Source organism: Lemur catta, chromosome 3 (assembly GCF_020740605.2).
Source record: "Lemur catta isolate mLemCat1 chromosome 3, mLemCat1.pri, whole genome shotgun sequence".
In the NCBI taxonomy this organism is placed as follows: Eukaryota; Metazoa; Chordata; class Mammalia; order Primates; family Lemuridae; genus Lemur; species Lemur catta.
The window spans coordinates 96076890-96353168 of record NC_059130.1 but is presented as its reverse complement, the minus strand read 5'-3'; the positions used below and the strand labels follow the sequence as shown (position 1 = coordinate 96353168).

General features: G+C 53.4%; 2 protein-coding genes across 2 annotated transcripts; both read right to left on the bottom strand.

The window, feature by feature from the left end:
* Positions 1 to 92307: 92307 nt before the first annotated feature.
* EDN2 (endothelin 2) lies at positions 92308 to 98058 on the bottom strand. Its single transcript, XM_045548088.1, has 5 exons — positions 97950 to 98058; positions 97438 to 97594; positions 95874 to 95996; positions 94824 to 94922; positions 92308 to 92990 (listed from the first exon to the last, which is right to left on the bottom strand). The coding sequence occupies exons 1-5, from the start codon at positions 98011 to 98013 to the stop codon at positions 92897 to 92899; spliced, it is 537 nt and encodes a 178-aa protein (XP_045404044.1). The 5' UTR covers positions 98014 to 98058; the 3' UTR covers positions 92308 to 92896.
* Positions 98059 to 119870: 21812 nt separating this feature from the next.
* Positions 119871 to 250460, bottom strand: HIVEP3 (HIVEP zinc finger 3). The gene is given in 10 exon segments (XM_045548086.1): positions 119871 to 124061; positions 124063 to 124629; positions 125781 to 126661; positions 130732 to 130818; positions 136920 to 137095; positions 170983 to 171128; positions 175447 to 178923; positions 178925 to 181051; positions 218981 to 219179; positions 250405 to 250460. Coding segments are annotated over 8 exon segments (7164 nt in total). The 5' UTR covers positions 180521 to 181051; positions 218981 to 219179; positions 250405 to 250460; the 3' UTR covers positions 119871 to 123827.
* Between the last annotated feature and the right edge of the window lie 25819 nt (positions 250461 to 276279).

Here is a 276279-nt window from a genome sequence, read left to right as displayed (position 1 = left end):
TATTTATTGAGAACCTGTTAGTGCCAGACCCTGTATTGGGCACAATATTTTGTTCCCATTGTGCAGATGAGAAAACAAGGTCGGAGAGGGAAAGTGACTTAGGAAGGCTCCGTGGAGATGGTGGAAGGAGGAGGCTTTGAGGTGCACAGGCTGCTATTGGAATCTATCCCCTGCTGTCTACCTGCTGTGCAACCACGGGCAAGTTTTCAGCCTCTGTGGCTTTGTTTTCTTGGTCTACACCATAGCATGGTAGCACCTATCTCATGGATTTCTTGTGAGGGGTAAATGAGAAAAGGTATGTAAAGTGCTCAGCACAGGTCCTGCTCATTCATTCATTCAAGGAAGATTTAGTGAGCACCTACCTGTTATGTGCCAGTCCTTATACCAAGCACTGGGGCTGCCCCAGGCACAGTCTCTGCCCTTAAGGCACTTGGAGGTTTATTGGGGGCAAGGACACATGAGATTATAGATCAGAGCTGTGATGAGTGGAGAAGCCAGGCTGCCGTTGTGGGAATGAATGATGGGGCAACACTCATCCTGGACTTGAGAAGTCAGGGAAGGTGCCTGGAGGGGGTGCTGTCTCGCTGAGCCTTGAAGGATGAGTTGGCATTGGGAAGAGGAGGGACTCAGACAGAGGGAACGGTGTGTTCAAAGGCCCAGTCCAGAGGATTCCAGAACCAACAGCAGTTGAGTGTGGCTGAGCTCAGCAGAGAGATTCTTGATGGCAGGGAGGCTGATGGGCCAGAGGCCGTGTGACCCGAACAGAGGGGCTGATGTGACTGAAACCAGGGGATGGGGAGGGCAGTGGGGCTGGAAGGGAAAGGATGAGTTCACATCTACTTTGCTGTACACTCATTGTGACTTGATTGTAGATTGGACATGGGGGATGAGGGCGAGGAAAGAGTCAAGTGATGCCTGGCTCTGCTTGGGTGCCTGGGCAGACAGGGCCATTCCCTGAGATGGGGGGCATTGATGCAGGAGGCGAATGGTGTGCTGGGCCCAGGCAGGCTCGATTTGAGTTACATTCTATGGGAATCTTCAGGATTTGGGGCAGGGGGAGGGATGTTCAGGAGCGTATATACTGTATGAATGGCATTCTCTGGCATTGGGCAACATGGTGCCCTGGGTATATCCACCTGGATAGTGAGATCAGAGCACAGGATGGTGTCTGGGCTGGAGAGGGAGGTCGGAGACTCAGGAACGCAGAGGTTGTCACTGAGGTGTTGGGAGTGGCTTGGGTGGGGGGATGTTGCAGAGAGAGAAGAGTAGGGAGTCCAAGTCTGCTCTGATGAACACCTGAGAACGCCTTGGCACAGGAAGAGGGATGCACTGGCTGAGAAGAAGCAACCAGAGGGAGAGGACAAGGAAAACCAGGACACTGTGGGGTTCGGGTCCTAGTGTCCTAGAATGTGGTTGGTTCTAGAAAGCAATGCCCAATGCTCTTATCTTCCGGAGCTTCACTTTCTTGGTCTGGAAGATAGGGCAGTAGCACCTGTCTCACAAATTTGAGGAATAAAAAGATGCACTTATTTTCTGAGGTCACACTACTAGCAAGAGGCAGAGCCACGGTCCCTGCCACTGAATAGGTGGCTCCAGTGCCCAGGCTCTCCTGTGGCCCCCACTGCCTCTGAGGAGGTGGCTGGGAGCAGAGGAGCAGAGGCGCTTGAAGCCAGCGGGATCCACGTAGGTTCTGGGCTCAGAGCTGGGGGGCTGAGACTTCACTGGTGTGGTGTGGTAGGTGTCCCTGGCCGGTTGGGAGCACATAGAAGCTGATGGCTCCTCTCCTGGGACAAATGCCCTAGCCCTACCCCACAACCAGACTCAGCCCAGCTGGGTCTGGGCTCCATATGGGCTGCAAAGCTGCCCCCACCCTAGGCTGACGGAGGGTGGGCTGCTGGGGTGTGTGTGCAGGTCTGTGTGTGTCCATGTAACCCCATGTGCAACTGTCTTGCGGGCGTGTGTGTGTGTGTGTGTGTGTGTGTGTGTGTTAGGTGTTAGTGAGTGTGCTGGGGGCACAGTTTGGGTGGTGCTTGAGGTCTCCCCATCCGAGTGTGCACATGGCTGAGCATGTGCGTGCACGCGAGTGTGTGGGTGTGGGTGTGGTGCGAACCACAGGGGATCCATCTCTGAGTGTGCCACACAAGTGCCCAGGGCTGTGGGGTCTATGCCTGTGTGAGCTGCTCCCTGTCCCCCCCCCCAGCCCCGTCCCCACATGTGCACTGCTCGCCCTCCTCGCTGGGTGTGCCTGCCTGCCTTGGCACATCCGTGTCTCTGGGTAAGCACCAGCGCTGGTGTTCCCCTGCCAGGAGCATCTTCTGGGCTGCTCTGCCGGCTGTCGGAGGGGAGGGGAGCAGAGGGACACTCCAGACCTGGGATCCAGCCCAGCTCATGGGCAGGGAGCAACGGGACCACCTCAGAGTAATGACTGCGTTCTGCCGGGCTCAGTCCCGGTCCTAATTCCACACACAGCTTCTGTACTGCTGGGCCCCATCAGGAGAAAGGGGGCAACACCCCTGCAGCTGGGGGGCTGCAGCTGGCCCTTCCCCACCAGCCTTGGAGCCCAGCAGACCGCCCTCTCCATGCCCACTCCCTGGGAAGCGTCTGACACATGATTTATTCATAAAAAGCCATTATTTGTGCCAAAGAAGAACTGAGCTGCCGGCTTTTTAAGTGCTGATAATGCTCTCAGCCTCCTTGTCTCTCCTCCCTCCCCCCATCTTCTGTCTTCTCTCACCTCCTTCAGACTTCTACCCGGTCTCCTCCTCCCCTTCCTTCCCCCTTCCCCCCCATTCTTTCAGCTAGTCCTCTGCTGTGCTCCTCACACCTCCTCTTCTCCCTGCTCACCCCACTCCACTCCTCCCCACTGCAGTTAGGGGAGCGGGTGGGGCGGGGAGGCTCAGAGCCAGTTGTCCCAGATTGGGGAAGGGGCCTGGAGCCCTGTGGACCCCACCCTTCTACCTCTGCCTTCACCTGTACAGGACCGCAGGAAGGCTGGGAGGAGTGGGGCCCGGCTGAGAAAGGTGGGGTGGGGGTCCTCAGAGGCTGTCCTTCCCAGCTCCTCCTCTGCTAAAGGGTGTGACTTTAGCCCCTCATTATTAGCACTGGTCCCTCAGACTCCCCAAAAACATTCACTTAAGTAAAAACCGTGTACTTGCTATCCAACTACAGGTTCAAGGCAAGCCCCCTAGAATCCCTCCCTGCCCAGGAATAACCCCCAGGCTCTCCCATATAGAAATTCTGGAAATATCACTACTCAGGTGGTGCCAGGAGAGGCTGGCACCAAGGGAGGTGCTTGGGCCTTGTCACAGAGCACCTGTTTCCAGACAGGAAGGAGCAGAATGAGTATGTTCACAGATTGAAGCATGGACGTGGACACACACAAAGTTCCTAGAAGCAGACATCACAGCCCCACATGTGTATGTGCCCTCATGCTCGCATGTGCACACACACACACAGGCCTGTGCACAGCCACACACCTACTCACGCAGATGGAGAGCCGTTCCTCACCCGTTTCCGAAGCGTTCCTCCCCTGCACCTGCAGTGGGGGCTGGAACTCTTTCCCCATTCAGACACCTGCTCATTCATTCATCCATTCACTCCTTCAGTCCGTAAACTTTGGTTTTGCACAGCCTCTGGGCCAGCCCTCGTGCTGGGCACTGGGGAGGCAGAAATGAACACAAGTGGGCCCTGGGGAGGAGGACTGGAGCAGAGAGGTGCTGCAGGCCCTCCCCTGCAGCCTTGGGCTGGGGGCTAGGGGCCCAGCAGGCGAGGGGTTAAGTCATTTGGCATCCAGAGCTGGAGCCATTAGGCCTCCTAATTATGAAATTATCGAGGTCCTCAGGTGACTGCTAATTTCACACACACTGTTCCTCTCACGGCTAATGAACGCCCGCAGAACCCACACCTTGTCTTTCCTGCTGAATGGTGACCTGCAGTTAATGAGCTCAGGAAGGCAGACAGGCCGCCGGCTGGGTGGGTGGGGCACCAGGCCTGAGGAGGGGGCAGCTCCCCCTTCCTGCCCCTCCTGGCTCCCTTTGCTGGCTGCCAGCGCCAGCCAAGGCTTCAGGGCCAAAGCCCAGCCCGCAGTTTCTGCAGGACAGGCTAGGCCCAGGGCTCTTGGGAGCAGGGGAGGGATACAGATTTGGGGAGAACTTTGGGTCATGTGACCCTGGAATGAGCATGGGGCAGAGTGAGGGTGGCAGGTGAGGAATGAAATGCAGACGGTGGAGGAGGGCCATTTCTGCTTGATTGTAATGCCATGGCGGGGACCCTTATGAAGGGCTGGGGCTAGTGACAGCATAAGGGGTGGGAATTGATGAGTTGGGCTGGGCTGCAGTCATCCCCTGATGCCAGAGATGGTGACGACTTTGGGGGACAGGGGTGCTGATGATTGGGGGAATGTCAGCTGATGAAGTCTCGATGCTGCTGCTGGTTGTGATTTTGAAAGTTTTAATTTTTTAAATTAAAAAAGTAACATAAAACATTACCCTGCAAAATATGAAGAAAAGTGACATATACAGGTTGCAATCTTAGGTGGGGGCAGTGTAAGAACTCAGGTCTAGAGGCCACGTTCCCCCAAATGGAGATACGGTGGACCGTTTGGTCTGACTACCAGGTGGGTTTGGAGGCCCTGCGACCTGCCCATGAGGAGAACCCTGCCCCAGCCGTGACCCACTAGCCAGGTCAATGCGGCTTGAGTGGCAGCATGATCAATGAGGGCAGCAACAGGGTGAGAACCCTGGTCCTGGGCACAAGGTGCCTTTGTTCTAGCTTTTCCCTGCCCTGAGGCCTGAGCCAGCTCCTTTCCTTCTCTGGGCCTCTGTTTCCTGCTGAGTAAATGATAGGGTTGGACTAGAGCTGTGTTTACAGAGGGGCATGGCTGGGCTCCTTGGGGCTGCCCACACTCAGCCTGAGGCAGGCACCCCCGGCTGCCTGGGGGTCCGTGGAAGAGTCCCCTTGGCTCCAGGTGTGTGCATTTGTGCCGGGGGTGCACGGAGGAAGGTGCCCATCACTCCATCCTCTTGAAGCCGCCCCGTCCCCCTCAGGACCGAGAGGGAGTCCGGGCTTCCCACCAGCCTAGTCGTAGGCTGTGTCCACGGACAAGTTCCCGCACTGTCACCAGCTCTCATCTACTTCCGCAACTCAGGTTCCCACCTGTCAAAGGTAGGTAACAAAAGTGTGAACTCACTTTGGATGCGACAGAGATCTCAGAGGTCCTCGCTGTTACTATGTGACCTGGGCCCAACCAAGCTCTTTCCACGTTTCTTCTACTTCTCTCCCCAAGTGCTCAGAGGGTCTCTTCTGGCAGCTAGTTGCATGATGAGGCCAGGGAAAAGTGCCTGCACCATGGGTGTTCCAGGGAGGAGGGAGAGCGAGGCTGAGGAGAGAGGCCGCCCATCTGCTCGCAGACATGCCCCTGCGTCGCACATTCCTGCAAGCACTTCATGTGTGTTAGCCCACTTGACCCGCACAATAATAGGGGTAGGGGCTTTTATTACTTCCATTTTACAGATGAGGAAACTGAAGATTAGAGAGGTTCAGTGATTAGCCCAAAGTCACAGAGCCCAAAAAATGGCAGAGCCAGGCCTCAAACGCAAAGCCCAAGAGACCTTGACTATGTTATCAGACACAAATGCGCAGGTACATGCATGCCTGTGTACACATATACACCAAGACACACATAGACACAGAGATTCACTCATCGCCACATCCTGCCTGCATGTACCCAAATGCACGTTCACCCTCCCCTGTGCTAAGGCTCGCAAGGCCACATGCCCACACATGGAGTCAGACATGAATATGTACCTCATTAGTAGACTTGCAGAAATTCCCCAGTACATGCCCACATGCAGATGTCCACAAACATACAAATCACACATGTGCATGCAGAAACATATGCAAACACTATGTGTATACAAATACATCTACCCAGGAAAGTGTGCATGCACACAAGTTCACACCCCCATGTGCACAGGTGTTAGTGGTCACCCATGCACATGCACTAACAAACACAGAGATGTACAAGAGGGACCATTTATACACACATGTGCACATAGGTATGCCTGTACAGACACATACTCTGCACATATGAAAGAAGGCACATGTACTCTCATGTGCACACAGGCATGCACACACTTGTACACATATACAGGAGCACACAGGCCCAGGTGCCCCGGTACAGAGGCAGCTTCTCTGTACTGTGGGCGTGATGGATGGACCCACGTTCTAAGTGACTATCAAAGTGTCGTGGTGTTCGAGGTGCAAACACCAATTAGTGGGGCCTTTGAAAGCATTGGCTTGTTAGAGGGGAAGCAGAAGAGGCTGGAACTGGCATAAAACGTGGAGCTATTTAACTCTCACGGGGCGAGGGTGTGTGCACTGTGGAAAGGCCTTTGGGTAGAACTCCCCCCTCCATTCTGCACTTGTTAGTGGAGAAGGACCCTCACGAGAGGCCTTGGCAGCCAGCTTTGATGCTCCTTGAAAGTGGGGGGGGGCGAGTAGCCTCCTGCCAGCACTGGGCTGGCACTGAGCGAGCGGGGGCTGCGCCAACTGGCGATCAGTTTCATGCACATCGTAAACCTAAGTGCTTTCTGGAGAGTCAGGCAGATTGCACATAAAGTCCCCCTTCTGTCCCTAGCACACGGGTGGGCGGGTGAGGCAGAGGCTCTCCCTGGCAGGCAGACCTCTACCAGACTGCAGGAGACCTGGTAACCTGGTCCCCAGTAGGAGGTATCCCTGGGGACAGGGGCAGTTCTCTCAGGAGGGCTGGCAGTTCTGGAGGAGGCTGGAGATGGGGACAGTGCATGAGCCTGAGGTCTGCCGGACTCTGCCACTTGCTGTCTGAATGACCCTTGGCCATTAGTTTCTCTGACCTTTGGTTTCTTCATCTGTAAAATGGGTTTATGTAGGAATTAAACGAGCTCATGTCTTTGGCATGATGTGTCACAGAGCTGAAGAACCTATGAGCACAAGTGAGGTCACATTTGCATTTATTGTTATGCCCATATGATCTAGGCTCTGGGTCCCTGCACGCTAACTGCAGGGCCTTGGGCCCCTCCCCACAAACTCTCCACCACTCCTGGCAGGCTCTGGGCAGTGGAGGATGGGGGTCTCACAGGGGCACGCAAACCTGTCTTTCATTATGGGAGCCCATTCTTCCATCCTGTGCCTGTCCAAACTCCTGTCCATAGATCTCTGCTGTCTTAACCATGTTTGGAGGGGCCTCCCCATGCGTCTCTCCCATCATGAAATACCGATGCCAGACTGAAAGGTGGCCTCTGGGTGTTCTCCAAGTCCCCTGCCCTTTGGAAGCCAAAGAGTGGTTTTGGCTCTGCAGCAGGGATTCCAGGGGTTGCGGGGAAGACACTAGAGGGTGGAGGGGTCTGTGTTCCTGCTCAGCTCTGTGTCTCTGTCATCTGGGCCACAAAGAGCTGTGCTGTGCTTACATATCATTTCTCAAATACTCTCATAAAATCAGTTTCTTCAGCTTCTGCCATCATCCTAACCCTGGGAGCTCAAATCCAGACGAGGTGCTGGGCTGGGGAGGGTCCCCCCACTGCCCGCATCCCAGGAACCCATACAGTGGAGGGTTAAGAGCAGTTCTGAAGCCAAACTGCCTAGATTCAAATCCTGGATTTGCGATTGAAAACCCGAGTGATTTTGGGTAACCTACCTTACTCGTGCTTCAATTTCCTTGTCTGTAAAATGGGGATGATGGTGTCTACCTCATAGGGTTAGTGCTGTGAGAAATAAATGAATGAATAAATCTAAGTAATGTACTTGGAGCAGTACTTGGCACACAGCAGCATGATGTGAATGTTTCTGATATTATGATTATAATATTAATATTATGATATTATAACCATTGTTCCTGTTTCTCCTGTGCCCTTTTCAGACCACCAATTCTTCCTCCTACGGGGATAAAACCAAAGTCTCCACATTCATCACTGTCTTCAAAACAGAACCAGAGGGGGAGTAGGACAATGCTCTTACAATTCATAACTCCAGGAGGTGATTTCCACATTATAATCTTTGTCAGTGCCCAGAATTGTGCAGTGTTCAACCTGGGCAGCTGAATGTAGCTATCTCCTTTTTCTCTCTGATACATGAAGCTCTGTCTATTAGGACATCTCATTGTCAGATACCTGACAATGAGCCTGGCATGCAATAGGCACTCAGGAACATAGTTAATATAATTTACATAATTACCTTTACATAATTAATCTTCACAACCACTCTGTGAGGAGCAGATGATTATCTTTAGACTACAGATGGGAAAAGTAATGCCCAGAGAGGGCTATATTAGTCAGGATCAGAGAGGCTATGCTGTGTAACAAATAACCCTCCAAATCTCAGTGGATAAATACAACAAAAGTTTATTGTTTGCTTGTACAAAGTCTGCTGCAGGTGCAAGTATCGTGGGTGACTTGGCTTTCTGTGCTGCTTTGATTTTAAGGATCCACCATCCGAAAAGGGTTTTGTTGGTTGCTGCAGCAGCTGGAAGTTCACGTACCAGCTCTTCTGTGCTTTGGCCAGGGAGTGGCCATTCACCTCTGTCTTCAGCTCACTGGCTAGGAGCAGTCACCTGGTCCCCTTTCCAACAAGGAGTCGGGGCAGTGTCAGAGCCCATGTAGGCAGGCGGAAGGGTGGAGGTGACTCTGCTGAGCACCCTGCCTGGACCAGATAAGAGGGGCCCAGGAGCTTAAGGTGAGAGGAGAGGCTTCCTGGAGCTAGGCTGAGAAGAGAGGCAGGATGGATTTGGACAGGCAAAAAGAAGGAAGAGAGCATTCGTGTGGGGACAAGGAGTGAGCCAGACAACTGCAGGTGGAAAGCACAGGCACCTCCAGGGAACAATGAGAACCTCCTGGCTTGAGCAGGTTGTGTCTAGGGAGGATGGAGAAGTAGAGGGTGGACCTTCGAGAAAGGGAAGTATTTCAGAGGCAGAACTGATTAATCTGCAGCCCATCGTCACCCCTGTGTGGATGCGGAGGGGGGAAGGAGGCTCTGCTTCGACCTCCAGGTTTCTGGCTTGGGGAACTGGGAGATAAAGGTGCTAGTCGTGGAGTTGGGGAACCCAGGAGGAGGAGCTGGGTGTGGGGTCAGAGGGAAGGCTCCGCTGGGCCATGCTGGGTTTGAGTGACCGTGGAGCGCGCAGGGAGGGGTCCAGGAGGCAGTGGATAGTCTGGTCCCAGCTCGGCAGGAGGGGGCCTGAGCTTCTGGTCGGAGGTTGTAGGCGCACAGCTGGTTCCTGAAGCCTCGGGTGTGGATCAAAGGGGCCCAGGACAGAGCTCTGGGGAGCAGCCCTGCGCGGCAAGGCAGAGGAGCACAGGAAGGTACCAGCCAGAGGAGTGGGGACAAAGCTAGGAGGTGTCATGGGAGCGAGGGGAGCCAGGAAGAAAAGAGCAGTCAGTTGTGCCTGATGCTGTCCTGGCACCCAAAAGAGGCATGACCGTGGGATTTAGTGACAAGAAGGCTGCTGGTGACCTTGGCAAGGATTGTTTCCTGGGCACGGTGGGTACAGAAGCCAGATTGGAGTGGGCCAAAGAGCAAGGGGGAGGGGACAAAGTGTAGAGAGCAAGTGTAGACAACTCCTCCAGGGGGCGTCCCCTAGAGGGCGAGGGGAGAGATGGCCGAGGTGGGAGAGGCTGGGCTGTCAAGGGTGAATATTTTTACAAATTATTTTATTATTATTATTACTGTCTTTTAAGAAGGGAGACACTTGAATGTGTTGACAGCTGATGGGAAGGAACCAGTTGGGAGGGGATGTCAGAGATTTAGGCAGGAAAGATGGGACTGATGCAGGGTGGCCCTGGGGAGTGGGGGCCGTGGGGAGGGGTGAGGGTGCTGTTGGAGGAGGGTCAGCTGCCAGGAAGCCATGGGGGGGATGGGGAGTTACAGACAGTAGCTGAGGGTCCGGGGAGACAGGGGAAGAGGGTGGGGCATGCAGGTGTAAGGCTCAGAGAGCTTGCGGAGCAGAGGGACGGGGCTGACAGCAGAGCAGAGAGGTAAGAGACACACACAAAGGGAAACAGGAAGGAAGGAGAGAGGAAGAAAGACAGGGAGGAGGACAATCAAAGGCAGGGCGGAGGCTCAGGAAAAGACCCCTTGGGAGTGGGCATGAGTGGGGCCAGGAATGACCATGGGGACAATGTGTGGCTTTCTCAGGGGACCCCGACCCAGTCCAGAGCTTGGATCTGCCCCCAAACCCAACTCCTGCCAGCCCAGGGATCACCCTGACTATAGCCATGCAGATGTCTGTGCCCCTGGTTTCTGTGGCCTGGGTGGGGACAGAAGAGTCTGCCAGCTCTTCCTGCCCGGAGGGGGCACCGTCCACACCCTCAAAGCAGGGTGCTGGGCAGCCGGGAGGCTGGTTTTCACTGGGGCAGTCCAGGCTCTGGTCACCCCACAGGCATTGGGCCCCAAGCGTGGACGGGCCCAGGGGGAGGCCAGGATTGCAGCCCAACCCTGAGCCCACCCCTCACAGCCTGACTCCAGGCCCTGGTGGCTCCTGTGGGGACTAGGCCACCCTGACATTCACCTAATTGTCTTCCTGCTTTGATGAGCGGCTCCGCAGAGGCGCCGCCACGGATCAAATTAAATGTGAGCCAAGCAGGCAGCCCGATGATGAGAGGGAAATACCACATTTACATAGTCCGGCGTGGGAGCTGGGGAGACCCGGGCCCAGAACGACAGAGACCTGGGACCCGGGAAGAGGCAGGGGGAGAGAAAGACAGAGAGATGAGGGTGGGGAGAGAGAGACAGCACAGACGGGAGGTGGGCAGAGGCATCGTCCACAGGGCCTGGTCACTGTTGAACGAAGGGCACTTGGGGCAGGGGGCTCTATACAGGTAGAGGCTTGTCCCACCTCCAGGCAGGTGACTGCCTCCCGCCAAGCCCAGCCAGCCGACCCCAGTGGTTGGAAGGTGGTCTGGAGCCCACAGCATCTCTCCTGCACCGACTCCCAGCTGGGTCTCCTAGCAGCTCCCCTCACCCCCCCACCCCCGGACCCCACAGCTGGGCTGCAGCTGCCTCCCTCTGCACAGCCCTGGTGGGTGCGGCCAAGAGCTTCCCCTCAGTTCATCTGGGGACATCCTGGCTGCCTGTCCTGGGGGCGTGGGAGGGGGCTGGCCCGGAAAGGGTGAGTGTGTGTGTATGAATGTCACAGAGAGAGTGACCATGTGTGTTATCCGTATGAGACCCTCTGTGTGCAGGTGCATTGGCTGTCACTAGGCCTGGGCACTCGTAGGACATCAGTGAGCTAGGCCTTCCTCCCCCTGGAAGTGGAGTGAGGCCTGAAGGCCCCAGGTGGCCCAGAGGCTCCCATGTGTGGACCTAGAGCCTGTGTGCAGGGCTTGTGGGATGCTGGTATTCAAGTCAGAGTGGGCGTGCCAAAGACCCCTCCGCCCCAATAGCACATTACCAGGTGCAAAGCATCATCATAGCCTCAAAACAGCTCGGCGGGGTAGCCACTGTTATTCTTCCCAATTTATAGAGAGGAAAACTGAGGTTAAGAGAAGGGAAGTGGAGCAGCTTGCCTAGAAAGGGCACATCCCAGACACAAACCCAGGACTGTCCTACTCAAGCCTGGTCTGTCCCTCTTTGCTGCCTGTCTCTCTGGGTATCTCGGTCCTCTGATGAAGGCTCGGTCTGGTGGGCCCCGAGAACTCAGCACGTAGCCTTTGGGTTCAGTCGGGATTGATAAGTGCTTATTCGTCCCTTCCTGCAGCTTCCTCAACCTGTTCGCTCCAGAAACTCCCCTTCCTTCCCTCTATAGTCGGGTAGTATTTTCACCATTCACAGCGATTGAACTGACGCATGCCATGTGCCAGGCATGAGCCACGCCCTTTCCATATGTGTCCTTGAACCCTACGCAGTAGGCACCATCGTTAGCCCCATTTGACAGATGTGGAAACTGAGGCTCACACAGATCAGGCAGAGGCATTTTGTTAAGAGGTAGGCTCTGCACCTCGACTGTCTGGGTTCAGCTCCCTTTTCCCTGAGGGTCCCCTCCCTCTGTCGCAGAGACAGACCTAGACGCCTGGAGAGGCAGAGGGGTGTGGAAGGAGAGGCTTCCCGTGTGCACGCGTGTGTGAGCTTGTACGTCCATGCGGGCAGCCGTGCGTGAGCGTGTGTGAGCGTGTGCACCGGAGTGTACAGTTGGGGCCCTGTCCTGTGCCATCTCTGTGAGGTGCTCCCACCGGCTCCTCACTGACTCCTCACAACTCTACTACCCGGGAGTTATTAGCCCCCCATTTTTGGAACGAGCAAGCTGAGAGAAGTGACAGCAAGCAGTGCCACGACTTGTCCTGGGACTTGAGCCTCCAGGGTCCCAGCTCTTTCCAGAACCCCAGCGCTCGGCAGCGTGTGCCTTTTCCTTCCCCACTGCCAGGTGCACTGAGGGTTGGGGTGGGGTGCGTTTCTCCGTCTCCGTCAACTCCTATTTGGGGCTCCCGCACCCCAGCTCCAGAGGAGCTAGACCCACAAAAGCGCCTGCTGGCTCCACTGAGAAGCCCTTCCCCCTCATCCGCGGGGTCCAGGGCGGCTTTTACTGGGAAAATAATTAGAAATCTAATTCTTATTTCTCCCACTCTGCTAATTGTCTGTGGACAATTTGATTGTAACAGTCGTCAGTGAAGCAGAAAAACCACCTTATTTCTGCCAGACATCCTCCCTGCAATTAACACCAGCAACTGCCTCGCTCTCCTCTCACCTGCAGAGACCCAGGGCCCTGAGGTGCTCTCAAGTCTCTGCCTCCAGCTCTGGGGAGGACACATCTGGGGACCAGGCCTGGCTGCGGGGGGATGGGGCAGGGGCAGGGCTGCGTGCCCGGGGACCTATAGGGCAAGGCAGAGACAGAGAGAGAGAGAATGAATGAATATGAATATTTGAGCATTTGGGTGAAAGAAGGAGGGAGAGATGGAGACCTAGGCCCAGGGAGAGGTGGAGGGGCACCGGCCAGACCCCAGACCCAGGGCAAAGAGAGATGCAGGGAGAGGTGGCACAGGAGGAAAGAAGTGCCCAGTGGAGGCCAGGCTGAGGGGCCAGGACCCGGGGTCCCCAGCCCAAGCTGTCCCTCTGCCAAGCAGAGGACACACTTTCTCTGAGACAAAACCAGACAGCGTGTTTAGGAGCCGGCTGCGGAGGGCTCCCCAGAGAGCCCAGCCCCCTGTGGGATGTGGCTGATTAGGGAAGGAAAGCAGCTGGGAGGAGGGGATGGGGCACGAAGGGGATGGGGGATGGGAAGGGGGATGGACCCGGGAGGGACAAGAGTGCAGGTGGCAGCCAGACTGAGGATGAAACAGCACAATCCGGACTGACCTGTTGATCACAGCTGCCAGGGCTCCTCTCCCACTGGCCACGGGCCCCCCCTCCCTGGGAGCACAGCCCCTGGGGGGCGCCCTCCATTGTTACCCTGTCTCCCCACGTGTATCCCTGTCCCCCACCTTGCCCCATCTCTCCCCTCCTGGTGGGACTCTGGCAGTGGGTGGACACGGGGACCCTGATCCCACGTGGGTCTAGTCCTCCATCTCGGGGCACAGGGTGGGCTGAAGGGCTCAGTGGGCCCCTTGGCCTTGGCCGAAGCCTGGCACAGGGGCAGGAGAGGGCCTGCTGGCCGTGCTGGCACCAACCCAGCACACTATCCTGGTGCCCGCAGCTCTCAGATGCCCACCTCAGGGTCCTGGCCCCAGGGCAGGTGCGTGGTGGGCTCGCTGCGTGCTCGGCTTGCTGTGTGCTCCTGGGCGGTGGGCAGCTCAGCCCAGCAGGACCCCTGAGCAGCCTCCTCTGCCTTCCCCCAGGGCCACCATTGCCTGGCAAGGGTGCTGGCCCCCCCTTTTCTCCCTTAGTCCAGAGTTCTGGGGGCAGGGTGGGGGGATTGTGGGGGGCCGTGGGGCCTGCGAAAGGCAGGGAGCGAGAGAAAGAGGAAGGGGAGCTTCATCCCAGAGCCTCCCCTGCCGCCTGCCTCTCCTTCCTCTGCTGTCCTCAGCCCTCCCTGCTCCCCCTCCCAGTCTTGTCAGGGGAGGATGGGGGGGCCCGGGGCTCCTGTCAGTCTCGAGCTGGAGAGCTCCCTGGGCTTCATTAACATGCAAATTAGCAAGTTCTGACTGGCTGTGGCAGCCACCCCTCCCAGCCCCGTGAGAGTGTGCGTGTGTGTGTGTGTGTGTGTGTGTGTGTGTGTCTGCTGCAGCAGAACTGGGAGAGAGGGGAGCAGCTCCCACCTCCCTGCGGTCCGCGGGCGGCAGTATGTGTGTCTCGCACACACATGTACACACTCCACACACCCCTACAGAAAGATGCACACACGTAATACACAGCCACGTACAGTCGCATGTCATACAGCCTTAGGGACTCCTGTGGACACACAACTTCATCCACAGTGGTCATGCCCCAAACTGTCTCGAACAGGCATGCGAAGCCCCACCCCTTCCCAACTCACACTATTTCACACCCTCACACTCAGTCCTACTGAGGCACAAACCCACAAACACACCGTTCCCCATGTGGCCACACACCTACACATCCTCAGCCAGTCACACAAAGTCACACACAGCCCAGTGAGAGGGAGGTGCTGAGGCTCCACGCTGGGCCCCAGAATGCAGCCACCACCACCTGGATGGCCTCCATGCTCACCTCACCCATGTTCCCTCCACTCGAACCGACCAAGGCTGGTGTCTGCCCTGGCCGGCTCTCAGGGTTAAGTACCGTCTGGTCCCTCTGCTTGGACCCCACCTCCTTCACCCAGCTCACTTGGACCATCCGCCAGCCATCACCTCTGCCCGCAGCCTGCCCTGACGCCTCCTCTGTGGGGTTGGGCCCCTCCTCTGGCTGCTCTTCCCCGGGGCTTCCCTTGAGAGTGGCCCTGGTCACACTGCATTGAAATTGCCAGTTGATGTGTCTGCCTCCACCAGGATGGGAGCTCCAGGAGGACAGGGTCGGCGTCAGCCAGTCTTGTTTATTGCTCTGTCCCAGCGCTCAGCTCACTCTGACCCATCCATGCTATTTCCGCAGCAGGATGGAGCGGGAGCCAACAGCGTTAATAACGCAAATGGCTAATACTTACGTGGCAATTGCTGTGTGCTGGGCCACATACACAACAACCCTATGAAGGAGTTGCTACTATTATCAACCCCATTGTTATAGATGGGGAAACTGAGGCACAGAGGGTGCCTCAGCATGACCACCCAGCCAGAACTGCGGTCTGAGCTCTGGTTGCCCCGCTCTGGCCAGCCTCGCATGTGTTCTTCCCAGGACACCAGGCAGAGACTTGGAGGGCTGGGGGCAGTCAGAGGGGTGGGGAACGGAAGGCAGGGAGGGGCACAGCAGCAGGAGGAGCTCCCCAGCCTCGAGGAAGTGGGGGGCACTTGACTTCTGAGAGGAGGGTCTTTGCTCACTCCTGCCTGCACACAGGCTCTGGGCCACGGGATCCTGGGGCGTCACAGCAGGGAAGATCAACTGGGACACCCTCTGTTTTAGAAAGGGGGTGACAGGCCAGAGAGGTCCCCGGTCAAACTCGCCTCCCGTTTCTCTAGTACCGGCCAAAGTGTGCCAGACACCCTCATTCGAATTATCTCATTTAATCATCGAGACAGCCCAGCCAGGCTGGCACTGTTACTAGCTCCATTTTACAGGTCCGGAAAGTGAGGCTCCCTGCATCTGCATGTGCCCCAGACTGGTATGGTGCACATCTGTGGTTTTGTCTTCAGGGAACCATTTTTGCCCCATGCTAACCCTGCTTTTGGAACGGGAGCTGCCTTCCTTTACAGATCCACCCTCCTGGGCCATGTGGATGAACACATGGTTCAAACTGGGCCCATCAGAGCCCTGGCTCAAGAGCTTTGAACTTGGGGCCAAGGTGAGGCTCTGGAGTCTTCCGCAGCCCAGATGCCCTCTACAGCAGGAGAAGGGAGAATGTCAACCACGCTGAGGGGACAGGAGGGAAGACCAGGTATACCTGCCTGTAGTGGGGGAGCTTAGGGGGCGTCAGCACACCCCCTGCTTACTGGGCAATCTGCCAACTAGCTCCACCTTGCCCAAGTCTCCCCTTCATCCTTCCATCCTGTCATCCCTCTGCTTGTCCAGGGCCTCACCCCTGCCCAGGGGGCTCACAACAAGAGTGAGTCCTAGGGTGTTGAAGATGGGCGGGAGGGGGCTGTGCCCACTGGGTGATCCAGGTGGGTACTGAGCCAAGACTGAGGGCACAGACCACTTTAATCCTGCCGGGTGACTGGCGAATGGCCTACTGTAGTCACTAGGCCGTCCTCATCCTCACACTGCCTGAGGCCTGGGCCCTTGTCTGTTTGTTCACTGTGCCCAGCACAGTGCCTGGCATACAGTAGGCACTCACTGTTCATTTGTGAAACAAATGGATGATGGATGGACTGACATGTGTCTCAGGCCTGGCTGGGCCACTCAGCTCACTCACTGGTGTGGAGTAAGCATTGTATTTGGATGCACTTGGTTCCCATGTGGCTCTCTTGCTCTGGAAACTGCTGGAGCTTGTGGGTAGGGCTCGTTGGGTGGTCCTCTCTCTGACCTGTCCTCTCTCATCCCTCTCCCCACCCCCTTTCCAGCCTTTGGAGTCTTTTATCCAGTCCAGGGTGCAGGGATGTGGGGTTGGTGGGTGGCTCTCTCAATGCAAGCTGCATCCAGTTTTTTGGGTCTTAACTTAGAAGAACATCTTTTGAATATAAAAGGCCGAGAAGACATGCCTTTGTTTTTCTGATGCAACAGTGACCCAAGTGTCACCACATGTGATGAAGAAGGCTGGGAGTGGTACCCACTGGGCTGTGCAATGTGGTGGGCTCAAGACTGACACCCAGCAACAAGGCCGGGGAAAGGTCCCTGGGGAACAAGACGTTTGGTGAGAGTGAGCGGGAGGACGAGTGGCCTATTGATTAACAACTCAATGTCATCAGGCCAAGCATCAGCTGTTGAGCTCGGGACTCACACCCAGGGCTTCCAGGCCCCCCACAGGTGTCTTTCTGAATCCCCCAGAGAGAATTCTTGTCATTGACCATTTGCTTCTGGAGTTAGAGTTGCCAGGGCTTACTAAATGGGGCCTGACACACCCTGCCCTGTCCCCTGGGCCCCACCATTCCCAGCCCCAGCTGGGGCTTGGTGGTCACCCACCCTCCCAGTCTGAAGGCCACCGTTAGGCCTGTCTCTTCTATTCAGGGAATTTGGAGCCAGGAGAGGGAGAGAGAAGAAAGGGCCAGGCCTGCCCATGGCCAGTCCCGAGTATCCTTCCAGACTGACCCCAAATTCTGCCAAGGTGGAATGGAGGTGTTTCTGGCTCTGGTTCCTCAGCCTGGCAGCTGCCCCGGGCACCTGGCACAGACCAAGCAGCAGCGCAGCATCCAGCTCAGGGCGTCCAGGGGCCGCGTGGTGGGCGTGGTGGGTGAGCCAGGGCAGCCCCTTCCAGCCCTGCAAGCAAAGGGTTAACAGGCTGGGGAAGGAGGGAGCAGCAGTCGCTTGGCTAAGGAGCCTCGATAATTGATTCCCTCATTCCCATTTGTTCCTGCTAAAGAGAGACAGATGAGAGGGAGCCCGCCAGGCCCGTCTTGGCACCCGGCAGCTTGGCTGGGCACAGCTGTGCTCATGGCGCTGGTGTCTCTGTGGGGGAGGGGCCGGCTGGTCGCAGGGGAGGTGAGGAAGTGGGGCCGTCCCATGGCAGGCCCAGTGCCCCTCTGCCCACCCCCTACAGGCAGAGGTGACCTCGGAGCGCTTTTGAGAGGACTGGTCTTTTACTTCACCTTGTGGCACCTCTTTGCTCTATCGGCCTGTGCTGTCACCACCCCTGCGTGGTCTGGGAGCTCAGTAGCGGACACCAGAGGCACTGGCTCTGCATGGGACCCTGCCAGCCTGAGGCCCGGGCACGGTTTCTGCCTGGAAGAGGGTCAGCTCTGGCCTGTGCGGTTGAGTTCTGTGCCTTTGTGAGGCAGGCTGAGGGCCACGTCACTAACCTAGTGTCCTTGCCTGGCCACAGGCTCCGTCTAAATCCCCTGGTCCTGACCTGCCTCGGACTCAACTTTTTATCTGTTCCGCCTTGTCTTCATCTCAGCCACGCTCGCTGGTGCCTGTTAAATTGGGCTGTTTTGGATTGTGACAGACAAGAGCCCTGCCAGTTTCCCCTGAGAGAACGGAGTTTGAATGTCACGATGTAGCCAAGCGTGAGACCCTGGGGTTCAAATCCTAGCCCTGCCACTCACGGGCTGCATAATTTGGGGAAGGCATTTTTACTTCTTTGAGTCTCAGTTTTGTCATATGTAAAACGGCAGTGATACCAGTACCTACCTGTGGTTGGTGGCAAAGGTGGCCGCAATTTTCCACCCTTCCCCGAGCGTGCCCCATGGCAATATAACTTGGAAGCTTCTCCCATCACCTTGAATCGGGGATAGTCTTGTGACTTCCTTTGGCCAACAGAATGTGGTGAGAGTGGCATAGCCACTTCTGAGCCCAAGCCTCAGGAGGCCTTGTATGTTTTCTCTTGTTTCTTGGGACCCTGCCCAGGGGCTGTGTGAACAAGCCTGGGCTTTCCTGCTGGATGAAGAGGGACACATGGCCCAGTTTGCCCCAACACTCCAATGACAGCCAGCCAGCCAACCCCCAGAAGCAGAGCCTCTTAACTGCCTAGTGGCTGGCTGACTGCAGATGCATGAGTGAGCTTGGCCACACCGGAAGAGTAGCCCAGCTGAATTTCCAAACCACAGAATCATGAGTGTAGTGAATGGTGGTTATTGTAAGCCACAAACGTTGGGGTGATTTGTTAGGCAGCAAAAGCTGACCAATACACATCTTGAATCATTGCTGTGTGGGTGACATGAGAGACTGGAGCAAAGTACTTAGTAGAGTGCTTGGCACAGAGCAGGTGATCAGAAAGTGGAGCTTCTGTTACCATTGCCTAGGGCAGAGTCCTTGACCACAAACTAGTCTCCTGTATTTGAGACTGTTCTCTTATGGGCCCTCCAAAGTTAAGAGAACTCTCTCTGACCTACCCCCCTCCACACACCTCCTCTGTAGCAGTAATGAAAATAACAGATGACATTACTGAGAACTTACTGTGTGCCAGGCTCCATGGCAGGTGCTTTGCATGCATTTTCTTATCTACTCTTCACTCGACCCTATGAAAGAGGCACTCCCATTTCTACACTGTTTCTTTTTACATATTCATCATTTTAAATCCAAGCAAACTGAGCCTTGGAGATGTGAAATCTGACTTGCCCCGGGTCTCACAGCTAGTGAGCATTGAGAGATCCTCTGACTCTTCAGAAAGCAATCCACTACCCTCCACTTCTGTGTGCTCCGCCGGCTCAGCTGGCATCTGTAGGCCCTGTCCTGGTAACCCCATGCTCGGGGAGTGTAAGGGTCTTCCTCACATTCCTACTAGATGTCACAGTTAGGCTCAGCTGGATCCCCAGCCGACCACCCGGAGCCCGGACACTGTTCGTCTGGCCTCTCGCACGCACAGACTCTGAAGCCTTCTTTCCTCTGCCAGGACAACGTTTTTGACGCTCTGCTCTCACTAGATGCTTTGTGGGGCCATGGACTTTTCTCTCTGGCTGCCCCTGCTGGGCCTCCAAGTGACAACTTCTGAGTTTTCCACTCTGTTGCAAACTTTTCCTTGTTGTCAAATTCCCTTCCATCTCAGCTGACACTCAGGCTGTGTTAGGGACATTGGGGATGTCATCTGCTCAGCGCCTTTCCCTTCTCTTGGGAATCACAGACCATCCCCGGCGCCCTCCAGCCCTGTGGCCGCAGTGAGCTGCTGTGCTGTCACAGGATCCCTGCCCCAGCCACTGCTGCTGGGGCCCAGGGTGGCCCATGACTTAGCCTCACCCACTGAAGTTCTTCTCCAAGTTTTAGGACAGGCAATGCAAGAGAATCGGTCTTTCTTGGAAGTTATGGGGTATAAAAATTGAGGGGACACTATTCTGATTTTTTTCATATTTTCTTTTTCCTGTTTCAAACTAATTTCATTGCTTTGGGATATAAATAGGTTTTAGAATAGTAAATCTTTTTTTTTTTTATTATATGTGCCTCTGGGGTAGTCTCTTCCCTCTTCACAAACTATACATTAGCATATTAATATTTCTTCATATTTTAGACCAAAGGTGGCCAGCCCAGCCCTATTGAAGAGAAAAAAAATAAAAATAAAATTTGATTCCGCTTTTTAAAAAATCTGGAGGACTCAGTGGCCACGTGTCCTGCGCTGGGGGAGAAGCAGGTCTGCAGTTGGAACTGAGCTGCTCTCCCAGCCTTCGCTGTGGGTTAGCTCCTCAGATTCTGTGAGCTAATAAATCCCTCTCTGTGCCTATGGGAGGATGGGGTTGCATTTCTGTCACCTGCAAACAACAGTCCTGACGGAGGTCCCCTGCCGTGGAGCCTCTCCATACACTTCTCCCAGAGCTCCAGGGAGGGGATGGGGCAGGCAGTGAAGGTTTCTCCCCTGGGGACATAACTGAAGTCCCACAGACCCTAAGGATGATCCACAAATCACTCAGGTTTCCCAATCTTAGACACAGGCATCGCCAACCACCCACACACTCGAACCAGAGACCCGGCTGTCACCCTGTCTCTCCCCTTTCTGTTACCCGGCATATCTGTGTCTCCCCAAGTTATCTAAAATCTGACCACTTTTCTCCATCTCTGTCTCCGTCCCCGGGCTCACACCGTCCTCATCTCTGCTCCAGGCCTCTGCAGCCGACTTCTACCTGGAATGGCCCCAGAGGTGCACCCTCCACACGCCAGCACAAGTGTCCTTGGCAAGCTGGGGAGATCAGATTGCATCGCTGCTTTTCTGAAAGTGCCAAGACTCTCTGCTTCCCCTTGAGTTTGGAATAGAGCCACCAGCTCACGTGTACTCGCGTGCCCTGCCGTAGCCTCAGGGGGTCTTCCTCCTGGACTTCTGACACACCTGCTTCTTTCCTCCTTAGGACGCATGCCCTGCCTTGCCTGCCTGGACCTGGAGCTCTCTCACCCTCCCTTCACAGTCCAGCCCCTTCTCCTCACTTAGGTCTCAGAGGGTCCCTCCTGCTCACCCTTCCTAGAATAAGCCCTCGCCGCAGTTACTCTGCGTCCCCGTCCTCATTTGTATTCGTCACAGTGGCATCACAGCCGAAGTTATTTGTTTGTGTCCTTGCTTTGGCTCTGCCCCTCCCCCTAGACCGTCAGCTCAGCGAGGGCAGGAAGGGGGTCACCCTTGTTCACTCTGTGTCCCTAGCACCTAACAAGGCACTTGGTACATAGATGGGTTTGAGAAATGTTCACTGTGTGACTCAGTGGAAAGTTAAATCCCAGGAGAGAAGGAGCATTATCTCCATCCTACAGAACAGAAAGTCGGGGCTGGCACGCAGCCAGCTAGTGGCAGAAAGGGGTGCAAAGCCCAAGTCTGTGTGAGGACAGAGCCTTTGCACTTTCCAAAACAGCCAACTTCTGTATCATGTTTGAATTTACAAGGCAAGCCCGTGCCTATTATGTTATCTGATCTTTCCCGCTTCGTCCGTTCTCCCAATTTTATACGTGAGGAAATGGGAGCTTGGAGAGGACCCATGGCTGGTCCAAGGGGCCCTGCCTTCGGCAGGGACCTCTAGGGTCTCACGGGTTTCTGGTGCCCCTAAACCTGTCACGGCTGGAGGGATTCAGTGTGAGCTCTCCCTGCCCAGCCTGGATCCCTGCCCACAGGGGCACCACCTCCCCCTACCCCCGTACAGGCCACCCGCCTGTGTCTGTCACATCAAGTTCAAGTGATTCATGTGGCAGCAGCTCCTGGTCTGCCTGTCGGCACGTCAGCTAGCCCTGGTTACCATGACAACAGGATGCAAGGCACCAGGGCATCAGTGGGCTGTGGCTCTCAGAGGGGCAGTGCCACAGGCGAGGGAGGGGGCTTGTTTCTTCCTCCTGTGGGAAGCTTGGCAAGGGCTGCCGCCGCCGGGGCTGGGTGGCCCCTCCCTGCCTCCGTGCCTTGGCATTTCCTTCCTGCCATCTGTGCTGGGAGCTGGGGGAGGGGCTGGAGTGCTGTCCCTGATGGGAGGGGTCTGGGAGCAGATGGGTGGGAAAAGCAGCCCTCCCCATCTAGGCTATGTCCCCACCCCCTGCTCTAGAGACTCTCTCCCAGGGCCCTCACCACACCATAGCCTTTTTTTCCTTGGCACAAATGGGAAGTTTGAGACCCAGTTCAGCCAGAGAATTGGTCTCTGGGCTCGGACTAGAACCTAGGGAGGGAAGGGTTTTTCCAGGGAGGGGTCCTGAGGGAACCGGCCTGCTTTATGCCTGCACCTGGCTGGGACCTCCTCTCAGTCCCTCTTCCCAGCAGCCCTCTGGCTCAGTGTGCATACCCGTTCTACAGAGGGGGAAACTGCTGCTCTGATGACAGCTGGAAAGTGGTAGCACCAGGATTCAAATCCAGGCCCATCTGGCTCCCAACCTTATTCTTGCCGGACCCTTGCTGCCCCTCAGAGTGGGAGGGGCTCCTCCGTGCCACAGCCCCTCCATCTGCAGCTCGTCCTGCCAGAGAGATGGCGACTGGGGGCGAGCTGGTGGAAGGAGCACTGCTCTGCGAGCTGGGCGCCTGGGTTTGGGTCCCCGCTCCACAGCCGGCTGTGAAACCTTGGCAAGCCCCGCCCAGCCCCTTTGCCTGGGAGCGTTGGGATGGCTGGACTGGAGATGCTGCTCCACCTCGAACACCAACCTATCGTCCTGCCCCGGGGAGAGGGCTGGGGCTGGGGCTGGGCCTGGGATAGGTGACCAAGGGTGGGGACATGGCCAAAGTAGGAGTCCAAATGAGCAGTGGCTTTCTTTCCTAACAGGTTGTGCAAATGGGACATTGCTTGTTTGGAATTGCTCCTGAGAGTAATTGTTGCCAAGGTTCCCCACATTCTAAATGGAGATGTAGGTCTCTTTAGGCATTGCAAGATTGGTCATCCCAAGCTGGTCCTGTGGCCCTCAGCACCTGCTTCCATGCTACCCTAAGGGAGGTGAGGGTGATGAGGACTTGGAAGGGGAACAGGCAGCCACAGACCCTGCACAAAAGGGTCTACCTGCCAAAGAGTGACCTCTTGGAGTCTGAGTGGAGTGAACTCCAGGAGCAGCAGCCGGGGAGGGATCGCTGGAGATTCCAGCCACAGACCCACTGCCCACGTCAGGGAAATGTGGGTTGAAGAATCCCAGTGAGGGGTCTCCAGAGGCCCGACAAGACATGGTCCCCAGAGAGAACCACCAAGTCCCCATCTTCCTGGAGGACCAGGTTTCCCACCCATCAGGTGTCTCAGCCTGAGCCAGGCCTGAAAGGACTCTCTCGACTGAATAAGAAACTGACGTTTGAGGCTAGATCAGATTGGAAGCTCTAACTCAAAAACGAGACTGAGAGTGCCTGAGAATGTCCAGAAAAATTACGGGATCTGCCTTGCTGTGGCCCTGGAGTAGGGTCACAAGAGCAAGCTCTGAGGAAGAATCCTGCCAGCAGTGCAGAGGAAGGACCTCGGGTCTTCTGCATCTGGCACTACCAGGGCCGGCCCTTGTCGTAAACTGGTCCCCTGTGTTGGTGTCCCGATGAGGTGGGGATTTAAACCCCATTCCAGGGCCCTCTACTTCTGCCTTCTCCACCCCATCCCCTCCCTGCACTGAGCCCAAACTGGGGGGACCCGGGTGGTTGTCTCTTCCCCTCCACTGGTCCTGCAGGGCTCCTCCCTATTCCTGCATCTGGCCCCCACGTTCCCTCAGCCCTCCTCCCCCGAGTCCTCTGGGACTTCCTTCCTTCCTCTTCTCCCCCTGCCCACTCCAGAGCTGATTTTGGCTTCTTGGAACTGAGTTCACTATCGAAGTTGGGGCAGGCTGGGCCCAGCATCTTCAAATGGACCTATATATCTAGTAGTCCAATGTCTTCTGTTACAGATAGGGAAATTGAGGCCCAGAAAAGCAAGGAAGCTTCCCAAGGCTATACAGTAGCCCCTGGCAGAGGCAGGTTAGAATCTAGTCCTGGGCTCAACGGAGTCCCTGGGGCTCCCAGGGAGAGATGGCTGGGACAGATCTATGGCAGGTCCCACTTGCCATCCCTCCCTGCCATGCAAAACACATCCAAAGGGATTGTACAGGACAGAGGGCTAGAAAGGTCCCTTCCCAGAGGACGTCAGGCCTAACTGGGATTGGCAGAGATGTCAGAACCTGCGCCCCACATCCAGCCCTGGGATCCGGTGGGTCGCAGAGGCCCTCAGAGAGCTGGCAGTCAGAGCGGCTTCAGCCCAGGGCACCCGCAGTGCCTACTGCCATAGACTCTGGCCAGGTGGGGTTGACAAAGCACCGTTTCTGGAGTTAGATCTGAGTTCAAGTCCCGTCTCTACTAGGTAGCAGTTATGCATCCTTGGGGGTAATGCCACCTCTCCGAGCCTCATTCTCTCACACGGAAGAAGGGACTAAGGTGCCAGGATTCGGTGGGAGGATGATGAGCTGAAGTGCCACAGGCCTCTATCCCAGTGTCTGGTCTCCAGGCTGCCTCTGGTCCCCAGAGAGCTCTGGGACCTCAGACTTTCCTTGTGAACAATAGGGCTGAGGTCCGGACTGGTGACCCCGCCACCCTTCCCCTGTCACCCTGCATGGAGCCCCGGGGTTGCCCCCTCTATTTTTAAACTTCTTTTCCTCCCTCTGTCCCACCACTTCCACCCTTGTTCTCCCCCACCTCCTCTTTCAGAAATGACATAATTAGAGGGGTTTAACGTTCTGCTGCTGAAATCTTCATTTTCTTGGGCAATTTCCACTATTTCATCAAGGAATAATTAATTGCATTGTCTTTAATCAATTGTTTTACAAATCCAGCAGCGGGAGGAATTCTCCCACCATCCCCGCAGCTGCTCGCCCCTCCTGGGTGAGGCGCCAGCTCATGCCAGCGAAGAGCTTGGCTGCCAGAGCCGAGGTGGGGGTGACCGCAGGGGAGGGACCCACTGCTTCCCCAGCCCCCAGCAGGGAGGCGAGCAGGGGTCACCCACCTGCCGAGGGGCAGGACTCCGGGAGGGGCTGTGCTCACCTGGGATCCCGGCTCCTCACAGCCTAGTCAGGTGGGGACGATCAGTCCCATTTAGCAGACGCAGAAGCCGAGGTTCAGAGAGGATCACAAGAACCAAGAGCTGGGGAGGATCTCTCAGGTTCTGGGACTCCAGAGAGGAGAGGTAAGACCCAGCGCTAATGTCTTAGAGATGGGGGCTGGCAGTGACCAGAAAGAGAGGAGGGAAGGGAGGGCCTTCCCATCCCAGGCAGAGGAGGAAAGAGACTAATAACAGCAAATGCTTCTTAGCACTCACAAAAGGCAGGCCCTCTTCTAGCACTTTATCATCCGGTGGCCCTGGGAGGTGGGCCCTCCTATTGCCCCCACTTTACAGACAAGGAAGCTGAGGCTCAGAGAGGTTAAGTGACCCATCACTTAGTGAGCAGTGGAGGAATTGTGTGTTGATGCACTTTATGCACTGACAGCACCGCTTCCCCCAGCCACCCTGTGGCAACAGATGAATCCTGTCTCACTCGAGAAAAGTCCAGCCCTGCCGCGGCCAACCAAGTGCCCACACGATCCGCTTCTTCTCTGAGTGCCTCACTCGCCACCTGACCCAGCACACTTGCTGCTCCCCCCCTTCCTAGGGGGCTGCTCCCTGACTTTATGTATACCTGGGCTCCAAGGTCACCTTCTCAGAGGGCCTTACCCGAACTCTTATCCAAATAAGTGTCACATCCCCTTCTCCTTACACTATTTTTATATCTCCCCATCTTCCGCGTGCGCTTCCCTTCCCCTCTGAGATGAATGTGACCATGTGCCTTGCAGTGGGAAGTGAGATAGGACAGCCGTGTCATGGGTCACTCCCAGGGCCGGGGCTGGGGCTTTTGGAGCTCTTGTGCAATTTGCCATATTCCCTTTTGTGGAAGTTGGAGACGGATGCTGCTTCAGCTTAGGTCCCCAAATGAGGACAGCGTAGAGCAGGTTCTCCCGCAGGGATCCCCCAAAGGACATGTAGCATGAGTGAGAAATAAATCTTCATGACTAATTGCATCAAAACGTTGCCCATTCTGACTGATCCATCACTTGATACGTGATTACCCACTTATCTGTCTCTCTTCCTAGAATGTGAGCTTCGTGGGAACAGCAGTTCTGTTGTGTTCACTGCCCTGTCCCCAGTTCCTGGAACACTGCCAGGCATGTAGTATGTGATCAGTAAGTAGATGTTGAATGAATGAATGAAGGTCACATTCCCTGGGGCAGGACTTTAGGATTTATTACATTCTTACATATAATTATTATTATCTTCGCTACAGCACTGTGATGTAGAGAATACTCCCATTTTACAGATTCTGGAACTGACAGCCCGAGGAGTTAGTTGAGCTGCTCCTTGACATGCAGTCAGCTGATAGTGGAGCTGGGGCTAGAATCCACGTGTCTCAGTCCACAGCTGCCCCCCACTGTTTGCTCCCAGGACAAAGCAGCCTGAGCTGGCCCTGTCCACCCCTGCCCCCCAGTGGTACTCTTCCCTTTTACCCCTGACACCAGGCATTTTGCCTCTGACAGGGGGTGTGTGGGAGGGCAGAACCCACGGTTCCAGAGTCTGTCCCTTTCTCTTCCCCGTGGAGTTACCTGGCCATGCATGGAGTCTCCTGCCTGCAGGGTCTCTGTGCTAATGGACATTTCAGCCCCCTGAGCCACCCCAGCTCTTCAGTTTCTTACCTCTGCTGCTGTCACATCTGCAGCCTGGACGAGAGGGCATCGCAAAGCCCCTGCACTAGAGTTCACGCCACGCTCCCCATGGGAAAGGCACTCCCAGCTCTCAGTCCAGAATTATAACTCTTCCCATGTGGCTCCATCCAGCTAGCTTATCTGGAGTTCCTGCCTGCAGCGGATCAGGAGTAACAAATAGAAGGGTAAGGTAGGGAACAGAGACACCGGCCCTGTAGCACGCTGAGATAGGAAGATTATAACAACGTGGAAAGATTTAGAGAACACGGACTTTGAGGCTACTTAGTGCAGGGGCAAGGCAAGGGCTCCAAACCCTTCAGTGAGGCAGGGAGCATCACCCACTGCAGCCCAGGCATTAATTACAGTTCACCACACCAGCAGCTTGACATGGGAAGTCACTTGATCTCTCTAGACCTGAGGTCCCTCAACTACTGGATAATCTCCAAGGCTCCTTCTGAAAAACTCTGCATCTGTATTGACACACAACATACAACCAAACAAGGTTAAATCATGTCTCATAAAAGACTGTCTTAAAAAGGCACGGGAGCCTATAATACCTTTCAGAAACGTATCCCTCCACAGTGAGTTTTAAATGCATTTACTTTAAAGCTTAACCTAAAGGTTTTCCATTTGCAGAACTAGTGTGAACTCTGTGTGCTGGCACTGAGCAATGTGCTGGGAATATAGACATGAGAAGGATACATCTTGCTTTTGAGCTTGTCATTCTAGTGGGGGACAAGACATGAGAACCAATCATTGCAATCCCACAAAATGCAATGGAGTCAAGAGAAAAACCAGCTCTTTATGGTGGATCAGAAGGGCTGGGTCTTGACATGTAAGTAAGAGTTTTCCAGGAAGAAAGGGAGGGAAATCCAGGTAGAGAGAACAATGTGAGCAAAGGCATGGAGGCAGGAAACTCTTGTATTCAGAGAATTGCAGGTGGTTCAGTCTTGGTGGGGTGTTAGAGTTGAGACAAAAACCAGAGGTGAGGCTGGAGAGAGGTAACTGGGGCCATGATAAAAGGCCCAAAAGGTTTGGACCTTATTCTGTAGGCAACAGGGAGCCATGGAAGGCTATGGAGCAGGCGCAAGATGGTCAGATCTATGTTTTAGAAAGTCCCTCCCTCCAGCAGCCAGTGTGGAGGATGGATTGAGATTTGGGTGGCCAGGGACGTGCAGGAGATAAAATGGACAAGGTGCTGTCAGTGACTGCATGCTGGTTACGAAGGAGCCGAGGTGCACCCCTGTGTCTGTCTTCAGTTCTGGAGGAAACAGAGGGCAGTGGTTAAGGGACATGGTGGCACAGGAGGGGTGTCTGTGGTGGGGGCCGAGTTTGACATTGGAGACACCAACCTGGGGCTCTTCTGAAAGGCCAGTGGGTCAGACCATCAGGGTAGGCAGTAGAGGGTGGATGATGGGAGGTGTATTTGTTATTTATTTCTGTCACAAGTTACCCTAAAATGTGTGGCTTAAGACAATGAATATGTATTATCTCACAGAGCTTCTGTGGATCAGGAATCTGGGGTCAGCTTCCCTGGGTGTTTGTTTCCAGTTTAGGGTCTTCCATGCAGCCGAGATATTAGCCAGTGCTACAGTTATCTGCAGATTCACCTGGGGCTGAAGGATCTGCTTCTAAGGTGACTCACGCACACACCTGGCCAGTTGGTGGCAGTTGTTAGCAGGAAGGCTCATCTCCCATCCAATGTGCTGCTTGAGTGTCCTCACAACATGGCTTCCCCCAGAGACAGTGATTCAAGAATGAGCAAGGCAGAAGCCTCCCTGTCATTGTGATCTAACCTAGGAAGCCATACTCTGTCATTTTCATAATGTCCCATGTTTACAAAGATCAGCTCTATTCAGTGACTACACAGGGATGTGACTACCAGGAGGTGACGGGGGAGCTTCTTGGAAGCTGGCCACCACGGACAGAGATCTCCCTCCAACTCCCTTGTTTCCTGGAGGATGAAGCCAAGACCCGGAGATGGGCAGGGACTTGCCCAGGGCCACACAGCAAGTGTAGGACACAGCCAGGGCTACACCTCCAGGACCCATGCTGGACATGCAGGGACATACATGTCTCTTGACTTCATGCTTGAAACTTACCACCTAGTGGGGCAGACCAATGTGAAGCAAATAAAAACATATATTAGCACAAACTGTGAAACACTTAGTTTAGATTAGTAATCAGGGAAGATTCTCTGAGGCAGTGACATTTAGGCCTCGACCTGAAGGGGTCCAACAGACAAAGAGTTTAGGGTGACAGGGGTGGGAGGGGTATTCCAGGCACAGGGACCAGAGTGTGCAGAGTCTGCACAGAGGGGGAGGCTGTCGGTGCTGGGAGCACCTTGAGTGAGCTGGAGGGGGTCTAGGGGCGGATGTGGCTCACCCCACCACCAGACCAGCCTCGGTCTGACTGCTGCAGAACAAGTGAGCCCACGTGACTCTGGAAAGGCAAACCGTGGTTGACGAGGATGCAGGCTGGACTGTCACCAAGATGGCCCTGAGCAGGACCCTTGGCCCCGAAGGATGCACAGGCAGAGCTTTCAAAGGACCAAGAGAAGGCAGGTCCTCCAGGAGGCTTCTGCAGGAAACTTGGGTGGCGGGTGGAGGCAGGAGGCAAGGAGAGAGGACAATTGTGGGACTTTGGAGCCCCGGGAGCTGAGCAGAGCTCTGGCAGAGGGAAGACTCCGAGATGGCAGAGCCCCAGGGTTCTGGGCCTCCCCCGGGGGGCACCCCAATGCACTTCCTGTGCCCTGTGGCCTCAGGTGTGGGAGAGGCCTGAGCTAAGCCAGGTCTGCTGCTGCCCTGCCGAGTGGCCTCAACGAAGCCTCTTTCTATCTCTGAGCCTCGTGTGCATTAAAATCACCCCACTTGCAGGCAGCTGTCTAGACCAAAAGGCTTACTAGGTAAGAAAGGAACTTACTGATTGAGAAGTAAGTGTCCCTTCCACCCCTGCGAGGATTTGGGGTTCATTTATTTTATTTTAATTATGTTTTTCAGCCCCACCTTCTCCTCTCCTCCCCTCCCCACTCCCCTTCCCAGCCTCTGGTAACAGTCATGCTACTTTGTCTCCATGAAACCAATTGCTTTTAATATGTAGCTCTTGGGGTTCATTCTTACTAATGAACCGGGGTAGGGGCTGGCTTGGGCACCCATTAGCCCTCCGTGGTGGTGCCCCCAGGCCAGCCAAGAGCAGGCAGGGCAGCTCCCTCCAGGGGGCTGTGGGGTTAAGTGGGAGCTAAGAGGATTATAGGGTCCTTGTGAGCAGCACAGCGTGATCAGCTCCCACCCACCCCTGCCCGCAGCCCCGGCTGTCTGGATGCCCCGCTGCCGGGCCTCAGCGCAGGAAGGAGGCAGAGAGTGGCAGAGGCTGAGAACAGGGAAGGGGGGAGAGGGGGAAGCCAAAAGGAGGAAGGTTTCAGAGGAGCCAGATCTGTGGCACTCCCCACATGTGTGCACAGGCACACACACACACATACACGTGTATGTGCGCACACAAACATGCATAACAAGAGCATATGAACACGTGTGTACATGCACACACTAGTGTACACACGAGCACGTGTACACCTGCCTGTGACACAAGTACATGCACACATGTGTACAGACATGCTCATGCACACATGTGTATGCTCATGTATGCACACACACACTGGCCAGTCTCTCACGCAGTCTGAGACCCAGGCCTTACAGGTCCCCAGGTCATGACAGTGCCTTGGATGCTGCTTCAGTCTTACATCAGTCACACGCACAGCCCTGTGACTTGCACAATGTCGCATGAAGCTAGAAAGGGCCTAAGCCAGGATTTGAGCTCATTTTGGAGAGCATGCCTATATAGGGGGGTAGAAGGTGAATCCAAGAACCCCCAAAGGGCTGCCTCCCAGGGAGAGGGAGGGGTGATGCTAATAGAAAGAGACATCCCACACCCGGCAGGAAACGTCCAGATGTATCATTGCCACGTGCCCCCTCAGCTGGCCCCAGCCCTGCCCTCCGGGCCTCTCTCCTTTCAGCTCCCTGAGCCCAGGCAGGAGCTTCTGGCTGAGGGGCTGGTGCCCCAGCAAGAGAACCCAGACCAGCCTGACTCGGTGCCCTGCACCCACGGGCAGGATGGAGGCAGGATGGACAGGAGCTGGCATCTGGGAGGGGCTGCTTCTGAGAGCCCTGTGAATGCTGGCCACTCTCCTCTCATTACGTTTCCAAGTGAAAGCTCAAGGGCTTGCAGGGTTCACAGGGCCAGGGCTGGAGAAGGTTGGCCTTGACCTTGGGCTTCCGTCTCCACATAGCCATGGGCCTGGCTTAGAAGGCACAGAGGTTGGAGTGGCCCTGGCACAGCTGCCAACAGCAGCCCCCAACCCACACATGGCCTCTGCTGTCCCTACTTAGGCCCAAGGTGGGCACAGGCATGGAGTAGGCCTGGGTACGGGGCTTTGGGCTGGATGCCCTATGCACGGCCACAGGTCCTTGAGTCCCTGAGTTTCCTGGTGATGCCAGGCCTTAGCTGGGGGCAGTTCTGATATCTCCCCAAGAGGCAGCTCCAGGGTGAGAGCTGCCCCTGGGTGGCATGCTCTGAAGCTCCTTGGAGCTGTCCCCTGTAGCCTGCCAGGGTCCTGGCCAGCTGCTGCAGCCAGAGATTTATGACCCAGCCTGAAGGTGGTGCAGACAATAAATCGAGCTCCAGCCTGGCCCTGGGCTGCCCCGCCTGCTGCCTTCCAGGCCTCTTACCTGCCCTGTCAGAGCCAGGCACCCCACCCCACCCCCGCAAGCTGGGGTGGGGGGCATAGGGAGGGGCCCTGGCCTGGAGGGCCTGCACCTTCATGCTCCCTCCTTGTGGGAGAATCTCTGGGCTTTGCCTGGCACTGGGGCCTGGAGTTAAGAGCTAGGACTCTCGAAACTGCCAGCCTGGGTCCAAGCACCAGCTGCCCCAGTCCTGATTGTGGGAGCTTGGGCACAGCTCCAAGCATCCATTTCTTCATCTATAAAGTGGGAGTAATGGTCAAATTTGTACCATGGCCCTTGTGGGTTTGCTGAGGTACTTAAAACAGGGCCTGGGAGCTAAGCTGCTCTTACCTGAGGCCCCAGAGCGGCACACAGGGACCTTGCCTGGCCCCAGGGTTTGCCCCCCAGTGTATCTGCCTCTGTGTCCCAGAGGCTGCTGTGGCGGGACTTGGCCTACTGGGGAGATGCGGGGGGAGGTGCTCCCAGCTGCAGCCCCTGCAGGCTCAGGGACGGGGACACCTTGAGACCCATGAGCCCTGTTCCCTGCCTCTTGGCCCCTACTAAGGCCCTTCCTCTGGACAAGCCTATGAAACAGATACTATCCTTGTTTAAAGAAGAGGGTGTGCGACTCAGAGGGGGAATGTGACTTGCCCGAGGTCACATAGCTGGCAAAGGGCAGGCCGAAATTTGAACCAGGCTTCTCTGGGAGCTCGGCGATTCTCAAGAGCACACCAGGCGTGGGTGCCAGGAGCTAGTGAGGCCTGGCAAGCAGTGGGCACGCGCCAAGCGTGGGTTCCCTCTGCCCTCATAGGCGGGGGCCTGCCAGGGCTGAGCAGGGTGGGAGCTGGCAGGGCCAGGGCCCCAGGTGAGCTCCAGGCCCCACCCCCGGAAGCCCAGGAGACAGGCTGGGGCCCAGGCTGTCTCCTAGCAACAAGGCCTCAGGGACCCTGCCTGTCTGCCTCAGGTGCCCTGGGGAGCCCGGGGTGTCTGGCCTACGAGCCTGCTGGGTGGGGGCGCAGCAGAGGGCGAGGGCACAGCTGGGCAGGGCTCCCAGGAGTGGGGAGTGGGGCTCCCCTTTCCAGCCCGGGGTGAAGCTGCTGTGGGAGGGGCTTCCCCTTCTCCGTCCCCCTCCCCAGCTGCATCTCTCCCTACATCACTCTGCCGTCCTGGCTCTGTCTCCCTTCTCTCTCTACCTCTGCTCCTCTGCCTCTCGAGGCTCTCTCACTCCCTCCTCTCCCTCAGGGCCCATTCTCTGCCTGCCCCTCTTCCTGCTCTGCTCCCTTCTCTTCTGTCTCTTCCGAATGTGTCCCCCACCTCTCTCTCCCGTGCCCCCTCTCTGTGTCCCATGTGTTTCTTTGCCTCTGTCTCTCTCCAGGCGCCTCTGGCACTCTCTCCACCCCACATGCTGGGTTCTCCCCGGGGTGAGGTCAGACTTACTGTTTCCTCTGTCCCCCAGCAGAGGAACGGTGACCCGGAGGCTGGCCTAGGAGCCGGCTCCCAGCCTTGGTGGGAGGTCGCACCACGGATGTTTAGTGGGCTGTGCAGGGAACCCAGTCTGAGCAGGGAGGTCAAAATTCGCCTCATGACCTGGAGCTGGCCTCTCCCTCTCTGGGGCTCAGTTTCCTCATCTGTTAAATGGGTCTAATGGCTTTGATGGGAAGGTCCGGTGCTCTCCGGGCTGTGGCTAACCACAGGCTGTGAGAGAAATGGACAGACTGTCAGGCCCAGGTGGTGTGGGGCATCTTCTGCAGAAGGGGCTGCCGGGCCTCCGCCCTCACTGTGCTGGCTGGCGGCTCTGCCCGGCTGGCACTGCCCTCGCCTCGGCCTCAGGAGTTGTCTTCCCGAGTCAGGGCCGCCTTGGCGCACCCGGGTGGCTTCGGCTGCGTCGTGGCGCCCTCTGGTGGCAGGAGGTGGAAACTGCTGCCACGCTTCACACTGCCCACTGGTCCCTGGCAGACACTGACTCCAGGGTCTGGGGGCGTGACAGTGGGCCTGGGAAAGGACAATGGGATCTAACTCTACTGAGCACTAGGTAAGTGCCAGGCACTTTCCCAGCTGCTTCTGTTCACTGTCCCATTTCATCGTCACCCTGCCCGACTCTTGTCTCCATCTAACAGATGGGAAAGTTGAGACCCCGGGTTATAACCCAGGCAGTCTGACTCCACGCTCTGATTTCCGCCGCCGAAGCACCTCCAGCAGATGCCTACGCTCCCACCATCAATGTGACCCATTCTTTGGGGCTACATATTTGTTTAACAAATATGTCTTTACACCTGCTGTGGGCAGTGCCCTGCAGGAGACATCAGAGCCAAAGGAGCCCACAGAATCCGCCTAGCCTGCTTGTATCATTTTACAGACAGGGAAACTGAGGCTTGGAGAGGGACAGTGACCACTCGCAGGTCACACAAGTGAATAGGAGGGTGTATGTGGCATTGACCTGCTGGCTCCATGCTCAGCCCAGTGTGCCTACTCAGGGTCACCGTGCCGACTCTCAAGCCCAGCGTCAGTGAGGCAGTGTGGAGATGGGGCCGTGAGACAGAGCACAATCCGGGCAGCTTCTGGGGTGAGGGAGGCCCCCGTGGGTAGGGGCTGGGGGTCACCTCATCCTTCATAGGTGTGGTTCCAGAATCCCAGGAGGCAACGGCTGGAGGGGATGCATGGGGGCAGAAGGAGTGAGCTTGGATACGGCTGTGGCCGGGGTGAGTGGTGTGTCCCAGCCTGTGTGCAGGTCAGGGCTGAGGGAGAAGGGGGTAAAGAAGGCAGGTGGGGGGTGGTGGTAGACATCGCAGGGGACCCTGAACGCTGGGTCCAGGACCCTGGGCCTTGTCCTGGCAGCAGCTGGAACAGGGCACAATCTCTAGCCTCCCTGTCAACCCTCCAGCCAGTGTTCCAGCACCTGCCCTGTGCCAGCCACTGCCAAGCACGGGGGACCTGATGGAACCTGCAGTCCAGGGCCTGACCAGCACAGATGGTCCCCCCAGAAACAGGCCTCTCGTAGCCAACCAGTGGCGGGAATGGGGGGCAGGGGCGGGGTCTTGGCGGGAGCTCTCTGGGGTGAGGAAATGTTCTAGAGCTTAACCTGGCTGGAGGCTACATGGAAGATACATAGGTATAAGCTGTTCACTTCAAATTAGTGCACTTTACTGTATGCAAATTTTATCTCAATCAAAAAAGAAGAAAAAGAAAAAAAACAAAAATAGGTTTCTGTCTTGGGTGGGAGGGAAAGTCGCTGTGGGTGGAGGGGACCTGGACAGACAGAAGGTGGTCGAGAATTCCATGGAGGGTTTGCTGATGGGACTGAATGCTGGACCCTGCTCTAGGCAGAGGGTCTGAGGGGACCCAGGGATGGAACTGCAAACGGTTGAGTTGGCTTGGGGACCCCTGGGCATCCTGTTTCTGCAGAAGTAGTAGGAATCCCACTGAGGGAGTGGATCTAGGATACTTGTCACGTCTGCAGATGCCCAGGTCCCGAGTCTCTTGATCAGCTGGGGGTGGCGGGGAGCCCCTAAACCTACATTTTCACACATTCCTTGGGTGATTCTGACATTGTCAGCTGCAGACCAGAATTAGGAAATCATAGCCCAAGGTTCTTTGCAAACCTTAGCTTCTGTCAATCCAGAGCCTGAGACTCTTTGGGTTAGAAAGTCCCTTCAGCTAGCCACCCACTGCCACCTCTGGCTGTGGAGGAGCTGAGTTCCAGGGAGGGGGAGTGACGTGCCCGTGACCTCACAGCCAGCTTGCAGAGCTGTAACCGGAACCCTGGCTGGGCTGCCAGGCCAGGTTCCCAGCCTCTTGCACGGCTGACTTTGTCATGCCCAAGGAATTCCCAGCTGTCAGGGGCCTCAGGGAGAGCTGGGTGTGCCTATGGGCCAGTGCAGGGAGCCTGGCAGCTGTGGGTGGGTCCCACCCACCGACCCTACAGGTGCTCCAGGTCTCAGAGGTTGGTTGGAGGCCATCTAAGGCCGTTGGCTGCTCAGGGTTCATGGGGGGCCCAAAGCAGAGCTCCTGGGGGCACTCCCCGGCCACCAAGGGAGGGGAGCAGAATCCTGGCTCTGGTCCTAGCAGTGGGAGGCTCTCTGAGCAATGTCACGTGGGAGTGCTGCCCCAAACCCCTGCCTGGGATGTGTCATTAGGATGCTGGTGGTGCAGGCTGAGCCAGCAAGGTCACCACAGAACAGAGCGAGGGTGAGGGTGCCCACCTCTGGCCTGGCACTGCCTCCGTGACCCCTGTTGGCTCTGGCCCTCTGCCCAAGCAGGTGCCTGCACCCAGCCTCACCCCTCCTCTGGCACCCTCCCTGCCCTTTTCTCTCCTCCTTCCCCTCCCCACCCCTTCCTCTCCCTCCCCCTGCCCTTGCGGCTGGGCCCACCTGCTCCCCTTCCATCCTGGCCCCTTTGGAGCCAAGCAGACCTGCTTTGTGCCCTGGCTCCTGCTCCTCCTGTTCCCGAGCTCTGTGCCCTTAGACAAGCTGCTAAACCTCTCTGAATCTCGGTTTACTGATCTGTAGAATAGGAGTACTAGATCCTATCTCATGAGTGGATTGGGTTAGGTAGATAGCGAGGGATTCCGGGTCTCCTAGGGATGAAAGTGGGTGCCGTTGCTCCCCCGCCCATGGGCTTTCAGAGAGGCTCCTGGGAGAGCCGCATGCGTAGCAAGACTCAGGTCATATAACTCCCAACTGTCCAGTCAAAGTGGTTCCATGGTGACCTCTGAGCCATGGGAAAGTCCTGACCCAGACACTATAAAACAAGACCCAGACCATAACCAAGCTCTCTTTTTGCTACGACAGGGGGTCCAGTCGTCATCTGCGGTGTCTGTGTCTCCCTCTGTGAACCTATATCTTGCTCTTGCTCTATAATCCTATCTTGCTCCCCCTCAATAAATTTCACCTCCTGCTTGCCTTACCTTGGTGTGTCTGGTCATTCCTTGGCCATGAGCACACCAAGAACCGAGATCGCAGAACCAGATTGCCAAACCCGACACAAGCATCCTTAAACTATCTAACCCTGGTTCAACACTTATTCCTGGCAGGGCACTGTGCACGTTTTACATGAGCTATTTAACTGCCCGGGGCAATGACCATCGTCATCTCCATTTTATAGATAGGCCAACTGAGGCTCAGAGAGAAAGGCCAGGCTTGTTTCTGGTTGCCCAGCTGTAAGTGCAGAGCTCAGCTTTCTGGTGCCAAGATCTGTGATTTTTCCTGGGCACTGGGGAACTGCGGCAGCAGCAGGGCCACAGGTGGGGTGTGACCTCACTGAGCAGGGAGGCGGGAAGGCCAGGCCTGGGTCTGTGCCTGTGTAGAGGTTAAGATCCTGGGTGTTGGTCAGAGTCGGCTCTCAGTCTGCTCGTCTGTAGAATGGGGAAAGCGGTGACCATCCCAGGGGTGGCGGTGATTTGTAAAAGGACGATGCCTGAGACTGAATCCAGCCTCCTACCCGCTTCCCCGGCCAAAGTGAGAGGGACTCTCGAGTTGCACTGGTTGAGGTGGAGCACGTCTCGCCTTATGCAGACAGTCACACATCCAGGAATTGGTGACTTTTACCTCATTTTTCCGCAACCACTAGTAACAGAGCCTGTGCTCTATGCCCCAGGGACGGAAATGGCTGCACACACAATTTTAGGTCCCCACTTAAGGATCTAAGTTTACCTCTCCTGGGTAAAACATAGTAACCCTATCTCCAGGTGCAGAGGTGGGGCCCAGGCTTGCTGGCATCACACAGCCCAGAGGTGGCAGGTCCTGTCCCCTCCCACAGCCTCAGAGGGAAGGCCATGCTGCGCCCCCATCCACCTTCATTAGCATTCTGAAGTGCACACCCAAAGTTGCCATTGTGTGGTTGGGTAGGTTCACATCTGTAGGTTCTAATTCACCCTAATTGACCCTGCAGGGAATCTTCCAAACTCCTGGGGTTTTATAGCTTCTTGGTGTTTTATTTTGACTTTTGAAAAATAGTGCATTTCTGCCAAACACACAGGGTTATAGACTGGGTGTGGCTCTGATTGATAAAGTGCACGAAGGCCAGGTGCTGAGTGAGTGGCCAGGGCCCAGGCCTGGACATGGCCCAACATGCTGTGCCCCATGGCACAGCAGCGGCAGCCGAGGTTGGGGGAGGGTCGTGGTGACAAACAGGAGCTGGCCTTCACTGAGCCCTCTGTGCTGAGCCCTGTGCCAAGCGCTTCACGGGCACTAAGTAAAGTTGCCCAAGGTCCAGCCGCTGAGAATTGTCTGCTCCACAGCCCAGCTCGGCCAGGAAGGAGACGTTCGGGCAGAGCCAGCATGCCCATCTTGGTCCCGGCAAGTCTCAGGTTCTTGTGGGATATTCAGGAGAGGGACCTTGGCCCCGAGGCTTACCTGCTGTTCCACCTTGAGCAACTCAATTAACCTCTCTGTGCCTCAGTAACCCTTCTGTTACTCCTCGGCATTTGTCCTCGAGGCTGCATCAAGAACAAGTGGCTTGAGGAGAAGGAAACAGGAGTTTTATTAATTTGCCAGCAAATGAGGAGGATGGAGACTTCTATCTATAATGTCCTAATAATAGGCAAAAATATAGAACTTTTAAAAGGAGGCCATTCAGCTTCAGGCAACTGCTGTTCAACTGCAGTTGGTGACCCTGACGGTCCCATCTCCCGTGCCCAGAACCTCCATGACCTGGGTGGGCCCAGCAGCTCCGCTGAGCCACCTCCTGTAGCAGGAAGAACCAAAGACATTCCCCTGCTCCTCTCCACCCCTGCCCTGAGACAGGGATGCAGGTCCCAGTTCTCCAAAGGAGTGGGGGATGTTTTAAAGAGACAGAAAACATTTCCACTGTTTTTTTCAGGCCATTTCCTCTGTAGCACTTCTGCAAAATGGGGACAATAATAGTATCTACTTGATGGGGTTGTTGTCAGGCTGCCTGACACTTGGTCAGGGTATGAATGGGAAAGCGCAGTAGCAACAATGTCATCAAGAGGGACGATTTTGGTGTGATCTGGGCTGGACAGCAGTGGGCCTGGGGAGCAGATGCCAGGTGAGGGGTGAGATTGGGTGTAAAGGCAACACTTGAAGACGCTGGGCTGGGCATGGAGAAGAAAGATGGGGCTTGGCTAAAGCCAGGTGTGGGGCTAAGGGAGCGGTTTTTTTTTTTTAAATTGCTAACTAGAGGGGAGTCTGTTTACTGATGGAGCAGGGAGAGGGGAGGAAGGGAGGAGAGATGAGGGCAGAGGAGCAGGGCCCAGAGCTGGGGGACAGATGGCTCCTCTGAGGAGGGCCGGCTGGTCTGTACTGGGGTTGGGTCTTTGGAGAATGCCATGGGAGACAATGGGTGCCAGGGTGGGTGCCCGAGACTATGGCTGCAGAAAGGGCCCTTGGGGTCCAGGCAAGATGAGGAGGGCAGTGCCCCCAGGAGGAGGAGGAGGAGGAGGAGGAGGAGGAGGAGGAGGAAGGTGATGTGATGAGGTCAGAGAGTGAAGAGGGCGTGGACAGACAGGCCAGTATGGTCTGGGAGGCAACATGGGCGTATGGTTCTGGGTGAGGACAACGTCCAGGCTGTGGCGTGGGTGGGCGGCCAGGGGTGCTGGGAACCCCTGGATGAAGGCAAGCTGTGGGTGGGGAAGCTCCAGTCAGGCCTCCAGTCTTGGGGGGTGAGGAGGTGTGAAGGGAGGTGGTGGTGTGGGGGAGGGAGGGCAGAGCCGGGGACAGGGGTTCCTGCCCCAAGGCAGAGGAGGGCGGTCAGCTTGCAGACTGATGGGTTTTCACATTTATCACTTCTTGAATCAGAACCTTGGAATGGTGATGGAATTGTGTTATCACTGGGGATTCCCCGCTACTGTATCAATGACAACAGTGTACTTATTAATAACTACAATGAAATTATAGTATTAATACACATAGAATTATACTTTAAAAGGATAATGTATAAACTGACACGTATGAACATATGATTAAATAGTATTCCGCTTAGTTCCTGATCAAAGTTCTTCCCACTAAGAAATCTAAATTCACAGGGCCCTTCTGCCACCTGCCCGGAGCAGATCCTCTGCCCCACGTCTGTCTGTCTCTCCTCCTGGGTGACCTCTCAGGGCCAGCTGGGTGATAAATCACCTCTGCCCCAACAGAGCGGGTGGGAAAGCGAGAGGCCAGGCCGGAGGGAGGTGGCCAGGAGCTCCTTCCTGGAAAACAGTCCCAGGGGAGGGGGCCAAAGTGCTCCAACTAGACTCCGTGATGCCGTCTTCCTTCTCTGTAAACCAGAGAATAATGATGCTTCCCGAGTGCGTAGTGCCCACAGCAGAGGGCTAAGAGCTTTTTGGTTCCTTCTTATTACTTATTATTACAGAGAGGGGCCTGGTCCCCGTGGCAGGGCCCCGGAGGGCAGGACCAGGGCTTTGTCCGGTTCTGAGCTCTGGAGCTGGTAGTCGCAGGTTGCTTCCAGCTTCCCCAGAGCTCTGCAGCCAGCACCAGGGGCCGTAAGATACCTGCTGATAATACACCTCATTCAATTCTTTCATTCTGTGTTTATTCAGCAAACATTTCCTGAAGCCAGGTAGTGTTGCCGTCTGATGAAAAGAGATAAACTGTGGCTCAGGGGTTGCCTGGGGCGCACGCGGGAGTCTGCCCCCATCCCCCAGGATTCAGCCCCGCCCAGCGGAGCCCCTCCCCGACCGCACCTGGAGGCCTGGCCGGGGCTCCCCGCCGGCTGAGGCTCCGGCGCCCTCTTGTGGCCATGGCCCCCTTGCACACCGCCCAGGGTGGGGGACGAGAATCCTGGACACCGGGTGGTCGGCGCTGCGGGAGCCCTGGGCCCCTCTGCCTGCCCTGCCCCTCGATTGTGCAGAAGTCTGCAATTATTCCCAGGCCGCACTGCGAGTTGGGGGTGGCCCTGGCTGCCAGCCCGGCGTCCTCACCTGGGGCAGTGTGAGGTGGAGGGTGGCCCCTCCCGCACCGGTCCTCCCCGCCCGGGCCACCCTCCCAGAGGCCGCCTCTTCCTGGCAGGACACGCCAGGGTCGCCTGGGCCCAGCATGCCCGCTAGCTCGTGGGCAGGCCCTGAAACTAGCGGCTGGTGCAAGTGGGCGTTTGGCGGCACTGCCAGGCCCAGGCTCCACCAGCTGCCAGCCTGTGGCTCCCCCCCTTGGGCGCCCCGCCCGGGCCCCTCTGGGGCCTCCCAGGCCGCCCCTGCAGGCCCAGCAGGCGGGACCCGCACTCTCCCGCCCTGCCCCGCCCGCTCTTCCTACACTCGGGCTAAGTCGGGCGGTGCCAAGGCGGGTGTGGACAAAACTCCTGCGTGCAGATGGCCCCACCTCGGGGCTCCCTTCTGACCCTTAGCCTGTCTGGGCCCCAGATGGCAAAGAGGGGACAGTGTGTGTGTGCCTGTGTGTGTAGTGTGTGCTGTGGTATGCGAGTGTGTGCGGTGTGCAGAGGAGGGAGTGTGTGTGGGCTCTTTGTATGTGTGTGGCATGTGAGTGTGTGGTGTGTCTGCGTGCATGGTGTGTGTGGTGTGTGTCTGCATGTATGGTGTGTGTGGTGTCTGTATGTGTGGCATGTGAATGTGGGGGGTGTCTGTGTGTACAGAGTGAGTGGGAGGTGTGTCTGTATGTGTGTGGTATGTGCTATGTGTCATACGTGTGTGGTGTGTCTGTGCGTGTGGTGTGTGTATGGTGTGTGTGTTGTGTATGTAGTATGTGTATGTGTATGTGAGTGTGTGGGGGGTGTCTGTGTGCCTGGCATGTATGTGTGGGGGGGGTGTCTGTGTATAGTTTGCCACCCGCCCATGTCCCCACGCGTCCCCCTACAGACCTGCCTACTTCATTCTGCATCCATCACACACATTCAGCATCTGTCCCGGGCAGACAGAGCAGAGCACCGGCACATGTGGAGCAGGCTGCTGAGGGGGTCGCTGGAGCCCGGAGGAAGGGCTGGCAGGAGGGCGGGCGGAGGCCTGATGCCCAGGCGAGTGTTGAGAGGCAGGTGGGCATCAACCGGGCTTGCAGGGCCATATGGTGCGGGCACCTCCCTACGTCCCTGATGCTGAAGGCCCTCAGCACCCGTGCTTCCCAGATGAGGGCAGCTCAGAGAGGGTGCGACTCATCCAGGGCCACCAAACGGCCCACCCAGGATTCAGACCAGGCCTGCTGGCTCCCGAGCCCGTGTTTGAAATCACTGTGCTCCTCGGTTCTCAGCGAGGTGAGCTGGCCAAGACCCAGGGACCTCGAAGGCCGGATTATGGAGGGCAATGGGGGGTGTAACCTCACCAGGTTTGAGTTCTGGAAAGATCCTCTGGGCAGCTGGTGGGATGTGTGTGTATGTGTGTGTGTATGTGTATATGTATATGTGTGTATTATGTATGTGTATATGTGCACATATGTACGTGTGCATATGTAGATGCATATATATGGGTGTGTATGCGTGCACATGATGCAGGTGCATGTGTGTATATATGTATGTGTATTATGTATGTGTGTGTGTGTAGCATGCATGTGTGTGTATATGTGTATGTATGGGTGTATGTATGTGTGTGGTGATAGTGGGGGCTGTGCAGACCAGGGAAACTGGTGATAGGGACCTGGCAGCAATCCTGAGGGGCGATGACGGTGGCCTGGATTTGGGTGGGCCATGGGTTGAGAAATGGGTGGGTTCTGAAAGTTTGGAAGGGGCTTGGCAGGACTGGGTGGTGGACTGGCTGTGGGGTGAGGAGGAGGGGCAGGGTGGTTGATGGGGGCTCGTTCTGAGAGGTTCTCCGAGGGAGGAGCAGAAAGGGAAGGTGGTGAGTTCAGCCTTGGAGCTGACCCCTGGGCAGAGCTCCTGGGCTCTCTGAGTGATGCGCGCGCGCACACACACACACACACACACACACACACACACACACACACGCGCGCGCACCCGTCCTCCCCAGGGTGCTCAGGCTAGCACCCAGCTCACCAGCCGATGGGGAAGAGTCAGGAGGAGTCTGGGGCGCAGTGGGTACATCCTGCCTCAGCCTCAGCCTCATCCTGACCACCAAGTCCCAAGGCCGGGGCCATCTCCAGGCCTGGGCTCACAGTGTCCCTGGTGCTGGCAGGAGGAGGAAGCAGTCGTGGACACCGTCCTATGGGAGACCTGGCTCTGGCCAAGCTCCCTGGGGGACAGAGGCCCCCAGCATAGGACATGGCGGCCCACGCCTGCCAGGTGGACAGATGCGCAGCTCAGAATCTAGGCCTTGTGCCACAGCGCTCTCCTTCCGGCACTCAGGGCAGCCTCTTCCTGAAGCCTGGAGTCCCCCCTAACCTCGGCCTTGTGCCCCTCTGGCTGGTTCAAAAGGTGCTGGCTGGCATCTTAAATTTCTTCTGCCCGGGGGGTAGGCCAGTGGCAATCCCAGCTCTTCGAAGGGCTGAGCTCTCTCTGTCCTCCTCTTTCAAGCCTCTCGTGAGCACTGCAGAGCAGACCCCATCTGATTTGCACAGTCATCCCTGTCCCCTCTGAGCCTTGGTTTCCCCATCTGCCCAGTGGGGTTAGATAGCCCCACCGTGGCAGAGCCATGGTAGGGCAGGTCCCTGTGATGAGGGAGGGGACGTTCCTCAGAACGGGGGTGTCTCTTGTCCTCCTCTCAGGGTCCCTTCCTGCAGTGTGGGGGGCCGCCTGTTGGGAGGCTCTGTGGGCCCCTCCTCGGGGGCCCTCCCTGGCAGGCTGCCAGCAGCTCTTCCAGGCTAATTGAGTTATTTTGAAGCGGCCATGGAGGGGGGATTAGCGAGCAATTGCCTGTGGAGCTGTGGTTGGTGCCAGCCCCCAGCTCCCACCCCGGTGTGGCGGCTCCGGAAATGCCAATGCGCGGGCCTCCCTCCCAGGGCTGTGCAGCAAGTGTCCCGCTGTGGCCCGTCCCATGCCCTGGAGCCCACGCTTTGGGCCTTCCGGGCAGGAGGGTGAGTGGCGGCCCTGCTCACCAGGTCACGGCAGGGCTCCTGGAGGGGCCAGCCTGGAGAATTCCCAGCCGGACCGAGTCCCCTGCCATGCTACCCCAGCTCTCTGCTGTTGGCGACGGGTCAGGTGGCTTTTGCACACTCCCGTGAATCTCCAGCAGCACGAAAGTTCTGAGTCCTTGCCGGCCTGCCACACTCCAAGAGGGACACGCAGTTGGGGGCCTTGTTCTCATTTAACACGTGAGGGGCAGGAGCAGTCAGGGTCACGGGGCAGGGGAGAGTCCAGGACCCTGTCTCCCCTGCTGCCTCCGTAAGCTGGCCCGTGGCCACTGTCACAGCTGGGCTCTCTGTGTGCTGCGCCTCGTGTCAGCAGATGGGGATCGAGGGCCAGCACAGGCATGGAGGAGTGGCTTCTGTCACCTCTCCAGGCCACAGGTTTTTCTTCTATAAAACAGGGTGATGATACTACCCCTCTTGGAAGGTTATCGTGAAATAAAAGCAGCTGCCAGGAGGAGGTACCTTGTGAGTAGCAGACGCTAGCAGATTTGTCCCTGGCGTTGCATGTTTTCTTGCGTGCCTGCCTCCTGGCACCTTATCCTGGGTCTCCCTGTGGCCCCTGGCCGTGGGGTGGGGCAGCTCGCCTGGCGATGCTCCCAGAGCTGAGCCTCGATGCTGTTGGGCTGCTGGGGACAGGGGCCAGGAGGCAGCTCTCAGGCAAGCCTGGCTCCCTGGTGGGGGAGTCTGGGCGGGTGGCTGATGTGACAACAGAGCTGTTCCCACTGTTCTCTGGCTTCTAGCAGGAACTGGGTGGCCAGGGCTAAAGGGTGTGCTGGGGAGTGGGTTCCTCAGGGCTCCCATTTCTCCAGCCCACTCCTACATCTTCACTTTGGCACCCTGGGCCATGAGCACGCCCCTCCCTTCACCACCCCCCGGCAATGCCACACCTGTCATACAGCCCCACTAGCACCCTGGACATTGTCATCCTCACTGCACACGACGTGTCACACACCACACAGTGCACCCACACCGCACAGCCCTGTCAGTTTTGTCCACGCCTCCACCATGGGAGCACTCGGAGAGAAAGGTGCTCTGAGGGGTGGTCGCTTGCCCAAGGCCACACAGCTGGTAAGTTTGCTGGCTCCAGAGGCTGCAGGGCCCCTCCCCAAGCCACATGGGAAAAAAGGGAGGAGACCATGTGCCTGGAATTACAGGGCGCTTGGCAAGTGCTCCACCAACGCCCCTGGTGGGGCCAGGATGAGGACTGGGCTGTGAGGTCAAAGGCAGCGCTGGCCGTGGGTGGGGTGGGGGGCGTTGGGGGGTCCATAGGGTGGGGAGAAGGGTGGGGAACCCAGCTGCCTGCCAGTTTGCCAGTGCCCTCCCAGGGGGAAGGAACAGTGCTCCCAGGGCAAGCACACTGCCGCAGCCCCCTTCCCACCAGCCCCAGGAACGGGCAGGGTCGGGTGCCCTGGGGGTGCTCGTACACTTGCCCCCACATCCATCACACCCTCCTCCCTGCTTGTAGCCTCAGTCCTCCGTGGGTCCCTCCTCCTTGCCCCAGAAGGGTCTTTGAACCAGAGCAGACCCCAGAAGCAAGTGCAAGGTGCGCTGGGCCAGCCCCCATCACTCCTTCTCCCTCAGGGCCCCCGAACTCCCAGGCCAGACTCGGCCCACACTTCCCGTCTCTAATCCTGTGTGGCCCAACATGGCAGCCACTGGCTACACACAGCTATTTCAATCTAATGAAAATGAAGTACAATTAATGCCACTTCTGAGTCACACAGACCATGCTGTCCTGGACAGCGCAGACATGGAGCTCCCCATCGTCACAGGAGTTCCACCCGACAGCCTGCTCTAGACCTTGGCTCGTGTCTTTCTGCCTGGATGCTGTTCCTTCCATTTCCTGATGCCCAAATCCTTCCCATCCTCCCAGCCCAAAGGTGATGCCATGAAGCCTCCCCGCAAGGCCAAAAATATTCCCTCTCTCCCTGTTCCCCCAGTTCTCCCCCTCTCGCTCCCCATCTGTTGCTCTCATGTGTTCTCTGTCCTGCTTCTAGTGGCTCAGAATCTTCTCCACCCTCTTCCTAGGTTTCCTCCCCATAGGACCACGACCTCCACCTTGGGCACAGCAGCACGGTAACACTCCACTGTTCACTGAGTGACCAACGGATGAATGCAGATAGCCCAGTGCAACCCAGAGCTCCCCTCCAAGCAATCTGTTCCCCTGCTTGCATGCCTCTGGCTATGGGGAGCTCACTCCCTTAGGAAGAATCCGTTCCCATCCTTACATGATTCTGTCTACCCAGAAGCCTGGCTTTCCTGTGAGCTGGAAGCTGTGTCTCTGGAGCTACTACCCCTGTGAGCCACACAGAACAGACCTGCTCTCTTTTCCTGCAAGATCCATTCACTGAAGCCCCCACTGCTCTGTGCTCTAGGCTGAGAGACAGCGTCTGCCCGAGGTCACACAGCTAGTCAGTGATAGAGCATGACAGTCACATGTCGCACTGCGAGCCCCACCAGAAATCTCCAGCTGTGGGGCTGTTGCTTCTTAGCTGAAGCAAACATGAACCTCCGTCAGGGTCAGGAGCCCCAGTCCTCTTTCTAGGACGACTGGGTGACACCCCATCCTTGTGGGCCTTAGCAGAAGGGGCAGTCTCCCCAGGGATGTCCTCTGGCCGTTTTAAAGACAAAGCGTGGCGTGCTGCCAGGTTGAGGGGCAATCTTCCCTGTGACGGTCTCAGGTGCTCGCAGATGCAAAGAATCACCCTTTAAAGAGGCTCTTTGGATCTAGAGCCTTCCGTGCTCTTCTCCTACCTGATTTTCCACCCCCCTTCTGAAAACTCAATCCCAAAGAAATATTTCAGAATTTGGGAAAAGCTTTTGAGACATTCGTCACAGCTTTGTTTAGAATAGCAGGAAACAATTTTAAGATCGTGAGCCACAGAGCAGGCTCTTGGCGGAGAAGGAACTTAGGAGGAAAGAGAAACGCTCACGACGTCTTAAATGCATCGAGCAGGAGACAGCAGAGCATGTCTCCAGCACAGGGGGAAGCAAGGAACAAAAGGACGTCACCAGAATGCTGGGAGCGCTTGGGGTGAGACAGGGCTGGGTGGCTTTTCTTTTTTATGCTTTCTTGTCATTTTTGTATTTTCCAAATTTATTTAAACAAGCACGAATTTTATAGTAGGGGGTGGGAGGATAGAGAGAGAGAGAGAGAGAGGGAGACTGAGACTTTCATTTTATGCAACTGTGAGGAGCACTGGACATCTTACTTAAAAATGACGTACCAGGGCTGCTGGAAATTTTTCCCAAAGCACTTGCAGTCTTACCTCGGGCGTGGCCGTGGGCGTCTGGCAGTCCCTTCTGCCTGCACCTCTCCCGTGTTCTCTCCAAGGTGCACAATCCTCTCTAGTGCAAGTGCGTCTCTCCTGCAGGATCTTCCGTGCGGACTGGGGAACGGTGGGCTGTGGGTGTGGCATTTTATGCCATGTCCACATGAAGGCATTTCAGCTTATCCAATGGAGTTGGCTAGAGAATTTAATTATAATTTGGGCATACCAGGGCTGAGGGCCCCTTCCAAGTCAGCCTGGGCCTCCAGCGACCCCTGCGGCCAGGGGAACTCAGAAGTCCCAGAGACCAGGGAAGGAGCCCAGAGCTCCTACCTCCGTGGGCCCTGCTCCCAGGTCTCCTGTGCCCTCAGATGCTGTCCCCCTGGCTGGAGCTGGTCTGCTCCCAGGGCCTGCAGGGAGCATCAAGGATCACCCAGCACATCAAGAAGGCATCTCAGCTGGGCTCCTGCAGCCCCAGCCCCGATGGGGACCGTGCCTCTGAGAAGTCGGAGCACCCTTCAGCACAGGTGCCTCCTGCTCCAGTTGTGGGGGCTAATCCTGGGGGTTGACTGGAAAGGGAGGCCTGAAGGTGGGTTTCTGGAATGGGACAGGTCAAGGTGAGGCGTGAAGGGGGCAGAGCATATGCTTTGCCCTGTGCTTCATAATTAACTCCTACCCTCATTTTAAGGAGTGGGAAACTGAGGCTTGGTATAAGAGACTTTTCCAAGATCATCCAATCTGCACAGAGCCAGGGCTATTACCCAGGACATTAGGCTTCCCAGGGAGGGCGTCAGGACCCCCAGAGAGGGCCCCTTGCCAGTGGGAGCTCACTGTGGAAGTGTTTTTCCAGGTGCCCCTTTTGGTCCTAGATGGGCCCATTATACAGAAGGAACAAGCAACCTGCCCTGAGGCAGTGTGTGCACTAGAAAGAACACAGGCTCCGGAGCCAGATGAACTCAGTTTTTACTGTGTGATCTGGGGCAAGTCAATTAACCTCTCTGAGCCTTTCCTTTTCTGTAGCTGGGTACCAACGCCAACACCGTGGGGTTTGTTTCAAGCAGAGGAGCTTTCCTTATGTCAGGGAAAGAGAAATCATACACAGTTGACCCATGAACAACTCGGGTTAGGGGAACCAACTGCCCATGCAGTTGAAAATTTGAGTACGGCTGGGTGCAGTGGCTCACGCTTGTAATCTTAGCACTTTGGGAGGCTGAGGTGGGAGGATTGCTTGGGGCCAGGAGTTCAAGACCGGCCTGAGCAATATAGTGAGTGAGATTCTGTCTCTACAAAAAATAGAAAAGTTAGCTGGGCTTGGTGGCACACACCTATAGTCCCAGCTACTCAGGAGGCTGAGGCAAGAGGATCACTTGAGCCCAGGAGTTTGAAGTTGCAGTGAGCTATGATGATGCCACTGCACTCTAGCCTGCTTAACAGAGCATGATTCTGTCTAAGAAAGAAAGAAAGAAAGAAAGAAGGAAAGAAAGAAAAGTATAAGCTTTGATTCCTCAAAAACTTAACTACTAATAGCCTACTGTTGACTGGAAGCCTTATCAATAACATAAACAGTTGATTAACACATGTATTGTATATCACATGTAGTATATACTGTGTTCTTACAATAAAGTAAGCTAGAGAAAGTTATTGGAAAATCATAAGGAAGAGAAAATATATTTGCTATTCATTAAGCAGAAGTGGGTCATCGTTAAGGTCTTCCTCCTCGTGCTCTTCATGTGGAGCAGGCTGAGGAGGAGGAGGAAGAGGCAGGGTTGGTCTCGCTGTCTCAGGGGTGGCAGAGGTGGAAGAAAATCCACGTGCATGTGCGCCTGTGCAGTTCATGCCCGTGTTGTGCAATGCTCAACTGTAATAAACCGTTAAAAGCTTCCTTATATTCTCTGATAGCCTTAAAGGGACTCTATGAGTGAGGAACCTGAGGCTAAGAAGGTGGAAATGACTTACTGAAGGTCACCACGTACTAAGTAACAAAGCCTGAATGTGAACCCACGTCTCTCTGGCTCCAGAGACTCCGAGGGCAGTGGCCTTGGCAAGGGAAAGAGCACGGCTATGGGAGCCGGCCTGGCACTGCCACCTGCCCACCCATGGCCTTGGGGCTTCGGGATCCTTCACCTTGCTGAGCCCCTGTTACTCTTACCTGTGCCAGTCACCGGGCCTTGTGAGGTCAGGTGCTGGATCTGGCACCAGGGGGCACTCAACCAGTGTCAGTTCAGGACAGATGGCACCTGGCCCCACCAGGCTGTGTGGCCAGTGGGAGGTGCCCCCTGCCTGGGTCTGGCTGGCAGAACAAGTGTGTCTTCTCCCCTGAAAGCTCTGTGCCTGACACAGCCTGGCATGAGGCAGGGGCTTGGCAAGCATTCGCTGAACAAACGACACAAACCTGGCAAGTGGCTGAGGTCCCGGACCCATCCCTGGTGCTGTCCTGCCTCCCGGCCCCTGCAGCCCCCCTTCCCTGGCTGAAAGGCCCCCTCCTGCTCTGAAGCACCTGCTCTGCCATAAGCTGGGGCCCTGCCCTGCCCTGTGCGGGAAGGTAAGGGACCCTGGGTCAGTGGCTCAGGGACGTGGACATCCACTGAGCTGGTCCTGAGATCTGCACTCTGCTTTGTTCCTGACTTTGCCCATTTTGTTACGGACGCTTACTCCATCCCAAGTGCCAGGCCTCACCTGCACGATCCCATTCATGCCTCACAACAGCCTCGTGGGGGAAGTGCTGTGAGCATCCTCGTTTTACAGAGGAGGAAACTGGAGCTCAGGGGAAAGGACTTGGTGCTGTGGACTGAATTATGTTCCCTAAGCCCCAAAATTCATACGTTGAAGCCTTAACCCCCAAAATGACTGTATCTGGGGCTGGGGTCTTCAGGAGGTAATTAGGGTTAAATGAGGTTATAAAGGTGAGACCCTAATCCCATAGGAATGTGGCCTTATACGGAGAGGAAGAGAGACTGTGTGAGTACACATCAAGAAGGTGGCTGTCTGCAAGCCAGGAAGAGAGCCCTCTCCAGAAGCTAAACCCTGCCGGACGGTCTGGCCTCCACAACTGTGAGAAAATGAATTTCTGTTATTTAATCCATCCAGTCTGTGGTATTTTCTTATAGCAGCCTGAGCAGACTAACACTTGCCCAAGGTAACACAGAGAGTAGCAACGAGAATTCAAGCTCAAATCTGCCCTGTGGACTCTTAAACCTGTGTTCTAATTTGTGACACCACACTGGGTCTCTTGTGCCAGGGAGGTGCCTCTGCAGCTAGGGCTGATGAGTGGGTGCCTTTTTCCTTCCCTGCTCCAGGGTCATAAAGCCTTTCTAACCTCCCTGTTGGCCACCCGGCTGGATTTCTGCTGCACCAGCGCCCCCTGCTGGCCAAGACCACTTCTGCCTTGTCCCTCCCCTCCCCAACCCCTCTCCTCCATATCTGGGCCTCCAAGCCCAGCCCCGTCCCTGCCATCCTTCAGGGTCTGCAGGGTATCAGCCACTTCTGCACAGCTGGACCTTCCACCCTACTCCCAAGATCCAAGGATTCACAGGGCGGGGTCCTCCCTCCTCCCAGGCTTGGCTCCCCCAGGCTGGGGCCCAGCAACCGCACGCGATTCCCGTTCCCTCCCCACACAACATGGCCACCTCCTGCTCTGTCTCAGGCCCCTTTGTTCAGGTGTCTTCTGAAAAGAGGGACCAGAGGGCCCCTGCCCTGGCCAGGGTGCCCCAAATGAATCTTGACAGGAGGAGAACTGGACGCACTAGCCCAAGTGGGGACAGGAGGCTTCCTGGCCAGGATGCTGCCTTGGGCTCTGGGTGGGCAGGCGGAAGAGGGGAAGAGGAGCTAATGTGGATGCTCCGGTGGCCACGAGGCTCTCAGGAGCTCCCTTGCTGACCCACCTCCCTCCTGTCCTTCTCCCCCCTGCCCAGGCCTGTACCCCTGCAGCCCAGGGCCTCTCGTGGGCTGCCTCCAGCAGCTGCTCATCGAACCCCTTCCAGCACTTGGAGAGGGTGAGCTGGGATTCTGGCGCCTGGGACCTCCTGGGTCCCTTTCTGCACTCTGCTACTCACTCACCTTGTGACTGTCTTCTCTCTGGGCCTCAGTTTCCTCAATGGTAACATGGGGACAGTACACCCCCTCTTGGGTGTGAAGAGCGCAGTGCACATTTGTGTGACAGACAGGGGGTTGGGAGGTCAGTGGGCCTTGACTACGAGGGACAGGGACGCTGCTCACCTCTGGGCTGCCTTCTTTGCAGTTCCTTTCTCTGCAGGGGGTGGCTCCCACCACGTACTAATGAGCTCCCTGCAGCCCCATCTCCCTGCCCTGTTTTCTACTCTGGGTCAGGCTCAGGCCGTGGGGGCATCAGGGCAGCTTCAGGTGGGAGAAAGCTGGGGGAGGGGCAGATGGGCTCCAATCTTGGTTTTGCCATGTCCTTAACGTGGAACTCTTGGCAAACTGTTTTCCGTTGTCTGAGCCTCAGTTTCCTCTTCTGGGAAATGAAGCAATGACACCTGCCCTGTTAAAGGAGCTCCCTGAGATCCTACCCAGCTCAGCGTAGGTGCCCCATGCCTGCACCCGCCAGTCTGGGTTGTGTCTCCCTACCCCTCACCTCTGGGTCCCAGCTCCTCTGAGCTGCTGTGTCTCAAAGCAGCTCAAGCTCAGCTATCTCCCCCTCAACGTCCCACCCCCGGAGGCCCCATCTCAGTAGCTGCCCACCCTCCACTCATGGCACAGACCAGCGACCTGGGTGGGGCTTCCCTGACGCCTCCCTCTCCCTCGACCCCTCCCCTGGGCCCTGTCCTCCAGCCCCAGAAGATTCCGCCCTCACTGCTTGTGTCTCCTTCCTTGACTGCCCGCTGGACTGGTGCAGGAGCCCCCTGGCAGGAGCCACACTCACCTGGCTCCCTTCCCAGCCTTTCCCCATACTGCAGCCAGTGACCCTAACCAGACACACAGGCCGGTCCCTTGCTGAAAATCCTGGAGTGGCTTCCTGGTGCTTCCAGGATAAAAGTCAAATGCCTCTGCCGAAGGCCCTGCGTCTCTGGGCCTTATGACCTCCCTGTTGGATTTCAGGCCACCTTCCCCTCTCTGAGCTCCAGACGTCCTGGACTTCCTTTGCCGGCCTTTTCCTCTGTCTGGAATGCTCTTCCTTCCCCACCTGTGCTGTTGCCACCTACCCACTCTCCAAATCTCAGCCCAGGCACCGCACCCCCAGAGGGGCTCGTCCTGGGACTCAGCGGGGTTCAGGCCTTTGCCACAAGATCCTGGCAGCCTGGGGCCTCTTCTTTGGGCCCTTTCCTGGTTACCAGTGAGTAAAGCTTTGCGTGGTCCCATGGGAGTTCCCTGCTCCACAGACTGCAAGACAGGGCTGTGTCCGTGTCTGCTTGCCATGGCATCTCCTATCCCTGCACGGAATTTGGAATGAAGCAAACGTTCGATAAACATGGTCATATTCCCCTCGAACCCTTGGTGGCCCTCAGTCTGCGTCCTGAGTTTTACACAAGATGTTCAGGCTGATGGCTGGCTGGTGAGCTCACAGTGCAGTGGGAAGAACATTAGTCTGGGCTTCAGGAGTCTTGAATTCTAGTCCTGGTTCTGCTGTGTGGCTCTGGGCAAATTGTTGCCCTTCTCGGAGTCTGTGTTCTCACCATAACGTGAAGGAGCTGTATTGTGCAAGGTGGGAATGGTTTCTTCCCACGGGATTGGTCCAGGAAAACTTGTGTAAGACAGGGCCTGAGCAGGGGCTTGAGGGAAAGGCAGGTTGAGTGAGGTGGGGTGGAGCGGGAAAAGCATTCTCTGGGGGGAGGAACAGCATGAGCAAAGGTGGGAGGGAGCAGAGCCTGTGAATGGCACAGAGGGTGGGAGGGAGGCCCCGGGAGCAAGAAGGGTGGGAGCAGGGACTGAACTCCCCTCCCAAAGTCCTCTGGGGCCCCTAACTGACTCAGATCTTAGTCTCTTCCCTGAGAAGGGCTGGCCCAACCCTGAAGGTGCCTTAATTGCAAGGCCCCTCAATTACCCACCCTGCCCAGCACCTCCTGCCTCTGGCGTGGCGGGTTAATTTCCGGCTCTCTGGGGCTGTCCTGTTAACAGTCTTGTCTTCCTGTAACCGACAGCTCTCTCATCAGATAGCAGTGAGGACGAGTCCTCTGGGGGAACCAGAGGCTCCTGCCTGCCGCCCTCCATGGCTGGGGAGATGGCATCACCGCCCAGGAATGCTGTGCCCAGACCCCCTCCCCGTTCCCAGCAGCTTATCTAGTCTGGAATCTTGTGTCTGGCTCTGCCATCTCCTGCCCTGTGCTGCCCCCTGCCACCCCCAACCCCACACGCTGTCCCCCAGAGCTGGCTCCTCGGGTGGTACGGGATGAAAGGGCTGCCAAGATTGGTTTCTCCCGTGTCCCTTTGGGCCAGGTCTGGAACCCTGGCTGCTGGGGGTGAAGCTGGGGGGCGGTGCCAGCACACTGGCTGGGGGATGGGTCGAGACACCGGGGTTCCCATGCAGGATGCTGCAGGCTGGATTTGCAGAGCTAATTTTGGGATGGGTGGGAACTTGCTGTCAGAAGGAAGCAGGGTCCCTGAAACAGCGGGACTAGAGAACGGGGAGCGAGGGTCTCACCGTGAGCACTCAGCCAGCAGAGCAGGCTCAGCATGCAAGCAGAGAGGAGGGGCTGGGTGGGTGAGGCCAGCCAAGGGTGTGTGTGTTGGGGGGTGTCATTCTCTGACGGATGGGGTAAGGTTTGCCGCTCGTGGTCACCTAAAATGGAGTGCCCATTGAAGACAAGACTTTTCAGGCCTGAGCCACAGATGCCATAGCACAGAATAAAGGGCAGAAGGAATTCAAGGACTGTGGGTTGAAATGTCTGTTTTTATGGCACCAGACAGTTTAAAGAAAGAAAATAGTGAACAAAAAATGCCTGGAGCCTTAGCTCAAGGTGTGGACCCAAACTCGGGAACTTTCTATGGTCTGGAAAAAGAATTTCCTCTCTTACCAAAGCAGATGTCTGGGTTGATCCAGGGGGTTGCTGACTTACAACGCTAGTTGAATTCACAGCCTTTGCAGGGTTCTTACATAAAATTTAAGGAATCGATCCAGAAAGGGTGAGAATTGAGAATCAGAATGCAGGCAGACAGGAGGGTGGTAGACGCAGAGACCCAGACCCAAGCCCTGGGGAGTGTCCCCTGCCAGCCAAACTGGCCCTTCTGCCCTCGTGCAGGGGGCTGTTCCTGCCTCGGTAAAGCACTCCTGGCCTTTTACTTTAGGGGAAACCAACACTCCCCCTCGTCCCTCCAGACTTATGACTGGGTCAGATTCCAGCATGTTCTTGGGGACCAATTATAAAGTCAAACCTTTGGGGAGAAGGTTTACTCACTAACAGAATTACAGGACTTCGCTAATTTATCTTGTCGAAACTTTGGTGTCTACCACGTGTGAGTGATTTCTCCAAAGGAATATCGTGGTAGATGAATTTCTTGACGTCAGTGAGCCTGTTTGAGCTCTGAATTCAATGCTCTGTGAGCTGAGACAGATTTCTTGATGTAAGAAATTTAGAAGAAAGAAGTATCCTCCCACCCCAAACTCTGAGCCCAGAAGATGTTTGCCCAAGACCTTGAAAAACATCATTAATGAAGGGAGTGCCAACCTCTTTGAGAAACCTCTTCCATGGCTGTTCTCTGTGGATCAGGCATGTTGGTAGAAGTTACCATTGTTAAATGACCCCCTGATTTCAGCAGAAATGGGGAGACCTTGGTGTGACCGAGGTCATGGAGCAGCACATAGGGTCAGAGGTTAGGTGGGTATGGTGACCATTATGGCGAGAAGAGCCTCAAGGTAAAAGAGTAGTCCAAACTGCAGGGTTGTTTTTGGAAACAGTTAATGATAATGGTTTTAAGGCCAAAAAGATGAGAAGCTCACTAAGGTCCTACATTGATTTATGTAATTCAAAAGATGTGCATCTCATGAATACAAAATAACTTGAGTCATTACGATAAAGAATTTTCCAACTCTCACCTACACAATATGCAAAACCAGAGTCCCTTGAATGACGGAGGAGTAGGCACCCTTGAGGAAACCCTGTGTAATAATATCACAAGTTAATTCCCTGAAGCTTCTCTTGTCCTTCTCCAAAAGGACCTGTGGTCATATTTCAGGGTAACAATGTGTTGGTAGAGAGGTTAGATCTTTTGGGAATTATTAAACACTAGTCCTGAACTAATGGTAATGTCTAAAGACCCAGATCATTCCTAGATTTACCAATCAGAGCGGGGGTTTGTAGGGATCAGATGATAAATGGAATGTTGATCCAAGCCTGCTCCCTGGCAGACAGCAGTACTGTCTGTGGGCCCTGCCCTGGGTGCTCAGTGTGCAGTGAGAACAGACACCTTCAGGATCGGCAGATTGCCTACAATGGCTTGTCCAAGGGAAAGCCACTGCTGGTTCCCAAATCACATCAAAATTGTAAGTCAAGAGCATTAATATCTCTCTTAAGTGGAACCACAAAGATTAAAGCTACCGTCAAAGAAAGATGCAGGGGTGGTGCTTCCATTTAACTTGCTAGTTTGGCTAGTGTGTAACTTGAATGAGTCTTGAAACATGAAAATGGATTATCATAATTAGTCAAGTGGTGATTCCAACTGTAGTTCCACGATGTTACAAACGTTATGTTATTTCATGATGAGAACAAATTAATGCAGATTTGACACCCAGAGAATATTGTCCCTCCTATATCCTAATCATCAGAGAACATCAGAAGTATTTTGTTTTCTCATGGCAGGGACAGCAGCACACCTTCCAGCTTGCCTCAGGGCTAAGTCAACTCTCCAGCTCTACGTCGAAGTTAGTTCATGGGGACTTGATCACTTCATCATTACAGAGACCATCACACTGATCCAGTCATTGGTGTTACCATACTGATGGGTCCTAGAGATTAGAAAGCACAGGTGCCTTCCTTTTCCAGAAGGAGGGAAGAACGGACTACGCAAATACAGCAGTCCCAGTTAAGTTTCTAAGAAAATAGTGGGAAAATCAGAACATTCCCTTCAAAATAAAGCATAAATGAATGAATGAAGGTTGTTCAACTTTGTATCCCTGACCACCAAGAAAGACACCCATTGCTTGGTGAGTTCCTTTAGGTTTTAGAGGCATCATACACCACACTTGTGTATACTCCTTCAGACTATTTCTTGAGTGATCAAAAGAGTTGCTCGCTTTGAATGGGGTCAGAGCTGGTTAAGACTTCAAGCCAAATTCTTATGATTCATTAGCTTCAATGCTGCTTGAAGTGTCCATGGCCGACTGTGGTGCCGCATGGAGGCTTTGGCAAGACAAGATAGGAGAGCCACAGCAGGGGCCCTTCATTTCTGAAGCAAGGCCATGCCTTCTTTGGCAAATAACTATTTGCCTTTGGAGAAACAGTTCCCAGCTTGCCCCTGGGCACTGTCAGAGGCTGAACACCTGACCATGGACCAGGAGGCAATCATTTAATCCCAAATACCTGCCGTGTTATCTGCCCCATCTCGCTGTTATGTTGAGCATGCCCAGCAACTCTCCTCCACCAAGTGGAAAAGGTTTAAATGGGTCTGGACCAGAGCAGGTTCTGAAAGCACAGATACATTGCATAAGCAGCTGGCTCACTCTTCCAGCGTGCTACAGCTTTCTCAGCCTGGACTTATGCTCACAGAAATTCCCTACAGCCAACTTATGGAAGAGAAAAAATTCTGAGCCTGCTTTACAAATGACGCTGCATGGTATGCTGGCACCAGCTGGAAGTGGGATGTTGTGATATTATAGCTCTATTTAGAGTATCCCTGAAGGACAGAATAGGGAAATCCTCACTCCAGGCAGTACTTTGAGTGGTATATTTTATTGTCTTGATCTGGAAGAACAGAAGGCCTAAGTTCTACAGTGATTCATGGTAAGTGGCTAACGATTTGGCCAGATGTACAGGGACTTGGAAGAGACAAAATTGAAGGATGGGTAAAAGGAAGTGGAATGGAAGAGGCATGTGATTGGACTCTTGGAAGGGACCCAGCGTCATACGCATACTTATGTCCCATGATGGCACTCACCGAAAGCTCCTGAAGATCCTGGAATGGTCTTAATAAACAGGTAGACAAGATGTGACCTGCTTTGTGGGTGCCAATTAGCCTCTTTGCCCAGGTACCCCAGTATGTGCTCAATGGACTCAGTAAACGAAGTGGCCATGGCTGTCACCTGGTGGTGGATAGATGACATTGGACTCCTTCCTTCCTGGAAAGGGATGGGGATTTGTCCTTCCTGGAATAACCATTTATTCTGCATTTGCATTTGCATTTGCTGCCTGCTGTAATCCACAATTCTTCCAGCAGCACCATCTGCAGGCCCAGTGGATGCCTCATCCACTGTCGTGATGCCCATACAACCTGCTTCAGGCCAAGGAATTCATCTTACAGAGATAGAAGGAAGTCAGTGGACTGAGGCCAGTTAGATCGTTGGTCGCACCAGGTGCCTGCTTGCCCGGAAGCAGCTGGACCTCTAGAACGATGGAATGACCTAATGAAGAACTTAATTCAGGAAGCAGATGGAAGAGTAAAAACCACTGTGAAGCTGCAATGCCATCTTATAGGCTGTCACAGACACTTTTCACAAAGCAGGGCCTCTCACAATGCCACCCAGTGACTCTCCCGAAATTTGAGACTCAGAAGTGCTAGGACCTGAGGAAGGAATGCTTGTACCAGGGGACGTAAGAATATTTCCATTGTATTGGAAGTTGAGAATGTCAGCTGGCCATTTAAAACCCCTCATGGCACTGGAAACAAGCAGAGAAGGGGAATTAGGACTTGCCTGGGGTTACTGACTTGGACCATCAAGAGGAAGTGGGCTTTCTGATACTTAGCGGGGACAGGAAGTAATATTATGGAAACTGTCTTAGGCGAAAAGTAACTGAAGACCACCCTGACTCTAGGTGGGCAGGCCCTCCCTGGTCTCAGACTCTTAGGAATGCCTGTTAGGTGATCTTACTGGGTAGAGAACCGTGCCCGTGAAAAGAGGAAATTAATAAATGCCAACTATTAATATTTAATATTATCTCATGACCAGTAGCAGAAGGAGGTCTGTAGCGTTTGCTCTCATTTCCTTTCCCCCACCATGTTGTGTCTATGTTAGTAAATTTTAACCTAGTGCTTCTTAATCTCTAATGTGCATGTGAATCATCTGAAGGATCTTGTAGAAATGCAGGTTTCTGCATTAGGAGGTCCAGGTTGAGCCCTGGGATTCTGCATTTCTGAGCAGTCTTTCCTGACCTCTTTATATTAAGTAATCCTTCCCAAGCCACTCTGCCTAAGCTCCCTGCCTTTTCCTCTTCACGGCAGTGATCACTATCTGGAATTACTTATTCATTTATCTGTTTACTCATTTATTGCCTGTCTTTATACTATACTTCATTTAAGCTGCATGAGAAAAGAAACCCTGAATTTCTTACTTTGTATTCCCAGCATCTAGGACAGCATGTGGCATATAGGAGGTACTCTATAAATATTTGTGGAATGACTGAATGTATATAACTCATGCAGTGGTTAGCATGCCCATGCATACCCAGAAACATACACACACAAGGGTACACACACATGGGCAGGCACACACAAGATGTAATTAAACATAATTAGAAACATATGCACACAAATGAGTGCAGCGATTCACATGCACAGACACGCAGATATGTGATGCATATGTACATACACAAACTCACGTTTCCTCCAGGAAACCCGGGCATCAGAGTCCAGGTGCCACTGGTCACCAGTGTGGTAACTCGGGCTACACCCTTCTTTGCCACCTCCGACCCCCTCTCGGTGGTCAGAGTTTCCCTAGCCAGGGCAGAGAAAGGCCTCAGAACTTGGAACTCTGCCCTGCTGAGCCCCCTCAACCCTGGCCCTGTGTTAGGGCCACCTAATGCAGAGTGTGTCCTCCCCCCAGCTGCCCGAAGGCAGTGGCGATGGCTGTTGCTCCGCAGCGCTGGCCAAGTGCAGCAGGAACGCACAGGGACGCCCAAGGCTTTGCCCACGATTGCTCAGAAAGGTCCGGAGCACCGGAGTCTCAGCCGTGCCGAGTGGGACTGCTTCCCCCCATGACTCAGGGCCCTGGTGCCTGCTCCTGCGTGCCCCACCCCGGGCCCCCTCACTACACAAAGGGGCTGTGGCTGCTGCCCAGGCCCCAGTCTATTTTGTTTGCAATTACCTGGCCAGGAAAACAGGAAACTGCTATGAGCAAGTTTTGGCAGACAGACCCATGTCTCTGCCTAAAGATCTCTCCCTTGATAACTCCCCAGGAAGCCCTGCAGCCTCACCTCCTCCTTGGAGCCCCCTCACCTCCTCTGCTCTGAGTTCCCGAGCAGCTATGACTGGGCCTGACAGCAGTCCCCTACCCACTGCTGGAGTCCTCTCTGAGCCTGCCTGGGGTCAGGGCCTGCTTGTACCCACGGGGTAGGGAACCCACCACCTCCCGAGGAGCCCAGTTCTTTCCCACCATGGATGGTCTTGCTTTTGTTAAGTGACTCCCCTTTTGGCTCCTTTTGCTCCAGGACCACTCTTCAGAATTCTGAGATAGAGCCTGTGTCCCCTTGAATCTCCTAGCCACTGGTGACCGTCTCCATAACTGTCACTACATCCAAGGAGGACATTTTTCCAAGTTCCCATTGATCAGCTATCCAATCATTCGTTGTTCACAAGTTCACATTAATGAGCTATTCAGTTCATTCATTCACAAGCATTTCCTGGGTCCCTACTCTATGCTCAGCACTGTGCTGAGCCCTGGGCCACAATGGCCCAGATAATGGCCCCCAAAAGATAGTGTCCTCGCTCCCAAGGAGCACACATTCTCCTGAGAGAGGCAGGCCGCAGGGAATTTTAAAATAAGAATACAAATGATTGCAAATTGTGATATAGTCTAAGGAAGAAAGAAATATTGTCCTGATGTATAGAAAATAATTGGATGAAACCTATTGTAGATTCTATGGCTGAGGCCTCTTTGAGGGAGGGACATTTGAGCTGGGATCTGAAGGCTAAGAGCCATATGACCAGAGCAGGGGACGAGTGTCCCAGGCAGAGGGCATGGCACTTGTAAAAGCTCTGAGGCAGGAATGGCTTGGGTAGTATCTCCCCTCTTTCCCATTTGTCACCTTAACTATCCCCCCAGAGTAACCTGCCCCCTTTCTTCCTCTTCTGCACCAGCTGAAGGGCCTCCTGCCCTGCTGGGTGCTTGGTGCCTGATAGAGCCTCATACTCCATATGAGTATGCCAACCTCAGGCTCTTCCTTGTGGAGCAGGAAGAAAATTCTAATCCTAGGTCTAAAACTTACCGGTTGCATGAACTTGCATGTGTTTTTTTTTTTTTTTTTTTTTTTTTGAGACAGGGTCTCATTCTATTGCCCAGGCAGGCTGGAGTGCAGTAGTGAGATCATAGCTCACTGTAGCCTCAAATTCCTGGACTCAAGCAATCCTCCCACCTCAGCCTCCCGAGTAGCTGGGACTACAGGTGCTTGCTACCATGCCTGGCTAATTTTTTTTGTTTTTTAAACATGGAGTCTTACTATGTTGCTCAGACTGATCTCAAATTCTTGGGCTCAAGCGATCCTCCCTTCTTGGCCTCCCAAAGTGCTGGGATTATGGGCCCAAGCCACTGTGCCTGGCTGCACATGTCTTTTGACTTCTTGGAGCCTCAATTTCCTGATATGCGAATATTTAATAGATGTAATCATGCCTACTTGCAGGGCTGTTGCAAGGAGCCAATGAGACAGTCAAGTTCTACACAAATGTAACCAGCCTCACTAGCTTGGGAGCATTGGTCACAAACTTTTAAATTTTCCAGTTAATTGCTCAAAGCCCACCTGTACACTTATGGGGTGTCCTATGTCTCCCGATTGAAGCCATTGCCTGTCCTTGTCTGAATGAGCCCCGGAGGTTTCTCTCTCCAGAGGAGAGACTTCTGCTTTCAATGCCAGGACTTGAGAAATTATAGTTCTCATCAGCCCATCAGTGTTCGTGCTCCTGTTGCTACCACATGGGGTCACTGTTGGAGACACATTCTGCACAGCCTCAGGGACCCTCATCCTTTGTTGCAGTGGAGACTCACATCTGCAAACTTCACGACTGCCCCAGAGCAACTCCCCATGCTAGGCCAAGAAGGGCTTCTAGCCTCAGCCACACAGGAAACCAGAGCCAGCCCTCCTACCAACATCCCCACCGCTGAGCGAGTCAGCACCTCATTCCAGATCCTCTCTCCACCCACGGAGAGTGGGCAGGCACTTGGTGTCTTCTCTGGACAATAGACTGTCTCAGCCCATAGGAGATAACACTGAACATGGAGGACTCTTGGTCCCTGTGTAGATCTGCCCAACGGTGCCTCAGAGCCCAGCTCTGCAGACCCAGGGGGAACAGGAGAAGACCTTTCCAGGCCAGGGGAAGTCCCGTCGCACCCTTCCCCAGGACCACCAGGGGCTGCTGGCTTGGTGTTTGGAGAGCTCAGAGGGGGATGCTTTCCCCACCCGGACCAAGTGACACCTCCCTGAACAAGGAAGTTCTGTTCCAAGAGGAACCTCTGCCTGTACTTCAACAGAGAAATAGCTGACAGCTTCTCTCACCACCCGCCAATCCCAAAATAAACTCTTCCAGGTACTCCGGTACAGATGCGCCTTCCCATTTCATCCTCAAGAACCACCCCGAGAAGAAGCTGTTGCAAAGGATTAAATGGGATGATGCATGATTCGTGCCAGGAAGAGAGTGGCTGCTTAATGAATGCTAGGTGCTACTGTTGTTATTCTCGGGATGCAGTTTGGGTTCCCTGCAGCACTGAAAACACATCTTAGGCCCCTTGCTAAAAGAATGTGTGGGACCTGCTTTCCTGATGCATGCAACCTCCTCCCCAGCAGGGGTGGGGTGGGGAGGGGGCGGATAGAGCAGGCCCTTTAATGCTTCCCCAGGCCCTGCCCCCTGCACTCTCCCCTCCCCCTGACCCCTCCAGATGGCCCCACCAGGTCTGCCCCAGCATCGGGGAGAGGGGAAGGCAGCAGGCAGGCTGCATCTGGGGTGGGCAGGAGGAAGAGGGCAGAGCAGGCGTTCCATCTGGCAGACAGGTGGGCAGGCGGAGCCCTCGGCCAGCCTGCCGAGAGGCTGAGAAGCCGGAGGGCTGAGCCCAGCTGGAGAGGGGAGCAGGCAGCACAGGCCCTCAGCCCTGCAAGGTCCAAGATGTGTTCACAGTGAACCTCGTCACAGCCCTGCCTCCCTGGATGGACTGCAGGGCTGTGATCCTCCCTTGCTGCATTGTTGGTGGGCAGTCCACCCTCAGCTGGAGAGGGCCTGTCATGAACAAATGGCTTCTGACAACGGGCCCGGTGCTGGCATAGACATCTCTGCAATTACTTCTTCAAGACTCCCAAATTTGAGCTCCTCAGATCAAAGTGGGTGACCTCTGAGTCCAGGGGGTAAGGGAGCAAATGCCTCTTGGTTCTCTGAAAAATGTCATTACTGACAAGGGCTAGAAAGCAAAGCACTGATTTGCCCTCCGGCTTAGCCAGGCCAGGCCGCCTTAACAGGCGCAGTGCCTTCCGCTCCCAAAGGACCTCGGAGCTTCCTTCTGGCTCTGACACCCGGTGACAAAATAACAACAGCCAACCTCTTGAGCACTCATCTCATTCAATCCTCCTGAGCTGGTACGAATATTGTTCCCACTGTGTAGACAAGGAAACCCTGGCAGTGTAGACAAGGAAAGGGTAAGTGAACTGCCCAAGGTCACCGAGCTGGTTGGTGGCAGAGCCTGGACTCAAACCTGAGACTCTCAGCGCAGAGTCCAGCACACTCAACCCTTCCACCAGGCCATCCGTGCCCCCCTCATCTGTGCTGAGATTACCCACACTGGTCCCAGGCTGGTCTTTTGCTGATGAGAATTGATCCATCCCTTGCTGTGGTTTTGAGCTCTGTGGCTTTAAGAAAACTTTCCTCTCTTTCTGCTGCAGTTTCTGAAGGAACTGGCCAAGCGGGCTGGGAACCACCAGCCAGGAGAACTCCGTGTGAGTATGTCAAGCAGGCTCTTGCCTAAGAACACAGATGTGTGTGTGGAGTGGGGGGCAGGAGCAATTAGGGTGCCATCACGCAGGGGAGACGTGCCTCCTCTGGGGGAGGACGTGGGCCCGTCTGTCTGCAGGGCCTCCCCGCTCCCTCCCTGGGCTGGCACTGCAGGGGGGAGGGATGCGGGCAGCGAGCCCTCCCAGGCCTCAGCCTCTGACTCCTCCCTGCACCTCCTACCCCATACCCTGGAGCTCAAATCCTGTGAGGAGAGATAAGGTTCACACACAGAAAGTGAAGGAACAATGGGACGATTTCTGCCAAGTGTGTGGTCTCCTGGCTCTGTAGCAAGCGTGTGCTGGACCTGCTGGGAACCAGGCACCAGGCTGGGCGAGGCAGCCCTGGGTCTTCCCTCTTAGCTTAGGGCCAGCGGGGACAGGCTCGCCAGCCTGCCAGGACCGCTCAGAGAAGCAGGTTCAGAGGCGTCCTGGTAGCACACAGTGGGCGCCCAAGCACTGGGCTAAATACATCTCACAGATTGCCTAATTTAATCCTCAGGTGGGGCTGTTCCTACTCTGATTTTAAGTGGAGGGAACTGAGGCTTAGTGAAGGTTTGTGGGACCCTGCAACTCGTAAGAGATGGAGGCAGGACACGAACCCAGAAGTGCGGCTTGGAAGGCCAGGTCCTCTTTGCGCCCGACTCAGGACAGGGCAGAGCACAGCCTGGGGCTCCAAGGCGGCTTTCAGATGAGAGGACATGCGGGCTGGTCTTGGAGGAGTTTGGCAAGAAGGGAGGTGGCCGAGGGCAACCGGGCAGGGCTTGTGTGGAGTCACGAAGGGGGTAGCACGTGTCAGGATGGGGCTTTGTCAGAGGGGACAGGGTGTCGGCCGTGTGGCAGTGGGCCGCTGAGAGAGTAGTGGGGCTGGACTGTGACTTCATGCTGGAGATAGTGGGGACGCTTGACAGGATGGTGGGTGGGTGCTCCCCCGGCGCAGGGGACGATGGCTGTGTGGTCAGGACAGAGGCATCACGGAGGGTGGTGGGCTTGAGCTGGCTGGTGTCAGACCAACGGCACCAGAGAAACAGAGGAGGGGAAGTGGGGGGAGCCAAGAGGAGGAGGTGGGATGTCCCCAGGCTGGATGGGGAAGGTATGTGGGGAGGGTTCAAGCTTGGGAGCACTGGACAGATGGATGGGGTCCAACCATGACCTGGGGTCTGCTTCTGGGGCAGTCAGCACTGCTGTGTGGACAGGGGAGACCCAGTCAGGCTCTGGGGTGCTCTGTGCCAGCCACAGTGTGGCCCTGACCTTCATGGCACTCGCAGTCCGGGAGCCGAGGCAGACATGACTCAAGCCACCGCTGGCACCGTGGCTAACTGCAAACAACCCGGCAGCCGGAAGGCCCAGGGCCCAGGGAGTGTGGGCTGCAACCCCAGACCTGATCTCTCGGGGGCGGGTCCGGGGAGAAGGAAAAGCATTCTAGGCCAAGAAAACAGCAAGGGCAAAGCCTCGCAGGCTGTAAGAAATTGGTAAATTGAAAGAAAAGCAAAAAGGCCGGAGGGCTGGAGCACAGAGGGCTAGTGGAGGGAGGCACAAGATAGCAAGGATTTGGGGGTTTTGTTGGAGAAGAGTTGGGTGATGGTGATGAGTTTTATGCAGGGAAATGACAAAAAGGTGTGTGTTCTAGAAAGATCCCTCTGGCTGTTGTAAGGAGAATGGAGTGTGGGGTGAGTATGGCTTTGAGAGACCAGTCAGGAAGCTGTGACAGACATCCAGGGGAGAGGAGCACCCAGGGGAGGTGGGGTTGCTGGATTCAGGTCATGGTGGTGGGAGCAGGGGTGTGGGTGGGTCGTGCAGGGGTTGGGAGGTGCACTCGGCAGGTGTCTTCCACTGGAGCGACAGGGGTGGTGGGATGTTTACAGAGATGGGGGCTCGGGAGGGAGGGGCTTTGAGAGACAGAACCATGAGACGGCTCTAGACACACGCAGTTTGAGGGGCTGAGGGACACCCAAGTGGAGGCTGTGGGTGCCCAGGCCTGGGGCTCGGAGGCAGGTTTGGGCTAGAGATGCGGGTCCAGGAATCCTTGGCTAGAGGTGGAGATTCGATCCGTGGGGTGCTTGGGGAGAGAGCAGGCAGAGAAGTGGCCCAGGACAGAATGTCAGTGACTGACTGCATAGCGGGAGCAGCCACCCGCTGTGGGGACTGAGAAGCTGCTGGCAGAGCAGCGGGGGCAGGGGGAGATCAGGAAGGGGTGTCTGGAAGTCCCTAGGGGGGTGGGATCAGCAGGGTGGGATGCAGGAACGCCTGGCAGGTGAAGACTAACAGGTCACCGCCAAGAAATGGGGCCCAAGGAAGGGAGAGGGAGGGGTGGTTTGTTTGCCTGTTGGTTGGTTTGTAGGACAGGAGGTACTGAGGGATGGGGGGGAGCCCGTCAGGAGGGAGGGGTTCTGGGTTTCTTTCCCAGAATAGACTCTTAAGGCTAAGAACGGGAAAATGAGCTGAGTAGTGCAAAGGCAAGCTGGCAATTGCCCTTTGGCTCGGCAGGCAGGTCAGAGAAAGGCCTCCCCAGGGCTGGAGGGGCTGAAGGGAGGGGGAGGAAGAGAAGCCGAGATATGAGCTTTGGCTGGAAGGAGGTAGAGAAGTGCTTTCCAAGGGTACCTAGGTGTATTCAAGGGGGAAAGTTAAAAGTGAGGACAAATAACACAGATTCTTATCTGTAGCTAAGGTTTTCTCTCTGTATACTTCAAGACTATCGTATTTAAAATTTGGTGTTTGAACTTGACTCTTAGCAGTGGCAGCTTGTGGGGGAAGAATTCTGGCTTGGGAGGCAGGACATCTGGTTCCTGGTCTAGCTCTGCCATTCGCTGGCCTTGCAGCCCTGGGCCTCAGTGTCCCTGGCTAGAGGTGAGTGTTTCTAATATTTTCATGGGATGTTGTGGTTTGGCAACCTTGTCACCTGCTGGTGGCTTAGTCCTCTGGAAAGCGTGTTTGCTGCGTGGGACTGTGTGAGTAATAATAGCACTGATGGTGATAATAATGGCTACAGTGCACAGGGTACCATCTCTGTGGTCTGCACTGTGCCAAGACGTTTGAATCCTCTGGAAGGATCATCATCCCCATTTTACAGACATGAAAACTGAGTCTCGTTGCTCCAAGGTCACACTGCTAGGAAGTGGCAGGGTTAGAATTTCCTGTCTGACTGGGGCAGACACACGGCCCCCTGTCCTTCAGAGGAAGGCACTGGCTGGGCCCCTGACAGGCTCAGTCAGAATTGGGATGAGCAGACCAGCTGGGGAGGGTGTCCTGAGACAGAGGGTCCATGCTGGGGCACCAGAGGAGCAGAGGGAATTGAAGTCAGACCCCGGATCATGGAGATGCTGAATGCCAAGTTGAGGGGTCCAAACTGGACCCGTAGCCATGGGGTACCCTGGAAGCTTTGGGTGGAAGCGGCAGCAAACTGATGGCAGGATCCACACTTGACAGGTGGGACGAGGCTGGAGTCCAGTGAGGGGACAGGGAAGCAGTACATCCAGAGGGAACTTGTTGATGAGCTTGCCTGGGGGGAGGAACAGAAGGGCAGGCCTGAGGGAGGCACTGGCCTCTCCAAGTCCAGGGCTAGGCTGCCCACTTCCTCGGGAAGGGGCAGGAAATCTGAGCAGGCCTAGCTCTGAGCGCATCGGAGAGATGGGTTGGGGCACGTCTGGGAGTGTTTGTCTCTGTGGGATTGTGTTGTCTGTTTACTAACTGATCTCCTGCCTTTGGCTGCAGCTGGGAGCTTGCAAAAGCTCTAACCTGCCGTGTGGCCTCACCATGTCTCTCTGTCTCACAGCTGCTGGGGTAGCCCTGTGGGTTACCCGGTCTCCCCTCCCTCTGCTGGGCCTCAGCTCCAAGGACCCTGCTGTCTCCCTGCCACCTGCTCTCTAGGGCCTGGGGATACTCAGAATCTGGTAGAGGCTTGTCCTGGCCTTAGCCTCCTGGGAGCTCTGTGATGCCACCTCTGTGTTCCCTGCCACCACCCTTGTCTACTGGGCATCACTGAGCCCCCACCACCACCACATTTACACCACATTTCCAAGCATGTCCACCTGTTATACCCAGGTTAGTTCTCCTCCAGGCTTGTGGGGTCAGCAGCTGAGCTGTAAGCCCCGGAATCCAGGTCTCACAGCTGGCTGCGAAGCCAGACCAGAGGCACAGGTTAAGTGCCACGCTGTAAAAGGCACTGAGTGGCAGGACCCCTGGGTTCCAGTTCTGGCTCTGACATCACACCTTGTGTGACCCTGAACCAGCCCTTCCTCCCCTCTGGGGAGGGGTGTGAGGGCACTAGGTGACCTTTAGGGTCTTTCCAACTCTGAGAGCCTTTGAGAGACTGAACCAAACCCTCTATTCAGCGACACTGTGCAGCCCGCCCGTGCTGGAGCTGGGGCCCCGTGGCAGGTCTGGCTTTGGGGCAGCTGGAATCCACATGTAAGCCTGGTCCACAGAGTCGGTCCCTGGACATAGAGAGGCAGCATCCAAAAGGCCAAAATGTTAGTAATGGGATTTGCCAGTCAGCTGGGCCTCTGAAAGTCCTTATGGAGGGCACCAAGCCCCCTACCCTGTCCCAAGCCTCTCCTTTACCTCCACTCCCACCATTGCGGAAATCCTCTCTGTTCACCCCCAGCCTCGGTGCTCTGCTTATATGACATGACTATTGGCCCTTTAATCCTCCCCACTGCCCTTTATGCAACAGGCATCGTTTCCCTATTTTACACGTGAGGAGCAAGGCTTACGGGAGCTAACTGTCTCCTCCCAGTTTCCCCGGCCAGCAGTAGCAGTGTAGGAAGTGGTCCCAGAGCATGGGGTCCCAGAGTCTGAGGTCAACCCCTAACTTTTCTGCCCATCAACTGTGTGACCTTGAGTGGGGGGCACTTGCTTCCTTCCTTGTAGAACAGAACTCCCCATTTCTACCTTGGGTGTGGCTGTGAACAGGCCCACGCCTGTCACTAGCTGTGCATCCTCAGCAAATCACTCACCCTCTCTGAACTTTGAGGCCTTGTATAGGAATGAGGAAAGCAACACCCACTTCACAGGACTGGTGTGGGGATTACAAGAGAGAGCACTGACGAAGATGCACTCAGTATGCCATGATTTATTTGAAACTGCCTAAGTTTTATTTTTATTTTTTTTAATTTAGAAAAAGCATCTCACTCTGTCACCAAGGCCGGAGTGCACTGGCATGATCATAGCTCACTGCAACCTCAAACTCCTGGGTTCAAGCGATCCTCCTGCCTCAGCCTCCCGAGTAGCTGGGACTACAGGCGCTCACCACTGTGCCCAGCCTGAAGCTGCCTAATTTCTAAAGTGAGTGGGGCCCTGAGGTTGGACACATGGTTGCTTCTGATTATCTGCCCTGTTGTAAATATGGCTGCAGTGAACTTCTGTTTTGGCTCTCTGGGATTCTTCCCTGCAGACGAAGTCCTGGGGATTGACTGCTCATAGGTCGAGCTGGCAGCTTTTTGTTCTGAGCAGGATTCTGGAGTCAGACAGACCTGCGTGGGGATCCCCTCTGGGCTGTGTCCTAGTGTGTAGCCTTGGGCAACAGACTCTACCTCTCTAAGCCTCAGATTTCTCACGTGTAAATCAGGGGCAATAACATCACCTGTCTTGAGCAATTGTTGCCTGAGACGAAGAAAGTGTTCATAAACCCTATGAACTGGTTGGTTCCAATCACCCTTCCTCATTTAATCAATAGGGAAGCCAAGCTGCGTGAGGGGAGTAGCTGCCTGCCAAGGCCACACAGTCTGTGTGCAGCTGGCAGCCCAGATACATGTGGGGCCTGTTCCAGCATCGCCTCCGACGGCCTCCCAGACTCAAGCCAGGGCTGGCACTGAAGCGGTGCAGAAGCTGTGGTGGCCTGAGACCTCACCAGGTGGCAGAGGTTGGAGTATGGGGAGGGGAAGGGATCACTGGATGAAAGTTCCAATCACTCCCCGTGTCCTAAACGATGCCTGGCTGACCCCGGGCTGTTTCCTTTTTTGCCTCCATGCTTTTGCTTCTGTTTGCTTCTACAATGTTCTCCCTGGCCAGCCCACTTGGAACTGTGTGGCTTCTTACCCACTGGACTGTGGGGGGGCACAGCCTCCTTCATCTCTGTCTGTTGATTGAATAGAATGAACTTGGGGAATTTCAGAGCTGGTCTGGACCAATTTCATGTTTTCTAATGGAGAAATGGACACCCCAAAGGGAGACAGACCTTGCCCAAGGACACGTGCCCTACCCATTAATCCATTTCTTGCATGCCTGCGAAGTGCTCAGGATGGGCTAAGTGCTTGGCCAGGAACGGTCAAGGTGTGGCAGAAGAGACACAGGTTTGTGGATCAAAAGATGTTGGCTCAGGTCCCCTCCCTGTTACTCCTTTGCTGGGCCCTTGGGGTTGCTATGGCCCCTCTCTGGGCCTCAGTTCTCCCCACTCTAAAACAGAGGTGATAAGTCTGCCTCCCTCTTACAGCTGGTGTGAGTAAGAGCTGGAGACCCTGTGCCAACATTACACACGACTGTAGTGTGGCGATGGCCCCGGCAGGGAGGGGGGTCCCAGGAGGCAGACAGTGGGGTCGGGTCTGGAGTCAGGCAGACCTGGGATGAGAGCCCAGATCCTTCACTTACCAGCTGTGTGACCGTGGGCGAATTGCCTCCCGGCTCTGAGCCTCAGCTCCTCCTCTGTGAACGGTCACCTCTCAGATGGGCCCTCCCCAGCCCATCTTCCATCCCCCTGCCCTTCTTCTGCAGCCCAGATGACAAGTCGCAGTTATCTTGTTTATTCCTTTTTTATTGTGTCTCCTCCTTCCTCCAGAATACACTTTACCTGAGAACAGAGGTTTCTGTCTGTTTTGTTCCCTGTTGCGTCCCCAGGACCTAGCACAGCACTGGCACGTGGCAGGCAAGCCGTGATACCTGCTGAACGAATGAATGGATGAATAGGTGCACGCAATGCAGTTAGTACCTCCAGCTTCCCAAGGGCGTTTCAGAGATGAAAGGAGATGAGATGTGTACATGCCCAGCCCAGCACATAATAGGTTCACTCAGTGCAGATGGAGCTGCTATTTACTGTCCTAAAGACAAACTTTGTGGCCACCTCCCAGGAAACTGGGCCCAAGTCGGAGGGCAGGAGAGCTTAGCAGCTCTCACCACGTGGCTTCCACCTCTTGGCTTGAGCTGGGCCCTCTAATTGCTCCCATCTCCTTGGCAGCCCCAGCAGCTGTCTGATGAGTTTGTGCCCAGCTGGCCCCCGGGCTTGGCCGCACAGCCCAGGCCTGCCTGCCCATCTGCAGGCAGACAAAGGCCCTCTGTCCCAAGGATCTGCTTCATGCCCGCCCACTGCATCCCTGACAAACCCAGGTCCTCGGCTGCCAAGCTCCACTGCTGCAGCCAAAGAGCCCAGGACCCTCACGTGGGCCAGGGGCACAGAGCAGAGTGGAAGGGGCATTTGCCCTGGAAGGCGGAGGCCTGGGTCCAAGTCTCAGCTCTGCCCCAGCTACTGGGTGCTGGGGAGACCAGGGGATGTCATGACCAAGAACATGGCTCTGGAGCTCAGCTGCCTGGGTTGGATTCATAGTCCACCATCCCCAGCTATATGACCTTGGGCATATCATATACTTCCCTAATCCTCATTGGGAAAGCAGGGATAGATTACATGAGCTACTGGGTGTAAAGTACCCATCACAGCTCTTGGCACACATGAAGAGCTGCTGGGGACCCCCTCTTTTTTTTGAGACAAGGTCTTGCTCTATTGCCCATGCTAGAATACAGTGGCACGATCATAGCTCACTGTAATCTCGAGCTCCTGGGCTCAAGTGATCCTCCTGCCTCAGCCTCCTGAGTAGCTGGGTCTATAGGTGTGTGCCACCATGCCTGGCTAATATTTAAAAACTTTTCATAGTGATGGGGTCTCACTATGTTGCCCAAGCTGGTCTCAAATTCCTGAGCTCAAGCAATCTTCCTGCCCTAGCCCCCCAAAGTGCCGGAATTACAGACACAAGCCGCTGCACCCAGCCTGGGGACCCCCTTTTGATCCAGGGTCCTCCGCCTGCTCATCTGTTGAATCGGGGTTGCTCAACCTGATGACCAGTGACATTTTGGACTGGTTAGTTGTATGTTGTCAGGGACGGCCTATGCACTGTAGGGTGTTTAGCAGCATCCCTGGCGTCAGCCCACCCAACGTTGAGGTTTCCTGTTAACCTCAGAAATTCCCTGATTTGGTTCAGGAACCCCAGATTCCTTTCCATGGTCTGAATCATTACCAAATAACCTGTAAATATTTCCCTCCCAAATAACCTCCCTAGTCTGAGGGTCCCAAGTGCCTAAGGCTGTTGGCAGTGAGTTGTTGGGACCGGCAGAATGGGGGCAGATTCCTAAATTATGAAAGAGCTGTAGGGACCCAGCCCTGAGCACCCCAGACTCCTTGAAATGTTTCCTATAATGTTTCTTTGGAGACTTCATCTTCCTCCTGGGACACACAGGGCCACCGTCCCATTATCCTTGTGTCCCACTCTGCTCTACAACCTGCTGTGGTCCCCATGCCAGACTCGACCAAGTCCAACTCTTCCCCCAGTATTCACTGCTTGTCCCCATCTCCCCCAATGTCATTGCCGCTCCACCCCAGTCTCCCATGGCTCCTGAGCTCTCTCTGCACCCTCTGGCTGCTGTGTCTTTGCTGCTGCTGTCCCTGCTGCCCGAGCGCCCTCTCTCCACCCTCCCCCTCCTTCCAGGCCGGCTCTGAGGCTCTGAGGTTGCCTCCTCCTGAGGTTCCCTCAGACCCCTGCGTCAGAACCGCTCTGCCCTGCCCCAGGCTCCAGAGCCGACCCTGAGCTCACCACTCCACTGGAACCCATGTCTGCCCAGCATGGCATCCAGTTTATTTACGAGGCTGTCTGTCTGCCCCCAGTGCCAGAGCCCCGGGGCAGGGCCCCGTCTGATTCATTGCCCAGTGTAGGGGAACGTGTGCTGAGCGCACGGACGGGAGCTGGCTCAGGGAGGAGGCATCGCGGGACTGGCTGGTGCTGAGCAGGGGCCAGGGCTACCGGGTGGTGGGGACATCACGGTGCCAGGGCTGTGCAGAAGGCTGGGAGCCTCCCTTGCAGGCTCACTCACCACTCCCTCCCTCCTCTCCCGTCAGGGACTCATTCACCTGGTAACTTCACGCTCATTCACGCGTCTGCTTGCTCCTGCACATACCCATTCCCGCACGGGGAAGCTCATCCGCCATTCACTCCTTCATTTTTTCATTCACTCACTCATTCATTTCTTTGTTCGCTCCTCTAGTCACCCAACAAACATTTCCCGAGCTCTGATACTACGCCCGGTCCTGTCCTCTGTAGAAGCCCTGGAGACCCAGAGAGAAAGTGGCCCCAACCCAGCTCTGAAGATCTCTTTGGGAGCAGTGGCAGTGGGGGTGGGGACACAGACATAAATGAATGCTATCAGAGAGAGGGGGGCTATGCTCGAGGACTGGCAATGTGACAGTAGAGGGATCTGAGCAGGCTTCATGGGGAGGTGACATTTGTGCAGGGCCTTATAAGAAATATCAAGTGAGGGCTGGAGCCGCAGGGCCCACGCTTGGGCTGGGGAGGAGAAGAGGCGAAAGAGCTGGGGGCGAGACAGTCTGTAGGACTTAGGGACCACTTGGCTGGGTGGCTGGGGAGGGAGAGGAAGGAACAAGAACTATGTTCACCCCTAGCCTTCATATAGAAATACTGAGTGCGCAAATGCGTACTCAGTGCCTGCTGTGTGCAGACAGGGTCCCAGGTGCTGGGGATACAAGGACAATGCAGACAATCCCTGTCTTCAAAGAGCTTGCTCTGCACGTGGGGAGACCAGCAACCACCAGCAACCGGGAAAATGATATCTGTAATGTCAGGTGGTGCTAAGTGCTTTGAGAGCCAGAGCGCAGGGATGGCGTGTTAGATAGCTTGTTGGAGGAGGCCTGTCGACAAGGCAGAGCGATGCTGTGTCTGGTGAAGGTGTCCAAGCAGTTCCCTGCTGGGAATGTCACCTGCTCGTGGAGGGCAGGGACTGACGCCTATTCAGTATCACATCAGCAGCCGGCATCCCTCTGAGCGCGGAGCAGCAGTGTAAGCCGTGGCAGCCGCCAGCTGTGCTTTCATCCGGGTCTCTGCCTGCCGGCTCCGCTGGCTGCCCCGGGGCGGGGACCAGTCTTTATCTCCGAACCCTGACGCTCAGCACAGGGCCTGGCTCATGTGGCCTCCCTGGGGCCCAGGAGGTGCCACAGGGGCGGGACGAGACTGTAGACTCGGGGCTGTTGCTGCCAGTCCAGGCAGGTGTCAGGCTGGGATGGGGAGGCTCAGGGTCCAGAGGGTTCCAAGCGCCCCTGGAGGGTGGGGCATCTTCCAGTAGGAGCCCAGCCCTTCACTGGGGGGGTGAGCATGGGAGAAACAGTGAGCGGTCAGTCCCGCCCTGCAGGCCTGGCCTTCCAGACTCATCCCCACTCCCGGGCAGGGGCAGCCCCCATCCTAGCCTCTCTGACACTGGAGGTTCTGGAAGTGGGCCCATGTGGTACCCTCTGAGGGTCCACACTGAGGCTTTTCTGCTCCTGGAACCAGTGGCTCTGAAGAAGGACAGAGTCCAGAGAGCAAGCCTAGAACTGGCCCAGGCAGGGTGAATAGGTCCTCTGGACCCTGTCTGTACCTAGCTCCTACAGCTTCCTTCCTCTGCCTCCCCAAGCTCTGAGCCCAGAGCCCAGCCTCCCCAGCCCTTACTTGTGGGCATGGGGTCAGCCCTGGGATCTCTCCTGGCTAGGGACAGAGGCTCTTTCTACCCACGCTGGGGCTCCTGGGCTCACCTAGCCGGGGACAATGTCAGACACAACCTGCCTGGACTGCTTAGGACTAAGCTGGGAGTAGGATCCTAAAGCCAGGGCCTTAGGGAGTGACAGGGCCCTGGGGCAGAGCAAGGGGGTGTGGCCTCTGGTCCCAAGAGCCTGCAGACCCCTCCAGAGATGTCGGGGGTCCTCAGCTCTGTTCAAGGAGGATGCAGGGGACCAGAGGGGTAGCACCGCTCCTGCAGGAGGAATGTGAGCTGAGGCTGGGTGTTTGTGAGGAGGACATTCAGACTTCAGATCAGTGTAGGCGCCTTCTGCCTAAGATCCTGGGATGGGAGGGAGGGAGGAGCCAGGCCACAGACGGCAGAGCTGCAGCCCCTCCTGACTCCCAGGAGACACCAAAGTCCTGCAAACCCCCATTGGCAAAGCTGTGGCTGAGGTTTCCCTGTGGCAGGGAACTTTCACTCTTTGGGACCAGCTAGGGTCAGGCCATTGTACCTTGTTGAAAATCTATGTCTAAATTCTAAAGAAATATTGTTACTTTTGGAGTCATTTCTTTGTCTAGCAGATAAACTTCCTGCAGAACAAGCACCAGGGGAGCTCTGGATGTCTTGGATTACTTTTAATCCTCGGGATTTTAAATTACAAATGTAATTTATGCTTACTCTAAAAATTCAAACATTACAGTAATGCACAGCCTGGGAGGAGAAATCTCTTGCCCCCCAAATTCTCTTCCCCAGAGACGACCCCTGTTAACAGTTTAGAAATTCTTCTCCCAGATGTTTGAATGGATATCAGTGTAATGTGGATAGTTCCTGTGAAATATTGCAATGTGTGTTTCCTCTCATATTCCTTGTGTGAGATTTCCCTTCTGTTCAGCCACAGATATCCATTTGCCTCTGGGAGGATTAAAACAGATAGAATGGTGATATAGAGAGGAAGAAAGAACAATGCTTAGTTAAAAATAGGATTCAAAACAGGATTGCAAAGCCTATAACAAGGCAGATCTTGAAAGCTGGCTTTGTTGAGTAACAAATTGGTCAGGATGCTTTGGGTGACTGCTAACAGTAAGTCCAACACCAGCCTGCTTAGACTACGGGATAGACTGACTCCGGTAACTGGACTCCAGAGATAGGGTGGGCTTCAGGACTGGCTGACTCCAGCAACTCTGGCCCATCTCTTTACAGTTCCCTTGGCTGTGCCCTTCTCTGTCTGATGGCTCCCTCCGTGGGCTGGCTTTTCTCAGAATTGTCACATGGCTGGGCTACACATTCACCACCATGACACTCAGAGGAAAGGAGAGCATGTCTCTCCTTAAGAGCAAGGAAACACCTTCCCCCCCAGCTCCCAGCAAGTCCCCCTGGTATCTTGGCTAGAGACACACACCCATTCCTATGGCCAGGGGAGTGCCCTGCCCTGGTGCTTAGGCCTGAGTTTCTGGACCGATCACCACGGCAGGTGGGGTAGGATTCCATGATACCCAGTTAGAGCCACTCTGGAACTGAAGTTGGGGTCAGCTCCCCCTGAAGCACATTGACAACATGAGGGTAGGGTCACTTCCAGATTGAAAACTGGGGTGTTTTCAAGAGGAAGGGCAGGGAAGTAGAAGGTGGTAGAGAGTCAACGTCATCTACCATGAGAGAGAGAAAGTGGGTTTCTCTGTTCCCAAAGCTTTCTCATGGATGTCAAGAGCAAATCTCGGAGGACTGAACATGGAGTTGTATCCTAGCCGCAGGTAGAGAGAAGTAAGGCTGTGATGTAAGGGAAGTCCCTACCCAGCTCAGGACAAGGTGAAGTCCTTCCACTTCTCAGAGGAGCCACCAAGGAGTTGGAAAAGCAGATATGGACCAGGAAAATGTGAGGGGAAGCAGCTCCCTGAGGGACCTGGTGCCCCACCCTTACCCTGCACCCCAGCCAGGAGGGGGTCGGGGGCGTCTGCCCACTGCTAGAGCTCTAGAACTCTGCAGGATGATGTCTGGAAGGCCGCTTGGGCCATGTCCACAGGAGAGGAGAAAGGGCAGTGTGGGGCGTGCACCAGTTTCCTAGGGCTGCCATGACAAGTTATCACGACCTTGGTGGTCCGAAATCAAGGGGTCAGCAAGGCTGTGCTCCCTTTGAAGCTCTAAGGGACAATCTGTTTCTTACCTCGTCCAGCTTCTGGTGGCTGTTGGCATTCCTTGTGACCACATCACTCCAGTCTCTACCTGTGTCTGCACATGTCCTTCTCCTTCCATTTCTGAGTCATCTCCTGCTCTGTGCCAAGTCTCTCTGGGCCTTCCTCTTCTAAGGGCACTTGCCATTGGAGTTAGCCCGCCTGGATAATCCCAAGAGCTCATCTTGGGACCCTGAACTTAATTACATCGACAAAGACACTTTTTCCAAAATCGCATTCACAGGTTCCAGGAGCTAGGGTGTGAACTTGTCTTTGGGGGGCCAACATTCAACCTCCCATGGGGTGTTTGGGCAGAGAGACGACCAGGGATAGTGCAGCAAGACACGCTTGTCTCCTGTGTGGTGTGGGAGGGATGACCCGATGTCCCAGCATCTTGACAACTCGAGGAGGACACAGGAGGCCATCTAGAGCCTTAGTGGGTCAGTTGCCTGTCAGGACCCTGGACAGAGCAGGACGCCCAAGCTTTCTGCTCCTAGACCCCATCCTGGGAGGGCGACTGCTTGTAATGGGGAAAAAGCTCTGATAGAAACTGAAGTTTACATTAACTGAATCTTTCCCCAAAGAGAATGAGTTACCTTTTTTTTTTTTTTTTGAGTTACCTTTAATTGCTAAGTTTTTTTTTTTTTACCTTTTAGCCACAACACCTGAGAGTATACACGATAAGTCTCCTGCAAATGATAGGGCTTCTAAGTTCTACTTTGCAAAAATGGGCATGTTTTATATATACTATTCTGCAAATTAAAGAATACCCTTCATATATTACAGACATATTTATATGAAAGTATATTTTAGAGCTACCTTATTTTTTAAAAAAATCCACACACTATAATTTGTTTAGCCGGACCCTTACTGATACACATTCAGGTTGTTTGTTGAATTTATTTGAATTAACAAGGGAACCAATTGAACAATGTGCAACAATGCCTATTCATGCTGGGGTTGCAAAAATGTAATATTTTTTTCCCCTTTTTCTTAAATCTTTATAGCTTTGACACCACATTCCAGCAAGTGAAAATGTAATAAAATGACCCTAGAACCATTGGTCAGAAAAATGTATCGCAGCCCTCCCCCACCTTCCAGAACTCTCTGGGCAGTGAGGTAAAGGGCAGCTTGCTGAGACTTGGCCCTTCTGCTGTGAGTGACAATCTGGACTCTTGAACATAAACTGCTGGCAATGTTACCTCCGCTTTGCATCAGCCAATTGTCGCTTCTCAAAGAAAGACAGCAGGACATAGATCTTTGCCTCCTTACAACATTCCAGTAGCAAGCGCCCTTTAAAAAGGAACTCCCTGCAATCTCTGTGTATCTCTGGGTCATGAAGGTGCAGAAAGGGCTTGGCTGTGTTCTCACCTACTGTTTTCATCAGAACTCTTTAGACTGCGATGCCAATCAAACATAAACAGAGCAGGACATACAATGGCTCATGGAAATGGGGAGGAAGTCTGAGGAGTTTCAGACTTGGCTGCCTCTGGGTGTTGAATTGACGTCATTAAGACTATCTCTCTTTCCATCTGTTATCTATGCCTGCCTGTTTTTTGACTTTTATTCCCTGGTCAGATTTTCCTCACGTGATACAAGACGTCCACCAGCTGCCACAATCTCATCCTTACAGCTCACACTCTCAGAAGAAGAGTTTCCAGAGAGCTTTAGCAAAAGTCTCTAGGAAGACTCTGATTGGCCTGGCTAAGGTCACGTGTTCATCCTTGAGCCAGCAACTTGCTGGGCATGGTCCAAGAGCTCCCCCTGCCTGGGCGCCTGGGGAGGATTCTCCACCCGAGCCCCACAGACAGAGCAGGATTAATAGGGGAGACACAGCTTGTCCCAGAAAGGTAGAATTGACAAACAGTTGTCCACTGCGCCTGGCCTCCATCGGGTTCTGTCAGGACGGCACCTCTGTCTATAGGGAAGACGCTGGTTATTTGGATGCCGAGTCGGATGTGGCTTGGCTCCAAAGTGGGAGCTATCCAGAGCAGTTGGACCCTGCTCAGACCTGTCTTCAGCTCCCACTTCCCAATCTCCCTCAGGCCAAAACAGTGGTGGTTGTGGGGTGAGGGGTACCTGTCCAAGCCCACACTCCTGGGCCCTGCCTTTCCCTGCCTGCCCCTCCCTGGCCTGCACTGTGCAGGCCTCACAAACAGTGAGAACACACACAACTTTCCAACCTGTGAGAAGACCCCAGAAGAGAAGCACAGTCTGCATTTAGGTGGGTGAGGTTGTACGCTAAGTGACCCCTTCTCCCGTTTTAGTATACCCTCTGCCTTAGCTCAGTCCTTTGTTCAGGCCCCACCCTTGGGTTCAGCCCCTGACCCCCCTGACTTCCATACTGCGGCCTGGCCTCTGAGGGACAGAGCAGCATCTGCCACCTTGGAAATCCTGGCCTTGTCCTCCTTGCCCTCCGGCCAGGGTGTGGGCCTAGCCTGGAGCCTCTCTGCTGGGGAGGTATCTGTGTCTTGTGGCTGCAGGAGGCATTCTTGGATTTTGGGGCGCTTTTGTGCTGGGAGCTGGATTGGGGACAGTGCCTTTCTCTATGTAGCCCCAGGCTAAACAATGTATTCCTCCCTCATGGCCTTTGTCCACGCTGTCCCCCTGCTGGAATGCCCTCACCTGCCTGGACAGTCAATACTCACAATTCAGAATCCAGCTCTGCATGAGAAGCTACTTCATGGCAGCCGGAATCCAACAGTGAGTAGCTCCTGACAACATGCTGCAGCAGCGCGCTCCTCCAACGACCATGCCTGCAGCGCCAAGCCCAAGGGTGTCCGCAGAGCTTGGGAAGGGCCAGGGAGTTAATACACCCCTCCCAACACACATACACACCCTGAAATAACCCTCAACCCATGGCCAGCAAGAGCTGGTGTGTGAAAATCCAGCTCCTTGCTCCATGGGTAGGATAAACCCAAGGCGTGTGGTTTACACAGTTCCCCAGATTCTCCCTCAGGACAAAGCTCCAGATGGCCAAGGTGGGAACTTTCTTGTTAACACCTGGGCTTCCTTGTCCTGTCTCCTTCCTTACTCCCCTCTAACTTCTCCTAGGCTCACCTGCTGCTCTGGACTGATCTGTGTCTCCCCAGATTCATGCACTGAAGCCCTAACCTCCCATGTGATTGTGTTTGGAGATAATTACCTTGAGGGAGGTAACTAAAGTTAAATGAGGGCATAAGGGGAGGAAGGGCTTAATCCCATAGGACTGGTGTCCTTCTAAGAAGAGGAAGAGACACTAGAGATCTCTCTCCACACACAGAAGAAGCCACATGAGGACACAGAGAGAAGGTGGCTGTCCACAAACCAAGAAGAGAAGCCTCACCAGAAACGGAACTCCTCTGCACCTTAATCTTGGACTTTCCAGCCTCCAGAACTGTGAGAAAATTAATTTTTGTTGTTTAAGCCATGCAGAGCCTGTGGTATTTTGCTGCGGCAGTCTGAGCAGACCAATACGCCTGCCAGATAAACTACTTGTTTTCTACTGGTTGTCACTGGGTCTGCTTGTAGGGAACCCAACTGAGAGAGGTGCTCAACTTCATTAGGCATCAGGGAATTGCAAATTGCAACCACAATGTGGTACCATTTCACACACCAGCATGGCCAGAAGGAAATTTGACCATACTGGGTGCTGGCGAGGATGGGAAACTGTCCTACACAGCTGGCGGAAGTGTGAATTGGTAAAACACCTTGGAAAACTGTTGGTATCTAATAAAGCTGAAGGTATATAGACCCTATGAGCTAGCAACTTCCCTCCTAGGTGTACCCCAGAAATACATACGTACGTTCACCAAAAGACAGGTGCAAAAGTAGTCAAAGTGGCACTCTGTAATAGCTCTGAACTGGAAACAGCCCAACTTCCAACAACAGAATACATAAAACAAATTGTGGTATATTCATACAATGAAATGCTATACCACAATGAAAAAGAAGAAACTTCTGTTACACGTAACAACATGGATGAATCTCAAAAATACCATGTCGTGCAAAAGAAGCCAGACACACTGAAGTGCATGCCATAAGATTCAACTTATATGAAGTTCAAAACCATAACGTTCATCCAGAAGAGTGAGCACATCATTAATATACCACTCAATGAATTTTCACAAACTGAAAACACCCATGCAGCCTGCATCTGGAGCCAGAAATGAAACATGACCCCACCTCAGAACCCCACCCCCCGCCCACCTTCAGCCACTCGTCCCCAGGGAAATCACCACCCTGACTTCTAACACCAGAGATTAGTTTTGCCTGTATTAAAACTGTATATAAATGGAATATTATGGTATCTACTATTTTGTACTTTTTGTTTGACAGGTCATCTATATGGTTTTGTGCAGCTGTAGTTCAATTTGTATAGTCATTCTACTATTGCTAGGCTTTTGGGTAGTTCCCAGTTTGGGCTACATAAATAGTGCTACTATGAGCAGTCTAGTACACATTTTTCTTTTTTTTTTTTTTTGTGAACGTATCTAGGCATTTCTTTTGGGTATGCCTAGAAGTGGAATTGCTGGTCCATTGTCTGCTTTGACTTCAGTTTTCTCCTTCCAACCTCTGCCCTTTCTGCTGTCCTGATCCCAGTTACTGTAACCAAGGAGGCCTCTGGTCCCTCCTCCAGGTTGAAGTCAGTGGGTCCCAGCGTCCTTCTCTGGCTGGGACATGCCTGCTCTGAGACTCTGAGGAGCTTCTCAAGGCAGTAGAATTGGACTGTGGTCCCTTTAAACTCCTGACCCAGCTCCCAGTGTAGCGGGGCCAAAGGTATCCCAGAGCAGGGTGGACCCAGAGCAGGGTGGAGACTGCAGGCCCAGCCCCAGCTGCCCCAGCAAGGCCAGGTGCAGGAAGCAGGGCAGTGGGTGAGCCTCAGGTCAGGGCCAGGCGAGGCAGGAGAAAAGCTGGGATGGACGGAGCATGACCCAGGCAAGGTGGAGGCTGGGGCTGAGAGGTCCAGGCTTTCCTGGGCAGGGGCCGGCCAGGTCTGGAATACTCCGTACCCACGTGAGTGCAGCCTGGCTTCCTTAGTGCCTGCACACTCTTCTCTGGGCCTCCAATGGCCTCTTCTACCAATGGGGAATCAGAGTTGCTTCCTCGCCTGACTGAGGATTAAAGGAGATGGTAGATGTTTACCTGGGACCAGTGGGGCATTGTTAGCCCATTTCACAGCCAAGGAAGCTGAAGCTCAGAGAGGTTAAGGGGCTTCTCTGAGTCACACAGAATTTGAACCCAAGTCCATCTGGCACTAAAGACTGTGATCTTCTCACTTCATGAGGCTGCGTTGAAGGGTATAAGGAAGGCCGACCCCCTAAAGCCAAGCCACATCTATCTTTTCCAGTGCTTGAGTTTCCACCTTCAGAACTTCATTCCTCTCGGTTAATTGATACCTGCTTCCAAAAGCATGTAGGGAGGAGGGGCACGATAGGCCACATCTAATGTTTGTGTGCAAATGACTGCCTGGCAAGAATTGGAGAATTTGAGCTCCCAAAGGGGTGCTGAGATCACTTTGTTCACTTCCTCAGCCCCACCCAGGCCCTGTACCACTTTATGAACGGGAAACTGAGGCCCAGAGAATGGCACCGAGGTGCTCGGACTCACCTTCAGGGCCCTACCCCAGGCAGCCTTCCTGCTGTGCCTGGAAGGACCCAAGCCAAGGGGGCCTGCTGAGGGCCTGGGGTTTCCCGGGCGGGTCCTCTCTGCACCTGCCGGGGCACAGATATCTGAGCAGCACTTCTGTAGAGGGAGGGAGGTGCAGGTGCAGCCTCGGGTCTGAGATAAGCCGTGTTTCCCTCTGGCTGCCTGGCTCACACCTGCGCCCTCCCGCCCTCGTGCGCACACAGCCCCACGCCCTCCCTGGCCCTGTGCACAGCCCGGGTCAGCAGCTGCGCTGGCCTCCGCCTGCCAGGGCTCCTCAGGGTTGCTCCGGACCCTGACCAGGTCCCGTGTCCTCTCTGAGACCAGGGCCCCTTTGGAACAGAGCTTTCTTGGTCACCCAGGCACAAGTAGTCCCTGCACCTGTTGCCCCCTTCGTGGGTTGGGGCCCCCAGAAACAGAGCAGCACTAGGATCTGAGGCAAGGAGTTTACTGTGAGGTAACTCTTGGAAGCCACGAGGGACGTGGGGAGGGAGACGGGACGGAAGCCAACACAGGCACCCGGGGCCTACCCTGCGGGGATGGTGGGGAGCAAGCCTCAGAGCCATCCTGCCCGAGAGGTGGGGGAGCTGGGGCACCTACCCACCAGCCCAGATGCATTTACCCATCGCCAAGGGCTGCTCCTGAGGGCACTTTGTGCCGGCCCTGGGGCAGAGTCACAGACACCTGCTCAGTGCCAGGGATGTGGGTGAGGTTCGTGAAGGGGAGAGAAAGCCTGTGGCCCAGAGAGCCCAGAGATGGCCCTGGCGACAGGGCTCGCCCCAGCCCAACTGCCGTTTCTGGGGAGCGGGAATCAAATGCTGCTTGCTTGCAGGTGTGTGGTGAGGATCACAAGCGCTAAGACTTGTAGATGGCCTGGGTGCTGCCAGCCCAGGAGGAGAGTGATAAATGTCGCTTTCCCTTCCCTCCTCTGGGGCAAGGGTCAGGCTGACTCACCTGGTCTGGGGGTGCCCCGCGACCTGCTGTTTGTACCCAACATTGCTGTTCACAGAGCCCTCGCTCTCCCTTCGTTTGCCTCCTTATCTTGAGGGAAGGGAAGGGAATTTTAAAAATCAAACAGTGACTGATATCTAAGCCATGCCAGGCTGGGATGGGCTGTGGGGACCCAAGAATGCTCTGAGCCTGACTTTGCCCTGGAGAGTTCACAGTCCAGTTGGGAAGACACACAAATATGTGGCCAGGTGGTGACACGGGCATGGGCTTTGACAGGTAGGTAGAAGTTTGTGAAGGAGGCAGTGCAGGTGGCGGACGGGGATAGGGGTGGAGGTGGGGGTAGAGATTGCTCTGGGCGCAGGAGGGAGATGAGCGGAGAAGGTGGGCAGATGCCGAAGCTTCCTTGCAGCTGAAGCTCCAGATGCTACAGATGAGGCCGTGGACAGGCCTGGTGCAGCTGCTGTCAGGGGCTGGCCTGCAGGCTCCTGAGTTCCAGGCCAGGGCTCTGTCTGGTCCACCCTCAACCCCCACCCAAGCCCCAGGGGCTGGCAATGGGGCGGAGGATGGAGCTGGAGCGGCAGCCTTGGAAACTGGCTTTCTGCTCTGGCTCCTCCCTCCCCTCCCCTTCCTGATCCCCCCACCCCTGAAGGCTTGTCCAACACTGTGACCCCAGACCCCCTGGAGGGTGGGTGTGGGAAACTCTCCACTCTCATGCTTTTTGTTCAAATCCCATCTGAATTTTGCATCTGTTACATAGCCATGTTTGTTTTTAAAATAAATAAGATTTATAATGACTTGCTAATTACTAAAATAATTAATCTGCATGTAAATAAAACAAGATGTGTAGAGTTTATACAGTGATATTGTCCCTCAGTGGGAGTAGGAGATAGAAGTCCAAGCCACATGGAAATGGAGGCTGGAGGAAATGTCATGTTCCACAGACCCCAAGAGGTGGCACCTACAGGGGCGTCCCCTCCCACCCTGTGCAAACGCACACCTCTGTGTACTCACATCAGCAGGGAGTCAGGGCAGCATTCCCGTACATAGTTGTGCCCACACGCACTCCTGCACCTCTGTGCAAATGCACACCTCTGTGTACTCACATCTTCAGGGAGTCAGGCAGCATTCCCACATGCACTCCTGCACCTCTGGATCCACACGCACTGTACACTCCTAATGCACACACCGATGTGCACTTCACTTCCTGTGTGTGCTCTTACACGTACTCAGACACATCGCCTCCACACATGTGCTCATGTCACTCATGTGCACCTGCACCCCACATTCATGCACAATCCCACAGGTGCACATGAATCCTCATACATGCAAATACATGTGTGCAGCTACACAGGCAAAGACACACAAGGGGACACTCACAGTCACACACAAGTACATGTCAACATGAACATACACACAACAGGGACATACACATATGAGGGTTGCACATGAATACCCATCACAGGAGACACAAACCCAAATACCTGTAGACATGCAGAAGTATCCGCAGTTGCCCATATGAGAATACATGCTGTACACAGGCATACCCTGATGTGCATGTCTGCTCACACATAAGTGACTCGTGCACACACACATCTCATATTAGCCAGGTGGGACTCCAGCATACAGTCACCGAGAGGGAGCCTCAGATTCCTGGCCCTGAGGGGCATGGGTGCACTCACTTCCTCTGCCCTCCCCTGCCCCAGTCTGCCCTCCTCCCACCCTGGGGTAATTGCTGTGTGTGACGTGTGTGGAGCCTCCAGTGGTGGCAGACTCTCACCTACTCCCTGGGACGGATGTCCCCAGGACGGCAGCCAGCTGAAGTGGGAGCCTGGAGCCCAGAAGGGACAGTGGCCTACTGGGTCTGCACAGCATAGCCCAGGCAGAGGCAAGACTGGGTTCCAGCCTTCTGCAAAAAGCCTGTTTGGACCACAGGTTGAAAGGCAACCAGGACTCCTTCGGGTCCCCCCTTCAAAACACCTGCAGGTGCAGGTGCCTAAAGGACAGACCCTCAGCTGACCAGGATCCTAGATACCAGCCCTGGAAGACACAAAGGGATCCTCTGTGCCAACTGGGGAGCAAGAGGGACGCAGGTGGGTCTCCATGCCCCTCACCCCTTCCATGAGAGTCCAGCCGGGTTTAACTCTCTTACACATCAAATTCCATGTTAAGAAATGCTCTCCCCATCAGATCAACAAATAATAAAAGAGAAATAAAACTCCGTGCTGGAAAAGATGGAAGGAAACGGGCTCTTGCCCCTCTGCCCCCGGCAGCAGGAGTACAAACCGGAGCCCCATTTTTGACAGAATATTTAAAATGTGCGTGCCCTTTGACCCAGCGATTTCACTTCTAACAATCTGTCCTTTGAACAAAAATGTATAAACAAGGTGGTTACTGCAGTGTGTTTATAGCAGCAATAATGGGAGGCCATCTGCATGGCAGCAGTAGACAAATGGCGGCTTGTCCCTGCTGTGGACCACATGGGGCTGTCACAGCTAAGACTGAGGAGGGTCCATGCGTGCTGTGCTGGGCTGGAGTGAGTTCCTTGGCGTGAGGAAAGCAGGTGACAGGAGAGTAAGATTTATGTTTCCATTTATTATTTTATAACACCTCTAAAAAGTTAGAGGTAATATATATCTGAATCCATAGAACAATGCTACCTACCCCATTTTTGGTGCAAGGAGGCAGGGAGACTTTCTTTTTATTCCAGATAGTCCTATATTTTTTCCATTTTTTTTTAGCCACGGATTTTGTTCATATTCTATATTACCTTTAGAATTTATTCGAAAGCATTAAGATTTCTTGCCCCATTATTTCACAGATGGAGACCCAGAGGAGGCAGAGACCCTCCCAAAGTCATGCTTTGTGCAGTGCTGGCCAGGGCTGCAGCTCTGACCTTGACCCCACGCAAGGATCCTTCCTCTGCTGCCCAGTGGCATGGTGCTGGGGCCAAGGGAGGAGCAGCCTTGGCTTCCCAGGTGGGGATGGGTGGAGAAGTGGGCTCTGGGATGCTCGGTGGAGGGAGAGAGCCCACCTGGGTATGGAGAGATGTCCTCTTTCTGGGAGAATCACCTGTGTGCTGAGATGGCAATTCTTTATCACTGGGTGTCCTGACATCCCTGCCCTAGCTTGAAATCCTGCCTGGCAGCCCCTGGCTCTGCCACCTTCAGAAATGCTGCTGAGAGTGGCCACCCCTTGCTAAGTGCTCCCTGGATGCCTCCTCTGGGGCAGTTTGCTGGGTGCACGGACTCACTTTGACTGAGGAGGCAGTATGGTGCTAGGGTGCGGTGGTTAAGGCCATCGTCTCTGGAGCCAGACTCCAGGGCAAAGCCCCCCCGTGCTGCTCACTAGCTCCATGACCTTGGGTGGGTTATTAACCTCTCTGGATCTCAGTCTCTTGTCTATACAATGATACTAATAGCACCTCCCCATGGGGTCACTGAGGGTTCAAATAAAGTACTTAGACTAAAAAGTGGAAACAACCCAAATGTCTAACAATGGGTGAGTGGATAAACAAAAGGTGATCCATCCCTCAAATGGACTATTATTTGGCCATGAAAAAGAATGAAGACGGATACATGCTACAACACGGATGGACCTTGAAAATATTATGCTAAGTGAAGGAAGACAGACACAAAAGGCCCATACTGTATGATTTCATTTAGATAAAATGTCCAGCATAGGCAAATTTATAGAGACAGATGTAGATTAGTAGTTGCCTAGGGCTTGAGGGTGGGGCAGGGGACTTGCGGAGTGACTGCTAACAGGTAAAGAATTTCCTTTGGGGATGGGGAAAATGTTCTAGAATTCGATAGTGGTGATGATTGTAAAACTTTGTGAACACAATAAGTTCTCACTTAATGTCATTCATAGGTTCTTGAAAATTGTGTCTTTAATTGAAACAAAACTACATACAGCGGTCCTCAAATAATGTTTCCTTCAATGGCATTTTGTTATAATGTTGATGAGAAAAATGTCATTTTGCTTAAAGTTGCAGTTTCCAAGAACCTATCAACACTCTTAAGTGAGGACTTAACTGTATACTAAAAAAACCACTGAATTGTGAACTTCAAAAGGGTGGATTTTATAATAAAGTGCATAAATTTTATCAATAAAAATATGTAGTGAAAAAGTGAATAAGGAAGAAATAGAAACATTCATGTACAAGTGTACCATACAGTGTTATTTTATTGGTAGTATAGGGGAGGACAAAAATCCTTCTCGCTACCCTCTTATATTTTGTCACTGGGGCCTGCAAATTAAAGTGACAAAAAAAATTAACAGGAGAAAAGGCATAGAAATTTTATTTGATGTTAATATTTTAATTTTTTGTGCATGAAGCCCTTCATAGAAGTGAAGGCCCAAAGAGGCAGTTAGACCCAGGGGCTTATATACCATTTTAACAAAGGGTGATAAAGTGACAAAGGTTGGGCCTCAAGGGGTGGCAAATTGTGGGAAGATAAATATGTGGGGAAATTAATGGAAGATAAGGGTAATGCTTTATGCAGTAAGCTTTATGCAGACTCAGCTTGGTGCTGACTTTCTGTCTTCAGTGCTAATGTTTGTTCTGTTCCTGGTACAGGAGAGGGCAGGAGAAGCATCTTCACAAATGGAAATTTATGTCCTGCGTTTAGGCAGACGGGGAAGGGGAAAATCTCTTCCTACATGTGCTGCTTCTTAACTGATTGTAGCTCAAAACAATCCTTATGCGAAAGTGGCATATTTTGGTGTGGCAAATTCTGACCTCCTTCAGTGGGAAATTGGGAAAGCTTAAATATACATCTATAGGGTAACAAATGCATTGTGGGACAGCCTTATAATGATATATTATGTAACCATGAATAAAATCTTGTTTTAGAAAAATTTTAAAAGTTAAATAAAGTACTTAGGACATTATCTGACACACATTCAATGCCTTTAGTGTCAGCTGCTGTTCATGAACTTCAGGACAAGCCCACAAGGTTGGGCCTCTCACTCCCATATGGCAGATGAGGACACTGAGGCTCAGAGTGGAGGAAGTTGTGGCTACACAGCCCTCCTGGTCTGCTGTCTAGAAGGGCAGAGTCTTGGTGTCAGGCCAGTCTGGGGCGGTCCTGGCTCTATCACTTTCTAGTTGTAAGGCCTTGGGCAGCCCATCCCTGCACCACTCGGAGCCTCTGCTGGGGTCTGTGTCCTGTTGTGGCCGGGCTGATGGGGCTGTTGGGAAGGCTCTTTGAACACGCGCAGCCAGCATGATACCCGTTGGTGGTGCTGGTACCGGGCTTCCGGGACAGGGCACAGGTAGCAGAACTGGGACCAAATAGGAAGAGGCCCCAGAGAGACAGGGTCACTTCCTACAGCCTGACTTTCTGGGAAGTAGTGAGCCGCATGTCCCTAAGGGTGACCTGCAGGCCAGGGGAGGGTTAACCCCAAGGGAAACCTCAGGAGGAGAAAATTCAAGCAGAGGCTAGGGGCGTGGCCTTTCCCCACCCACCCAGGTCCTCACTCCATTCGGTGGCCCCAGCCCCTGTCTTAGCCTACTGTCCTCGAGAAAGGCACCCGTCTCCCCAGGGCCTCAGTGTCCCTTGCTGCACCAGCGCAGCATGGTGGTTATGATGAACACAGTCTTGGAGCCTGGATTGCCTGGGTCCCCATCCCAGCTTCCCTGATTTTGCTTTCTGATTACATGACCCTGGGCAGGGAGATTCCGTCTCTGAGCCTCAGTTTCCTCATCTGCAAAGTGGAGATAATAACAGCACAAACCGCTCTAGTCCTTGTGCGGATTAGAGAAGGAGTGAGTACAGCACACTTGCACGCAGTGTGCCAGCAGGGCCTCAGAGCCTCAGTATTACTGTTCCTATGATTGTTTTATTGGCTGTGACACGTGTGTGCCCGGAGGCGAGGGGCTGTCCCACCCTCCCTGCCCCCAGTCCCTGCCTGCAGTCGCCCTGGCCGCCTTCAGTGCTGAGCGATGGCAGGCTGGGCTGGTGGCGTCCTGGCAGGCCTGTCCTGGCAGCTGCTCCCACAAGGCGAGGCCCTGTGAGCTGCGGGGAATTAATTAGGCTGCATTCCTCTTCCAGGGCTCCCGGCGGGCCCGCACACGGCCCCCTTCTGCGCTGCCGAGGGCTCTTGGCTTGGAGCCCTGGCAGGCCAAGGTGAGGCCCACACTCTGCTCTCCCCTGAGAGGGGCTGGGAGGCCCTGGCCGGGGAGGGGCCAACTGTAAGCTCCCGTCCTGGCTCTCCCTTGCTGAGCAACCTTCGCTGGCTCCCCATCACTCAAGTTCAAATTCCTGGCATTGGACGCTATTCCCAGCCTGGCCCTGCTGATCAGGCTCCTGCCTCTCCCCGTTCTCTTCCACGCTCTGGCCAGATACGCCCCGCACCGTCCCCCAGCTGTGTTGCCCTTTCCCTTGTCCCAGCACATGCAAACCCCACCCGCCCTTCAACACAGTCTGCCCCCAGCTGGAAGGCCAGCTTCCAGCGTGTGCCACTTCCTGTCCCTTCACTTTGCCCTTGTCTGTCTTCCCTGCCAGCCTGCGAGACCCCTGAGGGCAGCAAGCGTGGATCCCAGTGGCAGGAGCCTCAGTGGAGGGCATTCAGGTGTGGTAGCCTGTCTCCTTGAGACATGTCCTGAGGCTGTGGGACGGGGATGACAGTGATGTCTCCCCAGCCTAGAGCACCCCCCATGCCTGATGCCCAGGGTGTGGTCTGGGCTCAGGAGGATACTGCCCATTCCGGCCTGCCCCTCGAGCCTTTGCCAGGCTCCTCCTTCGTTTACTCCTTGAAAGAGGCTGGGAATAGCTCCCTTCCTGTGAAGAAGGAAACCTTAACCCATGCTGTTCCCTCTGCCTGGAACCCTATTCTCCACCTTCCTCCTTCACTTGACTGATTCCTTAGATGTCACCTCCTCCAGGAAGCCACCCTGGGCTTCCCCTCCCCAGGGGCTCAATCTTAGGGTGGATGGATCCTATCAGAGAGGTAAGACAGCATATAAGTTAACAGTCTGGGGTTTAAATCTCAGCTAAGCCATATACTCGCTGTGTGACTTTGAGCACGTTACTTAACCTCTCTGTGCCTCCGTTATCTCTTCTATTAAATGGGAATAATAATGATAGAACTTGTTCCATAAGGTTGCTGTCAGTAACCAAGGAGTTAATATGTGGAAAGCACTTAGTAGGTGCTCAATAAATGTCAGCTATTATTTTTATCTTAATATTTAACAAGTGTTTTCTTGAACAGCTGGGCAGGGACTGTGTCTGTCTTGCTTGCAAGAGTCTCTCCAGAGGTGATTATTCATAACTGAATGAATGGGTGGCCGCATTCCAATAATTTATCACCCTCATCAGCAAATGACTTTTCTGTACTGAAAACCCAGCTCCCTGGACTCTATTTTCAATAAGGGGTGGGGGGAAAATTCCTGTGGGCTCTTTCCTGAGTGAAGGGTAGGGAGAGGCAGCAATGGGCCCAGTCTGCAGCCTCGCTGTGCCTGGAGGGACCAGGTCGCACAGCTCAGATACAGGCCACAGCTGCTCGCTGCCCCTCAGCCTCTGTCCGCCGAACCTGAACCAATCTGGGTCATCCTGTGCCCTCTTCTGGCCTGTCTCTGCCTAGTGCTCCAGTCAAAAGGAACACAGATTTGGCTCAAAAAGCCTTGAAAAACAAAAGGTACTATATTTACAGAAAAAGCAGGAAAAGGGGAGATTTTGCCCCACAAAATCCAAGCTTCCTGAAATGTAGACACACTTCTTCCCAGGGACCCGTTTGACCTGGCAGCTGCTCCTCGCAAAGTTTTCTCTGCTCCTTCCCAAACTCTAGCCCACCTTCCCCCACACTGCTGGGGGCCCTGCTACCTGGAGTGTGGTCTAGGAGCAGGCACAGACTTCGCGCACACGTGACCCCACAGCCCTGCAAATTTGTCCCGCAGCGAGAGGTACACCTGCATACGGGCCTGAGCAGGGTCCCTAAAGTGCGGGGCCCAAGCCAGAGGCCCCTGTTTCCCAGGAAGAAGGGACTAAGGGACTGCGGCATCGCCTGAGCCTGTCCCTGTCTCCTGGGCCTCCTCTTTAATCATCTCTGTTGCTCAATCATGTGGGTCACTGATCTCTGAACCCTGGCCAAGGGCCACTGGGGCCTGTGCCAAGAGTGGTGAACGTCTGCTTCTCTAAGCTTCCAGCACACTCTGTGCCAGGATCCCCTCCTGCCTCTGCCGGGCCCCATTGCAGCTGCAGTCCCGGCTGCCCCACCCGGCTGCCCGGCCTGGCCATCGGCTGTTGCTTTGGGTTCCCAAGGTGAGGTTCCCCTGGCATCACAGCATCCCGGTCACCACCTGGGATGCACTGAGGACCCCTAAGGGTTGGTGGGACTTTGCTTCCCCACCACCTGTCCCTTCACTCTCCCTCAGCCCCGACTAGCCCTCGGGGCTTTATTTCCAGCGCCCAGCTCTGCCCAGGGCCCTCCTGTGCACAGAATTTTCATACCCTCCATGGCCCACGAGGGGAAGTCCCGCCTCCTAACTTGGCCTTCAAGGGCTCTCTGCCTTCACCTCCTGCTCTCCTCCCCTTGCCACGCTCTGGTCACCTGGGGACCTCTGGAGGACCCTCCGTTGTCACTCCCACTTCCACACCTTCTCCCTCCCTGTTCCCCCTGCCTGGGATTCCCTCTATTTTCTTCCTATTTATTTGAGTCCTTTGAGTCTTTCTATTTATTTCATGTCATCCTTTGAGGCCATAAGAGTGGCCCCTTTACCCAGAGTCTTTCTCCGACCACCCCTCTCCACCCCAGCCAGCCCCACTCGCCGCCTCCCTTAGGTCCTCTCGCGCCGTCCCTCCCACTCTTCACAGTCACAGTGACAGCGGACGGGTGGCCTCTGCCCCATCCAGCCTGGGCTGAGCCTGTCATCGTAACTGGCGCTCACATCAGCCCCGTGAGGTAGGGCCTGTCGCTTCCCATTTTCTAGATGAAAAACTGAGGCTTAGAAAGAAAAAGATTTGCTCGAGGTCGCACGCAGTGGTGCTCCATGAATTCAGTCAGCAGACATTTATGACGCACTTACACACCACCAACTCTGGAGCCAGAAGGCCTGGGTTCCGATTCTGCTGCCGCCACTTTCTAGCTGTGCGAACTGAGGACAGTCACGTGCCTTCTCCCTGCATCAGTTTCCTAATCTGTAAAATGGGGGATAACAAAAGTACCTATGTCACAGGGTTGTTGTGAGGATAAAATGAGTTCATTTGGACAAAGTGCTAGTATACAGTAGGAGCTCGATACATGTCGACATGTCCTTCTTCCCTGAGGGAGCCAGGGCTGGCTCTGCAGACCAGGCAGGATCGGAGCAGGGTGTACATGACCATTTCTCAGTCCACAGTATTTCCCTGAGCTGGCGCAGGCCACGGCTGCCACGGCAGGACAGGCTGGCTGCGGGAAACACGCACACTCGCTTGTGGGGGGATTTGGTGACGTGGAGGCCATCGGCCCAAGCAGCTGCCAGCAGGACTGGCCCTGGCTGCAGACTGTCCCTGGGACCCAGGTAGGGTGCTTTTTGGGCTGTGGCAGGATTGGCGATCCCAGTGCCAGAGCCCTGGACTTCCTCGGTCAGAGAAGTGTTCCCCCGACTTCAGGGTGCCCTCCCAAAGCCCAGGGTGAGGGGTAGACCAGGGCCGGGCTATGGGCCCCCCCCCATAGCACCCATCACTGACCACCAGGGTGCGCAGAGCCTTAGAATCTGCCTGGGCTCATCCCTCACTGGACAGATTTGCTCTGGGCCTTGCAGTCAGCCCCGGTGGGACAGGGCAGCTGGAGCAGGAGGGGCCCCGCACCCTCATAGTCTCTGCGTCTTCCAAACATGCTCTTCGGAGAGGCCTGACCATCAGTTACTGTTCTAGTGGGAACGCAGGTCCCGGAATCTTGATATCATAGCTGCAGATGCCTGTCTAGGCACACGACAGGCCGGAAAGCCCAGAGACGGCAGGTTAGCAGCCAGAGATGCCCAGCAAGGGTAGGAGCAGAGCCCAGGGCTCCAGCCACTGCCCCTGGGGTCCTTTCTCCCCTTTCTCTGTCCCTCTAGAGGCCCCTTCCTGAGAGGAGCCTCCTACCACCCTCCCTCTCAGACAAAACGAACTACCAGAGTACCATTTCAGCATTTATTACAAACACAAATTCACAGGTAAATAACTGAGGCTCTAAAAAAATACATTAAATAAATAATTGGGATTCTCAAGGTCCTTAGAGCAAACACATTATATACAGACCGGTAAAGCAGAGCAGGTCCTTCTCACCAGAAGTGTCCCAAGGGTAGGAGGGCACAAGGACCCTGGGAGGGAGGGATGGAGAGGACAGACAGGGCCAGCCAGGACACTGGCTCCTGGGGGACCCAGCCAGCCTCCAGGGCTGGCTTAGGCATGAGTGTCCATTGCTGCGTGGTCGCTCCTGGTTTGTAGCCCAGTAGACAGGACTGTCCCCAGGACACAGCCTCCAGATTAACGCACTCCCACGTGGTTCCTTTCAGCAGGGCTGAGCGCCAGCAGCCGGCGCAGGGAGGCCGCTCTGCAGTCTTGGAGGCCGAGGGCTTTCCTGGGCAGTGTGAGGCCATGGAGCTGCCTTGAGGGAGGCCCCCTTCACCAGGGCGGGGAGGCCAGAGCTTGTGCCAAGCCCCGCAAGTGGGTCCAGCCGGCTGGGACCGAGACCCCAGCCCATGAAGCAGGCAGAGGGGCTCCTCTCCTGCTGTCTCCGCACGGGCTTCCTTCCCGATGTTCCTCCAGCTCACAGCACTATCTCTTCCTCCACCTGCAGTGTGTGGGCCTGGGCTTCCTTGTCGCCTCCCGCTGTCGCTTGGCAAAGTGGATCTTGGCTTCAGAAATGTCCCTGGGAATGGAGAAGGGTCAACTTAGCATCTCAGGAGATAGGGACTGCTGAAGAGCTCGCCGAGAGAGGCAGGGTTGGTTAATGGGAATGAAAGCCCTTACCCAGATCCCGGGGTCAGAGAGAGCCACAGCCTGAAAACAAGGTCTGCACATCAAGAGCAGGGCAGACCAGGCCTAGAAGCTTCTCTGCCTACAGGGGCTTTGACAAAGCTGATGTTCAACATCAAATGCTGCCGGAATGACCAGACAGCCAAGAACAGCCCGGCGTTATCTCCTGCGACCTGTCCTCCTAGTTGCACACCTTTGCTCCTGAGGTTCCTCTGGCTGTGTACCTTCCCCTCCCCCATCCAAACTCCACCTACTGCAGTTCTTTAGGGCCCAGCTCAAGGCAGCCCAGCCCAGGCAAATATGAGTGCTTGCTGCCCTTTGAACCTGGCTGAGACCCTGGCCAGGACCCTGGTGTCACCCAGGTGGCCACTTTCTGGCACCAAGAGTTCTAGCCTGGGAACTAGGACGCTGGCTTCGGTTCCCTGCTGTGGGAACTTGGGCAGGGGTCTCAGCCTCTCTGAGTCCCTTTCTTGGCCTGTAAAATAAAAACAGGCCTGGACCACTGTGAGAATGAGTACAAAGGTAGCACAGCGAGTTTTGCATATTATCAAGTGTTGTGAATTTGCAAAGTCATATCTTGACTTTTTTTTTTTTCTTGAGACAGAGTCTCCCTCTGTTGCCCAGGCCAGAGTGCCGTGGCGTCAGCCTAGCTCACAGCAACCTCAAACTCCTGGGCTCAAGCAATCCTTCTGCCTCAGCCTCCCGAGTAGGTGGGACTACAGGTGCACACCACCACGCCTGGCTAATTTTTTCTATTTTTAGTAGAGATGGGGTCGCACTCTTGCTCAGACTGGTCTCGAACTCCTGACTGCAAGTGATCCTCCCTCCTCGGCCTCCCAGAGTGCTAGGATTACAGGCGTGAGCCACCATGCTTGGCCGTGATTTTTTTTCATCCTTAGATGGTTCCTAAGTGTATGCTGGGTCCTGACTTTTCTCGTATTTTTCTGTTTCCCCCCAAAGATGGGAAACCCTGAAGAGCTGAGCCCCTGCCCTGGCCAGCCTGGAGGAGCCCTCGGTGACAGAAGTGGAGACAGCTGACACTGCTGGAGCTTCCAGGGACGCCAGGCCCTGCACAACCCGCTTCACGTGTGTCAGCTCACCTAACCTCGCAACAACCCTCGGGGTTGATGGCACCATTTTTCTGTTCCAAAAACAGGAACCTGAAGCACAGAGAGGTTCAGTAACAAGCCTGAGGTCAAACAGCTTGTGGGGGCAGGATTGGGGTTCAGAACACGTGGTCCCTGTTCTAGAGTCCCCTTCAGCCACTCTGCTGCCTGCCCAGATGCACGTTTCTGTACTCAAGTCAGTTTGTTTGGACAAACATTCATGGGCACCCCCTGGGTGCCAGGCCTACCAGGGAGGAGATGCAGTCTAGGCAGCTGGGAGGGAGCAGGCCAGGCAGCGGGCGCTCTGCACCCCAGCACGTGGGAGATGCTCGATTCAAACACAAGCTGAATCAACAGCCGTGCTCCTTCCCAGTCATGAGCCCTCAAACCCTCTAAAAAGTCCATTCCAGGCCGGGTGGTACAAAGAGTGTAGTGGGTAAGAGCACAGACTCTGGAGTCGGCCAGATGCCACTGAGTACCGCGTGACTATGGGCACGTGGGTTCACCTGAGACTCAGTTCTCTCAGCTGACCCACGAGGACCCGGTCCTGCCTCACATGAAGAATAAGGAGAATGTGCAAGGCATACAGGAGGTGCTCAATCTGTGCAGGTGCCCCTCACCTTAGCTTCTGGAGGAGCTCTCCTGCAGTGGCCCACGTCTTGCCAGTCTGGAACACGTCTGCAGGGAACTTGCCGCTGGGGACTGCCCCGGCTTCAGCCCTGGATGAACAGCATCAGGGCCCAAGTGAGGGGCTTTCCAGGGCCCTGAAGCCACCTGGCTGCAGGCCCGGCCCCCACCCCACCCCCACCTGCCTAGGAGCAGATCTATTTCCACCCCTGTGCACCTGGCACCCTTCCTTTTCCAGGTGGGGTGGGGACTGAGGAAAACTGAGCTACCTGGAATGTATTCTTAGCTCAGAAATAGTCAGCTGGGTGGCTGGCCTTCCCAGAATTCAGCCACCTGCAGTTGCAGGGGAAACTGAGGCAGGGGCGGAGACATGGCTTGAACCCCAGGGGAGGAGTTTCTTGTAAACCATCATGGGAACTGGAGCTTGGGATTTTGAAGCCAGTTCCTGCTTTCCCGAATACTCCGTGTGGAGGAGGGAAGAAACAGAATCTCCCACCCATTTTACAGATGAGAAAACTGAGGCCCAGGGAGACTTCGCAAAGTTCCCTCCAGCAACTCTGTGACAACCCTGGGATGGTGCCATGGCTTCCCAATTGTAGACGTTATTTCTCCTCCTAGCAAGTTCCAAAGTCCCCCAAGCCTCAGGTCAGAATCCAAAGCCCAGTGTGACTTGATCTGACAGACCAAAGCTGAAGGCCCAGCGTCCTTCTGACCAGCTGTGTGGCTGGACAGAACAAGTCCTGTCCCTTCTCTGGGCCTGCACCGCCTCAGCTGTCACCTGGGGAGACTCCCTCCTGCCCAGGACTGAGGGCATGAGTGAGTGCTCTCAGAAGCCCCCAGGGTGGGGCGGTGGGAGCGAATCAGGGGTGACCGGTTCCCTGAAAGGACTCAGGGTGGCCTATGGACCCCCAGCACCCTGCTGGCCTATCCAGCACCCTGCTCGCCCCCACCCTGCTCCTCTCCTGCTCTCCCAGACTCTTGCTCCCCGGGCAGGTCCAGGAAAGCAACTACCCTTTGCCCCTGCAGGCGGGGTGCCCACCTACCAGGGCCTTTGATGGCAGAAGGTGGCACAGGCGGGGTCCCTGATGCTGGAGCACTCACAGCGCCTTGGCAGGGAGCGGCGCCGGCGTCTTGGCGGGTTTCCCAGGCCGTAAGGAGCTGTCTGTCTGTGGGCAGGCAGCCAGCAAGGTAGTGATGGGGGGCGGGGGGAGAGAGAGAGAGGGGAAGATTAGATAAGCCACAACCATTGGCAAGCAGGCACTGTCCACACTACCCGCTGGGACAGCCACCCATGCCACCAGGGTGGCAATGAAAAGTGACCAGCCCCTGACTTAAAGAAGTCCCACCACTAAAGTCACAGGCTCCTCCGCAAGTTCTGGGTAGCCCCAGACAAGACCCTTCTCCTCTCTGGGCCCGGCTCGGCTCCGTGGGAGCTCCCGGCATGAGGAGGAAGGGGTGGAACCTGTGGACCCCTGCAAAGTTATGAACCTGGGAGTCCTCCCAGACAGGAACTGAAGCTGATGGAGCCAGGCTGGTCCCCCTGTTCTGAAAGAAGGCTTTCAGCTAGCCCTAGAGGAAGGGAGGTCGCTTCATCTCAGAGAATTAAACACACAGGCTCACAGCTAAGCCACCCCCACCTGGTCACCACTTGCCTACAGGGGTAACAAATGTGCCTTAGAGCTTAGACTTACAAATGGTGTGTGTGTGCATGTGCAAGTGTGTGTGTGTGTCTTTGGGTGGGGTTGATTTCAGATTCAGAGTCTGATCGCGGCGGGCCAAGGGAAGGGCAGGGGCCCCGTGGCTGGTCGGACCAGCACCTTTGGGTGACAGAGCTAATTTTAGACCGTGTGGTTGGAGTTGTAATGACTCCAGGTAGACCCAGCACGCAGGGACTGGCAGCGTTCCCACCCTGAGCGAGTGTTTGGATGCGGATTAGCTCCACACACGCTTACGTGCAGGGCTTCTCTTGCCTTTTGCAATTTGGGGAAGAGGAAAAAAAAAACACAAACACAGAAACTTCAGCGTGAGGTATGCGGTGGCCTGGAGGCAGCGGGGGTGCAGGCTGAACAGACAGCGCTGGGCTCCCACCAGGGCTCAGCCGGGTGACACAGGGCAGGTTTCTCACCTGTCATTTGGGGTCAACAGCAGTGCCTGCCTCGTGGGGAGGCTGAGGGGCTCATGACAGGATAATGCACATGCCATGCTTGGCACAGGGCCTGGCACAGTCAAGACATGCTGTCATTAATCGTATTATTCTTAGAAGACCATGCAGAAACAGCATGGCAGAGTGGGTGTGAGCTCTGGCATCCACAGAGCAAGGTTGGAGCCTACCACTTACTCCTTCCTGTGTGACCTTAGGGAAGGCACTTAACCCCTCTGAGCCTCAGTACTCTGATCTGGAAAATGGAGCCAACAGTTTCTTAACAGGCTGTTGCGAGAATTCTCAGGAGAAAGCCCTCCACATGGCTCAGGGAGTCCCCACATGGGAGGTAAAACAATAACTGGTCACCATGGGTACAGTTGAGAGCTGGGCTGTGCCAGAGGTTCCCCAGCATGCCAGTAGCCCCCACCCTGGCAGCCCCCGCCTAGATGCCCAGGGATGCTCACCCGGGAGTGTTCACCCAGATGATGTCCAGGTGGCAGAAATAGACGCACTCCTTGTCGAGCCAGGAGCTGCAGGAGCAACGGCGAAGCCGCAGGTGGGCGCCTCGGGCATGGGGTGAGGGCGCCGGCTGCTCCAGGGTGGCAGCAGCCTGGCCCTTCCCTGCACACACAGGAGGGAGAGAGAGGCGGACAGGTGGGTTGGGGTGCCTGGCACAGTCCGGGATGGTGGACCCGCTGGCCCCTGCTCTTGCACAATTGAGGAAGTTGCTCTCTCTTGCTGCTCAGGAGCTCCGGGCCAGCCCAGGGAAGCCCCTGCAGTCCCGTGGGGAGGGCCAGTGGCTGTCCCGTGTCTGGGTGCCTCTGCTCTTGCAGAGCCCCCACTGCCCGCCACTGCTGCCGCCGGTCTCCCGCCCCTGTATGCCCCCAGCTATCTTGGGGGCACCGCAGCCCCAGGTGGGGACACCCGATTGCCTGACCCAGGGGCTGCAGCAGCAGGTGAGGCCAGGGTGGCTCACCTTCGTGCAGGGCCACGAGCAGGGCCAGAGCGATGGAGCACCAGGCAGTGGGCACGGAGACCATAGCGGCGGCGGAGTGTGCAGGCTGGACTGGAGTAGGGAGTGCCTATTGCCAGTGTCCCGCTGCTAAGCTGAGCGGAGAGCTCATTGCCTCTGTGCCCTGGCTGCCTCTTTTAACACCAAGGCCCCGCCCCTGCTGGTCCAGCCCTGCCCCACTGCACCGGCGGGCTGGGAGCCAGGGACACCGCCTCCTCCCCAGGCGCCTGGCCCGCCCCAGCCTCCCTGGTGAGGGGGGTGGCGGGAAGAGCCTGCTTCTCTCCTGAGCCTGAGCACCTCTAGGAGTCCTGGGGCTTCCCTGCTGTTCCCAGGGGCCCCTTGCCATCCTGCTGCACTTCCTCAAGTTGCTCCCAAAGTGCCCCAGCCTCCTCCCCCTGTGTGGCCCCCCCCATAGGTCTTGCCTGGAGCTGAGTTTGGAGGGAGGAGGTCCCATGAGCAATATCCTCCCCCTCCTTGGAGGAGACCCTGCCATCCGTTCTGCCTGCCCACCGCCCACCAAGCTAAGGACACGCTACCGTGTGGGAGGTGGAAGAACCACTCAAGGCTGTGTGGCCTTGGGCGAGTCAGAGCCCTCTCTGGGCCTGCTTCCTTTGGTGAAGGACACAGCTCACGCCTGAGCTCTGAGCAGCCAGAGCTGCCTCATCCCCACCTCCCACGGGAATTGCCTCTCCCCAACAACCCAGGGCCTGGGGAAGAATTCTGGTCCCTTCTACAAGCTCTTCAGCTATGCAGCCACAGAAAGGACAGCCCTCTTGGGCCTCAGTTTCCTTGTTTGCAAAATAAGGCCAAAACAGGGGAGTGCTTCACATGTTCGGCTTACAGGCCCTCTGGAGAAGGAGCAGGTGCTTCAGAGCCCTTTGCAGAAAGATGCCCCTGTGGGCACACACACACGAAGTGGCCCTTGCATGGCCTCCTGTCCTGGACATGACAGGATGTCTCAGCTCACCTCAGTGGCTACTGTCTGCAAGAAAGGCAAGGCAGTGGGGGCCTCCCTGGGGTGGCATTTCTGCTGGCCTCTCTGCTGGCCCTGAAGCCTTACTGGAGAGGACAGCGGCACTCTTTCCTCCCGCCCGGGCCTGACTCAGAGTCCACTTCCTGCCACAGTCTTCTCAGGGACCCGGTCTCCAGGTGCAACTGGAAAGGTCCTCTCATTTCTCGGAATTCCCACGGACTCATGACATTGGGCTTATCTCCTCCGCAACCTCGAGGGCCAGAACTCCAGGGAAGGCAGGCCCTGCAGCCTACTCTGCATGCCGTGGGGCCCCGTGCGTGCTCTCTGAAGGGGGGAATGAAGTTATACACCCCTGGCCTTGAACTGTGGAACCCAGGCTGCTCAATTTTTAGCTCCTGTATTCAGCAACTCCATTGTCATCGGACAGTCACGAAGGGGAAAATCGATGACCACTAGGAACAGGCAATTTTGCTTCTTTCTGGGGTGTGTCCAGAGCAAGCATGCACATGCGAGATCCTGGGACCTGCGGGCAGAAGCCATGGAGGGCAGTACTGGTCAGCACCGTCCTCCTTCCCTGAGGCTGGGCCGGCTGCAGCAGAAGCAAGAACACATGTTTCCTGAGCACCTACTATGTGCTCCTCCTCACCGCAACCCCAGGAGGCAGCAGTTTCCATCTGGGAGTCAGCTCCGTGACTGCCCAAGGGGAGGCGCAGAGATGAGCAGGCCGAGCCAGGGCCACACCGCTGGCAGGTGGCAGAGCCCTGAGCTTCTCTCCAGCAAACCACAAGTGACTCGCCATTCGGTGCTCACTGCCCTCCCACATCGTGCCTCTCTAAGAATTTGGAAGAGTATTTCTGGAATGAGGTGAGCAATGCTCCCTGTCATCTCCACTCGCCTCCGAGAGAATATAAACACGGAATTAAGCAGGGTTGGGGATGGCGAGGGGGGGTGAATAGAGAACTCTGAGCCACTGGACCATGAAGAGAAGAAAGAGGGAAAAACAGGTCAGTGGGGAGAAGGAGGGGTCAGGCTGGGCAGGAAAGCAAAGAGGGAGGCAGATAAAGACAGGCAGAGCCCGAGGGAGAACAAGGAAGCAGCTCGAAGTGAGAAAGAAAGAACTGGGATTTGAGAGAGTCAAAGAGAAAGACCACAGGGAGAAGAGGGAAGGTTCTAAGGCGTCTAATCTTTACACAAATGCAAAATGCCTGCTCAGGACAATAGGGAACCAGAGGCTCTGAGTCTGGGAAACATAATAGAAGAATTAAATGGCCCCAGAGACAGGATCCTTCCTTGGTGTGAAAGAAGGATGACAGCAGGGCAGGGGCTGCTGCCCTGGCCCCGCAGGGTCAAAGCAGGGAGCAGCGAGCCGGGCAGCTCTGGTTTCCCCTCTTCCCTGCCCGTGGCTTGAGCTGGACTAGCAGGGCTCTGGTGAAATGGAGAGGCCGGGCCCGGGAACCTGAGCGGGCCCAGGTCTTAGCGGATGAAACCATTCCGGGAACAGCACTACCCCACTGACGAGTTGGTTTCCAGGTAGAGAAAATTAAGCTGAGTTAAAGAACAGCCAGCCCCAGACCCCTAGGTCTCTTAGCCCGGGTCCTGACACTCCCCTGCGTCCCTCCTGGCGGGTCTGGCTGCACGCCCCTGCCCCCCATAACCATCCCTGTGCCCTCTAGGTGGCTGGGCTGCATGGCCCCCTGACCCCACTGCTCTGGCCCCGCCCCCTGCCTGGATTCGTAGAGGCTGCAGGGAGAGTGGCAGGATCCACGGAGGGCCACCCTGTTGGAATTGGAGGGAATGGTTTTGCACACAAAATGATTTGTTCCTCTTATGCTTGGAACCAGCCCAGTCTGAGGAGAGGTGTGTGGAGGGGAGGCTGGCAGAAGACAGCAGGTGAGTGTGTTTCTGGGGGAGACGCTGGGCTAGACACTGCCCTGCAGAAATCCCCGTCTCCACTCCCATTTGGTAGATGAGATAACTGAGGTCCAAGAGGAAGAGCAGCTCGCTCAAGTCAGTGATGGGGCTGGGCATGTTCTCTTGGCTCCTAATTCAGCCCTGCCCTTTCCTGCACACCTGCAAAACTCTCCCGGGGGTCTTAGCTGAGACCAGGATCCTGGGTCTCCTTGGGAAAGGCTGTCAGGGAGGACCCCCCTGCAGGAAGGCCAGGCCACTGGGATGCGGCCAGTCTGTCTCCCTGTGCACCCCAAAGCTCCCTCTGCAGCCCCAGCACTAAGAGTAAATATGGTCCCATGGAGCAGCTGTCCAGCAGCTGTGGACTCTGTGCTGGATGGAGGACGCATGGGAGTGAGAATTAAGTGTCCTGGTGATGTTGTCCCATAGGGCAGGGATGGGCTGCAGGTGCCTGGTATTTTAGTTGAGGCCTTGGACCAGGAGGCTTTGTCCCCGCTCTGCTGTTCATGCTGTGTGGCCTTGGGCTAGTCCCACCCCTTCTCTGGCCTCCAGTGTCCTGCCTTCCCACTGACTTTGGGGAGAGGTGCTCTCAGCGCTGACTGCCTTTGGCAATCAGAGTCCAGAGTTGAGCTGATCTGAGCTTAGAACTCCCCCAACAGAGACCCAGCAGACTCTTGTTCCCAGCTTGGGGCCGTCTACCCATTCACCTCTGGAAAACCTGTCATTTCCCCATCGCCACCCCAGGTTTCAGGAAGTTCTGTCTGCAGCCCTGATGGAAGGGACACAATGTCTTGGTTGCTGGCACATAGCGTGCAGGCGGCCTAGCAGAGCCAGCAGCTGGGAAGAGGGGCTGGCCCAGGGGAGATGTCGGGAGCCTACAGGGGCTGGGTGCTGGGGAGGGTTTGGCCCTGGAGCCAGCCTGGGCTGGGGCTTGGGGACTCAGGAGGTTCAGACATTCCCATCACCATTTGTCCCAAAGGCTGTGGGTCGGGCTGGCCCCACTAGGGCCTGGGGCTACTCAGCCTCAGGGCCTCTTTCTGGTGGGTGGTCTGGGCCTCCTGCCATCAGCCACAGCTCATGCTGAGCCAGCAGGGCCTGCCACTGCCCACGCCACTGTCCCCACACTGGGTCTCCACAAGGGCAGCCTCAGCCTGAGGGACCAGCTCCCCTGGTTTCCACGGCTTCCCTTGGAGGACACCCCTGTGTTGGTTCTCCTCCTCCCTCCACCTCAGCCCCTTTGGAAAGATTTATATCTCCCACATAAACTGTACTTGCAAAAGAATAATTCATGTGCTCTGTTTGTTATCAATCTAAGGGTAATCAGAACAGGGTCGGAGAGGCCCATGGAACTGCTGGAACTTCAGCCCAAAGCAGACATTGTTCAGTCAAGGCACCCTAGTCAGGTGGCCGTGTGAATCCTGCTGGACTTTTTGAAATAAGAAAACCAACTCAGGGACTCAGCATCTAGGATGGAAATCTCTGGACTCCAAGTTTTTGAGTTACCACCAAAATGCTAAAGGCCTGATTCCCCACTTAGACTTTTGGAGGTTTAGGGTAAACAGTGTTTATTGAGCACCTAATATATTCCAAGCCCTGTGCTAAGTGTTTTACATACATTAGCTTCATTAACTGTCATACCATACCTGTAGGATAGGTACTGTAATTAGTCCCTACTTTATAAATGAGGAAACTGAGGCTCAGAGAGGGTGACTTGCCCAGTGCCAGACAGCTAGGAAGTGGCAGAGCCATGGTTAGAAAGCAGGCCCATGGGACTCCAAAGCCCCAGCCCTGAGCCCTGTGGGTCTCCAATGTGCTTTCCCAACTCCCCTGCCCTTGGGGAGCCCTCCCACAGCACCTCTTCTCCTAGGGGCACCCGCTGCTCTCACCAGGCAGAGAGCACTAGGCAGGCTTGGAAGGTGGGGAGCCCAGGAGCAGAGGCTGGCCTCTCTCCTGTGTCCGAGGACAGCCTCACTCCCACAGCAAAAGCACAGCACGTAGCCCATGCCTAAGAGGCCAGTGGCTGACGTCTGGCCACAGCCTTCAGGTAAGCACGGACAGTCCATCCCTATTTCACTGGATTCCCCAAAACAGACCCACGAGGCAGCCTGGCTTCATGATTCTCACTATGGATGGAGTCCTGGAGGAAGTGACTTACTCAGGGTCACACAATGAACACAAGGCAGGGCTAAGACTTTTCCCTTATACTCATCTGCTATGGGACCAACAGCCTATGTCTATCCCATGATCCTCCCATCTACCCACCTACCCACCCATCCATCCATTCCATGCATCAGTCCAACTTCCCATGTCCCCATCCATCCATCCATCCATCCATCCATTTACCCGCCTATCTTTCCTTCCCTCTATCCATCCGCCCATCATCTTACCATTTATCCATCCTCCCATCCACACATCTACCCAGCCAGCCTCCCATGCATCCCTCCTCCTTCATGACAAATGAGTTTGGAGAGACTAGAGCTCTTCAAGCTTTGAATGGCTTGTTATATGTGTCCTGGAAACGTTCATTGGTTATTTCCTAGGGACAGGTGAGATGATGAGCTCATTGAGACGTGGCTTTCCCTGGAATCCCCACCCCAAGGCTTAGCACAGGCCTGGGCACATGCTCTGTGTCAAACACTGGGGAGAAATGGAATGCACAAGACACCCCTCCTAATGAGGGGGGTCTAGGCCCCTTTTCCTGCCTGATACTGCCTTCAAAATGCTTGAATGATGAAGACTTGAGATAATCTTTCAGAATAAAATCAGACAGACGGAAGAGCCCTTGGCCTATCTCAGATGAGGAAACTGAGGGTCTAGGGAGGAGAAGTAGCCCGTCAGAGGTCCTCCTGCCAGGCCTGGATCCTAGAAACCCAGGATGTCTGCATATTTTCCTCTCTGAGGCCGCCAAGGCCCCTGTACTTGGAGAGGCTGGAACCCCAACTTCTCCTCCATCCCACCACCACCACCAGCCAAGACATGCAGCTGGGATTTTTTTTGGAGTCACACCCACACTGTTGCCTAGAACTCATGTTTTTCAAGGCGCACCCAGAGCCCCACCAGGAGGCCGCCTTTCCCCTCTGGGAAGAGGTGAGCCACCAGGGGGCTGGGCCATGCAGGAGTATGGTGCTTCATTCTAGAACATATGTCAGCCAAAAATAAGTGCCTGATCCCTGTATCATCAGGACAACTCAGTGCCCAGCAGGCAGGCGAAGCTGGGATTCCCGCTGCGATTTCAGGACGACATTCCTGGGCAGAGGTGTGCCTGGAATACCTCCTTGCCTGAAGGCCTCGGCCTTCCCGCCCAGCTACTGGGACTCCTGAGCTGTGAATGACACCCCCCCTCCACCAAGGAGGGGCACAGCTGGGCTCTGGCAGGCTGGAGGGCGGTCAGGAGCTAGAGCCACTGCCTGAGGCAGGCTCAGGGTGTGGGGGTGAGTCAGGGGCCAGCCCACCCTTGGAACCTCTGGGGCTCAGCAGCCCCAGGTGCCGGCTTCAGAGCCCTGTGACTCAGGCTTGAATCCCCCCACACCCCATCCCTTTAGGGACAAGTGCTGGGACTGTGCCAGGCCGGTGGTAATGGGGACAGGGGTTGGCCAGTCTGGAGTCTGGTTCTGTTGCTCACCAGCATGTGACCAAGGGCAAACCATGTTTTAACCTTCCTTAATGTCAAAAGCCACATCTGTCGAAGGCATCTAGGAAGAAAAAATCCCACCTCACAACTTCTAGGAGGCTTTGTAGTGTCACCGACGTGAGATGTGGCCTGGTGCCTTGCACAGAAAGGCCGCTGGCCAGCCTCTGTCCTCTCTCGCTAACTTCTGCCTGCAGTGTGTGGGGCTTGCGGCCTGGAAAGGGTGGTGTTGTGAGTGTGTGTGTGTGTGTGTGTGTGTGTGTGTGTGTGTAGGGTGTAACGAGAATTGTCCCATCTTCATGCCATAGGCCAGATTCCCGTGAATGACCCTTCTACTCCTCTGGGTCACTTGGTCCCTCCGAGGCAAGCAGCCAGCCTGGCTTGCTCCACTCACCCCATTTGCCTTGGCACCCCAAACCATGGCACCCCAGATAAGAAGCGTGCTGACAGTTGGAGGCTTCTGGGCAAAGCTGCCTTCCTAGGAAACCAGGCTTCGGCTGTAAGTCTGTGGTCGGGACCCAGCCAGGCCTCAGGGTGCAGTGTCTCACCGAGCCCCAGGGTCTACCCTGGCGTCGGGCCTGCTTGGGGTCTGACGCTGACCTCTCTTTTCTGCCTCACCCCACCAAAGCTGATCTGGCTGTCCAAGGCTTTAGCCCACCAGACCACAGGGCCAGCCACCCCCTGGGTCCCGGGCGGGCTTTCTTGTCTCGGTGCCTCTGTGCAAGCTGAAGCCTCCCACCCTCTTTCCATTCTGCCTTGGTTCATTGTGCACATTCTTCAAAGCCTGTCACAAACCTTATCTCCGCCAGGAGGCATCCTCAGTCCGGCCAAGACACACGATCTAACCCTCCTCTGAACACCTGCATCGCTGTCATTTACAGCCACCTCTGGCTTGGCTGTATCTTGCCTCTTGTTGAGGGCAGGCCAGTGGCTGAGGGCTCTAATTCTGGTGTCAGGCTGCGTTAAGTTTGGATCCAAGGCCCACCTCTCGTTCCACAGGCCTTTTCCTCTTTCTTTGAGTCTCGGTCTCATCTGTCACACATGTATCATCGCGGTTACATGGCCGTGGTGTGAATAAACCAGAAAGACCCCCGTCGGCGGCAGCCATTACTATTATGGATTACACTGGATCACATTCTTGTTCTCACTGAATCCTTACAGCAATACCCCTTTGAGGTGTGTCCACTCGTCCACTTCAGGTGGGACTTCAGACTCCGAGAGGTCGGGTAGCTGGACCTGCAGTGGTTGGGGGTCACGCCCAGGTCTGTCTGACCCCAGGGTCAGAGCCGTCCAGTGCTCTCTGCCCTTCCTCACTGGTGTGACCTCCCTCCACCCCTCTCCCTGCTCCCAGATCACACACTCAATAGATATGTATTGAATTAGAAATGGGGAGGTCATGGAAGTTTGCCTTCTGGGGTCCACTCTTCCTTAACTGCCCCCGGCCCTGGTCTACCGGGGCCCCTCAGCTTGGGGAGCTTCCCCGGGAGCATACGGGGGGCAAGACAAAGCCTTCACGGCTGGCGGCAGCAGGCTGCATTTCCTGTGGCGTGTTCCAGGGAAACGCTGGTGGCAGGTGGGACGCTGTTGCCAGGTGAGTTTGGGGAACTGGGTTTCCAGCAGCGCTTTCAAAAGTCTTCGGGGGACAGATGAGTGCTGGGACTCCCACGGGGCCCTCCTGAGACGGGAAGTGAAGACGTCCTGGGTCCAGGAGGTGGCTCCTGGGCTGGGAAGAGCTAGACATGGAGTCTAGCTGGGTGGCCACAGGCAAGCCCTTTTGTCATCTGAGCATCAGCTTTGTCCCCCATGAAGTGAGGTGGCCCTGTGGGTGCCTTGGAGACTAAAGCGCAAGCGTGAGGTCAGTCGCAGCCCCGAAAGACCTCTTCGGAGAGCCTTCTGCACTCGCCTGGGGAGGTCTAGCGCTGGGCCTGCAGAGGGTGCCCAGAGCTTGGGGACCCCGGAGCCCTTCCCTCTGCCATCCTCGAGGAAGAGTCTGCTATGTCCTCTGCAGCCACGGCACTCACCGAGAACATCCTGGCCTCCTGTGTGGCCAGGACTTGAAGAATCAGTCATAGCTGCTGTTTGCTGAGGCCAGACACTGCACAGACCGTTTCATGTATTATTCCATGTGACCATCCCCACGGGAAGGCACTCACTGTCACTCCTGTGTTACAGATGAGGAGCCTGAGGCTTGGGGAGGTGAAGGGGCTTGCCCAAGGTCATGCAGCCACTTGAATCTAGGTCTGCCTGCTTCCCAGCCTGAGTTCTTCATCACTAAGCCGGCACGTACGGTCCCACAGAGCATCTTCCTGGGAGGCGGGTTATTATCATTACCCTTAGTTTTCAGATGGCCAAACCGAGGTGCCTTGTCCAAGGTCACCCATCTAGCAAGGGAGGAGCTGAGATTTGAACCCAGGTCAGCCTGAGCTCGTGGCCTGAGCCCTCAGTCTCAATTTGGATCTTCCTGTCAGAGCCAAAGAGTCCCCAAAAGCAGGTCCTGGGACTGACCTCAGGGCCCGCGTCTGGGGACAGTGGGAAAAGTGCCCCCATCTCTCAGCCTGGCTCCTGGGCCATTAGCAGAGGCAACCCAGGGAGCCTGGGGAGAGAGGTAGGCTTTGCACTGTGTGCTGGGTGGTGAAGTAAGCAGTGACTCAGAGTGGGAGGCCCCCAGGGGCAGGCAGGCAGTGGGGACAGCACAGGCCAGGCCAATGCCTGGGTCCTCCTGGAGGAGGCTTGTGTAGGACAGGGCTGAGTCACAGCAGTGAGATCAGACAGGGAGCTGGGATGGCCCGATGACCTCACACTTTCATCTGGGCCTGACAAGGAGCCGCAGACCCAGGCAGGCTGGGTGGGCGCTGGCTGGCAGGAGAGGCACACCTTCTCCTTGGATGCCCGTAGCTGGGGGTATCTATGAGACCAGAGGGTCTCCCTTCAGGCTCCTGGAGGCCTTGTGTTGCTGGAACTTCGGAGCCCTGCCAGACTGGGGAGGCAGTTGGTACAGGAGACAGAGCAGGGATATGGGGCCGGAATCTCACTCTACCCCTTCTGATGTGTGACCCGGGGCAAGCTCTCTTCCAGCTCTCTGAGCATTGACTTCCTCCTCTGTCCTGTGGATTCATGTGAAGGTCTCATAAGCTGACAATTCTTGTCCAAGCCCAGGCACGCAGCTGGTGCTTGGGAGAGGTGGGTGGAGGGGGGGACGGCCCTCACCAGCCGGGAGCCCACCAGAAAATGGAGGCTGTAGCAGACTGGCCTTGGCTACCCTGTTCTGGCTACTGCCTGTGTGGCCTTGAGTGAGCCTTTGATCTCTGGACCTCAGTTTCCCGATGTATCAAATAAAGATAATAACCCCAGACTCTCAGGAAGAGATGGAGGATGATGTCACAGGGTTCCTGTCATTTCCGCCACCACTGTGGGCAGATACTGGGGAGGAAGAGAGCAGGATCCATTCCTGCGGGGCCCAGATGCTGTGGGTGAGCCCTTAGCATGCCTGGGAGCCTTGTGAGGCCCCTGCCTGCCCCCCATCCAGCACTTCCCAAGGCTGGTGCAGAGAGGGCGAGGGTTGCCAAGGTCACGAAGCAGCCAACTGAGTGGATCTACCATCCAAGGGGAGGGGGCCTTTGGCCTTTATCTCCCCAGATAAGAGGCCTTGAATGGGCCTGGAGGGCCTCGTGGCCTCAGATTTGGCAGAAATCTGGGGGTGGGGAGGAGAAGGCCAGAGCCTCACTGGCTCCGGCTGACCATAAAGCAACCACTTCTCCTGGTAGCTCCTCAGCCTGAGTCGGCCAGGGGCTGTGGCTGCTTCTGAGTTCACCACCTGCCTGCCTGCCTGCCACCCAGCCTTGGAACCCAGGCCCCAGGCACAAGAGAGGTCCGTAATAATGACCTGGTGATAATGACAGCTGTGTGGGGAGCTATGCCCACTTGCTAAGCACTCTCCCTGCCTTCATTCATTTGATCTTCCAAACAGCCCTGGGAAGCGGGTTCAGAGAGGCTGCATAAGCTGCCCAAGATCACACAGCCAGGAAGAAAAGGGAAGGGTCTTCAGGCCCCAAGGCTGTGCTCTCTGCTGTCGTGGCAAATGAGCCCATGCTGAGCCCACTCTGTGTCAGACCTGGGGCTGGGGCTGTGGATCGCTGGCCCACATGGGATTTGGAGAAAGGGACCCCAAAGTCATCAGCATTTGCCCAGGACGGGGAGCGGGGTGTGTGGATGGCCTGGGAATGAAGGGTCTGAGCCTAAGGACCAGTGTGTGTCTTGTGCCTGGCTCTTTGCTGGCTCAAAGAGAGGGACAGATACGGAGCTGCAGGACCCAAGGAAGGAGCGAAGCCTCCGCCTGGAGGCTCGAGAGTGCTTTCCAACAGAAGGGACTGAGAGACTATGAAGATAACAGCATTCCTGGCAGAGGAAAGGCACCGGTAAAACCCTTGGGCTTGGCAGAGCATGGAGTGCCCTAGGAGCTGGCGTGAACAGCGTGAGCGTGAGGGATTCCGCAGGGAGAGAGGAGGCTGGAGGCCACACCACAGGGTCTTGAATACCAAGCTGAGAAGCTGACCTTTTCCTAGGGGTCAAAGTGGAGTCAAAAGGACAGGGTGAGGGTGGGGGCCTCGCAGCTGTGCCATGGAGGCTGAGGCCAGGTAGTCCCAAACCAGTCCTGGCTGGGGGGCAGGGACGGGGAGATGTCCTTCCAGGGCCTTCCCTGGACTCTCAGTTAGATGGGGAACCTATGGCCTTGGGGCCACATGTGGCCTTCTGGATCCTTGAGTGCAGCCTTTTGACTGAATCCAAATTTTACAGAATACATCCTTCTCATAAAGGATTTTTATCCAAAGAGCTGCTCGTTCTCTGTAACTAGGCTGCAAGGGGAGAGGGGCCGGGCTGGCAGGCACCCCAGGCAGGGGCCCTCCCACTGCCTCATCTTCCACTCTGACAAGCGCAGACCCCATCCCATGGGCACAGGCAGCTCGGTGCTCCTCCATCCCCTGGCTGCCCCAGCATGGCTGGCCCAGCTTGGCCCTCTCTGTACTTTGGTGCTGCCCTGGATAACCAGGAGGCGCCGGGGACCAAGGTTTGTTGCAGCGAATCCTCAGTTTTCCCTCCTCACCTGACAGTAATACTTGGATCCTCACTTGTAATTTCCCCAACAGTCCCTGGAGGGCCCCCTTCTGCCCGCAGCCACGTCATGGGTAGGGGAATGGAGGCTTGGGGGATGGGGACGAGCGAGGGACAGGGGCATCCTGCCATTCCACGGACGGACGGACGGGTCTCAACCACCAAGGGGCAGTGGGCTTTAAGGGACACGTGCAGCTTCTAGAACCTTACAACTCGGTTCAAACCCCAGCTTTGCCGCTCACTAGTACATGACCTCAAGCAAGTCAGCGTCTGTGTCCGTTTCCCCATCTATAAAATGGTGATAATGACAGTACCTTCCTCACAGGATAGGCGTGAGAATTGGGTGAGATAACTCATAGCAGGTGCTTACAACCGTGCCGGGCACGCCCCCACTCAGCAGACGGAGAAACTGAGGCTGAAAGAGGAGGGGGCCCTCCCGGCCCTCGCGGGGCGTGAGTCCCTCCCCGGCCCTCCCTCCCTCCCTCTCATGCCTGTTTTGGGAGATCCTCGGGCCGGCCAAGCGGCCGCGGGCGCGCATGGAGCGGCGAGCGGCGGCGGACCCGGGCTGCAGCGCTGGCCCGCCCTCGCCTCCCGACCAATTTTGGGCAAAGCGGCGGCGGCGGCGGCGGTGGCTGCGCTCTACGTGCCGGCCGTGAGTCAGCGCCCAGGAATGCGCAGGACGCTTTGTTCCCCGATCCGCGGACAGACGAACGTGCTGGGACCCGGGCGCGGCGGGGCCTGACATCACCGCGGGCAGCACGGCCACGTGCGCCCCACTGCAGGGCTGCCCCGCCGCGTTCCGCCTCTGAGGCCCGGCCCCCTCCCCAGGCCTCGGCGCAGCTGGCAGCCCAAGCCCCTGCGTGGTTCACAGAGAAACGACAGCTGGGGGACAGGTTGCCCAGGAGTTGCCAGTCCCAGGTACTGGGACCTGGAATGGCCACAGCAAACCCTGAGGCTAACCTGGGGAGGCCGTGTGGGGCCCGTGGCCCTCTCTCCCCGCCAAGGCTGGTGTGGGAGAAGGAGGCAGCAGGAGCGTCCTCCTCCAAGCCCTGCCTCCAGCTGGCTGTGTGTTTCCCCTAAGTCATTCCCCTTCTCTGGGCTTGGGCCTGTCCAACTGGCAGATGGGGTGTCCCTGGCTGTCTTGCTCTTCCCCAGAGTCTTGTGCTGGGTAACAAGGTCAACAAGGTCTCAAGCCTAGAAGTGCTCTGGAAAGGAATGCAGAGGCCTTGAAAGGTCTTTGCAAACTACAGACGGCCACATGGAGGGCCTTTCGTGCGCTAAGCTGTGCCTGGAGCTTTCTAAATGCAGTGCCATCTAATGACCAAAACAGCCCTGAGTGGCAGGCACTGCTGCTGTGGAAACAGGCTCAGAGGGATGAAGTCACCTGCCCCAGACTACACTAGTACTGGCAGAGCTGGTGTGGACCCAGGGCAGTTTGGCTGGGTCCCCACTTCTGCCCGATGGGTGTGGGCCTTGTCTTGGGCCGGCATGCCCGGGGCTCCCCGCGCTGCTGGACTCTGCTCATGTGGGCAGCCCCAGAGGACAGAATCTTGAGGCTCTACTTGGGGCTGTTCCAAGGAGGAGCAGAGGCTGCTGGAGTCAGATTCCCCCCTGCCCTGTGTGGCCTTGGGCATGTCACTTGCCTCTTAGGTCCTCCCATGACTGCTCTGTCTTCACATGGGGAGTTCCATTTTAGCTTCCCCACCCCAGGGGCAGGGGCAGGAACTAAATGGCCAAGTCTTCCCGTAGGACCTGCAGGGGGCAGGCAGGGCGGCCAGCTGGGCTGCTGGGAGGTTCCTCCGGATGGGATTTGTTATGCACATTCTCTTCCGTCCCTTTCCCTCATCCACAAGGTCCCTAACACCAGGGCATAGCACCCCACAGCCCCACCCAGCAAACAGGGCCTTTTGCAGGAGGTCACCTGCAGGAGGTCAGCCCTGTCCCTGCAATTGAGCAGGTCCTCATCGGGGTCCTTGCCAGCCTCACCTCTGGTTCAGTGTACTCTGGACTTCTTTGGCTTCTGTCCCTCTTAGGCCATATGTTCTGTATGGAGGACATGGGGATGACCTCTCCTTACCCGAGGGCTGATCTTGTAGTGGCCTTGTTCTGACCTTAGTGCCTGTCCTCTCTTGGTACCCTAACCGGCCTCGGCTGGTTGGACCCACCTCAGCTGGTCTCCGGTGATGGGCACTGGCCGAAGAGGCTAAAGCCCCGCATTGGCTCTTCCTGAGCCCTCTCTGTATGTGTCTTACCTGAAGGTAGCAAGGCTGCACCTTGGGCAGGTTGCTGCTGCAGAGGGCCAGGGAGGCCTCTCTCCTCCCTGGGGCCAAAGGTCTCAAAGGGACAGCACCTTTCATTCTGCCAGCAATGCTTAGGCCTCACTTGCAAACCCCTCTACCAGGGTGTGAAATGTGCACAGAGGCAGAGACCACACAGCATGGTGGCCAGATGCTGGCCTCTGGGGTCTGCCAACTGTGGGACTCCTCTGCACCCCAGATTCTGCACCCTTAAGTGGGGAGCAGGGCCCCTTTTGTGAGCATCCAGGGAGTTAGTGGATGCAAACATCCGAGCACACAGTGGCTGCTGGGTTGGCATGAGCCCTCCTGAGCCTGCACCCAAGGAGTTCTAGTGACTTCCACGTCATCATCTTCTCCCTTGACTGCAGTCAACCACAATAATCCTCCTCCTGCAGAGCTCTGTGGCCATAGATTCTTCTGGCTCCCCAGTGAGGAAGACAATGCAGTGTGGTCCCTCACAGCACCCACCAGGCCACCGCAGCCCAGAGAGAGGCAGAGCCCGGCCATGCAGCACTGCGAGGCAGGTAGAACCTGCACTCTGCCTTGGGTGGAGGCCAATGGTCTCTGAGCCCCTTTGACCTCCAAGTCCCAAGGGCTCTGAGGACATGGGGTGACAGGAGAGACCGGAGCAAGTGTCTGCACGTGCCCCTGTCCCTGCACAGCACAGTTCCTGGCACTTAAGGGCCCCGCCTCAGCCTGGCATGCCTGTTTGGGTTCCTGCCCATGTGGTTTCCTCTTGGCCTCTCCCTCACGTCCTCTGGCAGAGCATCCCCAGCTGTCTGCATTCCTGTGCCATGAAGACGGCCACCTTGGGGCTGGGCCTGGCTAGGACACCCCCTGAGAGTGGAAGTGTGCGTGCTGGCAAGGATTTGCAGAGACACACCTGCGGGCACCTGCCTCCCCATGCCCGTGTATGGCCGTGCCTCTCTGTGTCTGTGTGTGCATGGATGTGTGTATGTGTGCCGGCAGGTATGCACATGGGGGCATGGCCACCTGTGTGGCCATGCATGAGTGCAGTGCAGAGGGCTGTTGTGCTGGAGAGACCCTACTGGTCCCTAGGGTCCCCACAGGCCTTTGGGATCTGCACTCCTGTATGATCTGCATGCATGTTTCTCATACCTGAGGGCCCTTGCATGTGTGAGGATCACGTGCTCAGCATGGCCCCTCTCATGTTGAGCCACTGGAGGAAGCTAAAGGAATTGAGGGAAGGGGGTCGAGATGAGATCAAACACGGAGGGCCCACCTGCCCAGCTAAGCTGGATGCTTCCCACCCTCGTACCAATCCCTGGAGGGAGAAAGCTGGATGAAATGTTCTCTCCTTCTGAGGCTTAGAGAGGGCCAATCACTTGCCCACGGTCACACGGCCTGTAAGTAGTGGAGCCGGTGTTCAAATCTCTGTCTGCCTGACGCTAGAAGCTGTCAGGGCAGGGAGGCAGGGGGCTGCTGCAAGGGCCATAGAACAGCAGCACATAGACCTGTGCAGCCCCAGGCCCGCCAGTTCCATCGGAAGGTGTGAGCTCCGAGTGGCCCTCCTGGGCCTCTCGCACCCTGAACCGCACCTGCCCTAGCTGGATACTAGTAGACATGCGCGGAGCTGCACCAGACCCTGGTGCAAGTGCTTTCATCTAGTTCTCTTTAATACCCTAGGAGGCCAGTGCTATTACTATTGTTATACTATGCGTAACATTTGTATTATGTAATAATATGTAATATTATAAGTAACAGACTATTGTCATTCTCATTGAAGAGATGAGGAAACTGAGGCACAGATAGGTTAGGTAACTTGCCTGAAGTCCTGCAGCTGAAACATGGCACAGTTGAGATTTCAGCCCACTGGCTCCAGGGTCCCAGGGCACCCCTGTACACATGCCACTCTGGCTAGCATCTTCTTGTGCATGAGATCCCAGCCTCACTCTCTTTCTGCTAGGTGGTCTCCAACTCCGTCCTACATGCGGGCCCAAGGAAGCTGGACAGCTCACAGTTGGAGAAACTGAGTCTGCACTGGTGCAGTGCCAGGGCCTGCAAAGGTGACTCCCAGTGACCAATTCAGCCCCGACTTTGCCTGCTCCTGACTTGCTCTGGGACTTGAGGCAAGTACCTGCTCTCTCCGGACTGCAGTTTCTGCCCCGTTCCCAGAGACAGCAGGCAGGAAGGGCTGTCCCGAAATTTCCGGGTGGAGAGTCCTGGGAGGAGGCGGGGCAGGCGGGTGAAGGTGAGGCTGGGCCAGGCCTGAAGTCGAGGCTCAGGAGCCGGTTTTCCCAGCCGGTGTCTGAGTAATCGTGTGTCTATATTTATCTCCTTTCTTGGGTGAGCAAATGGAGCCCAGTGCCAGCCAGGCCCATCACCTCCCCCCTCTTGCAGGCACGTTTCCCTCACCTGTCGGGTGGCCCTGGAGAGCACCTCAGTCTTGGCTCCAAGCTCAGCTTGGCCCACATAGGACACACACAGATGCTTGAACCCAGTGGCTTCCGTGACAAATCTAATTGTCAGTGGTGGCCAGGGAAGCTCCAGTGGGTCACTGAACACATGGGCAGTCGAGGCCGTGACCTGGGCAATGCTGGTGCCCTGGGGGCCTGGGAAAGACCTTCCCATTCAGAAACCAAGGTCCTCTTATCTCAGATAATGCCTTTCATTCCTGCATTCACGCTTGGGTCTAAATATCAGCCTCCTTTCCCTCTAGGATCTTAACTCACAGGGGTGGAGGTCTGCGTGGTGCAGAGGTCTAAATTACAGGCTCTAGAGTCAGACTGCTCTGGAGTTGAATCCTGGCACCCTGACCTTGGACAAATATGCTCTGTGACTTGGTTTCCCTGCTTGTCAAAAGGGGCCAATGCTTTCTACCTCCCAGGGGTCTTGTGAGCATTAAGTTAGAGGCATTATGTGCTGACAGATGGGATGGGCCCTGCTGCGTAGGGGCTGCCTGTCCCCACTTGCAGGTCCACAAATGGACATATGCACATGGCTCTCTCAACATGCACACACTAAAGGACACCCCTGATTCTGAGAGGTGCATGCAGCCTTAGACCCAGGATGAATTAAATGGGTTGAGGCTTGAACCCTGGGAAGACCCCAGAAGGTACGGGGGCCAGATACTACCTTTGCTGAGACCCTTCCCAGAGGTGGAGGGAGCAAAATAGGTGGCCACTCAGGCCAAAGGGATGATGGAAACAGATCAATCTTGTCAAGAGATGATGCAGCCTGGATGAGGCCTGGGCCCATCACCCCTGACCCCAGCTGGGATCCCCATTGCTGGGTAGCCCCTGCTGTGACTCTGGACTCTGCTCTGCTGGTGCCACTTCCCTGACCTTGGAGAGCCCTGGGCCTGGTGCACGTGCACCGCAGCCCTGCCTGCTCCCAGGGTGGATTAGGCAGAGTCCGAGGACGTGCTGGGCTGGCAGGCTCAGGGGCGGGGCGGGTGTTGGTGCTGGGGCTGCTCTACGCTGGCTCGGGACTGGGCCGTGGCAAGGCCTTGTATGGCTCTGGCAGGGTAGCTCTCCAGTGGCACCGATTGGCTGGCCTGGCACTCCCCGCTGGGACTGCCCGGGCCCCAAACCACGGGTAACCAGAGACGCCGGGAGCTGGTGGATTAGCATGCCCGTCAGCCCGCCCGCCCGCCTGCCACCGGGGCTGCTCTTTTCCTTTCCTAAAAAGGCAGAGCTGGGCAAGGAAGACGGGCAGTTGATCTCAGGCCTGGGGTAGAGGTGGGGTGGGCGGGGTGGTGCAGGTGGCTCTGCTGAGGGTTTGGGAATCCTGGCCCTGGCCTGGGGCCAAGCTCTTCCCGGCTCTGGACATCAGTTTCTCACCTGAAAAGGAGGCGGTTGGCAGCTGGGTGTCCCTAAAGTGGGTGAGGCCTGGATGGGATTGGGGGATGTGTGTGCCCGGGTCCCCCACCCCAACCCAGGGTTCCGGGCTGTGCAATAGCAAAGACGTCCAGATTCCCTTTCCATAGGAAGCTAACCATTTCCCACATGTGGGGACTCGGTTTCAAAACCTGGCCCTGCCACTTACCATTGTGACCCTGGGGAGGCAGCATCACCTCTGTGAGCCCAGTCATCCTGCTGCAGAACAGATGATGAGGCCAGGAGTGCCCCCTCCCAGGGTGCCCTGAGCAGCACCCATGGTGAGCCCCATGCAGCGCAGCCCACTCTGCATCCCCTTCCCCCCCAGGTGCCCCTCCTGCTGCTTCTCTCAGCCCTCCTCAGGCTGGCCCGTCCTGCCTGCAGTGGTCTGGCCCCAGGAGTCTCAGGTTCTGAGCCCAGAGCGGGTCCAGGCCTAGGGGTGAGGCCAGGATCTCTGAGGCCTGCAGACCCAGCCCAGTCCCGGATCAGGACCCGGGCAAAACCTGGCTAAGGCCTTGGTAACAGCAGACAGTGGCTGACGCCCTCTGAGGCTCTGGGTCAGGCCAATGGGTTCCTGGCCCTGGTATGACCCTGGGCTCTACTGTCATCTGTAAAGTGGGAATGTGCACCCCGTCCTGCTCCGTGCTAAAAGGGAAAGTGCTCTGTGAACTGTGGAGGCAGCTGGGGGGGCCTGGTGGCCAGTGACCTGTGAATGACTGGGCGGTCTTGAGCCCAATGGCAGACGGTAGAGGGTGGGGGCTGACCTTTCAAAGAATTCACATGCACTTTTCATGCTCTCAAGTCCTGGAATCCAAGCCCTGACGTCTGCTGGTCAGTCGTGGCACCTGGGACATGAGGCACAGGGACCCAATGTGGCTACCAGATGGCACTGTGACAAGCCTGGCGGCTGTTGGAGAGAATTTCCAGCTGGGCCCTGGGTGGTGGCAGCTGGTCAGTCTGCCCCAGGGCTCCCTGGAGCCAGGGTGTGGGGTGGGGGAAGGAGGTGAGGAACTCGGGTTACTGAAGGGCTACACTGGAACCAGACGACGGTCCTGGTCCTCATACTGCCACCAACTAGCTGTGCACCTTTGGCTGGTGAGGACCCTTTGGAGCTGCTGTTTTCCTCCTGGCTTATTGGGGAGACCACAAATCAGGCTGTGAAATGCTGGACGCAGGGCCTGGCACAGACTGAGCTATTCCTCTTCTTCTGGGGCTGGGGGGGCTCCACTTCCCCACTGTCCCACATTGAGCTGTGGGCTGTCCCCACAGCCACGGCAGCACCTGCCGTGTCTCTTCCTCTCACACCCCGTGACTCCACTGCCAGGTGCTGCCTCGGTTCCCCAGGGCCTCTTCCAGACCATTATTTTTTTCACTCATTCCCTGTAGAAATCCAGCACCTTTGAGACCGACAATGTCAGGCCCTGTCCCATCTGCATCCCATCGCTGACATCTGCTCATCTGGTCCAATCTGAGAGGTCCTAGCCTTGCCTGTTTCCAGTTAATCCCATTCTCTGCTGTTAGGGTTGGCCATGCGACTTGCTTTGGCCAGAGAAATGTGAATGGAAGAGATATTTGTTGTTTCCAGGTAGACGCAGTCAGTAGTCAATGGGAGGCTCCAAGCACAGTCCTTTCCTCTGCCGCTGAGGTCACGGGAGCACAGGGATGGAGCCTCTATCAGTCTAGGTCTCCGAGTGCCTAGGATGAGTAGAATGTCCCTGCTGACTCACACTGAGCACATAGCGAGGGAAAGAAAGAAGCTTCCATTGCATTCAGCCATGAAGTGTCTGGGTTGCTTGTCTCCGTGGCACAACAGAACCTATCCTGACGCTCCACCCTGGCTCACAGCCCGGATGTCCATCTACGCCCTGCAGTCAGCAGAGACGACCTCACCTGCCACTGCATGACCTGCCCAGCCCCCTGGACACTCGATCCCTGTGCTCTTTGTCTCCAGTGGGATTCTCTTTCACTCTGCCTCAGCCCACGCCTGTGGTCAGCAGTGTCTCCATCCACAGCCGTCTCGCTTTGGAATAGTGAGTTAAGACGACTCGCAACCTTCTCCTCTCAGTTTTCATCTAAACGCCCTGGTCACCTGACCACTGGCCTCTCTGTATCGGCCGTGCCTGTGTGCCCACGACCTCACCTCTTCACTTGCCAGTATTCTCAGCTCCAGGACCCCCTGTCCTGTCCCATGGCCTGGCAAAACCTGCACCCTGGACTGATGTACCAGTTCGCCCTCCCATGCCCAGGCCACAGCCGGGCACTGCTGGAGAAGCCACACAGTGGGAAAGACAGGGGGCAGCTGCCCCGCAGGGACACACAGATGCCTTCCTTGTTTCCCTGGTGGACTTTCTCCTGCTCCCCTCAAAGTTCACGCGCACCTTCTCAAGTCCCTTCCATCTCTGCACCATGCAATTTCCTCAGGTGACTTCACTCTATTTCACAGAGAAAAATCCATCCACAGGAGTGCCCCCAACTTCCTGTCACCAGATGGACACACTGATTTCATCTGCACCGCTTCCCTTCCCCTCTCCTCAGGCCTGGGTCAAGCCAGGCTCCTTCCCACTAGCCTAGACGCACACTTTTCCCAGACCCCACGGCACCGCCTCTCCCTTACCTCTCTCCAGGCCCCTACGGCCCCTAGACGGTGTCAGCATCTGCTGTCTCCATGTCCCCATCTTCTTCTTACTCCTCAACCACCACCATCTGCCTCCACCGTTTATTACACACCCATCAGTATCTATGAAGGGCCTACTGTGCGCCAGGAACTGCACCAGGCCAGCAGTCCCCAAGGTCAGCAGCGATCCCCTTGTTGCTGAAGCAACAGTCCCTCTTAGGCTCCTCGGGCTGGATGTCCAGGCAGTGTGTACCCAGGGGACCCCTCCTGATTGTCCACCAACCTCTCTGTCTGCTCTTCCTTGTGGCATCCAACTTCCTTCTCCCAGCCCTGGAGGTTGTTGCAGGAAAGTATCCCGGATGACTTGGGCTCACCTTGGGCTAATGCCCTTGTCAATCTTCCACCACAGCAATTCTGACCACTGTCACTGAGTCATCAAGGATGGCCTCTCCTATTGGAATGGGAGCTCTTCCAGGGCAGGCTGTGTCTGTCTTGCTCACTGTTGCATCCGATGACTGCCCCTCTCTGGCGCTCAGCAAACCATCATGAATACAAATGGTGGAGACCCATACCTTACTCACCCTTATAACGCCAGCACCCTGTGCAAAGCCTGCTCAGGAACTATTTGTTGAAGGCTTGCCCTGTTCAAGGCTCTGTTAGCCACCCTGCAGAAACCATTTCATTCAATCCTCACAACAGCCCTTACAGATACAGGTCACTGCCCTCCCCCCTACAGATTAGGAAACAGGCACAGAGAGGTTAGGTGGCTTGCCCAAGGTCACACAGGCAGTAAGTGGCTATGCCACCCCAACTGCCAAGACCCAAGGACCAACTCACTACTCATCCTGTAGCCAGATGGAGGAGGCCCCCAAAAGTTAAGTCCATGTCCTAATCCCTGGAATCTGCGAGTGTGACCTGGTTTGGAAAAAGGGTCTTTGCAAATGCAATTAAGTTAATGATTCAAGATGAGATCATCCTGGATTAGGGTAGACCCTAAAAACTGACATGTCAAGAGAAGAGAAGAGAAAGGACACACAGAGAAAGTGCCGATGTGAAGATGGAGGCAGAGGTTGGAGTGATGAGTCCGTAAACCAAGGAAGGCCACGGATGGTCTGCAGCCCCCAGAAGCTTGGAGAGAGGCACGGAACAGATTCTCCCTCGGAGCCTCCAGAAAGGACCAACTCTGCCAACACCTTGATTTCAGAGTTCAGGCTTCCAGAGCTGTGAGAGAATAAATTTCTGTTGTTTAAAGCCACCTAGTTTGTGGCAATTTGTTACAGCAGATCCAGGCAACTATACAGGCCCCCGACCACATGGCAGCATATCTGCTGCTTCCTTGCCAGGCCTGGAAGTGAGGGGCCACAAGAGAGTCCTGAGCTGTGTGATTATGGCCTAGTCACTCTCCCTCTCTGGGCCCGATTGCTCTGTAGTAAAATGAGCACTTGGCATGCCAAACGTCCTTCCCACTCTGACACTGTGCAACCCTCTAGAAAAACCATGAGCCAGGCAAGCAGGGCTATGTTGGGATCTTCAAATTTATTCCAACGTGCTATTTTTTTTTAAAAAATATCCTCAGGCTGAACACTCAGCCAGAGCTGTAATAAAGGCAATTATTATACTTGTAAAAACTTCTCATTCACAGTACAGATGTAATTTACAACAAAGGTCACACACATCAATACTGAGCATTTTTTTTCCTTTTGTACATCAGACTCTGTGCTTTAGACCTGCATGGATTTTTTTTGTTTTGTTTTGTTTTTTTCTTTTGCACTGATATATACCATACCAACATTGCAAGATGCAAGTGTAGAAACTGGAGTTTAAATAAAATTACAGGCAAAACTACCCCATCCCAGTGCAATCACTGTACATATCTACAGTACAATTTTTGGAATGTATTGCCATTTAAGAACATAGAAACTTTCTACAGACAATTTCACGTACAGAATACATACACCTTTTAGGGAAAAAAAAGGCAAATATTTATCTTACAGAGAGCGTGTATCTTACATTTGCCTGCATGTTTCTTTTCTTTTCATTTTTTTTTTTTTAAAGACTAGATTTAGTAAAGTGATCATAAGTGCCGAAGCGGTTTTCTAATGGAAAGCGGACTAGATTCACAACACAGAAGCAGAATTTGTGGAACAGGCCTTCAGGAACTTTCTTCCCCTGGTCAACACGGCAGATCGGTCCCCAGGGAGGGCTGCTCAGCCAGGACTTTTGCTTTAAGAAGGGTTTGTCTGGAGAAAGGACTAGAGAGAAATTCAGCTCAGATATATTGTTTGTTCCTCTTCAGAAGAACTGGCGGGGGCGGGGGACGGGGGTTGGAGAAGAAGCTAGAAGAACCTGGAAGCTAATTCTTTCAGACTTTTCCCAAAAGAGGGAGGCAGGGGGCATGTCTGGGTCTGGGAGTTGGGGGTCAAGGGGGTGAGAGCAGGCAGCACACCGCTGTCAGGCTCCTGGAGGGTCCCAGGGAATGAGCCCAGCGTGCGAGTCAGGGTCGGGCACAGACAGGGCAGGCCTGTCTTTGAGGGGAGTGGGTTAGTACCCAGAATGGCCCTGAGTTGCCAGGGGTGAAGCACATCCTGGGGGGCAGGTGGCTTGGGATCCCAGCAGAAGGCAAGGTTTGCCTCCGAAACCTCGGCCGGTTGGTTCCTCCTCCACTGCTAACACCCAAGGACCAGAGCTAGTCTGTACCAAGGGAAGGCCATTTCGACAGAGCATGGAACAGGTGGCTATGGCCACGAATCAGCCCCTGCTTTCTCTGCTGCTTCTTCTAACAGGGACAACAGCATGACAGGCAAGTTGGAACTGCAGAAGTGGTTGGGCGCAGGGACAGGAGGCCCAGGGGAGCACACGAGTGGAGTGAGCATCATGTGGTCTGTGCTCAGGGGAGTGGAAATAGAGTCTGGAAGAGGGGTTAGAGCCGTGCCCAGTGACATACACCCCAGGCTGGGGGCATCAATGCCATCCCTCTGGGCACCTGGGTGGGGTAGTAGCCCTTTGGCCAGATTCTATTTGTACATCTCCCCCCCGGGGTATTTAGAAATAGGTCTCCAGTGACTGCTGGCCCTGGTTACTTCTCCTCTGCCAGAGCCTGATGGCCCCGCGACTGCAGGGACCCTCCTTTGCTGGCCACGGTCGATCACTAGGCTGCCCAGGGAGGAACCTTTGGTGGGTGGGCTGTTCAAGTGCAGGGGGATGGTGCCAGGAGAGCTGGGGTGCAGGGTGGGGTGAGAGGTGTGGCCACCCCCAAGGTCAGGAGCTGGTCCAGCAGAGCCCACAGTCTGCTGCCTCGTAGGCCTGGGGCCGGAAGATCTTGCCCAGGAGAGTTTCCAACCTGGGCTGAAGCAATGCCCTTTATCCAGCTCCCAGGCCTCAGCCCTTGAAGTGTCCAGCCTGTGGGCAGCCCCATCGGCAAGGGCTAGAAGGCAGGGGGTGAGGAAAGCCCTGGCCTTCTGGGGCCTGGTCTCCTGCCCACTTCCTGCCCTGCCAGAACAGTACAGTATTGTCCAGGATGGGCTTCCTGGCTTCTCCCAGGGTGGACGGGAGCCCCAGACTCTGAGTCAAGCAGCCAAGAGCTACTAGCTAACCCAGACTCCCCAGGACCCTGGCGCACAGTGGACCCCCAGGGAGGCCCTGCCCTGTTAGCGCATTTTTAGTCTTAGCTCTAAGTGAGGCAAAGGATATGAACAAGGTGGTCTGGTTGTAGTCAGGACCTGTGGCTGGTGTGTCCAACCATCAGGGGCCAAGCAGGGAAAGGCTGTGAACTGGAGGAAGAGGGAAGTATGGCCAGGCACAGGGAGCTTGCAGAAGGGTCTCGACCCTCCCACCTACAGCGTCCTTTTTAAACAACTTCAACAGCTCAGGAGCCTTTGGACAAGTACTTGGTTCATAAACGCCTGGCTGAGGCCTGTGGGCCGCCCAGAGAGGCCCCTGCCTCGCACAAGAAGGCATCAGCACCCAGGCTGCGTGGGCCAGGCCACAGTCCCTGTGCTCTCTCCCCTGTGCAGAAAGTAAAGAAAACCATTTATGGAAGATCGGGGAAAAAACTACCTCTCTCAAGGTGTGGTGAACATGTTAGACTTCAAGTTCCATATTTCAACTGGGGGTTTAAATCTCTGATCATATTATGTTTCTTACAGGTTTTTGCCCTCAGGAAGTGCAGGGCAGCTTCCTGAAGGCAGAAATGTGATAAGGAAGAGGCACTGGCCAGTTCTGATTGCTCTGGAGAAGAATCCAGATCACTTAGGACAATTCAAAAGTCCCCTAGGTGAAGAGAATGGGAGGAGGCTGGGGAAAGAATTGAACACCGTCCTCTTTCTCTCTTTCTCTTTTCTGCAACAAACAGGCCCCAGCAGTTCCCACCAGGCACACTTTTGGGTATTTCCTTGGGGTGGTGGAGGCAGGGATAGTGGAGGCAAGGATGGGGGAAACCAGTCCTGCTGCAAAGGGGTCCAGAAATGGGTCCCTGTAAACCTTTGGTGCCAAGCACTGGAAAGCCCAGCCATGAAGGAAATAGGGCCCTGGTACTCCAGGGATCAAGGTGGAACAAACCCACACTCTGGTCTCAGGAACAGTCCCTAGGGCTTGGGTCTTGCTAAGTCAGCCTATGGGTAGTTTTTAGAATAGAGCAGGCAGCCTATGGCCTGGGCCGGGTGCTCAGGAACGGGGAGACATTTCCCAGCCCAGGGGGTAGGGTTGGGGGGCAGAAGGGAGGCAGCAGGATGGAGTTTGGATGGGTGGGGTGGTATGGCCACCTGTGAAATGCCAGGATGGGCCCCAAACTCAGGCTACCAAGGTCCCCGGGAGCCCTGGGGGAACCAACCAGCTCCTACCTTCTACCTGCTCCTGTAATTTTGTGTTGAAATCCTAGGAAAGGTAACATTTTCTTTCTTTGTCTTTGTCTCACATAAAAAAAGAAAAAAGGAAAAGATGATTTTTCTGGGGCCTGCCTGGGTGGGGCTGCCACTGGGCTTTTTGCTGGCAGAGAGAAGCGGCCACTCGCTGAGGTGGGACAAGAGGCAATAGATAGAAACCACAAACATCTGTACATAGGAGTGCTTGCTTTTACGTCTCATTCTGCAGTTTGTAAAGTTTCTTTTTTTCTCTCCCTCAGTGCATCCCCTTTCCCTCTGCCTGCCTTGGAGGTGAGGTGGCTGCAGGGTACGGAGGCTCCACCTACAGCCTTTCCCCCCAAATCACGGACTATTCACAGCCTCAAACTCCTCGTGGTTTTTTTTTTTTTTTTTATGTATGTGTGTGATTTGTTTCTTTTCAAGCAACAAAAGGTATAGAAAAAGGCACAGGTAACTGCATACATGGGAAGATACAGCAGATGGGGGCCAGGCAGAAGCTGCTTGGACAGAGGGACAGATGGGCGCGGCCCGTGAGAACAGGTGATTCGAGGAAGCTGGCTGGAAACGTCTGTTGCTGAACTCCGGAAGCCAGATGCTGAAGCGGTCAGAGAGCGGCTAAGTGCTCGGGGGGCCCCTGTCCTCAGGCTGGTGTGGAGGTGCCCTGGGCTCCCCACTTCCTGAGGGCTGGGGGGAGCCCTGCCTGGTCCTGGGTTCCCCAGAGAGGTTCCTCCTCCGGGCTGGGAAGCGAGCGGAGGCCTCGGCCAGGCAGCCCACGGAGCTGCTGCGGTCCAGCGGCGGGGTGGCAGAGGCCTCTGTGTCGGCCAGAGTGCACGGGGACTCCAAGCGGGGGGCTCCAGGACTGCGCTGCCCGGCGGCCCTGGGGTGGTGGCGTGCAGGGACTGTGCGCGGGCACGGGCTCTGTGGGTGCCTCGGCCCCGCGGGGCTCCCAGTCGGGAGGTCTGCCCAGGCCTCCGCCCGTCCTCTCCCTCTCCTTGGGGTAGTCCCTGCCCTCCAGCTCCGAGCAGAGTGTGAACTTGGAGACCTTGGCCACAGGCGACACAGAGGCTGATGAGCTCTCGGTAGGACTCCAGCGGCCTCGCTCCTGGGCCTCCCGGGCCCCCGTCAGGTCGCTGCCACCCCCCAAGAAGCCACTGACCCAGGTGGCGGCGGCGGGCCCTGGCAGCAGGGTGGGGTGGGCTCCCGGCCGGGCCTGCACCATCTGGATCCCCCCGATGGGAATCAAGGGACACGGGGCACGGGCCAGGTGCTGGGAGTGCAGAGGCAGGTGGCTGAAGATGTTCTCCTCTGTCCGGGCCGGGGTGTGGCCGTGGAAGTCATGGGGGGCGGAGAAGGGTCGGGAGGAGAGAGGATGAGCAGGGCCGGGTGAGCAGGAGGGACTTCGGGACTCGGCCTTCTGCTGGGGTCAGAAAACAAGACAGGGTAAGGTGAGGGTTACATGCTGGGCACGTGGAGAACCCCGGCCTGGAGGTGGGGAGGGGGACTTGCCCGAGACCGCAGAGCGAGTCCTGAGTCCCAGCTGAGCTGGGCGCAGAACCAGAGTTCCTGACACGCTGCCCACAGCGCCACCCTGAGCCAGCTGCCCTCCCTGGCACGGGCCCTCTCCAGCCCCGAGGTGACCATGAGCACACTCAGGCCTCGTGGTCTCCATGCCTCTGGCCGGCACATCTGTGCTTGGGGGAGGCGGGTGCTCGGGCGAGGTGGGGCCCTGTCGTCACCCATGCGCATAGCCCTCTATCTTGGTTCTGCGACCTCTCCTGTTCCTAAAATGGTCTTGACCCAACTTCACTGTTGGACGTGAGCTCCCACCCAAGGCTCTCCACCTTCTCCAACCACGAGGCATATTAATGTGACCCTGAAATTAAAAATCAAGGACAGATTCCTAGATCAGTGATCCTCCCGGAGTGATGGGGTTAGGCCATGACAATGTGGGGACAGAAAAGGTGTTGGAAGGTAGAGGTCAGCTGGCAGCGATGGTGCTGTCCGTGGGGCGGGACGGCAGCCGCGGGGACAGGGACAGTGATGGTGCTGGTGATGTGATGGCACTGATCACACTGGTGGGGTGGCAGCAATGGTGTGCTGGGTTGCAATGACGCCAGAGGGGATGGGGACCGTGCTGACGGTTTCACAGGGATGGTGTCAGCTACGGTGTCCCTGAGGACGTTGTTGACAGTGATGCTGGTGATGGTGATGGCTTTGGTTAAGCTCTGCCATCTGCTCGATGGATACATGGGGGTGGGGATGGGGTGGGTGGGCAAGGAATTGTACAAGTATTCACACCCATATCCAAGACCACACACTTGCAAGTGGTGGAACCCAGAACCCGTGAACGCCAGAGTCCATGCTCTGCTGCCTCTGAGCCTAGAACAAAGTCTGCTAAGCCAGTCGGTGTAGGGCATGGTGCCTGGCACTGTAGGTGCCCGATAAATGTTTGCTAAATGATTAGTATTACTGAGCTGGTGGTACTGTCTAGCTCCAGATGTGATACTTTAGAAGGTGTGAACTTGCAACCCCCCCACCCCACGGGGGAGAAGTTGCCCAGGAACTCACCCAGGTGGAAGCGCAGGTCTCGGGGCTTCTGCCGAGAAGCTTGTGAGGTAGAGGCGTGGGCGGGAAGAGAACCCGCGGGGCCAGCCCCAAGCCCGGGCCACACTCGCCCACAGAGGGGCTGCCCGGCCCAGGCGAGGCCCACTTCCCTGGCAGCGCTGACTGTGGTGGTGACTCGGCCTGACCCGGAGACCATCTCCTGGTGGGCGAGTGTCTGGGGGGCAGATGTGTTCGAGGGGGCCGGGGGGTGAGAGGAGACAGCTCAAGTCTTGGAGACCCACAAGGGAGTGGGCCCGTGTCCCTTCCAGGGCCCACCTGGGGGCCAGGTGGGCTCGGGGCTGAGGCCTGTGGTTCTCTGGCCAGTGAACATCGCTGGGGAGACGAGTCGTTTTTGGTTAGTGAGTGTTTGCGGGCTAAGGGTGGGCGGCTGCCTGCTTCTTTGCTTGGGGACCACGGTCTTCTCGGCGACACGGACTTGGAGCTCAGGGCCGAGCCTGTCTCCTTCTCCACAGGGCCCGAAGGGGCCAGTCCCAGCCGGGGGAGGCACAGGATGCTCTGGCTGGACGTGGAGCGACCGCTGGCTGTCAAGCGCTCAGCTTCCGAGACCGAGCTGCCGCACGGGGGCTCATTGCCAGAGGTGGCATCTGGGGGCTGAGGGCCCTGGATGGGTGAAGAGTCTGCCCGCAGCGTGGGTGGTGGGCCGGGCGGGGGTGCCTCCGAGGACGGTCTGGACAGCTCGTCCTGGCTCTCCTCCTCGTCCTCGTCCTCATCTTCATCCAGGTCCGAGTCTGAGTCTGAGTCCTCCAGGTCTGAAAACTGGTGCTCCTCCACAGCCTCTGAGCCCTCTCGCCCTTCCGAGTCTGGGAACAGGTCATCACTGGTTCCTGAGGGGCAAACACAGAAGACCCAAGGTCACGGTCGGGCTCCAGGGCCACTCTGGCCCCACGGCTGCTCCTCTCTAAGCCTCAGTTTCCTTGGCTGCAAACTGGGCACAATAGTCATGGAAGAGCAAGTGACCTAACAGACATGGGGACACTTTGTAAATAATAATAGCGAGCAGTGAAGAGATTAAGTAACTTGCCCAGGTGGAATAGTAGCAGGGCTGGAACTGAACCGCAGCAAATAAGACAGCATTTTTTTTTTCATTAGTATCTCAGTGCTGGCTTCACCAGGAGCAAGTTATGTCCCTTTGCTGTGCCTCAGTCTCCTTTCTCCAATGAGTGTGAAAGTCTCACCTCACAGTGTTTGCTAGGAGGAGTAAATGCAGGCCTAGCACACAGCAAGGGCTCAAATAATGATACCACTAAGAATACGGGAATGATGAAGTCTAGTATTCTGGGACTTAGTATTCATGTTGGCTGGTCCAGCAGCACAGAGCCGTCTGTGGTCAGTCTAAAGACACATCTGCCACTGTGACCAGGCTGCCACTGGCTGGCACAATGCATCTGGCACATGGCAGACTCTGGCCTCTGTGGGTGACTTGGCTCAGCTGGCCTCAGGCTGCAGAGCACGGCCCCATCCCAGCCACACTCTTGTGCAGAGGAGCCGCTGCCCTTTTGAAGCCCAGGCTCTCCTGGCTGAGGGCAGTGGGGGTCTGAAATGCCAGCCTCCTGGTCTGGCTTCTGTGGGGTGGCCCCACCCAGCAGGTCCCCTCTAACATGTCAGGAGTCTAGTTTGGGCCTCTCTGAAATGGACAGCAATCGTGACACTGGGGAGAGCTCTGCTAACATCTGGCCCACTCGCTGGCCCATCACTAGACCGTCGTGACCCATGTTTCTGGCCCGCAGAGTGAGGCTGGTGACAGGTGGGCTGAGTCACTCACACATGCCAGTACCGCACCCACTAGTGACCAGGAGAGCTGGACGCAGAAGCTGGCCCAGGCTGTAGGTGCAGCCAGGCTTGGATCTCACTCACGCCCAGCTGCCCCAGGCCAGAAGGCCCAGCGTCTGGTCTTCCACATAACTCAGCATGCCCGAAAGGGACAACAGTGGGCATTCAGTAGGACACAGGTCAAAAACTATGGGGTGGAGCTGGGCTGGCAGGCAAAGGGAAGGCCACAAGGCTAAGGGCAGGGTCTCCTGCAGCTGGGAGTAGAATGATGAGAGACCTGAGGGGAGGGGGGGATTGGGTTGGGAGTGGGATGGGGATGGGGCATCTACTTCCCTGACCTAGGACTTTGGCAGGGCCCAGTTTCAGTCCCAGGAGTTCACCTGGCCCCACCCTTCATTTACATGCGGTGAAATGCAGGCACAGAGGGGGCAAGTGCTTACCCAAGGTCACCCAGCAAGCTGAGTCAGAACTGAAGTTTGCAACCCTTGCATTATTACACTGACAGTTTAAAAATGATTTTATGCCTTGAGAAGCAGGAAATGATCTGGGCTTGAATCCTAGCACCACCACCTCCTTGCGGTGTGAGTTTAGATAATTCACCTTCTCTCTGCATTCAGTTTCCTCATCTGTGACACGGGGTAATAGTAATAAACGCCACCTCATGCAGCGGTTGTGAGGACCGTGTGGGTCTGGCACCTGGTAAGTCCCCAGTGAACTTCAGCTACTGTCATCTCCAGCTGCCCCCTCCCCCATCCAGCAGGCAGGCAGATGAAGGTCAGAGGGGTGGTGCTACCAGTGAGGCAGCGTCAAGACAAATGTCTCCTGCTGTCCTCTTTACTGATGTGGAAAATGAGGCCTGGGCACCCAGAGCAGAGCATGAATGACAGAAGCCAAGGGTCCCCTGCCCAGAGCAGGGTTTGCCAGTCTCTTCACGTCTGGATTCCTTCAGGCTTTAGGGGATGCCCTGGCTGGTCGGCCTACTCTCTCCGCGCCTTTTGGAGCTGCGGCCCCTGCTGGGGTCAAGGCCAAGGTCCCAGCCCCGCTGCCCGGGGCCTGGGGCCGCCCAGCAGGTCGGAGCGGAGCTCGGGGAGGGCGCCGCCGGGACCGGCCACACGGTGGCGCTGGCGCCGGCCCCGTCTGCGCCAGGGACGGGGCTGCGGCGCGGGCGCGGGGGCGGGGTGGTGGCTCGGGCTGTCCTCCCACGCGGCCGCCACCGCGCGCGACCCGACCTTGCCGCTGCTCCCTGCGGCCGTCTCACCGCGGGCAGCGGCCGCCCCAGCCTTCCCGTCTCTTGGCCGTAACCTCGGAGTCATCCTCGGCTCCTTTTTCTCCCAGTCCCTCCCTCGCCCCTCCACCGCGCGTCAGCAAAGCCCGTGGGCTCTTCCTCCAGAACCAGCCGGAACCCGACCGCCCCTCACCACCTCCCTGGGCCACCCGCGCGGGCCAGCGTGCGCCCGGCCCCGCGCCTGCCCACCTGCCCCGCGCCTGCCCACCTGCCCCGCGCTCCGGCCCCGCGCGCCCCGCGCCTGCGCTGCCTGTGCGGGAGCGCTCTTCCCAGCCCCTGCCGGCTCCCCGCGCACACCACCCTGCCTAACAGAGCGGCCCTCCCCACACGCCCCAGCCGTTATTTTCTGCTTCTTACTCGTCGCCCCTGCCCTGTCCCACATTTGTGCCTTGCTGGCTCCCCTCTAGAATGTAGGCTTCCCGAGGACAGGAGCTCTGTCTGGCTCACAGGGAGTCCCCAGCACCTAGCACGCAGCCGGAACGGAGCTGGTGCTCAGCAGTTGCCTCTGGAATGAATGCATGGATTTCATCCTCACAACAAGTGGGTATGATCATCCTTGTTTGCCGCACTGGGAAAATGAGGCTGGCAGAGGGAAGGGACCACACAGGGACCGCTCTGGGTTGAGCTCAGGCTCCCGTGGTCCAGCCCACCAGGCAGTGGGGTGGCCTGGAGCCAGTGCTTTTGTGTGACCTTGGGCACCTGCCTTTACCTGTCCGAGCTTTACTTTCCTCTGTTAAAATGGGGCAGCACAAGTTTCTACCACCTGACATGAGGACTCACTGACACAACATCTGTAAGTGGCCCCATGTGCATTCTTGACAAGCATGGTAAACCCACATTCTAGGTTTGGGGGGAACAGCACCAAGTTCATTGTGTTCTGTTTTAGAAAGGTGATTTATTCCACCTGAAAGGAAATGGGATTTAACTCTTTTGTAAGACTGCAAATACATCCCCAAATCAGAAAAACAAAAACAGACAGATACACACGCACCCTCCTCTTTGTCACTCTGTAAGTCCTGACAGTGATTTCAGGGGATCTGTGGCCAAAGGTTTGCCCTGTGCTAAAGGAATGCCTCCAGCTTCCTCCTGCTGGAGGGATTGCCGTCCACTGCCCGTCCACTGCCAAGGCCCCTCTGGCCTCCTGCCTGGATGCTGAGGCTGGGCAATGCCCTGCCAGACCCGCTGCCTGACTCATCTCCCCTCTCCTGTCTGCTCAGAAACTGGGTCTAATATACCTCCTGGGATGGATGACCATGGCTGGGGTGTGGCAGTGGGATGGGATTGGGAGATGACAAGTTGCTGTCAGGTCTGGTTTTAGCCTTCTTGAAAGCCTCCTAACCCCCAAAGGCCCATGGGTCAGGCCCATGCCCGAGTGTGTAGGCATGAGCGTGGGCGTGGAGCTTCCAAGGGTACGTACCCCACAGAGTCATCATGAGGGTCTGCTGAGATAGTTCAGGACACACATTTAGAACATGCCTGACACATAGTGGGTGCTCTATCAACATGGACTATAGGAACTCATATGTTCATTTATTCAGTAAACATTCACTGAGCACCCATGGGATGCCAGGCGCTCTGCCTGTGTGCTAGACCGTAATGCACAATAGCTACGGCTGCACAGCATGTGCTGTGAGCATGTAGAAGACAGGGTCGTCATTCAGTGAATTTAGCCTTTGTCTCCCAGCAGCTGGGAGAACTGGAGGGGAAGGCATGGAAGGGAGAGAGAGAAGGGGAACTGAGGAAAGGAGGGCAGAAAGGAAGGAGGTGGGGGGAAGGTGGAGGAGAGGAGGCAAGTGGGGAGGACGGGAGGGGACAAGGAGGAGATTGGCAATGTGTTACCTTCTTCGGCTTCCAGCTCCTCCAGCACCCCTGTCTCTTGGCACTTTTTGCTGTGGGCCTTCGACTTCATGTGCTTAGTCAGATTCCCTGGAAAGAGATGAGAATAGACTCAGGCTCTGTTGTAGAGCAGGAGGCCAGGGTGGGCCCGGGGCTCATGGAGGCAGCACCTAGCCGACAGGCCATGGTTTCTCAGACCAGTCGAGGCCCTGCCAGCTGCAGGGGCTGGGCAGGGGCCAGGGCATCTCTCTGCCCTGGTGCCCAGGCCAAGATATGCAGCCACAGCTGCTGTTCGGAGTGGTACACAGGAGCTGGGGTGGGGCGGGCAGGGGGCTGTGAGGGGACAGAGGGTATTATATAATGAGGAGGTGAGATGCTGGTTAAAAAACAAACAAAAAAGAAATTAAAAGATAACTCAAGGGCAAAAGGTTTTTCCTGCTTCTGATTTAAGGCTGGGCCCAGAGCTGATGATGCTCTTCAGACGGGATTATGGGCCATCTCAGGTGCTGGGATGCCATGGGAGGCTCCCGCTGCCCAGTGTGGCGGGTGGGCACACTGCTAGGGCAGCCTGCCAGGCAGAATCTTGGGGTCTGGGAAGAGGAACCAGGATGAAGTTAATATTGGGAATGGAGAAGGGTCAGAGAGTAGGAACATCTACTGGGAGCCACAAGGCTAGGGGCCCAAGCCTGCTTTCTTTAGAGAAGTCCCCTTCCTGGGCCTCAGTTTCCCCAGGCCAGTGTACAGTGCAGAGATAGGACCAGGGTGGTTCAGGGAAGGCCCTAGTGAGGCTCTGCCCTGTTCCAGGCTTCCAACACCCCTGGAGGGGAGGCTGACTCTGCTCCAAGTTGCAGGTGCAGCTGCACAGGCTGGCAGGCAGGGGAATCAGGGGACACTAACAACAGCTTCAGCTCCCCACACGCACACAGCATGGCACAGGCCACAAAGCCCTGTGGACAGCAGTGTTCTGGAAAGGAGAGGCAGGGCATCCAGTCTGCCCCAGGAGAACGCAGGCCAGATGTCTCAGGATGTTCCTTTGGGCCACTCCCTAACTGTGATGTGCTCCCCGTTGCTCTGGGGACTCTATTTCCATATGGTGTTCACATGATAAATTATAAGTTACCTGAGTCAGGTGCTTCATCTTAATAATCTTATTTGTAAGTTTGAATGGACGAATGGAGGAGAGAAAAATGGAAAGAGGTGAGGCTCCTGGAATGGATGTAACAGAGACCGGTGGACAGATGGACAGATGGATGGATATGTCGGTAGGGGAAACATGGAGGGATGGAGGATGGACAGATGGATGGATATGTGGGTAGGGGAAACATGGAGAGATAGAAGAACAGAAAGTGGACAGACAGAGGGCTGGGACACTGGATGAGTAGGTCAGAAGATGAATGGACAGATGGGGTAGTGAGTAGATGAAGGAAATAAATGGGAGAATGGATGGAAATGGGTCAGTAAGCAGATGGGCGGATGAGGGCTGGATGGGAGGATGCAGACTGGATGAGAGCAAGAGTGGCGGTTGGATGCATGAATGGATGCAGGCACGTGTAAAGGCATGGGCAGACAGACAGGAGGATAAAAGAATGGGAAGTTGGGTGGGTGGGAGAACAAACAGGAGAACAGGAGGAGCGAGGACAGGATGAGAGGTTAAATGGGAAGATAAATGGACAGGAAGGCTATTAGATGAGAGGGTGGAGAGATGGATGGATGGATGGATGGGTGAACAAGGAGAGAGCCCACGGATGAACCAAAGGAGGCTTCTTAATCATTCTGGGAATTTTAGGGAACTTTGGGGTATCGCTAAGAGGTTAATGGGGAGCCCTAAGCTGGGGTTCCCTGAGGTATGCGAGGCAAGGGCAGCAGGGATGGGAGAGGAGCCATTCCCTTCCTCTTTCCTCCCCGTGGTCCTAGTCCGTGACTCTGTCCTTCCCGGTTTTGGTTTTCCTCCTATTACTGGACAGAAACTTGAGTGTTCTCCTCCTGACCATAGAGGGAGCAGAGCCATAACTTCCAGAGTCATCTTGAGGGGTCCCCAAAGGTCCCCATCCAACCTTGTGGACCTCCACCCTCACTGCCGTGAGCAGGCAAAGCGTGAGTAGGACAGTCGAGGTGGGAAAAGGCTGCCGAGGTCTTCCGTGGGTCAGAGATACCGTCCTAAGGTTCTGGAACCAGGCCCCCCTCCTCTGACTCTCCCAGGCCACAGAGGACGATGAACACTGCTCATTCTGGCTATTACACCATTTGTCACACGTGCTCTGCCTGGAAGGTTTAGGTCTATATCCAGCCAAGTCAGGTGCTGGGCACACAATGGGTGTCCAGTAGCCATGTGTAGGAAATGCCCCTCTTATCACAGAAGCAGAGTGCTGGAAGGATCCTCACAGACCGTGTAATTCACCCCCCACCAGAAGAGGTTTCCCTGCCCCCGATCTCACTCAGGGCCCAGGTGCTGAAGACACCATCAGACAAGAGCACTGGCTGTCTCGGGTGCTGGCAGGGCTCCTGTTAGCACATGCAGTGAACCAGCTGGCCCAAAGTCCCAGGGCGAGTTAGTGCAGAGCACTGTCCGGACCCAGGCCTCAGGACTCTGGGGTCCTTGCTCGCTCCACGAGGTGGCAGAATGGAACCCAGATGGTTTGGAGCTTGGCGGCCTTGGGTTTGACTGGGCTCTGCCACTGGCTAGCTGTGGGCTCCCGGGCAAGTTCCCTCACCTTCTGAGCCCCAGTTTTGGTGGCTGTGAAGTATCACCTACCTTGTAGGGATGTGGGTGGAGCTGATGAGGTGACGCATGCGGATGGCAGCTGAGTGTGCCTGGCAGAGAGCAGACCCCCTGCCCCCCACCATGACAATCACTGTCTATGGAGCAGGGGGGGCTCTGCCACTCACCATGCTGGGTATGGAGGAGAGAGGGGCTAAGATGATGCTCGTGGTGCAATGGTTTTACCGGTCTAGGCACCAGGGGGCCCCAAAGGCCTGCCTCTCCTCTGTCCCCACCGTGGGGGCTGCAGCGAGGGGGTGGGGAATTGGAGGTGACTCTGTGGGTGACAGACGTGGACGCTGGATGAGCAGCCCTGAGTGTTGTCCGGGCTCCCTCTGTGACTTCCCCTCTCCAGGCCTGTCTCCTCCGCTGTGAATGGCGGGAGGTGCACCAACGGACATGGGTGCCCGGACACCACTTCCCTGTCAAGGGGCAGAGCCTGGGCTTGTCAGGCAGAGTCCACAGCTCCCCACAGTCCTCTCTGCCCCCACCAAAAGCCTGGCAGCCCCGATGGAGGGGAGAGGCAAGTGGGTGGGAGTGATGGGCATCTGGAGGAGGTCGGCCAGCGCTGCTGTCTGCCTCCTTGGGCCTTGACCGACAGCCCTGCCGCCGCCCCTGCCGGCCTGACGGGCATGAGGCCTGTCCACAGCTGCCACCTCTGTCCCCTGAGGTGATCGGCGCAAGGGCCTGGGCACGGCACAGCCACCCCACTGGGCTCTGGGAACCATCTGAGAAGAGGAACCGGGACCCCTGGACTCCACAGGGCCACGGCAGGCCTCTCCCCCCGACCCAGCGCGCTCCTCAGCCAGCTCCCGGAGGCCCTCGCTGCCGCCACGACGTCTGACACAGAGACGAGACACAGACGGCAGACAGAGACAGACAGGAAGGGCTCCCAGGCACGGGTGCAGCCAGGTGGTGGTGCCGGGAGGGCCCAGGACCGAGGACGGCCTGATGGGGAGGCAGGTGGCCCTACGGGAGGGGCCGTCTGTCTGAGCTGTGGCTGACGGGGCCCAGCACTCGGCGGAGACACCCGGCCACAGGGACAGACAGGAGCTCCGTGTCCTCCCTCCCTGCACCTGTCGTGCAGACAGCGCGAAGAGGGAGCTTTCTCCGCTTCCATGTGCCGCCGCCCTAACACGGGCCCTGCTCTGCTGCTCACAGACTTTGAGACTCCACCATTTCCCATCCGCCCCCTGGTTTGCCTCGGGAAGGTTTTTGTCTTCTGGAAGCCACCATGCACACGTGAGGAGGAGCTCAGCGCACACCCCGATCTCTGGTTGAGAGCACACCCCCCAGCCTTCCCTCAGGGGACGCTCCACAGCCCTGGCAATGCGGAGAGTCTGCAGCCCCTCTGTTCAGACCATGCTCTTGGGCCCCTCCAGGGCTCTGTGCTGCCTCAGAGACACCCAGGAAGGGACTGCAGATGGGCTCAACGTGGCCCCAGTGAAGGCCTCTCCTGGCAAGGGGTCCCTGCTAGGGACCCAGGCTTCTCTCAGACCCGGCAAAATGGGCAAGGCAAAGGGAATTGAGTGGTGTCCCCTGGGGAGACTGCTTGGGCTGGGAACTCAGCTAGGATGGGTTTTCCCGTGTCACATGGCAGAGTGATGGCTCCCACGGCAGCGGCAGCCCCGCTGTGTGCTGGGCACAGGCGGGCTCTGCATTGCTCTGGGCTGCGAGGCTCTCAGGGCTCCTCAGGCTGAGGACAGCGTGGTCCCCTGGACACACGCTGGGAGCAGGGGCAGCAGCTGTGACCCACTCTGATTGCAGCTTCTTGCCACCCCCTCCAGAGAGGGGAGGGAACTACCTGCTGACAGAGAGGAAGATGATGGGACGGTGTCCACGAGGTTGGGGACCTGGGTGTAGTTACAGCTCTAGCATGAACAATCATTCTGTTTTCTGAGATCACTTTTTTCACCTTCAAGGGAGAAGTTTTCTACTTTTAGAGTCCAAGACTGTTATTTAAACTGTCAGTCAATCATTCCCATCTCTCTCTTCTATAAAATCCCACCTGGCTGCCTCAGGCCAGAGGAAGTGGCCCATGGCAGGGCTCTGGGGGTGGAGACGCCTGTGATGTGCCCATGGGGCATGGAGGGGGCTGCAGGCCCATCTGCTCTCTCTGGGTGCCCTTTGGGACAGTGTTGATGAGACACTAAGAGAGAAGAGGACCAGGGACAGGAAGTGGGCAGGTAGGCACTTCCACCTACATCAAAAGAGGATGAGGACAGAGGGCAGCGGTCAGTCCATGGGATCAGGAGACCAGGAATGGGAACTCGGTCAGAGAGGAGGCCACTGAGCCAGGCACGTGTTAAACTGGCCCCTGACCTTGTGCAGAGAGAAAGGAAGGGGCCAGGCAACAAGAGCATGGAGGAGCGAGGACGCCTGGAGGCCATCTCCAAAACAGCTGCCCAGGCTCTCTCGCGGGAGTAGCTTTACCAACGGAAGAAAAGTTGACAAGTGGCAAAGCCGAAGGCAGCCCACGTGTTTCGTCCCCTGAAATGCCATTCGGCTCCCATGGGGCTGGCATGGAGGCCCCTGATTTGCTCAAAGGAGAAGACGGGACTGTTGTGTCCAGACCCTGACCCAGGAATCTGCAAAGCACAAGAGGCTGAAGCCACCAGAGGTGCTGCGAGGCCTGGGCCTCCCTCCGCGCCTCTGTCTGCAGCGAGCACCCTCCCTGCTGCCCTGCAGGAGAAGAGTGCGATCCAAGAACCACGTGGCCTCAGCTCGTCCATCCACTTGGTGGCTGCAGCAGGCCAGGCCAGGCCACCACCCTCGCCCGTCACAGCTCTCTGGGATGCATGCCCTCAACAGCCGGCCCTTCCTTCACAGGTGACTGCAGAGCCTGTCCTGACCCTGATGTGGGGCGTGGCTGGGGACAGTGGTGACAGGGCTGCTGCTCTGGCCCTGTGCTGAGAGTGCAGAGGAGCTGGGCAGAGCAGGGGCTGAGGGTCGAGGAGGGGGGTGGAGGCAGGGCGGACTTTGGGATGAGAAGTGGGCATGCGAGTGTGGCAAGTGGCTCGGGGTGGAGTGGAATGGATTTCCCAATGCAAGAGTGGCAGTGACCAGTGCTGATGCCGGAGCTGTCTGATCAGTGGATGCATGGCCAAGGACACATGCAAAAGGAAGGGGTGATGAGAGAAGATACAAAACCAGGGGCTGCGCAAGAGTGCCGTGGGCAGGGCAGGGAGGGTGGCCTCAGGTGAGGGGCTGTGTGCGGGATCCAGGCAGATGGCTGGGAGCAGCCGTGGGTGCCACAGCCCAGTCTGGAGCCAGCTGCTCTGCCACTGGGCACCAAGTGGGGTGGGAACCCAGGAAGTGGGGGTGCTCCAGGCTCCAGGCAGAGAGGTCTGGGCCCCTGAGCTCTGTGCTGGGACCCCCAGAGGGGAGCTTCCTGCAGCGGGCAGGGGCAATGCCCCAGCTGACTGTCTCTTACCTTTGGTTTTAAAAGCAAAGTGACAGTGCTTGCACACATAGGGTCGGACGTCAGTGTGGGTGCGGATGTGTTTCTTCAGCATGCTGGGCTTCTTGCAGCGAATTCCACACTCCTCACAAACATATTTCCCTCGGCCGCGGCCTCGCACATATACATACTCTTCGTTTGATTTGTACCTATGAGCAACAGGTGTCATGGTAAAGGAAAAAAAAAAAAAAAAAAGGAGGAGAAGAGGCAGGTTCCCACCTCGGAAGACGCACGCGCTTCCTAGCTTGATCCAGCCGGCTACGGACACGGGGAGTGGAGGCTGCAGAGGACCACGGGGTGGGAGGGACAAATCGCCCTGGGGCTCCACCATGGACCCCTGCGCCCGGCCCCTCAGACAGGTGGGGCCGCATACACTGCTGCCTCTGCGGCTTCCTGGACAGCCTCCGTTGCAGAGCCAGCCCCCGCAACGGCCGTGCCCACAAGCAACAGCCACTGTGGGCCACCAGAGTAACAGAGTAAGAATAATAGCACAGCTACACCAGCTCTGGCAGCTACGTTTGCTACGTGCTCACTCTGTGCTGGGAATTTACCCAAATTAAACCACGACCACCTCACAACGAAGGGCCCTTAGGAGCCCGGGGCTCAGAGAGGGAGAGATTCTCGAGATCACACAGCCAGAAAGGGACAGAGCCTGCCTGCCTCAAAGCCTGTGTGGGCTGCCGGGAAGCCACGCAGACGCTCCTGTGAGGGGAGGTGACAGGGACCTCTGTTATTTCCCCAGCTCCGGGGTTTGGAAACCAGGAGCCCTGCGCTGTCTCCCTCGCCCCCATCTCAGGAGCCCTGCGGGACCCAGATTCCCAGTGCTCTCGCCTCAGAACTTGGGATGGGTCACGAAGTGCCACCAGCTTTCAGGAGCCTCTGGGGTGTCCGGCCCACCTGCTGGGGCTCAGGGCCACAGATGCCCCTGAAGCCCAAATCGAAAAGCTCCTACTTCTGCCATTACAAGGAAGCCTACTAGTGCCATGGGCTCAGTAGGATCATTACTGGCCATCTTGCTGGTCCAAGGCTATAAATGTGCAGGGTCCAGACGGGGTGGGGAAGGCTGTGGCAGGCGGCGGGGCTGAGAGAGGGGATCCTGGCATATTTCCAGGAGAAGGAGCATTCTGACCCACGAAGCCCTGGGGTCCGCTGACACGGCACTCGGGGGAGGTGTGGGTGTGCGCTCTCAGCCTGCGGGGTGGGCCCTTCCACGCCCAGCAAGAGCTGCCACACCCCATGCCCCACACTCACACCGCACAGCCTGCGCCCTCGCCGGCCTTCCAAAGGCAGCTGCTTGGCTTCGGTGACCCTGTTCACTACTGATTGTGTCTTCTTTGCAAGCTCCTTCCCATGCTGGCACCTCAGGCTCCAACCTGTGCTCTTCTCACCTGCCACCTTCCCCCAGGTGACTTTCCACCTGCCCCTTCTCTCTCCAGCTCTGACCACTTTGCTGTACATGCACTGCCCTCAGCATCGCCCCTGGTGGTCTTCAGGAACCTCAGACCCCACATGCCCAGAACCCTACTCCCAAGTTCCTCCACCTGCAGCATCTCTCCCGGGCCCCGTCCCAGTGAGCAGCACCTGCACCCCTCGGTGGCTCCATTCCTCCCCTCTGCATATTCAGTCCCCCAGCACAGCCATCAGCGCTGCAGTCCACGCGTGTTGCAAGGATGCCATGTTCTGTCCCCACCAGCCCTGGCCACCATCTCTTCTCCTACACTCCCGTACCCTTTCTTCACAAAACAGCCGGGGGGAGCCTTCTCCAAATCTGTTAGGTCCCAGCCTAGGGGCCCCCGCCATGCTTCTCCTACTACCCTCGGAATGAAGCCCTACTATTCCTTTGGCCTAGAAGGCCCAGGGCACCATTTGGCCCTGGCCCCCTCTCCAGCGCATCTCCCACCGATTCTCACAGATCCCCCATCCTGTGCTGCACTCCCCCTCCAGCCATACCCAACGTCACCTGGAGCCCCAAAGTCCCTGCCCCAGCATCACCCCTCTCCTGTCTGAGCAGCGCCTCAGTCCTGCAGGACTTTGCACAAATCTCCTGCCCTTCAGAGGCCTCCCCAACACCCTTCCTCTGGGCCTGGGGGTCTCACTCGCTCCTTCAGGGCACTTGTCAAGCCGAGCACTGCAATGGCCTTTTCGCAAGCGTAGTCACCATTATCCCTGCGAGGGCAGGGACTGCATCTACCTCATCTGCTGGTGCATCCCGGCACCTAGCACAGCGTCCAATACCCAGCAGGTGTTCAATAGACCCTTACTGGCTGCACATCGGAAAGAGAAGCCAAGGCCTTCTCTCCCCAGGTCTGCTACCGTCAGACTCTCAGCCTGAACCTTCCCACTCGCCGAGCCCCTGTGCACATGTGTAACCTGATGCTGTGGGCTCCCCAGGGTCGGGGGACAGAGCCAGTCCCCCAGAACCACGGTGGCCCACCTGAACACACCCCACTTTCTGATAGGAGCGACTCTGCTCCTAGGGCAGAGAGCAGCAGGGGACTTGGGTCTGAGTTCTGGATCCTGTTGGAACTCACCGGATGACCTCAGGCAAGTCACTTTCCTTTCCTTGGAAACGATGTCCCTTGCCCTTAGACAGCAAAGCGCCACCGCATGCCTGACACCATCAATTCCTCCCATCAGCCCATTACGATTTTTGGAGAATCATCCTCATTCTGCAGAAAAGGGAACCAAGTCCCATTGAGTTCATGTGACACGGCCAGGATCACGCAGCCAGTGGTTTTCCCACTGGGCTCCCTGCTCCTGCACAGACTGGATGCACAAATACCTTTACATGATGCTGACCAAGGTCTCACTAGCACCACCCTTCTCCAGTATTCCCAGGGACCTGTCACACGGCAGACAAATAAGAGCAGCGTCCTTCTCTACCCAGCCCTTCCTGAAAGGCTGCCGGCCTGGGGTGCAGCCCCCAGGTGCTGACACCTGCCGAGAAATTCCCCGTAAAAGCCAGGGCAGGACACCAGACAACCATGGTGGGGGTCCTTGGGGGCACAGTCCTGCCTCCCAGGTCTGCCGGCCCCTCCTCTCCTGCACCCAAAGCTGCCGTTTGGAGGCCTGTGCCACAGGCTGCCCTTTACCCAGGGGGACAAGTGACCGGCCCCCTGCCAGTTCCAAGGCTGCAAGACAGCCCGGCACTGGTAGGCCTGCGGGACTGACTCAGCTCCCAGGTCAGGGAGCAATTTCTCCCGGCCTCACTGCCCACCTGTCTTCTGTTGCCCTGATAAGCCAGAGGCATCAGTCAGCCTGGAAAGCAAGGTCTGGTTTTATTCTTAAAGAAAAAGAGCTGTTTCTGTGGATTTTGAATGTCTTAGCTGCCTCGAGGGACCTTGAGATCGGGCAGCCTGAAGTTCAGGGGTGGCGCGCCTGACCCATAGCATGGCACTAGGGCTCCCAGACCCCTGCCTGGAAGCAGTCTTCTGTCCTGCTGCCTGGGGCGAGGGGCGGTGGAGGCCGTGGAAGGGCCAGACTCTTCTCGGATGGATCCGTTTGCATCCCTATGCTGCGGCTCTAAGACTCATGGACTCAAAGGAAAAGAAAAAGATTCCTAACAACCTCTTGATCAAGAGGGCCTTAGTATCTTCACCCAATCGAGAAGGAAACAGAAGGCAGCTATAAAGTGGTGAAGCAGGGACTGGACCCCAGATCTTACTCCTGTGCTCTGAAGGGTGACGGCATGACCCAGTGTGAGGTCCTCCCCTGCCATCAGCATGTGGCATCTTGGGCTGTGGCTCTAGACTCTGCGGAGGAATTTCTAAAACCTGCAGCTTCCACCAAGCACATGGGGAGTTGGCACAAAGGAGACGGCACATCCCTCTGCTCAAGGTGCCAGAAGAGGGGCACAGTGGAAATTAAATAGGCTTTCAGGCAAGGTAATGGACAAGGCGGTTGTTCCTGGACTCTGAGTATGACAAAGACTCAGCAGCGAAGCTGCCCTGTAAGGTAGTGAGCTCCCCGTCACTAGCACTGCACACCCAGAGGCCGGATGAACAGGCTGTGAGATCTGCTAGCAGGAGGGAGTTCGTGATTAGTATGTGCCCATGACAGGTCCAACACAGTGACAGAGGGACTTTAGGTAGATTCGCTTGTTTATTCGTGTCCCAATGTTTTAACATGGATATATTTAGTTTGTTTGGATATATTTAGTTTAGCATATTTGTTCCAGTATATATAAATGGATATATTTATTCCTAAGACCAAGCGGAGGCTCAGGGCACTAGAGGGGGATGGGCGGGCAACATGACCGAGCAAAGAAGAGGCACAGGAGGAAGAGGAGGGGCGGGGACCGTGGGGACCTGGAAGGCTGGGCACATCCCCTCTCTGCAGGGGCACCCCCCCAAATGTTGCATGAGGTTATCATATATTCCCGTGTTTTCAAGAAAACCACACATCCAGTTTTTTTTTTTTTTAAACTAAAAACATTAGCAGACTCTTACATAGCCCTTACTGGGTGCCAAGGACGATTGTCAATGCTTTACATGCATTACCTCATTAAATTGCATGGCAGCCCTCTGAGATGGGGGCTCCAGTCATTCCCATTTACACGTGAGAAAACAGAGTCAGAGAGGCTAAGTGACCTGCCAAGGTCACACAGCCAGTTAGTTAATGGAATCAAAATTTGAACCCAGGTCGCCTGGCTACAAAGTTCAGGTACTTAACTGCTGTGTAATTCTGTTTTTTAAAAAAACATTTTGTGAGTCAAATAAAATACAAGAGGCAGATCCAGCCTAGAGCTAAACTTCTGGCTCAAAGTAATTTCCCCAAGGTCAGGTGCTAGTACGAAGGGGCATGTCTGACCTTCAAGCCCACGACTTTTCTCTCCACCGAGCTGCATTATTCTCTTGAATGAGAGGATAACCTCAATGGCCTTGGAGTTATCATCTTAATCTGAGATTCTACGAGGCTATTCTGCATTTATATTATTGACTTTTTCATATGTTATTAATATTTAATTGTAAAACTCTTGCATCCCCTCCAAATTTGGGTATTTTAAAGGTTTGCCAAATTTCTGATTTTATTATGCTCTTGTCGCCAAATATGCTTTCCCCTCAGAGGCATGCAACTTGGGCATGATGCAGAGCAAGAGGGAGATGTGATCAGGAATGCACACGCTGTCGCTTTGAGACCCACTTTTGCGGGCAGCCTATGTCCTGTGAAGGGAGGCTCGGGGCCAGTTCCCAGTGGTCACTGTGCTCTGGGAGGTCCGGCCACAGCGAGCTGGCTGACTTGCCTGCAACGACATGCGGCTCCCCCAGTGACACTCGAAAAGCAAGGGATGTCTGTGGGAAGAGGAGCAAGTGCCAGGTGGCACAGCCTGCTGAGCTGCGTATCTGCTCAGAAGATTCAGTTGCCAAGAGGCGGGAAACACACTCCTTGGTGAGAGAGAAATGAACTGGGGAGGCTGCGCTTTGGGTCACGGGGGAAGTTCACACTGGGTTCTGGGTACACCCCAGATTCTCTTTTTGTCAGAGTTCTGCAGAAATTACATCATGTCATAACATTCAGCGTGGGGGACATTTAGTGTAGCATCCAGGGACAGGCCCGCGGTGCCAGGAATTCCACGGCACACACGTAACACAGCACAGGCGCAGAGCCCACCGGCGGAGTCTGCTTTCAGCAGGAGTGTGAGCTGCACACAGCGCGCTGTCTGTTTACTCCACACTACTCACGAAGGCCTGGTCCCGGCCTGGGGCTGGGCCAGGGCCATAAACGTAAAGTTAAATAAGACTCTGATTGTGGTCTCAAGTGACTAACAGGCACTTAAAAGATCATAAAACAAAGAGATAGAAATAGTAATTCAGACAACGGGCTTGGGTCTGCGGTGACTTTCCCAGAAGAAAAGCCTTCACCTGGGTGTGCACGTGCAAGGTCTGACCCGTGAGCCTCCTGTTTTATGAGCCCCCGGTGTGGGCAGGGAGGCCTGGGGGCCAGGGAGGGGCTGTTGGGACTGTGTAGAGTCTGAGCCCGGCAGAGGTGAGGGCAAGAAGAAAGAGGACCTAGATTCTAGAGAGTTCAGCAGCAGCCTGACAGAAGGACAACAGCAGGTCAAGGACGTCTTCTTCTACACCTCCCAGGACTCCCACTACTGAGGGCAAGCCCTTGTCTATTTTGTAGGTCTGCAACCTGGAAGTGGCATTTTTGCCATTTTCTCCGTGTTACTGTTGTGAGTTTTCATACTAGGAACACATCAGTTCCCAGCGCCAGCTGCCAGGAAGACAGCAGCAGCTGGGGTCTGACGCCAGCACAGCTCTTGGAGTAGGAAATGCCCTAATTCTACAGAATTGGGTGCGATAGGTGGAGACGCTGTGGAGTGACTTCTCAGTGACCAAGCGTAGACACCCAAGGACCAGCAAGCAGGCTCCAAGCCTGGGCCGAAGCCAGCATGGGTCCACAGAATACAGCCAACGCCCCGCTTCTGACCAGACAGTGAGATTAGGGGGCAGGCAGGAGGCCAAGCTGGGCCCCTCATGTTCAGAGAAGTGAAACTGCCGAAGAGGAGTGGACTCCTTAAGTGTGGACGTAAGAGTAGCTGCTCCAGCCTGCAGGGTTCTAGAGTAGTGGCTTTCCAGCTGTGCTCGGGATCGGTGGGGTTAGGGTGGGGAGGCTGAGCAACGGGGTTCTATGTCCTCCTCCCCCAACCACAGCAGCTCTGCAGCGAGTCGTTTTTCAGAGTGTGTATCTATGTAAACTGAACTTTGTGAAAAAGAATTCTGTGAATTTAAAGCAATGTGAAAATTACTGTTGGAGAACGTCCATGCTTGGAAGGTCCTTAAGACACTAATGCCCAGAAGCCTTGTGCATCCTCGGAATTGGCCGCTTTCGGGGCGATCCTGTTCATACCCTCCTACAGACCAGTATTTCTCTGGCCCCTGGGGACACAGTTTCCCAGGTAGCTCCTGCCACCTCTGGGCAGCTCCCTTGCTGTTAAGCTTGAGTTGTCAACCTGTGCTCACACCCATGGTCTGCGTTCCGGCTGGTCCATCCCGTCTTCCATTTGAGAATCTCCAAAAGATACGATGCCACCTGAAACTTCTTTCCTCCAGCCCTAACATTTCCATGTACTCAAACAATTCAACATGAAAGGGATTCCTCCCCAGGCTGTCCACCTTCTCCTGGACCCTCCAAATTGTCCTTCCTAAGGTGGAATGGCCCAGAGCAGCGAGAGGCCCTTGGCGGGGGCTGGACCCAGCCCAGCCTCAAGCAGGTCCATGGTCTCCTCTTTCCAACGTTCTCCCAGCTTCACTCCCTTGAGTCCCTGAGAGGAAACAGACCCAGGCTGGGGAAGTGACCAGACCCAGGAGCTGCCTCCTGCCCGGCTTGTGCTCTACACCTCGCAGTCAGCCAGAGCTGGAGGGCCGAGCTCTCAGTGACTGGCCACTTGCTATGTGCCAGGTTTTGTGCCACCCCTTTTCCATTGGATATCTCTCTTCCTCTTGGTTAACATTTATAAATACATATATTTTGCTAAAAAGCACTAAAAATAATCAACCAGGGTCAGAGGTGCAATCTTTTATCACAGAAAAAGAAATAGCTATCATTTGTTGAGCACTTGGCTCTGTGGTAGGTGCTTTTTATAGGAATTCTATTGTAGAAGCCTGGCCACAATTCTGTATGACAGCCCTGGGTACAAGTAGCAGGAACCGAGGCAGGGAGGCCATCTCCAGACTGGCTTAGAAAAGCCTCAGGTGGCCAGCTCCAAAGTTTGGCCCGTGTCTTGCAGGTGGTGGTGGGACAGGGGAGGTGTGTAGTCAGACGCAGAACCTGCGGAGCTGCACGGGAAGCCCCATGTGGGTCAGCAGCCAGAGGGCACGCTGACCAAGGCCGTCTGGAGTGGCAGCCGACAAAGTCTGTGTATACACTAGGTGTCTGACCAATGCTTGCAGGCCAGTGGCTATGAAGATGCCGGGCCACCACAGCCTGAGAGGCCTTAGTGCACCTGGCTGCACACAGACACATAAACACTGAGATACAAATAAGGTAAGAAAAGGCTGTGAACAGTTTTAAAATCCTGCAACAAATGCAAGGCAGCAGCGCTGTGAAGGCCGTAAAATAACTTCTGATCCACCAGAACGGGGCAAGGTCAGCGAGCTCACGAAGGCAGCTGGCTGGGGGCCCTTGCGGCTTCCTCACAGCGTAAACCTGAGGAACACACGAGCAGGCTGTGTGCTCAGGCCCTAGACTCACAGACTCCCATCTTGAAGGTGGAAAGAGACGGCACTCTAATTGTCCCCTGGTCACAGCCATCTCCTTGCCCCAGGCCCTGAGCAGACCTGTTCCCTACTAGCTGGGAGTAGAGGAGAAATCAGGCTCATGGAAAACCTGTGCTTGGACACTTCAGGCCACGTGTGTGACCACTGTCAGCCTCCTGGTAGGTGGCTCAGCCAACAGGCAGAACCAGGACAGGAAAGGAGAGCTGGGCTCATTTTAAGAAAGAACTTTCTGAACCCCGGAGCTACAAACTTGGAGAAAGGCGAGCTTGAGGGGTAGTGAGCTCCCTGTTAGAAGTCGTGTTCAAGCACAGGTTAAGCTAGCTTGCAAGTTTGGGGCAAAATAGATTCCAACGGGGGGGAGAGAGGCTGGACTCCAGGTCCATTGGGCGTAGTGTGATATAAGCCACACAGCATCCACACCGGTGCTCCAGCCACAAACAGCCGGTGGGTGCGTGGGTGGGAAAACAGGAAAGGAGGAAGGGTGTGGTCGTGGCTCGGAGGGGTGAGGTGGCCTGTCTCAGTGCAGTGTTAGTCATGGGGACTGCTGGCAAGTCACACTGCAGGGTTCAAATCCTGCCTCATCCCTACCAGCTGTGTGACCCTGGGCAGGCCCCCGCCCACGGTGGGGGTGTCGATGACTCCCCGGAGCGGCTCGGCTGTGGGCTGTGGCTGTCCTATGGCTGTACTATCACACCTCCCAGCTAACATTCCAAGGCTGTGCCACCCCTTCCAATGGAAGTCCTGTTTCTCTAACCCTTTCTGTGGAAGTGTGGCTTTCCCACCTCCAGGCAGGTTTTCATTGCAGCAAGCTATTTAGGGATGAGCCTTTTCTGGGAGGAAGAATCCTTCTGTGAGCCCCGCAGCTGCCCCTCGGGTGACCGGTGAGTCTGTGTCCTGCATCCCCCCAGAGTTGCTCCATGTGATAGGACCTCTCAGCAGATCACCCTGCCCGGAATGCCTGCCTTCGCTCCCGCTTTCTGGTGAAGTCTCAATCCTCCCCCGGAGCTCAGATCCAACCCTAGATTCTCAGCTTTCCCTGACCCTGAGATGCGTCATGGCCCCCAGTTATACCTTTTCTAGGGGTAGCACAGTGCAGTAGGAAAAAGAGTCAGGCTTAGGAGCCAGAATTCCTGAAACCAGGCTTTGCCCCTTATTAGCTGTGTGACCTTGGGCAGGTTACTTAACCTCTCTGTGCGTCATTTTCTTCATCTTTAAAATGGGGATAACATCTTATTTCTTGATCTGGGGGTAACTGGGCACAGTTCCAGGAGTATGTTCATGCTGTAATAGCTCATGGAGTTGTATACTTATGACTTGAATTTTTTTGTTTGTATAGTATGCTTCAATTAAGAAATAACTAAAAAAAAAGTGCATACTCAAAAAGTTGTTGCAAGTTGAACTTAGTTAATATAGGTTATGTGCGTAGATGAGTGCCCGGCACATAGTAGGGACTCAGTCGGCATTTTTTCTATCTAGCACTCTGCCTTGACAGCACTCACCATAATCGGATTTATTCTTCAACACTGGGAGGAAAACCAAGTGCCCCAGTTTTTAACGAGCTGGGAAGCCTAGAGCTGTCCCTGTCACCCAACTCAAAAGTGAAGCCAGTGGTGCTAGGAGGCTGGTACGACTGACTGCCCAGCCCTGGCAATACGGAGCCAGCGCACAGAGTACAAAGCCCTGACGGAGACTCCACCCTCTCCTCCTCCTCCTCCCCAGCCATGGCTGGGTCCACAAAGGAATCCAAAGCATGCTGATGGGGAGACGCTCAGAAGACCTCCAAGATCACAGCCAAGGGGACCAGGAATTCCCCAGGACCCCACTGGATGAGGATGGAGGTGACCACACCCACGCCAGTGTCCGGTCCAAGGAGGAGGAAGCTCCTTGCACAGAAGACGCCTCTGTGCCCCTCTCTCTGCTCACAATCCTGTCCCCAGGAAAGTCAGTATTCTGAGAAGATGTAGAGGAAGAGCAGCATGAAGAGGAAGGCGATGATGGTGACATGGATGTCGAGGAAGGAGAGGATGCGGAGGGGCAAGATCGTCCCAGAGCAGCAGTACCCCGAGGAGGCAGAGGCAGAGAAGGTGATGACAGTGAGGAACAAATTCCAGTGATGAAGATAGAATCGCCAACTTGGAACATGAAGCATTTTAGCATCCAAACTCTGATACTGAACATGGTGCTGAAGACGTGGCTTCACTTCCTCCTGTGACATACGATCCACGTGGCACGGAGCTCGTGCCACTCTCATACTTCTAAAATGGAAGTCAGTAGGACGCAGGATGAAAACTATGCAGGGGCAACAAAAGCTCAGAGAAGTTAACCCAATTGTGAGATTTCTATCGGGATGATACGGGTGCAAAATGGGTAGCGGGTTTAGCAGAAATTCCAAGAGGAAGAATAAAGGGGTTTGGTTATTTGCCCTTGAAAAACATGAAACAAGCCTCCCGTGGTGAGCTGGTTTAGATTGATACGTCGCCCTTCACCAACCCATCGCCTTACATGTCTGATCACTCAAAGCTGGGGCCAAATTAGCGTCCTCACTAGCAGAGCGTGGGGTCGAGGAGCCAAGGCACAGCCGCAGCTGGAGTGACGCGTGGATGCTTGAGCTACGGCTTCTGATCGGGTCTCATCTTCCCTTTGGTTAAAAGAGCTCGATGCTCCGGACGGTTCTTAGCACAGCAGAGGGTTAGATGGTCTTCACAGAGGAAGGCAGGGTGAGCAATATGGTCATCAACGGCTTCCAGGGCTCACACGTTAAGATCAGACTGCGACGGTTGTCGCTGCTGGCCGGGCTACCCTGCAGAAAGGCCGTTGCTGTGAAACCTTGTCAGAGATTAAAGGAGTTAGCAGAGAACACTTTGTCTGTTCCCGATCACAGCGAACCTGATCATGACCCAGATGCCGGACATGAGGAAGCAAACTCAGGACAGGAAAGTGACGTGGATGTTGCTACGGGCGTGGCTGGTTTGGTCCCCTCACAGGTAAGTGAAGGGGAAGTACTTTGAGAAGCTTCTTAACCGCATTGAAGAAGTTTTTCATGGACTGGGAACGGGACCTTGTGCGACTGTCCAGTCTCCAGCCGTGTCTTGGTCATGCTCCGTTCTCAGGAGCCTCCACAGCCTTCGTCCTTGGAGCTGGCGACCCGGCTTTTGCTCACTCCAGTCGCAAGTGCTCACCCTGGTGCTGCAGGCTGTGTTCCGACACAGCCACCAAACGGTCTTCTTTCTTTCCTGAGTGTGAAGCAGCACGTTGCTGATCAGAGCCACATGCCACCTGTATGATCAAGATGATGAGGAAGGTCTCTGTGGTCCAACAGCGTTACTGAGGCTGCCTTTGCCTTGTATCACGGGACTCAGCACAACTGTCCAGCCATTTCCTGCACTGGGCAGACAGCGGCAGGAACAGTAATACAAACGGGACGTTTGTGATCTTACAATACATCTCATTCAGTTATCCCTTACTAGAAATCAGTGAGGGGGATAATATCATTCCTCTTTTTCAGATGAGGTGATAGAGGCTCAGAGAGGTAAAGTCACTTGCCTGAGGTCACACAGCCAGTGAGCAGCAGCAGAAGGGCACTGATTCCCTCCGCTCCTCTCTGGATCAAACACCCCGTGGCTCTCATGGCTGGAGAAGATGATGCCGGTGGGAGGAATGTTCTCCAGAGCATGGAATGACAGCCAGAAAGGAGAGGCAATGACACCCCACTGTGAACCCTCTTCCTCACCGTGGGCCCAGGGAAGTGCCACCATCGGCAGCAGCAGCACCGTCATCATCATCTTCATCCACAGCATTCACTGGGCCACTGCAGACCTGGCCCTGGGCCAGGGAGGGACAGGAACAAGGTCTCCCTGGGGGCTTGCTATGCAGGTGGCTAAGAGTTAGAAGCAGCAGGAAGTGGGGCCCCTCTAGCTGGTGGCAGCAGGGTATGAAGGAGAGGACAAAGGCTTTGACGCCAAACAGTGCTGTGCGTGAGTCCCAGCCCTGCCCCTTACTACCTGCATGGCCACGGGCCAGTTCCTTGGCCCCTCTGAGTTTAGTGCTTGGCTCTGTGCCCAGGGCACAGCAGGTGATCAATAAACAGTGGCTGCGGACAGCGTGGGTGGCAGGGCAGGTGACTGCAGCTGGAACAGGCTCAGTCCCGGGGGCCACATGCTGCACCTCTGCCAATGGTCACCGGAGGTTAAGTCACCTGAGGTCCCTCTCGAATGTGCTAAGGGGGGGCTGCTGGGGAGAAGGCAGGTGGGGCTGGAGCACCCAGGGAACTGCCTCCCCCACCCCTCTCCCTCCGCAGCAGATGGAACCGGCTCCCCTCAGGGCACAGAAAAGCAAGGAGCGCTCTTCTCAGCAGGCTCAGAGCTGATGTAGAACGCTTCCAGAGACAGAACAGAAGCAGCTCTCAAGAGGGTCTGGCTACAGTCTCAGGACAAACACCCAGGACAGTTCTAAGTAAGGAGACCCCAGGCATTGGAGGGCCTATGCTTTCCCCGAAGCCCTGAGGCCTGTAGAGTCAACAAAGTGGCTGAAGACCAGAGAGGCCAAGGGCCTTGCCCAAGATCACACAGCCATTGGCAGCAGAGGCAGGACTATGACCCAAGACTCCTGCTTCCCAAATGGGGCCGACGTCACTGGGTGTGACCCTTCTACAGATGTCTACTCACTCCCCATGTGCTGCCCTGCGTCAGGCCCGGTGCCCAGTAAAGAAGTGAGTCAACACAGTGTCTCCAGAAAGCCCGCGGGCAACTCGCCAGCGGCACTGGCCCTGCCTGGATGAAGTGACACTTACAAATGCTATTTAAAGCATGTGTAGTGCCTCTCAGAGCAGCCATCAGCAAGGAGGTGACCCTGTGGCTAGAATCAAGTCCAGACGAGATGCAGAGTCATCCTAAATGGCTGAGAGAGAGCAGATCCTGCTGTCACTTACTGTGGCTCGACTCAGTGTTTGCCGAGAGTGGTGGCAGATGCCCACTGGCCTCTAGCTTCTGGGCTTTCCCAAGAGGCCGGTGGCATAGAGAGCTGTCCCTACTCCACAGATGGGGAACTGAGCTCAGAGAGGCACAGAGACTTGCCCCCAGCCACACAGCCAGTCCGTGGCACCGCACCACACCAAAGCCCGTTCTGACCCAGCCCACGGTCCACATGTTTAAACTGCCACGTCTCAAACCATCTATGGATTTTAATCATATCTTCCCTGCCTTTGGGCTCAAAACCTGGCCATAAGGGAAAGCATCCATTTTTCTGAAGCCAACAGAAAATAATACAGTCAAGATAGAGGAAAATAATAGGTCCTGGGGTTTGCAAGGGGGCTGATGTGTAGCAGGCAGTGGGGGATGGTCAAGGAGGTGCCATATAACAAGGGTGCTCGACCCGGCTCTAGAGGACAGATTGACAGCAGAGCTTTGGGGCTGAGAGGAGGAAAGGGCCCTCCCTGCAGGAGGAGGGGACAGCACGAGCAAAGGCACGGGGCAGAGATGCCCAGGATGCCTCAGGCTTGGCTGGGGCAGAGACAGCAGCCCCAGGAGGTGGTCTGGAGCCACCAGGTGCTTTAGCAGGAAACAGGGAGCCAGCAAAGGTGCTTGCTGAGCCAGGCTTCAGGGCCAACCATGTGGTGGAGTTACAGGAATACCAGGCTTTGGGGATTTACAAAACAGGCAATGGAGTGTTTATAACTTACACTAACTTTCATTTACTCATTGCCACTCTCTGTTTACAAAAATGAGATGAGTAATCTGGCCTCTGCCATTTGATGGAAGAGAGACAGAGGTCCTTTCCTCCACGCCCCAGCGACACCTCCGACCCCATCACAGGCTCCCAGCCCCTCCCCGCTGCCCTCCCCTCCCCCTCCTCTCTGGCCTTTGCCCATTCTTCTAGAGGGAACGAGCACCCCTCCTCCCATCCCATGCCTCTGTTAACTGCCCTGGTCCTCAGAGATGCTCCTGCACAGCATTCTCTGACTACGCTCCTGTTCAATGGCCTCATGTGTGAAGCTACCGAGGAGGTACCAGAACTGGGGCGTCGGACTCAGGCAAGCTAACACGGTGTTCAGCATTGATATACACCAAGCACCCTGCAGTGCTCAGAATGACCCATGCAGGGGTCTCTGTTACTCTCCCCACCTCACAGGTGAGAAAGGGAGGCACAGAGGCAGTAAGTAACTTGCCCAAGGTCACATGTCCACATTCCTGCCCTGTGTCCTGTCCCATCACCTTCCTCCAGGTACTCTGCGACCTGAGCTCTGTCTGTCCGTATGGGCTCCAAGCTGTGCTTTTTTTTCTAACTTTTTAAAAAATTGTGGTAACATATACATAACCTGAAGTTTACCATCTGAACCATTTTTAAGTGTGCAGTTCAGTAGCGTCAACTGCATTCATATTGTTGTGCCACCATCACCACCATCCATCTCCAGAAAATGTTCTGTCTTCCCAAACTGAAACTCTCTCTCCTCTCCTTCCTCCACCCTTGGCAACCACCATTCTTTGTCTCTAGGGATTTGACTACTCTAGGGACCTCGTGGAATCATACGGTATTTGCCCTTTTGTGACTAGCTTATTTCACTTAGCATAATGTCCTCAAAGTTCATCCATGTTGTAGCATGTGCCAGAATTTCCTTCCTTTTTAATGCTGAATAGTATTTCATTGTATGACTAGATTATATTTTGTTTCTATGTGTATCCATCCTTGGACACTTGGATTACTTCCCCCTTTTGGCTACTGTGAATAATGCTGCTATGCTCACAGACATACAAATATCTGCTTGAGTTTCTGATTTCCATCCTTTTAGTAGATACTCGGCAGTGGAATTGCTGGATCATATGATAATTCTATGTTTATGTTTTTTGAAGAACCATCATACTGTTTTCCAATTTATATTCCCACCAGTAGTGCACAAAGTTTCCAATTTTTCCACATTCTTCCCAAAACTTGCTTTTTCTTTTTCTTTTTTTTTTTTTGATAATAGCCATCCTAAAGGACATGAAGGGGTATCTCTTTGTGGTTTTAATTTGTATTTCCCTAAAGATTAGTGATGTTGAATATCTTTTCATGTGCTTATTGGCCGTCCGTATATATTGTCTGGAGAAATGAGTCTTTTGCTCATTTTTAAAATCTGTTTTTTGGGTTGGAGTTCTTTATGTATTCTGGATATCAACCCCTTATCAAATATACAATTTGCAAATATTTTCTCTTATCCTCTGGGCTGCTTTTTCACTCTGTTAATAGTGTCCTTTGATGAAAAAAGTTTTAAAATTTAGGTGAAGTCCAAATTTATCTATTTTTTTCTTTTGTTGCCTGTGCTTTAGTGTCATATTCGAGAAATCACTACCGAATCCAACAGCATGGAGTTTTCCCCCTGTGTTTTCTTCTAAGAGGTTTATGGTTTTAGGTCTCTGATCCATTTTGAGTTAATTTCTGTCTATGTTGTAAGGTGAGGGTCCACCTTTACCTTTTTGCATGTGGATATTCTGCTTTCCCAACACCATTTGTTGGAAAGACTCTCTTTCCCCACTGAATGGTCTTGGCAACCTTGCTGAAAATCATTTGACCATATATGGGAGGGTTTATTTCTGGGCTCTCTGTTCTATTCCATTGGACTGTGTGTCTGTGTGTATGCCAGTACCACACTGTTTCAATTACTGTATCTTTGTAGTAAGTTTTGAAATCAGTGTGAGATCTGCAACTTGGTTCTTTTTTGCAAGATTGTTTCGGCCTTTCAGGGCCCCTTTCTCTTGATTTTCCTCTGCGTGTTCACTGTTGCACCCCAACACCTACGACAGATGGCACCTAATTAATAGTTAAGGAATAAAAAGCAAACTACCTGTGCCATCTATGTTATGTGCTAGGTGTTGGGGACGAAGGCCCATCAGCTCTGATCCCTGCCTTTAAGGAGTGACAGCCTGGGAGGAGGTGACTGGACAAAGTGACAAACAGTAGCATCTGATGACAGAATGCACAGGGTCAGAGGGGCATGGAAGTGGACCGCTGACTCTGGTTGGGGGGTGGTTATGGGTATGGAGGGAGATCAGGGAAGCTCCCCAGAGGAGGAAGACACTGCACTGGGCTTTGAAGAGTTCACCAGGTGGAAATGGGCACCCTGAGCGGAGGGACCGGGTGTATGACAGCCCTGCAGGACGGAAAGGCAGGCACTGGAAACAACTGCCCAGAGGCACCTTGGGGGTGTCAGGGAATGGGGTGGGAGGCTGGGGAGTGTCAGGCAGGGAGCCCAGCCCTGGGGGGCCCTGAGTCTCCCCTCTGTCCCGGGTGCAGAGGGGCAGCCCTGGAGGTCCTGGCCCCTCTTGTCTAGTACAGAGGGTGTGCTGGGCACCAGGTCAGATGACTCAGTGGTTCTGGGAAAGGACGAGAATAAAGAACAAAAATAAGGATCTTGTTTAAATGGCAACCCCAGGGTTTGGCCTTGCCACCGGGGAAGCTCCAGAGCCAGGGCTTGGCAAGGCCTGGGGAGAGCTGAGCCCTGGCCAGGGCTGGCCACTCTCCACTGGCAGGGCCATCCCCACAGTGACCTCACAGTAACGAGGTGGGCACTGTTACCCTTCCCAACTTACAGGAGAAGAAACTGAGGTGGAGGAACCTGCCCGGGAAACAGTATACGCAGAGCTGGGATGGAGCCAGGCCGTGTGGCAGCTGAGGCCTGCCTGGGCCTCTGTTTCCTCCTAAGCGAAAGGGGAGGGGTGATCTCTCAGGTGGCCCCAGCCCCGGCGGCGGGCAGGAGGTTGGAGCATGCCCTGCACTGGGCGGCTGGCCCCGTCTGCAGAGCCTGCTGGACCCACGGCCACCTCCTCACTCCGGGCCTTCCTGCTCTGGAGACCCAGAGTCTGACTTCCTTCCCGGCACCTCATTATTGTACCCCAGGGAAAGTGAGGAGGCCACACTGGGCACCTGCTGCCAGCCCTGGCCCAGTGCCGGGGAACCCGGGGAGCCCAGCTTGCTGCTGTCAGCGTGCTGTCCATGGCTGCTAGGGCCCCTCTGGTGAGGACTTGAGCAAGCATGATGCCCCGTTCTTGGTGGACCCCAGACCAAGCCCCACTATATTTGCAGCAGCCTCCTTCCCACTGCCCACCCCACCTCAGGCGAGGGCCCCGCCTTCAGGGGTCCATCAGGAAGGTGGAGCAGACCAAAGGCATGTTAGCCTCCGGCAGGGGAAGGAAGGAAGAGAGCCTGCACCAGTGGACACCCACGGGTCACTGCTCTGCCCTTTCCTGCAGCAACCAGACCTCACAGAGACCCTGCTGGCATCCGGGCTAGGAATGTCCTCCTGCCTGGTGGGGGCCAAGCTGGCCTAGGGCCACGCACTGCTGCCTCCTTCCAGCCCCTGGGTCCCCTCTCGCCTGTGGCTGGCTGCCCAGAGGAAACGCTGTCCTCCTGGTCCACACCCATTCAAGCCGCCACCACCTCCTGCTCTGTCCCCCGGCTCCTTCTCCCCAGCACTGACCACGGAGGAGGACACGGTCCCCAGCTGCCTCTCTGGGGCTGTCCTCTGCATCTGGGGCTGTTCATGGGTGAACGGACCACAGTCAACAGCGTGCCACCACCAGGAAGTTACAAGCCTCAGGAAAATCCGTGCTTAGAGTCTGGCCCCGAGCCTTCCAGCTAAGCAGTCCCAGAAGCTTCCGAGGTGAACCTTGGGGAGATGAGGGTTTGGGGCAGCCCAGCTGCTAGATCTGCTGACATTCTGAAAGTCTACAGGGACCTGACTCATCTTTGCTAGGATATGGTAAAATCCTTTTCTTCTGCATCAGCCTGCACCCCTCCTGGCCTGCACTAGCGAACGTACTTTCCCCCGGGCCCCTAAAGATTCTGCCCTGGGCTTTGGGCTGAACAACACCAACGTTGAGGACAAGCCTCCCTTGCCTTCCAGGCCCTTGTCAGCTGCCTCCATTCCTTGTGACTTTCTCTGGGGAGGCGGGGGCGGTGGGTGGTGCCCAGCCTCCCTTGGCTCCAGTCTCTGGAAACCCTGCCCAGCCCTCTGCTGGCCCAGTCTGCCAGCCGCACTCACCGGCAGGTCATAGGCCTTGCTCACAACCTGGCTTCTCCCTGGCTGCCTTAGGCTCTTCTTGGCTCTTGTGTCCATCCCTGACAGCTGTCACCACATTCCTGGGAGACTGCCTGCCCAGCATGCCCGTCCCACGCTGCCCCTCTCCAGGCCCAGACTGGCTTCTGCTGGCTGCTGGGCCCCGGTACACACCCCTCTAAGTCTCCTGCCAGCTGCGCCTGCCCATCTTGGGCCTGCAAGCCACCCTGGGCAATAGATGCCACTCGGCCACAGCGCAGATCCAAAATTGTGCTTGGAGTTTAGGCCCTGCTTTCTGCTTTGGTCTGATGCCTGTAACACCCTCTCTTGGGCTCAGTGGACTCCACTTGCCCAGAAATCTGCCTGGTCAGCTCCCAATGACTCTGTCCTTTTTAAACTCCTCCCTCGATTCCTGGCTTCCCCAGGCCCCTTTCTTCCGAGCCATTCTGTGTTGCCTCTCTTTTTAAGTTTTTATTTTGAAACAATCACAAACATATAGAAAAGTCAAAAGTAGAGTATAAATAAATTCTTTTACCCTGAACTATTTCCAAGCAAGTTGCCAACTTGATGCCCATCGCCCCAGAATTTATCAGCGTGTATTTCCTGCAGCCAGGGCCACCCCGGCCCCCCCTGCAAGGACACCCCCCTCCTTTGCTCAGGCCCCACCTCCCCAGAGGGGTGCCCTCCTCCACCTGCTGGGGCTGTGACCCCTGCAACAAGGCCACCCTATGTTATCCCTTAAGCCGAAGGAATCCTCTGGGATTGACCATTCCTCTGCAAGGGAGCTGAAGGCACTTTCAGTTTCTGACCTGACACCAGCACAACACCGTCTCCCGGCCATCAAGGCAGCTGCGTCAGGACGGCACGCATCCTTGTGCACACTTATCATGTTTTTTCCTTCCTTCCTTGCTCCTATTGGCATATACTGAGTCCACAGTTTCCTTATTGGCAAAATGAGGAATTTGGATCAAGTGATTTCTAAGGATCCTTTTATAATAACAGCAGACTTTTACTGAGCACTTATTATGTGCCAAGCACTATTAGTACTTTACATGTAGCATCTTGGCTAATTCTCACAGAAACCCTTTGTGATACAATTACAATACTGTGATCATCTCCATCTTACAGGTGAGGAAACTGAGGCATGAAGTAGTTGCATAATTTATACTTAGACAGCCACTCTGAGAAATCCAGGAATCCCATAGAGGAGGTCTGGTTCAGAGTTTATACTCTACTACAAAGTACTTATAGAAGGGGGAGGAGATAGAGGAATTTACTCTTTACTTGAAGACGCAATCACAGAAGTAAATATTGGCAATTCACGGAGGAAGAACTTACTACATGGCGGCCAACTTACTGCATGCCGGGTACCTACCAGATGTCAAGTATATTACAGCAAATATCTCATTTCCCTTAATCTTCAACAACTTTGAGAAGCAGGTACTGTTATTATTCTCATTTTCCAGATGAGAACACTGAGCCTGAGAGAGGTTAAATGGCCTTCTAGTCAGTGGCAAAGCCAAGATTTGAACCCAGGTGTGGCTGATGCCTAAACTGTGCTCCTGTCACCTACTGCTAAACTGAGACACCTGCCATGCTCCGAGGGCAGGCGACAAAGGATGCCAGTAACTGGCTCTGACTGGCAATGGGGCTGGGGTGGAGAACCAGGCCCAGGGTGAGTGTCTCATGCATCTGATTCTGTTTTATGTTCCCAACAGCCCCGAGAGGCACCTCCACCCCCAGAGTGGAGAAAGGCATGAACGGGCACCAAGCAGGGTGGCAGATGAGGCTGGAGCTTCGTGTACCTGTGGAATGGGGCAGACAGCCAGGCTGGAAGGCTTCTGGCACCGACTCATGGAGGGCATCAGTGCCTCCCAGGGCTGGGCCTTTGCCCCCTGGACAGCAAGGAGCCGCTGAAGCTGGGGGCAGGTCCCCGCTCATCATACACCACCGCCGGGCACCCTCCCCACTGTGAGAGACTCCAGCATGGGCAGGGAGTAACTTTCTTCCCACCAGTCCAGGCCTGTGGGGCCAGGGGATCCTCTGGACACTTGGCATCTCCTTTGCACTCCTCATCCTCTCCCCTGTGTGTGTTCAGCCAAGCCCATGCTCAACTCTGGGCTCCAGAAGGAAGTACTTCCCAGCAGGTGCCTCACCTCAAGCCAGAGCACCTTGCCTGCAGAGGAGCTCGGATTAGGTCCTCTGACCTTCAGAAAAGGCCACTTCTTCTTAGGGAGGGACCAGGGCTTGATGTAGCCTGCATGGCTCTCTCACCCAGGCCTTTTCCTGCAGACTTTCTGAGCAACATCCCAGTATTTAGTGCCGAGCAGAAATAGCCCATCGGCTGGGCACACACGGTCCCAGAGGGAAGTGAAAGTCACTGGAAATCAAGAAGGGGGAAGAGGGCAGGGAGGAGGGGGGGAAGGGCAAAAACCTACCTAACGGGTACAATGAACACCATTCAGGTGTTGCGCACACTACTGGCCCTGACTCAAGCATTATAAAAGCTATGCATGTAACAAAAACATTTATACACCCTTAGTATTTTGAAATAATAATAATAATACTCATAACAAGGAAATAGCCCATCCGCTGACAAGAGCTGGAAAGACCCTACACATCACATGACAACCAGAGATGGCTCCTCCAACCACATGGCAATCATTCCTTTTGTGGATGAGAAACTGAGGCTCATAGAGGACTTCCTAAGGTCACAGAGCTAGTGATGGCAGAGTCAGGACTGAAAGCCCAGGCTCTGCACTCCAGAACCCCAGCACTTTGCTGCATCTTCCAAACAAGGACCACACGGCCCGCTCCCTGCAGGACACCTCATTTCAAATGATGCCCAAAGAAGGAAAAGGTAACAGTTTCCTGTGGTTTGCAGATAAGAAAATTGAGGTTGACCCACACTCAACTCTGCTCTCAGACACTCCATCTGGCCAGCAATACACATGTCATTTTGCTTTTTTGTTTTCATTCTTGCTGTCCAGGGCTCAGTGCAGTTACAGAATTGGAGCAGAATTTTTTCTCCTCTCTGATGTGCTGTCCCCATACTGCCCTCAAGACACACCCTGACTTACAGCCTTCAGCAGCTCTCTGAAGAGAGCAGAAAGACCACTTTAGCCTGGAGAAAATCAGGATTGTGCTGGTGGATGAAAGAAAGAAGAAAGGATGAGGAAAGGAAGGAAAGAATAATGAAGGTGGAAGGAAACAAGGAAGGAAACTCCACCTTTGTTGCGTACTTCCAGACATGGCATATCCAAGCCTTTGCCTTACTATTCAGTTCTCATGATGACCCTGTAAACAGACACCATTTTCCATATTTAGATGAAGAAACTGAGGTTCAGGGAGCAAAGGGACCCGGCAGTAATTACTGGAGGCGGCGTTAGAATCTGATTCTGTCTCAGTCCAAAGCCCAAAGACTTTCTAGAACACTGGCACTTTCCCATGTGTGCATCCAAGTCCCAGAAGTTCAGGGAGGTGCCACTAGGCCCCTGGGGTCTATGGGAGGGGCTCAGAGGGTGACCTTCCTTGAAGAGTTCTTTGGAAGAATGCGTTCCATGGCTAAACAATATTTGAAAACCACCTACTAGTAGTTTTTTTTTATTAAAGATGGTGGGGAAACTTTCTTCCTTCTCTTTCTCTGTTCTTTTCTCATTTCTTTTCTCTTTCTTTCTTGTTTTTTTTTTATGGTATAATAAACCTTCAAGGAAGAAGACAGTAGGACAGAGACTGACAATAAAATTTTGGAAACTGAGAAGAGATGAATGGGAGATTTTGCAGAGCCAAGAAAATAGATTCTCAAGTCTGCAGTAGGGAAAGCTGAGAACCAACCCAACTCATGTCACAGGATCCCTCAGAGACTCTGCAGGTGGGAACCAAAATAGGTCTAGTTGGTGGAAAGTCTTGGCAGAAGTTGCCGGACTTCCCTCCCTTCCTCAACTCCAGCAGCTCAGGAGACTCTCCTTCCCCCACCTCTGAGAAAGCCTGGAGGTTTATTCTCCTCAAAGGTGGGATTTCACACCTGTGGGAGCAGACACTTTGAGGGTGGGGCAGGGGTTCCATAAAGAAAGGACGGGTAGGAAGTGCATGCATGCAGACTGGATGCTGAAACCCCCTCCCCTGCTCCCTGACTTTTTCATCTCTGTGGCTTCCAGAATATGGGAAGTGAACCCTTCACCCTCTAGGAGGGAGACTGGAGTCTTCACGGGGATTCTGCCCAAGAAGAAAGACCTAAAGACACTGTTATTGACTTGCCCAAGTGGGAAGCTATAGAGATGCTCACCATTGACAAGGAATCTCTCATTGCTTCCAATCATCTTTGAGCCCGCCCCCCCCCCCGCCCCCCTGCCACCAAAAAAGACATGAGAGGACACCAAAGATCAGACACCTGAGAAATGCGACCAAACAAACACATGAATGAAAGGGAACTCAAGAAAAACAGAAACCATGCAGAAAAGAAAACTGAAAACAAAACAAAAATGAAAACATAACTAACATTAATAATAACAACACTAATTGCCTCTGAGAGATAAGATATTGGATTCCACCAAATAAGAGCAGGTTACTATTAAAGGGAACATTCAAGGAAAAAAGAGTTCTTGAAAACTAAAACTATGACAGTAGAAATGAAAAACTCAATAGAACGGTTGGAGACAAAATGGAGGGACGCTCTCAGAGAGAACAGCAAAAACACAAAGCAATGGCAAATCTGACAGGAAGGTATGAAAATGCAACGAATAAGACAGAAGGTCCAGCCCCTGAATAATGGGAGTTCTCGACAGAAAGAATTGGAAAAAAAAAAAAGAGGAGAGGAAATCGTCAAAGAATTCAAGAAAATTTCTTAAAGCAGAAGTCTCAGATTCACCAGATTCAAAGAGCCACTGAGTGAGAAAACTGGCCCACACCAAGATCCACCTCTGTGACCCTAAGACAGTCACAGAGAAGGAAATAAGAATCAGCATGGATTTGGAATTCTTAATTCCAGGAAGCTAGAAAGCAATGTGTTCAAAACTCTGAAGGAAAATGATTTCCAACCAAGAACTCTACATATCCAACAACTGCAAAATGGAATAAAGACATTCCCTAGGTTTTCAGACACGTAAACGGTCTAAATATTTACCACTCACGTACCCTCTGTGAAGACCAGGCTGAAGGACAGTCTGTGACAAGGGGGATGTAAACCAAGGAAAAGGAAGACAAGACTCCAGAAAGAGGATCTCTAGGATGGGGTGAAGGGACAGCAGCTGCCCCCCGCAGTGGGAGGCACACAGGCAAGATGGGCCGTGCAGAGTGCCCCTGTCTGCATGTCTTGAATATCCTGAGGGAAGATTTGGGTGAGGTGAGAATTTGGGGTTGAATTAGTAACATACAGAAAACTAAGCAAAGTTACACACACACACACACACACACACACACACTCGCACTCTTATTGTCCACAGTGAAAACACAGGAAAGAAAAAGTAGTCCGGGCACGGTGGCTCACGCCTGTAATCCTAGCACTCTGGGAGGCTGAGGCGGGTGGATGGCTCGAGGTCAGGAGTTCGAGACCAGCCTGAGCAAGAGCAAGACCCTGTCTCTACTAAAAATAGAAAGAAATTATCTGGACAACTAAAATATATATATAGAAAAAATTAGCCGGGCATGGTGGCACATGCCTGTAGTCCCAGCTACTTGGGAGGCTGAGGCAGTAGGATTGCTTGAGCCCAGGAGTTTGAGGTTGCTGTGAGCTAGGCTGACGCCACGGCACTCACTCTAGCCTGGGCAACACAGCGAGACTCTGTCTCAAAAAAAAAAAAAAAAGAAAAAGTAACCACAGTTGGTTTTAGGCCTTAGCTGTGAATTATACATGACACAGCTCTAATGAGAGGACGGGAGGATGGGGCTGGGGGAGGGGAGTGTGGAAGGCAGAACGGCTCCAGAGTCAATAGCTAATGCCAGAAGCTGAAGAGTCCAGTCGTGGCAGCCCATGCACATTATCTATAGACATGGAGGAAAACCAGGATCATCAGCTAAAAGAGATGAAAGTTATTGCTTCTGACGGTGGGGGGTGGGAAAGAAAATGTGGGGCAAAGAGGAAGAGTATTGCTATTTTCTGTAACTCCATGCATGTGTAACTTCAAAAAAATTAAAAGCTGAAAGGGAGGGAGAGAGCGAGCGAGGGCACACGCCTCTGTTCTCTAAGGGGCTGCTTCTCCCACAGGAGACGCAGGAGGAAGCCAGCTTTCTCCTGGGAGCGTGGCCTGATTCCCCAGGACAGGAACCGAGGCCGGGAGGGGGACTCAGGCAGACACTGTCCAGGTCCAGGGGACGCTGCGTCCCGCTGCAGGGGCAGCTGTCAGGGGCAGCTCTCATGGTGCTGCTCGAGGTCCCCAGCCAGGAACGGAGGGCACTGCCTGCACGGAAAAATAGACTCTCCTTTAAATTTTAATAGGATGCAACGAGGTCTTCCTTGACAGGGCTCAGGGCTCTGGAGGGCTCTGGCCGCACATACGCAGACACTCAGTCTGCCCAACGATCAATATGTCTTTTTCTTTCCATTTTGCTTTCATGTTTTCTTTCTTTCTTTTTTTTTTTTTAAACCATCCATGCCTTGGGTTTCACAGCGACACAGTCAGTTCTCTCTGATGCCTGGAGTGTCCCCTGAGAAGCCCTTTGTGTATGTAGAGGAAAGCCGGAGGCCAGCACAGAGTCAACCTAGTTAGCCCATCATCTGATAGTTTTATTTTGGGGATAATCTATGCAAAGGAATAACATTTCTGAGAATCTAAGTGGTTTCCTAGGAACAGAAATTTTTCTCCTCTTGTTTTCAAAATAGCCATTCACAAATCCGTTGTGGGGGAAGACCTGGAGCGCAAGGCGGCCTGGAACAGTGAAAAGTGAAAAGGGGCCTAAAGCGGGGCTGAGAAAACCCTGCCCGCTTCCCAGCCCCAAACCAGCATCTTCCCTGCCCTCTTCTCATCAGTGCCTGGGGCCACTCCCACACCTCCCCTGGGGCTTTGCTCCCGCGCTCTGCCCCTTCTCCCCTGGCATTGTCACCTGCCCCTTGCTGTGAACCATTCCGAGCTGCGCACACACACGAGGACCTCTCGGGTCAAACACCCACCTCACATTCCCTCCGAGTGCCGCCTCCCCCATTTCCACGGCTTCCCTCCAGAGCCGGCCACTTAGGACAGGGGTTTACACACGCCACCTCCTTGCCTCCTTTCAGCCCATGCCTTCGCAATTCCATCATCCTGGAAACAGCTCTCATCAAAGTCACCAGTGACCCCCACAGGGCCCTCCCCCAGCTCGTGCGCCCACCTTGCATACTCCTTGCTCTTGCCTCTTAGGACGTCACACTCTGCTGAGATATTATCTCACCCCGGTTAAAATGGCTTTAATTAAAAAGACAGGTATTGTAATAATGAATGCTGGTGAGGATGTGGAGAAAGGGGAACCCTCGTACACTGTTGGTGGGAATTTAAATTAGTACAATCATTATGGAGAACAGTATGGAAAAAAACTGAAAATAGAACTACCATGTGACTCAGCAATCCCACTGCTGGGTATATATCCAAAAGAAAGGAAGTTAGTATATTGAAAACATAGCTGCACTCTCATGTTTATTGCTGCACTATTCAACAATGGCCAAGATTTGGAATCTACCTAAGTGCCCATTAACAGATGAATGGATAAAGAAATTGTGGTACATATACACAATGGAATATTATAGAATCATAAAAAAGAACGAAATCCTGCCATTTGTAACAACATGGACGGAACTGGAGAACATCATGTAGAGTCAAATAAGCCAAACACAGAAAGGCAAATCTCACATGTTCTCACTCATGTGGGAGATAAATATAAAAACAATTGATCTCACGGAAACAGGGAGTAGAATGATGGTTACCAGAGGCTGGGAAGGGTAGCAGGGAGCAGGGGATAAAGTGAGGATGGCTAATGGGTGCAAAAATATAGTTAGTTAGACAGAATGAACAATATTTGATAGCACAACAACGTGACTATAATCAACAAGAAGTTAGGGTATATGTTAAAATAACTGTGAGAGTGGAACTGGAATGTTCCTAATACAAGGAAATGATAAATGCCTGAGGTGACAGATAATCAAGTTATCCTGACTGATTAATACACATTATATGCCTGTATCAAAATATCACATGTTTGCTATAAACACATACCACTATTATAAACCCATAATAATTAAAAAGAAAAAATTTTTTTTTTTTTTTGAGACAGAGTCTCACTCTGTTGCCAGGGTTAGAGTGCCGTGGCATCAGCCTAGCTCACAGCAACCTCAAACTCCTGGGCTCAAGCAATCCTCCTGCCTCAGCCTCCTGAGTAGCTGGGACTACAGGCATGTGCCACCATGCCCAGCTAATTATATATATATATATATATATATATATTTTTTTTAGCTGTCCATATAATTTCTAGTAGAGACGGGGTCTCGCTCTTGCTCAGGCCGGTCTCGAACTCCTGAGCTCAAACGATCCACACGCCTCAGCCTCCCAGACTGCTAGGATTACAGGCGTGAGCCACCGTGCCCGGCAAGAAATTTTTTTTTTTAAAAGAATGGTGAGCAAGCAAGAGCCCTCGGCGCCCACCTCAGATGCCCACCCTGCAGTGGAGACCACCTGGCATCACCTCCCCCAGCCCGAGCCTGATTTCAGGCTGATGCATGGGTCTTGCCTGACCCAAGTTGGCCGTGTCTGTGTCCTTGCCCCTTCCTGCTACCCAGAGCCTCAGTCTGGCTCTCAGAGTCTAAGAGCTGCTGAGCTCAGGGACCCGCCCTCTCCCCATGTTGGAGGAAGAATCCTTCATTGAATAAACATTCTCTCTGGCACTGCCTGTGTGCGGGGCACTATTCTCAGCACTGGGGATACAGCGATGAATGAAATACAGTCCCTACCCTCTCACAGCACTAATGGTCTTGGTAGAAGAAAGAGAAACACACTAGTAAATATATGGAGAAAAATAAAGCAGGGAAGGGAAAGGGATAAGGAATGCCAGAGCAGGGCGCGAGTTCATAGCGGGTGGTTTGGGAAGGCTTCACCGAGGGTGACTTTGGAAAGTGAGGAGTCATGGGATGCTCTGGCAAAAGTGCCCCAGGCAGAGCACACAGCAAGTGCAAAGGCCCTGAGGCAGAAGCGTGTCTGACAAAGAGCAAGGAGACCACTGGCTGGGGCCTGGGGAGCATGGGGAGAGCCGGTTAGGGAGGGGTTAGGGAGGAGCTGGGGCCAGCACATGCAGGCCCCACAAGGGCTTCGGAGGGCACAGAGCAGGAGTGATGGAGTGTGAAGACATTAACAGGATTGCTGGTTGTTGGGCTGAGAACACATTGTAGTGGGAAAAATGGGAGCAGGAAATTGTAGGGGGACACTCTGGTCCTGCAGTTGAGAGCTGCCAGTGGCTTGATCCAGGGGTGGGGAAAAAATGGACAGATTCCAGATATGGTTCAGGCCCAAGTTGACAGGATTTGATGACGGATGTGAGAGAGAGTGGCTGTAGGCCAATTTCTACAAAATGAAATTGCCTGTGCCCAGTGTTCATCTTGCTTAACTGAATGAGTGATTTTGCTTCTCCTCTTCAAAAGATGCCTTTCCTCCACTTTGACCACTTAAAAGACTTCCAAAGAGGCCAGGTGTGGTGGCTCATGCCTGTAATCCCAGCACTCTGTGAGGTCAAGGTGGGAGGATCACTTGAGGCCAGGAGTTCAAGACCAGCCTGAGCAAGAGCAAGACCCCGTCTTTACTAATAAGAGAAAAAATTAGCCAGGTGTTGTGGTGCACACTTATAGTCCCAGCTGCTCAGGAGGCTGAGGCAGGAGGATTCCTGAGCCAAGGAGTTTGAGGTTGCAGTGAGCTATGATGACACCACTGTACTCTAACCTGGGCGATGGAGAGATTCTGTCTCAAAAAAAAAAAAAAGACTTCTAAAGAGACATGCAGCATGTAGCAAGTGTGGGGTGACATTTCCCAGCCTCCACACTCCCAACCCTTCTGTGGTACATAGCTTTTTTTCCAGTTTGGCTTTTTAGAGTGGTTTACTGAAAAGTTTATTTTTTACACCCATCCAAAAGTCTCCAACTCATTACTATGTATTTAATTCATAGTTTAATCAATTCACTCCCCAACAAATACACAGAGGTAACAAATATCCCCCAAGACATAATTTTAAATCTGAAGTTGCCACAAGATGGGACTAGGCAGAGCAGACATTCAGGCTGAAAAATCTGTTATGCTTCTGGGTTTCAAAGTCCAAGAAGAAATGGATTTGTGAAAAATTGTTAGAAAATAAAACGATCCTTAAATTTTTTAAAATTAAAATTATTCTCTCCAAGCTACTATTCCATGAAACACACACATGTGCGCACACACTTTTGAAAATATGGCTACAGCATCGAACAACACGTGCTGGGTACACTGTATGAACTCTTAAGACTTGAATAAAAATAAATTCAGCTAATGAAAATACATGAGATAGAAAAGTACAATTGTTAAAAATATAATACTTTCAAATGCAGCAATACTGAATTAAGTAAACTTTTAAAGTAAGTTCTTTAAGGAGTATCAAAGAATCCTGAGTCACAGTTCTTCGGCATGCCATGTGCGGTGCACTAAGGATGAGTGTCACACATAGCTGGACACGGGACGTGACACAGAGCTCGGGGCTGACGTCCATGGAGAGAGGAGTCTGGGTCATCGGCCTGTAGATGGAGCGCAGGTCACCTTGGGGGTGAGTTTAGAGGAGGAGGGAGGGGAGCCCAGGGCTGAGCCCCGTGGGGCCACAGTGTCCAGAGACCGGGAGATGACAGGAATCACCAAAGGCCACGAGAAAGCGCAGCCGGCCCGGGAGGGGGAAGGCCAAGGAAGACAGTGTCCTGGAAACCAAGTGGTGTGAGTTGAGTGAGGGGCCGACTGTGTCAAATGCTGACAGCAGGTCAGGAAAGAAGAGAAGTGAGAAGTGACCTCTGGCTCCTGCAAGGCAGAGGCCACCGCTGCCCTGGACAAGAGCAGCTTCTGAGGTGTGAGGAGGCCACACTGGACCGGCAGGATGGGAGGAAAGACAGGCGTGAGCAGCACAGTCGACTCCTTATGAATTTTTCTTTAAGGGAACAGAAGAATCTGGCAATATGGTCCTTCAGTCACAGGAGCGTTGTTAAGGTGGAAACCTTAAGCGTGAGTGTGCTGCTCTGCATGGTCCAGGAGAGGGCACTGGGGTGGTGAGGGGGTGGGACCCAGTGCCCGCCCACAGGGGGTGCGGCGGCTGAGTCTGCAGTGGGCAGGGTCTGGCCAGGGGCAGCCCTGGGCAACTGCATGCCCGTGAGTCACCCTACCCCACCCTCACCGGCCCAGCCGGCAGCTGGGCGTCTGCCCGACTGCCCTGCACTCCAGTTCCCAGCTGAGGCGCGGCTGCCCCTCTAAACCCGAGCCACCCCTTCCCCTGCCCATGGCCACCTTTCTGAGTACCCCGACCAGCTGGGCCTGGCCTCCCCGGATCGTACTGTCTGATCTCATCCTTCCCCTCAGACCTAAGCACCGACAACCCGCCCCCACTGGGCTTGCGCGACCACTTTCAGCAGCCAGTAGCTCCTGTCAATTCCAATCTCTTCCTTGTCCACGCCAGCCAGCGCCCTGCAAGGAGTTCCCAGCTTTCCTTGCAACAAGTGAACTCGAGCTAGGACAATACAGTCATTACCCTCAAGGAACAATATAACTTTGTATGTGTGAAAACAACACTGCTTAACAAAAGAGTCCTTCTAAACCTCAAGGCGGATGCAAGGGTGCTGGGTGAGGAGCCAGCTCATTCCTGGTGGGCACTCCCAGTCGCTGCCTGGGAAACGCAGGCCTTGTTCAGGTGTGGACGTGATGGGGAATGCAGAGGGGACCTTGTGCCAGGAAATCCATGCAATACATAGGGGTCAGCGCCTAGTGTGTGCAGAGCATTGCACAAGGACCGGAGTCAAGAAGGGTCTCGGGAGAGACAGGAATGGATTTTAGCACCAGTGTTATGACAGAAGTAACACAGAGAACTCCAGTGTGGGGGGTTCTGGGAGGATGGTTAGGGGAGGGGGGTGGAGTCCTGGCCCTCTGAGACCCCTTGCTGGCCCAGGGGCAGCAGAAGGTGAGGTCCAACAGGAGCGGGCCAGGCTGTGGGGCCAGGACTGGAAGGCTGAGTTTAAACTGGATCCTGCAGGTAAGGCAGCCACAGAAGGCTCTGGAGTGGAGGCAGAACCACCTTTAAGGATGCCCAGTGGCACCGACACTGAAGGCCAGGAGAGAAGGCAGCCAGCGTGGTGGCCAAGGGAGCAAAGAGAGATCATGTCAGGTCGGGTCACTGACTACTTCGTGTGGACACCAGACTTTGGGGACTGTTTGGGAGGGGGCAGAAGGTGTCCAAGACGACGCTAAGGTTTTGAGTCGATGGGCTCGAGAGGTCATCTGAGATGCAGATGTGGAAGGAGAGGCTGTGGTGAAGTGGAGGGCTGGGCTGGCACATGCTGAGTTTGAGGTGCCACAGGCCCAGGAGCATCAAAACCAAAGGTCTGCAGCTCAGGAGTGAGGGCCTAGCTGGAGACCCACGTGTAGCCACCGCACAGTGGTGAGGTTTGAAGCCAAGGAAACAGATGACATTAGCAAGGGAGAATGCTCGAGGCAAGAAGAAATGAGTCCCAGTGACCGGGTACCTGAGTTGCCACCACACCAAGACTGCTGACCAACCTACCCTCCCTGTCCACCGGTCTGAGTCCCACCTGCCCTTCCAGGCCTGGCTCCACCCCCTCCAGCAAGCCCTCTCTGGCTACTCCGGCCCCCAGGCATCCCTCCACAGCTGTGACATTCTCAGCCCTGGCTGTTCCCATCTCAGCACTGGGCCTTGTGTTGTGGCCTTGGCACAGTCCCCAAGCACCTCGAGGGCAGGATGAGAGCTAACCCCTTTGGGTCACTGTATCTTCTGGTACAGAGCATCCATACAGCACTGATTAAATAGATCCTCCCTGATGGATTGGTGAATTGATCATTCACGGACTGGATATTTAGAAAAAGAGTAAGGAGGGATTAACTAGTGACAAAAAGACCCAGATGTTGGACTCACACAGCATCTACTCTTTTGCCTCTGGCTTGTTGAAGCATCATTACGAACTAGATCTATGTGCATCAACATGGATACATCTCGAAAACGGTGTTGAGCAAACACAGCAGATGAACATGAAACCCACCGGAGCAGTCACTAGCACTACCTACCAAATATTTCCGGGTCTCCCAAGCACAAGGCAGGACTGCACTGCCCTACTCCTGTGGAGTTAGGTGAGGCCGTGTGACTTGCTCTGGCCAATAACCGTGAGCAGAGGCTTTTGGGGCAGAAGCCTTAAGAGCCAGTGTACAATTCTCCTCTCTCTCCTCCTTCTCCTCTTGGCCTCCTTGGGCCTGGATCCCTCAGTGGATCCGAGGAACAGAGTCCATTGCAGACCCTTCTCAAACATGTACTGGAGTGAAACTGAAATGTTCATTGTGTTAAAAAAGAAAGACAAAAGTAACAGGAAGAACTGAGTCTAAGGCAAAACCCTGGTGTGCCCACTGATGGATCTATTCCTGAGCAGCCTGAGCATCTATCTAGGCAGTATTTCAGGCTAGGGGGGCACCCTTGGCAAGTTGGGGGGACAAGTGATTATACGGTTTGTTGAGTGGCCGGTCGGCATCCCTGGCCCTATCCCTGAAATGCGGAGGGGTCCCCAGTTATTTGGCAGCCCTAATGCCCCCCCTTCCTCCTCTATTTCCAAACACCCCCTGGGGATGACACCAGCCGGGAGAGAACCATGAATGTACAGGGATCTCAAGGAGCGAGGGTGGGGGGCAGGCACAGTGGGGGCCCAGATGGGACAGCCAGGCTGGGGAGGAAAGCATCTGACCGGCGACACTACACAAACCACCTATGTGCTCAAATTGGATGTGACAAGTTCAAAGAAAGGGTATTTTCCACAGCCAAAGGAACAAAATGAGATTCTCGTGGAGGGACATAAAAGGTATGACTGTACCAGTGATAAAACGCACCGATGTCCATTTGTTGAGCACCTACGAACCACAGCTGTTACCCCGGTCACACAGGGTCCTCTGAAAACCCCACAGCATATGTTCTTATCCCCCTTTTACAGATAAGGAAACTGAGAGTTGAGAGGTGGGGGCTGGTCTTAGGGGGAACAGAGGTAAATGGGACAGCTGTTGGGGGCAGGGATGACAGAACCTGGTTAGAGGGAGGTTCTGAAACAGACATGGAAGGGACGGTGGAGGAGGAGCGAGAGGCAGGGGTCATCTGTCCCCTCTCAGCTGCAGGCAGACCTCACAGGCAGAGATGCCCGGCGGGTAGCTGGACGGGGGAGGCTCCTGCCAGCCGCCCCTCTGAGGCCCAGGCTTCCCCAGGGAGCGAGGGCTGCAGGAGGCGGTCTCAGGGAACCGGGGCCCAGGCTGGCGGTGCAAACCTCTCCCTGCACACGGAAGGCTGCCAAGGGGCAAGCTCCTCGGCCATCAGCTGGCACTCTGCAGCCCTCGGAGTCCCCTATACAGCCTTGCAAGCGAGAGCGAAAGGGGCCAGTCGCTGTGACCAGACGCATCAATCCTGGGATCAAGCATCTCTGTGTGGCCTTAAAGGACCCAATGGTAAGAAAACCCGGAGACACACGAGGGCGCTCTAACCAAACAGCAGGAGAGGAAACTGCCCAGCCCCAAATGGAAAGAGGTTAGCATTCTGAACGAGCTTTGGTCCAGTGTTTTTCAACGGAGCCGCTACTGGTCTTCAGGGGAGCATGTTTCAGGGCTATTTGCCACCCTGACACCCTCCCCGTCACTGTGACAACCCTGCTCCCACATTTGCAGACACCCTCTTTTCTGAGAGCCCTTGCTGGTCAGTGCCACCAGAGGGTGCCCACTGGTGGCCCTGGGGAGTGTGGCCATCTCTGCTCACCCACACCTCCCTCTCAGACCCTGTGAGTTAGGCGCTGGCACGTGCTGGAGAATCAGAGGCCTTCGTGACAGCCCATGTTGGCCGAGGCGCATGTGGACTGTCCTCTTCCGGAGGTCAGTTTTCCTCCAGGTCGTTGTCCTTCAGAATCACGGCCACCCTGATCACACCAGGGACACAGACACAGGACCCTGAGACAGACGCCACGGGACCTGCTCACACACACCCAAATCCCAGGGAGCAAACACATGGCCACACAGAACACAGCTGGCACAAAACTTCCACAAAGCACGTCTGAAACGAGGCCTGCTTCTCCAGCCCAGAGGGTCCCCAAAGGTGTGAGTTCTGAGACGTTTAGATCATTAGGTTCCCAAAGACAAGCATCACAGGTAAATAACTAGGGGCGATACTCAGACCATTCACCCCATGAGCCCTGGGTCCCAGCCAGTCGGAACGGGGACCAGTGTAAACAGTCGGTGCATGCAGTGTGCGATCAGCCCTGCGAACAGCCTAGTCGGCAGAGCCCGAGTGCTCCGTGGGAAACCAGGATGCCAAGAGGGCCGCGGGAGGTGACTTTTCGGGAACACATGCCACCTCTTCGCATCCTCGACACATACCCAGCATCGCCCATCCCCACCACGGAGGCCCCGAGCGTCCTTAAACAGACGGGCCTGAGAGCCCCACCAGGGCGGTGTCTGCCGAGAGCACGGCCAGGGCCCCAGGGCGCCTGCGGGCACAGCCCTGCCCAGTGACGCTCACTGCCGCGGAACACAGACGGGCGCCGGCTCTTACTCTACGGAAACAGACTGTGGAAAGCAAACATGCTCCTTACCCTCCTTCGAAGATTTTGATCCTCGCCGGCTCCCCTCTCTGGGAGGCAGGAGCGTCCTCCTCCGGCTCCCCTCTCCTCTCTTCTTCCTTCTCCACTCTAGCTAGATCTTTCTGGCCTTCCGGGGAAACCAGCGAAGGGAGGTGAACCTGGCCCACCGCGGGAATGACAAAATCATTGCGGGTTAAATTTTCATCCGCAGTCAGGCACGTGGTGATAACAAAGGTGCCTTCCGTGGCACCACACACACACACACACACACACACACACACACACACACACACACACCCCCTCAGTCTTCAAGTCCTCTGTGAAGGGGTGCAATGAGCCCCACTTTGCAGAGTTAAGGAAACTGATTCCCAGAGAGAAGGCCCTTATCCAAGGCCCGATGGTTAGCTGGTGTCAAAGCACTTTCGAGTTTACCTCCCCGCAAGACCTGTGTTTGCTATCTGTCTTTCACACGAATCTGGGGGCCTGTCTCAGAGAAGATGCGTAAAGAATGTGGAACAAACAAACGAAGACTCCGTCCTGCCTTTGGAGATTAACTGGTCTAATTCTTGTTTGTGGATCAGAAAGCCAAGGTCACCCAGCAAGTTAAGGGCAGTGCTGGGAGCAGAGCACAGGTCTCCTGCTTCCAGGAGCCTGGCCCCCCTGAGCTAGTACTAGAGGCCGGGTGGCTGGCCGAGGGCCCTGAACAACAGGACCCTGGAGACAGGCACAGGGAGGCGGTGTGGGCTCTGGGCTGTGGTCTAAGGATACCCACAGAGCTATGGGCCTCCATGGCCAGCTGGCTTCATGGGGAGGCTGGCACTGACCTTGTGCTTCCTGACATCTCCCATTATCCCAAGAACATGTCCTCTAAACCTGTGGTACCCAACACCCTGTTAGGGACTGGGATGCAGAGCTCTGCTGCTGCCCCCACCCCTGGTCCATGGAAAAATTGTCTTCCATGAAACTTAGGAACTGGGGGGTCTGCACAGCAGGAGGTGAGCAGTGGGCAAGCGAGAGTATTTACAGCCACTCCCCATTGCTCACATCACCACCTGAGTGCCACACCCCACTTCTGTGAAAAAATTGCCTTCCATGAAACCAGTCCCTGGTGCCAGAAAGGTTGGGGACTGCTGCTCTAAACCCTCCAGTGGTGGCAGGGGGTGGGTACACTATCGTGCAGGGAACGGTGATGCTGGGCTGGGGTTTGGGGCCAGCAGTGCCAGGAGTGAGAGTCTCCTCCTACTTCATGCCACTGTCATTGAGGTCATGAGAAGCCATGCTGTTTCCAGCCAGTGGGGGGAGCAACCATGTTTCCTGCCGCTGGGACAATCTAAGAACTTCACTCCCCATGCCAGCCACCACCTCTGCCCCTACAAGGACAGGGTGGGGCTAGGCAGAAAGGCACCTGGTTGGGAATCAGGGAACCCGAGTTCTAGCACCAGATACGCCACTGCGTGCTGAGTCACCCCTCTGGGCCTCAGAGTGTGAGGGGGTTTAGACCACCTTGAGGGTCCATTCCAGGACCAATTTCTATGACTCAGTGACCCCCAACTAATCTCTTCAGAGTTGGAAGTGGGGAGTGGAAGCCAAGCAAGAATTTGGACTGCTGCTCTGGCAGAGGTAGCTGATTTTCTGCAATGTCTGTGGGTTTCCAGAGCACACTGGGTCCGCTCCCACCCTGGCCTGCGATCTTCTAAACCATCCATGGAATGACCCAGGGGCCTCCCACAGGCAAAGGAACTGCTTCTCCCTCATGGCTAGCTGTGATGTCTTGGCTAAGCTGCAGGAGGCTGCTTTGGGTGGCAATGCACGACTCTACCAGGAAATAGTGTTGGAATTGCTCAGGAGACCAGGAATCCACTGTGGCTTTTAATGCTAATAATATGAATAAGTATAGCTGAAAACATTTATGGAGTACCAATAGGCCAAGCACTGTTCTAAGCATGCTTTGCATATTTTAACTCATTTAATTATCTCCACAGTCCTATAAGCTAGGTATTATTATTATCATCTCTATTTTACAGATGAAGAAACCAAGGCACAGAGAGGTTAAGGTACTGGCTCAAGGTCACACAGCTAGTAGGTGAGATAGTGAGATTTAAATCTGGGCAACTTGGTGCCTCAATCCTTGCTCTTAAGCTCTTTGTTACAGTGCTATGTGGTTGTCCAAATGATCCCCAAGGAGAAAAAAAGAAAGAAGCTTGGGGAATGTGGCTGCAAAGTAGACTCTTAAACAAGCTTGGGTTTCTCCCAGGATTGTACACAGAAAAAAAAATCTACAAACAAACTCAAATGTGATAGGGTGGCCTAGACCTTCAGGAAAATGGTTAGGAAGAGGTTCAAAATGCTACAATAGGCTAAAGGACCCTTTCAGACCTGCTAACAGAGAATGGAAGCCACAAGATAACAAATGTCACCTCAGTACAATAAAGAACTTTCTTCAAGCACTATCCAAAGATGGTTTGGGCTGTACCAGGAGGTGGTGAGCTTCCCATCACTTCAGATATGTAAGCAGAGGCCATAGAGAGAGGGGTAGTTGTGCAAAGGCCTCAACTCATAGACCATGCAGTTATGTTAACATACCAGATTGTTGCACTTCTGGCAGGAAACGTGCCAGTGAACCAAACAGAATATTCCAAGAAAAAGTTTGCAGGTTTTAGCTTATTTTAAGAAAGATTCATTATAAACAAATAATTGCCAAATCCAAATTAAACCAAATTAATCCTTCCTTTTTCTTAAGTGCACCATGCAATTTTCAATCATTAGAAAATAGAGGCAGCCTAGATCATCCAAAAGGGCTTTGGAGTGAGATCTGATTTTGAATCCAGGCTGTGCCATTTAGCATGCGGCTGTGTGCAACTTACTTAAGGTCTTCGTGTTTTGGTTGCCTCATCCAAAAATGGTGATATCGCCTCCTAAGTTTCAAGGTGGTTGTGAGGATAAAAGTAAAGTTTAGCATGGTACCTGGCACACAGTAGGTACCCAAAAAGTTATAAGTATGAATGTAATTACAACAGCATCTTGGGAGGGGCCACAGCTAGTAAGAGACACTGGAGAGAAAATCAGTGGGATGTTTATGGCAAAGTGGAAATCTTGGTTAGGGACATCTGTAGACTGACAAAGACATCTAGAGAATAAATTTGAAAAGCAGTTCTGTGAACAATATCTAGCCAAGCTAAGAACAAATTCAATGTACGATATTCACTCAATGATAAAAGAGGAACATATGGATGTATGGGAAGTTATAGAATACAGTTTTGCTCACTTTTCTGCAATATGAGTTTAGGTTAGGGATGTATAGCAGATTTTGTCAAAGCATCTGGTCTGAAGACACACTAATGAACATGTTTAAATTTGAAATCATCTTTTAAGGTTTTCTCTCCTCAAATAATTAAAAGGAGAAAATAGAGTCTTTGGAGTTGGAGAGGTCTGGGTTCAAATTCTGGGTGTGCCAAACATTTTCCATGTGACCTTGACTTCTCTTAGTCTCTGACCCTCAGTTCCCTCATCTATAGAATGGAGATGGTAATGCTACCTCACAGCAATGACTGGATTCAAGGGTCCAGCATGGTGCTTGGCACAGTGAGGCTGCTCAATAAATAAGACCAACTGTTATTCCACAAATGCCAAATCAGCATATCACATCATGCCCTGAGTCCCTAGGCTGGCCTTGTCAGTGTATGGAGGTGTCTTTTGTCTGAAGCAAATTGGGAATTATCGAATTTCAAACTTACTGAACTTGCATGGGACCAGTTCATTTTACACCTTCTAATGTAGCCTCAGGTCAGAGGCAATGAAGGAGTAAGTACAAGCCTTTAGTGAGGGCCTAGTGCTACTACACAGCACAGATGGGTCAAACTGTGAGTGATATTTCCATTTACTAGTAAAGGGGGATACTGCAGCTCAGCTTTCTATATGATATCCTACTCACAGAGAAGAAAGAAGGAATATTTCAGGAGTTGTGTCCAATTCTAGAATATCTGAAAATGAGAAGATTTCAAGTGGCACTAGAGAATGGAAACAGTAGGTGTAGGGAATAAGAAAAACAGGAAAAGACTAGCAAGACAAGGGAGAAGTTGAAATAATGATATTTTAACTGAAGGAGTATTATAAAGTTCTAAAATAGCTACAGGCATTCCTGTTGGCCAGCTTTTCCAACTCAGTCTTTTGGAGAATTGCTTTTATTCTTGATGAAATTGTATTTTTGATTTTATATGGAAGCTCATGGGAAAGCAGGATCACTTTATAGGTAAATTTATTGAAATATATCTATTCCAATGATGTGAGGGAGACACTGACAAAGAAAACCAATAAACATGTTTCCTTGTAATGTGACTAGTTACAGCTCCCGGAGGGGAAATATGCCCACTCATTTGGTTCTAGTTCTGCACATGGAACCTAAGGAGAATGTGGCCTTAAAAGCTCAGCAAGGACTTTAAAAATCAGTGGTGAGAAGAAAAACAAGGCTGAACTTACCTCTGTCATGCGGGGCTTGCGGGAGCTGGATGGCACAAGCCTTCCTGCCTCAGGATGCGGAGCTGTGGCCATGGTGTATGTCTCTTTGCTCACTTTCTGCTTAGACCTCAGGAGGGACAAAGCAGCTTTAGTGGAAACCCCCGGAAGGTTGGGGTTGTACAAACTTATGCACCAACCAGCGTAAACAGAGGACCTCCTATCTGCATGCTGGATGTGATTTGGCTTAATGTAGTTTAAATAGCACCAACTGACATTAGTGGTTGTGTGGAGGCTGGGGAACTGCAGTACCTTCTTTGAGTCCATACCTTCTTGCAACTTGGCTGGTCTGGAGGACATTTCTGACAGAGGCAGAGAACTGGAAGGTGCCAGGGGAGGAAGGTCAGGTTGTTCCTTGGAATCTTCTTTCTTCACACTCAGTGGGGGCAACCCTCTTCGGTGAGGTTTGCTAGATGGCTGGGCATATTCTTTCAAAGCTTCTGAGCCTGGGGCTGTCCCATGGGGCAATGTGGGGTGAGGAAGGGGAGGAATTTCCTTTGGGTCAGATGGATCCGAGGACAGACTGGACAGCACTTCTAGCTCTCTCCTGCTCTGTGCCTGGCTGCCTAAGGATTTCTCTGGCCTCTTCCCATCCTCAGTGCTGGTAAGCACCACACTGCATGGTTTTACTAGCTCAAGTTTTTCATCTGCCTTGACAGCCTCCTCCTCCTTCACTCTTTTTTGCTGTTGGGTTTCCATGGTAAGTTCAAGGCTGCCAGCTGGTGAAAGAACACGTTTGCTTCCCCCTGCTGTTGATGAAGACCCCTCTAGGCTCAAGACACTCTCTGATGAGAGGGAGGTGCCTTTTCTTTCAGGTAATGTCACAGGCACTCTCAGATATGGAGTCGGGAAAGCTCTGCTTTGCTCTTCACCTAACCCAGATGGTCCAGGCACAACCTCATGCACATCTGCCCCACACACAGTCTTCCCTTTGGATGGGGGCTCCTCAAACTTGGGAAAAGACACAGTTGCTGAGCTTCCTTGGGATTGGGTAACCAAGATCTGGGAAAGGGTGGTATACATTGCACTTCCATAGGACGGCATGTTGGTCTGAACACGGACAGGTACAACCAGGGACACCATGGTGTCTGGACAGGCAGGCAGGGCCAGTGGAGGGGCTGATGTAGGAGCTGAGGAGCTAGCTGGGGGAGCAACAGAGGGTAGCCGGATGTCACTGCTGTATTCTGTGCTGGGGGAGAGACCAGCACTCCCTGTTGCCAGTGGGGCCAGGGTGGTTTTGATCTGGGGCAGATGGCTTTCCACATCACCAGGGAGCTGAAGCGCAAACTGGGATTGCAGAGGCAGGAAAAATCCAGAAGAGAGTGCTGAGGAGGCAGGGTATGGCATGGGTAGAAAAGAAGGGGGCTCCCGGAAGGGGATGCTGGCTGGGTGAGGAATGATCTGGGGGAGATGCAGTTGGCCTGGGTGCAGAACTGCAGGTTGGAGAGGAAGTGGTGGGGCTTGAAATAAGGAGGGAGGAAGAGGGGGCACAGAGTACGGTGGGGATAGGAGGCTGGACATGGCCTGGGTGGAGAAAAATTCTGAGGACTGTCCTGGCTCGTGCTGCAGGAGGTGCTGGAAGGAGAAAAGGGAGACAGGTGGGGGCAGGTACGGCTTCTCATGCAGTGGGGGCTGGGCTGTGGGGTGGTGGAACACCTGCAGTGCTTCTGTGTAGGGCGTGGTGGGCCCCAGTGGGGGTCTGTCCTGCCCCTGGCTCTTGCCTCCTGGGTGCCCACCCAGTGAGGTGGCTGCTGCAGAAGTCTGGGGCAACGAGCTTTTGGCGGAAGCTTTGCTGGATGAAGGCAGTGGTTCCTCACTCTCCTGTCTTCCCTTGGGGGTAGCCTCTGGTGGCTCTGTTTCTGGAGGCCTGCTCAGAGAGGCCTGTCTCACCAAAAAGCATTTTCTTCTCTCTGGTGGGGCCACTGGCGCTGGTGGGGCCGTGGGGGCTGGTGCGGAAGGGCCTGCGGAAGGGCCTGTCAAGGACAAGCTGCCATAGTCGAAGGATTTGCTGCGTGTCTCAGTCATGTGGGCAGAATGGGAAACGTTGGGGCTCTGCTCTGAGGCTGACCTCCGCATCTCTCGGGCATGCGGGTGGTGGCTGGGGACAGTCAGCATGTGGGTGCCCAAGGGTTTGGAGCGCATGTCAGATGAGGGACCGGGGGCCTCTGCTTTCCCGTGGTCGTCCCTGTCAAAGGAAGCTGAGCGGCTGGACCCGCTCAGAGAGATGCTGCTCTCCTGGCTTGGGCTGCGAGACAGTGGCACGGAGGACTCGAAGCTGGACTCCCCCGACGACTGGGCCATCTCTGCCAGGCGCAGTCTCTTCTTCTTGGGTGGCAGCTTCTCAGCCGGGAGCTGGGCAAGTGTCTGGCTACGCTGGGGCCACTGGAACTCCTCTGTCTTCTCGGGTTCCTTAGGGGGAGGCTCAGGCTCTGTGTCCGGCCGGTCAGGCTCCTCGGTCACCAGGATCTCAGGAACTTGAATGTTGGGCTGGCGGACCAACTTGGGCTGAAGGGAGTGAGCTGAGCGTCCATGTGGGGCAGGCGGGGGCGATGGGAACGGGGTCAGAGGTTTGTCTTCCCCTTCCAAGCCACTGGGCTGCTCGAGAGAGTCGGACTTCTCAAAGGAGCTGGTGTGCTGGATGACAGAGATTTCTTTGGACGTTGCTCTCCTCTCCTTCCCTGATTCTGAGCCGGACCCTAGCTTGGGAGTCCTTGGCTGGAAGCCCGTGGGTCCCTCCAAGGAGGGCACTGATTTACTTGGTTCTGCTGGTGACTTGGTGGATTCCAGGGGAAGGTTCCGAGCAGCATCGGATGGCCCGGGGCTGCCAAACTGACTTTTTGTCGACTCAAAGGCAGGTGGCTCTTCCTCATCCCCCAGGCTCTTCTCTTTCCTCCTTTTCCTCAGCGGAGTGAGTTCTAAGGTGGTCCCCAGTTTATAGTGCATCATCTGGGACCACGGCTCATGTTCAGCCTGACTCTTTTCGGCTTCTGGAGATGCGTGAGCACCTGCAGAGATGGGCTTTGTGATCTGAAGCTCCGAGCAGTAGTATTTTTTATGGGCTTCGTAGTTATCCCTTTTCTTATACCGAGCACCACATATGTTACATTCATAGATCACCCCTTTCGTTTTCAAACTCTTCTTGGTCTTTTTGGTAAGTTCACTTTCCTTGGGTTCTGGTTCGTCTGAGGGTTTGGAGGCCGTGTCTTTGCTACTTGGTCCAGCCTCCTCAGAGCTGTACTCTCCTCCCAAAGGTAATTCAATGGCCGGCTGGCGCTTCAGCATCCGGGGGTGGGAGGTAAACACTTGACTGCTGCGGCTCAGGGCATCGGAGTCGGTGATGTGGTCGTCGAAGGAGTAGCTACCGCGGAAGGTGTGGTGGGGGGTACTGATAGTGCAGGCGGCAGAAGGCATTGAGTGGCTTCTCAGCAGAGGCACAGGGGGGGGCGGTGCTGGGCGGGTGCTGCAGGCTCAGCAGTGATTGTTCGGGCTTGGTTTTCTCGCCGTGGGACGACAGGGGCTCCCGGTAGAGGCTGGCCTTGGGGGACTCCATGCTGCTGCGCCTGGACAGTGAGCTCCGCCTTGGCTTCACGCTGTCTATCTCGCTGGTGTCCACCACGGCCTCGTTGATGGTGATGAGCTTCGTGATGTGCTCGATCACCTGCGTGCGGGGCACAGACAAAGGCACCAGGCTGGGCTTGTCTTCGGTGGACAGGGGCAGCAGGGGCTGGGTGGAGGTGGCTGTCAGCATGGCAGTCCGCTGCCCGATCCGCCCGCACTTGCCGAAGATGATCTCGGCGTAGGACTTGGCGTTGGTGTTTGGAGGGCTGACCTGCTGCTCGGCGCTCTCAGAGCGGGAGAAATACCCAGACTCCGTGCTGCCCTTGCTGCCTGGGCTCAGAAAGGCCTGCTCGTCAATCACCTTCTTCCTCTCGCTCAGGCGGAGGGCCAGCTTCTGCTTAATCGTGTGGGTGTCTTCAGGTTTATGGCTCAGGGGATGCTCGGATGAGGGTTCCACAAATGGAGGGGGGTCCTCGAGCGACTGGGCCGAGGTGGACTGGGACGAGGAACAGCGTTCGAGGCTGGAACCGTGGCTCCCGGAGCTGTACAGCCCGCTGGACAGGAGGGCCTGCTTGGGCCTGGGGGAGAGCTCTGCGGGGTGCCCGGACGTGGCACTGGTTTCCTCTTCCGAATCTGTGCTTTCTCCCTCGGTGGGCTCCTCAAACTCTTCCCCGGGGAGCCTCTCCATCTCCAGCCCCGGGGGGTACATCTCGCCACCCATGCCCGAGGCCAGGCCCGCTTTGATGCGGTGGGCATGCGACTTCCTGTGCTTGTAGAGGTTACTCTTGGTCTTGAAGGAGAAGCCGCAGGGGCCGCAGGGGTAGGGCCTCTCACCCGTGTGTGAGCGTATGTGCTTCTGCAGCACGCTGGGCTTGGCACAGGGCCGGCTGCAGTACTGGCAGATGTACTTGCCCGGCTTCTGCGGTTTCCTCTCCTTCTTGTGCGCCTCTTCTGCGGGCTTCACGGAGACCTGGGAGGGGCGAGGCACAAAGATTTTGGGGATGCCAGGCAGGTCCTCGGGGGGAAGGATGGAAGCATGGGATGGCAGGAGCTGGCTCTGGGGATGGAGCCCAGGGGCCACGAAAGAGCCTGAGGGTCCAGGCCGCATGGGGTCGACCAGCTGCCACGTGGACCCCTCCAGGAGGTGCTCGGGTTTGCCAGGTGACATGAATGCTGGTGTCAGAGGGTGCTGCGGAAGCTGCGAGATGTGGACGGAGGCTTCGATGGAGGGCCTCTTCGGGGGCTTCTGCTGCTGTCCTGTTTTCTCCTGAGCGCCTTCCCTAAGAACTGATGAGGGGCCCGGGAAGGGCTGCGGGGCTAGGAGCTCTTGTGGGGGGCTCTCTTGGGGGGGAGCTGTGCTGCTGCTGGGGTATGGGACGCTGGAAGAAACACTGGTCTGAATGGCCTCTCCTTTGGTCAGCCGCTTCCGGGGACTTCCCTCAGCCTTCTTGGTACCCTTGATGCTTTGTTCAGGATCCATGACCTTCCCAGAGACTTCAGATGCTATTCAGGGAGAGTCGGGGCAGGCTGCATTTATGAATAATCCAAGTGTCCCAAGGAGGTGTCCAGCTTTGGCCACATTGGCCAAGAGCTGTGGAAGCCAAATCCGAGACGGCTTTGGGAGTTTTTTGCAAGTGTCACGGGCTGTGCGTGGACTCAGAGCAGGTCGTCAGGGCCCAGGCTATTCATATTGGTGAGGTATGGCCCTCTACTTTGCAGACAGAAAATGCACCAGCACTTTCTGCCTGAATGTCTGTCGGGAAAACGTCATGAGGGACGTCAGTATTGCCATTGTATTGTCTCAGTTGGCAGTGGCAGGTGGCCCCCACGAGTCCCCCATGTGCTATGCAAACGGTTGAAGGTTGGCGATGTCTGAGTGCATGGCCCAGTCATCCCTGGTCCCGGCACAAGAGATGCCACGCTGGATGCTGGGGATGGCTCCGTGCTGGCCTCTTTTCCCCTTTAGTTCCGTGTTGAAGGTCACTGGCCTCGGAGGAGAGATCACGCTCTTCTACACGACAGAAGACACACACAAGGAAATACACACACAGAAGAGAAGAGAGAGTTACTGCGAGTTGTTCTCAGCCTGGGTGCTGAGACTCCACGTCTCACCTGGCTGAGACTCTTGGAGCTCAGCCAGGGAAACAGCCAGAATCGCGGGTCCCCCTACCCCATGTGCCCACCTGCTACCATCCTGCCCTCACCCACTTCCCAGTTGGCATGGGTGACTTGAATGCCAACGTGTTTCTGAGGCCTGGGGCTGTGTAGGGCATTGTGGGCAAAGGCAGGGGGGCTCTGGGAGCTGCAGGGCAGGTAGGAACCCGAGGCCTGGGCTCCCATCTCTCTTCTGTGATCCACTCCGAATGGGTTTGAGCCCTCTAAGCCTCAGTTACCTAATCTGTAAAATGGATAATAACAACTCCTGCCCCAACGATGACAACTCTGCCTCAGGGCCACAGTGGGGTCCGGAGATGAGGGGTGTAGATGCCGCTGCAGCAGGTGCAGGAAGAAGTGCCTGTGGGTCATTCAGGGGTGAGTTTTCTAAGGGGTGGATTATTCTCAGGTTAGCATTCCTCTCTGGCCCTGGGTTCCTCGAGTGTCCTCAAGGGACATCACTCATGCTTTCTGCCCTCCTGCTAGCCCACTCTCCAGCTTTCATGGCAAAGCTGCAAACCATTGCCACAGCCTGTGGGACTCACAACTGATCACAGCTATGACCACCTGATCCAAATAATTGCCAAGAGGATCATTCTGGAAGGTTCTCCCAGCTTTGCAGCCTTTCCTTGTCCACTCGGTGCCCCGGGGATGCTCAAGATGGGGATCCTTGCCCAGTGCAGGGGCAAAATTGGTCTGTGTAGAGCTCCAAGCATGTGCCTCCCTGCCAGGGCCAGCTGTGAGTTGGCAGCCTAGGCTTCCTGGGGTCCGAGTGCATCTTCAGGGCCCTTCTCCCCAAGAGGATGGTCGAAATTTCAAAGCTGGAGGTCACTGTAGACTCCATCTCACCCAACCGCCTGACTTTCCAATTGAGAAAACCCAGGACCACCAAGGGAGGGCGGCCTGCTTAAGAGCCCACGTTTCAGCACCTGGGCCTCCCACATCCAGAGTTTGTTCCCGAGCCTTTCTCAGGTGTGCATCCCCTGGGCGAGGCCCTGAGCGGGCTGTCAGTGCCTCTGTGCTTCCTTCTTCTCCTGAAGCACACCCTGCCCCCAGCACCCATGGTGCTCGGAATGTTAGCAAGTCTGTAAGACTCAAAAAATTATCTCTCAAATGGCAGAGCCTGGGACGCTGTGATACGCTATGGAGAGGCAGGTGATAGGTCTCTTAGCTAAAAATTGTATCTTTTAAGTTTACTCCTTCTGGGTTTCTTTTCTATCTTGCTTCTACAAAGAATTCAAGATGACTATAACAAAAGCATGTTTATAGAAGAATGACAAACTGTAAATATAAGAAACCTATAAATGAGAATAACAAATCGGAACAGAGAAAATTCAAATAAGGCAGAAAGTCAGGATTGGTGGGATTAAAGGAACACTGCTATATCAATCATAAGGGCCTACAGTGTTTCCATAGTTCAGTTATACATTTCTATATAAGCTTCCTGGCAATCAAGGAGAAAAGGGAGATGTGATCCATTATAGAGTCCTTATAGCCAGAGAAGAAGAAACATCTAAGTCCCTTGCAAGAAGCCAAGGATATGTGGTACCTCAGTCAGGGGTAGTGAATGATGCAAGAGATCATCTATGTCTTCAATGACGTCCCTCTAGCAAATGCAGTCATCGATTTTTGTCAATGGAAGGCCACAAATTAGCAAAGGCTATTCTCTGAGCAGTCAAAGGCCCCCTCTGACTTGGGCAGAGAAGCCATCCTCCCCAAGCAGGCTGAGTGTGGGGAAGGCAGAGAATCTCACTGCATTATATCGCAGTCAGCAGGATGGCCGTTTAATAAATCACGCAAACTGGGCCACTTTTGAGAGTGAAAGGGCACTGCTGGTAAACATGGAGGAACAACGGAAATAGGCCAGGACGGTCCCAGGCAAATGGGATAAATGGTTTCCCTCACCGTTAATATTTCCCTTGTGGCCGGAACCAGGCACAAGTGCTGTAACTGTCTCTGGGTGTCTGGTATGAACTTTTGATCTTTGCCGTGAGGACTAAAATGGCACCGTGGTCTCCCAGTGGGTTGTCAGAGATGGGTTGTCTAGTCCAACCCCTCACTTGACACGCGAGGAGACTGAGGGCTACTAGAAAGACGACATGCTTCTCCCTAAAAGCCACACAGGAATGGTGGCAGAGCTGGGCCATCCTGTGCCTCCCCACCCCACAGCCAGGGCTGTCTCCCACCTCAATTAATAAACATTCTCTGTGACTTCAGTGGCATGACAGGCACAGCAGTCTTGGGCTCCCTGTCGCATGGAAGCACGGGCATGACCCCAGGGGCCATTGCTGTTTCCATAGTGAGGAGCCTCGGGAGGTGTCTAGTGTCTGAGTAGTGGCGTCGGCCGTCCCACTTATGCCCTAACGCCACCGTGCATGCGTGACGGAAGCAACGGGGAGCCCAGCTAAGTGGGGGAGCCACCCTGGCGCAGTACCCCAGGCCTCGCTTATCCAAGCAGAGGCTGGCAGAAGTGCTGAGCCTTCTAAACATCAGACGAGGCGGCCATCGTCACCTGCGGTGCAGAGAACTGTGCTCTGTGCTGTGCTGGCACCCTGGGCCTGACCGCACTGTGTGTGAGAGAGGCCTTGGGTGCTGCTGTGCGTACTACAGGGCCGACTGCACTACTGTTTCTATTGACTCTTGTGTGCAAGGATCTCGAAGCACCCCCAGAACAGTAGCTAGTGGCAAGCTTGGCTTCTTCCCATGGATGGATGGGTCCCTGCCGCGTGACTAGATGGTGAAACAATCAGTCTGAGCAGGGGCCTGATGGCCAGGGAGGACCCTACATTGTTCAGTCCTGTGCTCTCCCTTCACTGAGCCACAAGGCCCTCCAGGGGCAGGTGGGGAAGCGTCCAGTGGCCGGGGTTCGGTGCAATTCCCAGGGCCAGGTGGGAGGGGAAGGGTGGATGAGGGAGACAGTCAGGTGACCAGTGTGTCATCACTGGGTCTGGTGTGACTGGTGTGACTCACTGGGGTCGGCGTCCAGCCTGCACCTGAGAGCTGGACCTGGTGCTTCTCCAGGGAGGGCGTCTGCCGCCTGCACCTGTGGGGAAGGAGCAACGAGGACAGCTCAGCGCTGCTGCCACCAGAATGCAGAGGCAGGAGGCCTGTGAGCTGGAAGAGCCACCGCTCCACTCTGCACACGGGGTAGCTGAGCCACAGTGGGGAATGGCTGGCTCAGGCCACACTGGTCCTCGGGCTCCCGGGCCAGTGCTCTGGGCTAGCCTGCTCCACCATGTCACAGCAGGCCCGAGGGGCTTCATACAAGGCGCCGTGGGCGGGAGCAGCCGGGAGACGCAGATGTAGGGGAACCTGCGAGACCTAAGGAGACCTCTGCCGCGGCGTGCATAACAATTTAGAGGTGGCATAAACCAGCTTTTGCTTAACTCTTTAAGTCCTTCACAAGGACTGTTCTAATCACTGTGACCAAGAGGCATTAAGAAGAATGGCTCTTTCTACCTTTTCTGGTTCTATGTGTGAAATTTTAATATAAACTCGAAGTGACAGAGAAAATAGCTATTTCTCCAGGGTATTGGTGAGGGGACCTGTAAAAGCCACCAGAGAAATGGGGTCAGAGCTGGAGGGTTTCCCTGACAGAGCCCAGGACCTGGGCCAGCAGGGGCCTGAACCCCAGGCCAGAAGGAGGAGGGACAGCCTCTGAGGATGGTCGCAGAATGGCCCTGGGGTCCACGTTGTCTGCTGTGGCGGCCACAGCCCCCAGAGAGCTCTGGCTTAGAAACCAGCGTGTAGCCATGAGGAGAACCTGAGGTTCCACAGGCAGTTGGTCAACATATCAGACAATTTGGCTCCCACTTCCAGAAGCTTCCATAGGTCTAGCTGTTAGAGCAGCCCAATGGGAAGACATCGGGACTTGTTGGGGCTGGAGCCACAGGCCTCGAGGGAGTGGGGATTGATGTAGGAGCCCACAGGGCCCGGGCAGGGAGGCCTGAAGCTCTGAAACCCAACCAGAAAGCACCCTCTGCACACGGGGTATCAGGACAAGAGGCTGTCGCCAGAGTGGTCGCCCCAGAGGAGCTTATCGGCAGGGAGATGGGGGGAGGGCTCTCCCAGGTGGATCAATCCACCGGTCCTGGCAGGAGGCCAGCTTGAATCTGCGTTGGGCTCTATCCTGAAGAGCCTGGGCCACCAGCCAAGCTAGATAAGGCTGAGGCAGGATGGGGACAGGGACCCAGTGCTCAGAAAGCTGTTAGGTCAAGCTGACCCCAGACTGGTAGAGCTTAATGAAGTTCTTTGTTTGTAGTTTACTAAATTACACACATAAACACACACACACACACACACACACACACACACACACACACACACGCAAACAAACCCCAATATACCAAAATCTGGTCAAAAATTTTACTAACAATAATAAAACACACTGATCTCAAAAATACCGGGAAAGTAAACCTTCCTTTTAGCTTCAATACCTGGGAACCCAGGGCCCAAGGCTACAGGCTGGGCAGGAGGCAAGCAGTAAATAGTCTTATTTAATGTCCCAACAACAAAACCAATGCCCCTTCTAAGTCTCTCTGTGTGCGGTACTCTGTGTGGGGTGCACGTCTGTACCCACAAGCTGGAGCAGAATCCTTCACCTGCAAAGCAAAGTGAAAGTGCTGTGGGCTCAGATGGTGGCAAGACAGGCCAGGAGTGGGGACACAGGTCTGGGGACTAACAGGGCGGGGTGGTCAGAGAACCACAGAAGGAAGCCTGGACAAAGAGGGTATCCAAGGCCAAGGCGGGGCTCCGGCTGGGAATAGGGAACGTGGCAGAGGCTGGGCACTTCTCCCACTAGCCAGTCCTCTTTCTTGTAGCAACAGAAGCCCCCTGAGCCACAGCTGGGTCCCTGGCCACCCAGCTGGAGGCTGCATTTCCCAGCCTCCCTTGTGGCTAGTTCTGGCCACGCATGTACGCAGCTCCTAGGTCACAGCCAGAGGAAAAGCGCTCGCCCTGCACTTCGCTCCCCATTTTCTTAGGAAGGAACATGGCTGTGGTGGCAGTAAGCCAACTCTGACCACATGGACAAGGACATCGCCCCGAGGGACAGTGGGAGAAGAAGAGTGGATGACGGTGTGCAGTGAAGACACCTGCCCCTGAGAGAGAAGTGCATCTTCTCCCTTATTTAAGCCAGTTAGTCGATCCCTTTGGAGCTAACTCGTACAGGGGGTTGGAGTGTGATCTTGGTCCCCGCGTGGCAGAAAAGAGCTCCGCAGAGCCCAGGCTCAGGGAAGGGGGGACACAGGGAGAGGTGGCAACTCAGGGCAGGGTTTAGGCCCGAGGCACAGACGGGCACTTGCGGTGAGGTAAGCTTAAGTGTCCTGTCACTGCACCCATGAGGGTGGCACCACAGCACAGCCATCCCCAAGACAGATTCGGGACTCAAATAGCTTGCGCTTCAACCCTGCCTCCTCCACCTCCCAGCTGGAAAACTTTGGGACTTCTCTAAGCCTCAGTCTCCCCACCTGTAAGATGGGGACAACAAAAGTACCATGTGTGGTTTACATTGATTTAATTCATATCAATTGCCTCACCTGGTACCTGGTATATAGTAAGCCTTCCAGAAATAACAGCCATTGTTATTACTGAGGAAACTATTTCTGTTGAGGGGCTGTCGTGGCCGGGTGGACAGAGCTCTGGATGCCAACCCTGATCCTGCTGCCTTTAGGCTAAGAGGTCATCATGGACTGAACGGGGTTATCACGGATGTGAAGTGCCTGGCACACAGCTGGTGCTCAAGAAATGAGAGCCGATGTTGAACCTGGAGGTCAAAGTGGGGCCTCCAAAGAAGCCAATGTCATGCTGAACCACCCAGATATTGGCATAGGCCTTCTAAGTTCCCCCTGACAAGGGACGCACTGGTTCCTGAGCTGGCAGGGCCTTGGCCTGGCCCTAGGAGTGGGAACTGGAACACAGGCAGGAGATCACATGGGGACAGGTCCGAGGGACCTGACAGTATGGGTCGCTTTTCAGATGGAATGTGTTGTGCCAACCCAGGGCTCAAGCTAGAACTGAAGATAGTCACGGATGAAAATCGTCACCATCCCTGTGCACAGCTTTCCAGGTCACCCGATCCACCCCGCTGCCTCCGTGGAAGCTGCACTGGATGGCTCCCCCACTGAGACTGAGGTTTTGGGGTCTCCGATGCACGTCTTGGTCACTGGATTCCTATGGAATAATGGCCAGTCAGTGAGGCCCATGGCAGAGCAGCTCTGTCTTCACAGAGTCCTGAATTCCAGCCAAGTGGATGAGGCACATGAGCACAATCCTGTCCTTAAGCTTACATTCATGTACCTGTCATTGCCATTTGATTTCGGGGGGATACTGAGGCCCAGAGAAGCGGCATGACCTGCCCGAGGACATCCAGCTGGGAAGTCTTCAGGCCAAACTGGAGAACATTTCTGAGTCCTTTGATCCCTTGGGGCCATTCCCCGTGAACAGCAGGTGCTGGGCTGCAGCTGGGACAGTGAGCAGCACACCCAGTGAGTGCCAGGGGGCTGAGCACCTGAGCCCTCTCACCAGCTGGGCTGCCTCCCTGGCTTGCCTTCACCTTTCTCTGGCGTCCTAGGGTTTCCTCCAGCAAGGGCAGATGGAGAGGCCTGGAGTCACTTTGGCTGCCGCGGGGGTCTAGTAACCTGTGGCAGGAAGCCCTGGAGCACAGCTCTGCTGTGTGACCCTAAGCAAGGCACTCCCCTCTCTGGGCCTCAGTTTTCCCTTTGTCCTTCTTTGAATTTTTTTTTTAAATGAAAAGATACCTGAAGATTTTTCAACAATTGTAGAATTGTACTATTCTCTGCTCTTTCCCCTGAATCCCCCTGTCCCCACTTGCCCCTCCCCAGAGGAGCTATGGTGATTTTGATATGATCTTCCCAAAATCCTAATGTATTTATATAAATGTGTGTGTGTGTACTGGAATTTTTATAAATGAAGAAAATATGTCATACATCCTGATCTGTGACTTTTTTTTAACCTATGTGTGGCTACCTAGATTCATCTCACCCTCTCTGGAGGCAGCATAGTATTCCATTGTTGGCTATACTCAAATTCAGCCTGTCCTTTACTTATGGATATGAAAGTTGTTTCTAGCTTTTTCTATTCCAAGAAATGCTACAAAGAAATACTCTCTGCATACTTGTATGAGTGTATCACAGGATAAACTCCCAAGAGGGAAAATACATGATCAAAGAGAATATACCTCAAAGCTGAGATTGTTTTTCACATGTTTTATTAATGTTTCTGATGGATTATATTTTTCTTATTGGTTTATGTAAACTCTTTTGATATTGAGGATATCAATCCTTTATATATAGGCTACAAATATTTTCTCCCTATTTATCATTAACTTGGCTGTACAGAAAAATCTTTGTTTCTATGTGGTCAAATGTGTCATCAGTCTTTCCCTTATGACTTTTAGGTTTCATGTCCAAGGTTATTTTTTAGAATGTCATTCAATTTTCCTTCTAGTTCCTTTATGATTTATTTTTTCCCTCCTTTCCTCACTTCCTTCCTTTCCATTGCCATCTCGGCTCCATCTGGCATTTATTTGGGTGTAAGGAGTGAGGTCTTAAACATAATTTTTTTTCACTATAGCTAGCCAGTTGTCCTAACACCATTATTGAATAGTCCATCCCTCCTCTTAAATGTCTTGGGTTATATGATAAAAGCACAGGTTCTATCTAGCTCTATTCCATATCCACTGAAATAGAATCTCTAAGAAAAGGGCCCCAGAATCTATACTTTTGCTAAATTTCCCGTGTAAATCTGATATACACTTTTCTTTTCTGCAGCCTGGCATTTGGGGAAGCTGATGAGACTTCTGTCACTCCCTACTATAACTGATCATCTTGCTTCTAGGTTTCTAGCCTTCTCCAATCCCATCCCATTCATTGTGGAAAGAGAAATGACTTCAATTGCCAACCTCACCAGGCTACTCCCTTTGTCAAGAACTCTCAATAGCTCCCCACTGCAGAGATTTCACCAATGGCATTTCAGTCCTGTCATAATCAAGCCCACTCAATCTTCCCAGCCTCCTTTCTCTCCATCCTGCACTTACATTTTGAACTCTCTGCCTTTGCACATTGCAGAGCACAGGAGATTGAAACATGGTCACAGGAAATGTTGAGCTTTGGGGTTCCAGACAGGGTCCCCACACCATGCTGGGGTGGGTTCTGGGCATTGAGAAGAGTTACACACATTCCCTCCCAGGCCACAGAATGACAAGATTGAGTCCCAAACCATGAAGGCCCAGTTGTACCAAGCAACTTCTAACAAAGCTGCTGTCAGCGACTGCCCTCAGAAAGCAGGTGGGAGGTACAACTGAGTCCCCACGGGATGGGCAGTGGTGTGGGCTGCTGGACCGGACCAGGCTTTCAGGGCAGCTGGCCCCTCACACCCTCTGGCCTGGATTCATTTGTGGAAAACAGGCACAACCTAGGTTCCCATGCCTGTGTTAGAAGAAAGAGGTTTTCTGCTAATTCAACAAGTCAAATAGTGCTGCTTCCCTGAGAAGCCCGGGATGGGCCAGGCCTGTGGCTTAACCGGCTCATCAGGGTTTTCCTAGTGAATTTGTCTCCCCATGGCCTGGGAAGGGACTGGGACCTTATTCATCTTTGTATTTCCAGTGCCTGATATAGGACTCAGCACTAAGTAAAATATTAAAAATATTTTTAAAGTACTTAACTGAGCACCAACCATGTGCCCAAATTACGCTAAAGAGTAATATACTGATTCTCACCCATGTCCCATTTTTGCAGATGAGGGGCATGAAGCTTGGTGCTGCAGATCAGGTAAGAAAGGGCAGAGGTAGGATTCGAACCCTGAGTGCAGGCCAACGCCTAGGAAACCCCTAAGGGCTCTGTTCTTGGTCAGAAAGGCACAAGTACACTCTGCCTTCCTTCCCAGTATCCCTGAAAGTCTTCCCTGGTCAACTACAGCCACCTCCACTTGCACCACAGTCTTCCCCCCGGGCAAGTCACTCTGCATGACCATGTAACATTAGGGCTGAGTGTCTTGTTAAATGCTTTCCCCCCAACGATGAGTGGTGAATTATTCACTGTCTGGGAGGCTCTTAAATCATTTCCCTTGGATGACTGTGCTCTGTGTTCCTACTTTTCCTTCTCTTCCTCCCTCCCAGCCCCAAGACATAGACAGAGCTTGGAATTTCTGCACACTGGTCAAAAAGCAAATTCTATTCATAGCAAAGAGAAACCTAGGCAATCCTCGATGAGTTAGACCTGGCTGGTGTTCGTCTTCCTGTTAGAGAGCCCAGGGACTGAGGTGAAACTGACACCATTAGGGAGGACAAAGTCTCCTGAGACATCCCCGGAGGAAAGCAGGAACACATTTCACAGTCAAGACTGAGCAATGATGCAGCCAGGATTCCACTCTGCCAGACTTGCAGACACCCAGATCTACCCCTGATTGTGTGTGGCTGTGATAATTCAGGTGAAGGCCATCTAAACCAATGTCCTGTGCCTGGACCGAACATATGCCGGGGCTGTTCTTAGTATTTTACACAAATTAGCTCCTTTATTCCGCACAATAACTCTATCAGGCAGGTACTAGTATCACCTCCATTTTACAGATGAGGAAACTGAGGCACAAAATCACAAAGCTTCTAAGTAGCAGAGACAGAACCTGAACTTGGACTATGAGGTGACTTCTGCAGTGGAACCCTCAAGGCAGCTGGGGCCATGCCAGCCTCGCAGACAGGACTTAGATTTGAGTTACAGTCCTAACACTGCAGGTAACCAAACACTGTTCCTAGCAGCCTTCCTTCCAGCCACGTGGGCTGGCCTTGTAGGGAACTGTTTTTCCCTTTTCGCCTGGGAAAGCATCTACAGCGTTTATGTCTTATTCCCATGGAGACTGAAAATGAACTGAGATCAGGACCTGTAGCCTCACCTCAACAAGGGCCTGGTGGAGCCCAGATGCTTGTAGTTAACTAATTTACTAAGTTATCTATTGTTATATACCTAGTTATCTATCCATCTACTTGTATGTATATACGCTTTTTCCTGTAAGGATTAAAAGAGGCTTCAGGACATCTGTGAGAACTCAGTGGGCATCTATGAACTGAACTAGACCTGTTTATCTTAAATGGTCCAGGAAGTGCTTGTGGGTGAAAGAGCTTAAGGAAGAACAAAGCCTGAAATGAGAGTTGGGCAGGTCAGGCAGACGTGTCTTCTGGCCGTTTGCGTCCTGCCAGTCCTCGTCAGTGCTGCCTAAGAAAGACCTACATGCTACATCGCTGCCGTGGCCTGCTCTCTTGTCAGTTTCCAGCAGGTCTCCAGCTGTTTCCATGATGGCATTTTGTTTCTACACGTGGTACAAAAGGCACATCTGCCGACAAGTTTCCTAGGTGGTTAAGGTTCTTCAGTCTACTACAGAGGGCAACATATAGAACACACTATAATGCACGCATATACTGTAAAATAAACCACAGAAGGACAAATGACCATGGAGACTGGGTGACATAGACACTGTGGTCCAACAGCAGATGTAGGGACTACCTGTGGTCTCCGTCTTTCTTGCCCATATGGCAGGATGGATATAACTGTATGGTAATGATACAGCAGTTATAATGATGACTCTGCAACTCATTTCTTCATTTATCCACTATTACATGGGCCTCCTTGATGCCACGCCAGTAATATGAAAACAGACATAAATTATAGACCTTATTATAAAGCTACAGTAATCAAGATGGTGTAGCAGCAACACAAAGAGAGACAAAAAGATCAGAAGAAACAGAACAGAGTAAGGAAACACACCCCCACACCTGATTTATAGCAAAAATGCTATTGCATTTGGTAGGGGACATGATAGTTTTTTTCAATAAATGGTACTGAAGCAATGTATATACATATAGAATAAATGAACCTTGATTCCCTAACTCACATCACACACACAAAATTAATGTTAAATGAATGATAGGCCATTATTTATTAAATAATAAAGTTTGTAGAAGAAAACACAAGAAAATATCTTCATGAACTTGGGGTTGGCAAAGATTTCTTATACAATTCACAAAAACATAATCACATAATCATAAAGGAAAGGATTGATAAATTGTGCTTCATTAAAATTAAAAACTCCTGTTCATCTAAAGACACTAATAGTAAAGAAACAAACCACAGACTGGGAGAGGATATTTGCAATACATATTTGACAAAGGAATCATGTCTAAAATATAAAAAGAATTCACAAAAATGAACAAGAAAAGGCAGACAAATGAACTGAAAATGGAAAAAGTTAACTCAAGATGGACCAAAGACCTAAAATTAAGAGTTGAAACTATAAAACTCTTAGAAGAAAATGCAGGGGAAAGGCTTCATGGCATTGGATTTGGCAATAACCTCTTAGATGTGACATCAAAAGCATAGGCAACAAAAGTAAAAATGGATAAACTGGACTACATCAAAGTTAAAACTTCTGTGTATCAAAGGACAAAATCAACAGAGTGAAAATGAGACAAAATATTTGCAAATCATATATCTGATACAGGAATATAGCCAGAGTATATAAACAACTCAACAACAACAATAAAAACAAGCAAATGATTAAAAAATGAGCAAAGAACTTGAACAGACACTTCTCCAAATAAGATCTAGAAATGGCCAGCATGCACATGAAAAGATGTTCAGCATCACTAATTATTAGGGAAATGAAAATCAAAACCACAATGAGGGCCGGGCGCGTTGGCTCACGCCTGTAATCCTAGCACTCTGGGAGGCTGAGGCAGGTGGATCACTCGAGGTCGGGAGTTTGAAACCAGCCTGAGCAAGAGTGAGACCCCGTCTCTATTGAAAATAGAAAGAAATTATCTGGCCAACTAAAATATATATAGAAAAAAATTAGCTGGGCATGGTGGCTCATGCCTGTAGTCCCAGCTACTTGGGAGGCTGAGGCAGGAGGATTGCTTAAGCCCAGGAGTTTGAGGTTGCTGTGAGCTAGGCTGATGCCACGGCACTCACTCTAGCCCGGGCAACAGAGCAACACTCTGTCTCAAAAAAAAAAAAAAAAAAAAAACCATAATGAGATACCACCTCACACATATTAGAATGGCTACCAACAAAAAAGAAAAGAAGTGTTGGTGAGGATATGGAAAAACTGGAACCTTTGTGCTCTGTGGTGGGAATGTAAAATGGTGCAGCCTCCATGGAAAACAGTGTGATGGTTCCTCAAAAAATTAGAAATAGAATTAACATATAAGCCAGCAATTCTACTTCTAGGTATATACGTAAAAGAATTGAAAGCAGGCTCTCAAAGAGATATTTGTACACCTATGTTCATAGAAACATTATTTACAATAGCCAACAGGTGGAAGCAACCCAAATGTCCATATGCATGGATAAACAAAATGTGATACACACACACACACACACACACACACACGCACACACCATGGAGTACTATTTAGCCTTAAAGGAAGGGAATTCTGACACATGCTACAATATGAATTACTCCTGAGGGCATTACGCTCAGTGAAATAAACCAGTCATAAAAGGACAAACACTGTATGATTTCACTTACATGAGACACTCAGAGTAGTCAAATTCACAAGGAAAGAAAGTAGAATGGTGGTTGCCAGGGGATGCGGGGTGAGAGGAATGGGACCTGTTGTTTTATGGGTATGGAGTTTCAGTTTTGCAAAATGAAAAGAAATCTGGAGATTGCACAGCAATGTGAATGTACTTAACACTGCTGAACTTAAAAATAATTAGGATAGTAAGTTTTATGTTATGTGTATTTTACTACAATTTTTAAAAACAGCAGAAGATTTTAACAGGCACTTCAAGCAAGAGGTTATCTAAATGGCCAATAAGCCTATGTCATGAAGATTTTCCCCTACGTTTTCTTCTAGGAGTTTTATAGTTTTAGGTTTTATGTTCAAGTCTTTAATCCATTTTGAACTGATTTTTATGTATGTTGTAAGATAAAGATCCAATTTCATTCTTTTGCATGTGAATGTCCAGTTTCCCCAGCATCACTTATTGAAGAGACTGTCCTTTCTCCATTGTGTATTCTTGGCATCCTTGTGAAAGATCAGTCAACCACATGGGTGTGGATTTATTTCTGGGCTCTTCTTTCTGTTTCATTGGTATATATGTCTGTCTTTACGCCAACACCATTCTGTTTTGATTACTGCAGTTTTGTAGTATATTTTGAAATCAGGAAGTGTAATGACTCCAGTTTTTCTTCTTTCTCAGGGTCAATTTGGCCCTTTGTGGTTTTTATTGTGGTTCCATATGAATTGCAGAATTATTTTTTCTATTTATGTAAAAAATGTCATTGGGATTTTTATAGGGATTGCATTGATTTTGTAGATTACTATGGGTAATACATACATTTTAACAATATTAATTCTTCCAATCCATGAACACAGGATCTTTCCATTTGTTTGCGTCTTCTTTAATATCTTTCATCAATATTTTGTAGTTTTCAGTACACAAGTCTTTACCTCCTTAGTTAAGTTTATTCCTAAATTTGATTTTCATTTCCCAATAATTAGTGATGTTGAGCATCTTTTCATGTGCTTTCTGGCCATTTCCAGATCTTCTTTGGAGGACTGTCTATTCAAGTTTTTTGCTCATTTATTGTTCATTTTATTCTTTTTTGTGCTATTGTACATGGGATCATTTCCCAATTTCCTTTTCAAATAGTTTGTTGTTATAGAAATGCAACTGATTTTTGTACATTGATTTTATATCCTGAAACTTTATTAAATTTGTTAATTGGTCATAACAGTTTTTTTTAATGGAGTCTTTAGGGTTTTCTATCATATTGTCTACAAACAAGCACAATTTTACTTCTTCTTTTTCTATTTAAATGTCTTTTCTTTTTGTTGCTTAATTGTTCTGGCAAGGACTTCCAGTACTATGTTGCATAGGAGGAGCACAAGTGGGCATCCTTGCCCTTCTCTTGCTCCTGATCTTAGAGAAAAATCTTTCAGCTTTTCATCATTGAATACATTAGTTGTGAGCCTGTCATATATGGCCTTTATTATGTTGAAGTACTTTCCTTCTATTCCTAGTTTTTTGAGAAGTTTTATCATGAAAGAATGTTGAATTTTGTCAAATGCTTTTTCTGCATTTGTTGAGATGATCATGTGATTTTAAGTCTTTATTCTGTTAATGTGGTATATCACATTAATTGATTTTTATGTTGATCCATCTTTGCATCCCAGGGATAAATCCCACTTGGTCATGGCACATGTACCTTTTAATATGTTGTTGGATTTGATTTTCTAGTATTTTGTTGAGGATTTTTGCATCTATATTCTTCAGGGATATTAGCCTATAGTTTTCTTTTCTTGTGGTATCTCTGTTTAGCCTTTGTATCAGAGCAGTGTTGGCCTCATAAAATGAATTTGTAAGTGGTCCCTCCACTTCAATTTTCAGGAAAAGTTCGAGAAAAATTGATGTTAATTATTTTTTAAATGTTTGGTAGAATTCACCAGTGAAGCCTCTGGTCCCAGTGAAACCTCCCTTGTTGGGAGGTTTTTGGTTACTAACTCAATCTTTATGGTAGTTATAGGTCTGTTTAGACTTCCCACTTCTTCATTATTTAGTCTTGGTGCATTGCATTTTTCTAGGAATTTATCCATTTCTTCTAGGTTATCCAGTTTGTTGGCATATAATTGTTCATAGTAGTCTCTTATGATCCTTTATATTTCTGTACCATCAGTTGTAATGTCTCTTCTTTAATTTATGGTTTTATTTATTTGAGTCTTCCTTTTTTTCTTAGTCTACCTAAAGGTTTGTCAATTTTATTTATCCTTTCAAAAAATTCTTAGTTTCGTTGATTTTTTCCTATTGCTTTTCTATTTTTTAAATTTCTTCTCTAATTCTTGTTATTTCCTTTCTTCTGCTAACCTTGGACTGAGTTTGTTTTTCTTTTGCTAGCTCCTTGAGGTATAAAGTTAGGTTGTTTATTTTAGCTCTTTCTTCTTTTTTAACATAGGCATTTATCACTCTGAACATCCCTCTTTGTATAGCTTTTTTGCTAAATCCCATAAGTTTTGGTATGTTGTGTTTTCATTTTCATTTGTCTCAAGGTATTTTCTAATTTCCTTTTTGATTTCTTCTCTGACCCAATGGTTGTTCAGAGCGTGTTACTTAATTTCCACATATTTGTGAACTTTCCAGTTTTCCTTCTGCTGTTGACTTCTAGTTTCAGCTCATTGTTGGCAGAAAAGATACTTGGTATGATTTCAATCTTCTTAAATTGGTTAAGACCTGTTTTGCAACTTAACTTGAGATCTACTCTGGAGAAGGATCCATGCACACATGAAAAGAATGTGTATCCTGCTGCTATTGGGTGGAGAGTTTTGTATGTATCTGTTAGGTCCATTTGGTCTATAGTGTTCAAGTCATCTGTTTCTTTATTAATTTTCCATCTGGATATCCTATCTGTTATTGAAAGTGGGATATTGAAGCATATGGAAAAAATGCTCAATACCATTACTCATTAGAGAAATATATATTAAATCCACCACGCATTCGCCAGAACAGCTAAGATGAAACAAATAAAATGATATTAAGTGTTGGCAAGGATTCATAGTAACTCTTCTTGTGGAAGAACTCTTGTGGATGAAATTATTCTTGTACATTGTTTTTGTGAAGGTAAACAGACATAATCATTTGGACAATTGATAGGTAAAATCTAATACCATGCACATACTCTCTGACCCAGAAATTCCACTCCTAAGACTACATGAGTATAGTATGAGTATATTCTACATGAGTAGAAATGAGTATATATGTCTACCTAAAAATACAAATAAGAATGTTCATAGCAACTTTATTAATAATAGCAAAAAACTGGAAACAACTCCAAATGACAATAATAAATAGAATGAATAAATAAATTGTGGTATATATGTTCTTATAAGAATTATTACATGGTAATAAAAAAGAACAAAATACTGCTATAAATGAAAATATATATCTTACAGATATAATAATAAGTAAAGGAACTCCAACACAATAGACTGCATACTGTGCTATGATTTGAATATGTCCCCTCCAAAATTCAGGTGTTGCCAATGTGATAGTATTAAGAGGTGGGGCTTTTAAGAGGTTACAAAAGGCCATGAAGTTTCCTCCCTAGTGAATGGGATTAGGTGACCTTATACAAACGCTTGGCAGAGGGAGTTCATCTCACCCTTCTGCCTTCTGCCGTGTAAGAACGCACCAAGGACGCCCTCACCAGATACCAGAGACCAGCAACTTGATCTTGGACTTCCCAGCCTCCAGAACTATGAGAAATAAATTTCTGTTTTTTATAAGTTACCCAGCCTCAGGTATTTGGTGATAGCAGCCCAAAACAGACTGAAACATATGTTTCCACTTAACTGAAGTTAAAGGATAGGCAAAACCAATTTGATGGTGTTGGAAGTCAGAATAGTGGTTAGCTCTGGTGGGGCGGTTGGGTATTTACCAGGAAGGGGCATGAAGCAGCTTTCTGGGGTGTAGAATTGTTTTACATCTTGATGTGCTTACATATATATTACATATATATATACAGATACACACATACATAGAGGTCTTTCCAGAAAGTATCCAGCCATGTAATATGAAAAATAGAGACATTTATTGAAGAAGATAAACGATACAGGAAACACTGTGCATAGGACAATGACACCTCATTTGCCTTCAAAGTAGGCACCTTGGGGCTTCACACAGTTCTCCCAGTCTCCTAACCTAACCCATTCAACACGTTCACCATTCTCAGGTGTTCCGCTTGTTGCAGGCCTTCCAGAACGTGGATTGCTTTCAATAGATTCTCGACCATCTTTGAAACGTTTGTGCCACACTTTTATTTGCACTGCACTCACTGCATGTCCCCTAAAAAGCCTTCTGAACCATCCAAATAGTTTCTGTGGAGGAATGTTCAAGCTTAACGCAAAATCTGATGCAGATTCGTTGCTCTCCTTGCTCAGTCGTTTTGAATGCGATGGCCACAGAGTGCACGTACTCACTCAATGGCGTCTAACACCCCACTGAGTAGCACAGTGAAGTTGTCATCATTCACACATGCGCATTCCAGTCCACTCTCCCTGGCTGCCAGGTTACATCGATGTGGCGCAAACCATTCCCATCATATTAACAATGGCTGGATATGTTCCGACAGACCTCGTATGTATGTAAAAACTACTCTAGTTGTACACTTCTGATTTGTGTACCTAACTGCATTCACGTTATACTTATACTTCAGTTTAAAAACAGACATGGACTTTGCACCTGAAAAATGCAAAGCCTGTAAGGAGAGAGACAAAAACAGAAAAAGACAATAGGGTGTGGTCGATGCCACGATAGAAACAGGTTCCCAGTACAGGTTGGAGGGGCTGACTGCTGGGGCTATTTTAAAATCTGTGTGTGTTTCTTCAACTCAGGAAAATTTCTTTTGTGATATCTTTGACTATTTCTACCCCTCCCCCATCACTGTCTGTGGTCTCTACTTCTAGATCTCCTAATTAATGGATACAGAACCTCTGGATCTATCCTCCATGGGTCTTAGCTTTTCTTTTTTGACATTTTGCTCTACTTTCTGGGGCATTTTCTTGATTTTTAACTTTGAGATCACCAGCCTGATCTTCATCCATATCCACTGTGTCCTTCAGTTTCTCCACTGAATTTTTCCCATAATTATATTTTAAATTTTCAACAATTATTTCCTTTTCTCCAATTGTCCCATCTTCATAGCAACCTGTTCCTTTCTAGTAAGTGAAATAACCTTTCAGTTATTGCTAAGGAGATTAATGATAATTTAAAATAAATTAGTGATAATTTATTTTAGCGTTCTGTTATATTTGCAATGTTTCCTTCGGAATCACCTCTTCTTTTTTCTTTTTCTTTTTCTCTTCCATTTTAGGCCTTCTCTTTCATGCTATTGGCTTTCTTTCAATTGTTTGGGGATTCTGGTTATCTGTACATATTTATGAATGGTGGGGTTATGTTGCAGAGTTAGCATATGTGTTAGGATACAGGTTCTAGCTCCTGTAACAAGGACTTAACTATCAGAGTGGCTTAGAGGAGATAGAAGTTTATTTCTCATGTAACTGTCTGAATAACAGTCTGCGTGTAAGTGTGGGCATCTCTGACCTTGCTCTTCTGTCAACCACAGCACTCAGCTTCCATCTCCCACCATCACATCCAGACACTAGGCAGTGGGAATGAGAAAGGGGAGGGCAGGCCTGGGAGTGCACGTATCATTTCGGTTCATGCAAGCACATGGCCACACCTAGCAGCTAGGTAGGCTAGGATGTGCAATCTTTAGCTGGGTGGCCACGTGCCCTGCTGAAATTTCCATCACTGCAGAGGAAGAGAAACAGATGCTGGTGAAACAACTGACGACATAGGGCTCCCCGTGAGGGGTTTGGTCTATTTCTCAGACAGGTTCACCCTTGAATGTGATGGTGCAGGCTATGGAAAGGTTCTTTGTAAGGGGGTGAAGCATGACGACAAGCTTCCCAGTGAGGAGTGTGGACAGGAAGCCAGCCAGGGAACTCCCACAACAGCCAAAAGAAGGACTTCTCTGCACGGTGGGCATAATGCCACACTCCCCCCCGAGGCAGAGCTGCCAGCACATCCCCAGGTGCGCCTGCCCACGCGGAGCCTGCTGGAGAGGTCTGGGGCTCCCTTACCCCCCAGCTTCTCTCTCAGCTCTTGGCCCTATACTTTCCTTAGAGAGCATTTCTTGGAATCTGGCTGCCACTGGCTGCTTGCCTCTTCGTGAGGAAAGCAGGGAGGGTCGAACTGTACTTGCTCTTTGGAACAGTTCTTCAGAGGAGAACACTGGCAACCCACTCCTGTTCTTGGCTTTGTTGGCTTTTGGGCTGAACTATGCTTAGCTTGTCTGGGACAAAAATCACTCAGACTTCTGCGGTCTTGGGCTGCAATGTTTTCTGCTCTGAGTTCTCTGTCTATCCAATCTTATGGGCTTTCTATCTTCCTAAGATTAATGAACAATTCCTGGTCCACGGGTTGGCTTCCTATCTTGTTTTCAAATGCTATTATGATGTCATCCTTAAAAAATGGCTTTCTCTGTCATCATAATGGTTCCTCGGAAAGAGGTGGAAGTAGACACTTGCGCTGCAGCAGTTAGGAAATCAATGCGTTTGTGACTCAGTGGCTGACAGGCCAATGCTCTTTCTAGGATACTGACCCCAGAAGGGAAGATGGGCCCTTCCAATTGAGGGGCTCCATCTCTGAACTTCATGGAGTCTGCCCTTAAGGAGAACACATTTGATGCTCCCGAATCTGGGCGGCAGGAGCAGCCGGCCCTGCTCCCCTGGACAACCTGGTCGTCTATGGCCAGGAGTCAATGACCTGACTGCCCAAGGGGCGGCAAGCCTTGGTGTGGGCAGATGGCTGGCTGTGTTTGCCTTTGCAGGTCACTGACCAGCCAAGCCCTGTACCCCATCAGCCACAGTCAGTGAGCTGTCTACACTAAGCGTGCTGGGAGAAAGGGGTTCCATCCCATCCTCTAGAGGCTGCCCTAAGGCTATCTCCAACCCATAATGACTCCCCTTCTTAAGACCCTTCAGGCTCCCCATAGCGTGGCTCTGAAGGTCTCTTCATAGGCTCCTGCTTCTGTCTCCAGCCTCACCTGTCCCATGCTTCCTCCGGCTGCATGTTCCAGCCACACGGAACTGGAGAAGTCTCAGAACACATGCTGCTCCCATAGGCTGAAATGCCCTTTCCCTCCTAGACATGTGGCAAACTGCTCAATGTCCTTCAAACCCACCTGTGGATAGTTAATTTTATGTGTCAACTTGGCGAGGTTATGGGCCCAGACATTTGGTCAAATGTTATTCTAGATGTTTTGGAGAAGGCATTTTTGAGATGAGAGTAACATTTATTTATTTTTGAGACAGAGTCTCGCTCTTTTGCCCTGAGCAGAGTGCCATGGCGTCAGCAACCTGAAACTCCTGGGCTCAAGTGATCCTCCTGCCTCAGCCTCCCGAGTAGCTGGGACTACAGGCATGTGCCACCATGCCCAGCTAATTTTTTCTATATATTTTTAGTTGTCCAGATAATTTCTTTCTATATTTTAGTAGAGCCGGGGTTTCCCTCTTGCTCAGGCTGGTCTTGAACTCCTGACCTTGAGTGATCCTCCCGCCTCTGCCTCCCAGAATGCTAGGATTACAGGCGTGGGCCACCATGCCCGGCCCGAGAGTAACATTTACATTGGTAGTCTCTGAGTAAAGCAGACAACCATCTGCAACGTGGTAGGCCTCATCCAATCAGTCAAAGGCCTTACTAGAAGAAGACTGACTTCCCCAGAAAAGAGAGGAATGATGCTGACAGACTGCCTTTGGACTCTGCCAGTCCCTTCTGGGTCTCCAGCCTGCTGGCAGATTTTGGACTTGCCAAGACTGCACAATCCCAGAAACAATTCCTTAAACTCTCTTTCTCTCTCTCCCTGTCTCTCTCCGTATACTGTTGGTTCTGTTTCTCTGCAGAACCCTAATACGCCACCCCAGACAGCTTGCAGTGAGCTTTCTGTGACCTTTTACACTCAGTCAAGCACCTCTGTACCCCAGACACTTTGTTCCTGTTACACATTTCACGCCGTGTTGTAATATTTTCTCCCCCAAGGGACAGAGTTCTTTTAGGCCAAGGAGCCTGTCTCATTCATCATTATATCCCCAGCACCTAGCACAGTGGCAGGTACACAAATGGTGCATAATAACTAATGTCTGTCAAAGAGTAGGCGCATTTGTAAGAACAAGAGAGGACTGGGGCTGGTGGCCTGGGGGCGTCTTACTGGGTAGAAGGAGGAGGGTCTGGGTGAAACCTCTTGAAAGGGACCCTGCAAGAGAGGGACAGAACAACTGGTTCCTGAGCACCAGGCTCCCAGCGCTGCTCCTGAATGTGGGCCACCGGCAGGGCAGTGGCCCACTGGCCTCCGCCAGCTCAGTTGAGGACAGGACCCCATGGGCCAGGGCGCAGTCTGTCCAGTACTCGAGCCCCACCCACGGAGCTCAGTTTAATTTGATAAATACTGAATTCCAGCCACAATGTCTTGTCAGGAATTCTCACGTCAGGTCCTAATCTGACCTTCAGGTCTTCGTTTTTTCACATCTGAGCTCTCAGAGCACTCTGAGAACGCACTGTGTGTGTGCTCGAGGGGAGCAGTCCTCAGCCTTCTCAAACCCAGCCCTGAACCCCACTGAGCAAGACGATGTTGTGAGGATGACTTCCTGAGGCTGCATTACAAGAAAATGTGCTCTTGCAACTCACACATCCAAACTAGCTGAGATGGACAATCCCACCCTGGCAGGAGGCTGTGTGGACTGGGGGTGTGGGGCAGAGGGGGACCCTTGGAGCATTGCTACTCTGTGTTTGACAGTGTTCCAAGCCAGGTCACAGGTTGCCCAGGGCACTAGGAACAAACGAATGAGTGAACGGATGAACACACAAATGCTAAGTTGAATGGGTTATCACATAACCCAAGTTCCTCCTCATAGAAACAAGCTCAAGGGCATAGAGTCGAGGGAAAAGGAGAAGAGCCACAAGAAAAGATAAGCTGTACACTGGCAAAGGGACTGGTAGTTCGAGAAAGGTGACTCATATCCTGTGACAAAGACACAAACTGGAGCAACTGGAATAAGAGGTGCTGATGTCCCTGAGTGCTACGTGCCCGGTGCTCTGCTGAGCACCTGCTGCATACTGAATCCTCAAAACAATCCTATGAGGTAGATAATGCTTTCAAGTCCATCTTACAGAAGAGGAAACTAAAGCCGAGAAGGTCACCTAACTTAACCAGGGGCACACATTCAATAAATGGTGAGGCTGCGAGTCCAGGCGGGCAGGTGGCTCTGGCCATAACCACCGTCCCATGTAACCTCCGTGTGTGCACTGGCAGCATTTAATAAAGAAAACGAGGAAAAATTCGAATGTTGTCCAGGCCTGGGGATCTGGAGACCTGTCTTTGCCCTACCACACTGGGCAGCCTGGGCAAGTCTTCCCCCAATCTGTGCTGCCTCATCCCACATTTGCAACTTGGGGTGTTGGCCATGGTGAGGCTCTGGGGACCTTACCTGCCCTGGCATTCTGGATGCTGCTTCTCCATAGCCTGGGTCCACCAGCAGCTCAAAGCCTGCTCACCCCAAGGGCTTGGTTCCAGCCCTGACTGAGCCTGCTGACTACATCTGTGTGGATATGCACTCCCCCTTCTTTACATCCCAGGGTTTTTCTACAGGGCCCGACCTGGCCTCACCTTCCTGGCTGTCTGGGTCTTCTCCCTGTGCCTCCAGCTCCCACCCCTCCCCACCCTTTCTGCCTCCTGGCCATGGTTCAGGCCCCTCCCTTTGCCCCCACCTGATCCCCAACTTCCCTTCTCTGTTTAGCCAAATCCTACTTGTCACCACTGCCAACTTCTCCCCCGGGGCCACCACTGTCCCAGCCAGAACCAATACCCCCTTCCTCTGGATGTGCTTACACCCCCACTTCAGGTAGTAACACCAATAGTGCCACCTTACATTGGTGCAGTGACTACAGCTCACCAAAGGCTTTTGGAGTCACCATGTCATTTAACTTCCTCCAAGTTCTTCCCTGCAGATAGAACCTGTTGTTTATGGCCCGCTTTGCCCCCTTAGACTGCAAACACGGTGCTGAACATCACGTCTCCGTTGAGCAGTTCCTCAAAGCAGCCCTCTGGGAAGGGCCTTAACACCTCATTTTGCAGACAGGAAGCAGAGGTTCGGTGAGATGGCAAGTGGCCAGGCTGGATCCACAGCTCGGGACTCATCCTCAGTCCTGTGCCTCTGGAGGAGGACATGTGGTCTCCCTGAGTCCTGCCCGAGATCTGACTCCTTTCAGTATTCCCAACCCACTCTTAGCCTGGACAAATGCGGTATCCTGAACTCAGGGGGCCAGAAGGGGTTTGCCAGCACAAAAAAGTGACTTCACCGAGGCCCGGAATCATTACCCTCCTCAGTGCACCATGACACCAGCCCCTGGAGAGACAGGCAGAGCTGGGCCCTTGAGGGTCTGCAGTCGGGTGCCTTTCCCTTCACCCAGAACCTCAGAAGAACCTATAAACTGCGTTTCTTGTTTGTTGCGTAGAAATGGGACAGTCTCTGCTTGTTGCTGTTCCAGCTTGGCTTGGCAGGGTGAATGCAGCACCTCCTCCCAGGAAGTGCCCGGGGAGGCTGGGTGCGGGGGACCTGGGAAGCAAAGGGGATGCCAGGGGAGGAGGCAGCGGAGGGCAGCCAGGAGCGCTGGGCGCTGAGTCAGCGCTGGGGCTCCTTCCTGCAGGGCCTCCCCACGGCCTTCCCAAGAGCTCCAAACCCTTCCAGCATGTCGCGTTCCTCTCCAAACGGGATTCCCAGTAGGCTTTTGGCCCAAGCCAGTGAGTTCTCTTTCCCAAACAGGAGCACGCCCCCGCCTTCCAGCCCAGGCCGCCCTCCAGCTCCCCTCTCTGTGGCAAGGACAGCTGCCGGTGCTGGCCTGCTTACTTTAGGACTCGTGGGGGCGGGGCTTGTCACAGTTGATATTGTGGCCCCTCCCCAGCTGCAGACTTTGGGGAGCAGGGGCTGTGTTTTGGTCACCTTCATGTTCTCTGTGCCTGCTGCACAGTGGGCACCCATGGACGTTTGTGAGTGAATGAAGTTAAAAATTGTGGAAAACCTCCATTAATAGTTTACAGAAGGCACCTTAATTCCTTCCTATAGAAAGGGAGTATATTAACTTCTGAAATTATAGGGTATATTAATCACTCTAATGAATAGAATTTTCTAAATTTTGAGTATCTTTCTCATAAATGTAACTCTCTAAATGGTGTCTAGTCATTTGCTTTTTCAAAAATGAGATACAAGTCACATACCATAAAATTCACGAGGTTGTGCAACCTTGTGAATCTATCTAATTCCAAATTCCTTGTGAATCTCTATAATTCCAAAACATTTTTATCACTCCACAGAGAAACCCCCGTACTCATTAGCAGTCAGTCTACGTTCCCTTCCCTCCAGCCCCTGGCAGCCACTAATGTATCTACTTTCTGTGTCTATGAATTTGTCTTCTCTGGACATTTCATATACATGGATATCATACAATATATGCCCTTTTATGTCTGGCTTCTTTCACTTTGCATAATGTTTTTCATTATTTCATCAAAAATATCAGTGTTTCATGGTGTCTCTCAGAGCATCCGAACCCCAGGGGTTCTGAGGCCATAATGCCTGTGAGATTATGCAAGTTGGAGCGGGCCACTATGAGCCACCAGGACAGCATGGCGCTCAGCAGTAGATGTGCGGGACTGGGCCATTGGACGAGGTAGTTGGACAGGAGAGTGTAGTCACGGCATGGGCAGTCTGGGGCCAGCAGGGGAACCGAGTGGTTAGGAACTGATGATGCATGGAACTGCACTTAGAATGTTCCTCCCCAAGGAACAGCTGCCTGAAAACCCGATTCTATGGTGGGGAGGGAGGGGGTCTCAAGGGTCACCAGCCCTGGGCCTGCCATCCTGAGTCTGAAGGCAGAATCCCATTTCTGAGATGGTCTCAAAGCTCAACAGCAGGTGCAGGTGGGTCCCCAGGGCCTGATCCAGGGGGTGCAGAACAGGCAGTGGCCACCCCAACTGCCTCACTGTCTGGACCTTCTCGTTCTAACCCCGGCAACTTTCAACAGCGAGGCGGCTCCTCACAGGAAAACCCAACAGGCTGAGCAGAGCCAAGAATGCTTTGGTCGTGTGCAGCTCATGCATAAATTGATTAATTAATTAGTGAATTCCCTTTCTGTCTCTTTGCAATTTTAGCTTGCTCTGTTCCACAGAGGATCTCGGGTGGTCTACAAAAGCAAACTAGGAACAAAAATTTAAAATGAAAAATCCACCCAGGGCAAATGGAGGACATAAAGTCTAGACCAGAAAGGACGGAAGAAGAAGGCCCCACATGGTGGCTCTGTTTGGCCCTTGGATTCTGCATACAGCTTCCTGGCAGTCAAAGGAAGAAGGGCAACACAGTTAGTTGCACCTTCTCAGTGTCCTGATGGTAAACAGACCAGTTCCTCGGAAAAGGCAAAGCTCTTCTTGGCACTAAGATCTGAAGGAAGCTTCCCTTACGCTGTGCTAAGCCAGGAGCCTTTCCTGAAGTCATCCTCCCAATACTTCCTGGGCTCTGCCATCCAACACCAAGCCAGGCATTGGCTCTCCCAAGTCTAAGCATGCCAGGGGGCCCCTCCCTTTAAGTCATGTGCTCCCATTCGGGAAACACTGTGCCATTGGTGACCACCATTACAAGTTTTGCCAGAAATACATACCATCATCTCGTACTGTTATTTATGTAATATTTTAATTTCCATCGACTTGAATGTGACTTGTTTAAACATTGCCTCTTCCTAAGCAATAGGGATCACAGGAGAAGCCGCCAACTCTAGGTTTTTATTGAATTAAACAAATGACTAGTCAATTAAAGAATTTCACCCATGTTCCCCTAGAAGCACCTCACGTTCTATGTGTGGTTTATGTCCTGCTCTTGGGAAATAAGCCCCCAGCCCTCACCCAGGGATGCGCTGGGGCTCTCCCTGGTCACCTGGTGAGTGAGGGGAGACACTCCCGGGCTAGGCTTCCCCATCACATCACATAATCCTACAGCTGGAAAGCCGTTAAGCAGCACCTAGTTTCAAGCCCACCAAAGACGCTAGGGCCAAAGGAGGAGAAGGGACTTGCCCGAGACCTCAAGGCTAGTGACAGGGCAGGTGTCGGGACTCCCCAGCACCACCTTCCTCACTGGCCCAGACAGACTGGTGGACACTCAGGTGCAAATGACTGAAACCCCCTGGAGGAGTCTAACAGGCAAGAGCCATCAGCAGAGAGGGATGGGGGCTCACCCAGCCCCACGGTAAGCCCTGTAAGCACAGGATAGACCGGCAGCGGGCACCCTGCCTGGAGCATACAGGCTGCCCAGAAGACAACTGCGGGATGGCAACCCCAAGTGCAGGACAATGGTCACTTTGGGGAGGGAGGGAAGGAGGACCCTGCAATTGGGTAGTGCTATGCAGGGGGTTCTGCTCTACTTGTTAAGTCACTTATTGAAGTAGGGTGTTGAGTTCCCTGGTGTTTGTTATATTGTCATCTATTTTGTTGTTGTTTGGCTGAAATATTTTGAAAATTGTACATGTTTGTTGAATACATTAATAACTCTAGGATCCCTTTAACAAGTGTGTTTTCTCTCTGCTGATATAACAACTCTATCCCCCATCTCAAGTGGTTTATCCAAAGTGGAGAAATGACTGATTTCCATGACAGCTACAGCCCAGCTGAGGGGATCCTGGGCCCATCACCTCCTGCTCCAGTCCCAAAGCCTGTGGCATGTGAGGGTGAATCTGAGTGTGACTGTGGCCGACCGAGGCAGAGTCCATTTCAAACAGGGCCATGGCATCACTGGTGTGGCTCACACAAACCCAGGTTGAGGAAGACACTTAGATCACACCGGCCAGAACCGGGTGGGCTCCCCTGCCAGCGCCACACCAGGGCAGAGAGCATTCCGTAAGCCACCAACCAATGTCTTCATTCCCCTCCTGCATAAAGGACATGTCTTGGTACATATATTTTTGTAAATGACGACTATTCCATTCAGTCAAATGCAGGATAGGATGTCCTTTGAGATTGCCAGGATGGACCCACAAAGTCCCAGTCTCAGGGTTTGAAAGCACCTCCAAGGGCACTGGCCTGAGCTCCCATACGAGACTCAAGCCCTGCTTAGAGACTGCTTTTGGGGCCACTCACTACCTGGGGAAGAAGCAATCAATGTTCTTTTTCTTTCTTTTTTTGCAGGGGATGAGGGTAAGACTGGGAGACAATTTTGTTTTCATAAACATGGTCTCACCCTACAACATTTCTCTGCACCTTGCTTTTCTCATGGACAATCTTTCTAGATCAAAGACATTTTTTGAGCAGTTGGCACGTACCAGGCACAGTTATAAACACCTCACATACATCAACCCTGTTACTCCTCCCAGCAAGCCTGACGGGCGGCACCATTACAATCCCTACTTTACCAAAGAGGAGACCGATGGTCAGGAAGGTCACTGAAAACAGCGTGTACGTGGTGGCATCTGGATGTGAACCCTGGCAGTCTGTCTCCAGACCCTGTGTTCCTAACCACCATGCAATATTGCCTTTCTACACAGAGACACGATCTGTTTCTGTCTTGTTAACGGCTGAACGATGGGCCATGGTTTGGAAATAACATCTTTGAACTTTCCCTCCTGTTTAGCTTTTATATTTTTTTTCTAATTTTTTGCCACTAGAATTTTGCAATAAACATCCATTATACACATACCTTTACAGACTGATGTTAGTGTTCCACAGGCTGGATTCTCAGAAGTGAGACCGTGGGTCAAAGCGTATGTGTGATTTTGGTTACAATAGCTATGGTGCCTATTGTTTGAGGCATCATCCCTACTAATGAGCCATGTGATTTTCACTCACTGATTTGATTTTGTCTGGAGGACCACACAGAACACCTCTGATCCTTTCTCTCCAGGACAGCCCCTAGGGTGGTTGAGGACAGAGTCTGCCTCTCAAGTATTCCCTGCCCCAGTTTCCTCAAATGTTCCTCTGATCACATGGTTGCATGTTCCCTAGGACTGGTCCAGATACTGCTTAAAGAGCAGCACCCTCTGGGGTGACCTGGCCTATGCTCCTTCCTCCCCAGTGACACACAGAGAGGCACGGTATGTTTCCTGACACCAACAGGGCAGTAGGAGAGACACAGCAGGCAGGATTCAGAGTTCTTGTATCCAGCGCCCCCAAATCACATACATGCCTTTCTGAGAAAGAGGCTCTTTGTGATATATCAAAGACCAGCCAGATTCTACCCCCACATCACGAGAAAACAGAACTCATTCTTCAATTAGAGAAGTTGCCAATGGTTTTGGAGCTGGACAGGCTTTCAAGCATCTTCTAGTTCTGTGTTTTATTTTACAAAACAGCCCCGGAGGGCAATGACCACGCCAGGCTCACACACTGGGTGTGTGGCAGCCTTTCCCCGAGCTGGGAGCAGGGTTCCTGGTGGGTGCATTTCTCCAGTGCTCTCTGACTGCTGGTTCCTAGGAACTGTCTTACTAGAAAGGCGTAGTGTAAATATTTTGCTAAGCAGCCAAGAGAGGAAACTTACCCAGGCTGAGCTGCCCTGTGCTGGGCGCTGGCCATGGACACAATGCTCAATGAGGGCCATTATCTGGGAAGGGAGGGCTGTTTGTTCCGCTGCAGGACGGTGCCAGAGCCCGGAGCCACCAGGCTTGCCACTCTGGCTGCCACACAGAAGAGTCTCCTTGCACTCAGCAGACTCTGTGGTTACGCAATGCCAGGCCAGGAGGTTAACTCTCCCCGGCTAGGAGCCAAGCCTTGTTCCTTCCTGCCTGAGCATGTCCATCTGAAAATGTTCAAAATTGAGGGCCTCAGTGTTCGTAAAATGAGCTTGGGCCCTGAACCTGCTGGTTTATTCCGACGGGCATAGTGCTGGGGAGCGAGTACTCCTGTAGCTCCTGGCACCCTCCTACGAAGGCCCAGTGCTCCAGTGGCAGAGTCTGCCCACCCACTCCTCGGCACCGCTCAACGGCTGTGCAACCCTCTGCCTAGATGACTCTGTCCCCTTCTTTCTCTGTCAGTTAAATCTGGTCAAGTCCTTTCCTCAAAGTCTTCCCTGACCACCCCAGCCCCCAGTGACCCGAGCTGAAGAGAAAGTATCTAAGCCAAAAGGGATCCTGGAAGTTATCTATTCAAATGGCCCATTTCCCACATGAGGAAACTGAGGCTTGGAGAAGTTGGCCTGAGAGAAGAGTGAGCACATGTGAGTGTCAGCAGGGCTCTGTTCTCAGAACTCTCTCTTACACCTCACATCCCATCTGTCAGCAACCTGTGTTGGCTGGACCTCAGACTACAGCCAGATCTGACCCCTCCCCATGGCCTCCACAGATACCAGCTGGTCAGCGACTCCATCACCTCCTGATGGTGTCACCAGCCTCCTGGAAGGCCTCAAGCTGCTGCCCCCACCTCCTCCAAGGCAATCTCCACACTGTGGCCAGTGTGGACTGGAGGACATTGGGAAGAGCAGGCTGTTCCTCTGCTCAGACCACTCAGGGCTTCTCAAGGGCTGGCTACCCTCCTCCTCGGGCTCCTCTGAGCCTGCGCTCCATTCACCTGTTAGCCACACTGGCCACCTTGCTGTGCCCACCGGGCCGTGCCGCCTCCGCCAGACACTCCTCCCAATACCACAGTGCGGGCCCCTCCCCTCCCTCGGGTATCAGCCCCATGCTTAGCCCACCCTGACCACCTGACTTCAAAATTCCAGCAACTCACCAGCCCCCAGCACCCTCTCTTCCTTTCCTGTTACCTTGTCACATACTGTAATTTACTAAGGAAATGATATCTTTATCTTTATTTTATATATACTTAAATCTTTAATATCTCACAAAACATATAGTATATATAATAGTATGTGTGTATACATACATATAGATAGATATTATTATGGATAGATACAGATATATATAGTGACGATAGATTTGTCTATTTTCCCTACTAGAATGCAACTTCAAGAGGCAGGCATTCTTGTGCTTCGTCACCCAGAATGGTGCTTGGGGCTTATGTCTAAGCAGAGTGAATTTAAGGATGTGCCACCCCCTTGAGGATGGATGAGGACGGTGATGGTGGCTGTGGTGTGGCTGTGACTGGCGTGTGTGCTGGAAGTGGGGGAGGGGACGAGTTTGGTGGCATACGTAGGATCTACGGGAGGGGAGACTGCAGGCTCCAGGGAGGATGGCTGGGAGGCTGCCCAGATGCTATATTTGTAGGGCCTTATGGAGGAAACACCCAGACACCCGGGCCTCGGTGCCCACCCCACCGCCACCAACATGGCCCCGGCACAGCTGCCACAGAACAGGAAATTCACAGAGGCTGCTGTGAGAACCCAGGCATGGCCGGCCACTCCCTGCTTTTAGGCATCTTGAATTTGCAAGTCCAGGAATCCTATCTGTAGGTTTAAAGCTCTCCAGTGGGTGACTCATAGGTCCTGCTGGGTTTGGGGCCCTCAGCAAGTCCCTCTGAATAACTTTGTTGCCAACATAAACACGTGTTGAATGGATGAAGAGAGGGAAGGGAAGGGAACGGGGAACAGAGCTAAGACAGGCACAGGAAAGGAAGACAGAGGCTCAGGAGCACCAAAATCGTCCCAAGGCGGCAGCCAGAGCCCGAGCAGAGGTGAGTGGCAGGGCTTGTCCTGACAGGTGGGACAGGTGGGTCCAGTTTCCACTCGCTCTCCCACACCTGCAGCCACGCCGCCTGGGAACATAAATCTCAAGCGAACAGAAACTTGTGATTTCAGTTTTATTTTGATTGACATTTTTATTTACCCGTGACATAAGTTCTTTTAGGTTGGCTGGCGTCATTCTAAAGAGGGGCCCAAACTAAGTTGCCTAGGTGACTGGCTGCTCCAATCTTCCTCCTCTGCCCCCCCGCCCCGTCCCGCCTCTGCCCTCGCCTGCCCAGCACTTCTCCAGGCCTCTTCCCAGATGCCTGTGCTCACCCTCGGCTTTGGTCCCTAATCCCTCACTTGTCTCTCCCTCTGTATGGCTGGCCTTGTTTTCTCTGCAGCTTCCACAGCTGCACACGTCACCTGTCCTACCCGGCAGTCCCCAGTCCTGCGCTTCTAGCTGCTGCATATCTCGCCTTGGCCGTCCCACTGGCCTCTCAAGTTCAATGTTTAGCACCGAGCTCATCTTTTCTCCCTCTCTGACTCTGGCACCACCATTCTCCTGAACTTCAGGCTTGCAACACCAGAGCTACCCCTGAACCCCGCTCTCCTTTGTCCCCGTATCACCTGTCCAGCCAGCCACTGGCCACCCACCCCACCTCTTCCCTCATTTGTTCAATGGTGACTGACCAACCCCACTGTGCACCAGACGGGCTGGGCATCAGGGCACTCACCACGCCTGTCCCTCCTCCACCTGCAGCACCTCCAGGACCTGAAGACCCCCTCCAGGACCCCCTCCAGGCCCTGAGACTGAGCAAAGAAGCCTGTCCTGGGACTAGGTAGCCTCAGCCCTCCAAGTAACTACAGTATGACCCTGGCAAGGCACTCGCCATGTCAGAGCTCGGGTGTCCTCCTCTGAGCTTGGGGAGGACCATGCATTCCAGCCTCACCTCTGCCCAGCCTGGCTGGAAGCCCATCACCCTGCTTTCTACGGGTGACACCAATCTGAACGATACTTACGTCATCCCCCACAGCCAAGTCACAGCCTTCTTCCTCCCACAGACATGGCCTTGACCCCGGCAGCCTCCTAACCTCCAGTCTGGGGCAGAGGCCTGGAATTTGCATTTTAAAGAGACCCCAGGCAATTCTGTTGCGGGGATTTGCGGACCACGCTTGGAGAAATGCTGGCTCACAGGATAAAGCCCAAACTCCCTCACCACCCCCACTCACTGATGAGACCCTAGCCCTGCTGTCCAGATGTAGGCCCTGCCTGTCTCCCATGGGAGGGCCCACACGTGGCAAGGCTGGTCTGTCCACTCACCACCCTGGGCCCGGAATCGGGCCGGCTCCTCTCTTGCCATTTCCCCAGCACGGAAAGCTTCCTGACCACCCTCTCTGTGAAAGGCTCTTTCCCACCCTGCAACGTCCAACTCAAATGCCTTCTTCCTCCACAGAGCTCAGACACACCACTTGCCATGGGTACCCCAGCAAACACACGAGCTGTCATTTCTTGCCTGGCTCGCTGCTGGCTTTCAACCGGCTCACATCCTTGCTTCCTAACTGGATGGAGGGCTCCCTGAGGGCAACCACCTGTCTCATGGATCTTTGTGTTCAGCAACAAACGCGTACTGAGCACCTACAGAAACCTACACAGCATCCCCCTGGCTGCACAGAAGAGGAAGGCAGAACCCCTGCTGGGAGGGGAGCCCCCTCTCATGGCAGAGACAGGCGGTATTTGCATATTTGATCAGAGTAGAAATAAAGACAGGGTAGCACAGAATCCTATCGTAAGGGTTCCTGATGCCACAGAGTGGGGCACTCAGGGGGCAGGGAAGGAAAATCCAGAAAGAGGGGATGTCATGTGCCAAGGATTAAATCGTGGGGTGTTCTGCACAGGGGCAGGGGCTGGGAGGAAGGGGGATACAGATCATGGGAACAGGCTAGGCTAGGAATGCTGAGCTAAGGGTCTGGATTCATCCTTTAGGTCAGGGGTTGGCAAATCCAGCCTGCTGCCTGTTTTTGTACAGAAAACTTTACTGGAACGTGGCCATGCCCACCCTGTACATATTATCTATGGCTGCTTTCACGCTGCCAAGGCAAAGCTGCACGAGAGACTGTATGGCCTGCAAAGCTGAAAACACTATCTGGTCATTCAGAGCAGAAGTTTCCACTCTCTGCCACTGGTGTTGAAAGCTCCGGGTGGATTTTAAGCAGGGGACAGCACAGTTAGAACTTTCTGTCACTTTCTGTCACTCCAGAACAATACAGGGACAGGCTGGAGAGGACAAGCCAGTGGGAAAGGAGAGTGGTTGGGAGGCTGGCACAATTGTCCAGGTAGGCAATGGATATTGACAACAACGGTGTCTCTTCTTAACAGATTGATTAAGAGTTGCTATGTGCCCACACTGGGTTATGCCCTTTATACGCATTTAATCTGCACAGTAACTGCTTGATAGAGCCAGCGCTATTTCCAACCTACAGGTGAGGCACAGAGAGGCGAAGTAGCTTGTTCAAGGTCACACAGCTAGTGTGCAGCAGAGCTAGGATGCAAACCCAGTGGTCCAAAGCGGGGCTGGAGCCCTCGGGGCCAGGCTCCAGGGCTTCAGGGTCAAGCGCGTTTGCTTGGCCACAGATCCCTTCGAGCCTCCCTGAGAATACACAGAACACAAGTCCCCTAAAGGAGAAAATCTGCCCCAGCCGAGCCAGGCAGGAAGTGGGAGGCAGGAGTGTGGCTATTTTGGAGAAGCGACGCGCAAAACCACGAAACTTCCTACCTGTCCCGTTTTGCTCCCATCTGTCCTCGGAAACAAGGCTGCCCCTCTCCTAGATAAAAAGGTGTTTCTCCCTACACAGTGGCTCTGCCACTGGTGGTGGGAGAGACAGCACTAAGCTTAGCACACGCTTGCTATTTTTACAGGACTATATAAACAAACAGGGCTATGTAAATAAGAAAAAAATGAGGTCATCCTTTTAAAATCTAAAAATGTCCCTTTTCTATGGGGTGAGCAGCACAACCTCAGAAAGGACTGGGGCTTTTCTATCCCCTGGAGGCTTCTCCAGCCCGCAGCCTCCCAAGGCCACCGGGCCTGGCTCCCTTCCTTGCACCCGCTGAGGGAAGGGCAGGCAGCCTGGGAGTCGGGACTCCTGGGTTTTATTCCTGGCTCTGTGGGCTTTGCCTTGAATTCCTAAGGCCACTGCCCAATGCCAGCCACCATCTCCTTGGGGCCCTGACATCTGACCCCCGCAGGTCACGCACAAACACGGCCCATGCTCAGCCTTCCTCCTGTGCAAGCCTGGCGCCCTCTGCCATCCCTCTCCTCTGCCTCGCACCTTGATCTTGACCCCACAGAGGCCCTTTGCACGCTGACTGGAAGTGATTTGTGTGCTTGCCACTGCCGACTTCTCTGCACACATTTCAATCTTGCCCCGTGCTCTTCTGCACCTTTCCTTCCAAGGTGATGGCTGGAAGTCCTCAAAGTAGCAGCGGGCAGCCGAGTTTAGGTCATCAACAATTGCTAGGAGACAGGCCGAGCCTCAGCAGAGGCTCATAGGCCTCTCTGTGCTGCCCAAACCCTGTTTCCACTGGCGACCCCACTCCCCTCCTGGTGACCTTGCCATCCACAGTGTCACCTCATGCCTCCGCTCCACCATCTCTTCACTTCCTCCTCCAACTCCCAGCCCTGACTCTCAGCATCCTGGGCTCCTCGGTTATCTCTAAGCTTAAAAATGAGAACCACCAGTATCTGCTGAAGGGATGGTTTCCAAACTATGTTCCATGCAGGTGTTCAGGAGACTCTTCAAACACTACATGAGAATTTCATTCTAAAAATGTAATTTGGGCTCCTATTAAAACTAACAAAACAGACATTTAAGCACACTAAACATGTTCTACAGCACACTGGAACACACTGAGTACAGCCAACGGGTACTGCCAGCTTAACTTGGTCTGGGCCTCAGATTAAGGTCTGGGTGGAACTTGAACTTCAGTGTTGAAATGTGTCTTCAGCTAGAAAGACTGGAGCCCTTTGCTGGGCATCTTTGTGTTGTTGTTTTTTAAATTCAGGACTATGCACGTTTACATAAAACCACACATGCAAGTACACTCTGAGGCTTCAATGATAAGAGAAGGTATTTAAAGGATTAGCATGAAAATATCATAAATGATTGTGGGTCTTCCTGCTTGACTTGAGTTTGTAATAGGAAGGAATTCAAGCAGTTGTTTGATATTGTCAGTGATGCAAACCAGAAATCCCTTCTGTACCTCCCTGAATGCCCACATAACACTGAACTAAAGACCACCCTGTGGCTACAAGGGTGTAATAGTAATCTATTACTATTTTCATCATCATATTAATGTAATCTTAATACTGTGCAGCCAAGCAAACAAAACAAGAAAGAAAAAGAATATTAGACATTGCAGCTGATATAGCAGTACAATGATCATCTAGGACAGAGGTCAGCAAACTTCTTCCGTAAAGGCCAAATAGTAAATAGTTTTGGCTTTGCAGGACAGATGGTCTCAAGCAGCCATAGATAATGTGCAACAGAATGACATGACTGTGTTCCAATAAAACTTTATTTACAAAACCAGGCAGCAGCCTGGATTAGGCCCACAGACCGTAGTTTGCTGATCTCTGACCCAGAACCTCAGATTTCAATGTTTTAATGCATCAAAGCAGAGGCATGGCTCCATTGATCGTCTTTCATAATAAATAAATGTTAAAAATTTGAACTAATAAATGTATTCACAAACCACCACTTTAACCTGCTTTATCTATTGATGTTCCATGCAAGATTTGACTTTTAAGAATGCTTCTAAGACCATAAAAGTTTTAAATCCACTAAAGTGTCTCATTGCTGAGAAAATGCTTCCACGTCCGTTTTCAAATGTCCTCGAGTCACTCATTCAGAAATCACGTTTATGCTGGAGAGAGCCCCAGTTCAGGCCCCTTTTGAAGAAGGGCTGCGACTTCACACTTCCCTGCCCTGAAATAATTCCAGCGTAGCCACTCCCAGGCCTCAGAGGGTGCTGATGGGGCTCCCGCCCTCCCAGCACAGGGGGGTGTGCAGAGCTGCGCGCCTGCTGGCCTGGGTCTGGGCCCGCCTCCTTATTCTGATGCCGTATGTTCCAGCCCCTCCCTGGTGGCCAGCAGTGGCCACAGTCAGCTGGACACTCCAGCAGCACTGAGTGAGCACCCATCATTCACAGATGCTCTCTTCCCCAGGGTGAGCAACGGAGAAAGTGGGAGCCAGACATCTCGCTGGAACTAACAACAGCTCGTTTCCCTCTGGGCAGGTCCCATCCTCTACAGATTCTTCCATGCAAGTGGCAGAGCCCTCACAGACAGACAGAGTCTGGGCATGACGTAGGGGAGGGAAAATGCCGGGTCTGAGAGGACCCGCCCAATCTGCACACCCTGGGGCAGTTCCCCCAATACCTCTGTCTGCATCCCTCAGAGGGCCCTGTTTCTGGGCTAGTTCAAGTGTCTACTGCCCGCCTCATGGAATAAATCCAGGCCCTCCCCTGAGACTGCTCATGGAGCCCCACAAATGGCTGTGATACGCACAGAAGGGAACAAGTGCTAAATCAAGGTACCAGGAAGTGCCCCAGGATACCAAGCAAGGGCACTCATTTCGGCGCCACTGATTCCTATGAAAATGTAGATATTCCTGGGTGGGGGTCATCCTTGAAGTTGTAACTGCCTTTCTTTAGGAAGCATCTGGGTGGAGAAAAAAGGGCTGGGTCTTTCGTAGCCAGAGTTTCTGCCCCTTACTAGCTGTGTGACTGTCTTGAAATTACTGAACCTTTCTGTGTTCAGTCTCCTTATCTGCACACCAGAGGCAACAGGATCAGCCTCACCGGGGTTTGTGAAGGACTCAGACTTGTCTGTACAGTGTCAGGCTGCGTGTGCAGCAGTGCTGGTCCCTTTGCTTCACCCTGACTCCGGGGACTCTGCTGGGACCCGAGGGTGGAGTATGGCAGATTGTCACAGGGCTGCAACTGGGAGGGCAGGGTGGTGAGTCAGGAGGGCTGCTCACATTTGGGGAGGCCTTGCTGTGTGGCTGGCAACATTCATTTTTTTAAATACCTTCCCTGCCTCTTCACAGCAACCCTGAAGGCAGGTACCACTGCTGGCCTCATTTTGCAAATGAGAAGAATGAGGCAGAGGGATGGAGCAACTTATCTCTTAAACCAGCAAATGCCTCACAAAACCGGTAAATGCTGGGGCTGGGATTTCAACTCAGGGTGAGCCTACACCCTTAAGCACCCCTCATCAACTGAGGCCCAAATGCCCAGTTCTTCCTTGGAATCCAGGCAGCCATTCCTTCACCTCCTCAGGAGGACCCTGGTCAAGGCCCGGTCTGGGGCAGGGGTGGTGCCGCTGGGTGGTGGGCAGAAGCCCAGGCCCAGCTGCCCCATGTCCAGGTGGCTGCAGTGATGCCATCTCTGAGGGATGCCTGTGGCCCCGTGCCCCTCTCCATATAGTGGGAAGACTGCTTTCAGAGAAGGGGCTCAGCCACTGCTCATGGCGTGCCAGGCAGGGAAATGCCCCCTTTGGACATGGCAGCCCACAGACCCAAGCCCAGGACAGAATGAGTGTCTCTGCCCCAGAAAGAGGCCCCAGAGTACCAAACCTTGGCTGTATCAGGATCAAAATACAGATTCTTGTGTCCCCAGCCCCCAAGAGTCTGGTCTAGAGGACACAGATGGATGGGCCAGGCTAGGGACCTTTTTTTTTTTTTTAAATACCAGGCACCTCTCCATTATCCCCAGCCTCCTAGCAGCTTCTGGCTCTCCACACCAGACAAAACATCCAAGGACTTATTCCTGACCCGAAGAGCTTCTGACACCTCTCACCCAACCTGAACTGCAGCCTGAACATCTAACCTGAAACCACAACACATCCCTGAAGAGCTAAAACACACATATAAACAGACACTGACGCTGGGCCCCTCCCCAGGCCACTCAACCAGTAAGTATCTCGGGAGCTGGTGCCCTGGAATTGGAATTTTTGTGACTCAGAGAACCACTGCCCCAAACCTGACATCCTTTTGATTCTTCACAGCAGGAGGCTGGTGGGGGGCCCTGAAGAGCTGCTGCTCTGTCTTGAACTCCCACTGTGCTCCTATCCAGGCAACGGGTGGGCACCGGGGGTGGGGGGCGGGTGGTGTGGTTTTCAGGCCAGGACCTTCACGGTGGAGGAGGGCAGAGCGTGGAGCCCTGGCTGTCTGGAGGACAGGCTGGACTGGACGTGGGGAGGCTGTGGTCCTCTGAGAGGAGTTCTTGTGCCCCTTGCCAGGGCAGAATGGGAACTGAGGAGCTGGGAGGCAGGACTGCATTTTGGGGCAGATGGCGTGGGGAGCAGTGGCCAGGCACTGGTGCACAAGGTCTCCTGACCAAGGAAGGTCGAGCACTCCCAGAACAGCTTTCGCAGAGGCTCAATCAAGGAAGGCAATGATAATAATAATAACGACAATAATACGTTTTTAAGGGGAAGAACAAAAGTATGCTCATGCAGGAAAGACCAGCATGGCGCCCCCGGCAAGCACACTCAGCGACAGCCTGTTGCTCACCTGTGCTGAAGGCACCACTTGCGATGACCAAAACTGAAACGCTGTTCCCTTTGAAAGCCAGCGTTCATGTCCACTCCTGCAGCGGCCACCCTCCTCCTACGCACCGCTCTTCCTGCTGGAGGGGAGGGCTCGCCTGGCCAGGGCCTCCCGAGGCTCCTCCATGAGCTAGGTCGAGGCTGCTGGGTGTGCACCTCGAATCCTGCAGGGAATGGTTGAAAAACATGGTCAAAGGGCTTTCTAGGTCCATTTCATTAGTCACAGAACAACTTCTGCCTGGTCCCAGGAGGCCCAAGCCCCCAACTCCTCCCAAGCTGTTTTTCTTGGTGCAGGGCCAGATGCCTGTGTCCCCCTACCTTGTACCCAACACTTAACTCCTCTGAGCCTCTATTTTCTTCACCACTGTGGCAGGAGAATTCTATGATGGCCCTCAAGACTTCCTGTCCCCCTGGTGCACAGGTCCTGCATCATCCCAGGGCTGTGAATACCACCAACAGTTAGGTTATGTCATAGGGCATATAGCTGACCTTAAAATGGGGACGTTATCTGGGCCTGATTTAATCATGAAAGCCCTTTAAAAGCAGAGTCTTCTCCAGCTAGTCACAGAAGAGGAAGTCAGAGGGATTAGGACCGGGAGAAGGACCCACCGTGCCCTCGCTGCCTTGAACACGGGTGGAGAGGACCCGTGGGCAGCCTGCAGGAGCCGAGAGCACAGCAAAAAGCCAGACCTCAGTCCCACAGCTGCAGGGAACCGGATTATGTCAACAACCTGAATGAGCTTGCAAAAGCAGAGTGTACCCCAGAGCCTCCAGACGAGAACTCAGCTCATCCGAGAACCCAGCCACTCAGGGCCAGACTCGGGGCCTGCAGAACCGTGAGCTAACAAATGGGTGTTGTTCACAGCCACTTAATGTGAGGTAACTTGTTACGCAGCAAGAGAAAACTAATACAACTTGTAAAAGTGACTCCAGACGGGCATGGGTGAGAATTAGATACAGTAATAGACTTAAAAGCACACTGTATTCCCCAAATCACTAAACAAAACCGTCCAGGGCCAAGGGAGGCCTGGATCAGGCCAGGAGCCCAATACTGGTTACTAAATGAGCAGGTGAATGAGTATCAGTTATCAGTTTTTAACTATCAACTTACTAGGCTGTTGTAAGGACCAAATAAGAATATTCAGGGGAAAGTGCTTCGTAGACGACAGAGCCTGAGCTGTTTCAGTCAATCGTGGTGTGGCCAGGCACATCCACGCTGCACTCCTTGGACTATGCTCTGGTCTGTCTGCTCCATGCAGTGTGGTGGGATGGCTGAGAATGTAGCGTCTAGGGCCAGGATACCTGGGTTCAAGTCTGGCCCTTCCACTTAACGAAAGTTGCTTGGCCTTGCTGTGCCTGAGGGCTAAGAAGGCCAAGTACCTCCTAGGGTCTTACTGAGTCTGCAGTACATGCAAAGGGGCTTGGAACGATGCCTGGTATGACCCTCATAATTGTTGTGAATATTACCTCAGAGTGGAGCCCAATAATCCGGGTCTGGAGTAACCTGCACACAGGTCTGGGTGCACTGTCACCTTTCCTGTTTTGGGCACCATGTCTTTTATTAACACAGCCTTGGAATAGTCAGCGTTTGGCAACCAGATTCCTACAGAACATACAGGTCACCAAAGCCCCACTGCTGTCCCCTCCTGCCACACCTGTTGCTGTGGAACCCAGCCAGCCCGTCCTATCCCAGGGCAGCATGGCACCACCACACGGTGGAGCGGTGGGCCTTGCTCTGTGAATCCCGGCTGTCAGTTCCCGATTCTGTTGTCCAAACCATCCAAACTTTTCACTGCTCTGTGGGTTTCCATCGCCCCCAGATATCTGACCTTGGGCCCTGCAGTACAGCCCAATTATTAATCCAAGTGGCGGCGCTCTACTCCTCCCTGTGTAGAAACACCGATTTCTCAGAACATGCTATTCTACAAACACAGTCCACAATTTCCAACCTCCATGCCTTTGCTCAGGCAGTTTATTCAGCTTGGAATGCTACTTTCCTTCCCCCCAGAAGGCTCAGCCAGCTCCCACAAATCTGGACCTAAGTTCTGCCTCCCCAGGTACCCAGAACACATTTGCTGTGCCTCTCTTAAGAGTGCCCACTGTGCCCAGAGACTCTATGAGCTCAAAGCCCTTCTAGATTGCACACAGCTCAGGCAGAGTCAATCTGATTCATTCCACCTCCCCTAGTACGGCGTCTCACACAGTCAGTGTAGAGCAATTCTCCATAGCACCTAATTCGGTTCATCCATTTAACAGATGTTCATTCAGTGCCTATTTGGGGTCAGGCCAGGTCGTAGGTGCCAGGGGTAAAAGATGGCAAAGATTCAGTTCCTACCTTCAAGGGAAGCACAGTAGGCTAGTCAATTTTGATAGTGTCTGAATAGGAGAGAGAGAGAAAGAGAGAAAAGAGAGAGGGAATATTTCAAACAAAGGGAGTGGTGTAGGAAAAGGCAGAGGACCCCCAAATGGCCAGGATGTTCAAGAAATTGCATGCTGTCCATTTGGCTGGAGGTGAGGGGCAGCGACAGTTACTGAGGGAGGGGCTGGGCAGCGGCAAAGCATGAAGGGTTGGACAGATGAAGCGAGTTGGATGTGGTGGTACTGTGGAGCGAGGCTGTGCAATGGCTTTAATCAGTGGGTAATGCAGCCACAATAAGGAACGAGGCTGGAGGAAAAGACAGACCAGGTGGAAGGAGAGAGACATCTCCAGGAGCCGTCGGCATAAGGCCAGCGTCCCCCGAGCACCGACTGTGCCCAGTCTTCTCTTCCATGGTAGGTCTGAGAGCTTCCCTGCCACACCCATGTCCAGGTCACCAGAAAATATCACACACACCTGAGGGTGTGGATAGCAAACTGAGCCCATTTGTCTACCTGTTTCTTCTCCCCCAAGTGCCACCGAAATGTACAAATAGGAACAGATCCATAGTAGCACCAGCTGGCCAGAAAGTCCGAGGGAAAACGGACACGTCGGAGTGACAAGAAATCTGACCAGAACTAGGCTGGCTTCACCCAGCCTGGGCAGGGAGGGCACACCTGCCAAACACCCAAAACTGGTACAGAGGTAGGACTTGTGACAGGGCAGGCTGGAGGCAACTCCCAAAACCAAGGAAAAAGAGTGAATTCTCTGGGTTTCCAAAGAGACCAAAGTGTGAGTTGGCAGTAGGGGGAGGGTACTGAGAACAGAAACCAGCTACCCCCATATCTGTTCTCTTCCATTGCATGCTTTGACTATCCCCGGAGCCTCCAGCCCTGGCAAAGGGCTTGATTATTCATTACAGAAACTTCCTGAAGGATCCATCCGCTCTTCAGTCAATAGCTGGTGCCCTAAGATTCTTTGAATCCCTTTCCTTGTCTCAAAATCCTTCACTTCACTACTTCCACCAGTCCTGATTTACTGTATTGTGTTCCTTACACAACCCTAATCAAGCCTCCACACTGACACACCCACCCGAAAGGCAACTTCCCATCCTTAGTGCACCCAACCTCACCTCCCTCCTCCAGGACATGCCAAAACCCCATGGAGGTGATGTTCTCTCTCTACCAGGTGAGTAACAAACTCAGCTTCTTCTTACCAACAACTTGTGTTGATGATATCTGGGGATCTGGTATTTGACAGGCTCTACAAAAATGCTGAGAATCAAATTGACATTGGATTTGATATCTGCATCATTAACCGCTGGAGAGCAACAGGACAAAGACCTCCAAGCTTTGAGGAAAAAGGGTTAAAACCCTTAGACCCATTCCTCAGCCAAGCCTCAAAGAGAGTACTAAAATAGTGTGCCACCCACTTATCTTTTCTTAAAAAATTACTCAAGGAATTACTCCAACAAAATAAAAACTGTACCAGAATAAGTAATTCAAGAAAGGGCAAGACGGGATACACAAGAAATGGTGAGGGATAACAAAGGCAGAAAAATGTATAGTCAAATCTAAACAAGTGTCGATAATTATGATCGCATCTTGTTGGAAATTAGATACCATTTAATTCTTGACATTAATAGGGAAATATTTTTTATTTAAGAATAACTATTTCTAGAAGAAAAATAAGATGTAGATCTTTTAAACCACTGTGTATGTGGAAGGGGGAAAAACAAAGAAATTTCAATTAATTTAGTATGAGTTGGGAAAGAAAAAATTAAACAGGAAAGAAAAAAAGTACAATAAACAAAAGGTATAAAATAAGATGACACAAGTAAGACCAAACGTATTAATGATACAATAATGTGAATGAATTAAATTACCTTATTTTAAGTCAAGAGACCAGGCTAGGTAGAAGAAAAAAAAATCCAGACGTATGCTGTTTAGAAGTAACACACTTAGAACAAATTGACAAAGAAAGATTGAAATGAAAGAAATGGTAAAAAGACACAACAGGCAAAATGGTAACAAAAAGAATGTGGGAAAGTCTATATTAATGTCACGAAAAATGTAAAATTGTTAAATAGACTTATGTGGGGCATTTTATTTGCTAAACGGACTTCTTCTCCAAGAAGACACAAAAATCATGAATATTTATTCTTCTCCTGAATAACAGAACAACAAAATGTTTGAAATAAGATATTCTTAGAACCACGAAGACAAGGTAAAGAGAGAACAGTAAATATCTGGAGCATTATTACTCAAAACTGATTGTGCAAGTAACCTCCAAATAAGAATATGAAGGATTTGAAGATATAGTTAGAAGATTAACTTAACATATATTCAAGAAACAGAGAAAGCACCTTTTTCTCAGATGTCTTCTTATGAGACTACAAGAAAAATCTCAAATTCCAAAGTGCACACATTATACAGACCACAGCTTCAGTTCTTAATGAAACGGAATTAGAAATTAACAAAGAGCAAAAAATAAAAATAAGTAAACTGTGCACATGACAATTTAAAAATGCTTTTCTAAGTAGCTCTTGAATCAAAGAGGACAGAAAAACTGAAATTGTAGGATAATTATAAATGTACAATATTGAGAATGCCACTTTTCAATATCTGTGGAATGTAACCAAAGCTGCAACTAGAGGGAAATACAAACCTTAAATGCTTGCATGATAAAATAAGAAAGATTGGAGCTAAATGAATTAAGCATACAATCCAAGAAACTAAAAAAGAACAAAATAAACCAAAATACCCCAGAAGGAAGAAGTGAATAAAATTGAAAGCAAAAGGAAATGAATAAGAACATGGCAATGACCGTAACAGAAGAAATAGAAATCCGCAAACCAGTTCTCTGAGAAGACCAATGCAATGGACAAATCGCGGGCACATCTGACTTGCCCTGAAGAGCTGAATCACAAATAAGCATTCAGAAAGGGGAGGTGAACATATGCATGAAGATTTTTAAAAATTTAAGAGAGTTTGGTTTATAACTTTATGTCAATGAATTTAAAAAATTGATGATTTTCTAGCAAATCATAAATTGCAAAAATGGAGAAGAGGAAAGAACCTAAGTAGACCTCAATAATTACAGAAGAAACAGGAAAAAACTGTCAAAGATGGAATTCTAAGTTAGGAGAGAAAGAATGGATTATTTAAATAAAAGAACTAGGACAACTGATGGGTGTCTATTCATTCAATAAGCATTTATTAAGGGCCTCCTCTGTGTCAGGCACTGTTCCAGGCACTGGGAATTCAGTAGTGAACAAAGAAGCAAAGCTCCTTGCCCTCGTGGAGCTGAGAGTCCAGCAAGGGGAAAGGGACCACAAATAAACAAGTAGGTACAACAGATGACACGGCAAATGGCGGTAGGCATCACGAAGAAAATTAAGCAACGAAATGGGATAAAGTGAGGAAGGGTGGAGGATGCTATTTTAAGTAGAATCCATGCACTTTACATACAGAAATGTCTATGGTTTAGAGATACAAACATAATATAAAAGCAAATACATGGAAAATATCAGAACTATTAAACTAGTTATACAATTTAGTGTTAGAGAATAACTTGTAAACCCGTAACTGAACCTCAGTGCTCCTAAAAGATTAATAAATCTGACCACATGAAAATATTAAGTGCTACATATAACAGAAGACCCCATCAACAGGTAAAAAGCAAATGATAGATGGGATAAAAATATTTGCAACATATATATAAAAATGAGTTAATATCCCTAATATACAATAAGCACCCACAAAACAATAAGAAAAGACATGTAGCCAATAAAATGAAGAGAGGAAATAAACAGATCATTATTTAAGAAATAAAAATATCTCACAAAGATATGCAAAAGATATGGCCTCATTATAGTAACAGACATATGTTAAAAGTCAATATCTTCTTTCCCGAGTTGGTTAGCAAAGAGGAAAATGACTGCTACCATCAAGTGTTGGAAAGAAGGAGTAGCCAAAGAATACTTCTCAAACACTGCTGGTAGGGAGTAAATTAGGAGAATTTTTTTTTTTTTTTTACTGTATCTACCAAAATTTATGTTGACCCCGCAGCTTTGCAGGTGTGTACACACATCATCATGCAAACACACACAAATGCACGTGTGTGGATGATCACCGCAGCGCTGCTTTTAACAGCGAAGATGGAAGCAGCTTGCATATCCCTCAGCAGGGAATTAGTTTAATAAGTAAATGGCGATAAATCCACCTAATGGAATAGTAATGGGACGATAACTTTCCGTGAAGATAAGTGCAGACGCTTAGCAGTGACAGAGATTCATTATGACTTTGTCTATGTGTAGAGTAGAAGCTTCAGCACTTCTCACTCGTGGTCACCATTCCTGTTCACAGCCTGCCGGATGGAAGGCACCACTGCTGTTCCCATTTCCCACCTGAGACCTACAGAGGCTCAGAGCCTGACCAAGTGGTGAGCCTTCGGTCTGTCTGACCCCAGAGCCCGCACTCTCAGGGACGGCACATTTCCTCTCAATAGGGTGGAGAGAAGCAAAATCACAGACACACACATCTGTGCATCTGTGCAGCTGCGACTGCTAGACAGGACTTGGAGACATGTGCCAAGCTGTCAGCTTGTCCTAGAGGGGACTGCACAGTGAGTGGGGTTTGGAACCTGCATTTTCTTCTTTATGCATTTCTATACTGTTACTTTTTTTTTCTTTCCAGTAAGCATGTATCAATTTTATAATTTAAACATGATATAAAAGTCTATGGACAGAAAATAGACTGGTGGTTGTCCAGAGCTGGGGGCAGGGAGGGATGGGGAATTAGTGTTTAATGGGTTCGGAGCTTCAGTTCTACGAGATGAAAAGAGTCACAGAAAGGGATGGTGGTGATGGTGCACACTGTGATGAATGCATTTAATAACACTGAATTGGACATTTAAAATAGTTAAGAGGATGAATTTTATGTTATATGTATTTTACTACAATAAAAAAAATGGAACAAAGTGATATAAAAGTACCTTCTGGCCAGGCTCAGTGGCTCATACCTGTAATCCCAGCACTTTGGGAGGCTGAGGTGGGAAGATCCCTTGAGGCTGGGAGTTGAAGACCAGCCTGGGCAACACAGTGAGACCCCATCTCTATGAAAAATTAAAAAGTCAGCTGGGCATGGTTGCATGTGCCTGTATCGCCAACTACTTGGGAGGCTGAGATAGGAGCAACATTTGAGCCCAGTTCAAGGTTGCAGTGAGCTATGATCATGTCACTGCACTCCAGCCTGGGCAACAGAGTGAGACCCTGTCTCTAAATAAAATAAAATAAAATAAAATAAATAGTGTCTTCCTTTTAGAAAACAGTTGAATAGGGAAGGGCTGCATCTGCAGGCCCCACCCCTGCTCCCCACTCCCACCAAAGCACCACGGCAAGGCCTTTGGTACCAGGTGGCAGGAGCCCCACATCTGGCCTGGGCATCAGGGGTTGGCATCACTGCAGCTGATGAAGGGTTAAAGAAAACACTGAGATGCCTGCAGGGGCCAGCCTCACTCCAAGTTTTGACACGGCTACTTCTCACTGTGGGGCCGGGGAGGGGCTTGGCTTTGGGTTCCTGAACTCTGCCCTACATCCTGATCTCTGAGGAGGAGGGGAAGGCTGGCTCTGAGGTCCCAGCCACCCTCCTGACACGCAGCCCACGCCTCTACTCTGAACAGGACATCCGTAGACGGGGCCACGGGGCCAGCACGTGAGAAGCTGAATTTCATCTGCTTGGGGCAAACACTTGTGGGATGGATCTTTTTATTTTCAGTTTTATTTACTTTTGTGGTCTATGGACCAATAAGAAAACATGAAAATCCAAGACCCTGGGACACACATGGCAGAACCATATGGAATAATCCCAGTGGACTACGCTGGGACATGGGCAAGCGGGAGGGGAACAGGGAGGACCGCTGGCATGCCTCTTTCACCCAACGCCACGGAAGGAGCGTGGGACAGCACGGACTCAGCCTTGACATCACCAGAAGGATGTGGCTTCAGTCCCCGTTTTTATCCATTAATAGCCGTGTGACCTCAGCTGAATTACTTAACCTCTCTGAGCTTCACTTTCCCCATGAGTCAAACGTGAAGAGTATCACCCTCCCTGGGTTTGTCATGTGGGTCTGATGAGACAAAGTGTGTGTGAGATTGGCATGGGCCTAGCACACAAGAGGCACTCAATAAATGCCCATGCCCTTCTTCACTTACGGTGGGGGACCTTCAAAGTCTCCCTCTGTCTGTCAATCTCCCCTCCCTCTGGCTCCTGTTTTGGGGCTTGGGGTCAGCTCTGCGAGGTTCCCTGTCTTCTTCCCCGCAGTCAGCCTTCGGGATCTCCCTTTCCTGGGGTGCTCATCTTTGCTTCAAATGCCTGGGCTTTGGTCTGGGAACGCTGTCACATGCATCTGGCAGTCGGGAGACTGCTCTGGGCTCCTCCCTGATCCCTGGCTGCGTTCCCCAGACAGGAGGCTTCTCACTCACATGGTGGCTGACTCATGGGTGAGTGAGGTGTCCCCAACAAGGAGAACAGGCAGAGAGAAACACAAGGGAGCTCAGAATCTTTGGTAGGGACAAGATATGCTTTGAGGGTACCTAGGAAATGTTTTCCAGGAAAGGCAGGAGGTTTAAAAATAGAGGATGGTGAGACATTTCCATTTACACGGAGGACAGAAAGAGGAACTTCAAGTGCAAGGCAATGGATTCCACTTAGTGACAGGCCGGAAGATCCTGCCCCATAAATTCTGCATTTATTGGGATTATGCACAAGAAATGCTCATGGTTTTGAGGCACTGAAGAGAAAAGGAAGGGGGATCCTGCAGGGGCATGGAGGGCCCAGCCCAGGAGTCGAGAATTTGGAGGGGGAAGAGGAGGAGCAGGGGAGACCAGATGGGCTGCACTTTGAGGTCAAGGTGTCGACAGCTGCCAGGGGAGTCGCTTCCTGCCCTAGCAGGCCACGCCTCGTGAGGGGCACAGAGAGAACACCTTCCTCCCTCGCTGGGCACCAGAGAAAGCCCACGGGACTGCCCCACATTTGAGGTCCAGCTATATCCAGCTAAGTGACCTCTGACAAGACACTCCCCATCACTGGGCTAGACGCCAGGGTGCAAAGGTGAAGAAGGCCTGGCCCCTGTCTCAGGGTGTTACAGACCTAGTTAGGAAGACAGGCAAAAAGGTGACTGCAGCAATTTCGCCCAAGGAGCCCCAAACCTCAGCTGCTCCCCGCCCCAAGAAGGCTTATAACATCTGCCCAGTTTGTAGAGACAGAAGCCAGGCCTAAGAAAGGAACCCAACATGTACTGAGTGCCTACCATGTGCCAATGCTGCCCCTATATTGTCTCACTGTCACACTAATGCCATGGGCAGGCTCCATCGTCATCATCTGATAGCTGAGGAAACTGAGGTTTTGAAAACAGAGAGATGTGGACAGCCTGGACTAGCAGAAGGAGACAGAGCTTTGGCGATACATAACACTGGACACGACCAGTCGCTGTGTGGCCTTCATCAAGTCATTGAACACCTGTGAGTCTCAGTTTTCTCATCTCTAAAATGGGAGCGATAGTGCATGCCCTGGGCCGGTGTAAGAATTAAATCATACAGAGTTGACTTTCTAAAAAATGAGACTGTCTCCCTTTTCCTCTTCTGGTTACTTCCAATTGTTTAGCTTTACTTATATTCACAATTATCGTGTCTTCTAAAATGATACCAGATCCCATAAGAAAATTGCTGCCATTTATTTACAGAAAAGCAAGTCGAGACCTCGGGAGATCCCAGAGACTGTAAAACCTCACCCACCGGCCCCCCGCGGAGGGGTGGGGGTGTAGTAATTACTGCTTGCTGAGAAGACTGTGATAACTGGGTGTGTGTTTTTGGAGGGAGAAGTGCTCTCTGCCCCCACAGCAGCTGCCTCCTTAGCTAAGAGGGGAAGCCTGGTGACCCGGGGCCCTCCAGGGACCCAGCCGGGGTCTGGTCTGGATTCCAGCCTGCCCCCACTCCCGCCAGCGCTGTCCTTCCTCCTCCCCCGCCCCCACCAGTTCAGAGTGTCAGCCAGATAGAAAGGCTGTGCCAAAGGAAATTGTTTGCTGCAGGGCCCACTTGGTCTGCTGTGGTGTTCTTCCTTTTTTTGGACTTTGTGGCTGTTTGAGTGGGTACCTTTTTCCATAGAAAGTTTCCATTGCATCAGTTATTTATATTGTCACCACCTATACGTGGGCTCCGGTTTCGAATCGGTGAACCAGAGCAGGCCCTGTGGGGCCCATCACAACTCACAGGGGGTGACCTGCAGCCGGGGTCAGCCCGCTGAGCCAGCTCCAACCCTGCAGGGCCACTCTTGATCTGCTCAATCCCTTGGGGAAGCCATTTTTAGGATGAGACCTAAGAAAATTTAAAAGCACGGGCTCCAGGGTTTGAAGCCTGCCTCCCCCTAGCTATGCGACCACGGGCAGGTCATTTACCTAGCATCTCCGGGCCTCCGTGAACTAATCTGGAAAGCAGAGAGAATAGTAGCACCTACCTGGCTGGATTTTGGGGAGGACTCGATCAGTTAATCACACAAAGTGCTTAGAACAGTGCCTGGCCCAAAGCCTCGATATGTGTAAGAATGCAAAAATCCTCTTCTGCCACGACCCTGGCTCCGACCCCAGTGTCTGTGCTCTCACCCAGCCCAATACACACCAGAGTCTGTCCGAACTGCCCTGCCCAGCCCACCTGTCCGTAGAGCCAGATATAAGACTGTGCTGACAGCCGGCTCTCACCGTGCCACTCCCTGTCCCAAATCCTAACTCCTTCAGTAGGTCCCCCTGGAGAGTGACGTCTATGCTTGTGATCTCCTTCCCAAACATGCCAGGCTGCCCCGGACATCAGCTCTCCCCTGCAAACCCCTGCTCTCACCAGACTGCGTGCTCAGAGATTTCATGCCTCCGTGCAGTTCCCTCTCTGTCTGGAATGTTCTCCTCTACTTTACTGTAACCAAATCCAACCCACACGAGCCCATGTGAGCCCAGTCATGCACCACCTCCTCCACGAAGCCCTCCATGACCCTACGCTCTCTGGCCAGAAGTGATCCCGCGTGTAGAGGTTTGGTCTCTTTGCTGTGGCGCTTACCTTCCCTGCCCTGTGTGTGTGGAATAGGACACAGTACATGCACACGCTCTGTCGGCATCACAGACAAACCCCGTGATCTTTGAGGACAGGATTAGGATGTGTGTGATTCACCTGTGTCACTCACAGTACCTTGAACATAATTGGTGACAACAAGTGAGTGAATAAATACTGAGTTCTCTCAAATAGCCCTGGGTGACAGGGGAAAGGAGAATCTATAGCCCATCAGCATCTGTGTGCTCTTCTTGGTTCACCCTGAGAGACACAGCAGACTGGGGTGTCAGTGGCAGCCAGAACCCCAAGGAGCTCATAGCTCCAGCCCCGCCCAGGCCCCGCTGCTCAGTCCCACAGCCCGGGACACCAGGAGGCCTGTCCGGGGCCAGACACTGCGTCTCAGCACGGGGGCCGTGCATCACGGCGTTTGTGAGCAGTCCAGGAGCCGTCACGGACTTCTCTTCCTCATCCCCCACAGTCCACATGTCACCAGGTCCTCAGTGAATTACCTCCCTACGAGTTTCTAAGCCTACGATGGGCTTCTTGTCACCCTACTGCCACTGTCTGGGCCCAGGCTTTGGCATCTCTTGCCTCCCACCTGGCCTCCCCACGTCACCCTCTTCTTCTCTGGTCTCCTCTCCATGCTGCCCGGAGTGGTACTTCTGCATCCCAGCTGTGATGAGGCCACGGTGCTCCTTAACCACTTGTGATGCCGATGACTGCCGTCAGAAACCCAGGCTCCCCAGGAAGGTGTAGGGGGTTCTGCCTTCTCCAGTGCTCCTACCCCTCCACGCAGAGCTTTGCCCTGACGCCAGCCACACTGCCTTGTGATCTTTATCCTGCTGCATGTCCGTCTTCCCCGCAGACAGGGAGCGCTTCAGGGCAAGAACAACACGTACTGTCTGTACCTCCCGTGCTTAGCATAGCGCTTGGCACGCAGTCTGCCCTCAATGAAAGCACACTGCATGAATGAGTGGATAAATAACAGTGAATAAACACGCCACTCGCCACGGCCTGCCTTCCAGGGTGTTGCCCTGACATCACCACACTCAGGACCTCACTTTCCAGGACCAGGCAACAGGTGAATTTGCTAACGCAGCAGGTCCACGGTCTGCATAGAACAAACGGCTCTCCCAGGGTAGCTGGCATTGCTCTGTCTGTGCTGCCGCTCCACGAAGCCCTCACGGCCTGCAGTCAGCAGGGCAGATGTTTGCCTTCGTGTCAGCCATGTGGCCTGGGAACTCAGAGACTGGCAGAGGCTTTGGGGCAGTTCCAGAAGGAGGGGAAGGAATCTGAAGGATGTTCCACCTCTGGCCACTCTGTGCCAAGATCTTCCACGTTGTTGCCTTCCTCTCTACCCACCCAGCTCACCCCCTCCCCAGATGGTGCCCACCTTCCTCTCCTTTTCCTATCCTCTTATCCCTCACCAGAAGCACCCCCCTGTCACCCTATCAGGCTGTCTCTACCTATTATTCTTTAAATAGCTAAACTCACAGAACTATGAGGCAGTACGAGGGAGGAGGGCAGGTGGACAGGGCCTGGGATTTGATCACAGCACTGCCATTAACTGGCTCCATGACCAAGAACAAATCACATTCCCCTCTAAGCCTCAGTTTCCCCTTTGAGCAAACCAAAGATCTGAATGTTCCAACTCCCTGTCAAGTGGTCGATTTATTTATCAGCCAAAATAATTCTTCCGAATTAAAGAAAACAAACAAACAGAGAGAACCATGTGTCTTTCTCTGCTTGTCCTGAAAGCCAGGATCTGTCTCTAATTCTGGGACTATCAGTTAGATCCCCCTCTGATCCTTGAATGAATGTCCCTATTTGGTGGCAATTTCCCTGTCCATATAAATTAGGGATTTGAAACACACTCACATATCTGTTCTTTCTTTTGACTTTAATAATTGGGTGACATAGGCCTTTATCATTCTCATCTTGCAGAGTGAGGCTCAGGGAGATGAGGGCTTTGTCCAAAGTCCCCCAGCTAGTCTGAGGGAGAAGCGAAACTGGCCCTGAGGACATACCACCACAGCTGGCCCAGGTGCTTGTGCCAGGAGCTGGCCTCACCTGGTAGGCAGACAGGATACTTTAATAAAACAACAGCACAAATCTCCCCACACTTTTCCATGAGCTTTCTTCATGCATCCAGAAACGCCCAGAGGTGTGGCACACACAGCCTCACGGGGGGCTGATGGGATGCCTCATTCCTAGAAGCCAGACTCTTTGCAGGCCCAACATTCCAGAGAACAGGCAATACTGAGCACCAGTCCGTCCAGGCACAGAAGCCTTTATTTCTGAAGATTCCAGCCCATTCTGCTATCCCAGGCCTCCAAGCCTTTGAACCCCATCCAGGACAGCAGAAGCTCTGCCGTACAAGACAGGGCAATGCCTCATTCTTCCTGGTCTCCCAGGCCCTGCTTACTGCAGGGATCCTTCTCTGAGATGCCCAGATGAGCCTTCTAGAGCCCTAGAAGAACAGCAGGGCTGCAATTCCAGGCCCTTTCCCAACCTGGCTCTCCCATGTGTTGCCCATGGTCTTGCAGTTACTTTAAGGACATACACATCCTGTCTTCCCAATTATACTGTAAACTCCTTAACAGAGGCCCCACAGTAGGACCTCTACAAGCACTTGTGCAGTGTACAACCTGCACAACCATTCACAACCCATGGCTTCCAACCATTCTTTGCATAGCATTTATCACCACTGTAATTAAATAACTAATTGCATAATTACTTATTCTCTCTCCACAGAATATAAATTCTCAGGGGAGGATCAGGCCCTGTTTGTCTTGTTCCCAAGCTGTAGCCTAGCCCCTGGCATAGGGTGAACAGAGCAGAGGCACTCAATAAATACCTGCTGGATTAACAAATACTTCCAGCCATTCACTCACGCATTTAATCTGAAGAAGAGTGAACCTGCCCTGGAGCTGAAGATGAGAGATCCGTCCCTAGCTCTACCACTGGCTCTACCACCTTGTGAGCCCTTGAGCAAGGCATTTCCGCCCCCCAGGTCGCAGTTTCCTCATCTATAAAATGGGGTGCAGGGTTAGACTTCCTGTGCCACATTTGCATGACCCCGAGAGGGAGTATCTCCTTAAATTTTGTACCCTGGGCACCTTGCCCACCTCACCCATGACCCGACCCTGGTTTTCCACGTTTTGCCCAGGCCTGGGCGTATGGGAAGTGCTCAGTATAGCAAGGAGAGAAGAGCTTCCAGGCCGGGTGGGTGACATATGCCAAGGTCGGGAGAGGAGTTACTGCTCCTGGACTGTATCTCTGGGACAGGAAAACAACCCAGGCTGCGATGCTTCCCCTGAGAGCCGAGCCTTCAAAGGGCTTTGGCATCAGCCTTGTTTACCTCTGGCCTGTGGAGGAGGAAGGAGGGAAGTGATTGGCTCAAACTCAGAGTCTGCAAGGGCCAGAGCCAGGAGCAAACCCCAGGCACCGCGTGTTCAAGTCTAGACCCCTTCAGCAGGCGACACAGATCCCGGCTCCCATGAGCTTCAACTGGCAGCGCCACACACAAAAGGGCAGGGGAGTGGGCAGCTACTTAGGGGGGATGGGCAGGAGCCTTGACTAGCAGAGGGTTTATGGAGGGGGTGGGGTAGCATTCTTGGCTGAGGAGACTCTGTCAGGGGTCTTAGCTCACTTTCCTATGTGTAAAGTGTCTGGCCAATGGAGACCCCTTAGAGTGAGGCACCAGAAGGCACAGGTCGGACCCAGGTGAAGCAAAACAGCATGTCCACAATTTTCCTCTGCTTCTGGGGCCCTCTGAGGTCCTCTCCCATTGCCGTCTCAGCCTCCCTGTTATACTGCCTGTATTAGTTTTGTAAGGCTGCCGTAAGAAATTACCACCAAATTCAATTTAACAAATTTATTATCTGAGAATTCTGGAAGTCAGATGTCCAAAATGGGTCTCACTAAGCTAAAATCAAGGTATTGACAGGGCGGCGTTCCTTTCTGGAGGCTGCAGGGGAGAATCTGCTTCCTTGCCTTTTCCAGCTCTGGAAGCTGCCCTCATTCCTTGGCTCATGGCCTCCTCGATGTCAGTCCAGTCCTTGTCCATCGCACCGCCCTGGTACTGACTCTTCTGCCTCTGTCCACCACACTTACAGGCCACCCTTGTGATTACACTGGGCCCTCGTGGAAAATCCAGGTTGATCACCCTGTTTTAAGGCCAGCTGATTAGCAACCTCAACTCCATCTGCTGCCTTAATTCCACTTTGCCATGTAACCTCACATAATCACAGGTTCCAGGAATTAGGATGTGGACATCTCTGTTGGGGGCATTATTCCACCTGCCACACTGCATGACACACATCTCCCCCACGCAGAGCTTCAGGAGCAAGGCAGCCCTGGAGGAGAGGTGGGCTGGCTGGGGGGAGGGGGAGGCAGCAGACACACACCCTCGGCTCCCGGCTGCCCGCTCAGCACACGGCGCCCTTGGAAAGCTCGTCACGTTTCCGCATTGAACCAGGCACAGGCATTTTCCACAGTGCACTAAGTGGGAAACCTCCCCTTCCTCACTCAGTGCCGCACTTGCTCTCACACTCCGCTCTCACGTCACCATGCAGGAGGTTCCAGCAGGTTCCAAGTGGGAGGCCCTTCCAGGGCTTGCTGAGGCCTTGGCAGAGGGGTGCTCTCCTCCTGCAACCTGGCTCCAGGTGGGGGAACACAGGTGCCTGGGTTTGCCCCAGGGGGCTGACTGTAGGGCTGGGGCTGGGCCCCCACGCCTCTGCACCACCCCAGTGAGCTTGGAGTCTCCTCCTCCTCCTCCCCAGCCCCACACCCTTGAGCTGCAGCTCCGTACAGTGTCCTAACTGCTCTTTCTCTGAACTCTTGCCACCAAATACTGAGATCTGCTGGACACTCTTGGCCTCTTATGGCAGAAGCCCACGATGCTCCGATCTTGCCCCTTCCTCAGGCCTCTGGGATGTGACTGGGCCCCTGCCTGGTGGTGCCCAGCTCCCGGCCCTGCCTCTGCCCCTGGTGAGCCCTGCCAGCCTGCACAGCCTTCCTGCCCTGGAAGTCCCATCTGGGAAGCTGGGCTCTTTCCCTACCTCCCCCAAAGTCTCCTCTTTCTACGAGTTTTCCTCTTAGAACATGATCTCACCCACTGCAGGGACTAAAAAATTTGCTGAAATATATAGAACAGCAAATGCCCAGGCCTCACTGTCCATACCACTCACTCATATGACAACGTGTCTCTACAGCCCTAAGAAATCTTCATGATTGTTTAATTCCTCATGTCTTCAGTCCTATTCTGTCAGAGGAAAACAAGAGAGAATGCACCTCCTACATGCTAGGCACCGTGCTAAGTATTTTGCATGAACTAGCTCGTTGAATGTTCTCAACTCAACTGTTAGCATCCACATTTTACAGAGCAGAAACTGAGACCCAGAGAAGGGACACAACTTGCCCAAGGTCACACAGCCTGAAAGCGGCAAAACCCAGACTGGACCCCTGTGTGCCAGACCCTAAAATCTGAGGCTGTAGCCACCATGTCACACCTGGGGTGGGGGACTATGAAGGAGACACATAGCCAATCGATGGATGATAAATGCTAAATGACATGTTTCCAGTTTGCCTCCTATAAAGCCCTGAGCAGCTGAAGACGTCTCCAATTTTGTCTCTTTGTATATACTAGGATTCGGTGTAAGATTTTATTTGGATTTTAAAAAAGTCAGGGGGATGGGGGGCTTCATTATTAAAAAATGTTTAGAGATCACTGGCTGTAGCCAGCCCCGTCCTTGTGTACCATTGACAAGACCAAGGCTCAGAAATGGAAGTGACTCGCCCAAAGGCAAGGTCTCAACCACTGAAGCCAGACAGCTCCTCTTGTTCCTCCTGCCTACACCTTGGAAAATCCACTGTATTCTCTACTCCGCCTTTTGCACCGCTTAGCTTAGATTTTAGAGTCCAATGTGGTGTGGGTCCTGGTTCTTGCTTCTACAGCGCGGCTCACCCGCTGGCTTGGCAGCACACGCTCAGGGTCTCTGTGTCTTGCTCTGCACAGCAGGGCCCGTGTGGCTGAGCTCGAGAAGGCACAGACCTGCTCTGGACCCGAGTCACCAGCAGTAATTTTGGGATCACGGCTAACGGTGCTGGGCCCTGAGCTGCAGCTACGGGGAGAGGAAAGAGCCCTGTATTTAGCATCAAAAGCCTCAAGCAGAGTCCCAGCTCTGATGCTCAGCGCTTTGTGGCCCTAAGCCAGCCGCTCGACTTCTTTGATAAAAATGTCTCCCACATGGGGCTGGTACGAGTTGAAATGAGGTAACACTTGTGGAAGTGTCGGAGGCAGGAGGATCCTCTGGGTTGCAGTGTCCCAGGCCCCACCTTACCCCACTGTCTGATTCTACAGCTGGGGGCGGAGCCCAGGAATCTGTATGTCCCCCAAGCCCCACTGTAATTCTATTGCAGGTAGGCAACAGACCACACTCGGAGAAATCCCTCTAGAAAGTGCTCAGTATGTGTTTGTTAAATAGATGAATCCTTGAACAGCTGCTGAGCTGCACATGGCTGCTGGAAGACACGGGCCAGAGGAAAAAAGTAATTTTCTCCAAATACATTTCCTGTGAAGTCCAAATGATGGGAACTGGGTTGGGGCTTCTAAGACTGGGAGGATGATGCAATAACAGCTTCCTTCTCCAAGGAGCTCTTCCCGTTAGATGGGGAGAGACCAGGCTGGAGGGGCATGCCCAGTGGCTCAGGGTCAAGCACGGGGGGGTGGGTAGGCTCCAGGGACGGAGTCCCCTGGGGACTGGTGCAGACCCTGTTCTCTTCAGCATCTCCACGAAGACAGGAAAGAACGAACTGAAAATATGCTCATTAAATCTGCATCTGGCACTCAGTTTGGCAGGGTTGCCAAAATTCTGTAAGACTAGAATTAAATTAGCAAATTGGAAGTAAAATGATTTTAAGCAGGCATGATGGAATTCATCAGGGCCAGGTGGAAGCTAGTGGGGGAAGGGAACCAGGAAAGCCCACATCCCCGGGGGTGGGAAAGCCTGGCCGTGAACGGAAACAGAAAAGAAACAAACCCGTGAGCAGAAATGACCCAAATTATTAAGATTTACCCTCGAGATGTGGTGGTGACAAAGGCGTCCCCATCCTGCAAGATGATGAGAGGCTCTTTTCAGAAGACAGGAGGTGTGGCTGGGCGACACCCAGTGAAGGATGGCAGCCCTTTAAAAGAGGGCCAAGAAGAAAAAGGACCCAGGGGACTGCCGGGGATGGAGAAGGGTGTGCTCTCTGATGGCCGCTCCTGAGGGCAGGTGCTTGGGTGGGGACACAGCATCCAAGTGTGTTGACGCCGCTGGAGGCACCATTGCATGTTTATTGATCTCCTAGTCTGAGAAAAACTGTGGCTGGACACGGTGGGGCAGGGGAGGCACAGACCCCCCAGAGGAAGGGAAAAAGGCTAGAAGCATTTACTGGGCACTTACAAAGTGTCAGGCACTGTGTACTGTGTTAGATGTTTGTCGAGTCTTATTATCTCATTTAGTCTTCACAATAATCCTGTACTCTAGAGATTTTTCTTCCTTTCTTTTTATTTTCTTGGGCTTTCTTTTTTTGTTTTCTCTATTTAAAAAAAAGTTGTTTAAATAAAGAAACACTTAAAGTAAAAAGTGGACAAGCCCTCTTTCACCTTCCCAAATCCTACTCCCCAGATGAACCTACCACTCATGGTTCACTGGGTATGTTTTCAGGCTGTTTCCATTAGCACAGAAACATATTTACATGTGCACACACATTTAATTGTTTAACATTTTCTGTATAAAAATGGAATAGTACTAAACATATCACACAGAAACCTTTCTCCAGTTAAGAATAGGTTCTGAATATCCTCCCATGTCAGGACCTGTAGGTTCACTTCTTTCTTTTTAAATGGCCACAAAGTATTCCACGGTACAAATGTTTCAGACATTGCCACTACTGGCCATTGAGGTCATTTCCAATTTCTCTTTACTATAAACAATGCTACAAGGGAACACCCTTGTATGTATTTATCTTTGTGTACATATATGTCTTTGTGTACATATATTTTTCTTTTCTTTTTCTTTTTTGAGACAGGGTCATGCTCTGTGGCCCAGGCTGGAGTGCAGTGGCACGATCATAGCTCACTATAATCTCGAACTCTTGTGCTCAAGTGATCCTCCTGCTTCAGCCTCCCTAGTAGCCAGGACTACAGGCTCACACCACCACACATGGCTACTTTTTTTATTTTTATTTTTTGTAGAGACAGGGTCTTGCTGAGTTGCCCAGGCTAGTCTTGAACTGCTGGGGTCAAGTGATTCTCCTGCCCTGTGCTGAGATTAGAGGCATGGGCCACCATGCCCAGCCTGTGTGCATATAGATTTCTACAGCTGGGGAATGGCTGGATCAACGTAGGTACAGTCAGCCCTCTATATCTGTGGGTTCTGTATCTGTGAGTTCACATCCATGGATTCAAACAACCATGGATCAAAAATACTTGTGAAAAAAATTCCACAAAGTTCCAAAAAGAAAAACTAGAATTTTCCATACGCCACGTACTACGTTGAATTCATGTGAATTGATGTAAAGTGATTATGTAGGCATTGTATTAGGTAATGTAAATCATCTAAAGATGATTAAAGTATATGGGAGAAGGTGCATAGGTTACATGCAAACACTATACCATTTCATGGCAGGGACCTGAGCATCTGAGGATTTTGGTATTCATGGGGATCCTGGAACCAATCCCCCATGGATACCAAGGGACGACTGTATACGCATTTATAATTTCACTGATGCCAATTTAGACTCCCAAGACCATTTGACCCTTGCCAGAACTAGATCTTTTTTTTTTTTACGTGTTTGCTATCTATAGGCAAAATAATCTCATTTTAATTTATAATCCTTTGCTTTTAAGTAGCTTCAGCATTAGTCATATGTTTATGAGCCATTTTTACATTGGGGTACTACCTGTTAATATCTTTCGTACATTTTTTAAACTTGGTTATGTTTTTAGTTAGTTGATGGATAATCATGCATAGCTCTCTGTGCACCAGGCACTGCTCTAGACTCCCCACAAACCTCACAGCATTGAATCAAGCCCTGAGAGGTGGGCACAGCAGCCCATGTTTATAGCAAGGAGAGGGATGCTTGGAGACTTCAGGTAGCTTGTCTGAGGTCACACACATTGGATGAAGAACCAGCTAAGCCAACCATTTCATCTTCAAATTAGTTGTTTTTGAAGCCTCCCCATATACTCCCTGCCATCTAACCCGTAGAGAAAGAAAATTCTCCCTTAAATTTTCCTTTATGTAATTTATCCTTTATTTGAAGAGTCTTTGGGTATTCTCATATGCCAGGTAAGGAAACTGAAGTTCAGGGTCTGACAAGAGGCAATCATAAAATGGAATTGGACCCTGCCCCCCAGCTCAGACACCGGACATTCGTGAGGATGTGCCCGGAGGAGTAAAGGGCAGGATCTGGGAGGTGGCAGGATTTACGCATGGAGGTGGTAGTCGGGGACAGTGGAGGCCGAGGTGAGGCCCAGGAAGGGAAGGGCTTTGAAAAGCAGGCCAGGCAGTTCACACGCCTCTCCCCGTGAGCATCACAGAAGCAGTGAGAAGTTGGGACCAGGAGTGGGGTGAAGAAATCACCATCAAATCCAAGGGTGTTCTCACCTCACCAGGCATTTCTACCAATCAGGCACCTTGACCGGGAAAGACATCTGCCCTTCAGGGTGACAAACACCCCTGTGCAGAAGCAAGTGCTGGGGGACCCCTGTGTGAAAACCATGCTCAACAATGGGGTTTGGGTCTTAAGCGGCATTTTTTTAATAAGCTTCTTTTTTAGCTCCTAAAACACTAATGTCACATGTGGGTTTCTGGGTTACAAACGCACCACTGATTTGTCACATGAGCTTGGTTACCCTCCTCTCAACGAACACACACACAATACTTCTGCCTCCCATGAGCACAACACAGAGGGAAGGGAGAAGCATCATTTGCATGCCATTTTTCTTCTGAGGAAAAAGAAATTAAGTTAACAAAATAGGAAAAATGTGAGAAATTGACATGCCGAAACTAACAAAACATGAAGAAACAAGTTTTAGAGCCATTGTTTATTCACTTTAAGTTTTTCAGCTTTGACCTCAGATAACTTTAGTGTTTCCCAAAATATTTTTCTATGAAACTCAGGCCCAGCTATTCTATATGTGCGTATATGTGTGTGTGTATATACACATGTGTGTATATGTGTATGCATATATATTTGTTCTCTGATCAGTCTTGGAAAGCCGCACCACAGTGCCCACCTCGACACACCCATATTCACAACACTTACACACACTGTCACACATACATACTTTTTTGCAGATTTCTAATACACTTTGTATATTATAGACTCCAAGAAGTCCTGTAGTATAAGGGCCTTTAAACTTTCCCAAATGTACAGGCTAAAGGACTTTGATTTCTCCCTGTAACACATCTTTGCATCCCATGGCACTTGTGTTTTACAAACACACAGTGGGAAATGCTGGACTTCTTTATTCACAAGATCAGAGCTTGCTTAAAATAAAGGTCCCATCTTGGAGTGGACTGCCTACCCTTTTAAATACTAGATACTTTCTAACAGACACAAGATGGTGGTTTCCTGCCCCCCGGAGCATCTTTCGCCTCTCCTAGACTTCAGGGAGACACCAAATGCCTGCATGCCAAGGCAAGAATGTGTGGAATGGCCACAGCCCTTGGAAAACCAACAGGAGACCAGGTCTCCCAGACAGGCTAAGCAGTGTGGCTCGACCCTTGCACAGTGAGCCTGGACCAATCACTGGCTCAGTGGTTTGCAGCAGGAAGGTCTCCAGAGACTCACGTAGGCCAACTCACTTGTTTTGTGAATGGGGAATCAGGCGCCAAACATCAGAACCCCTTGGCCCTTGATCTCTTTCCTTCATTCCATGAGACATCTCTCCCTAGGCCTAAATGTTTTCTACTGTAAAAGAAAATCAGATTACTTTTTTTTTTTTTGAGACAGGGTCTCACTCTGTGCCCAGGCTAGAGTGTGCAGTGGCATCATCATAGCTCACTGCAACCACAAACACCTGGGCTCAAGCGATCCTCCTGCCTCAGCCTCCCAAGTAGCTGGGACTACAGGCACATGCCACCGGGCCTGGCTAATTTTTCTATTTTTTATAGAGACGGGTTCTTACTCTTATTCAGGCTGGTCTCAAACTCCCGACCTCAAGCAATCCTCCCCCTTGGCCTCCCAGAGTGTGTTAGGATTACAGGTATGAGCCACCGCACCTGGCCAGAAACCCAGATTACTTTTAATGGCCTTTTACGTTCTCTGACTCTGTTCTCACTACCTTGCAGCTACTCCTTCCTAGCCATTAGTCACTACAATTTGTATAGTCACATGATATAGCTCCACAAATAAAACTAGGTCTCCATCTGTCTGTTATAGCACCAAGTGAAAATGAGTTGGTGAACTTCCACCAAACACAAAGGGTGTACTGGGTGTAGCCTAAAATATAGGTTATATGGTATACTTGAAATTCACTTGGGAGCAGTCCCTGGAGAAGACATATCCAAGAGAACATTCCTTTGCCAGTGTGGATACAGGCACTACTGCTCCATGACTTTGCTCCTTCTCACACAGGCACCTTGGGGACATATGCTTGGGGTGACCAGCAGCAGAGATTTAATTACTTAATGACCCTTTATGGCTTTCCTAAGCAGCCCTGAGGAGGCGAGCTAGAAGGAGTGGATGTGGACTCATTCATTTATTTTTAAATAAAATTTTCATTTTGGAATAATTTTAGATGGACAGAGAAGCTGCAAAGATAGAACAGAGACCCCATATACCTCCCACCCAGTTTCCTTAATCTTAACATCTTACATAAGATGGTATATTTGTCAAAATGAAGAAATTAACATCAGTATATTACTATTAATAGTAATGAAACTGCAGATTTTATTTGTATTTCACCAGTGTTTCCACTAATGTCCTTTTTCTGTTCCAGGATCCAATCTAGTATACCACATGGTATGCAGTCGTCATATCTCCTTAGTCTACGGATTTACTGTTGTTTCCAAGAAATAAGTCTCATCCTCTACTGCTGTGGTCCCCACCCCCCAGGCTGCAGACTGGTACTGGTCTGTGGCCTGTTAAGAACTGGGCCACAAAGCAGGAAGTGAGCAGCGGGTGAGCAAGCAAAGCTTCGTCTGTATTCACAGCTGCTCCCCATTGCTTGCATCACTGCATAAGCTCCGCCTCCTGTCAGATCAGGGTGGCATTCGATTCTCATAAGAACGCAAACCTTACTATCAGCTGTGCATGTGAGGGATCTAGGTTGTGCGCTCCTTATGAGAATCTAATGCCTGATGATCTGAGGTGGAGCTGAGGCAGTGATGCTAGTGCTGGGGAGCAGATTATCATTAGCAGAGAGGTTTGACTGCACAATAAATGTATGCAATTGAATCATCCTGAAACCATCACTGACCCCCCTCCCCCTGCAAATCCTGGTCCCTGGAAAAATTGTCTTCCATGAAACTGGTCCCTGGTGCCAAAAATGTTGGGGACTGCTGCTTTACAGCATGCAAGGTGCTGTGCTGAGTAGCATGGTGGATCCCAGCTGCCCTGCAGGGAGAAACACAGTGTCCAGTGGGCAGCACATCTGGGTTTGAGTGTCTCTCTGCCCCTCATTTGTCATACTGTCCTGGGCTCGTCACCCCACAGCTCTCAGATTCCTCACTTGCCATATGGAGATAATACCTTCTGCCTCGTGAGAGTGCTGAGTGACATAGTCTGCATGGACAGGCATTCTGAAAGCTTAAAGCCCCATCCAACACTGATCACCATTATTACTATTATTGTTGCTCTAACAAATACCCTGAAGTAGACTTATACTGTTTCTAAAGCAGGACAGCCCTGAGCTGGGTGGCTGAGGTGACCATTTCAGCTTCCAATGAGACATTTCCATAGGCTTCCATGTACCCCATAGGGAAAGGAAATTCTCCTTAGTCTATTCCTTTATGGCTATGCTCATGGGTCATCTTATCAATGATAACTTCTCTGACCACCTACATAAAAGAGCCCCTGAATTCCTACCCTGGCATTCTCAAACTTTTCACCCTGCTTTATGCTTCTCCATGGCACTGACCCCATTTGACACTTGACATGTTCCCGGGTTCCTTTGTTTGTAGCCTGCACCCCTCCAGTAGTTTATATGTCCCACGAGAACCCTGACTCTGGGCTGATTTGGTCGCTGGTGTACCCCCGTGCCCAGAGCAGTGCCTGACACTTAGTGAGTGCCCAACAGACACCTGCTAACCAAACGCCTGCATGCTCGGTTTCACTCTGCAACCTCTTGCCTCCACCCTGGTGACCTGAAAACTCTTTACAGCCAAACCTACTGTTAAATTTAAGAAGAGAAAAGCTGTTTGGGAAGCAGGTGGCTTGGAGCCCTTTGGGTCTTCTATAAGAAAGAAAAAAGGTAATGCCTTTCTTTTAATTTAATTTAATGCCATTAATGTTCCTTTTCCTGCCTCCTCTCCCATGAGTGGCTCTACCAATTAGAAACCACAGTCTCTTCCTTTCTTCCTTGTCCAGAGCCTGTCTGCTGGCCTCTCCACACAATCAATTCCAACGGAGTCCAGGCCTGAAAGAGCTGGTAAAATCCCCGTGCCCAGCCAGTCCGCTCCGTTACTGTACCCACACAGCACCTGCACATCAAAGGCCCACGGCCTCCTCAGAGCAGGAAGAAACTCCGCTGCAGACAAGGACACTGTAGTTCAGAGAGGGGAGGGAACTGGCAAATGACACACAGTGACTTAGTGGCAGGTCAGACACACAGTGACTTAGTGGCAGGTCAGACACACCACAGTGACTTAGTGGCAGGTCAGGGACGGAACCCAGGACTTGCGGCTCTGCACCATGGCCCTGATGCCTTTGTGGGCTGGAACCACTTCCCCATGCCCACCTTTCACCAAGGGACCTGTGCTGATTCCCTTGAGCTCCAATCTGACTGTCTGCCTACACCTGACCATTCCTGGGTGTTTGAACTTGGGCAGCGACGGGTTGGGATGACTCTCCAAAAGCAGCCATGTGCAAGAGGGCAGAGCTAAGGGCCAGACAGAAAGGAAACGGGGGTCACATTTGTTGACAGCCAGGTACTTTATATGATCATCTCACCTAACAGTCACAGTGCCCGGCAATGCAGGTGCTCCCACCATATTTTATAAGTGAGGAAAAAACACAGAGAACTAAAGATGCAGCAAACTGCACAGCAAGTAGGGGCAGGACCGGTGTCAGAGGGGCGTCCCTTCTGGCAACGAAGCCCTTGTTCCCTCTGCCCAACAGCACTAGAGAGGGCTGGGTCCTTAAAACGACAACATATTCCTCTGGTGAAGCAACCAGAGTGATCCTGTTCTTGAGTTGAGGAAACTGAGACCAGGGGAGAAAATGCAACCTGCCCGCCGCCACGTGGCTAGTGGGCGGAGGGACCTGCTAGACCTGGAGCTGCTTGAGGACACAGGTTCTCTCCTGGTGCTGAGGCCACAGCTGAGCCCCGGGGAGGACTCAATCCACTGCTGACTAAACGAATAAATGACAGAGTGGGGTGAGAGGCCCAACCTGCCGAGACACCCGCAAGCCAGGTGCCACCTCCCAACTGCCCCACACGTTAGCCTTGGGGACAGGAGACCAGGCTGACGAAGGTGAGGGCAAGACCGAAGCCACCACTGACCTCCCCAACTCACACCCCCTCTCTGAGCCCATTGCCCCATCAGAGCTGTGGGAAGCGAGGCTGGCCTGGTCCCCACTCCGCCCTCAGCTGTGCACCAGAGCCCGAGCCCTGCAGGGAAGAGCTGGTCCTTCCTCCGCCCAAGGCCTGGTGTTTACCACACGAAATGAACCCTCCTCCTCCCAGAAGGCTGGTGTTTGGAGCAAACACCGATGGGTCCATTTTGTTGACCCCTTTCGTAGTAGCCAATTTGCAAGACTGCAGTTTTAACAGTCATTAATTTTTCATAATAATAACAAATTGTTTATGTTTGCCTACCACATGCCAGGCACAGATATCTAATGAGATATCTGACACAGGTGGTCTCCTGTCATCCACAGAGCCACCTGTAGGTAGGTGTGAGCATTGCCATGTCACAGATGAGGAAAGTGAGGGTGAGGAGAGGCAAAGGGGCTTGGCCGGGGTGCACGGCTCGAACGCAGGAGATGCAAACGCAGGTCTGGGGAGCCCCATAGCTGGTGCTCCTGCCATGCAGCTGCTGTGGGCCCGGGACAAGGGGGTCACAGCTAAGCATGGATGGAAATGGGGGACAGATGGAAGCCCTGCCCGACTCCCTGGGCGCCCAGCTGACTGGCCTCTCATCCCCAGGCAGAACGCCGAGCACCAGGGCACTTACTTCTCCACAGGCCCACACGCCCTTCCCAGAAGCTCTGGTCAGACCATCAGCGTGGAACTTGGAGCCCCTCTGTTGAAAGCCCTCAGGTGACAGCGACAGGCACCCCTGATTAAGAACATCTGCTCTCAGTTTTCAGGAGACCATTTTCTCACATCTATTCCCTCTTCTGGAAAGTTCCAAAATGTTTCTTAAGAAATTTGTTCATTGGTTTACAAAGAATATCAGGCCTCCGAACCCCTGAGGTCTTATAATTCCAGGATTCTTAACGACGCGATAATAATTCTGATCCTCCACACATGGGCTATGAAGGTTCGTCTTTACTAACCATGATGATTATTCCCAAACACTGTGACGTTTATGAAAAGAACTCTGGGGTGCACAGGCCTGGGTTTGAGTCCTAGCTCTGCCCTTTTCTAGTGACCTTAGGAAAATCGACTCAACACAAAGCTATTAAAAGCCTACCACGCACCCGAAGCCCTGGGCCGGGAAGACCAGGGATACAGCAGTGGACAAAAGGGTCACAGTCTCTCTTGGCTCTGAGTTCCTCATCTGTAAAATGGGAAGCAACTGTTACCAAGTGCCTGCCACATGCTGAGCCCTTGACCGGCAGGCTTTCACTTCACCCCACCAGGAGCCTCGGGAGCTGGGCTCTCCTGTAATCCCACCATGCAGGGGAGGAAGCAGGGCCTCAGGGAGGTGAAGTGGCCTACGCGGGCCTGTGGCAGTGTGTGGCGGTGTCTGAGCTCTCTCCACCTCCCCCTCCCTGCCACTTGGCAGATTAGTCCACAGAGTGAACAGGATAATAGGAGAGAGTGCTCTGCAGCCGATCAAGAACCGCACAGATGTATGACATCATGGTTATTAATAATGGAAGCAGCACAACTAATTCACCATCCCTCCAGATGGACCACCTGAATTGTCTCAAACCTCTTGCAAACAAGCCATCGAATTCTATAATGGTAGAGCTGGGAGGGGCCTTAAGGGTCCAATCCTTTCCTCATTTACAGGGGTGGGGAGTGGACAAAGTGGGGAGAGCAGCCCTCTGAGAGAGCAGAGGCAGCCCTGCCCCCCCTCCCCGCCCCCAGAGCCCGGCATGCACCGAGCTTAGCTTTACTGATTGAACCAGGAAGATAATCAGGTCCCTGATCAAACGTCAGCAGTTACCCCCTCCAAAGGGTGCTGGCAAGAGAATCAGCAGTGAGCTGCAGTGTGGCCTCTTCCTGGTCCCTCAGTCCAGCTCCTTCCTTTGTACCTGCTGTTCTTCTGCTGGGAACATTCTTTTCCCAAAGCTTTGCATGGCTGTCACTTTCTCATCATTCAAGTCTCAGGATAAATGTCAACTCCTTGGCCAGGCGCAGTAGCTCACACCTATAATCCTAGCACTCTGGGAGACCAAGTCAGAAGGACTACCTGAGGCCAGGAGTTTGAGACCAACGTGGGCATCATAGCATTTGGGCAACATAGCATCTCTACAAAAAAAATTAGCTGGGCGTGGTGGCACATGCCTGTAGTCCTGGCGACTTGGGAGGCTGAGCCAGGAGGATCACTTGAGCCCAGGAGTTTGAGGTTGCAGTGAGCCATGATCATGCCACTGCACTCTAGCCTGGGCAACAGAGTGAGACCCTGCCTCAAAATAAAACAAAACAAAACAAAAAAATGTCAACTCCTCAGCAAACTCTCTGGGCCCCATGTTTAGCTCCTCCCATTCCTCCCTGACATTCTCCATCACACTGCCTTATTGAGTTTCTTCATAGTGTATATCACTGTTTAGCTTTATCTTGTTCATTACTATTCATTATCTCTCTTTCCACTGGAATGCAGGCTCCATGAACGAGGGGATTAAATTGTTTTCATTGCTGTAATCCCAAGAATGGTGTCTAGGGCCCAGCAGGCACTCAGCAAACATGTTCAGTGAATTCTCCTGGATGTTGGCCTGGGTCATGGCCATCTTAGCAACCAGCAGACACTCACTCACTCATTCAATAAATGCTTATTGAACCTTTCCTCTGTGCCAGGCATTCTGCTAGGTGCTGGCATCCTTGCCCTCACAGGGCTTTGATAGTTGATTAAAACAAACAACACAGTAGAAGCCAGAGCTTTAGCTGTCCCATCATCATGTATGACCAAAGGATAGTTGACCAATATCAGCAAATACGGCAGAAAATGGAAAACATCAGGAGACACAGAGGAAATGCAGCATTGGGTTGGCCTTGCAAAGGCTTCCAACATGCTCAGTGCTCATCTTGGGGAACTAGTGCCAGGCACCCCCACCAGCTCTTGGGGATATGGGGACAAAGACGCATGCCCATTGCCATGACTGCCTCTTGGCTGCACCCTAGAACACAACAGGGTGGATGTGTGTGTGAGAGTTTGTGTAGGAGCAGATGTGTGAGTGTGAACAAGTGTACACGATCGAGTGTGCAAGAGTGTGTAGGAGTGTGCGCATGTGTAGGACTGGATGTGTGTGTGAAAGAGTACAGGATAGAGTGTGTGAGAGTGTGTGGGAGTGGGTGTGTGAGTGTATGTGCATGTGTAGGAGCAGACATGTGAGAAGTGGGTGTTTGAGTGTGTAGGAGTGCACGTACGTGTGCATGTGTGAGGGATGACTGTGGTACCATTACGGAGCTCTTCACCACAGGTTCACATCTGGTTGAACTCTACATGCTAAAGTCCCAGACCAACGGCATATAGACGGTACCTGATCATCACTTAGACCATTCAATAATAAATCATTTAAATCTTTATGTTTTTGAAATATATTCTGCAGAGTGCCCACATAAAGCAACAAGACTGGTTCTGGAAGAGAATTCTCAACTTCCAGATATAATTCAATGAGGTGAGGGAACTGGATGAGAAGTCTGGGTTCTGGTCCCTGTTTTACCACTAATTACTGGGTGATGTTGGGCCACTGTTTAGCTGTGTGATCTCAGATGAGCCACTTAACTGCTCTGGGCTTCTGCTTCCTCTCCATTAAGACAGGACAATTAGAACTTAGCTCTCAAAGTCTGGTTGCAACTGCACAACACCACATCATTGGGCAGCCCTCCGAAGCACTGTTTCCTCAGAGAGCAAGGGTATGTAATGTGAAAATGGCCCTAGATCCAATTAGAAAAATGTTGGATTTGAGAAAGTTAAACAGGCTCTTTAACTGCAGGACTTCTCAGAGCCTTTAACTTGCTAATATGGATTGTGATTAGCCAGAAGATGATAAAGAGCTGGCAGAATTTGCCATACTTCAAACAGGGAAACCTTTCAAACAGGGAAACCTTTACTCATGGAACAGCTTTCAGAACTAATGTTCCATGGAACATGCTGGGAAAATCTGCTAGCAGGCACACAGGACACTTATTAATGCCTTCTTTTTTGCAGATGATGGAACAGAAATGGTGTTCTAAGTCACAGAGCAGAGCCCTGACAAACACCAACCAGAAATCATCCAAACCACAGTAACTGGCATGTGCACAGCGCTTTACATTTACAAAACATTTTTACTTATATGATCTCAATTCTCTCTGACAACACACCTCTGATGACACTCATCCCCATTTTTCAGATGATAAAACACAGCCTGAAAGAGATTAAGGGAGCTGCCTAGAGCCAGTTAAGGGATGGACCCATAACTTGGCCCTATCAGTTTCCCCTATGTCCTTCATCAAACTACCAATAATCACATTTTTATAGAAAAACAATTGTGGCCACTACGCAGAGACCCCCCACAAGATTCCAAGCCTGATGCCATCTGCACCTGTTCTGCAGCCACCGGCACTCCTGTCTGGAGCCCAAGCACCCTGCATGGTGAAGAGGGGACCAGGAGGGTGTTCCCAGAAATGCCCAAGGAGTAGGAGCCGCTCTGCAAACACCCAGGCTATGAGGCAGGAGTAGCTCTCTGCCAGTCGCCACACCCTCCTGATTAAGCCAGGTACAGTCCCCCTAGGAGGTAGCTCCAGTGCCAGGTGCCATCACGCAAGGAGGAGGGGGGCTCGGGAAGAGCCAGAGCTATGCCAGTTGAACTCACTCCCAGTGAGCCCGGAGAGCCCAGGGCTGGTCGCTCTGACCGTCTGAAACTGCCAGGGCCTCCAGGGGGAAGCGCCGCCAGGGCTGCCAAACCCATTCAGCAGTTCCCATGGGCTGTGCCGCGTCCCACCGTGTGGCAGTGCGAAGGGTGAGCGCCGTGGCTGGCTGCCTGAGGGTCTGCGCTGGACACAGAAGGCTGTGCACGCCAATGGCTGTGCCAGGCGCGAGTGTGCTAGAGAAGTGTGTGAACGCGGGAACGCTTGTGTCACCCTAGGGTGGTGACAGAAGTAGTGTCTGAGAAACGCTGGCAGAGAGCATGTGCATCAGGCAACCGCAGGCTGCGGAGAAGCCGGGGTCCCTCGCACCAAGGGTCCCGGGAGTTGGCACCGACGGGCTCCTGCACGCGCGCCCGCGCCCAGCCCTCTCCCACCGGCGCGGCTCCCTCCAGCCCCCGGCTGCCCTCCCGGCGATGCCCGGCTCCGAGGCTGCCAGGCCGCGGCGCGGGCGCGGCGCGCGGGGCGCTCACTGCTTACCTGCGGCGGCCGCGGCTCCGCTGCTCCGGGCTGGGCTGCGCCGCGCTGGACTGGGCTGCGCCGGGCTGCGCGCCCGGCCTCCGCGCGGCTCGGCAGCGCCCGCGCGCTCGGCTCCGCCCGGCTCGGCTCCGCCCGGCGGTGCCCCGGGCGCTCGCTGGCGGCCCACGCGGCGCGGTGTGGGCGCGGGGCGGGCTGGCGGGCGGGCGCCGGCGGCGGGCGCGGCTCCGGGCCGCCCCGCGGCCGCTTGGAAGCTCCTTATTTGGGCAGTGATGTCAGGGGAAGTCGCAGGGGCCGGACCACCCACTTCTTTCCATTCAGTCCCCAGAGTTTCCTGTCGCCGAGCCCGGGGACCCCGCTGCCTGCCCGGGGCGCCTCTCCCGCCCGCTCGGCTTCGCCGCCGGTCTCCCTGGGATGCCCTCGCGGCTGGGGTCGCAGCTGGGCCGGGGCGCGGCTGGCGGCTGCTGGGGAACGGGCTCCTCGTCGGGGAATCCCCAGCTCCTGGCGACCTCGGGGAGGGTCTGAGCGGAGGCCTCCTCGGTGACAGGCCGTGTCACTCCGGGCGCCGCCCCTCCCTCCGCGCCCGCCCCGGCTCCCGCGCTGTCATTTCCTCCTGGGCCCTCTGGGGAGGGCAGTCAGGGAAGCCCGGGTCGCCGCCGCTGGGGCCCTGCCGCTCAGCGCCACGCCTTGGCCGCACCCCGGCCCGGCGGGCGTCCATCGCAGTCCCCAAAGTGCGCGCTCCCCGCCTTCCTCCGAGGTGCCAGCCCCGCTCCGGGAAGCCCGCGCCTCCCCACGCGGGAATCCGCTTTAATGAGCTCTGGGCGGGGCGGGCCTGCTGGGGCCTCCCTGGGCTCAGGCCTGGGGTGGGGGTGGGGGACACCCCGGGGCTTCCCAATACCCTGACTTTACCAGAAGCTGCATGATCCCAGGATTTGGGCCTGAGTCACTGTGAGCCTTGCTCTGGCCAGGACCAAGCGCACTGGAGCCAGCCCCCATCCAGGCCCCCACCAGTCTAATGGCTAAGACCTCCAGCCCTCATCATGATCTATATTTTGCAGATGCCTATCCTGAGGCTTAGACATCTCAGATTTGTCAGAGGTCAACCCTCTGCCATAGTAGAACCAGGGCTGACCCTGGGTTTGGCTGACTTCATGAACAGCCCCAGGGGCAGGTAGTGGAAGTGGGGTTAAAGAGGGGTAAAGCCAGGACTAGAGTGAGGTAAGTTAAGTGCCTAGGGTGCAAAAGTTAAGGAGGCTGTCTCGTTCAGGATTATGAAAGTTCACGCACCTCAGGGCAACTGACCACTATGCTGACCAGGGCTTCCAGGAAGGATCCTTGGCAACTCCAGGCTTCCTCTGACTCCAAAGGGATGGCCTCAAACATATCTGGGCCCAAGGGTAGGACTAGTGGCCCTGGGAATTTCTCTGTCTTCATACAACAGCCTCCAACAGAGCCACCACCCTCCCTCCAAAGCCAGGTCAGAGCAAACAGACCCCTCCCAGACCCCCAGGTTTAGTGGAGGGAACCCCAACTTCCTATGGGGCACTACATTCCAAGGGCTTGAGGGAGGAAGCTGTGGCTCCAGGGCTTGCAGGCAGTGAAGGCAGGTGTGACTGCAGCTGGACATGGCCTGCATGCTCATGTACACAACTGCAGCCTCACCAACCAGCTGCCAAGCCTCCTGGCTATTCTGTGGATGACCACTGCCCCTGCCTCTCCCAACTTCCATCAGCTCCCAGAGCCCAATCCCTGCTTTAATTGGGTCATCCCCCTTCTGACAAAGCTCCAAAGACAAGGACCACACTCCCTGATCTTGCACGCAAGGCCCCACTGACCAGCTGCATCTCCTGCAGCTCAGCCCACCATGTCGTTTGCCCAGGCGCCCCCCTGCACATATGGACAACCTTGCACTGGTTTTCACTCCTTGAGGTCTTTGCACAGGCTTTCCCCTTGTCTGAAATGCCCTCTCTGCTCCTCCTGCTGTCCTTCACACCTGGAATCAAGCCTGCCCTTGATACAGGTCCCTCCCTTGAGTAGAGCAATCGGGGTATTTGCCCCCGGGACAGACCCCTGCCTTCACTCCATTCCCACCTTGCTCTAGCTGTCCTGCTTACTGTTCTGGCTGGAATCAGCTCCAAGACAGAGGTGGTGGGTGCCTTGTTATAATTCATCTGCCCCTAGGGGTGACTTTTTGTCATTCACACAAAGGCTCAGATGACAGCTTTGTTTCTGCCCCAGGTTGAGTGTCCCCCTCCTCTGTGAGGGGTGGCCTGGTCCCACTAGACCTTCCCAGTGGACTTAGTCACCCTCCTGTGCTGCCACAGGCAACTCAATAGTTCCTGCCTCTGCACACATGCCCATGACCCCACAGTGCAGTCGGTTGTGGGGGACCTCTCCTCCCTCCAGATTGGGAATTGCTGGGAACTTTCCATCTTGATTCTTCTCTCTGCCCAGGACTGATAAGTTCACAAATGTTTGTTAAGTGAACAAATGATCCTGAGGGGCAAGTCCAAAGACACACTATCTATAGGAGGGACATAATTTATCCAACCCAGAACAGGCTGAGGTTCTAGTGTCCAGTTACATGCAGGGGATGTAACTGGCTGGGGGGTGGAATGGAAGGCGGGGCTCTCAGCTAGATTGGACTAGATGCTCAGGAGGCTGGGTGGCTTGGATTTGTTTTCCTCCTCCTCCCTCTCGGCAAACTCCTCTGCAGGCCCCAGGCAGCCTGGGACATCCCATGCCAACCCCTAAACACACAGTCCTGAACTGGCCATTATTACAAGGTGGAGGGGAAGGGATGAAGGAAAGCACCATTTATCCAGCACTTTCGTTGTACCACATACAGTCACACTTGATTCCCCTAAGCCCTCCAAGCCACTTGGGCCCCTCCAGCTGTGGCCACCCTCCAAGCCGGGAATGTCAGCCAGGCAGTGCTCACATAACCAAAGCCACCTATCCCCATCTCAAGACTTAGTCCCTACCCTAATCCTTGTGCCAATTCTCACTGAAGGCCCAAAGGTCTTCAGGGCTCTGGGACACAAGTCGGGCTGGCAGCCCTGCTTGGACGCCAGCAGCCAGGGAAGCTACTTTTGCTCTGTGAGCCACCACCCCAGCCCTGGGGCCCAGGGCACTTTTCCCATCCTGGATCTGGAAGGCAGGTGGTGCCAGGTGCCAGTTCCCTCCTATCAGCCCCATCCCCTGCATGTAACCGGGCCAGGTCTTGAGAAAGTCCCAGCACTTGGCCCTGGGGGCCTTCCCACATTCCTTCATTCCTCAGACATGAATCAGGCACCTTCCCTGTGCTGGGAACATGCAACACACAAGCCTGTGTTCTAGGAGCTGCGTCCAAGGATGGAGACTGACAGGTAAACAGATAGCCCAGTGTAAGTGGCTAAATGCTACACAGCTGTCTGACAAGCTCAGGGAGGAGTGGGGTTGGGGCACACAAGATGGGGAGATAAGATTCATTCTAATTCTAGGGCTACAATTCAAGAAGACCGTGGTTCAGGTGTCCCAGGCTAGCATGCTGATCACTTGTTTCCATGGCAATGCTACACACACACACACACACACACACACACACACACACACACACACACACACACACTCTGGGCTGGGCTCTGCTGTAAAGCCAGCATCACGCACGGAGACTTCACAAGCTAAAAGGGATTGGAGCAGAGGGCAGGGCTGGCATCTGATCTGCCATCTAGGAGGCTGTTTCTCTGTGAAATTTTGTTTCCAGCTTCTAACAACCAAATGATGGATATACTTTTGGAACATGCTATGGTTCCTAAGGAGCCAGGGACTGCCAGTGTTCTTGGGAGTGCTTTCAGGGTGGACCTGGGTGACTGGCCCAGTGGGCCCTCTGGGTTATGTATATTTAGGTCTTAGACTTTTTTTTACCAACCGTCCCTATCTCCAGTTCCCATCCCTATGGCCGTGACTTCCTGGCCTCAGGTGCTTTGTATTGTTTAGCGCGCGCGCGCGCGCGCGCGCGCGCGTGTGTGTGTGTGTGTGTGTGTGTGTGTGTGTGTGTGTGTGTGTGTGTGTGTGTGTGTGATGGGTGCTATCTCCATAGATCTGTTGCACACGTGGAGCTTCTCTCCTGGCACAGACACCTGGAGATTCTTGAAGTTCATGGCTGTCACCTCCTGGGGTCTGACCCTCCAGACTCAGTCCCATCCTCTCTGTACAGCCTGAGAACTGTTTCCAGCTTCCTAACTCAGCGCTTAACCTGATGTTGTGGGTAATAGCCTGGGCCTTGGAACCACACAGAGCTGAGTTCAGACCCCAGCCCCACACTTACTAACTGTGTCACCTTGGGCATGTTACTAGATGTCACAAATCTTGACTTCCTCATCTCGAAGGGCTGCTGTGAAGTTTTATCAAGATACTGTAACAGAGCCCTTAAAAGAGTACCCATACCTACTGGGTGCTCCATAAACAGTGGCAAGTATGACTTTGTTCCCATACTGTGACCCAGAATCCTCCCCATCCCATACTGGTCATCTTCATTAAAGGGGGTACCCATCCTCTCCAGCTGGAAGCCAGAACCCCTTCTCCAAACCAGGCCAGGCCACCATCATCAACAAGTTACAGCAGCCTTCCCCCTGCTACTGTGCCCAGCCTGCCCCTTTGACACATTCTCCACACAGGTGGAACTCACTAAGACAAATTGAAGTGGGTCCCTGTCCAGCTAAACTGCTCTACCTATTAGTGCCTTTAATAACAGAGCCTGAGTTTACCTTCCCAAGCCTCCCTCCCATCCACCTTGGGCTCCCACCACACAGGGTCTCTCACTGCTTCTGAGCCTGTCAAGTGCATTTTGCACATGCTGTTCCCTACACTGTTCCCCTCGCCCATCTCTGCTTGGCCGGCTCCCATTCAGCCTTCCAGGCCAGCTCAAAGGCCATTGCCCTTGTGAAGGCCTCCCTGGACCCAAGGTGGTATTGGCTGCTTCCATCTCTGTCAGCCTCCAGCACTTGGTACAGACCGTCCCGGCTTGCACACCACTCTGTGTAGTGACATCTCCGTGTGTCTGTTGCCCCTGTGAATTCCTTATCTCCAGCCATGACATCTTAGCTCCAGGAATGCCCCAAGTATTCAGAGAATGTTGAACAACACATTTCTGCCCCTCTAACCATCCTGTCCATAAATGACAACGACAAGAGGCCAGGTGGCCTCAAGCTCCTGACGAGTTTTCCCCAAATGACAAAAGCATCCTCTTTTCCTATACTTTGGACTGAGACTTTGGCCTAAGCCTTGGGACTGCCTCATTCTGGCTTTTCACTGGCATTTTGGGGCCTCCCACAGAGCCCAGAGGGCCACAGGTGGGGAGGGCGGGGCCTTGGGCTCCAGGAAATCGCAAGATTAGTCAAGCCACACTCTCCTGGCAGCTGTGAGAACAGGTTTTCCCCAAGCCAAGGGATTTGCAGAACCATCCATGACAACAAACACTGACTCTGCCCATGGCTTCGTGCTCACCAAGGAAGCACAGAAGTATAGCATCAACTTCTATAGCTTGGATTAAGGTAGACCGGGGTGCAGGTCCTGACCCTGACACCCACTAGCTGCTTAACTCCCCTATGCCTCAGTTTTCGGCACTATAAAATGGGGAGGTTAACACATCTCAGGGGAAGATGATGAGGGTTAAATAAGAGCCCATGAAATTAAAGGAGAAAGTCATTTCACGTATCAAGGACATAAGCCAGCATGTAATAGATGCTCGATGCAGGAACCCCACCCCCACCCCCACCTCAAGCTCTTTGGGGGCCACTGTGATGAATAAGACTTAGTCCTTGCCGATAGCTCATAAAGTGAGGGAGGGGGAAATAAGCATTCAATGAGACCCCTAAATATGCACACACAAAGTAACGGCAACAGACGTGACCAGAAAGAGTTCTGGCAGCAGCAGAGGGAGAGGGAAATTCTGGGATGGACTCCTTCTCCCCTCCCAACAGTGATTGATACCACCCATGGGGCCAGCCCAGGGCCAAGGGACAGGTAGGGCAGGGGTGGGCAGGAAGGAATCCCAGGGCAAGACAAAAAAGGCACGAAGGATCAGGCAGCTGCTAGTCTGGTTCCAGAAAGGCCTTGCACACTATGGAAAATAACTATGACAACAGTGGATAAAAACAGTGAATGACACTGAAGGCAGGGGAAGGACAGATGAATACAGGAGGGGCAGGGCCTGGCTACTTTCAGGAGCCTCTGTCCAATAACAGCAAAGGAATGTAGAAGTGGTCTCGACCCATCGCTGCTCCGCTCTACCCCACTGCAGCCCTTCTGACCTCTCAAGGCAGGAGGTAGGGACTCCAATCCTCCATCCTTCAGCCTTGGAGCCTTCCCACTTAGAGTCATGCACAGGGAAGGGCCTGGCCTGGGCAGGACAGCTCACTAGTCCTTGATCACAATGTGCATTTTTATACTCCATGCTTTTGCCCATGCTGTTCCTTCTACTGGGAATGCCCTTCCTTCCCCTCCTATCTCCTCACCCACCCTTCCCTTCAGCTCCCCTATTAACCTTCCTTGCCTATTTAGTGAACTCATCCTATAAAGTCTCCTTCCATTGTCCTGTTTTTCTTATTTTTTCCTGATCTACTCCAATCCTCAGCAGAATTAAAATGTTCCTGGAACTTGCTTTGCATATGCCATCAAAACATTTATCATGTTATGGTAACATATCTGTGTCTGATGCCCCCACCAGGCTGGAATAGCGCTCAGGGTCTATGCTTGCCCGCTAGTATAATAGGTGCTCAATAAATCGGCACTGGATGGCTTTCTTCTTGTGCTTCCCACAACTGGAGTAGAACACACCAGCACCTGCCACTCTGCCTGGGACTGAAAATGAAGCCTCTATGGATCCCTCAGGCAGTCCAGGCTCTTAATGCCGTCAGCTACCTGCCTTCCTCTCTGAAAACAGGCCCTCTGAGTGCTGTCTTCCGCAGCCCACCCTCTGACTTCCTGCAGCTCGCCCTCACACCCACCTTGAACTCTGGGAGGATAAGAGTCCCTCCAAGTGTCACCTGGCTGGGTTCCCCTTAGAAAGGGCTGAGTCAGGGGAACCTGAGGGCAGAGGCAGTGTCCCCAAGGGTGTCGGGCTGGGCAGGGTAGCAGGGAGAGTTGAGGAGGGGAAAGCAGGCATGTGGATTTGGTGGCTGGGTCTGGGTTTGGACGTGAAGAATCAATAGCAGTTTGGGAGGGGGAGGAGGGTGTGATGGTTAATTTCATGTGCCATCTTGATGGGGACACAGGGTGACCAGCTGGCCACACACCATTCTGGGTCTGTCTGTGAGGGTGTTTATGGATTGGACGAATATTTGAATCGGTGGGCTGAGCAAAGCAGATTACCCTCCCTAAGGTGGGTGGGCCTCATCCAATCCACCGAAGACCTGAATAGAACAAAAAAGCTGTGTCAGAGGGAAGTCCTCCTGCCCACCTGCTTCGGCTGGGACATTGGTCTTTTCCAGTCTTTGAACTCAGAGTGAAACATCGGCTCTTCGTTGGTGGCAAGCCTGCCAGCTTTCCGGCTGGAACGTACGCCGGTGGCTCTCCCAGTTCCCAGGCATTCAGGCTTGAACCAGAACGACTCCACAGGCACTCCGGGGTCTCCAGCCTGCTGCCTGCAGATGCTGGGACTTCTCAGCCTCCATACCCACACGAGCCAATTCCTCACCATAAATCTCTTTATCTGTAGCTACATCTATATATCTCTGTCTATATATCTATCTCTAGCCCATTGGTTCTGTTTCTCCAGAGAACCCTGCCTAACCCAGATGGCTAAGGCATGAATTCTCGTAGATGCCAGGAGGGCTGCCTATTCCTTTTTTGGGGTCTCACTTCTCCAACTCCCTGAAATGAGTAGGCATTTCCTACTCTCTCACATCTTGTTGTGGCCCCAGTCCCCGGGAGTGCCTCTTTGCAGATGGGCACAAGCTGTCACTCCTTTGTGGACCCCTGGCACTCACTGTGGGACCTAGCACCCAGTAGGTGCTCAGTAATGCTACTGAACAAATGTATACCTTGCAACCTATTGGGCTAGCTCTTTATGGTTGTGGGCACAGTCACACCCACACTCTCATGTCATCCCAAGCTCTGGCGCAGGACAGGTACCAATAGCCCAGTTACCAGATGAGCAAACAGAGGCCCAGAGAGAGCCCAGGGGCAGTCCCAGCAGATGGACCCCGTCTCCAGGGCATGGGCTTCCTGTGGAGAGGCTACCACTAGTGTTTAGCAAAGACAGGATGCTGCCCTGGGCCCCCGCGCCTCTGTCTCCCCTGAATTGGTACATTTTGTAACATATGTTCAGCTGCTAAGGGCCAGGCCCTGTTCTAGGAATTTAGAGTACATCAGTGAACAAAAGACAAAATCCTTGCCCCCATGGAGCTTACATTCTAGAGGAAAGAGACAGACAATAAGCAGGAAACAGAATAAATGAGTGAATTGTGTAACCTGTTGGCAGGAGGTATGTACTATAGAAACAAAGTAGAACCAAGTCAGGAAATCAGGAATGCAGGGATGGCAAGTGGGACACAAATTTAAATCAGGTGGTTACAGTAAACCTCATTGAGAAGGTGACATTTGAGCAATGACTTGAAGCAAGTGAAGAATTAAGTTGTGGTTATCGGGGCAAAGCCTTCATAGGCAAAGGGGACAGCCAGTGCAAAGGCCCTGAGGTGGACTGTGTCAGGCATATTACACGTCACCTTGTAAGCCACTGTGAGAACTGTGGCTTTAGGAGAAATAAATGAAGGCCCCCACAGCAGACCCCCAAGGGATCCCCCTCTTCCCAGAGAGCAGGGCCTAGCTTGGGCAGGCGAGGAGAGACTCAGAGGCTGCCCGCATGGAGGTGAGAACCGAAAAGAAGAGGTGGGAAGAAATGTTCCCTGATCACCGTCTCCCTCTGCTTCAGCCAGACAGCCCCAAGCTGAGGCAGCTCCTGAGGGCGGAGGCAGGCGCCTCCCCACCCTGCACTCCCGGCGCCTCCCTGCGAGGGATGGGTGAGGAGTGGACGGGACCAGGAGAGCACTACAGGTAGGCTGTGGAGCGCCAGGCCCCCAGCTGGCTGTCCCCATCGCCACTCAGCCTCGATGGGGAGGCAGGGGCCCCGCTTTTCCTCTACTACACACTGGCAGATGTAAGAAGCAGATCTGCTCCCGAAGCACAGATAAAGTCGCAGTTAGCAGCCTAATTTTAGACTGAGCATCTGCTCTGCTGTCCCAGAGATGCAGTTCTGTCTGGGATTTGCTCCTTCTGGAATTGCCAGAGAAACGAATCCTGTTCTGTGGTTCCGACGCTGGTGTCCAGCTCAGAGCGAGCCCGCGGGCTCCTGGCCTGGGAAGCTGCCACACTGGCCATCTATGTCCTCGGGACTCATCTCCCGTCTCACACCCGTGGCCACAGCGTCCTAAAGGTGCCGTCTTTGATCCCACTCTGCCTTTGCAAGCCGGCAGGACAGGGTGACTTTCATCCATGCCCACACCCCCAGCCCCCAGCCCAGGTCCCAAAGGGCAAGTCCCTGATAAGGACAGCCCAGTCAAAGACTTGGAAATCACAAAGGGAGGGCCAGGTGTTTGCAAACCTTCCCAGAAAGACCCGTCAGAGGAGATGACTTTTGAGTTGGATTTTGAAGAGTGAGTAGGTGTTTATCAGTGGAAAAGCCAGGAAAAGCCATCAAGGCAGGGAAACCGCTTTAGAGTAGTGCATGTTTGGGAATGCCCCGGAGAGAGGGAGGGAGGAGAAGGCGGGGAGACTGTGTGGGGATGGGGCGGGAGCTGCGTGCAGCTGGGCCACAACTGCAGTTGGCTGTGACTGCAGGTGGGAGAGCCTGTGGGAGGCCTTTGGGCTGAGCTCTGATAGATGCGGGTGGATGGCATCCAGGTGGAAAACCCAAGTCCCTGTCATCTGGGAGGGCCACCTTCCTGGTCCCCTTCCTCCATGGTCTGTCAGGTCCTTCAGGCACATGCAGGGCAGGCCCCAAGTGCAGGGCACGCTGGGGTGCCCGCTTCCCTGTGCAGACTATCGCCCAGCTCTGCCCATGTGTCTCCTGGCACCAGGCCCCTCACCTCCCGCCAGCCCAGCCACTGTGACCACTGCTCAGTCCTGGCCTCAGTCCCCCGTTCCCATGGGCAGTTTCCCCTTTTGTTTCTCTGGGCTCAGCTTCCCACCTGGTGCTGCTACCTCCCAGATTCCTCAAGGCCTGCAGTGTGACCTGCAGTCCCAGTGCGTCTCCCTGCCTCTGCACTGCCCTGTGGCACATGGAAGGTTCCGCCTGTGGGAGGCAAGCCCTGTTCTCTGGGCTAAGGGCCTTCTACACATCACTTTGTTTAATTCCCCCAACAACCCTTTAGGTTGATTACTATTATCCCATTTTGCAGGTGAGTAAAAGGGTTTGATGAGGTTAATTCTGGTGGAGCTGCAGTGTGGACCCCTCTGTCTGTCTAGTCTTTCTCTCCCACCAGGCTCCCTCTGGCCCTGAGGGCAGGGACTAAGCAGCCATGCCCAGGACAGAGGTGACGGAGACATCTGGCCAGCCCAGGTGGGGAGTGCAGAGAGCGGAAGAGGAGGAGGATGCACCCAGGGACCCTGCCTTGACTCACTTGAGAAAGAGTGAGTTAAAGGCTTATGTAAAGAGATTTGCAAATAGATCCTACAAAACAACATTTGGATGATTTAAGTGTTAAGGAATCAGAACCATATGGATTAAATGTCCCTGACGTTACGTATGGTTTTAAAAATTAGAAGGAAATGTACCGGGAACACACACACATATAAAATATGTAAGGCCAGACCACATTTTTAGCTTTACAGACATGGAATTATTTGAAAAATAACAACACGGCATTCATCCAACGTCTCCCAGCCCCCTGCCCTGGCCTTGTCTTCTCCCCCCGACCAAATGGGGATCAGCTCCCTCCCCAGGGGCCCAGCCTGAGAAAGAGACTTCCCAGAACAGCAGACTAGATTCTCTAACCACAGAACAGTCAGAGCCAAACAGCTGGGGCAGGAACGGCTGGGGTCTCCCAGAGGCCAGATGGGTGGTCTCAGGTGCAAGGGGGCAGTGGGAGAATGCAAGTTTCCCAAGAGGACCTTTGAGTACTTTTAGGAAAGATGTTGAGGAGCTGGGGGGAGGTGGACCCTTCCCAGGGCCAGCATTTTCATTCATTATTGCTTTTGTCTCTTACTCAATTCGCCCAGCAGCATGGGAGGAAAGAGTTATTACCCTCATTTCACAGGCGGGGAAGCTGAGGCTGGGAGGGCTGGGTGCTCTGCTCAGCGAGCAGGCAGTGAACCACACCGCGGCCTGGGTTTCCCGCTCAGGCCCCAGAGCCTCTCCCCACTCTGCCTCACTCGAAGCAAACCAAAGCCTTGAGCCTGAGTTCAGTACCTTTAACTCCAACCATTTTTTTAAAAAAGACTGTGTTAGCTTCTCAAAGTTGAAGGATTATCTGGCAGGGTGTTCTGAAGGAGTCCTTAAATACAGATAAATCAGGTTTGGTTGTGAGTCTAACTTGCACGTGGTGTTGAGCTGGGGGAAAAGGCGTATAATGCTCAGTTTGGGAAAAACCAAACCATCAGAAATTTCCCGGCCAAGTCCTGGTGAGGCAGGGAGAGGATGAGAACCAAAGGCCAGTCTGTTAAAGGCATCACATCAAGGCCAGGCATGTGGGACCTCCCTGCACCCTCCCCCAGCCTGTGCAGAAGGTGGAGGAGCTGTCTTCCCTCTGCAGAGAAGGGAACGGGTGCAGAGAGCTTAGGTGCACGGCTGCGTTGCTAAGCCAAGCCTCTGACACTGGGGCTGGTGGGTTTTCCTAAACCCAGCTGGCTGGGGCCAACCCTCCCCAGAGAGGGCCGAGGTAGCCAGAAGCAGGTTTGTCAGAAGAATTAAATGCTGCCCAGGCATACGTGCGGCCTGGTGCCAGGAAAGCTGGCTCCGCGTCTGTCTCAGGCACTGCCAGGTTCCCGGCGTCCTGTCCAGTGCCTGACATTTGTTAAATAATCACCAAACAAATCAGTGGACGAAGAGGAAGGAGGCCTTCAGGAGCCGTTACGTCCTCCCTTCTCTTTCCTCTATTCCTCACTTGTGCCATTGTTCTATGGACACAGGGAAGGCCTTGCCACTGATGTATTTGTTCTGGCAACACTTCATCCTGTTCAAGGGAATCCGTGCCTTACAGCCTGTCTAGAGCTCTCGGGGTGCTGATGGGAGCCTGGGATATTTCAAGGACGTGGAATTCTCAGGGCAGGAACCAAGGAAAAAGGACAAGGGGCACAGGAATGGGGACAGAGAAGGTGAGAGACTCCTAACTCTGGAACTTCCTCCCTGTCTGAACCCGGGACCTCTCCAAAAATTTACAGCAGATCTGACCATTGATGTGTTTCTTATAAGGACCTATTAACAGGTATCCTTACGTCTAGTCCTATCCCAGGCTGACAGACTGCAGCCACCAGGACGGAATCCTCACGCTGAGATCAGACGCAGCTGCCCTTCAACTCAAGCACCTCCACGGGGCACCTTTCCCCTGGTCAGTGATGCTGGGAACACACTGCCGGTTACAGTCACCTTGGAGATTCTCAATGTGCACAGCAGGGGAGAAGCTCTAGAGTGGCTGGTAACGAAAACAGCCCATCTTTGGCCCACACTTACTGGAAGAGAACAAGGACCCCCTTTTCCCTCAACGGAGGCCCCACCCTCTGCACCCCATGGCATTCTTACAATGCTGGCACAAGTTGCCTAGAAGGCCCGTCTGAGGCCGTCTGCTGGCTTCTCATTTACAGAACCCATCCTCCCATGGTGTCTCTGTCCTCTCACAAGTATCCCAAGTGTCCTCTACTCCAGGATTTAATCCATATCCTGGTGGGCCCCAGGCCTGTTCTGCTTAAATGCTCTCAATGGTTTCCTTCTGCTGTTGAAACAAAGACCAAATTCTTTCAGGCAGTCTCCAAGGCCTGCTTCAGGGACCCTGCCTGCCCCTCCCGCCTCATCTCCCTCTCACTCCACCTGAGGCACACAGTCTTATGTCAGTCCCCTTGGCCTCAGGGCCTTTGCACATGCTGCCCTCGGACTGGAATGCCCTGCCTATCCATCCTTTCCTCACACAGTCGGCTGCTCTCCAACCTTTCTGTTTGCCCTTGCATGCTACCCCCTCAGGGAAGCCCGCCTCATCCCTCAACTAAACCAGGTCCCTTAGACACATTCCCCAGCACCATGTACTTCCTCTTCAGAGCCCATCAGGTATCAACATTTGTAACTTTTCTTGATTTGTGTAACTTCTTGTGTGATGTCTGGCTCCCGCCGTGATGAGGATGCCATGTGTGCTTTCCTTAAGTCGAACCCCGAAAACCTGCCACAGTAACTGCTGTGAAAGCTCCACACATGGATTTTTTTCTCAATGTCAGGCTCTGGGATCAGAGAACTGATCACTCTGCAGTGTAATTACTGAGGAGCTTTCTCCACGCAGAGCCCGCCGAGCCCTGGGAAGACAGGGAGACTCGTCCGTGAGTCCCGCGCCTCGAGTAGAGTGTGAGTCAGGGCTGGAGCGCAGGGGCGGGGGAGCAGCGGGGAGCAGAGCCAGCCCACGGGCCCTGCTGATGGCTGCAGCTCCGGGCTCTGTCCACACGGCCCAGCTCAGACGCAGCTAATGTCACAGAGCTGAAGTGACACAGAGTCTTGTGGGCTGGGGACGGCTGAGAACTGCCACAGGGCAGGCAGCATCTGAAGCCACATCACCTCCTTCCACCGCCGGCTGTGTCAGCCAGGTTTTCTCAGCTCTGCCTGAGAGCCTGGTGGCACTGGGAGAGGTTCCTCCCACGCAGGGTGAGGGGGAGAACAGGGGACTCACAGGCTGGCCCCGGCTGTCTCACAAATTCATTGTGAGAGCATGACAAGGTCACACGATGCCTCTGAGCCTCGGTTTCCTTATCTGTAAGATTGAAGAGATGAGCCAGTACAGAATGACTGACACTTCACGTCACATTATCATTGACTCAGCTCTTTCATTCGATCCCAGAGTAATGGCCAACGGTGGTTTTTTTTTTTTTTTCTGTTCGATATCCTCTTTCCCTTTCTTCTGGCAAGAATTCCTCAGGAAACTGTCCTCCCAACTCCAGTCTCAGTTCTGGCAGGGCTTTCCTTCCCACCACCCTGGCCATGGCAGGGAGCCCGCCACCTGTTTGGCCAAACACTGTAGCCCATTGGGCTAGGAATAGTCATGTGACCCAAGCTGGGCCAATCACAGCACCTCCCTGGGAGTCTTCACACTGTAACAGTTGGGAGGAAGGCTGCTTTGCTATCTGGGTCACCAGCGGGATGGTGAAGGCCAGGAGCCCGCAGGGGCCCACAGCCCTTCTCCACCTCCCCATAGTCACTGTGTCACGCTGTGTGGAGGATAAAGCCCAAAGGCAGCAGATGAGACTGAGGTCAATGCAAAAAGGGGTAAAGGTAAGAAGCATAGGGAGAATAAGAGGCTGATGACCTGATATTGTATCAGTTCCTGGATCTAGCCATGCCTGAGCTCCACCCACCTATTCATCCCAGTAACATGAGACAATGAGACAAAACCCAATCTCTCTCCTCCCACCCCTACTCTCTCTCTTCTTAAACAATCTCTGAAAGGGTGGTAGCCAAGAAAATGAGCATGCACTGAGAGCCATGACTACTCTAACATGGCTCACATGTGTCATCCTGTGTAATCCTCACGACAAGCCTTTGTGGTAATAGAGAAATACGATGGTGTGACAGAAGACAAGGGACACTAGAATAGGAAGTTAAAGACCTGAGCTCTAATCCTGGCTCTGCTGTGCACCAGCTGTGTGATGTTGAGCTGGTTTCTTAACTTCTGTGGGCTCATCTCTCCTTCTCTGTGAAATGGGGGAGTGATGCCTACTTCAAAGGCTGCCAAGAGGAATGATGAGACAACACAAATGAAAGAGCCAAGAATGGTTCCTGGCTAGGGGAACTTTGATAAATGTTAGCTGAGCCTGTTAAATCCAGAAGTCCTTTCTAGAAAGACAGTTCTATTATCTAGTCTTGTTTCTAACAGTGTTGGCCGTGAATAAAAGAAGAGAACCTCCCAGTTAGTTAATACCTAGCATTGGTCCCTGACTGTCACATCTCCAATGACACGAGACTGACTGATGAGTCTGCCTCCCTGCACACCGGCAGCCAGGTAAGCCCACAGGGATGGCAGTTCCAGCAAGTGGTATTGTGTCGCCAAGGCAAGGAGCCTGTTAATGGTTTCCAGATGGACCTACGCTGCTTGCAGTCTCCCCTGGACAGTGTTGAAAGGATGGGCCAGGACTATGAAAAGGCTGAACTTGACCCTGAGGCCCCAGCTAATGGGTTGTTGGCTTTATTGGGAGGGGGACAGGGCGTGCCCCTCTGTGCTGGGCTGTCTGAGAAGTTGGACAATTTGCATCACCTTCCAAAGAGCAATTCTGAAAACTGCTGCTCTGAATAAACATTTTGTTTCCATTTTGCGATGTGACTGTGGGGAGATTTCCATCGAGTGTGGTTTGCAAGGCGATTCTCCTCTGTTGTTTACTCTCGGTGATCCCCACAGCCTGTTCCTGGCAGGCGTCTGTCTGCTGCACTCCTGGGCCGCTGGGACCTGGCTGCTCTGCTCCAGAGAGAGGCTGAACTGGCTGGCCCCTCCGTTGGGAGCTTGATTGCGACAATGCATTAGGCAGCTGGCCACCAGACCCACAGGGCCTCCCCACGCCCTCCCCAGCCTTGCCCTCTTTAGCTGGCCCTGGCCAAGGCTGGCACTCTCTTAGGAGACCATCCCCACCAATGTGGGGGAAGCTGTAATTAGCCAAGCTGCTCCAGGCCAGGGTCTTGGAATTCCTGTGGGCCTAGGCCTAGAGAAGCAGCCTTGTCCATTTCCTCTTCCCAGGGGTGGCCTCCTACTTCCGCTTCTCTCCACCCACTCACCTCTTCCCTGGAACCACAGCGCACAGCCGCAGGCACCGTCCCGTCTGAGCAGGACCTCTGTCTCCCACCCATCCCCCACCTATCCAAGCAACCTCGAGAGAAACCCCATCCCGATGAGGCCCAAAGGGACCACGCCTCTTGGTTACGGTGACTGTGACTATGGCCCTAGCCACTTGAGGCCAGGTCCCCAGGGCTGCCGAGGCTCAGCAAGCCAAGCTTCGTGTCTGCTCAGGCTATGACAGCTCTCCAGCCAAGAGGCCACACCTAATCTCAGAGAGGAGGAAGTTCCAGGTGGGAACCTTAAGCACGCTTCCAAGCCAGCTCATCCTAGACTCCGCTTCCTACTGCCACGGCCAGATTTCCAGGGGGAGATGGATTCATGGGATCGGGGTCTAGCATCAAGACAGAGAAACAGCAAAGAGGGGGAAGGACGATGTTTCCAGGCATGGAGTTAGGTGTACAGGAGAAGGCACTCCACCAGGGATGGATCTCAAGGATCCTGGGTAAGAGGAGCTCAGGTCATGACTGTGCATTTAGAATGTTAAAGACCTTGTCATGGAAGTAGAGGCTGGCAGACATTGTTCTTTCTCCCCCCACCCCTGTTTTCACCTCCCCAAAGCCACTCCCCAACTCCATGTGATACACATCCACTTCTGGTGGGTCCTAGAGTTTCCATGATGCAGGCCTTCCAGGACCCTGTTTTGTGGGTGAGAGAGCTGAAGCTCCCAGAGGCCAAGGTCTGTGCATAGGGTCAGAGCAGGGCAAAGCTCAACCTGGATCCAGACTCATTTTTCAGAACCCATGTCTGCAACCCATGTCATAGCAACCAAGTCGGGATCCTGCCATGAAGGGGAGATGTGTCAGGTCTTCTGGGCCCCCTGCTAAGAGATACTGGATGTCACACCCAAGGCACACACTGGTCCCTGGGATGTCCACATAGGCCCAGATGGCCAAGGATGTGACATAGTCATTCCATAGCACCACAGCTGCCTTTGAACACGGAGAGGACAGATCCATCTCCCCAGCTGGGTGCAGGGGACTCTTTTCCCTGTACCTGCAGTGGCAGCTCCTGGTCCCTCCCTACCCTCTCCCAGTGGTCTAGGGACCAGCTGCATGCATCTGGGGAGGAGGCTGGTGGCAGGGCTGGAGGACTGCCTTGGAAGGGAGGGGATCTGACCAGCCCATGGGCACCACTGTCCAGTTGTGGCTCTGCTGGCACCGTGCAGACCAGGAGTGTCACTCCTTCCCCTAAGCACTTCTCAGCTCCAAACTCTCAGCTTGGTGCCTGAAGGCTCAGCCCCACACATCACTGAGATCAGCCTGCCTGGGCCTGGAGGATGTGGAAACCCAGGTCCATCTAGGGCTAGAATTAACTTTCTCACCGTAAGCCACATGCCCTATGGGTGCCCTGTGCTTGCCTCTGCTCACCTGCCATGGTCTTCTCGTAATGTCCTTGGGGCATGGAGCATCTTCTGCAGGTCTGACTTGAGGTTGATCCTGCTGCCCTGATAGAACTTCAGGTCCAGCTCACTTTGCTAAGGTTCTAGCACTTGCCTGACCCCACAGCTGCTCCCTGCATGGGCTGTGCCCGTTCCCTGTGCCTCGTACACATAGCAACCAAGTCGGGATCCTGCCATGAAGGGGAGATGTGTCAGGTCTTCTGGGCCCCCTGCTAAGAGACACTGGATGTCACACCCAAGGCACACACTGGTCCCTGGGATGTCCACATAGGCCCAGATGGCCAAGGATGTGACATAGTCATTTCCCTGCAGGCCAGCTTGGGAAGTAGGCCTGGGACTCGACCATTCCTCTCAGGCCAAGCTGCTGAGACCCCTGGGCTCCCTCAGTATTGAGCATGTCCAAGGTGTCAAGGGGGTCATCTGGCCTTGGCCTCAAACTCCAGTGCTCTTCTTCTTTTCCAAACTCTAACTCTGGCAGGCTGTCACTCAGAACACTAAAACAGTAGGAAGGATTTGGGATATTAAGCTACACTCAGAAATTTAATATACAGGTTCCTAACCTTATCACAGAGTCTAGCTTGGCCTGGCTCAGCCTATACACCCAAGGTCATATTCCAACCTGCTTCTCCTTGAACTGACTAATGCTGTCTGGTCCCAGCTAGGGGAGGATTGTATTTGCTTCTGGTGCTGGAAATACAACTCACACTTCTGCACAGAAAACTGCTGTGTGATTCTCATGCCGGTTACTTGTTCCCATGGAGGGCATCCCAAGCCTTTTAAAGCAGTATGGGAGTCACTAATCAACAGGCATAAAGTTTCAGTTAAGCAAGATAAATAAGCTGTAGAGATTTGTGTACAACATTGTACCTAAAGGCAACAGTAATGTATTATACACTTAAAATTTTGTTAAGAGGATAGATCTCAAGTGCTCTAAAATAAAATAAATTTGAAAGAACAGTATGTGGAGTGTAAATCAAATAGGACAAATTCCTCATGGAAGCTTACCTTTTATGGAAATAATCTCAGCTACCAATTACTGAGTGTTTACTATGTGCCAAGATCTAGGCTGAGCATTTCACATTTGTTTAATCCTCACAATAATAATCCTAGGAGGTAGTACTCATATTATTCCCAATTTACAGATAAGAAAACTGAGGCTGGAGATTCACCTTATTCCAAAGCCTTTATCATTTCCCAGAGCTGAGAAATGGTCTGCATGCTTTATCAATGGGCTTCGGGGCTGGTTCTTGGGGACCTAGGGGTGACTCACAGTGAACTAAAATGAGATGTGCTCTCTCCCCAGCAAGCAATACAGAAGTGCTCAGCTGCTGCTTCAGGCCTCCTGCCCGCGTGAGTCCAGAGTGAGTTTGTGAGCCACAGAAGACAAGGCCCCCTTGCACTGCATTCTTTCATGGACACAGTTCACCCAGCACACGTCTTCCAGGCCAGAATGGTGCAGGGCTGGCCTGTCCCCTCCCTCCCCCATTTCCCCAGAAACCACCCTAATGAGATGAGCAGGTGCTACAGCTGGCTGGTGGCACCTGAGGGAGGGGAGAGCGGGGAGAGAGACCTTGTGTCTGGCTGCATGCCAGTTCCATTGCCACAAAATCGCAACTGATGCATCCCCTCCTCCTAATACGGAGTGGCTGCCCCAGCTTGGATGTTCTTCCTGACTACGTGTGAATGAATCCCAGTTCATTTACAAATCTGCTCCCAGCTCCCCTCTGGGAATGGTGAGGGCCTGCTCAGCCACCTCCCTCCTTCCTCTAATGCTCTCTCAGATGACATTTCCCCAGCTGTTACATAATCAAGGGAGCCCAGCCTCCATCAGCCTGGCCTTTAATTGGAAAGCCCTTCCCCAGGGGCCTCAGGGGTACACTTGTGCCAGCCCAGGCCCTCATACCTCTCAACCTCCTCTGTGGTGTCCCTCTCTCTCTCTCTCTCTCTCTGTCACACACACAGGCACACAGCCACGCCCAGGCACACATATTTACATACCCCCCGCACACTGGTGCAGCTGAGGCCACATCTCTGTTCCTGCCATTGGCCACACTCAGGGGCTCACGTGCTTTGTGCTAGCTGGGAACTGTGCTTCCCCAAGTCCTTCAGGCCCAGCTGGCTCAGAGCTGGCCTCCTCCTGGCTCCCACGGCTCTCTGTGCTCACGGTGCCGCCGTAGATGTGTTTCTCCCTAAGCAGTTTGTGAGCCCCTCAGGGGTGGGTACCAAGTCTCATTGCTCCCTCACTCCCAGCACCTGAACCAGCCTGACCTTGGGTGGACACCAGGAGGGCTGAGGAATAGGTCAGTGGGTTAAAGGAAGGATCCCACTAAATGCCTGTGCTTGGCATCTTGGGGCACCCTGCCTAAGCAGCCTTACAGACTTTCCAGAAATACCATAAAACATCAGCTCTAGAAAAACTGGAGAAATTGGTCCATTTTTCAGAGGGGAAACTGAAGCCCAGCCAGGGACAGGTGGTGCCTTAGGGTGTAGGACCTCTCAGTGGCAGATCTGTTCCGGGGACTTGACCTGAGCTCCCCCAGGCCTCTCCGTCATCCGGCTCCCTCTGGAGCCTCAGGATCAGGGCATGGATGCTCACTCAGGGTTGTACTCATGGGAGTTCATTTCCATTCCTCCCCACAGACACTGATGGAGCACCAGCACCTTCTAGGCCCGGGGCTCAGCCTGGGAAACTGTCTTGGTGCTCAAGGAGCTGTGTAGACATCGACCCAGAGGGTTGTGAGCAGGGAGAAAATGAAATAACAGAAATGGGTGGCAGGGTGCCACTGAGGAAGACAGGAGAGGTCAGGGGAGACATCCTGGAAGAAGTGACGTCCAAACTGGGTCTCGAGTGAGAGTTTACAAGGAGGACTGATTTGGAGACAGGAGATAAGAGGAAGCGGGGGACCAGCGAAAGAGGAATGTGCAAAGACGCAACAGCATGAAACGACACGGCAAGATGAGGAACCACCCAAGCCCAGCGTTGAGGCTGAAGCCGCAGGGACTGGCGGGAACCTGCGCTTGGAGGTTGATGCAGAGGGCAAGGTCGCACCAGGAAGGGCTTGAAAGCCACACTAAGCCGGCTAGACCCCAGATGGTGCGAAAAGTCCTTATATTTGGAGTCCACGTGCTCCATAACCCCCTTCCTTTCCGGTGTCCCTACCCCCCGAGTGGTAGGTGGAGGGGACGGATGACATAATCTCACTCTATCACTTACCCAGGCAGCCCCCCAGGCCCTGGAGCCGACTCTCCTCCACTCATGGGAACTCCTCGTAGCCACAGATATCCGTGCGCCTCAGAGCTGGAGCTGTGGGTGCTAACAATCAACCATGGCAGAGATGAGTTCACGCTGACTTCAGACTGTGGGGGCCTGGCGGGTAAGACTTATAAACAGGGTTGGAACTTTCTGTAGCAAAAACGACTTCTCTTGGGTGTGAGTAAATGAAAAGGCTATTGGCTGGCCCAGGGCTGAACGTGGACAGTGCTGGAAGCTCAGAGGAGGCCCGCGGTGGCCATGTGTTTTCCCAGGAGATTGTACCTGCACTGAGAGTCCTGGAGCATCTGCTCAGCCCCATACCGGGGCCCGGGCTCAGTAACAGTTCAGGGACATGAATCAAAGGAGGCCGGCGAGGGATGGAGCTACGTTAGAAGAGGCTGAGGACATGGAGGAGGCCCTCTGTGGGGGCCGCCCCTCACAGCCTTCTCCATCCCAGCACTTGGAGGGTCTCCCCTCCACCACCCTCCTGGGTCCACCACTGTTGGTGACACTCAGAGCCACCTGGCCATGTGGCTCTGCCTGGTGCCGGTAACCTTGCAGACCTTCCTTCCCAAGGCCACAGGTGCTGACCATTTCCTCCACGGACGAACTCAGCAAGTTGCCTGGAGTTCGGGGAGTTTCTGTGGAACACGAATGACTATTAAGTCTCCGAGGGGTTAATAGCTGAGTGGTCCTCTGTCCTGACTTGTCTCCCAGAAGCTCTGCCCTCCGAAAGAGCCCTTTGCCTGCCCTTGAGGTCTAGTCAGGCTGCTTGTTTGCCACATGTGGAAACTGAGCCCCAGCAAGGGGAAGTGGTTGGCCTAGGGGCACGAGGTGAGGCGGGGACAGGGCGAGGAGGGCCCAGGTCTCCTCTCTCTCCACCTCATCGCCCTGACTTCCTGGAGGTGACTCAGCAAGACACGCAGCACAGGAAGGAAGTGGGAGAGGGAAGCCCAGCCTGCTGGATTCCAGGTCACCACCTTGTTAGTCCAAAGCCACCAACCACCTGGCCATGTGGCTCTGCCTGGTGCCCGTAACCTTGCAGCCCTTCCTTCCCAAGGCCACAGCTGCTGGCCATTTCCTCCAAGGTCAAGCTCACTGGGCCTCTCCAGGGTCCCCAGGGACTCCCTGCTGTACAGTCTGATGGTGCGTCCCTCCTGCAGGGACCGGGGCAGGGGGTCACCCCCATAGACCTGACAAGTGGCCAAGCCTGTGTGGGCCAAAGGTTCATAAATGCAATGAGATGAGGTGTAATTATAGCCTCATGTTTAATAGCAGGGGCTCAGGAGCCAGTTTTCAGTTTTCATCCGTTTCTGGCTAAGGGAACTTTGATTAACCTCCTTGAACCCAGTTTTTTTAATGTGTAACATGAGGTAACAGTACCTACTCTGCAGGCTGCTTGGAGGATTAGATGAGATGATAGCCTGCCACAGACCATGCACTTAAGACACGTTGGCTCTTGACGTCAGTGACTACGCTAGGTTTGTGTGTACATGCATCATCTCATTTAATAACTCTCACAACAACCCTATGAAGCAGATACCATTATTCTCATTTAACTGGTGAGAAACCTGGAGTTCAGGGAGGTGAGGGCACACAGCTCACGGCTGCTGGAGGCAGGATTTGAATATGGCTCGGTCTGATTGCAGAGCCTTAATGGTCTCCCACCAGCGCTAGAACCTTCTCTTGCTGTCATGTGCTCATGTGCCTGCGTTTGCCCCACCAGCTCATGCTTCTGCAAGCAGGGCCTCTGTCCCCTCTCCTTGAATTCCAGTCTGCTCTGCCCCTTCCCAGGAATTAGACTGAGAGTCTCTGAGCCGCTGCTGGCCCCATGTGTGCAGTAGCAAACTGGCCCTGCCCCCACCTTCTTCACAGAGGAACAAATGAAAGGCCGGATGTGAGGGTGCTCTGCAAACTGTACCTTGCTGTCTGAATGCAAGGTGCTACTCCTCTGAGCAGACGTACTATTGGCCCTGTTACGAGGGCTGCCGGAGGTCAGCGATCCAGGGGGACCAAGGCCTCGGCCTTGGCCACCACGGGAAATGCTGTGGCCCCTTTAGCCTGTGGTTTTCCAGATGCTGCGAGCAGGTGCCCGAGAGAAGGAGGGAGCTGCAGCTAGTGCAAGCCTTCGCTTGCTTGCCCGCTTCTTGCTCTGCACTGGAAGTACAGCACATGGCTTAGATAGACGTTGTCTACCCCACACTCCAGCCACACGGGCTCCTGAGATCCACCAAGTGGGTCACGCCGCTCCCCCATGCTCCCCTCAACTCCCCAGGGAGAAGAGACCATCCCACTCCCTGCCTCACCTGCGGCCCTTACTGTATCATAATCCCAGTTTCTACCTTGAATCCTTTTTGGAACAATGTAAGGGTTTTAATAAACAAATGCACTTGGAGGTATTCATTTTCCATGTTTGTTTTGCTGTAAATCCCCCAAAGGCACCTTGTGCATGATACCCATCTTTGTAATTCTCAGTAACCAGCACGGGGCAGGCATGGCTGGGGGTTGGAGCATGACTCTCTCTCCGCCCTGCCTTGCCGTCCTGCGCAGCCCCACGCTCCCAGGCTGGCGTCTGTTAGAATTGTGTGTAACGGTGGAGGAAATGGGCACCGGTGGGTTCTACCACAAGCAAATGGGCTGGCATGTCTATTTGGAGGTCGCCTCACATCGTGGCTGTCTTGCTGCATTCTGGGCTTATTTTTTGGTTCCAGACTGGTATTTTCAAAGTGCAAAGTCACCACTGAAGTCATCTCTTCCAGGAAAATGAGCTGCTGTGCAACATACGTAATGGGGTGGAAGAGAGGAGTCGGAATCCACCAAAGGCGCCATCAGATTGCCTCCTCTCCTCCTGTGCTTTGCTTCTGCTACAGTCCCGTGCCTCCCCGCTTCCAGCACACGTCACACCTGGACACAGCTGGATTGTGAGAGTTTGCTGTGTCCTTCTAACTACTGACTGGGTCCACGCACAAATCCAGCCTCTCCTGTGGCTCAAGGAACCCTGGTGAAGGCAGTATCAAAGCCTGCTGGAGTGGGGATGGGGGTACACAGAGAACAGAGTTCCTGAGACCCCAGAGCCCAGGAAGCATTTCCAGCTGCTATAAGTCTCTGGTTCTCATCTGTGAAAAGGGAGAATAAAATCCACCCTGTGGCGTTATTACAGAATCAACATGAGATTATAGTACGTGGACACAGGAGCACGGTAAGAATTGATTCATTCATTCTACAAATATTCACTTAGCGTCTACTATGGGCCAGGTCCTGTTCCAAGTGCTGGGCACAATACCTAGACAGGGGCATGTTGGGTGGCGGTGAGTGCTACCAAGAAAGGCAAGGCAGAAAAGGGGGACAGGGAATGGCGGGGGCAGTAGAAAGTGCTGTTATTTTAAATAAGGGCCTAGAGAAGGCTTCACTGAGAAGGTGACATTTAAGTAAAAACCGCAGGGAAGTTAGGGATTGAACCATGTTGGCAGGGGAAACAGCAAGTGCAAAGGCCCCGAGGCCAGAGTTTGTGGAACAGCACGGAGGCCAGAGGACACAGGGTGTGAGAAGTCCAAGGTGGCCACCTCACTGGGGCCATGAAGGCGTTTACAAGAATTGTGGCTTCTGCTGGGAGACAGGAAGCCACGGGAGGCTCTCCAGCCAAGGCGACACAACCTGACTTCTACAGCTGATCAGTAAACATCAGCTGCCCCTTCTCTTTGAAGCTTCATTCAATACCAAGACTTCTGCAACTCCAGCCTGTGTGCTCTCTCCTTTCTCAGATTTCTTCCAGCTTTCTACCTCTCTCGCAGCCAGGAGGGCCCCTCCCGCTCTGCCACGTACGAGGCCCCGCAGAGAGACTGGTTAGGGAGAGAGACTGAGCAGTCTGTGGTGTGGGATGTCGCTCCCCTCCCCGGTGCTCCCAGGGCCTCAGGCCAGGCTTGGCTGTGGTACGTGCACACACTAGGTGCACAGCGATGCCGGAGGCAATGGCAGAGTCCCCGGTGCCACCTCACCCTCTGAGACAGCTCAGCACAGAACTGGAAATTTCACCTGGCGCTCCCTCACCCTGCTTATCTACCAAAAAGTGAAATCATTTGTTTTAAAATAAAACAATTCCCATCTCTATCAGTGGTTTTTAACCTTTTTGGGTCACCCGCCCCTTTGAGAATCTGCTGAAAGCCATGAGCTACCTCTTCAGAGCATGAACATGAGATATGCACTCATTTTCTAATACTTTCAGGGGTTTTGCAGATCCCTGAAAATTCGGTGAAGAAATCATGATCTATGCTAACGATTTCCCCAACATAGCACCAGATGAAGGGATGGATGAATGAATGAACAGATGAAGAATAAAGAGGCTTCATGCAGAAGGAGGAACAAGGGATGAACAGAAGAGAAAGATGCGCTTCCTCTGGGCACTAGGGTTCTTGCCGGTGGCTTCCGAAGCCTTCCAGGAAGCCACCTGGGAAGGGACATGTGGTCAGGCTTTGCTCGGCAGGCATCTTCCAGATCACCAGCACAGCCCCTCGGGTTCCCTCTGCCGCTCTCGCCCGGTCCCTGAGTGACAGCCTTCCCCAAAGGCATCAGATCATACTCCCCTCCCTTTCTCGGGCGTCCTGAACAAAGCAGAACTTTTCCTGGGTGACTGTGGGGTAACAGGCTGAATATAAATTCAGACATAGAAAATGTAAGTGACTGATTTTTCTTGTCACACGGCTGCACTGGCTGAGGCCCAGGGTCCTTGTGTTGGTCCCTCCACATCCCTCCTTCTGGGTCCAAGTTTCTGACCTTCCAGTTCATTTCAAGTTTCTGATACATCTCCTGAGAAAGTGGAATGCACGCTTAACTCATTCTCATCACCACACTTCTCACTGCGAAACTTTTACCTTGATCTCATGTTCTTTCTCCAATCACTGTTCCATGTTACAACACAGGGAGGACTTCCAATGAACCGGGGTGAGTAGGAGTCTGGCCAAACATGCAGTGACCCCAGAGAGCTCTTCTGACAGGACAGAGCCTCCAAGACCCCAGAGATGTGGCCCCGGGGTCCCTCCCACCTCTCCTCTGACCGTTCTACCTCTTCCTCAGGGCCACGCCCCCACCACCCTGCGCGGGAGTTCCCCAAACAGACCTGCTGGTTCCCACCTCTGTTCCTTTGCATGTGGCGTGCCTGCCACCTGGAACAGAGCCCGCCACCTGCTTGTCTCACAGGAAAGCTCTTATCTGTCTCTCGAGCCTTGCCTCCCAGC

What these genes read in the sequence shown, in the direction of transcription:
- EDN2 (XM_045548088.1), bottom strand. Translation starts at nt 98,013, where the DNA reads ATGGTCTCCGTGCCCACTGCCTGGTGCTCCATCGCTCTGGCCCTGCTC. An exon ending in GCTCGTGGCCCTGCACGAAG is followed by an intron (nt 97,595 to 97,949) that starts GTGAGCCACCCT and finishes CTGTGTGTGCAG; the next exon opens with GGAAGGGCCAGGCTGCTGCC. An exon ending in ATCTGGGTGAACACTCCCGG is followed by an intron (nt 95,997 to 97,437) that starts GTGAGCATCCCT and finishes GCCTGCCCACAG; the next exon opens with ACAGACAGCTCCTTACGGCC.